General features: G+C 46.5%; 7 protein-coding genes across 11 annotated transcripts; 4 read left to right on the top strand and 3 right to left on the bottom strand.

Annotated features, from left to right (window-relative positions):
• Positions 1-13424: 13424 nt before the first annotated feature.
• LOC126540227 (uncharacterized) lies at positions 13425-15624 on the bottom strand. The gene has a single exon (XM_050187025.3). It carries the CDS (start codon positions 15579-15581, stop codon positions 14313-14315), a length of 1269 nt encoding a protein of 422 aa, XP_050042982.1. The 5' UTR covers positions 15582-15624; the 3' UTR covers positions 13425-14312.
• A 26264-nt stretch (positions 15625-41888) lies between these two features.
• LOC126540230 (uncharacterized) lies at positions 41889-75769 on the top strand. The gene is made up of 4 exons (XM_050187029.2): positions 41889-42078; positions 43918-44310; positions 56165-56397; positions 75021-75769. Exons 1-4 carry the CDS (start codon positions 41896-41898, stop codon positions 75382-75384), a joined length of 1173 nt encoding a protein of 390 aa, XP_050042986.2. The 5' UTR covers positions 41889-41895; the 3' UTR covers positions 75385-75769.
• Positions 75770-82405: 6636 nt separating this feature from the next.
• Positions 82406-221559, bottom strand: LOC126540226 (chymotrypsin-like protease CTRL-1). Of its 3 annotated transcripts, none has more exons than XM_055075894.2 (10): positions 221372-221558; positions 183042-183110; positions 181488-181557; positions 142649-142681; positions 140548-140618; positions 121510-121584; positions 102878-102990; positions 97997-98256; positions 84290-84432; positions 82406-82678 (listed from the first exon to the last, which is right to left on the bottom strand). In XM_055075894.2, the coding sequence occupies exons 1-10, from the start codon at positions 221426-221428 to the stop codon at positions 82508-82510; spliced, it is 1062 nt and encodes a 353-aa protein (XP_054931869.1). In that variant the 5' UTR covers positions 221429-221558; the 3' UTR covers positions 82406-82507. The 3 variants fall into 3 exon arrangements, with proteins under 3 accessions (XP_054931869.1, XP_050042981.2, XP_054931870.1); XM_050187024.3 differs by having other exon boundaries at positions 181488-181566; XM_055075895.2 differs by lacking the exon at positions 121510-121584 and having other exon boundaries at positions 181488-181566; positions 221372-221559.
• Positions 159753-162891, top strand: LOC126540139 (uncharacterized). The gene has a single exon (XM_050186925.2). It carries the CDS (start codon positions 160017-160019, stop codon positions 161838-161840), a length of 1824 nt encoding a protein of 607 aa, XP_050042882.1. The 5' UTR covers positions 159753-160016; the 3' UTR covers positions 161841-162891.
• On the top strand, positions 163746-165476 carry LOC129387169 (uncharacterized). Its single transcript, XM_055075893.2, has one exon. It carries the CDS (start codon positions 163768-163770, stop codon positions 165385-165387), a length of 1620 nt encoding a protein of 539 aa, XP_054931868.1. The 5' UTR covers positions 163746-163767; the 3' UTR covers positions 165388-165476.
• An 8331-nt stretch (positions 221560-229890) lies between the features above and the next one.
• Positions 229891-247254, bottom strand: Pburs (bursicon subunit partner of burs). 3 transcript variants are annotated; one of them, XM_055075892.2, is made up of 4 exons: positions 246949-247254; positions 241850-242158; positions 237551-237577; positions 229891-231609 (listed from the first exon to the last, which is right to left on the bottom strand). In XM_055075892.2, the coding sequence occupies exons 2-4, from the start codon at positions 242126-242128 to the stop codon at positions 231451-231453; spliced, it is 465 nt and encodes a 154-aa protein (XP_054931867.1). In that variant the 5' UTR covers positions 242129-242158; positions 246949-247254; the 3' UTR covers positions 229891-231450. The 3 variants fall into 3 exon arrangements, with proteins under 3 accessions (XP_054931867.1, XP_054931866.1, XP_050042825.1); XM_055075891.2 differs by lacking the exon at positions 246949-247254 and having other exon boundaries at positions 241850-243614; XM_050186868.3 differs by lacking the exons at positions 237551-237577; positions 246949-247254 and having other exon boundaries at positions 241850-243613.
• A 24345-nt stretch (positions 247255-271599) lies between these two features.
• Positions 271600-287024, top strand: Burs (Cuticle-tanning hormone bursicon). Its single transcript, XM_055076294.1, has 3 exons — positions 271600-271693; positions 274889-275148; positions 286669-287024. Exons 2-3 carry the CDS (start codon positions 274909-274911, stop codon positions 286879-286881), a joined length of 453 nt encoding a protein of 150 aa, XP_054932269.1. The 5' UTR covers positions 271600-271693; positions 274889-274908; the 3' UTR covers positions 286882-287024.
• The last annotated feature ends 1334 nt before the right edge of the window (positions 287025-288358 follow it).

A 288358-nucleotide genomic window follows, 5' to 3' on the forward strand; every position in this document is an offset into this window, starting at 1 on the left:
TCATAACCTAACATCATAACCTAACATCATAATAAGCAGGGGACGTCAACGCCACTGTTTATAGAAATCAAACGTGAGCTATTATCAAAGGTGAGCTGCGTCAGGACTAAATATTTTACACATACATTAGCAGAGTTTCTAAAGACTGATCCGCAGAAATTTTGGCAGCATTTGAGTAAACCCAAAGATGCACTTACTAAAATAAAAGTTAGGGACAAGATTATCACTGATGCTGCCGAAATAGCTGAGAATTTTAATCAGTATTTCTACGAGGTGTTTTCAGAATTAGATGAATATGAAATAAAAGCAGTGGCTGCACCAGAGGATGGCATTGAGGTAACTCGTGAGGGTGTTCTGGTGGTGCTCTTGAAGCTGGACACTAAAAAATCCGTTGGACCCGATGGTCTTCCGAATGTATTTTTGAGGCGTTACGCAGAACAAATATCAGGCTGCCTCACAGACATCTTTAAACTCTCATTAGCAAACGGAAAAATTCCTTCACAATGGAAAATAGCACGGGTGGTTCCCGTATATAAAAAAGTGATCGATTGTCTGTTTCAAATTATCGGCCTGTTTCCATAACATCCAGTTGCTGTAAGATGTTGGAGCATATTGTAGCCGGTTACCTGCGAAAGTTCCTGAGCGATCATAATCCTTTGTCGGATAATCAGCACGGGTTTCGGCAGGGGTTATCCACAGTTACTCAGACTGTTTTGTCTGTACATGAATTTGCGCGGGTGCTTGATATGTCCGGGCAAACGGACGTGGTTTTCTTTGATTTTAGCAAGGCCTTCGATAAGGTGCCACATGGCAAACTTCTCTATAAGATGGAATGTATGGGTATACAATTTTTTATTATTCGATGGATTCAAGACTACCTTACAGACAGACGGCAATATGTGGAAATTAATAAGACCGCTTCTAGTGTTGTTAATGTTCATTCAGGAGTTCCTCAGGGAAGTGTGCTGGGACCTTTGTTGTTTTTAATATATGTAAATGATTTAGTTGCGGTTGTTCCTAAAGATGTCTCTGTTAAGTTGTTTGCAGACGACTGTGTTGTGTTTAAACAAATTTCATCTGAACATGACCACATCTCTGTTCAAAAAGCAGTCTTTGCTATTGAAGAATGGTGTCTGAAATGGGCTATGGAACTTAATAGTGAAAAAACTGTTCTCTTACGTATAACTAGAAAGAAGTCTCCCATTTTGCTTCCTTACTTTCTTCGCGGCAACATGATTTTGGAAGTTGACAAATATAAATATTTAGGCATAACACTCGACAATAAGTTAAAATGGTCGGCTCACATTACTAATATTTCTACATCTGCATTTCGAAAGCTATGGGTTTTACGAAGAAAGCTAAAAACTGCCCCTGCACACATAAAAAAATTGGCTTACGAAACTTGTGTGCGGTCTTTACTTGAATATGCTTCAGTAGTGTGGGACCCATACACAAAAAAAGATATAATGACCCTTGAAAAAGTTAATAGGAAAGCGGTTAGGTTTATATACGGAAAATACAAAAGGGAAGACTCTCCTTCGCAGTTAATGATCTCAAATAACATTCATACACTAGAAACCCGCAGAAAGATTAATAGATTGATATTCTTGAACAATAGTTTAACAGGAAAAAATAAGCTCCAGCTTCCAGAGTGCATTAAGCGTCCTCTAGTGAGAGGGACTCGGAGCGTTCATGAGCATTCAGTTGCTCCCATCTTCGCCAAAACTAACAGCTTTAAGTACAGTTTTTTCCCTAGAACAGTACAAGATTGGAATTCGTTACCGGCATCTGTTTTTTCCTCACAAAATTTTTCTGATGCGTTACATCGTCTCCTTACCTGATATGTATGTTTTGTATCCTTGTGCTGCTAATATTGTATAATTTTATTCTTTTGGTATCCGTATGCTGCTAATATTGTACAATTTTATTATTTTGGTTTATTCTTTTGATATATGTGTGCTGCTAACATTGTATAAATTTTATTCTCTTGGTTATGTAACAATGTAAATTCATTCCTGCTTGGGCCAAGCAATGGCCTGCAGTATTCTGAAATAAATAAATAAATAAATAAAACCTTCATCGTATTTTATGTCCACTACAGGACGAACGCCTCTTTCTCTCATCACCAATTACCTCCGTCCTGCGCCAACCGATTCCAACTTGTGCCTGCGGATTTCCTAATTTCATCACCCCACATAGTGTTCAGTCGTCCTCGACTTCGCTTCCCTTCTCCTAGCACCCATTTTGTCACCCTAATGGTCCAAAGGTTATGTGACCTACGCATTACATGGCCTGCCGAGCTACATTTTTTTCTCTTAATGTCAATCAGACTATCCGCTATCCCCACTTGCTCTCTGATCCACACCGCTCTCTTCCTGTCTCTGAAGGCTACTCCTAACATTTTTCGTTCCATCGCTCTTTGTGCGGTCCTTAACTTGTTCTCGAGTTTCTTTGTAAAGCTACAAGTTTGTGTCCCATAAGTTAGCAACGGTACAATGCATTGATTGTGTGGCTTTCTTTTAAATGATAATGGTAAGCTACCAGTCACGATCTGACAATGAATGTCGTATGCACTCCAACCCATTTTTATTCTGTAAATTTCCTTCTCGTGATCAGGGTCCCCTGTCAGTAATTGACCCCGGGATATTTCTTATTTCTTCCTTCACTTACTCTAAAGGCTTACTGACGATCCTGAACTCTTGTCCCCATGCCAGGCTGTTGATCATTACTTTTATCTTGTGCGCATTAGCCTTCAATCTTACTGTTACACTGTCCCTGTTAAGGCCCTCAATCACGTGTTGTAACTCCCTTCACGTGTGGGGAGAGCTTAACGCCTGAATTCACCTCCCCTGTGGGTCGGTCCGGCATTGCACTATCTTCAGTATCGGCCCAGGTATGGAGAGTGCTTAACACCTGCTTCCCCTCCGCCGCAGGTCGGCCCGGCATCGCACTATGTTCGGAATCGGCCCACGTATGGGAAGTGCTTAACGCCTACTTCACCTCCGCCGCGGATCGGCCCCGCAGTGCACTATCTTCGGGATCCGTCCCCGTATGAAAAATTGTTGGTCTATGTCCACAGAGACGAGATCCGCCAGAACCTAGCCATTAACAGCATCACTGTAAAAGGTAAAGAAAGCTTCGCTTTTAAGACGTCTTACATGCAACCCGCGTCCTTATTGTTAGTTTTTTTTATACAAAAGCATCAACTGGCCAATCTATAGAAACAACCGACGTCTGCAGCAGCGAAACGGCACCTATAGTCGGGTATAACTTTTGAAAAAAAAATTGGCACTGGCTTAGCTCGGCTATGCCAGGATATACGTAGCGAAAGCTAAGAAATACGATGGTTAGCCTTGGTTAATCTTGATTGCAAGTCCAGGTTTGTCTTGTTGTCTAGCTATGTTGTGGCGTTTAGCCAGTCGTTCGGCGCGCTGTTCGTCGGTTTCCTGGGCGATTCGTTTCCTCTTCATCTCAATCTGATGTCGATTCCAGGCCTCCTCCTGCTTATCAGAATTGTCGCCGTCCATACTGCCGCCTCAACTGTGGTTGCGGCGCACGCGAGCTCTCCTTTTGAGTCCTCCAACATGTTATCAGGCATGCAACGCAACTCCCAAAGCGAGTGGAGGCGAGCGCAACGACGAGGAACGCGGTGTGACGTCATATCAAACGGCGGCGGCAAAAGGCGCGGCGCAGCGGCGGAACACCTGAGGCTCGGTGCTACTACCGGCGCTTGCGCAGTAGTGCCTGGGGAGCGAGAGAAATATCCGCGGCCAGGCGCGCGTTGTGACGTCATGTGCCTCCTCGGAGCACTGCCACGGCGAAATCGCAAGTTCGCGGCCAGTAAAGCTTTCGCTTTAAAAGGGGGCGTTTACTCCTCCGAGGAGGATGCACACGAGCATCCACCCATGGGCGCGCACTCTGGACTGGCGTCATGAGCCGGACGGCCGGTGATCCCGCCGACGGAGAAGATAGTCGCCCGCGCTTGGAACTGGACCAAGTCTGCGTTATCCCCTCGTCAAAGTGAATTCCTGAACCGTTTGTGATTGCCTATGATGCCGGAAATATTACTGCGAGCTTACGATGTACCAGTTGTGGCGCGTGCGTTTATTCTGAGCCATGATTCGTCGAAGAAACATTGCAACGAGCATCACTAACGATGTGGTATGCTTTGCAGAAAACTGGATCCCGCGGCGGCACACTGCTACAAACACACATCCTGTGTGTTTGCGTTCCGTGCTGGTTTGTTTTGCTCCCGAGTGAAGTTACGACGAGGAATGTTCGCCAAAGTGTGGTGCCTACTGTTAGCGGCGGGTATTTTCGTGTACTGTGTTGCTGCATTTTTTGTGCGACGGGATGAGGTGATGGAGAAAAACCATTCACATCAGAATTGAGAAAAGCGTGCGCGCATAAACCAAACCTACGAGTATCTCAAAAGCAAATATTTGCAAAAGAAGCCTCCAACGCAAAGACTTGTTGCCGTCAACTTAGCGTGAATGATCGTTGTCAGCAGTGAGATAGCCGAACGTGTAGCGACGGTGTTCCAGCGCTGTGGAGCACCGTCGATTGATGGCTGTGCACCAGTGCTGATTTCACACGCACGCTGTAGAATGCGAACTGTGACACAAACACGCATAAGGTGTGTCCAGCGCTGGATATGCTTTCCCACAACACAGCTTCGCGCTGCTTTTCAATTCTCGTCATATTTTGTAATTAATCATTTCGAAGACAGTCTATGAGAGCGGTAAAAAAAGGAAAAAGAAACATACGATAAGGTAGGCACAGCAGCTTGTGAGCCCTCTCCTATTACCTCTACCTGCGTCGGTTTGTAAATGTGTGTGTATGTGTGTACGTATATGTCCTTGCGTTTATCTAATCTTTTTTATTTCCAACATTTCCTTATATTTGCGATTGTCTTAGTTTTCGTGTTTGTGTGCGAGTATGTGCCTGCTTCCACGCGTGTTTGCGCTTACTCTTATTTCGGCCCTGTTGTGTCTGCTGGCGCTCATCTTGATAAGAGCACTCTGCGAAGTGCGCATGCGCCAATAAATGTTAAAAGCAGAGTGCCGCTTGCTAGCGCCCCTCTCTTTCTTGCCGAGCCTCAACCCACAAGCATGGGTTAATAAACGTCGTTCACCCGGAACTTGTCTGATCCTTTCGACACGCCTGGCGCAAAACGTAACAGGCCCTTTTATTTTATATTAGCGTTTGTTTTTTGAAAGTTTTCTTTCAGCCAAGTCTATTTACACATTTTCATTTGCCCATCTCAATCAAAGCACCAACTCCTGTAAACTGCATGGCTAGCCTCTTCCATCTCATTAAAGCCTTTCTCACTGGTATACCTCGTTTTCTCAATCTGCCTACTCGCTATGTTTTCTGTTCTTGGTTCTTGCGTCCTTGCCGCAATGTGATTAACCAACTTGCAAAAAACAAATTTCGATCACCTATGAAAACAGAAAGGTTTACAGATACATTTTCTTAAAAGCGTCATGTGGGTTTCAGAATAACTTTGCCTCTTACCTCTGTTCTTGCTTATGCATCAGTGCATGCGGCAGCTCGACAGAAGTGCACATGAAAGGGTACCATATTGTGAAACAGCAGCTTGCTATGTTGTTGCATTTTTTACGTTGCCAGTCTTAATAAACAGACGGTTTCGCTGCCCATCACATATACTGGTTGAAATTTTCAACTCGAATAACAGTGCGCTGTGGGGTGTCGTTTCCTGTCTGATACTTGTATCGTTACAGACATTTTTCAGTGAATGGAGCCCAGCAAAGCAAGTGCACTTAGAGCGTTCGCAACTTTTACAATTTATTGCTTCATCGATGTCATTGTCTGGGTCTGGCCGTCGCTATGCTGACGGCTTGTGAATTAAAGAAATGCCTCACTAAAACTCATTCAACTTTACTCAGCATATTTTAGTACAAACAATGCTAGCAGGGATACTCAGGGTAAATATTTGTGCTTACATTCGTGTTCCTTCCCAATCAAATAAACAAATAAAACAATGGCTATGACATGACTGCTATTTGAAATGCAGAGTGCAAACGGTGCCTTTCAAGCGTGCCTTCGACTACTGCTATTAATGCTACCCGAATGAGTATTTTGGGCCTCGGGCCTCACTAAGCTAATGATGTTTCATAATTCTTCTCTTATTCGCACTACTTGCCTGAACCAGATAACCAAAATAACCAATGCAACCACATGGCTCTTGTGCTTCTCTGTGCGCGCGTCCGTGTCTTTTATTCTGTTGTCCGCGTCTTATTTTTTGAACCTCGAACCATTTCTAAAATCTTTTCGGAAGCAAGCTGCTAAGAGTGGCTCTCAATTTCGGTTTGACTACTGTCGCTTCACCAACAATGGCTACGACATGACTGCGCTTTGAAGTGCAGACTGCTAATGGTGCAGTGCAAGCTTGCCCTGGACCACTGTTATTAATAGCTACCCGAACGAGTATTTTGGCCCTCACTAAGCTCATGATGTTCGATAATTGTTCTCTTCTTCGCATTACTTGCCTGAGCCAGAGAACCAAAATAAAAAATGCGAGCACATGAATGTGCTTTGGCATGCAAGGTGCTAACAACGGCTCTCAATGTCGCGTTGACTGCTCCTGTTTCACGTACAATGGCTACCACATAGCTGTGCTTTGAAGTGCAGACTGCTGAAGATGCCTTTCAAGCGTGCCCTTCACTGCTGCTGTTTCACCAAAGGGCCCATCAAGATCGACGGTGATTGCCCAAATGAGTTTTCTGGGCCTCACTAAGCTAATGATGCTTGATAATTGTTCTCTTATTCATATTACTTGCCTGGGCCAGATAACCAAAATAATGCAATCACATAATTATGCCTTGGCATGCAGACTGCCAAAAGTGGTTGTCATTTTCGCATTAACTACTGTTGTTTCACCTACATTGGCTCCGCATGTCAGCGCTTTGAAATGCAGACGGTTAAATCTGCCTTTCGAGCGTGCCCCGACTACTGTTATTTTATCACAGGGCCCGTCATGCTCGATGGTGGCTGCCCAATAGAGTATTTAGGGCCTTCTGACATTGGCGTTATTAATCTCCACAGGCTGGAAAGAACAGTAGGGGCAGCACAACTGCATGGAAGCAGGCCGCGTAACAGGGGCACGTCAGTCTGCATTGCTCTTATTTGTTCAAGTGGCTCGTTGAAAATAACAATGACGGTGCGGTGCAGTAAACCGAGCCGACGGTGTGTTTTTGTTATTGCTTCGCTGCATCTATTGGCCTTCAGGGGCATGTAAACCTTGAGGATGACTCCAACACGACTGCTATTGTTTTCCTTTCGTCATGCAGGCTGCCAACATTGGCGGTCAATTTCGCTTCGGCTGCTGCTACTTCCCCATCGGACCCGTCAACTCGAGAATGACTGCCCTAGTAAACACTTAGGGCCTGACTATGCTATTGATGTTTTATAATTGTTTTTTATTCGCATTATTTGCCTGAGCCAGATAACCAAATAAACAATGCAACCACATGAATGTGCTGGGGCGTGCAGGCTGCTAAGAGCGGCTGTCAATTTCGCGTTCACTACTGCTTTTTCGTGTCAAGCTGCACAGTGGCTGGCCGAATGAGCATTTTGGGCCCCATGTAGTTATTCAGGGTTCATAATTGTATTTGCATTCAGATTTTCCAGCATTTAGGCACGTTTGCATGCCAATACTTAAATTGAGCATGATCTGTGCAGGACGTTGCTTTTTCAGAATTGAGCTTCCATTAAAAGGAATATGTCACCAAATGAACTCCTTATTTATTTCAGAGGTCACGGGAGAATGGTTGGGTGCTGCAAACCCGCCGGCAACATTGTGGTAGCCCTATTAAGGGCTCTTCTTTCGTTAATAAGAAGCTGGTATGCTTCGTCGAATGGCTCAATGCCGGATAGCTCGCAGTCGGAGTCGCTTTCTTCAGTGTCATCTTCACCCAGTTGGATGATGATGAGTTGGATGTGGTCACTCCCAGACGTGTCAAGCTTGAACTTTGCCTCCAGATCTATCACCTCGTGAATGTTCTTCCTGCAGTCTTCCGCCATTATTTGCTTGATTTTTTCCCTCCAGATTTCTTCGACCGTGGACAGCTTGGAGTCTCTGTTGTCCACAGCGATGTCATTTTTCACCTTTGGGTACACGAGCTCGATAGGATTAAATTCGCACTGGTACGGTGGGAGCCCGAGTACAATGCATCTGGCCCTTTCAGCTGCATTGTCTACAATGTAGCTCAGAAAGTGCGACTTTACAGATGCTACCAACTAAAGCAGCTACTTTTTCACCATCCTTTCGCTGTAGGGGATATTTTTGCTTTTGAGCCACTCCTGCATTTTTCCTTCTTCCAATCTGTCATCGGTAATTTCTCTTCTCGCCGGGTATGGAAGGTGCATTGTCCTAAACAATGACGCTAGCAGCTGGCGATTTCTGCAGAATCTCATTAAACCATCCCTCGAAGCGACTGCTGTCCATTTCTTCGTGGTAGTCGCCTGCTTTTTCGCATCGGTATACGTCCAAGCAGCCGTCGATAAAACCATCCGCGCTGCCGATATGCGTCACAATCAGGCGCTGGCCTTTTCCAGCAGTTTGTTTCAGAATCGTCGACAGCCCAGTTTCTCGGGAGTACAGGCGTCCATGCTTCTGCACCACGGTGTCTGTCCACACGATCGACTGAGTGTGTATCGCCGTCACCCATGTCTCCTCCAGAACTAAGATCTTTCGGTATTTTGTCCGGTAGCGCTCCACGTCACGAAGATAGCGATTCCACCATTCAGCGATGTCATCCCGCTCGATAAGCAATGAATTGCGGCTCCTCTTCTCGTGCTTGAATCTTATCTCGACAAGCAGACGACGCACAGTACGCCGCTTCAGTGATGCGAGATCCATACGCTTAGAGAATTCGTCAGTGATCTTCTCGACCGTCGGTATTTTGTTGTGGCAAAAGAAATTGTGCACACATGGCCCCAGCGCGCACAACGTTAAGCTGTCATATTTCGTGCTGCGTCTTCTTTTTTCCGCATTTCGCGGGCGCTTTCGTGAAGCAGTCGACAGTTTGCTGCCCGAAATATGCGACGCTTTGATCTCCCTCCTCACCTTGAACACTGCTTTCGCTGACATCGAGCATCTTGGCGATAAGCTTGGGCGTGCCCTCCACGCTGCGTTCAAGCTCCCTCTTAAGCCAATACGCGTAGCAGTAGTGGATCATCTAGCGTGAATCGCTATTCAGCATGTGGCCACTCTTGTTCATTTTGTCGAGGCTCCTTGGTGCTGTGGACATCAAGGCGACACAAGGCTCGTTCGGCAACAAAGGATCGCATTTTGAGGTCACCTCGCTGGGCTTCATGGCGGAAATGCCTTGCGCGAACTGGCGAGATTGCAGGCTTGCAAAAAAAGTGAAAGGGAAAAAAATTTGGAAAAACACAAAACCGAAAAATATAAATTTTATGCTATTTAAAAGCAAGAGTAATATTTAAAAACGATGAATGAAACAATTTTATACCTTTCCTGCCTCGACCGTATTCTCGTCCCAGGCTTGTAATAGTTGCGATAAATGCATTGTTTAAAAGCGAAAGCTTTTGGCCGCGAACTTGCGAATTCGCGTGGCGGGGCTCTGAGGAAGCACATGACGTCACAACGCGCGCCCTCGTCGCGGATATTTCTCTCTCTCTCTCTCGCTCCCTAGTCAATACTGCGCATGCGCCACTAGTAGCACCGAGCAACAGGTGTCCCGCCGCTGCGCAGCCCGGCGCCTTTCCACCGCCGCATTTGGTATGACGTCACACCACGTTCCTCGTCGTTGCGCTCGCCTCCGCTCGCTTTGCCAGCTGCGTCGCATGCCTGATAGCATGTCGGAGGATTGGAAAGGAGAGTTCACGTGCGTCGCAACCACAGTTGAGGCAGCATTATGGACGGTGACAATTCTGATAAGCCGGAGGAGGCCTGAAATCGACATCGGAATCAGATGAAGAGGAAACGAATCGCCCAGGAAACAGACGAACAGCGCGCCGAACGACTGACTAAACGCCGCAACGTAGCTAGGCAAACAGACAAACCTGGACTTGCAATCAAGATTAACCAAGGCTAACCATGCTATGTCTTAGCTTTCGCTCCGTATATCCTGGCATAGCCGAGCTAAGCCACTGCCAATTTTTTTATAAGTACGTGTTCTATAGCAACTGGTTCATTTTAAGCTCAGAAAACGAGTAGTAAATATGAAGTGTACATGTAAACCAGCGCAAAAGCCATGCAGAGCTGCTCTTTCTGCTTGTGTCGCTTGCAATTAAGCTAATAAGCAGACGAGGGGCAGCGTTGTAGAAGGCGCGGGGTTATTTTTCTCTCGCGATGCGGCATGTGCTGTAGTACATGAGAGCTCTACTGAATCATTCATCAAAATACCAAAGTCTTTATTTATACCGCGCGTTGCAGCGCGGTATAATTGCGCGTTTCAGAAGGACAATTTTTTGAATGGGACTATTTTAGTCGCGGAGGCAATCAGCTGTCGCGCTTCGGTCATCTGGGCAGGACCTCCCCTTTTTAACGCGACAGCGTTAAGGAGCTCGTGTCGCAGAGAAGCCGGTGTCGTCGGCGTCAGCGGCGTTGGCCGTGAGCGATAAATCCCAGCAGGCACTTCATGAATAAAAAACAACTTGCAAGATGGGCTGGGTGGGAATCGAACCATGGTCTCCGGAGTGTGAGACGGAGACGTTACCACTGAGCCACGAGTTTTTTTTTTTTTTTCTTTATTGCCTCGCTTTTCACAGAGTTTACGAGATCAGAACAGATTAACAAGATAATAGTGCCGAGAACCGTCAGCTGTTTGCTGACTACAAGCCATCAGTATTTCGGCATCTGCAACAACATTTCTAATCTTGGAACCCACTCTGGTACATACGACTGCACCTTCTGCACTTCGACAAAATGGGACACCGATTCGCAAAAATATTCGCGAACCGGTCTAGCGTCAATATCCGCATTGTGTACAGCCGTCCGAGTTCGCCATATACTGTGCAGGCCCAAAAGCATAACCAGATCGAAAGGGACACCATCGTCGTTTTCGACCGTGAGATAACGGATTCCGTGCGGACTTAATGGCAACTCTTTTTTCAAGGTTCTCTGTAAGATGTCCCAGAAGAACACTCCACCCCAGCAATCTAAAAACACATGCTCAATTGTCTCTGGTTTTTTGCATAACAAACAATGAGTACCCCACGGAACAAATAAACCCTTTTCTTCTAACCATGTTTTAACAGGTAAGGTTCCTGTGTGCAGCTTAAAAAAAAAAGGTTTTAACCCCTGGCGCAACTAGCATTTTTTTAACGCGTTTCAAAACATCTTTTCCTTTGCCTGCACAGTATAATTCACGATACAATGGCACAGGAAATAACACATCCACAAGGTCCTTGTACAGTTTTTTGCGTGACACATCTGTCAAATATTGCAAAGAAAAACGCACCGATAAGAAGCGGAAAGATGACACCACTTCTTTTAGATATCCACGTACTGGTCCTTGCTGACAAACCGAAGACACAACAAACTCTGGTAGCACTTTACCCAGCCTCAGTTGAATCATAGTTCTGAGAAAGGTATGATCTACATCTCTGAGAAAAACAAATCGACTGGCGAGTTGTCTAACATACAGATGCACTAGACCAAGCCCACCATCACTCCCTCTTTTAAACAGATTTGTTCGGCTCGTTTTTTCCCATAGAGAGCTCCAGATAAAGACCGCGAACACTCTGTGCATTTTTTGTACATTTAACCTGCTGCAATGCAAAACTTGCATTACATACCATAGCTTGCTTACAAGAAATAGGTTGCACGTCGTGGCCCGTGCGAAAATCGACTTATCCCATCCTTTCCACTTTTGTGCATTTTCACGTAACACCTCTGTTTGTTTTTTCCAATAAGGCTCATTGTCAGAGTAGTACTGTAGGGGTACTCCTAGGTATTTTGTCGGTGTTTCTTGCCATTTAATGTTCAAAAACATCCTTGGTGCGACGTCCCATTCCCCATGCCAGAACCCAACGCACTTGTCCCAGTTTACTGCACTACCACTTGCTTGACAGAAACTTTTAACAGCATTGACGGTATGCATTATACTTTCATGATCAACACAGAAAACTGCAATGTCATCAGCGTAAGCAAGAAGGCTTACCTCGGCTTGATGTAACTGAAATCCACGTATCGCGTTGTTCCTAATTACGCTTAGACAAAAGGGCTCAATATATATGCAAAAAAGAAGCGGTGATAATGGGCACCCTTGTCTGACCGAGCGCTGTACTGGTATGTATTCACCTACTGATTTGTTTATTATCAATCTCGTCGTACATCCGGCGTAAGCCATCCGCACACCCTCGCTGATCACATTGCCTACATTCACATATTCAAGCATACATAGAAGCAGATCGTGCGGCACGCGGTCGAATGCCTTCTCAAGGTCAACTTGCAGCATAGCAACACTTAGTTGCATTGCGTCACAGCATTCAAGGATTGATCGTGCTATGTGTATATTTGTCATAATTGTCCTTCCTTTTATTCCGCACGTTTGATGTGGACCGACTAAATCTTTCATTACGGTCTGCAACCTGTTAGCCAATACTTTCATTAATATTTTATAGTCTATATTTGTCAGGCTAATCGGCCTATACGATGTGACGTTACGTAATTTGATTGGGTCTTCAGTTTTTGGTATTAGTACCGTGTGTGCTGACAAAAAGGACGGCGGTAGATGTTTGCTCGCGTAAGCCTCGTTGTATACTTCAGTCAAAACAGGCGCGATAACACCCTTAAACGCCTTGTACAATGCAGCGCTTAAGCCATCCGGTCCCGGTGATTTGCCATTATTTAAATGGTCAATCGCATCCTTAACTTCCTCTACTGTTATGGGCAATTCTAATACTTCCTTAGTTTCATCATCTAATGTTGGCATCAATGACATGAAGTCTTTTTTAAATCTATCAGTGTCAACTTGGCTACGAGAAAACAATACTTTGTAATATTCCAAAAAACAGCTTGCTATTGTTTCTTTGTTGGTAGACAGTACCCCATTATGTTCTATTTCTGTTATTGCATTTTGGGAAGCATATTTCTTTTCGACTCCCAAGGCACGTTTTGTCGGCATTTCTCCTGTGCACCATTTTTCAGCTCTGGCTCGAATCAATGCTCCATTGTATCGCTCTTGGTCTATCAGCTCAAGTTTTTGCTTTATGCTTTTTATGTCTTCTAAGAAATAACCGGGTTGTATACTTTCAGCTTCCAACAATTGCTTCAGATTCAATCTAAGACGGGACTCGAGTTCTTTTTTCGCGTGACTTAAAACACTGGCCCTTTCAAGTGCTTTCAATTTAATTGTTTGCTTACAAACTTCCCATTTGTGTCCCCAACTATCTAAGTTTTGAGTTGTTGTTTTATCTATAGCCTTGCGAAACTGATCACAAAACTCGTCGTCTTTCAGCAAGGTTGCATTAAATTTCCAAAGATCCCAGGAAAATTCTTTGCTATTTGTTTTTTCCTTTCCAACACGGAAAGAAACCAAACAATGATCACTAAATGCAACAGGTGTGACTCGATAATCTCGACACGACTGAATTAGTTCAGCCGACACGTACACTCTATCAAGTCTAGCATGGCTCGCACCCTGAAAGTGGGTAAAGAGGACCGCTTTTCCACCGCAAAGACATTCACCCACGTCTTCTAGATTAAATTCCGCAATCAAGTCTTTCAATACAGCAGTACTTGCATCATTGTGTTTCCCACTGGTTTTGTCACGTTCCGTACAGACACAATTGAAATCTCCCGCCAGGATTAGTCTACGCTCGCATTTCAAGTACGTCTCCATTTCTTCAAAAAAAAGCTTTCGCTCTTGAGCCTGAGTTGGTGCATAAAGACAAATTACTCGCCAATTTTCTGTTGACAGGGAAAAGTCAGATACAATGAAACGGCCAGACTCACAGGTAGTCACCGACTGCACTACAGCACCAAGACTCTGCCGAATTAACAAAATGCACCCCGAAGACCTCCCCACCGCATGGGCAACACACACGTTATAGCGTCTCGTGAAAGGACGCACCATACGCTCTGTCTGATCCTCTCTCTCTACTTTGGTCTCCTGAATGGCTACAATATCAAAATCGTGCTCCGTTACGAGGCGGTAAAGTTGGTTTTGCCGCCTCTTGGCACTAAGCCCTCGGACGTTAAGTGTTGCAATATTTATCGACCTCTCTAAGGACTCCATATTGGCGAGTGACACCAGACCGAGCCTACGGCGCTCCCCTCACAGACCTTGCCTTGTAGCAACACACAGTCCAGTCGACGCTCAGGGCGTCGACTTGCCGCCGCCGCGTGTAAGCGACGCCGACCGCTGATGGCTGGTGGCCACCCGAGGCTTTTTGGTTCCAGGCTCGGTCCCACGCCTCTCCGTTGCTCGTAGCCGGGTGTCTTGAGAAGCCGTGCTTGCTTTGCCGAGACGGCGCTTCGTAGGTGTTGCCTCGGCGTCCATCGCAGCCTCATCCGTCGAATCACTGTCTTCGAGCGTCGCAACGACCTCGCTTACTGCGGTCTTGAGTTCAGCTGTTTTCTCACCACTCCCGGACGCACTTAGTGGCAGCTGCTTTCCTAAAGAGTGGGTTTCAGAAGGGCGCTCTGCCGAACCTTCTTCGTACTTTCCTGTCGAAGCGTCTTCCAGAGTGGCGTCTGCTGCCCGAGCGTCTGCAGCCTTGTTCTCTTGCGAACCTGCTGAGCTGGTGGACGCCGCCACTGCGGCCGCGTCGCTGATAGACGCCACCATCCCAGCCACGCTCTCCGCTTCCTCTTCGTCCATGAGCATCTCGCTCCGGTCTGCTTCACCGCCTACGCTTGCAACTCTGGCGTACGAGCGAGTACAATTAGCCTGCTCATGCCCGAACGCTCGGCAGGCAGCACACCTGGGCACTCGGCATTCACGTCGTATGTGTCCAGTGTTGTGACAACGAAGGCATAACGGGGCACGTCCAGGCACAACCACTAGCGCAGTGCCGCTACCAAGACGCATCTGATGTGGGATGCGGTCTGGTGTGACACCATCACGCAGCAGAAGACGCACCAGACGAGTCGTTGACTCGGCGCCCTCAAAGTCCTCGGCCTTCCACCGATCACTGATGACTTCCTTTATCTCGCCATACTCTCGGAAGGCTCGTCGAATGGTCTCAGAGGTGACGTCGAACGCGACCCAATGTAGCTTAATCCTGAGTTCTTGCCTCGCTGGATCAATGACGAGGCATGGCCGGTTCTTCACCAGTAGTGGTCCGGCGTCTAGCAGCGTCTGCTTTGCCTCATCTGTCTTCATGTTCAGCAGCCACACGTGCGACATTTGGTAGGCGCCAATTCCACCTACTTGCTGAATTACTCCAGCATCCTTCAAGGGCTTCCGGAAGTCGTCGATTCTATAAGGCCGTCCAGTGACGTCGCAGTGCAATACAACTGCGCGCCTTTGTCCTTCACCTGTTGGTAACGGAGGCAAGATGACACGGTAATCCTTGGGCAACGCAGAACACGGGGTACCACGGCCAACGTCGGCCGCTTTCGCAGCTCTCGAGGAGCCCTCCATTCTGCGTCCGTACTGCACGGCGTCCAGAAGCAGAATGACTGAGCCACGAGTTCGATGCTTAAAAGCGGTACAAAAGCGCCTCTAGTGAACGCGGTGTTGCCTTAGAAACTGGCTGTTTCTAAGGCTCAGGCGTGCGTCGCTTGCTCAGGCGCACATTTCGCTGTCGCGCCGAACGCTGCGTTGCTCGACGCTCACCGCGTCCGATGCGGGGCACGTAGTCGCTGCACCGTAGCCCATTGTCTTACACCCCTTGGCGGGTCGACGGGAACGCTGTCACGTTCCACTCTTGAAGGCGAAGCTTAAGCGTCCTCCAATTTTTTTTCTAAAGTTGTACCCGTCTATACGTTCCCATTGGCTGCGACGCCACGTAAAGTGCGCGGTTCGACGAAGCAGAGCGGGCGAAAAGGTGAAAAAAATTGGAGGACGCTCAAGCTTCGCCTTCAAGAGTGGAACGCGATAGCGTTCCCGTCGACCCGCCAAGGTATGTAAGACAATGGGCTACGGCGCAGCGATCACTTACGAGGCGCCCCGCATCGGACGCGGTGAGCGTCGAGCAACGCAGCGTTCGGCGCGGCAACGATACGTGCGCCTGAGCAAGCGGAACGAACCTAAGAACTCGGTGTCTCGGAGGGGGAAACGATGCACGCCATCCAAACGTCGTGATCGGCCCGGGCAGAGAGATAGACAGATAGCTATCTAAAGAAAGGAGGACGCTTGATTCTGCAACACGCGAGGAAGCAAGGCGAAGCGTCGTCAGGGGAGAGGGCGTCCGCACCGCGACGCGCCTCGTACCGGTCCCCGCACAGCTCCAATGCGCGCGTGGCGAGCCACCTGTCGGGGCAGCGCCGTACATTGAGAGGAGGGGGTCTTCTGTGTTTGGCGCAAGATGGCTCTGCGTGTGCGGAAAGCGCAGATGAAATGTAGCGGAAACGCACTTCGCTACTGGTGTAACTGCGACTTCTGTAAGTTACATGTTCATAATTACCGATATACACCGCAGTATAACTTTCTACGGCTCGTTTCTAAGGCAACACCGCATTAACTAGAGGCGCTTTTGTACCGCTTCGATGCATCGAACTCGTGGCTGAGTGGTAACGTCTCCGTCTCACACTCCGGTGACCCTGGTTCGATTCCCACCCAGCCCATCTTGCAAGTTGTTTTTTATTCATGAAGTGCCTGCCGGAATTTATCACTCACGGCCAACGCCGCCGACGCCGACACCGACGACACCGGCTTTTCTGCGACACGAGCTCCTTAAGCTGTCGCGTTAAAATATGGGGGTTTACGTGCCAAAACCACGTTCTGATTATGAGGCACGCCGTAGTGGAGGACTCCGGAAATTTCGACCACCTGGAGTTCTTTAACGTGCACCTAACGTGCACCTAAATGTCTTCGCGTATCGCCCCCATCGAAATGCGGCCACCATGGCCACGATTTGATCCCGTGACCTCGTGCTCAGCAGCCCACCACCATAGCCACTGAGCAACCACGGCGGGTGGGCGAAAAGGAGCCCGCGCTGCCACGCTGGCGCGCCTGGTGTTGCGCGGGGGGACAGGGCATCGGGGACGCCAGGTCTCCCTCGCCTTCGCGAGCTTGCGTTGATGCCGAGTGTTCCTTGTCCGCGCAAGCTCTCTCGTGCGTTCTGACTTTGCCTAGGTAATCGCTATAAAGAAATTAATGAAAAAAAATGTAATAAATTCGAAGACAACAATGGCGGTAGTGAGTTTCAAACCTACGATCGCACGCTGAGAAGCCGACTGTCTTACCTACTAGGCTAAACAAGGCCAAGTGTCTCCACGCGCTCGCTTGCCCGCGAGGAGTTCGAAGGACCGCTCGGCGGCGTTCATTTGCACAGTAATGCTTTCGCATTCTCAACTCATAAGCACTTAGGTGTCCTCGGTTAATAATTGCACTGTAAATCACTTCCATTATTCATAAGGCTCAGATTATTGAAGTTACGAATAGCCCATTACCAATCATGCTCTGGCAGTGTCCCTGGCTGCGAGAGGATAAGGACATCACTGAGCCTTAGTGGAATTCAGCCACCAAGAGCTCGGAATATCATACTGAGCCTTGGGCTCTCAAGAGAACCTGCGATGCGCCGGTTAGGTTGAGCCTAACTGTCCCCACGTGGGAGTGGCCCACGGTGTCGCCCTAAGGGGCGGCACTTCTCAGGATGCCTTCAATAGAATTCTTCGTATGCGTAATGGGCCGTTTGATATGTGCAGTCAAGCATATGCCCACTGGGTGTGCACACGAATCGACAACTTGGGACATTGGCAACAGGGCATGCGACACTTGTTACGTGAAAAGTCCAGGCCGATCCTCTAGAATGGTCATATTCTACTAGGTGTGTCCTGGAAGACAAGTTGAACAAGACGCGAGAAGTTCGACGGAAAAAATTTAATAAGAAGTCAGCCACAGAGAACAAAGGAACAATATATATATATATATATATATATATATTGTCACGTGGTGGTGCCGTTGAAGAAATCAGTAGCAACACTGTGAACGACAAAACTAAATTTTATTGGGCGAACCTGTGCCCACAAAACAGGCTACACTTATAGCACAACGATAGCGGCGAACACAGTCGGCGATCGTCGAAAATCTGATCAGCGGGTCAAGCGCGTCGGCTTTTATACAGCAGTCGTCGAATGTTCCAGACTAATCGTTCGGACCCGCATGCCTTCCACAATGTTCTACACCATTCGCGTCACGCGATGAAATCAGACAACACAAGGTTCGGCGACAACAGACAGCCGGGTAGAAGCATCGTTAACTTTCCAGAAACTTCGGATACATGCAGGCGCGTCCCGCGCTATGCGATTACATTTGTTAGGCGGCGAAATGTGGTTGCCCGATAAAGATAAGTACACGTGTCAATACCCCCCCCCCCCCCCCACTTAAAAAGCATCGTCCCGATGCTACAAATATAAGAGAGTGAAACACAAAAAGACACTTATTAAACATAAGTAACAAAACAACGAAAACAAACAAAGTCCAAAGGTAAGTTACGTAAAGTCCCAAAGTTCATTAACGCTGGTAGTACGGCTTGAGTCGCACAACGTGGACTATTTCAGGTTGTGAGCGGCGCCGCTGTCATAGCGAAATGCCGTCTCGCACGACCTCATAGTCCAGTGCGCCAATACGTCGGATGATCTGGTACGGTCCGAAATAGCGACGCAAAAGCTTCTCGCTCAGTCCTCGTCGGCGTATAGGGGTCCAAACCCACACACGGTCACCGGGCTGGTACTCGACGAAGCGTCGTCGGAGGTTGTAGTGTCGGCTGTCGGTTCTCTGCTGGTTCTTGATTCGCAGGCGGGCGAGCTGTCGGGCTTCTTCAGCGCGCTGGAGATAGGTGGCGACGACAAGATTTTCTACGTCGGTGACGTGCGGCAGCATGGCGTCGAGAGTCGTCGTCGGGTTCCTGCCGTAAACCAGCTTAAATGGCGTGATCTGTGTTGTTTCTTGCACCGCCGTGTTGTAAGCGAATGTTACGTACGGCAGAACCGCATCCCACGTCTTGTGCTCGACGTCGACGTACATTGCTAGCATGTCGGCGAGGGTCTTGTTCAGGCGTTCCGTGAGACCATTCGTCTGCGGATGGTAGGCAGTTGTCCACCTGTGGCTTGTCTGGCTGTACTGTAGAATGGCTTGGACGAGGTTTGCTGTAAAAGCCGTTCCTCTGTCGGTGATGAGGACTTCTGGGGCACCATGTCGCAGCAGGATGTTCTCGACGAAAAATTTCGCCACTTCGGCTGCGCTGCCTTTTGGTAGAGCTTTAGTTTCAGCAAAGCGGGTGAGATAGTCCGTTGCCACGACGATCCACGTACTCCCGGATGTTGACATCGGAAACGGCCCCAACAAATCCATCCCAATCTGCTGGAATGGTCGGCGAGGAGGTTCGATCGGCTGTAGTAATCCTGCTGGCCTTGTAGGTGGTGTCTTGCGTCGCTGACACTCTCGGCATGTCTTGACGTAATGGGCGACGTCGGCGGTCAGACGCGGCCAGTAATACCTTTCCTGTATTCTCGACAGCGTCCGGCAGAATCCGAGGTGCCCAGCGGTTGGATCGTCGTGTAGGGCGTGCAGTATTTCTGGACGCAGCGCTGACGGTACAACAAGAAGGTAGCTGGCGCGACTGGTGAGTTCTTCACGAGCAGGTTTTGTATCGTGAACGAAGACAATCCACGCTTAAATGCCCTAGGGACAACGTCGGTGTGCCCTTCCAAATACTCGACGAGGCCTTTTAGCTCCGGGTCCCCTCGTTGCTGTTCGGCGAAGTCTTCCGCGCTTATTATTCCAAGGAAGGCGTCGTCATCCTCGTCATCTTGCGGTGGCGGGTCGATGGGGGCGCGTGATAGGCAATCAGCATCTGAGTGTTTTCGTCCAGACTTGTATGTTACAGTGATGTCGTATTCTTGTAGTCCGAGGCTCCACCGTGCCAGCCGTCCTGAAGTGTCCTTTAAGTTAGCTAGCCAACACAACGCGTGATGGTCGCTGACCACTTTGAATGGCCTGCCATATAGGTAAGGGCGAAATTTCGCTGTAGCCCAAACGATGGCCAGGCATTCCTTTTCGGTTGTAGAATAATTGCCTTCCGCTTTTGACAACGACCGGCTAGCGTAAGCTATCACGTGTTCATGTCCATCTTTTCTCTGGACTAGGACGGCACCGAGGCCTAGGCTACTGGCGTCAGTGTGGATTTCAGTATCGGCGTGCTCGTCGAAGTGCGCAAGTACGGGCGGTGACTGCATGCATCGTTTTAGTTCTTGAAATGCGTCGGCCTGCGGCCTTTCCCACTTGAACTCGACGTCAAGCGCGTCGGCTTTTATACAGCAGTCGTCGAATGTTCCAGACTAATCGTTCGGACCCGCATGCCTTCCAGAAAGTTCTACACCATTCGCGTCACACGATGAAATCAGATAACACATGGTTCGGCGACAACACACAGCCGGGTAGAAGCATCGATAACTTTCCAGAAACTTCGGATACATGCAGGCGCGTCCCGCGCTGTGCGATTACATTTGTTAGGCGGCGAAATGTGGTTGCCCGATAAAGATAAGTACACGTGTCAATATATATATATATATATATATATTTATAAACATTATTGTCTGGATACATATTCAGACGCGCGCCAGATGCTGACATCGCAGCGGCGATGCTATAGATGTTGAAGCGTGCCCACAGAAAGGCACGAGAAAGGAATCGAGCTACAGTACATGCCTTGTACATGAAGTTTTTTTCGCTGTGGCAATACGGTGTGTCGCTCCATTCCTTCAATGGCAACTGCTTCACTGTCGATGTCCATGCAGATACAGCTTCTGGCGGAATTTGTTTTGCTTATTTGAATACGTTGCGCAACGATGCCAACACCAACTGCTACCATTGGATCGGAAAATTTCCCTTCTCCACCGCTGAGCTTCCCACTTGCGGCTCAGTTCTAAAAAAATTTATTTTGCCAAGAGAATTCATCAATAATAACAATTAGTCGTCATGTGTAGCTCCTAACATTTTCGCGAAGCTAATATACTTGACGAGACCCCGCGCGCGCAACAAAACTATGCGGCGACTTTTTAGTTCTGCAAAAAGGAGGTTGGGAAAATGACCCGTGCAGAAATAATTAGTTGTGTCATTTGAATGAAATAGGGGTACTCAATTCAGCAAATATATAATGAATGATTTTCGATGAATGATTTATAATGATGTTTCAGTTCGTGAACGGGGGTGACGCTCAAGTGAATGGTTGCTATAGCTCACGCGACGCTATCAGCTCTCGGTGTGTCTTGAGGCCTACACTATCTGCATCGCAGGTCGTGCTCAAGACAGGATTCACGCGGCCACGCCATATGCAGTAGCCGGTGTAGAAAGCGTCCTTGCGAACATTCGCTTCCTAAATAAATTACCTAGCATGCTGTCTGTACGCACAGGCAAACATGAACATTTCACACTCGATGACCACAGGCACTCGCTCTAGAAATGCTTGCGTGAGGAATCGCGGCAGCTGCAGCGAGCGAAGTGACGCTTCAACTCAAATTGAGAGGTTTGAACACTGCGTACGCAAAGCTACGAGCCGTCGGCCCACCGGCCTACACTGCGCCGCCAAAGCAGACCGCTTGCATGATAAAGCCCGCGCGTTCGCGCGCGGTCGAAGGTGTTTGCACGATTCTAACCCGCCGTTAATTGTAAGGCACATTTATTTTAGCGTCCAAATATAAAAAATTACTTTGTGCCGATTCTACCACGCACATCAGGCAACGAAACCTGAGTCAACGCGTAACGTGTTGAAACGATCTTATGGAGCATACAAAACGCATAGAAACGCACACCGCTGAATCTTAGCGGCTAGTTGCTGTCGAAATCTGACGACACCGCCTTTTCCCTGTCTGCCTACCAAAGAAAGTCATCTGCAGTTTGATATAAGGCATTACAAATTCCCTTGTCGTTGCCAATCGCCGACGGACGTCTCGGCATCGCCTAACACACGTGACCCTGCCCGGGTACTCTGTTTTGCCTGAAGGATCACCTTAAGCTTGTAGGATGCCTCGTAATGAAAACTTCTTTTACAGCGAAGCTGTTTATGCGGATCCTGTGCAGTCGTTGTTAGAGTTCGCTAAAACTATCATCATCAACAATGGCTCGAGCGTCGTTGTCTTCTACAGCGCTACAGCGCGAACGCGCTCGAGCGCTGTAGAATCCCGCGTTCTTTGTCGTCGTCGTCTTCTTCCGCAGGTGGCTCCGTTGCCACTCGTCGGAGGACAGACAGAAAGACAAAGAACTTTACTAATGGTCCTGAGGAACAGCGTTAGAGTGCCTCCCTTTTCAGGGAGTCCCCGTAGCCGTCGCGGGCCGCACCCACGTCGGTATAGGAAGATTGTGGTCTTCCGCCCTGTCGCAGGCTGCTTGGCGCGTTGAGTCGTGCGGATGTGCTCCGTATGGGTTCCCGAGTTCTTGGTCTTTTCCGAGCCACTATCTGTACCAGTAGACCCGGACCTGCTCCCACAAGGTCACAGAGAGTGCCTGGAACCCTGCCGCTGTTTTTCGAGGTGCAAGACCCCTTTTTACCCATTTAGGGGCGCTTTCGTTCACCGGCCGCAACTAGTCGAGCTGTGGCCTACTTCAGGCCTAGCGCGATTAGGGGCGCTATCGGCGTCGCCGCCGGCCCCTCGAGTCGTCACCGACGCTGTCGCGATGGAGTACGCCGTAGACGGAGAAGAAGTCTCCCCGGAGGAATATGAAGACCGAAGCCTATGGATACAGGCTACCATCAAAGCCCATGATCGAGCTCGCCCCAAGCATGGGGACGCCAATGTCCAACAGGATGCAGCTATGACACTGACGGACGCCACCGGCAAGGCCGCCCAGACCAGTGGGGTGAACGCATCGATAAGATGCCGCCCACATAAAAAGAAGCCTCTCCCGCGTCTGCCAGAGAGCGACTACAAGATCGTACACCGGCAGAGAGGCGGACATCGGCTCCGTGACCACACGGCCACTACACTACTGTACGCCCTGTGCCTGGACATCGGAGTGAACTTTGGGGAAATCAAGCAACACGACCAAGTAAGGATCAATCCTTTTAACAACTCCTTTACCGTGAGCACCCCTTCTGTGGAACGCGCAGGGAAATACGCGGAAGTACAGCATATCAAAATCCTAGACCAAGTCTATCCGACGTGTGCCTACGAAGCGGCACCGGACAACAGCATCAAGGGGATTGCGTATCACGTTCTAGAAGACCAAAGCCACGCCGAGATCATGGACGACATCGTTAAAGTCAACCCCAGGCTAGAGATTGTGGACGCAAGAAGGATGGGAAAATTATCAAAAGCCCTGCTCATCACTTTCGCAAACACCAAGAGAGTCCCGGACTCCATTCGATTCGGCGGAGGAATCCACAACTGCTACCTCTTCAGACCCAAAGTGGAAGCATGCTACAACTGTAGAAGACCGGGACATCGCACGGACGTGTGTCCGGAAGAACAAAGAAATCTCTGCTACAGGTGCGGCGATGAGCATCCGGTCCAAGACGAGGCCACGTGCACGCCGAGGTGCATACTGTGCAAGGGAGAACACTTCACGGGATTCAACCAATGCAAGATCAGATATGAGAGACCGCTCACCAAGGGAAACAAGAAACGAAGTGGCCAGCCTCAAGTGGAATTTCAGCGACCGGAGGGACAGGGAGCGCAACCTGCGCACCCGAAACAGCAGAAGCAGATCGAGAAACCGAGCCCAGGGTAACGACCGACGAAAACGAGACCGCTCAGAGTCCTACCCGGAGCTACCGAACGCCTGGCGGGAAGGAGCACCACATCAGGTGAGCGGGGCACCACAATCCTCCCACGAGAGTAATGAAATTAAGGAACTTAAAGCAATCATACAAAAACAGGAAAGAATAATTCAGGAACGAATGAAGGCAATAACGCAACAGCAGCAAGAAAGTAAAACACATATTGCTCAACAACCCGCGATCTTAACACAGGAACCGCGGAGGGTATCCCTCCCCCCGTCAAACGCATCCTTTGGGCACCCTCACCTGCAAGAGGGCCACCGGCAAAAAAGAGGTTGATGGAAGACTCAGAGAATCATGAAACACGGAATCACGAGGAAGTAATGAGCATATTAAGAACAGTGGCAACGAGATTAGATAAAATTGAGGAAAGGCAAAACAATATTGAAGCAAACATAGAAGCACGCTTCAGAGCTATCAGAAACGAGACCAGGGAACAATATCAAACCTTAGCACAACAAGAGTTCTTACAAACGCAGCAAAGGCTACAAACGAGCTAGTACAGAAACATGACAATCAACTGGTTAAGGTGATGGGCAGTCTCTTCCGGCCCCAGGACCCATGGCCTCCACCACAGCGCAATCCATCTCCCTCCCTAAAGCCAATCATGGGGAAGGGCCAGACGGAGATAAGAATATGGCAATGGAACTGTAGGAGCTTCCGCGGAAAGCGGGGGAACCTAGAGCTCCACATTCAAAACCTTGAAAAAGAAAAAATTCCCGATGTCATAGCCCTACAAGGAACCAAGAAAAAAGTTAAGGTTCTGAATTATAAAACACATGAAAACGGCACGGAAGAAAAACCACGCACGGCCTTCTTGGTCCATAGAATTCTGACTGCAATAGAGCACGAAATTCAATCGAACGGTGCGAGGCCCCGCTCTTCATTGTAAACATATATAGCACCCCCAAGGCGGAATACTCCCCCATAATAAAAGCCATGAACGAAGCCAGAAAAATCAGTAAAACGAATCCCCTAATAGTAGTCGGAGATATGAACGCACAACACATGGCATGGGGTTACAGAACAAATTTAAAGAAGGGTACTAGCCTCTGGCAACATGTTCAGGACGAAGGATACACGCTCCTGACAGATCCGCTGGTGCCGACTATGATGGGGAACAGTGTGCAAGCTAACACATGCCCTGACCTGACGCTATGCAAAAACATAGTAGACGCACAATGGCACAACACGAACGAAAACCTAGGGAGCGACCATTACATTATAGAGACCACTATACCCAGCAGTACGCTCAAGAAGGAAAGAAGAAGGGTGACACGAGTGGTAGACTGGGATAAATTCAGAGAAAGGAGACAGGGTAACGCAGATGGCAAGAAGATTGAAAACATAAATGAATGGATTCACAAACTATTGAAAGACGCAGAGCACACCACCAAGACGATAGAGATAGCAGCCGAAACCAAGCCGCTGATAGCAGATTATTACAGATGTGGCAGGCACATAATAGCTTACAAAAAAGATGGATGAAACAAAAACACAACAGAAAACTTAGAATTAGAATAGCCAAACTAGAAAGAGAAATCGAAAGTCATTTTCAAAACTTAGTTAAACAACAATGACGACAAACATGTGATCAAATGAGCGGAAAATTGGGGCTCAAAGACACATGGCATCTTCTGAGACATCTTTTAGACCCAGAAAACAGCAGAGCCGCTCACTAGAGGGATGTAGCACGCATAATTCATGCAAGCCCACTTAATGACGAAGAAATGATAATGGAGTTCCAAACCCGAGACCTATGCACAACGAAAAACCTGACGCTTCTCAACTACAGCGGCAACCCCAACCCTGAACTTGACGAAAACATAACTGTAGCAGAGGTAAAGGCGGCCATGCAAAAACTTAGAACATCCTCCGCTCCAGGAACGGATGGGGTGACGAACAAAATATTAAGAAATCTAGACGAGGACTCTATTCAAGGGATCATGGAGTACTTTAACAAGTGCTGGAAGTATGGGTGGCTGCCAGAGACGTGGAAACACGCCAAGGTAACTCTCATACCCAAGCCAGGCAAGAAACTCGAACTAAGCAACCTCAGACCCATATCCCTAACATCATGCTTAGGGAAGCTATCGGAGCACGTGGCGCTATCTAGATTACAAGACCACATGGAAAAGCACAATCTCTTTCCGCACACGATGATAGGCTTCCGGCCCAACCTGTCTACGCAAGATATAATGCTCAGGCTTTCGGAAGAGGTAATAAACACACCGAATAACACCAACACTAAAGCAATAATGGCACTTAACCTCACCAAAGCCTTCGATAATGTCACCCACAATGCCATCATGAATGCCCTCTCCGACTTAAACGTGGGGGTGAGAATATACTCATACATGAAGGCTTTTCTAACCGACAGAACGGCTCAGATAACATTTGGAAGCATCAAGTCGGATACACTACAATTAGGAAGCAAAGGCACACCACAGGGGTCAGTGCTGTCACCCTTTCTGTTCGACATAACCCTCATACCTATGGCCAAGCTTCTTGCCGCCATACCAAACTTATCGTCGGCACTCTACGCAGACGACATCACCCTCTGGACAGTAAGGGGAAGCGAAGGTGATATTGAGAGTACGCTACAGGCGGGAGCGAATGTAGTAACCGGATGCGCCAGGAGAGTCGGGCTAACCTGCTCGCCACAAAAATCCGAACTCCAAGTTATCAGACACAGAACTAAGAAAAACGATCCCCCGGCACGATTGGATGTTAGGGTTGATGGTACAAAAGTTCCAGAAGTACAAACCTTGAGAATCCTGGGAATGCACATTCAAAGCAACGGGAAAGACACAACTACACTAAACAAACTAGTCGCATGCGTTGGACAAACCAACAGGCTCATAAGACGAATACCTAACAAACACCAGGGAATGAAAGAAACAGATTTGAGGAGGCTATAGTGCAGGCTTTCGTGCTCAGCCGTATAGTATATTCTCTCCCCTATCTCAAACTTCAGGCAGCGGAATAAAAAAGGTTGAATGCCTCGTAAGACGATCGTACAAGGCAGCCCTTCATCTCCCTAAGTATACTTAAACAGAAAGGTTGCTAATGTTAGGCATACACAACACGCTTCCCGAGCTAGTTGAGGCGCACAGAATCGCACAGTACGACAGGCTAACAAAAACACCTACGGGAAGACACATTCTTAGGACCTTGGATATCAGGCAAGAATGCATAGGGACGGATGCCGTGCAAATGCATAGAGACATACACAAGTATCTGAGAATAGATCCAATCCCGAAAAACATGCATCCCGAACACCACGAAGAAAGGAGGAAGGCGAGAGCCAAAGCCCTCCACAGGCAATATTCAAACTATAAGGAGGCAGTCTGTACGGACGTTGCAGAGCTCTGTGATCACGATGCCTTTTCGATAGGCGTCGTGGGCATGGACCTAAAACCAATCTCAGCCGCCTCTGTGCCGAGCAAAAAGGCACACGAGGCGGAGGAAGCGGCCATCGCCCTAGCCATTATAAAGAATAAAGCCAACACGATTTTTAGCGACTCGAAGACAGCCGTTCGAAACTTTGCAAAAGGGAGGGTCCACAAACCCGCCAATGAAATCCTAAAACCGCAAAATTTCAACGCGAGACCCATTAGAATCATATGGGTTCCGGCCCACGCGTCGCATCCTAGGAACGAGGCGGCCCACAACTTAGCCCGAGGTTTCGTCAACCGGGCAGTGGGCGAGCCGGTCCTGAGGTCAGCCAGAGAGACCTTGACCACCTACCACGAGATCACATTATATTACAGAAACAACAGAAGGACGCTCCCGCCGCCGGACAAAAGCCTTAATAAACATCAACAAGTGCCCTGGCGGAAGGTACAAACTAACACCTTCCCCAACCCCTATATGTACTCCAAGGCCTACCCAGGAGTCTACACCCCCGAATGTAAGCTCTGCGGGGTCACTAAGGCAGATTTAAAACACATTTTATTCGATTGCGACAATCTAAAACCGAAAAGAGAATGTCATCTCTCTATCTAGCAAGAGTGGGAGGATGCGGTGTCCAGCTCGGACCCAGCGGTTCAAGTGCAGGCCGTCGCTGGGCTTTGGAGGTCGCCGACAGACAGGGCCTCACAACCATAACAGGTGGCACTAGAGGAACTGATCGGACGGCCACCTCATGCACCCTGGAAGCCCACTAAAATTGACCAAATCGTTTCTGTTGACGAAATAAAGTTGTTACCACCACCACTTGCTACTCGTCATTCCAGCGTAGGATTTCACTTCTGTCGTCGTAATGGGGAGGCCGCGTTTACGGGGTATAAGCCATTGCTTAAGCCATTCATTGCTTTAGGTGACGGACAGATTTATTACAGCGAATCTATTTACGTGTTCCCTGTGCCTTCGTTTTCGTACTTCGCTAAACAGGGGTCACGTGACCTAGCGGGAAATCAAAAGAAGAGCTCAACGGAGGAAAAAGGCCCACCCTGCCTCGAAAGAAACACAAATTGAAGTAACGCTTACAACACTACGGTGCCGAGTCCCTCGCCTGAGCTTTTACCTCCACGGGCCTGGTATGGCTATATCGCCCTTGTGCCCTTTATGCAATGAGAGTGAACCTCTGGAACACTTCTTTTTGACATGCCGCCGTTTCATTATTCAACGAAAAATATTTTGGGAAGAACCCTTCCAAAAGCTTGCCTTGAATTTTACTTTTCCTCGAACTCCTTCCTTTGGGGCTACTGTACTGGGTTACAGCCACAGGAACGTTTGTGAAGCCTTCTGCATCTTTATGCGTCAGAAAAAAACGAATTGTATGTTAGAATTCTTCTAAATAATTGTAATGTTCACAAAATTAACAAAATACCTAGATAATTGATAATTCATACTTGTATCAGTAGACACTTTCAATCCCATTTCCAAGATGCTTAGTTCATTTCACTCTGATCTATTAAAAAACGCTAAAAACTCCTTCCCCGCCCAATTCGTGACCGATCTTCCAGAGTGGGTTGCGTCGTTTGACTAGAGAACAAGAATAAGAACAAGAAACAAATGGTATGCTGGCGGTTTCTGGCCAACGAACCGTGCCCAACTATTCACATGCGATACAGTTCTTGCTGGCGCAAGTGCCGGCAGCCAGGTGAATCGTCAATCCAGTCTAACCAATCGTCAAAATGATTGCAGAGTCCGCAGCTTCAGTGGTGGGCCCTGCGCTCAATATACGGATCTTTGGAAAAGTGGTTCCGCACATTCCATCCCAACTACAACTATGGGAACACCACGAGTAGTGCGTACACCTCAGGAGGAAGCTGCCTACCGCGAGCGTCAGCGAGAGTTGGCTGGTAAACAGGTTCGTCGTCGTAGGGCCGACCCCAAGCTGCGCGCCAGGGATGCCGAGTTTAAACGGCAGCGCCGGGGGTCCGATCCCGAAGGGCGCGCCTGAGACGCGGAAACACATCGGCAGTGCTTCACACACAGCTTCGCTGTTCGACCATCTTCACAGACTGGAAGGGGCTGTGATTTTTTTTTTCTTTCATCCGGCCACTGGGCTACCTCCACAAAAGGCGGTTGAGCGGAAGCGCTACGACGCGCGTCGTTGTGCCATACTACGTGCCTATCGTCGAGGCGACGGGATCTTTGAGAGTTTCTTTGAGTTCTTTGATAGTTTTTTATTGTGCATGATAATGAGATTTAAAATAGGGATTATACATACATACAGAGGGAGGTCCCATAGTCAACAGACTACAGGGGACTTCCCATGAGAAATGAGTAGGATATATAAATACAAAGCAGCTATATGCAAACACACAAGACGCCATATTAAGTTAGTCAGTAGCTAGCGCTGTAAAATATTTAATGACATAGTAATTATTCATATAATGATAATAATCAAATTGTTATATTAAGTGCAAAAATTTGCGAAGGTTTGATTTGAATGTGTTACAAGAGGTAACTGAGGAGGAAGTCAGAGAGGTTTGCGGAGAAATTCTTGAGAGGAGAGAGTGAGTGAGTGAGAAAGCTTTATTTCAAATCAGGACGACTCGCTTCCGGCGAGTTAGTGCGCTGGGGCACCCGCCAAGGTTACGGCCAAGAGTTCCTGCCTCTCGGTGGCTTCCTTGGCCCGCTAGACTGTCCAGAGTTGGTCTTCCAGGTTCGAGCTGAGCAACGCGGCCTGCCATCGTGCTCGGAGGCTGTCCATGGAGGCTTCGCTCGCATTTTCCTGTATAAGTCCCTGGCATTCCCATAGCATGTGTTCTAGAATGGCTTTGGTGCCACACACATTGCATCTATCTGTTGTGTATATGCCTGGAAAAATAGCGTGCATTAGTATCGGACTCTTGTATGATTTGGTTTGTAGTTGTCGCCACTGGACAGCTTGCCATCTAGGGAGCTGTGGATGGGGTGGTGGATAAGTGCATCTTTGCATCTTGTAATGGTTGGTGATGTCGTTGAACCTGGTCATTCTGTCTTCCTATTCCCATACTTCGGAGGGCTCTGTCGAGGGGTCTATGGTCGTCGCAGCTCGGAAAGTCAGTCCTCCAGCTACGTTGTGTGCCACCGCGTTAGGGTTGTTCTCTCCCGTTGAGTCGGTGGTGTGGGCTGGAATCTATAGGAGTTGGACGCACCTGTCTTCCCTTATTGGTTTGCCTTTTCTGAGTATGTTTAGCGCCTCAGCTGAGATCACGCCGTTCGCGAAGTTGCGTACTGCCTTCCGGGAATCGCTGATTATATAGTATGCGTTGGTTTGCGCTATGGATAACGCTATAGCCGCTTCCTCCGCCGTTTCCGTGCGTGTCGTGTTTATAGACAAGCTTGTGCAACATTGTCTGTTCTGGATAAGCCGTGCTGCGACAAAGCTCCGCTTGTGTTTCTAACGTGCATCGTCTACAAATAACGCGTCCTTGTTCCTTCCGTAGTTCTTGGCCATGTTCTTTGCCCTGCTTTTTCTCTTCTCCTCGTGGTGTACAGGATGCCTATCCTTGGGTAAGGGGGTACCGTGAGTTTGGCCCTTAGTTCCTAGGGTATGTCCCGTTTGTCTCCGTGTTGTGTGGGGTAGCGGATGCTTAATTTATCTAGGATGTGTGAGCCCGTCGTCGTCTTAGAGAGGCGTTCATCATCATCATCATCATCAGCCTGGTTACGCCCACTGCAGGGCAAAGGCCTCTCCCATACTTCTTCAACAACCCCAGTCATGTACTAATTGTGGCCATGTCGTCCCTGCAAACTTCTTAATCTCGTCCGCCCACCTAACTTTCTGCGGCCTCCTGCTACACTTCCCTTCCTTTGGAATCTAGTCCGTAACCCTTAATGACCATCGGTTATCTTCCCTCCTCATTACATGTCCTGCCCATGCCCATTTCTTTTTCTTGATTTCAACTAAGATGTCATTAACTCGCGTTTGTTCCCTCACCCAATCTGCTCTTTTGTTATCCCTTAACGTTACACCCATCATTTTTCTTTCCATAGCTCGTTGCGTCGTCCTCAATTTGAGTAGAACCCTTTTCGTAAGCCTCCAGGTTTCTGCCCCGTAGGTGAGTACAGGTAAGACACAGCTATTATACACTTTTCTTTTGAGGGATAATGGCAACCTGCTGTTCATGATCTGAGAATGCCTGCCAAACGCACCCTAGCCCATTCATATTCTTCTGATTATTTCCGTATCATGATCCGGATCCGCCGTCACTACCTGCCTTAAGTAGATGTATTCCCTTACCACTTCCAGTGCCTCGCTACCTATTGTAAATTGCTGTTCTCTTCCGAGACTGTTAAACATTACTTTAGTTTTCTGCAGATTAATTTTTAGACCCACTCTTCTGCTTTGCCTCTCCAGGTCAGTGAGCACGCATTGCAATTGGTCCCCTGAGTTACTAAGCAAGGCAATATCATCAGCGAATCGCAAGTTACTAAGGTATTCTCCATTAACTTTTATCCCCAATTCCTCCCAATCCAGGTCTCTGAATACCTCCTGTAAACACGCTGTGAATAGCATTGGAGAGATCGTATCTCCCTGCCTGACGCCTTTCTTTATTTGGATTTTGTTGCTTTCTTTATGGAGGATTACGGTGGCTGTGGAGCCGCTATAGATATCTTGCAATATTTTTAGATACGGCTCGTCTACACCCTGATTCCGTAATGCCTCCATGACTGCTGAGGTTTCGACAGAATCAGACGCTTTCTCATAATCAATGAAAGCTATATATAAGGGTTGGTTATATTCCGCACATTTCTCTATCACCTGATTGATAGTGTGAATATGGTCTATTGTTGAGTAGCCTTTACGGAATCCTGCCTGGTCCTTTGCTTGACAGAAGCCTAAGGTGTTCCTGATTCTATTTGCGATTACCTTAGTAAACAGTTTGTAGGCAACTGACAGTAAGCTGATCGGTCTATAATTTTTCAAGTCTTTGGCGTCCCCTTTCCTATGGATTAGGATTATGTTAGCGTTCTTCCAAGATTCCGGTACGCTTGAGGACATGAGGCATTGCGTATACAGGGTGGTCAGTTCCTCTAGAACAATCTGCCCACCATCCTTCAACAAATCTGCTGTTACCTGATCCTCCCCAGCTGCCGTCCCCCTTTGCATATCTCCCAAGGCTTTCTTTACTTCTTCCAGCGTTACCTGTGGGATTTCGAATTCCTCTAGACTATTTTCTCTTCCATTATCATCGTGGCTGCCACTGGTACTGTATAAATCTCTATAGAACTCCTCAGCCACTAGAACTATCTCATCCATATTAGTAATGATATTGCCGGCTTTGTCTCTTAACGCATACATCTGATTCTTGCCAATTCCTAATTTCTTCTTCACTGCTTTTAGGCTTCCCCCGTTCGTGAGAGCATGTTCAATTCTATCCATATTATAGTTCCTTATGTCAGCTGTTTTATGCTTGTTGATTAACTTCGAAAGTTCTGCCAGTTCTATTCTAGCTGTAGGGTTAGAGGCTTTCATACATTGGCGTTTCTTGATAAGATCTGTCGTCTCCTGCGATAGTTTACTGGTATCCTGCCTAACGGAGTTACCACCGACTTCTATTGCACAATCCTTAATGATGCCCACAAGATTGTCGTTCATTGCTTCAACACTAAGGTCCGCTTCCTGAGTTAAAGCCGAATACCTGTTCGGTATATATACACACATATATATATATATATATATATATATATATATATATATATATATATATATATATGTACATATAGATATTGTTACGGTGAAGTGAAGGAAGAAGTTGAATTGGACTAGAGAAAGACGAAGTCTGGCAGTTGCCATAACGCCATATCCATCATTTGTAAATATACGTTATTTTACACTCGTGGGCCTGCTTTCCTCCCGCAACATTTTGGTGGAAGGTGCGGGGTACAACCACGGAACTTCGCAGCGGACGTCATCTACCTGCCGCTACAATGGCAAATCAACCGACACAAGCGACAACGCCTCGGCAGCCTGTGCCAACGGTCATCCTCACTCACCCACGGGACCCGGGAACATTTTGTGGCACGGACAACGCCGACGTCGAGGACTGGCTTACGATGTACGAGCGAGTGTGCGACAACAACAGGTGGGATCCTACAATGATGCTTGCAAACGTAATATTTTATCTGAGGGGAACTGCGAAGCAATGGTATGACACACATGAAGCTGACCTAACGAGCTGGGATGTCTGCAAAGAAAAAATGCGAGACCTGTTTGGCAGACCTGTCGGTGGTCAGCTGGCAGCAAAAAAAGAACTTGCGTGCCGCGCTCAGACGTCCACAGAATCCTATGTCGTGTACATAAAGGATGTGCTGGCCCTCTGTCGCAAGGCTGATGACAACATGACCGAGGCAGACAAGATTGGCCATATATTGAAAGGTATTGCAGACGATGCCTTCAATCTCTTGATGTGTAAGGATTGTGCCACTGTGGATGCAATTATTAAGGAGTGCCGGCGCTTCGAACAAGCGAAGGGCCGCCGCGTCACTCAAACTTTCAACCGATTGCCCAATACCGCCGCGACATCTTCTTGCGAAGACCCGCCGCGGTTCGTTCAGCCCACAGGACCGGAAGAAATAACGCGCATCGTTCGCCGTGAGCTTGAGGCCATGGCCCCGGCTCCAGTTCGTTCAGAGTGTCGGGAAAGCGTACCCGCTATCTCCCTTATACAAGCGGTCGTTCGGGAGGAAATAGCAAGTTTGGGCATTCCATCTCTCTGCTCGGTCCGCCATACAAACACCTACCAAATTTCTCCGACCGCTCGCTCCCAGACGCAAAGCTTTCCGCCACCCCGTCGCAACCCAGCTGACTGGCGCACAGCGGATGATAAACCCATCTGTTCTAATTGTTCCGGTATTGGACACATCGCCCGTCATTCCCGCAACCACTGGTCGTCGCCTCCTCGGTGGTCGTCTCCGAGTCACTACCGCCAAGTACCAGACAATCGTACTTTCTCGCCCTATACGCCGAATAGGAACATCAACGCCGACAGTGCTCCACCAAGATCCAGCCGCTCCCCGTCTCCGCAAGGTCGTAGGTCCCGTTCGCCTCTCGTTCACCGCTCTTCGTCCCCTTCTGCAACCGGTCGCTTCGCTTCGGGAAACTAGGCGGTGCAGCTCCCGGAGGTGAAGCTGCAACTCCGACCCGGCCCACAAATCCTCTGTTGACCCTGCCCACATGTGGAAAACTACTGGACATTGAAGTTGATGGCGTTCCTGTTAGATCTCTCGTCGATACAGGAGCGCAGCTTTCAGTTATGAGCGCTGCTCTCCGCCGAAGGCTCAAAAAGGTTCTGACCCCCGCCGTACCGTGCACCGTGCGACTCGCCGATGGGAGTACGTCACCTGTTCTTGGAATATGCACAGCACGTGTGACCATTGGGGACCATTATACCGTTGTTCAATTTATCGTCCTTGAACATTGTCCGCACGACCTAATTCTCGGCCTCGACTTCCTTTCGAAACACTCTGCCCAAATTGACTGCTCCGCAGGTGTTGTACAGTTGGATCTGCCGCTTCCTGCCGATGCAACCACTTGTGCTCCACACCGCTTATGTTCTGCTGAATTTGCAAGGCTGTCTCCACAGGCGGCTACAAATGTCCTCCTGACGCCCTGTCCTCCCGTACCTGATGGCGAGTACGTCGTGTCGCCGCTTACTGACGTGGTTTTGTCGCGTAAAATTGCCCTACCGAGCACCTTAATTCGTATCCGCGAAAACTGCGCTCGCGTGCCCATCCTCAATTTTGGGTTTTCGTCACATGTGTTGCCACACGGTATCGCCATAGCGCATATCATTCCTTTGGAAGACTGTCAGATTTCTTTTTTGACCTCTGAATCCTTCCTCAGTACGAACGGACCTTTGTCATCCACTCCTTCGTACACGACGCCTGCGGAACGATGTTTCTAAGATGATCGCCCCCGACCTTCCTTCCGAGCAAACAACAGCTCTTCGTCACCTCCTGTCATCTTATCGGGACATCTTTGATTTGGACGACCGTCCACTTGGCCAGACATCTGTTGTCACTCATCACATCAACACCGGTGACGCCAGCCCCATTCATAGGCGGCCATATCGTGTCTCGGCAACAGAAAGGGCCATCATACAGAAAGAGGTAGACAGGATGATGGACAAGGACATCATTGAACCTTCCAGTAGCCCGTGGGCATCACCGTTTGTCTTAGTAAAGAAAAAAGACAACTCGTGGCGCTTCTGCGTTGACTACCGTCACCTCAACCGGATAACAAAGAAGGATGTTTATCCCCTGCCTCGCATTGATGACGCTCTTGACTGCCTTCACGGATCCCAATACTTTTCATCAATTGACCTCCGCTCCGGCTATTGGCAGATTAGCGTCAATGAGATGGACCGCGAGAAAACCGCCTTCGTCACACCGGACGGTCTGTACCAATTTAAAGTCATGCCCTTTGGATTATGCAATGCGCCAGCTACATTCGAGCGCATGATGGACTCTCTCTTGCGCGGCTTGAAGTGGTCTACATGCCTGTGTTACCTGGACGATGTGATTGTGTTTTCGCCGAACTTTGAGAGCCACCTGCGGCGCCTCACAACCATACTGTCCGTGTTTCGCAGGACTGGCCTTCAGCTAAACTCCTCCAAGTGCCATTTCGGTCGCCGTGAAATTAACATGCTTGGTCATCTCGTAAACGCCGCCGGAATCCAACCTGATCCACAGAAAGTTCACGCCGTGCGAAATTTTCCTGTACCTTGTTCAACGAACGATGTCCGTAGTTTTCTGGGCTTATGCTCTTATTTCCGGCGATTTGTGAAAAAATTTGCCGACATCGCTCACCCTCTCACTGGCCTTCTTAAGAAAGACGCCTCTTTCTCTTGGGGACCACTACAGGAGAAAGCCTTCTCTACCCTGATTGAGCGGCTTACAACTTCCACGATTCTCTCACACTTTGACCCTTCTGCGCCCACTAAAGTACGAACTGACGCGAGTGGTCATGGCATCGGCGCAGTCCTCGCTCAGCGTCAACAGGGCCAAGACCGTGTCATCGCTTACGCTAGCCGCCTTCTTTCCACGCCCGAGCGAAATTACTCCATTACTGAGAGAGAATGTCTCGCGCTCGTATGGGAGGTCGCGAAATTTCGTCCGTACCTTTTCGGTCGGAGCTTCTGCGTTGTAACCGATCATCACGCCCTCTGCTGGCTCTCCTCTTTGAAGGACCCAACTGGACGACTTGCACGTTGGGCATTGCGCCTACAAGAATATACATTTTCAATTATATATAAGTCCGGGCGCCTGCATAAAGACGCTGACTGCCTGTCCCGCAATCCCGTGGATCAACCGGACGATACCGATGCAGACTCGGACATCAGTGTTCTGTCCCTCTCCGGCTTCCTCCATATTGGCGACGAGCAGCGCAAGGATCCTGTTCTTCGAACACTTATGGAACGCCTAAGCTCCTCGACCAATGACCCGTCCCTTCGGATGTTCACCTTGCGCGATGGAACCGTCGCAGCGTTCGTCCTGACGGCCCGGAGCTCCTCCTAGTCGTCCCCAAGCACCTTCGACTCGCCGTGCTCCAGCAACTTCATGACGCTCCTACTGCTGGACATCTGGGCGTCACTCGTACTTACGACCACCTGCGGCGCCGCTTCTTCTGGCCCGGCATTTATCGCTCTGTGCGCCGTTATGTCGCTTCTTGCGACCTGTGTCAGCGCCGGAAGACGCCTGCTATGCCTCCCGCTGGTTTGCTTCAACCAATTGATATACCTACAGAGCCCTTCTTCCGTGTGGGCCTCGACCTCCTTGGCCCGTTTCCAATTTCCATCAAAGGGAACAAATGGATTGCTGTAGCAACCGATTATGCCACTAGATATGCCATCGCACGAGCGCTGCCAACCAGCTGCGCTACAGATGTCGCCGACTTCTTACTAAAAGACGTCATCCTGCACCACGGCGCCCCTCGCCAGTTGCTGACGGATCGCGGCCGCTACTTTCTATCGAAGGTCGTCGATGATCTGCTCCGCCCCTGTTCTACAGAACATCAGATTGCTACCGCGTACCACCCTCAAACGAACGGCCTCACCGAGCGACTCACGTCACCGTACGTCACTTTCGAATACAACTCGTCCCATCACGACACTGCCGGATTTTCGCCATTTTTCCTTTTGTATGGCCACGACCCCACCTTGCCTTTTGACACGTTGCTACTTTCCGCAGTACAGTCACCCAGCACTGGTTGCGCTCGCGATGCTATTGACGCGATGCCCAGGCCCGAGGTGTCGCCCGTCATCGCCTCAAAGTCTCGCAAGCTTCTCAAAAGCGACGCTACGACCTTCGGCACCGAGACCACCATTTTTCACCTGGTTCCCTTGTCCTTCTCTGGACGCCCTCACGTCGCGTCGGCTTGTCGGAAAAACTACTGTCCCGTTTTTCTGGTCCGTACCAGATCTTACGTCAACTGTCCGACGTGACATACGAGATCGCCCCAGTCGGTCAGCCTTCAGTGCCTCCCAACGTAACCAGCGATGTTGTTCACGTCACCAGGCTCAAGCCCTATGTCCCCCCATTAAGTGAGGCTGTATAACTTGCACCGGGACGGAGCTACCCCGCCGGGAGGGTGATGTTACGGTGAAGTGAAGGAAGAAGTTGAATTGGACTAGAGAAAGACGAAGTCTGGCAGTTGCCTGAACCCCATATACATCATTTGTAAATATACGTTATTTTACACTCGTGCTTTCTTCCCGCAACAATATGAAGTTTCAGCACACAGACTGAAATCTTTGGGAAGCACCGGTTTAAATTAACCTCGATGCATACAAACGCGATGTTTACATTGGCATGCTACGCAACGTGTAACCTTATGAAATGTTTATCCAGCCAGAAAATTTCAACGTTAATTTCATGCAATTTTTCTGTTAATGCCCTGCATCGTTCACGCACTATACCGAAATGCAAACTGCAAATTAGGCGGATGCACAGTGCGAGACGTATACGCAGCAATATGACTAGGCGGAAGGCAATACAAGACGCTTTTGCAGGGAAGAAAGTGACAGAAAAGTAGGACACGTATCAAGCAACATTTAGGGATTCTCTGCCTGTTGTGTCACAGTGGCACATACTCATTCGGGAGGAGTTGCCAAGAAAAGGCACACTGCCACTGGCCCATATGTAATGTCTGAATAAAAGAAAATGGACTAATTAAGGAAATTGTAAATTATGAATCACCAATCGGTTAACAGGTCGGTGTGGTTTAGAGATATATGGAAACGGACGTTATATGTTCATCTTGCTCATCTATGGTAGCGGTCATATTGGGACATTCCCATTCTGGAGGACTGGCCAAGAACGGGCAAACACAGAGTGGCTCATAGCGAGGGACTAAGTCAGAGAAACTGAAGTAAATCATCATCAGCAGCAGCATATTTTCCTATGCCCACTGCAGGACGAAGCCTCTTCCAGTGATATAAAATTACAATTTAATGAGTGTCCGTTGTATAATCCACTTTTTACTAACTGATAACCATGATTGAATAACGACAGCATGATTCAAATCGAAAGACGAAGAAACAATCACGTCGATGGAACGACGAATGCGTATGATGACGATGGCTTGATGATGATGGCATGAGGAGAATTGGATTGCGAAGGTTCAATGACTACGATCGAACGACCACGGCGGCTCTCCACGAGGCTTACCCCGACGTGTATCGCGACGACGCTTGCCCGTCCTGCGGTCAGACCTCCACTCTACCTCACATGCTCTGGGAGTGCGGGTCGACATACCCCAAGTTCATCAAGGAGGAGTGGGACTCGCTTTTGCGTAGAACCACTCTAGAAAAGCAAATCCTGGCCGTCCGGCGTGCCCGCGACCGGGCCGGTGGGCTAGACCTGCCGGTCCCGACGTGGGACTAGCCGGGTGCGCGACGAGTTCGCGTCCTCGCCGGACCTACAATAAAGTTTATTCACTCACTCACTCACTCACTCATAATGAAGAGCTGATGTCATCACTGGGTCGGCGTAACAGAATAGATAGATAGATAGGTAGACGGATGGAGAGACAGACAGACAGATATATATATATATATATAATGAGCAAAACGTGAATAAGGTGAAAGCAGGAGCCAACGTTTCGACAAGTGGACTTGGCTTCTTCAAGGCGACGTAGGCTTTCCTTGCCACAGTATATATTGGTGGGGTTATTCTAAAGGGGAGAGGGTGTAAGGAGAGAGGGTGCGGCAACGAGAGCAGATATATATATATAAGAAAAAAAGCAGTTCTGGGTCCGGGTAAATATTCACAGTGAAGCAGACGCGCGTATGAAGCGGTTTATTGACGTTTCGGCCGGGGTCTGATGAAGGCCGCACCCCGGCCGAAACGCCAATAAACCGCTATACATATATATATATATATATATATATATATATATATATATATATATATATATATATATATATATATATATATATATATTGTCACGAAAAGACAATGGAAGATGAACCCAGCCTCGGCGAAGCAGACAGTTATGCAAGATGGCGTTCAATAATTCAAGCCGGCGTCCTCAGCTTCTACTCCTGCTTCTTCAGCGCCTGCCTCTTGCCGAGCGCGCGTTCCAGTCCCAACTTCTTCCTCAGCGCTGGCTCGTGACACCTAGTGGCAATATATATATATATAGATAGATAAATAGATAGATAGTGCCTTAGGTAGGCAAACAACGCTACCTGCATTACAAAAATCACCCACACCGACAACACCACCAATGTACCACATCACTGCCATGTTGTATATATTACGGGGCGCAAACGCTAAGATCGCTACTAGATCATATATGGACTTCTTTTTGCCCTCTTTATTTGGTTTACGGTGAAAGAAATTATGATCGTTTGACTCTTGGATACGTTTAAGGAAGCACAATGCGATTTTCAGTACCCCTCACCTTTTCTGGTACGCCTGAAACGGCTTCGAGTACTCCAGTAGGACCGGTTGAAAGCCGAAAGTAAGATATTTTGGTGTTTATGGGGATGTTATGGGAAAAATAGAATTAATAAATTACGTACAGCGCGAAGGGAAATCCTATGTTATGATTCTTTTTTGACTGGCAGAAATGCATTTTGCCAGCTTGGGTTTGGAAGTGGGTTACGTGGAAAGGATTTCTTTTTTCTGGCCTTACGAGACGGGAGGGAGGGAGCTGAGCAGCCTAGGTATATTCAAGAACAATAAACGAAAAGCAAATGCTTGCAAGAGAACGCAAGCCCATGCTCCCATTCTAACGTCACTATATACGGAACACTAAAGGCCGCAGCTACTGGTTTTGATGGTCGGAAATTCGCAGCTGCGCAGATGCAGCGAATGATAACAGAGTCTTAGAAAGTAGGGGTGTGTAATTTTAAGCTGAATGCGGTGTTGCAAAGGTCAGGCGCTGAGAAACCTATTGCACCCTTAGTTTTTCGAGCTCGAAGTGGATTCTGTAGTAATCTTGACTTAGGGGATACGCCGAAGGATTGGAGCCGTGCCCCACGAATGTTGGCATGTTCAACGACACTATCTTCTACCGCAAACACGCTATTCCATTCTGCGACAAACACCCGTTACAACCTGTAGCACCCTTTACATACTAAAACAGCATAGTAGCGGATGTTTGCTTCCTAGTAAGTCTGAGTAATTATTCCAGGTCTCTAGGACTGTTTTTCTTAAAAGAAGGAATCGAAGGAAATGCGAATGCGTGGCGCGCATTTTTCAGCAGTATAGCTAAATCATAATCATGAAATTTTCAATGTGCAGAACAAGTTCTATAACAGGATCACTGCAAGCGAAATACACGAAACTAAATCCGCCATTGTTTGATAAATTATGAGAAAAACGCCAAAATGTATCCGGTCGTGCGTAGGGTATCTGCGTTTCATCATAACCTGAACCATTCTGACGTGTCAATTTTGCGGATTGTGTGTCTTGCGCTAACATTGCATCGACGATGACTAACAAACTGATGCAAAAAAATTAAAATTAAATTATGGGGTTTTACGTGCCAAAACCACTTTCTGATTATGATGCACGCCGTAGTGGAGGACTCCGGAAATTTCGACCACCTGGGGTTCTTTAACGTGCTCCTAAATCTAGATACACGGGTAGTTTCGCATTTCGCCCCCATCGAAATGCGGCCGCCGTGGCCGGGAAACTGATGCAGGCAGTGCATAAAACGATTATATAATTTGACACTTTTCAAAGGAGACAACTTGATGAAGATGCTATTCTATGTGAGGCTAGCCAAATACAACAGGAAAGTCAGGGAAAGACGGGGAAGGCGGAAGATGTATATTCAAGACGAGGAGTAAAAGGAGAAGAAGGTGGCTCCCGCTTTCACCTTGTTCTCGTTTTGACCATCAACAGGAAAGTAGTGATTTCACAGCAGCACGAATGCTAGAGCAAGAGATCAGCAGCAGAAAAAGGGACATACGCTGAAACCATGTACAACGCTTCTACAAACCAGTTTTTAGACTGTACCATAGCGCCACTTTCATGCACCATATAACGCCACGGATGTTCAAGGTACAAGTCTGGCAGGTGCCCCGCAGGGCGTGGCGAACAAAGAAGAAGAACTGAACAATGGATCCGTGGAAGTACGATAAACGCCCAGGACGCCGCGCTGAGTCACACACGTCGCTGTCAGAAAACACCGAGCAGATTCTCTCTTCATGGGGCATCCACATGTACCGACGGTACCACGGCGAAGGAGCCAACATATCCGGAGCACCAGCCACAGGGGAAGAGCGCATGACAACGAACAAGGTAGTAGAGATGACAACGCCAGAGGGGTTGCAGAAATATCTCGCTTAAGGAGGATGATAAGTACTTAGCTAAGGTACGAAAGCGCGAGCGTCGCATATTTTAGCTGAACGCGATATGCGGAGACGCTGCTTATAGACAACCATGTCTTTTCAGTCTGTACCAGTGACTTACTGCCAGTACTGCAGATTTAATTCAGGCAAATTATTCAGGCGTTTGGACTCTCACATAGCGGGCTAAAAAAAGGCGCATCCAAATAACCACAAATATTGTTTTAATTTCCAGGGCAACTCGGCGGGGTTTGGGTCTGCGTTTGGCCCTATAGCGTTTTCTTTGGAATGTTTTCATTATAGCGAGGGTTACAAATGTTTATCCTTCTTCGGCGTCTTTCCGGGAAATGCAGCATTCGTTTGCGCCGAAGCACAATTAGCATCAATATTCCTCGTAACGTGACACATATTCCTGCTCTTTTTCCAGGAAAATATTTTCCAGCAGTAGGATCATCTGCAGCGTTTCAGTACCAATGTGCCTCGGTACTTAACTATAGGGCGATTTTTGGCGGTACTCTATGTAACCTGCTGTGTCCTCTTTTATATTTGTCAGGGGTGCGATTAGGCGGCTTGTAGTGGAGGAGATATACAACTACTGTCTTTTCAGCACAGAGTTTTACTACTGAAGCCGGAGTTCACGGTCGCCATAGGGCACATCAAACGGGACAGTCCGTAAACTAATCCCCTTCTGTGCATCAAACGGCCGTCATATGAGCACTTCTCTACAAAGAATGCAAAATGTTATAAATTTTCTTGTTCTTATTTCTGTTTCAATGTCTTTTCTTTCTGCACGCTAACTAAACTGGGATGAAAGCAAGGAGATTATGGTACCCTTTAATTTATGATGTTCACTGCTAACACATTGCCTATTTCTGTAATTATCATCCGTGATTTCTTGAACGGTGCTGCAGTTTTTAGGCGGCACAATACCAATGCCATAGTTTTCTATATTTTTCGTTGTTCGCGATGTATGGAAGCCAGTGATCTAGTGCGCCGGCACCACATTACGAATCATTTTACCCTGTTGCTTTAGAGCTTGGACAACTTTACCTGGGCGCTGCTGGCCCTCCTGGTCTTCTTCATGACGTGTGATAACGTGCAATGAACAATAGCTAACGTGACCCTAACATTGTCCCCCTAAATTGTGAGGAACTTCTGGGGAAAGCGGAGCCCTTGAAGTGACCCCCGGCTTTGGCACCTCTTGACTGGCATTGAAAAAATTACAGGATCCTATGGCCGTACGAACTGCACCCATGCAAGCATCACAAGTAGGCTATGTCGGGTAGCTTTCAGAAATGGAAGAATCTTGAAGCTGAAAATTTGGCTGCACATTCGGTGAATGAAAATGGGCGTGTTATGATGTCTGGCGGCGCACATTTCCTTGCAAACGAATTGCTCTGTAGAAGCATACACAACATAGTTAAAAGATCGACAATATCATAAACAAAACTTCCTTCTGGGTCTATGAAAAAAAATGAGGTAGGCATTATTTTTTTTCTTGCGTTATATGTAGGGCACAGGAGCAGAAACACGACAGTGGAACACGTGAAAGAACGAATGGCGCACATCGTTCATTTGCGTATAAACTCACTTCTTCCATGTTCCTGTTCTCCGTGTTGGACGTAGAGCAAGGAAATAAATGACAATAGAATGAAAATAGTAGCCTTTACCGGCTACTATTTTCATTGAGCTACTGAAATGGACTTAAAGGCGGAAAATATTATTGGGCCGCAGTCTAGAGAGATCAGCATTACCCACACCTCTGAGCTTGCGTGCATCACGCTCTGCGCAGGCGGTGCGGTTTGCCACCGCGGCGAGCACAGAGCAGCTCCTCCGCTCGTCGTCTGAAGTGCTGTGCGAAGAAAACGAGGACTACAGCAGCGAGACTAGCGAGAGAAACCACAGCCTGCCTTACGCGCTGATCGCCCTAATCAGCGGTCTGCTCATGGCCTCCGCTGGCATCGTCCTGCTGCGCATGAGACCCGCCCCCGATTTTAGTCAGCAGCCTAACGGTAACTACGCCGGAGTGAAGTCGGCAGGGCACCACGTGATTACCGGCCGGATGGCTCCGGCCTCACAGACACCGCGGAGGACACCAGTGATGGCGACCGGTGGAGCATTCCAAAACAAGAGTGCGCCTTCATTGGATAAAATAGCGGCGACGGAATCAAGCAGCGACTTGGAGGTAAGAAGGCCTCCAGAGACGCGCATGGTCTTAAGAAGGGCCCGTCACGTCGTTTGGGCATTCTAAACGCAGAGACGATTGTGGTGGAAAAGAATTCACCGACAATTACGATACTGCCTTAATGCAAAATTATAGTGCAGCTCTGTGCGTGTTTTCATTTAACGATGTATTGGCTGGCACGGACAATGTCCCATGGGGCACGCTACAAATGGATCGAAGTACGGTGCGATTGCCTCGCGAATCTGGAGATCACGCGAATTTGGGTGACGCGTGGCCGCTATTGAGAGCAGCTGCCCCCAACAGACATCCCAGACGATGCGCGCTACTCTTGCGCCATCTGGTAGCAATCGTCTCCGCACTACGTTTTTCTTCTCGCGCTTTCGCCATACCCTCCTCCGCTTTCCGCCTCATGGTTTCGCTCATCGTCCTCTCCGCTTTAATGCTCGTGTCTTTCTTCCCCCGCTGCGCTCCGGCTTCGCTCTCATCTTTCACTGTGCTCGTTCGTTTGGTTACGCTGCCGACGCAGTCGCTCGCCGCAGGAACGGACGCCTAAGAGCTGCGCTCTAAAACTGGGTAGATGCTTGGACGCGCACATAAGAGGCTGAAATACATTTTTCTGCCTTGAATTTATGCGAACACGCACAGGACTCTGTTGGTCTTAGTAAGTGAAGATCGCGACTGCTCTGTGCTAAACAAATGTGCGGCCTGAATACAGCTGAAAATTCAAACACAAGCTACATCTTCTCTTTTTTTTAAAGCAGCGTCTCAATCGGCATGCAAGGTGCCGTCAAACGGGCGGCGTACTGGCGTCACACGCAATGCGACTATAGCCAGCAGTAGTGCGAATAAAGTCTGCTCCACATGGCGCGATTTTCATTCAGCGACACAGCGAGTTCCGTCGCTAAGCGACCGCCGCAACGTCGAGGGCTTTCCGCGACTGGAGTCGAAGTGATCTACGCGATGTCGGTCATAGAGAAAGACATTCAACAAGAGCGGACACTCCCATAGAGCCCTGCGGCCAATTTGACTGTAGCGAACCAAGCGGATGGGAATAACATCTTCCGGTTTCTGTGTTGGGCGCACGCGTTTTGAACGCTAGCTGGCACACGCTACGCCGGCTGCGCTATACGGCACCTTCTTTTTCTTCTTCTTCTGCTGCTCAATCGTTTATTTAATTGAAGTGATTGCGAACGATCTTTACAAGCCTCCATCGAATCTGTGCCACGAGCAATTTCACAACGTAGACGCAAAGCCCCTTGTTAATGAGCAGATGTTTATTTCGCTCTATGTAAATGCTCGTTCCGGGCTTTTGTGCGTTCATCCAACGTTGTGGCACCAGGTAAGCAGCAGTAGTTCTCGCACGAAGCTCCACCGGACGGCATCAGCTGAAACAAGTAAATTACAAGCATATGTCATTTCGGTATTTAGCCGTTATAGGAATACTGCGTGGAGAGTGGAAACATGTGAATGCGGTGAATGGGCGACATTACAAACAAAAGCAATTCACTTTTACATACATGGCATCGAAAATACTCGACTCTTTCCAAGCCGTGCTATAAATTATAAAGAAAAAATTTGATTTCTAAGCATTCCCCCATCCCACAGCATTATTTTCTGCCCTATAAGAGCACAAATGCAAAGGCGACTGCGCGTTTACAATACAACTTCGCCTCAGGCGACGCCATAGTACGCCATATACAGAGAGGTGGCCACAACACAGGCTCTCAGACAGGCCATGCTAGACGGTCACAGAATGTCTTCTGCTCGCACTCACGAGAACGGCAGGGGTGCAAAGCCTGTTTTTAGAAGACGGAATTTTCGTGTTCTTGGTTTTCGAGTTCCTCGGCGTTATCTTTTGCGCGTTATGCCTGCGCAAGCAACACACTCCACTGTTATCACTCTCGGCAGCCGCCAGTACCGAAAGAAGGTATACGATGCGGGGCCATAGAAAGCGTCACTAACTTGTCTCACTAAGATTCAGTACATGCCAAATAAACTGTCTCGGCCGGCTCGCTCTTTTGATAACTGCTTCACAACCCCAAGCGCCGGGAGCATGCATCAAAAGTATCACAAGAAGTTACAGAATGAATTAGAATAGTTTTGGGGGTGATAGAATGCGCCACGAACTTGTCCCAGTAAGGTTACACGCGCAACTAGCTGCGGCACAAAGCCGAGCTGCTTTTCGCTAAGTGCGTCACAACGCCCGGCGCAGCCACTGTGCTTGAAGAGTACCCAAGAAAGTAAAGAAATTAGTTAAATTAATGTTCGGAGCCAGAAGAAACGCCAAAATTTGTCCCGGTAAGTCTCAGTATAGATGCGAAATTGCGTCACATGGCCAAGCTACTTTTCCCTAACTACGTCATAAAGCCGGGTGCGGCGAGACTGCCCAAAAACTACCGAAATAAGTTGCAATAATGTTAGGACTCATAGAAAGCGTCGCAAATATCTCCCAGTACGAATTATTAACGGAAATTAACGACGCCAGGACGGCCTACACTTAGCACGGTAACGTTTAAATTTACCTTTATTTGCAAGTAACCTATAACATAAAGGTTACGAGGTTACTAAACCAACTTGATATTTGTGTTTTTGTTAATTTCAGTCGTGGCTAGAAGTTACATGTGTCGAAGCATGCTATTTTAGATGTTACTTCAACGCAAAGTGTCTCGTAACCTTTAGATTGCAACTTATATAAAGAAAGTTGTAATTCGTTGCTCAGCGGACCTATTGTATCGATTGGGAGTTTGCTGATTATTGTGTCGCATTGGCGATCCTGATATGATATTTTCAGCCAGGACTAACGGGTAAAATATGGTGTGTGGCCGTGGGACGGATGCAGGTTGAGCTAAATTAAGATGTTATTTTGCCAGTCGAAGTGTTTGTTCTCGCAATTTAAAAAAAAGAAGCCTAAATATTGCACGAGCGCATGCTCAAGTCAACCAGCAGTTATTCAGTGACCAATTTTATATACTACATGCGTGCCATTATAATGTAAAAGCAAGACACAGAAACATTAAACATACATCGGAGAATATTGTGGTGAACGATGCTGTGGCATAAATTGTAGCTACGGTTCAGTGTCGCGGAAAGCCTACCCTACCACTGCAGGAATTTTATGCTGTGGTATAAAACCTGCCGGCAGAAAAACTAAACGCCGGTGCAGTATGGTCGCGTTTGTAATAATGGTCGCGTTTGTTTAATAAACGTTACCGCGCTAAGAGTGTAGCTATTTTTCGCTAACCGCACTCTTAGCACGGTAACGTTTATTAAAGGGGTATATTCTCACAGATTTGTGCACCTTTAAACTATAAGTTAATATCAATCTTTACAATTTTAACTTCTATTAAAGGTAAGTAGACGTGCACCTAGACTAGAGGTTACAACACTTTATTCTCTAGTATAGGCACACAGTATTAGGCGCCTTTGCCTAAATATAGAGGTTACTTGCTACAGTATACCGGTTGAACCATTAAAATGCTTAGACAAAGCGGCTTGCTGGAGGTCCCAAATGGACACCGCGCTGCGCATGTTCCGTATAGCCGGTGTCGCCTAGCAACGGGGACGCGGCTCTCCTTTCTTTCGGGCTTCTTTCTGCTTGCGCCTCTTCTTTCTTACGCGCTTCTTTCTGCGGCCGTTTTAGGCAGCCTACAACCATGCGTGGAGAAATGTGCGCTCTCGCGGAGGACGCCCCTCGGCGAATCCTTTTCAGAGGCTGCCTTTACACGCGCTTGCGCTTCGAAATAGTTCACGTGTCCACCTCGTGAGGTTTCCTGGGCAAAGTGTGTCCCTGCGTCCCTCTTAGCCTAAGAAAAAGAAAGAAACATTGCGTTTTGCAGGCAACTTAGACCTTACGCGTACCGGAACATCTCCTGTTCGACCTCCAGGATATGAAGACAAAATAATGCCACCTACTCCCCCAAAAAAAGCCCAACAAAGGTGAGCGCGGGAGCCACAGAAATTCCTTTACTTTCTTATAGTATATTGTAAGTGACAGATTCATATTCTTTTGGGTTACAATTGTGCAGCTGCTAACCAATAAATGAGGGAAATTTTCGCTTTGCGAACGTCAAGTGTTCCAATCGTTGGCTCGCGGTGTGCTGTTTTTCTTCTCCTGCACATGCATTTGTGTTTACTCGGTGGATTGCTCCTAAGGTATCATTTAGCATGCGTAAATGAAAAAAAAAGTATTCGAATTTCAGCTGATTGATTGCTTTTTTTTTATTTTTGCATGCTGTATGATAACTTTGGAACAATCCACACAGTAAACGTAAATGCATAAGCAAGAGGAGAAAAACAGCAACAGGATGGGTCAAGGGTCTGAAGGCTTGACGTTGTTCACGGGCAAAGCAAAAATTTTCTTTATTAATTGCTTAACAGCTGCACAATCGTACCCAAAAAGAGTATGCGTCTGTCACTTACTATGCCATTCGTAAGCAAAGATCTGTTCTCCCGCGCTCACCTTTGTTGGGCTTTTTGAGGGTAGACAGCATTTTTTCACTACATATCCTTGCGGTCGAAGAGGAGATGCTACGGCTTGTGTAAATTCTAAGTTGCCAGCAAAACGCAGTTTTTTTTTTTTTTTTTGCTTAGGCTGAGAGACACCAGGACACCTTTTGCTGTGAAAACCACAGGGGGTGGACAGGTGAACTGTTTCAAAGCGCAAGCGCGTGAAAGGACAGTGTCAAAAAAGGACTGGCCGAGTGGCGTCCTCCGCGAGGGCTCACATTTCTCCGCACACGGTCGTAGTCTGCTTAATCCTGCCGCAGAAAAAAGCACGCAAGAAAGAAGAAGCACAAGCAAAGAAAAGCGCGAAAGAAGGAAATGACGCACCTATGTTGTTTGGCGACAGCTGGCTGAGTGTACCATGCGCGAATTTGGCCTTTCCGGTGCAAAATCCAGGAGGTGGCGCGCCCCCGTAGCTGAGCCGCAGCCGGCTCGGCGGACCATATAAAGAGCGGGGCCCATATAAAATTCTCTGCAAAATAAACTGCTCAGGTGAATGGGGTAACAAAAGGGTACTTCCATATAAATCCCTTAAATCGTTGTCTATCAGCCAGCAAAGGGCTACTGCTAGTATCCTTTCGGATTTCTAACGAAATGAAACTCCCCGTGAGATAGTCTATTGCTCAACATTTGAGCAAATATGGTAATGTTCCCAACAATACAGTTCAATACACAATATGAAGGCCTGCGAAGAAGGCACAGTTAGCTTGTACAAATATTTCGAGTGTAAACTGACAGTTCCACAACTATAGTATAGGGTTGTTTAGAATGCAATATTTTTATTTGAAAATACAACATAGGATACACCACAAATACAGCAGGCCTTGCTGGCACATGACTAGATTTGAAACTTCAAAAGAATTGTATCACTTGCATAATATCGCAAAAATCACTTTTATCATATCACGATGTTTGAGCCATGCATGTCATCATTAAATCCGTGTTAACTGTCTATGTAAAAGTTTAGACTGCACTCCGGAAGCAAGAAAATAAGGCAAATGTTAAGTATATGAGATTGCAGGCACCAAAGCATGAATTGGACATTTGTGTTCAGATCCACGTTCGACACTACCGGAAAAAAAAGCTTCACACATCATGTGCAGCTTTAGAGCAGGACAATAAAGACGCTCCCAATGCAATGTAGCAAATGCAAAAAATATACAGAGTTTCGGCTATGGTGACACCTAAAAAAGAAGACGGGGCCATAAGGCCATGCATGCTTCGAAGCCAAGATAAATGTAAATTGGCATCAAGACAAAAAACTAGTCTTTCAACCTACGTCTCAACAGAGATAACATTAAAAACAAATTTTGAAATTAAAGCTCTATGCGTGTCCATGTAAGCACTGGAGGAAGCATTTTCTCTGTGCATGTGACAAATAAGTATCTCTCAAAAGTAGTAACATGTGCATCATAATACACTATGAGCTATACATGACATCAGTGAAATGCTGTTAACTGTCTGTATAAGTGTGCACAGCGGTTAGCAAACGAGAAAACCAGGAATATTTGAACTGCACCATGATGTTACAGGCACAACAGGAACGGGACAAATGTTATTACATCACCTTTGAAGACCACACAAGTATTGTTACACACTGGTGTACATTAAGAATATGGTTCCAAAGACACTCCAAATGCAATATAGGAAATACAAAAATGCAAGATTATAAATAGTTGATTATGGTTAACATTTGAAAAAGACACACTACCTTAGAGCCATGTACAGCGCTTCCAAATCAATATTATAGGGAAAGCGGGAGGGAGACAAGAAAGCAGCCTTCCACGCTGTAATTGAGCAAGAATAAAATTAAGAACAGATGTTGAAATTTCACTTCTATACATGTTCATGCAAGTAGTACAAGCAATGCTTGCATGTATGTGAGCTAATACTAAAATCTTAGCAAATATATCAGACGAATATTTCAAACATGCTGACTAATACGTAGCAATGTAAAATATTAAGATCATCACTCTTCAATTGTGGCACTTGTATGATACTACACGCACACCACCACAAATATCAAGTATCACCTTAAATAAAGTATAGCTCACTAGGTAACATTTGTAGGTATTTAAAGTAAATGCTCATATCACATATAGAAAATCAAGGCTACTGAGTTTGATCACGTTGTTATATACATTTCTATTGCTGGCACCACAACTATTCACTCTTGAAGTCTACTTTAAAGCATGCTGATCTTGTTAAACAGGCTATCATCTAAGCATGGTAGAAGCTTTTCGCTGTGTTTTACTGCGATAATGTTTGGCACAGTTTGGGAGCTCAAGGTTGCTCTTTTTTTTTCTTCACGGCCATGAAGCAAAAATGAAAAAAACCTTCGAGCACAGCGCTGCGTGGCATAACACATTCATTGCTACAGCAGCACCAGGAATGATGCAAATAGACATAAATGCTGAAGGTTCATGTACAATATGTCTAAATAGAAATACATATAAGTTTTATACTATCATAAGGACGACGATCTCAGCCCTGTTGAGAGCACAATCATGTCTTTTTGCGGCGAGTATGTCAGTTGTTAATTCACCGATCTCCAGTGGAGCCTACAAGAACAGAATAGTAATCTTAAACTCTTATATTTACTTGTTTAAGTCGCGCAGCAAACAGCTATCATTATGCAATGAAAGAGGCATACATTAACCACAAACAGATAAAATATTACCACGGAACACATAAATAAACACGCATAATTTAAGTATGGTATATCAAGGACATTTCGGTAACAATAAAAATTCAAGGTTAAATATTAAAAAAAAAATTAATTCATTCAAACTTAACATGCAAATGAAATTCCAAGTCAGTTCGTACTCCTCTGTAGTACAAAAAACAACACCGGAAGAATGCGACAGTTTAACAGTAAAAACGCGATATTAAGTGATTACGAAATGAACTACTGCAATTATTATTCTTTAATGAAGGATAGTTTACAATTCATTTGTAAACATATGGCCATATCAGCAAAAAACACCAGTTTCGTGCATGAGGTCTAATGCTGTGCGTACGCACAAATGTGCAACATGTACTCGAGCTTTAAGAATAACCAATACGGTGACTCACAGAGACTTTAAAAAAAACGTGTTTATGAAGCGAGCGAGTAGTGCGCTTGAATAAAACTCAGCAGCGTAAGCATGAGCATGAATTGACGGTGAAATAACGACACACACACACACACACACACACCAGCAAATAAGTAAATGAACAAGAAGCATTGCTTACCAGGGTCACATTTGTTGCTGTCTTCAGTATTCGTTACAGCAGTCACAACATAAGCGATGCTCACTACTCTCGCGTAAGCGAAGAACTTTCACCATATTCCATCGGCAATGCGGCTCCTTGCAGCGGCCAGTGCCACGCAGCGCGGCAATATGTCGCTGCTCCACGGCGGCAGTGCTTCTTTTCAGCGGCTCGCGCACCTTTAGGCGTATTTTTGGCAACCGTACCACGCGTCACGAGTGACTCAGACACAAGGCACCCTTGGTAAGCGCACACCACGAAATCGGAGAGCGTTTAGACGTGGTTAAAGCGATGAAACAAAGCGCGACACGGCCTTTACAAGAAGACCGCATCGGCGACACTCCTCCCGGCATGCTTCTTGAGAGCTACAAAACGCAGAGGAGATATCGCTCGCGTTTGGCTGAAGTTGAAGCGCGTTTGATTACGGCGTCCATGAGTTCCGCTAAAGTGTCACATAACAGTATGCGACCACACTGAACCGTAGTTACAATTTACGCCACAGCATCGTTCACCACAATATTCTCCAATGTATGATTAATGTTTATGCGGCTTGCTTTTACATTATAATGGCACGTATGCAGTATATAAAATTGGTCACTGAATTGCTGCTGGTCGACTTGAGCATGCCCTCGTGTAAGAGTTAACCTTTCCTTTATATTGCGAAAACAAACATTCCGACTGGCACCAATAACATCTTAATTTAGCCAAACCTGCCTCTGTCCCGCGGCCGCACACCATATTTTACACGTTAGTCCGGGCTGAAAATATCGCATCAGGATCGGCAATGCGACACAATAATCACCAAACTTCCAATCCATACAACAGGTCCCCTAAGCCACGAATTACAACTTTCTTTATATCAGTTACAATTTGAAGGTTATGAGACATTTGGCGTTGAAGTAACATTTAAAATAGCATACTTCGACACATGTAACTTCTAGCCGTGACTGAAATTAACAAAAACACAAATACCAAGTTGGTTTAGTAACCTCGTAACCTTTATATTATAGGTTACTTGCAAATAAAGGTAAACTTAAACGTCACCGTGCTAAGAGAGTGTGTCACAAGTCTCGGTTCCTTGCCGTAAAAGCCAAAATTGCTTTAAATGCGTCGCAGGCTGTCAAACTAAATTTCCCACCTAGCCGTAGTGTAATCGTGCAGTGGTGCCGTGTCGAAGTGCTGAAGAAACGCAAGAATACACTGAGAGCCTAGCACGCCACATCCAAAAGCGACGGGTCGCCGAACAGGCGAACTTCACATGCGCCACCGGCCTCGCCGGCTTCGGTGGCCTGTCTGGAGCAGGACGCATGCATTTGGCGCGCCTGGCCTGCCTTTAGCTTGTTGCTAGGTAACGCAAGAAAAATGAACCGCAAAGTATAAATTCATTGATCGACGAACTTTTTAGTTTTAGCAGCAAAAAATAAATAAAAATAAAACGTTGTCTGTAAGTTCCTTTCACATTTTTTTTTCCTATGCATGCGTCAACTAACGGATGGGATTAACACTAGCCGGGACGTGCTTACTGTTGCCAGTTTTCGCCATGTGTCCCCTCTTGTTGATTTTTTTTTCTCTTTGTGTGGACGGCGAAACAGGCGACGTAACAGGAAGCGCTGTCGAAATAGGCGCTTTCTTGTTTTACCGCGTTTTGGGAGCTCAGCGGGGCAATGTCGCCTGCCAATTTCGCCTGCCAGGCACACCCACCCGCGCCTGCGGTTTAGGAGTTTCATGAACATTTTTTGTCTCCAGTCGACACAATTCATTTAAAAGGAGAAGCTGCACGCTATTCAGGTCGAGAGATGGCGCCACCTTGAACATACGGCACTCACCCACTCGTTCGATCGTCACCCTAAACCTCTTCAACGCTACAATTGTGCCAGGTACTTGCACGCTCAATAGCAGCTCCTTCTGCTACAGAAGCAAATACTCCTTCAGAAGAATACCTGTGGCTTCAATAGTGCCACAACAACAATACTGGAGTGTACTAAATGAAACCAATCCACCGAGGCCGCCTCACACTCATGCTTACAGCGTTGTGCAGCTGCGACGGAAATCGGGCTGTCGCAAAGGCATGTGTCAGCGAAACTCGCTCTGTGACGTGCACAGCAATACGATTTTTTAGCCACAGTCGTGCCATGCGAAACAACCTTAACTCGTGGATTGCTGAAAGAGGCTATAGAGCCTACAATACCACCTATCCAAAAGAGCAGGGTAGCAAAACTGGTCGGGAGACTGAAATAAAAAAGTGCTCGAATTCGCGGATGCGGATATCTCATGTAAAATAAGGAGAACCTTCATCTTTCTTATGTGGAAAGGCATGGGGGCAATATTGCTTGCAGGTGCTGGTTGGTGCAATGGGGAAAAAACCTGCTGTGAATAGGGCAGCCAGCCGCGTTGCATCGTTGCCTCAAAACATTTCATATCCTGCTATTCTCGAAGATGCTACTGAATCTTCGAGAATAGCAGGCTTCCTAGACGATGCCTTGCAACTTCTAGTGAATAAAAAAAATTCGACGAGGCCTTGTCAGGGGTTCTCTTGGTTTTCTCACAAGAAGTAACGTTTCCATTCTGGTTTGCAGCCCTTTCCACGCCTAGATGTCAATCGCGGTTTGCAAAGTAGGCGAGTCGCCCTGGAATGATAAAGCCGAGGGTCCGTATTCACGAAAACATGTTGCGGTAAAGACATTTGTGTCAGCCAATAGCGATGTAGGAAATAGTATTAGCGAAGGTGATCAGTTAATATAAAACATCCCTTACGAATGAAAAGCTTTGTGCATTCGACCCGAGGTCTCATTGGAACTTGAGTTGTTTATGCAATTTTCAGCAGCAAGGTTCAGAGCGAGATACAGTGTATATGGCGAGGCAAATGACACCGGTGCAGCGTTTATGCTCTCCTCGTGCGAACAGCTCTTTTCGGGCTGCTAGCGAGAAACGCTTTCGCACGTGGGGACACCAAGGTACTCTCTACAGCAGAACTCGCAGGTACAATTAATGCTATGCACTGTTGTCTACTGGTCTGGCAAGACAGGTGATTCCCGTTGATCCAGCGGAACGCGTGCGCCGCTGTTCAAGATTTATGTTTTCTTGACGTTGGTCCCGCTTAACGCCCGCACGGCAAGCGATCGTTGCTAATTACCACTCGCTGTCGACTTTAGCTATAAAATACTAAAGCACATTTTAATAAAACACCTTTGTACTGAACACAAATGTCGGATTGTTAATTCTTCAATACTAGGAGAATTCGCAAAAATTTCGTTGGGTGGAAATACAGTTGGTAAAACTTGATGTTTAAACAAGCGAATTATTCCCATTTTCCGGCCAAATTCGTAAAACATTCCTAGCCTCATGATTATTCGCCGACCCTCTATTATGTAAGAGGTTGGTGTACTTTCGGTTTCCTGTTGGTGTACGCGTGCTGTACCAGTTGGCATTCATCCGAATACTCAGTCTTGAAGGATTACAATTTTTACCACAATTTAAGACACCAATGTCTTCGGCGAGCAGAGTAAGATTACTTTTGGAACATGTTCTCGTGTGAATGCCTGAATAGAATCAGCAGTCGTTTTATTTCGGAAGCCACCCGTACGACTCTCGCGCGCACGTCGACTAATGCTACGGATGCCACTTGGTGGCGAACTGCGCAGTTCTCTGTTTTCGACTCGACCATCTACCAGTAGGCTAGTTCTCAATTCTGCTGCTACTAATACTCATACTTCTATTAGAAGAACGACGAACAAAGTATTCTTTTCAGACGCCAAAATCACGAAGCTTTATAGCTAGTCTAGAAAGGCATTAAGCTGAAGGCATCTTGATGCAGCCTCCGCAGGCGGATACATCCGCCTGCATCACAAGACTTCTGTAAGTCGATATGGTAGGACACCACTAGTTTAATATCTTCTTTATTATTGCGAAGCTTTGTTCAACAAGATACACTACGCAAAGGTTATTAAACAATTCTTGAATTTACCTATGTATTATATAGATACATGAAATAAATACCGCCACTTTAGGGAACAAGCGCTTTATTTGAAGTTTCGTGATCCTCTTAGAGGGACACCTTATTCTCATTCAAGGATGCGGCAGATCTGCGTCGTATTTGCAGGAGCGGCACCTATGTGACGTCGTGCTGTACACGTACTGTCCGAAGCCTCGGCGGGAGTTTGTCTTTGACCCGCTGTCGAGAACTTGCATGCCGACCGCGAAGCACAGCATAGAACTGTGCAACCAAAGCCCGAACAGGTTCGACACCAGAGCAGAGTGCAACGCGGCCTGTGTGGAAACGGAGCGACCATCCGGCAAATGCTTCGACAGGCCTGTCTTCGCAAAGTGTCAACGGTAGGAAGCTCACTGATTAATTGAATGAAGGACTTCGGCATAATTGTGAGGAAGCCAATTACGCTTTGAAGATGCTTAGAGCTGTGAAATGCAAAACTATTCAATTATGATTTCATTTATCTAATTTCCTTGACCACCGGCTCAAGCATAATAAGACGGCGACACGGAGCGTTGTTTCAACAGTCCCATCAAGCACTCTCTCTTTTTATAGGAGGTCACTCTTGTTTGTTTTAAAAGCACATAGCATTGTCTACCTTGACAGTTTTATTATCCAATTAGTTCACAAGAAACAAAGACCGCACAGAAGTAGAAAGAGTTTCTTTGGGTCCTAGCAGCCAACATAGATAACCGGACTAAGAGGATGGTGCCGGATCTGATACCCATATACGCGGAGGTACCAGCGTGTCAGAAATTATTCATACATTATGAATGCTACATTTGTGTAAACATTTTACGAACATTCTGCTACAAAATCTTCTCTTGCGCGCACGCACACACGCGTACCCTATGGACCCCTGCATGCACGTACGCTGACACACGCACAAATACACGCCGCACGCACGCACGTACGAACGCGCACACACAGAAAAACACAAACAAACACTTACACACAAATCTAAATACATTCTGAAGTTTGACGTACCGAAACGACGATATGATTAAGAAGCATCTCGCAATTAGGATCTCCGGATTAATTTTGACCACCTGCGCTATCCTAACGTGCAGGCATGGTACACGGGCCTTTTGCATGTCGCCCCCACCGAAATGCGGCCGTCGAGCCCTGATGTTAAACCGCGACCTTGTAGCGCACTGTCATAGCGCTAAGCCACCATGCCGGCTCACACATGCACACGCACGCTCACCAGACGTACGCACATGCTCAAGACCACGCCAACACAAACGCACTCACGTACAGACGCGCGGGATCTGTTCAGCGTTCTGTCTTTTGTTTCTTTTGCTCTATCCTGTGTCGCGCTGTTTGAAGCTGTTGTTTACGTACAGACAAAGACGCACACTTACGGTACGCCCAGACGCACGCATATACATTGTCACGATTCACAAGCAGCAGGAGCTGACGAAACATGTGGGCAGGGCACTTTAATTATAGGCAAACTGAATACGATTACACAGTGACCTCGTCTTCGCTTCTCCAATGCCCGCGAACTTCGTCTTTCTCTACACGCCGCATATTGTATATGGCATTTGCCTCCCTCCATAGAGAGCCTGTCCCTCCGGACAGGCCGCCATTGGAATCTGAACCTGGCAATGTTTAACGTTAGAACGTTATCGAGTGAGGCGAACCTAGCAGTGTTATTGGAGGAATTAGAGGGTAGTAAATGGGATATAATAGGGCTCAGTGAGGTTAGGAGGACAAAAGAAGCATATACAGTGCTAAAAGGTTGGCGCGTCCTGTGCTACCGGGGTTTAGCGGAGAGACGAGAACTAGGAGTCGGATTCCTGATTAGTAAGGATATAGCTGGTAACATACAGGTATTCTATAGCATTAACGAGAGAGGGAGGTCTTGTTATGAAACTTAATAGGAGGTACAAATTGAAGGTCGTACAGGTCTATGCCCCTACATCCAGTCGTGATGACGAGGAAGTCGAAAGCTTCTATGAAGACGTGGAATCGGCGATGGGTAAAGTCAAAACAAAATACACTGTACTGATTGGCGACTTCAAAGCCAAGGTAGGCAAGAAGCAAGCTGGAGACAAGTCAGTGGGGGAATATGGCATAGGCTCTAGGAACATCAGGGGAAAAGTATTAGTAGAGTTTGCAGAACAGAATAATATGCGAATAATGAATGCTTTCTTCCGCAAGCGGAATAGCTGAAAGTGGACGTGGAGGAGCCCGAATAGCGAGACTAGAAATGAAATAGACTTCATACTCTGCGCTAACCCTGGCATCATACAAGATGTGGACGTGCTCGGCAAGGTACGCTGCAGTGACCATAAGATGGTAAGAACTCGCATTAGCCTAGACTTGAGGAGGGAACGTAAGAAACTCGTACATAAGAAGCCAATGAATGAGTTAGCGGTAAGAGGGAAATTAGAGGAATTCCGGATCAAGCTACAGAACAGGTATTCGGCTTTAACTCAAGAAGAGGACCTCAGTGTTGAAGCAATGAACGACAATCTTATGGGCATCATTAAGGAGTGTCCAATAGAAGTCGGTGGTAACTTCGTTAGACAGGATACCAGTAAGCTATCGCAGCAGACGAAAGATCTGATCAAGAAACGCCAATGTATGAAAGCCTCTAACCCTACAGCTAGAATAGAACTGCAGAACTTTCTAAGTTAATCAACAAGCACAAGACAGCTGACATGAGAACTACAATATGGATAGAATTGAATATGCTCTCAGGAACGGAGGAAGCCTAAAAGCGGTGAAGAAGAAACTAGGAATAGGCAAGAATTAGATGTATGCGTTGAGAGACAAAGCCGGAAATATCATTACTAATATGGATGAGATAGTTCAGCTGGCTGATGAGTTCTATAGAGATTTATACAGTACCAGTGGCACCCACGATGATAATGTGAGAGAGAATAGTCTAGAAGAATTTGAAATCCCACAAATAACGCCGGAAGAAGTAAAGAACGCCTTGGGAGCTATGCAAAGGGGGAAGGCAGCTGGGGAGGATGAGGTAACAGCAGATTTGTTGAAGGATGGTGGGCACATTGTTATAGATAAACTGGCCGCCCTGTATACACAATGCCTCATGAGCTCGAGCGTACCGGAATCTTGGAACAACGCTAACATAATCATAATCCATGAGAAAGGGGACGCCAAAGACTTCAAAAATTATAGACCGGTCAGCTTACTGTCCGTTGCTTACAAAGTATTTACTAAAGTAATCGCAAATAGAATCAGGAACACCTTAGACTTCTGTCAACCAAAGGAACAGGCAGGATTCCGTAAAGGCTACTCAACAAAAGACAATATTCACACTATCAATCAGGTGATAGAGAAATGTGCGAAATATAACCAACCCTAATATATAGGTTTCATTGATTACGACAAAGCGTTTGATTAAGTCGGCACCTCCGCATTCATGGAGGCATTACGGAATCAGGGTGTAGACGAGCCATATGTAAAAATACTGGAAGATATCTATAGCGGCTCTACAGCCACCGTAGTCTTCCATAAAGAAAGCAACAAAATCCCAATAAAGAAAGGCGTCAGGCAGGGAGATATGATCTCTCCAATGCTACTCACAGTGTGTTTACAGGAGTTATTCAGAGACCTGGAGAGGGAAGAATCGGGGATAAGAGTTAATGGAGAATACCTTAGTAACTTGCGATTCGCTGACGATATTGCCTTGCTTAGTAACTCAGGGGACCAATTGCAATGCATGCTCACTGACCTGGAGAGGCAAAGCCGAAGGGTGGGTCTAAAGATTAATCTGCAGAAAACTAAAGTAATGTTTAACAGTCTCGGAAGAGACCAGCAGATTACGATAGGTAGCGAGGCACTGGAAGTGGTAAGGGAATACATCTACTTAGGGCAGGTAGTGACCGCGGATCCGGATCATGAGACCGAAATAATCATAAGAATAAGGATGGGCTGGGGTGCGTTTGGCAGGCATTCTCAGATCATGAACAGCAGGTTGCCATTATTTCTCAAGAGAAAAGTGTATAACAGCTCTGTCATACCAGTACTCACGTAGGGAGCGGAAACCTGGAGCCTTACGAAAAGGGTTCTACTTAAATTGAGGACGACGCAACGGGCTATGGAAATAAGAATGACGGGTGTAACGTTAAGGGATAAGAAAAGAGCAGATTGGGTGACGGAACAAACGCGAGTTAATGACATCATACTTGAAATCAAGAAAATGAAATGGGCATGGGCACGACATGTAATGAGGCGGGAAAATAACCAATGGTCATTAAGGGTTACGGACTGGATTCCAAGGGAAGGGAAGCGTAGCGGGGGGCGGCAGAAGGTTAGGTGGGCGGATGAGATTAAAAAGTTTGCAGGGACAACATGGCCACAATTAGTACATGACCGGGGTAGTTGGAGAAGTATGGGAGAGGCTTAAATGATATTGCGCGACATAATATTGCGCTTGGTGTGTAGTCTTCTCTCACGTCCGTGTCGTTTTTTTATGTCGCGCAATATCATTTAAGCAATGGATTACCAACTTGCCCGGAATGCTGCTCTTATTGAGAGGCCTTTGCCCTGCAGTGGGCGTAACCAGGCTGATGATGATGATGATGATGATGATGATGATGATGATGATAGAGAGCATCGCCCCGATGCTCACCTAGCGGCACGAAGATGTGTCAGACGGTGTGTGGGCACTTCATTCTGAACAATAGGGCTTCAGGCGCGCAATGTGCACGACTTCTGGTGGGCGCTGCTTCGTCCTGGAGGAAGCAGGACCGTATGGTATAACCCCATAGTTGAGGTCGCCGAGGCATCGTACAACCATGTAGGGACCAAAGTACCTCGTGAGTAGCTTTTCTGAAAGCCCTCGCCGACGGATGGGACTCCAAACCCACACTTTGTCGCCTGGCTGATATGTGATGTATCGGCGCCGTAGATTGTAGCGTCGAGTGTCTTAGTCCTGTTGGGCGATTCTGACGCGGGCGAGTTGTCTCGCTTCTTCAGCACGTTGAGCGAAAGCTTTAGCGTCCGTGCTTATATCACCGCAGTCAAGTGGCAACATCGCAACGAGCATCGTCGTCACTTCACGGCCACGAAGAAGGCTAAATGGTGTCTTTCGCGTTTTTTCCTGTTGCGCGTTGTTGTAAGCGAATTTGATGTACGGTAGAAGGTCATTCCAATTTTTGCGTTCCACGTCTACGTGCTTACTGAGTATGTCTGCGATAGTCTTGTTCAAGCGTTCTGTTAGCCGTCCGCATGCGGGTGATATGCTGTGGTCTTTGGGTGAGCCATGCCACTGAGGCTAAGCACTGTGTCTAAGACGGTTGCCATAAAGGCAATCCTTCTGTCCGTTATTATCACCGTTGGCGCACCGGGCCTCAGAACCACGTTTTCAATAAAGAACCGCGCTGATTCGACTGCGGTGCCACTTGGAAGGGCCTTGGTTTCTGCATAGCGTATCAGGTAATCCGTTGCAACTGTCACCCACTTATTGCCATTATTGGAAGTCGGGAACGGTCCGAGAAGGTCCATCCCGGTTTGCGCAAATGGGGTCGTGGGCATTTGGACTGGTTCTATTAGCCCAGCTGGATTGATATGTGGTTATTTTAGTCTTTGACAATCGCGGCACATGCGTATGTAATGCTTCACAAAGGCGGTGATCTTCGGCCAGTAACATTTCTCTTTGACTCGGGCCAGTGTTTGCGTGTAGCAGAGGTAGCCAGATGTCAGTTCATCATGGCAGGCTTTCAAGACTTCATGACGGATGGACGTCGGAACGACAAGTAGGCGGCTGCTTCCACTGGCAGAGAAGTTCTTGTAGAGAACATCATTACGGAAGCAGAATGATGGGAAGCTTCTTGCAAATGTTTCTGGCGTGCTTGTAATTGGGCCTTATAAAAAATCAATAAGTGGGATCAGTTCGCTGTCTTCGCGCTGCTGACGAGCAATGGTGGCCGTGTCTAGAACTCCTATAAAAGCCATGTCTTATTCATTTTCTGTGACTTGCTGCTCATCGGTGACTTTGAAAGGCAGTCGGCGTCGGAGTGCTGTCGTCCGGACTTGTACACCACTGTCATATCGAATTCTTGAAGCCTTAGGCTCTAACGCGCTAGTCAACGAGACGGATATTTCAAGTTCGTCATCCGGCAAAGTGATTGATGATCGCTGACAACACTGAAGGAACGGCCATGCAGATATGGGCGAAACTTCATAACTGCCCCGTACCACCGCAAGGCGTTCTTTTTCTATGCTTGAGAAATTCGACTGAGCACGTGAGAGCGTCTAGCTTGCGTATGCAATGACTCTCTCGGCTGATCTTGCCACTGCACAAGGAGAGCACCTAGACCTACGTTGCTAGCGTCCACGTGTATCATGGTATCAGCGTCCCCATCAAACTGAGCTAGTACATGAGGTGTTTGCATGCGCTGTAGGAGATAATTAAACGCTGCATGTTCTTCGCGCCATACGAAGGCAACGTCTTCTCTTGTAAGGTGCGTTAAGGGTGACGCTATATGTTCAAAATTGGCAATAAATATTCGGTGATACGAGCAGAGACCTCGGAAGCGCATCACTGCCTTCTTGTCCGTTGGCGCTGAAAACGTTGTGATGTCCGTAATCTTTTCGGGGTTAGGGTGGACGCCTTCATGACTCACAACATGACCTAATAACTGGAGTTCATCGAAACCAAAGGGACACTTTTCTGCTTTCAGTGTTAGGCCAGCGGACCGTATCATATGTATAACCGCCGGCAGCCGTACGGCTCAGGTGCCCCTCGAACGATTCCGAAAAAACTGTGACGTCATCGAGATATACAAGCCATGTCTGCCACTTGAAGCCTGGCAGAACCGTATCCATGAGTCGCCAAAACGTTGCTCGAGCTGAGGATAAACTGAAAGGCAGGACCTTGAATATGTAAAGCACATCAGACGTTACAAAAGCTGTTTTTTCTCTCTCTCTTCGTCAACCTCGATTTGCCAATAGCCACTTTTTAGGTGGCTATTGGTCCATCGACGAGCAGTAGTGGGCATGACTCAGCCTCGAGAGAATCGTCGATACGCGGTAATGGCTATAGGCCTTTCTTTGTCACCCGGTTCAGCTTATGGTAGTCGACACAAAAATGTAGACTGCCCTCTTTCTTTTTGACCATCACTACCGGCGATGCCCACGGGCTTTTTGATGGTTGGATAACGTCGTCGTTGAGCATTTTCACGTACTCTTGGATCGCTTCAGGTTCTTTTGGTGCTACATGGTAGGGGTTTTGTCGGATTGATCTCGCTGTCTCCTCCGTGATAATCCGGTGATTCGTCAGTGGCGTCTGACCGACTCTGGATATCGACGGGAAGCAATCGCGAAACTGGTGCAGCAGGTCCACAAGGCGCTGCCTTTCCGCTGGGGATAAGCTCGCGCTCACGTCAAGTACAGGTAACGATGCCGAAGAGTCTTTCTCTCCCTGATGTAATGCAAAAGACTTGCCGAATTCTGCAATTTCGTCGAGGTAAGCAACTGCTGCGCCTTTTGCAAAGTGTTGTCGTTACTTGCTGAAGTTTGTCAGCAGTAGTTCTGTTTGCCCATGCATTACTTTGACGAGGCTTCTGAATATGGAAACACTTTGAGTGAGCAAAACCGTAATTATCTGCTCGGCAAGACCTTCCGCATCGTACTCTGAGTCGCACCTGACGGAAACAAGACGCCAGGATAATGGTGGTACGGTCACATCGTCTATGACACGCAAGGACTTGCGTTGTAGTTCTGTACTTTCGTCCCCAGAAAAGGTTAGTATATCTGTTGATATGTTGATGACGGCGCATTACTTGCGTAAGAAGTCCATACCTAAGATCACATATTTGCAGCAGTCGGGAAGAATAATAAAATTATCGACGAATGACTAATACCCTATGTAGACTTTTGCAGTACACTTGCCTGTCGGTGTCAGTAGATGGCCTCCAGCACCTCTAATGTGTGGCTCTGGCCACTCCATTTTAATTCTGTGAAGTCTGTCCGCCAGTTTTTTAATTGCGAATGAAAGGTCCACGCCAGTGACAACCAGCACCGTCACGTCGTGGCCGTCGATTGATACGGTAACATCAGCCTTAACAATCTCGTCTCTCGTCAAATCATCCAAGCTGTATCGGCTTCTCGTTCGATGGCAATGGGGTATTTTCGGACTTCGATGGGTGGCAACCTCCCTACTGAGACCGCGGCCTCCACGTTCTCCGGCGTGGGATGCGAGATCGCCCTTGGGCCACGTCAGTGGAACTGCGTCTTGCAGCTAGAAAACGATGTCCCGGAGAAGGGGAGCGCGGCGGGCAACCGGGAAAGTCGACTTGCCAGCTCGTCAAATTCGCGTCGATCTTCGCTCAGCTGCCTCGAAAGCACGACGAGAAGCAGTGGACGGAAATACTTGGTACCCTTCGACGCGATAAGGACAGTGATGGCAGATGTGGCCGGCTTCTCCACAGGGGGTGCACAAGGGCCTGTATTCAGCCATGCGCCAAATGTCGGTTCTGCGAAACGGTGGCTGCATCGGTCTGTTCCCTATGGTACCAAGGTGATGACGGTACGGGCTGCTGGTGATACTGCTGCATCGGCATAGGAGGTGGCGGTCGACGGACATCATCTGCGTAGGTGGGCTGCCACGCCTGGGAATGCGGCTCGAGAGCCGGAATCATCATCATCATCATCATCATCATCATCATCATCATCATCATCATCATCATCATCAGCCTGGTTACGCCCACTGCAGGGCAAAGGCCTCTCCCATACTTCTCCAACAACCCCGGTCATGTACTAATTGCGGCCATGCCGTCCCTGCAAACTTCTTAATCTCATCCGCCCACCTAACTTTCTGCCGCCCCCTGCTACGCTTCCCTTCCCTTGGGATCCAGTCCGTAACCCTTAATGACCATCGGTTATCTTCCCTCCTCATTACATGTCCTGCCCACGCCCATTTCTTTTTCTTGATTTCAACTAGGATGTCATTAACTCGCGTTTGTTCCCTCACCCAATCTGCTCTTTTCTTATCCCTTAACGTTACACCTATCATTCTTCTTTCCATAGCTCGTTGCGTCGTCCTCAATTTGAGTAGAACCCTTTTCGTAAGCCTCCAGGTTTCTGCCCCGTAGGTAAATACTGGTAAGACACAGCTATTATGCACTTTTCTCTTGAGGGATAATGGCAACCTGCTGTTCATGATCTGAGAATGCTTGCCAAACGCACCCCAGCCCATTCTTATTCTTCTGATTATTTCCGTCTTATGATCCGGATCCGCCGTCACTACCTGCCCTAAGTAGATGTATTCCCTTACGACTTCCAGTGCCTCACTGCCTATTGTAAATTGCTGTTCTCTTCCGAGACTGTTAAACATTACTTTAGTTTTCTGCAGATTAATTTTTAGACCCACTCTTCTGCTTTGCCTCTCCAAGTCAGTGAGCATGCATTGCAATTGGTCCCCTGAGTTACTAAGCAAGGCAATATCATCAGCGAATCGCAAGTTACTAAGGTATTCTCCATTAATTTTTATCCCCAATTCTTCCCAATCCAGGTCTCTGCATACCTCCTGTAAACACGCTGTAAATAGCATTGGAGAGATCGTATCTCCCTGCCTGACGCCTTTCTTTATTGGGATTTTGTTGCTTTCTTTATGGAGGACTACGGTGGCTGTGGAGCCGCTATAGATATCTTTCAGTATTTTTACATACGGCTCGTCTACACCCTGATTCCGTAATGCCTCCATGACTGCTGAGGTTTCGACAGAATCAAACGCTTTCTCGTAATCAATGAAAGCTATATATAAGGGTTGGCTATATTCCGCACATTTCTCTATCACCTGATTGATAGTGTGAATATGATCTATTGTTGAATAGCCTTTACGGAATCCTGCCTGGTCCTTTGCTTGACAGAAGTCTAAGGTGTTCCTGATTCTATTTGCGATTACCTTCGTAAATATTTTGTAGGCAACGGATAGTAAGCTGATCGGTCTATAATTTTTCAAGTCTTTGGCGTCCCCTTTCTTATGGATTAGGATTATGTTAGCGTTCTTTCAAGATTCCGGTACGCTCGACGTCATGAGGCATTGCGTATACAGGGTGGCCAGTTTCTCTAGAACAATCTGCCCACCATCCTTCAACAAATCTGCTGTTACCTGATCCTCCCCAGCTGCCTTCCCCCTTTGCATATCTCCCAAGGCTTTCTTTACTTCTTCCGGCGTTACCTTTGGGACTTCGAATTCCTCTAGACTATTTTCTCTTCCATTATTGTCGTGGGTGCCACTGGTACTGTATAAATCTCTATAGAACTCCTCAGCCACTTGAACTAGCTCATCCATATTAGTAATGATATTGCCGGCTTTGTCTCTTAACGCATACATCTGATTCTTGCCAATTCCTAGTTTCTTCTTCACTGTTTTTAGGCTTCCGCCGTTCCTGAGAGCATGTTCAATTCTATCCATATTATACTTCCTTATGTCAGCTGTCTTACGCTTGTTGATTAACTTCGAAAGTTCTGCCAGTTCTATTCTAGCTGTAGGTTAGAGGCTTTCATACATTGGCGTTTCTTGATCAGATCTTTCGTCTCCTGCGATAGTTTACTGGTATCCTGCCTAACCGAGTTACCACCGACTTCCATTGCACACTTCTTAATGATGCCCACAAGATTGTCGTTCATTGCTTCAACACTAAGGTCCTCTTCCCGAGTTAAAGCCGGAAACGCTGGCTTTATTTCTTGGCGCACAACTTCAGCCACCGGCGCAGCTGTGCATTCACTTGGCCATAGCAGTGAGCTTCTTAATCTCTTCGTGAACAATTTCGCGTATCAGCCGACGCAAGCAACCCTCGTCTGTGACCGTCACTGCTGCGGCGCTCGCCGGTCCAGTGCTGGTCAGGTGATCATACAGCGGCCGCGCAGTTGTAACGCCCGCTTTATAGCTGTCAATTCTTTCCCAAATTCATTGAGACATGTCGGCGGCTTCCGCACAAGACCGGCAAACAGCTGCTTCTTTACGCCGCGCATCAGGTGGCTCAGTTTTCTTGTATCTGACATAACGGAGTCTGCACGACGACAAAGACGAGCCATATCCTCAGCGAACATGGGAACAGCTTCACTCGGCTTTTGAATCCGGGGTTCGAGAAGACGCTGTTCATGGTCTCGCCTTTCCGTGCTCCCGAACGTATGGAAGAAATAGCGGCGGAACTCATCCCAGCTTGGCCAGATTCCCTCGCGATATACGAACCAAGTGCGGGCTCCGTCTTCAAGAGAGAGATACACATGGGATCGCTTCTGTCCAGCATGCTACTCGTTATACTTGGCTACGCGCTCGTACTCATCGAGCCAGTCTTCTGCATCCTGGTAGGCGTTGCCATAGAAGCTGACGGGAGACCGAGGAGTCAAAAGAGTCACCTGTGCAGAGTCTTTGTTTGCCTTGTCTTAGGCACTCGTGGTAACAGGTAGATTTCCTGGTAGGGTACCGAATTCCGGGCTTAGACTAAGTAGGCGACGGCTGGCGTGGTGACCAGATGTTTCGACGCACGGAAAACATCCTGGGCTTGATGTAACGCTGTTGACAGGCGTCCGAAACATTTACCCAGCAGCTCCACCAGTGTCACAATTCACAAGCAGCAGGAACTGCTGAAACAGGGTAGGACACTTTAATTATAGGCAAACTGAAAACCATTGCGCAGGCACCTTTCTCTACGTGTCGCATACTGGATGCGGCAATATATATATATATATATATATATATATATATATATATATATATATATATATATATATATATATATATATATATATATATATATATATATATATATATATATTGCCGTTTAACACTGCAATACCGTGCGCTACAGTGGAATAACCAGATACGCTCAGGGAGCACTAAAGTGTGGCTTTGCAAGCATCGAAACTCTTTTCGTGGCGCAACATCCCGTCCGTTCCTTCTCACCGCGACACTAAAGCACCATCTAGAGTACACAAAGGATATTTTTCCGAAGACAACAAGCATGCTAAACAACGATGTGTATGTGGATGACTTGGTCACAGGTGCCGATAATCTAGCGGACGCTATGCGTATATGCAAAGAGGCCGAACATATTCTTCAGATGGCAGACATGAATCTGAGAAAATGCAAGTCTAATGGCCCAAACCTTGCAGCAGAACGGTTACGAGAGTTAGGAGACGAACACGGACTTTCAGCACAGATCGTAACTAAAATACTTAGTGTTGAGTGGAGACCGAATCCAGATGAATTCACGTTCGAAATGAGTTCCCTGGTGGACTTTTTAAAACAGCGTCAGGGCACAGAAAGATTCCTTTTACAAGCGACGGCTTGCATATTTGACCCATTTGGATTCCTTGCGTCCATCACTATCACGACTAAGATTATGTTTCCGAGCCTATGGGAACGAGGTGCTCAATTGGATGACCCACTTCCGCCAGACATTCTCGAAACCTGGAACAAGTGGTGTCAACAGCTTCCTGACTTAAGAAAAGTTTCCGTTCCTAGAAAATTGGGGCAGGACATAAAGAACGACAGCGCAGAGGCAGAATTACACGTGTTCTGCGACGCGAGTACTCAAACATACGGTGCCGCTGCCTATATTAAATCGAGGACGAATCGGGGAAGGCACATTATTTTGCTGATGGCTAAATTAAGAGTGGCCCCACTAAAACGTTTGTCACTACCACGGCTGGAGCTCATGATTGCTTTGATCGGCGCACGCCTGGCCCACTACGTGATTGAACGGCTAGGCATACCAACGATTCATGCACACTGCTGGCCCGACTCTAGCGTCGCTTTGAGCTGGATGAAGAGCTCCGCACGGAAGTGGAAACCATTTGTGAGCCACAGAGTACAGGAGATACAAAAATTGACTGATCCTGCTGTTTGGAAATATTGCCCGGGGAGAGAAAATCCAGCAGGGGCATGCTGCCCTCCAATTTGGTGGTCAGCAAGAACTGGTTGACCGGACCTAAATGGCTAAAATGTATTCAAACGTACGACGCGATGCCTTCACACGTCCCTGAAGCTGAATGCTACACCGAAGAGCTCCGGAAAGTTCAGGTGCTGAACACCGTGACGCTGGTAGACCAAACGCCTCTCATGGATCTTGAGCACAAGAGCTCAATGACACGGGTGCTCCGTGTCATCGCCTGGGTTATGCGCTTCCTTCATAACGCACGGAACGTGGCAGAGAAGCGAAGGGGAAGCCTGTCAGCGGAAAAGTTAGCAGAGGCCGAGAAAAACTGGCTGAAGGTTCAACAAACGGAAACCTTTGGGAATGACATCCATTCTCTAATCACTTCCGGGACACTTAATCGTAAGTCCGCCATCGCGGGTCTTAATATATTCATTGACAGCGACGGCCTATTGAGAATTGGAGGCAGGCTACAGAATAGCGCGCATAAAGAAGAGGCGGGGCACCCAGTCATTTTGTCCGCTGTACATTTGTTTACACGCTTATTGGCGGCGTGGGAGCATAAGCGGCTTTTACACGCTGGAGTAAGGGGCACCCTGACTCAACTTCGCGAAAGATATTGGATCCTGCGAGCAGGACTTGCCGTGAATAAAATCATATGCTGTTGTGTTTCGTGTCAAAACAAAGTAGCCGCCCCGCGGATGAACCGTTTGCACCGCTACCACACGACCGTACCCGCGAATCAGAGTCATTTCAATTTACTGGAGTGGACTTCGCAGGGTCGATATTTTATACCGAGCTCGGAAATTCCTACAAAGCCTATATAGCCCTGTTCACATGTGGCACCACGCGAGCTCTGCATCTGGAACTCGTAAAGGACTTGACAACACAATCTTTCCTTATGTCTTTCAAGAGGTCCGTGGCCCGGCGGGGAATGTGCCCAGGAAAATTTATTCAGACAACACTCTAACGTTCAAGCGAGCGTCGAGAGACTTGGAAAAGCTCTTCTGCGCTATAAAGGGAGGCGAGATGCACACTTACTTGGGCGACAACTGCATCGCCTGGAAGTTCATCGTCGAAAGAGCACCGTGGTGGGGCGGTTTTGGGGAACGCATGGTGCGAACTGTTAAGACAGCGCTGCCAAAGGTCCTCGGAAGAAGTGCCTTACCTTATGACAGCTTGGCTATCGTCCTCACTCAGATCGAGGCGGTTGTGAACTCCCGCCCGCTCACGTTCCTTCACTCGGACGCGGGGGAGCTTCTGCCCCTAACGCCATCGCATTTCTTAATAGGGCGCCGAATAACAAGTTTGCCTAACACTGGTGAAAGTTCTTCCACTGAATCCACGAACAAGACGCTGGCAACAACGTATGGCACTTGTGGATTCATTTTGGAGATGATGGAGTCAGAAATACCTACTAGAACTTCCCTCTGCTAATGTTACCGCTCAGCGCAAAGAGAGAAGCATAAGGGAAGGAGACATTGTCCTACTCAGGAGGAGAAGGTTCCGCGGCAGATGTGGAAGCTGTGCCGGGTTGTCGAAACGTTTCCTGGAAGGGACGGCCGAGTTCAAGCATGCAAGATTTCTCTGCCGGACCGAAAGCTGCTGAGACGACCGGTCTCTCTGCCCGCTTGAACTAGGGGAGGAATGAGCCGACGCTCATTGCGGGGGCGTTTGTTGAGAATTGCTAGCGACCACCGCACGGTTCTTGCAAGCGTGGTTTGGGGCCCGGCGACGCACCAAAAGGGAGCCTGCGAACGGACGAGGGGCCCCCACTGGGCTGGCATCCCTACCGGCACCTCGACCCACAACCTGATCCATGCCGTTTGTTTTCGGCGGACCGCCTGATGAGTGCGAATCGCCGGCGGCTCCGAGAAGGACGAAGGCATCGGTGTGGCCAAAGGGCAACTTGGATTTTGTATTTTCTTTTCTCTCCATTTTCTCTTCCCTGCGATGTATTTTGTAAAATAAACATTCAGTCTTGAAGCGAACCCCGACGAGTGAGAATCATTCCTTCGAGACTCCTGCGTGCGCGGCCGCTACGCCACCCGAAATAGTCTAACGCAGTTTGTAGTCGCACTCGCGAAGTGACCTCCACAGTGTTGGTCGTAGCTTTTATTCGACACCTTCCTTTCGCCGGCGGAGCACAGGAATCGCAAGCTCTGCTAGCGCCACCGGGTGTGTCACGTGAGGTCCATCTTGCATCGCCCGAGTCTCTTTGGTCCCCAACAAACAGCTGGTGTTGTAGTCATCGCCGCCGCTCCTGTCTTCCCGCACGTTCTTCGCCAATTGTGTTTTTTGCCGTTGCGATCGCCGATACACGGCCAGTATTCCAAGCTAGTAAGTCGGAAGCCCTTCTCTATAACTCTCTGCAAAGGAATTCTCAGTGACGTCATATATAGCTACCCGACGCGTTCGAAATGTTAGTTGCAATCGTAATAAGTGCTTTCCGAGTGTAGACGTGGTTGTCGTGCGCCAACTGCGGCGCTCAATATATTCGAGCATAGCGCCGTTGGCATTCCTCCGTTTATACCGACAAAGTCAGGTGCCTACTACTAGAGCGAACTTGTACCAACCCTAAAGCGTTATGCCCAAACATTCGTTCCGTGTAATCAATCTTTGGTGGACACAAAGCCTCTAATTTATTTTTTCAATAAAACTCCCATATGTGCTACTGAGAAATCATTGTTCCAGGGTCTACAATCAACGGTTTCAACGAATTTTTGCAAACTTTATTTGGTCATCAGCCTATCAGCCAATGATTCTTGACAATGTTTTCAGGCCAGTTAGTGTAGGCGGACATGGCCTGTTTCACATTTATTTTAGGCAATTAGTGTGTCGTTTCGTTTGTTTTCGGAACGGTTCTCTCCCATTATTTCGGGCGTTGTTGCAAGTTAATCTTGTCAACATTTTGCCAAATTTAGTAATGTCTGCTAATTTTGTTCCACTTCCATATCTGCAGTAATTCATGCGTGAAGTGCACCTCTCAATGCGCTTTCTGGCAGTGAGGTTCTTAAATTAAAACTTATTCTCTATCTTACGGGAAAATCTGTATAAAGATCGGACTGATGTGCTTTTTAAATCTCCTTTGTGCCACTCGCTGTACATCGGCTTACGTTTGAAGACTCGTGGAAGTAAAAAATCCTTACACTACAGAACTTTCTTCTACAAAGTGCATATTGTAACGCTGCCTGTTAAAGCTTGGTGAAGCAGGAAAGGTATTTTTCTATATTCGATTAACTGTAGTCTTTGTAATGCACCGGGAATTATAGCACTGATTTATTTACTGCAATGACACCATCTTGGTTTGGGAGGTTCTCGATAAGACTTTTAACAGGGGTCTTGATGTAAACCCTCATACAATGCGAGATCTTATGCCACCTAATTGTGAAGATGTGTCTTTTGACATGCTGCTACTTACGGCGTTGCCCAGTTCATGGTTAAACTCGTATGCTAAAACGGAATGCAGAACCATCTGTGACTTCATGGTCACATTTCGTTCAGATGATTTCGCTGCGCCACCGTTCCACCGCACCACAGTTGCAGCAGGTGTCAGTGCTGAATATATTCGAGGCTGTGCTCGTGGTTGCAGTCTGCCTGGCCGGTTAATCACTAGATGACGCATGATAGGAGTAACGCCACCGTCAGCGCGGTGGGGTGTTCGTCATTCCAAGTGGAATCACTCGCGTCTGGATCACCAGGCGAGACTACAAAGTGTTACCGGAGGCGCCAGTTCACTGCCCACGAAGTCCAAGGCCATCGCAACGCGGAGAATAAGACGCAACGGGCTTCAGGTATCCGCCGAGCGACGACTACGACATACCCCAAGAGCTTGAGGCGGAGTTCGCCTACGAACCCGAGAAAGAAATATGAAGTCAAAACCACGGTCCCACTCGCAAAAGTGCTGTCATCACTAGGTAAAGTGGTGTCATCGTGCTGAAAAGTGGTGTCATCGAGAAAGAACACTCTACGAAATGTGCGTGAAACAGCAGTTTAATGAAAGCTCCGTAAACGAAACTAAGCTGAGAGGTCGTACTATTGACGGTTTGCCGTCTTGCGTTGTTGGGAACTCACAAGCAGCGACATTACACTCGGAAACATAATGCCGATGCACTAAACTGAGCAACATTTCGCCGCAACACTTAACGCGGCGACAAAACGCAGCAACACGCTGAATGGCAAGTAATGCTCTCGCTATTACACATCACAAGAATTGCTTACGTGTCCCCATATTTTATCTTAAGCTTTGTACGCTGCGTTACAGTCCCCGGTGTTTATAGCATCAATTTGCACCGCATTGTGCTTACGTACTATAGCAGAATCAAAATGCACGGTATCTTTTACAAAAGTCCAATGGTGACCGCATCCCTGTAGCAAAGTTTAAAGCAATATAATACGTTAACCGATATACGGAACAATGTGCAGCCAGTCATACGATTCCAAATGACGCAAACAATAGCTCTTCGGCTGGCCCCGGCAAGAAAAAGAAGCAGTGTTAGATATGTGTAAGTTAATGGCACATTTTTTATCCCATATATGGACAGACCAGGTGCATTTCCGCCATCGTCGTCACCGTGATATTCTGTATAAAGCCAAAGTGTAATGACACCGTGGGCGCGCGCCGTATGCTGTAGGTGCGACTGAAAGCATGCCGGGGTGAGCCAAGGATGGTGGCTTGATCTCGAGCGTGCAAGGGAGGAAGGCGCGAAGGAAGCGCGCCGTCTTCCGCACGTGCGCAAACACCAGGGGTGGGAAAGAGGGGTTCTAGACCTTTCGGCGGCCGTCTATGGCGCCACTGAGCACGGCCGCGCGGGCACTATCTTGATAACGATCCGCGATGGCTACCGAGGCTAAGTGCACAGAGGGCTGATAACTTTGTGTGCGTTGTGTTTTCACCGCTTCGGTCGCATTGAAGCGAGAGGCAACACGAATAATATACTAGCTGCTGCTGCCGCTCTTCCTTACGTCAGCGTTTTGACATCGTGTGCGCTCATCGATATGTTTGTTTGCCTGTGCGATCGTGCCGCCATGCTTGTTAATTTAGTTCGTAAGCGAATGTTCACCAGTGTACACGGCCGATAAAACTACTATCCTTATTTCGTGTAGCTTACTAATAATTTACTATCGCAATCGATGTTTCGCCGTTCGGACAAAACTGCGACGTTTTTAGAACCTTATTGCGTAGATTCCTCTAACACGTTCAGATCGGCCCGAAAGGATTGGCACGCTACTGGTCGCGCGTCACTTTTTAATGTTTCGCAGTCAAGCTTAGAAAAAAACTTTTATGTAGCAAGTATTCAGGAACAGAAAGCTGCATCGGGAAGTTTTCAGGATTGTCTACAATTTTGTCGTTCACACTGCTGCTCTGAATTTACTCATATGCCCGTCAAGGCCCATATCAAGGCCAATGTGGGTCCTAAAAGACCATATTTTTCTTCGCCGTACACTCATCTGCATGTGCCTGTGCCGTTCAGACCATCATTACCGTTTACCAGCTCGCCCAGCAGCAAGTTCTGCCAGACCCATAAAGAAGTTTGAGTACCTGTCGTTTGGTGCGGGACTCTTACGAGAAAGGAGGCACACTTTTACGGTATTATGACACCTAGTTCAAAGGCCAGTGAAGTGCCCTCGTTTCAGAGATAGTATAAATCCATGTTAGACGTAGGACATGACGACGCATGGCATCTTCGTCCTTCAGCAGTCTTTTGTTTCCTTATGGCCGGCGGTGCGAAGAGGTAGCCGCCGTTGCCACCATGGCCGGCCAGCCATGGTGGAGCGGGATCTCGGGAGCGGCCGGCACCGCGGCCCCTCAGGGCGAGCGCGCTAGCGTGTTCTCGCGCAAGCTGCACGTGAGCCCATCTTCGCCTGCTTTGGAGGCGATAGTCGCGCTACCACAACCTTAGCGCAATTTAGGTACCTACTGTTGTAGACGAACTAGCCGGAATTCCCGTCTGGACTTTTCCAAATAACTCGGTAACGCGCTCCCTCAGTCGTATTTCTCAGCTTCTAGTTTATAACCACGTTTTCCCTATGAGATGGCGTGAGGAACCCTTTCATCCCCATGAGCAAGTCACTTCGTTTCTTCTCCTTTGTGTCCGTAGCCACGAGATGAAGTACAGCCCGTGGATCTTCGACGGCTACGCCTGCCGGCCGTGGCACTTCCCAGCGGGCAAGTGCCCCTCCCACAACGGCCACATCTTCGCCGGCCAGAGCGACTGTTCGGCGCAATGCATCAACGGCACGAACACTTGTCTTACACCCGGAGCGCAAGCGTGCCCGTTCAAGGAGTTCAGATTTCCGTACTTCGCGGTTCCCACAGACGCCGGGTCTCGGCGATTGCGTTGCTCGCGGGCCTCGGCCTTCGTACTTCGGATGCACCGCTGCCCGACCGGCACCAACCGGTTCAGAACGGCAGAGTCCTGCAAAATGGCCTGCTCCGGCGGCAGAGACGAGGACCAGCAGTGACGAGTCCAAGTCTCACGCTGTGTGGTTGCAGCCTGTGCGCTCGACCGCGCTTTCTATAGTGATACCGCAAGGAGAGGAATAGCGTGCAGAATAAATTACAGGCACAACACTTAGACGAAAAGGTACCAGCTAAAATGTCCCGAGGAATTTGTTGCAGCACTATTTACTGCTGCGTAAGTAAATTTATCGTCAGAAATAATGAAAAAGAAAACATTAGAACCAACATTGAGTTACCTATGCTAGCGATAACGTTGTAAGCGTCCCTCACCGTATCATTTTGTGTAGTAACGCCCATGTATAGTGGTTACACAATTACACATTCACATATCTATATTTTCATTGCTTCTTACAGTAATTTTTGTTGAATGTACATGCCTTCCTCTTTTCCTCCGACTTTCTTCTGACACCTTTTGAATCAAGGCTTGTTGATATTGCACGAAGATTCAACGCACATGTTGGAGTCAATGTGAAGCGAAGATTTGCTAATTGGTGATGGATATTTGATGTTGCACATAGATGCTTTGGTTTCCTTAGACGAGTTTTGCGTAGGAATTGTAATGGGACACACTCAGTCTGGAGGATTGGCGAAGAAAGGCACACTATCAATTGCACATATGAGCAGCTAAATCAAAACATCCATCAAATGTACCTAGCATTCAATAACACATCGGTGTGCTCCAGAGACGCTTGTAAGCGGCAAGATAAGGGAACGTTTTCTCTAGTTACTTCTTAGTAGCACCTAATCAAATAAAAAAATGCGCCTAGTTGCACTTAGTGTAATAAAGAAAAAAAATGTTCATATTACCTATTGACACCAAGGGCCCCAAGTTGGCAGTAAAGATCCGGAGGCTGTCAAACCACCAGGAAGGGGGGGGGGGGGTAAGTGAAAAAATTTATAACTTTAATCCTGTAACAGGAAAGATAAAAAAGAAAATTACGCAAGAATTTTTCTTTCTCTTTATTTCATCTTCATTCTGCAGAAATACACGCTAGATGAAATATCAGAATTGTGCCTCCATAATCTAAGCGAGCTAAAGCAAGTCGCAATGTTGTTCATCTCCCAGTTAAAGGCAAATTCATGACCCAGAATAGGTGTTTCTTTAATTATCTGTAAAAGCTAGCTGCGCCGTGTTTTTATTTTTCAAATTAAAAATTTGATCAAATGAAGTAAGAAATCACTTACACTTTTCAAATACAGAAATACGTTGCATTTTGAACATTTTAATTAGGAATCACTTCTGTAGGACATTAAAAAAAAAAAACTCCAATAAATAGCCGTCGGAGGCGAACGGCAGTAGGGCTGTCCTGTGGTCAGTATAGGCAACCTGCGACGACCATTTATAGTGTATGCTAATAATGTCGGCTTTGTTCTTTGCTTCTAGTTTTCTCAAGTACTCACAAAATAATTTTTGCAGCAAATTTATTAAGCGGACGTTGATAATTTAATGGCGGGTCAAGAATATTGTTGATCACAAACACGTTCGCAAGGGTTATATGTGTTCTTGACACATAACCCTCCATGCAAAGAAAAACTAAGCGCTTGTTTAAGCAAAGAACACAATTTTTCCAACAGCAAGAATGCGACAACCCACTTGAACAAAATGAGACGAGGGAGTAAGTGTGCGCGTTTTGTAAACAAAACCTCAGCTCGTGCTCACTATTGTCGCTTTTTGTGAGTGTCATGCTTTAGAGGATAACTAAATAATGGTATATGCATAATTCAAGGCTAACCATTCAATTTGTCTTGTTGCAAAGTTTTTGTTAGGTCAACAACATAGTTGAGCGCACAGATACGACGTTTAAAAGGTGGACACAAACGAAACGACAGCCTACAAACAACAGCGTTCGCTTTGTTTGCGTTTTCGGTTTTTTCCTGCTCTCCATTGCGCATGCGCAAGGAAAGCAAATTCCACAGTGTCAGGTCAACCTGCTTAAAGGAAACGGATACATTAAGTACGATCGACTGCATGGTGTAGCGGCATCACGCACGCTATTCGAAAGATCTCTCTGAGTTTCGTATTTCGTATACTATTGGCTCGCGTGGGTTAACTACTAGGTAGCAAAGCAGTGATTGGAAAGCTCGGTGTACAAAAGGCATGCCAGCAGTAGTAGTTCATGGCATAGATAGCGTGCGCGGTTGACTGGTTACTCTCATATAGGCATCAACAAAACGCCAGGTAGCAGACGCAGCAAATCATATAAAAAACAACGTTTAACCACTTGGGCAAGTTTCAGTTCTTGACCGTTTTTTTGTTAACTTTCTTTGCCGTATATATAGTAAATAGATATAGATAATGAACATTAGGCATGCACGACAAACATCACTGTCAGGTTAGAAGTGTGCTGTTAATTAAATTTCAATTCAGTCGTGTTGTTTCATTTGCCAAAAAAAATTTGGCAGTGACAGCCCTTATTCGTTGAGCAGAAATGACGACATTGGAGGTCGATAACTATCACGTAAATGAGGAACGAAGTGTAGTAGCTATCCGCATTTGTCTTGCAGATGCGAGGCAGACCTTTATTGCGAGAGCATTTGTACGGACACTCCAGGCATGTTTGCGCCGTCATCTCGCTGTGCCAGTTCACGTGTTCCAGAGTTAAAGGTCTCCAGAGGCGCGACCGCAGGAACGAAGGGAGGAAAAAAACTTTGTTTAAGGCCAGTGCACGTGTAGGTGTCAGATGTAAGTGCGCTGCTAGAATATCATGGCTCGCACAACTAACCCATCAGTATCTTTTAAACATCCAACTATTGTTTGGCGCTATTAAAGGGATGATGTATTTTAGTGAAACCGGTGAGCGTGTTTTTATTCCGTGCTTTTCAATTGTGGATTGAATTTTTGCTGGCCGTGAGAATAGCGTGTAGCGTAAGTATCATTCTTGCAATATCGAGAACATAATAAATTATCGTCAAATGTCCTTTATAACATGTATCTGTTCGTGCGTATATGTGACTTTCCACTGGATTTGCATTTTGAGGCATCAGTGATTCAACAAGCATAGTGAGAGGCACATGAAAATAGTATTAGCCTCCTTGTGGAACGCTTATATTTGCCGCTTACCATGCCGACGAGCAAACTGAAACAATTTTGACAATTTCGTACAAACCTATGAATTGGTCATTGTAGGTCCTCCTGATCATTACTTGCCATATTTAAGTGATCCGCGTAAACTGTCTAATTTATTATAACATGTTAAGAATGTGAGTCTCTACCAATCGCAGTGGCACCGCTTCCTTGAGTTGTATGCTACCCCGTCCCCAGCGATGCGATCGGTCACCTGCTGGCGTCATCGGGAATGATTCAAACATGCCACTGATATAAGATTACCTGTAATAGCATACGCATGCATCTTAATGTGTGTACACTTGCATATATGTACACAAATGTAATAAATCTAGACGTTTCTTCAAACGATTAGCCCATTTCCGCCCATCGCATGCTACAGCTCTGGCAATGGGACAGCTGGTAGGATGCGGAGGGATCCTCACATGAAAACGGGAGCAGCGATGGCTTCTTTGGCGGCAGGAACACGAATGGTACTAGCGTTTCATTACGCTCGTTTTAAACATAACCTTTGTACAAGGAGTATACTGCGGCGACTACCCGCTGTACAAGGCGCCCTGCGCTGCGCGTATAAGTCAACACCAGCCTCCTTGGCTAACACAGCAATCAGCCGCACTCTAGTAAAGGAAGGGGTTTTCAGCGGTAACCGCATATTTAGTAGAGCCAAGTTTTGTATTAATTTGCCAAAAACGATGGCAGGAGAACGTTCCAACTAGTTATGACTACGAAAGAAGAAACAAATACATCGGGAAGAAAATCGATAGTGCTTTACAACGTGTCATAACCTCCGTCAGAAAGCCGCCATCTTGAGTTAGACTTTGGTGTAGTTGCACCGAATCCGGCTTCCCCTGCAGAAAGTATGGGGTTCGATTCCCGATTAATGTAGTCCTTGTCTTTTTATTTTCACACCGATTCTGTATTATCGAAAACATCATAAATGGTCAATTTCACCTCATTCACAAATTTGGGGCAACACTTTCTTTGTCGGCTGAAGGCTTCAAATAAATCTTTCGAGCGTAACATAGAGACAATAATAAACGTTCCCGGCCACGGCGACCGCGTTTCGACGGGGGGAAATGAGAAAACACCCGTGTACTTGAAGTTAGGTGAGTGAGTGAGTGAGTGAGTGAGTGAGTGAGTGAGTGAGTGAGTGAGTGAGTGAGTGAGTGAGTGAGTGAGTGAGTGAGTGAGTGAGTGAGTGAGTGAGTGAGTGAGTGAGTGAGTGAGTGAGTGAGTGAGTGAGTGAATAAACATTTATTTGGTCCAGCAAAGCGCGATAAAACGCGCACCCGGCTAATCCCACGGCGGGACTGACAGATCTAGTCTGCCGGCCCGATCGCGGGCGCGCTGGACGGCCAGGATTTGATCCTCAAAGACGGGACTTCGCAGGAGCGCGTCCCACTCTTCCTTGGTGAACTTCGGGCCCAGCGACCCGCACTCCCAGAGCATATGAGGCAACGTAGCTACCTCACCACAGGCCACGCAAGAACAATTCGGATAAATCTCGGGATATATGCTATTAAGGGACACCGGATTTGGGTACGAGTTCGTGTGCAGAAGTCTTAGTGTGACCGCCTGCGGCCTGCTTAGCTTGGGTGTTACGGAGATGATGTATTTCAGTGAAACCGGTGAGCGTGTTTTTATTCGGTTCTTTTCAATTGTGGATTGAATTTTTGCTGGCCATGACAATAGCATATAGTGTAAGTATCATCCTTGAAATATCGAGAACATAATAAATTCTCGTCCAATGTCCTTTAACATGTATCTGTTCGTGCGTATATGTGACCTTCCACTGGATTTGCATATTGAGGCGTCAGGTATTCAGCAAGCGTAGTGAGAGGCACCTGAAAATAGTATTAGCCTCCTTGTGGAACGCTTATATTTGCCGCTTATCATGCCGACGAGCAAACTTAGACACCCTGAAACAATATTGAGAATTTCGTACAAACGTATCAATTGGTCATTATAGGTCCTTCTGATCATTACTTGCTATATATAAGTGATCTGCGTAAACTGTGTAATTTATTATAACATGTTAAGAATGTTAGTCGCTACCAATCGCAGTGGCACTGCTTCCTTGAGTTGTTAGCTACCCCATCCCCAGCGATGCGATCGGTCACCCGCTGGCGTCATCGGGAATGATTCAAACATGCCACTGCAATAAGATTACCTGTAATAGCATACGCATGCATCTTAATGTGTGTACACTTGCATATATGCACACAAATGTAATAAATCTAGACGTTTCTTCAAACGATTAGCCCATTTCCGCCCATCGCATGCTACAGCTCTGGCAATGGGACAGCTGGTAGGATGCGGAGGTATCCTCACATGAAAACGGGAGCAGCGATGGCTTCTTTGGCGGCAGGAACACGAATGGTACTAGCGTTCTATTACGCTCGTTTTAAACATAACCTTTGTACAAGGAGTATACTGCGGCGACTACCCGCTGTACAAGGCGCCCTGCGCTGCGCGTATAAGTCAACACCAGCCTCCTTGGCTAACACAGCAATCAGCCACACTCTAGTAAAGGAAGGGGTTTTCAGCGGTAACCGCATATTTAGTAGAGCCAAGTTTTGTATTAATTTGCCAAAAACGATGGCAGGAGAACGTTCTAACTAGTTATGACTACGAAAGAAGAAAAAAATACATCGGGAAGAAAATCGAAAGTGCTTTACAACGTGTCATAACGTCCGTCAGAAAGCCGCCATCTTGAGTTAGACTTTGGTGTAGTTGCACCGTATCCGGCTTGCCCTGCAGAAAGTATGGGGTTCGATTCCCGATGAATGTAGTCCGTGTCTTTTTATTTTCGCACCAATTCTGTATTATCAAAAACATCATAAACGGTCAATTTCACCACATTCACAAATTTGGGGCAACACTTTCTTTGTCGGCTGAAGGCCTCAAATAAATCTTTCGAGTGTACCATAGAGACAATAACAAACGTTCCCGGCCAAGGCGACCGCGTTTCGACGGGGGGAAATGAGAAAACACCCGTGTACTTGAAGTTAGGTGCACCTTAAAGAACATCAGGTGGTCCAAATTTCCGGAGTACCCCACTACGGCGTGCCTCATAACGAGATCGTGCATTAACACGTAAAACCCCATAATTAATTAAAAAAATTTAATAATAAGTGTACGTATTTTACACCTTCATGTTATTAGCAATTATCGACTCAAGTTAACAACGGAAATACCTTCTTCCTGGTTTGTACATTGCATATTCGCTCGGAGCAATGCGGCGAGCGCTCGCGATGGCATCCATTCTTTTTTGCTCCGTGCAAAGATTTAAAAAAGAAAAGATAAAAAGCTAAGCAACATTGTGCTTAGTGCCGCCGTGTCTGCATCCGCCGCGCGCAGGTCGTCTTTAAATGTCTGTCATACAAAATAATGGGTTGCGAAGAGAAGCGGGAATACACTCGGTTCAAATCAACCTGACGTATATACATATCGTCTTACCACTTAAACGAAGCGGAACATAGAGATGCCCACATGATGTAAAGTGTTGGGGGGCGAAGTCGACGGCTTCAGGATAGGGTGATTCTTAACTACGCGCACTGTGCTATTAAGCGCACCGACATGAAATTCTTGTGAGAAATGATTCCTCCAGAGATACGCTATGTGTCTAGGCGTACACAAAAAGGCGTTCACGGTGTCTCTAAGAAGCATCTCGAAAAAATAATCCTTCGTGTTGGAGTTCTGTCGGAGCTGAACTTCTGGTGTCAGTTTCGGGAGATAGCTGCGTTTGTGTGCGAGTAAGACACCTGCTTGCGATTGCGGATCCCCTTTTCGTCGTTTGTACAAAAGTTGGTCATGTTACATAGTGGTGCCGTAATAAACGAAAAAGGACCCTCAGACGAAATTGCACCCTCAGACGATACAGAAAAAAGTTCAGTTAGATAACTCAGCAGAAAAAGGCGTTCGCTTTCTTTTTTGTTACCGTCAACCACAACGAGGTGTAGACATAGATACGCAAGTGTTGTATTTCAAGTCTGCAGACCGAAACCACAAGCGGCCCTTCCCATGGGCTATCTGTGACGCCCTCCTCTTTATTATGGGAGTTATTTTTCTCCACTCGTCTTGCCGATGACGCTCTTTATCCATTGGCTGTGGTAAGCTGTGCTGGCGAAGACAAACGGTGAAGTAGGGAAGTCTCGCAGGCGGAACCATGAGAACACTCCGACCACGTACCAGTCATCTGTGGTGAGCAGCAGTGGAGCACCAAAGTCGTCCTGCACGCATTCAATGTTAAGGATGATGTCCTTTGACGGCATATCATTTTGTATGTCGAGTGCATAACTGCTTTCTTCCTAAGCGCTTCGCCGATAGCAATTATACGACTTACATAGAGAAGGTTGAACGCACGTGATTTTTCATAAAAATGAGCATATGTTTGTTCTGTGAAAATATACTTGTAGCTTACTATAGCGGGAAGAGCGGAATGTAAGAATCGGTCCTGAACGATTGAATTCTGTAATCTAGTGAAATCTAATAGAGTAGTACAGAGCGAAACCTATAGCTTTCACATGCGACTACGTCTGTTTCTAAGCAGGCTTCTGACGAAATACAAAACAAGTGTCCTTGCGTTCATTAAGCAAGGATCAGTGGCAACTCAGCTGATCAAAGACGATACAATGGAAATGATATCAACGCGATCTACAAACCTGGAATAAACGTCAGAATTAACTGTGAAGCAACGATGGCACACAGAAACCTCCTACAAAGTGTAAAATAAGTACAAAGCCTCATCACGCAAATCACGTAACACAAGAACATGCAAACAATGTACGTAAAACCTCTTTTAAGAATAACTGAAAACTCTAATCGAGATCAGCGTTAATTTGTTATTTTGATGCCTACTCTTAAGAAATCTTCTGAAGCCCTGCCAATGCCACGCTGGAAAACTCCACAAAGAACTCTTTAAAAACATTTTTCAGAGCTTCATATCTAGCTGCAAACTAAGTAACTTTGATATTTCGTGCTAAATTACAATAATTTTAGTGGCAATAGTAATTTATAACATGTAAAAATACTATTTAGGTGTAAAACGTGCATGCCTAAGAGTGAAATAGGAACTCGCGTATTGGCATTCGCAAGCCAGATGCTTTAGCCACTGCACGGCGGCAGTTCTTTCTTTTTTTCGTTCGTGGTATTCACAGCCGGGCACGATTCACTCCTGTGGGTGGCGTAAATATTCAATTGAACTGACATCCCTTTCACTTACACGGCGACACATGGGGATATAGTTCAAACAAATGGTGAATGACAATACAATTGTTGTAAAGGGCTTGTAAAACACATTTATCGCAGGAAACCTGGTTTTCCATTGCCTATCGCCTGTGCATGTCGTTCACTCGCTTTTTTTTTTCTTTCGCGCCCTCCATGTGGCTGAATTAATATGATAAATTTCTGAGCATTTTTTTAGATATTAAGTGATTTTTGAACCCTAATTAAAGTGCAAGCTTGAATAGCGTTTTACAAGTATTCAAAACAATAAAAATTAGATGTTGCAGGAATGTTTGTCAACAAAAACAAACATACTTAAAAGGCTTTAGTGGTGTATAATTTGTGTATGTGGGGAATGTTTTCAGCATTCTATGTTTCATATATCATACCAGGTTCTGTACGCGTTTTCCAAATCAACTGAAATGTTTTCTGGAAATTGCGTGTATTGTGGATAATGCCTCAGCTGAAACTGCAAGGACATTGAATGCTCACTGATTATATGCAAAATGACCAACCACATGGTAATAGGCTGCCATCGCCGTCTAAATAAGCAGCGAATTGTGACGGAAGAAAGCGCAGGACATGGATAAGAAGTGCGTTGAAGTGAAGCGCCTCACCAGGTGCGGCTGGCCGTCTTTCGCAGTTGCACAGACCTGGCCTTGGAGATCTGCGCTCGGGTAGGCTTCTTTGCAACGCTCGGCACTACGCAGCCTGAGGGCAACACGCTGTAGGTGGGCACTGTGGTTAAGCCTTGCCTGCTCTGCATCGAGAGACATGGTTGTCGTTTAGTACAAACCAGCGCTATTCACTTGTCTGTTTTTAAAGCTTTTCGAAAATAAGCTAGCATTATACCTTGATTGTAGACGTCGTACAATCATTTATTCTTGCACAGATTAATGACAACTACATTAGAATCCAATAGGTACCTGCACAATGCGGCATGGCGAAACACGAGCCAGCCGATGCCAACGCAGGAACCACTTTTGCTATTGCCATTGGCATTCTTTAGAAAATTGACCCAGATTGCGTATGTTCTTCTGTACGTTTCAGTGGGTTAGCATTTAAATGAATACTTCAAGTACTTTCCCAGGCTATGCCTCTATCTATGTATGTTTCTACCTAACCGTTCTCTCGCATACCTAGTCCTGAAAGATTGAATTCTGCAATGTAGCGAGATATAATTGAGTAGTATGAAACTAAATCTACAATTTCACACGCGACTACCTCTGCTTCTAAGCAGGCTTTTGACGAAGTACAAAAGAAGTGTCGTTGCGCTCATGAAGTAAGGATTAGTGGTAACTCAGCTGATTTGAGACGATACAATATAAATGATATCAACGCGGTGTGCAAACCCAGAATAAACGTTAGAATTAACTGCGCAGTAACGATGGCACCTCCTACTAGGATTGCGATAAATACAAAGCCTCGTCACATTCATACCTTAACACGAGAACCTGCAAATAATCCGTGGTCGAATGACCCACGCATTGGGCTGTTGGGCCGAGGGAAGTGGCTTCGAAACCAACGATGGGACCAACTTGGGTCATTGTGTATGCGGCAGTATCTACATACATGCCACTCTTCAACGAACCCCTTTCACGCCGACATTGACGACTGCAGATTCGGGGCTGAGTAGGTTACGGTGTTCTTAGAAACCGTTTGACGCCGGCTCGGTGCACTGGGTATGTGTCACTCGGTTTGCGCGGGTCTTCAACGCACATCTTTGATAGCAAATTGGGTCACTGTGTATGGGCAAGTGGGTGAACGCCGCTATTGAATGAACGACGTCTTTGTCGCCAGCTTGAGTAGCTAGGTATGTGCCACTGGGAATTTGCCGCTCCGCATTTACGAAAAAGGTCCCTTGAATGTATCCGATGCAGAATGGAATTGAATTCACGTCACGTGGGTTGTTCAAGAATACGAAACCGACGCATTAGCAAGCTGCTCTATAAATGCACCAGGTATGATCCGCTTTCGCGAACGCCTTTCAGGCCAACACTTTAGCGAGTTGCACCTTCAATTCACTTTGTACTACGTGCCGTTCTTCAATGGAGCTCTCGGCCACTTGGGTCACTGAGTATGTGTCACTGAGTGTGCGTTTACTATCAACGGTGCGCCACGCTTCTCGTCTCGGAGGCCGCACGCGGACTTCTCGGCATTGCCACTAGATGATGCAGCGTGTACAGAAAATAGCGCGAGAGAGGAGCCCAGCTGGCGGCCTAGCGCATCTCTCAACATTCGCTCGCAGCGGCGCACCGCGCCGTTCGGAGGCCAGGCACAGGCTTTGCGGTGGCGCTGCGTGAAGGCGCCGAGTCCTTTAAGAGGAAGCTTTAGCTCGGGTGCTCCTATCTAAATACATGTAAAAGGAGAATTCGTTTTTCACGGCAACCACTGCACCAAATTTGACGGGATTTGCTGCATTTAAAAGAAAAACTTAAAATCTAGTGACTGTTGGTTTCAAATTTTCGAGTTAGGTCGTCAATTTTTTATTAAAATTTGGCAAAAATTGAAAATTTTCAAAAAACGCAACTATCAAGTTTACAACTCTGTAACTCAACCACTAAAAATGATAATACAATTCTGTGAATTGCATCTAATAGTACATCTAAAGCGGACAAAATTAATATGTTACACATGAATACAAAAAAATTTAATCATAGGGAAATACAACTTTTGCAGAACCGTTGTAACCAACGCAACAAATTCATGTAAGATGTAAAATGACACATTGAATTTGTCCGCTTTGAATGATCTAATGGATGCCGTTTACAGAACCGCGATATCGGTTCTTGATGCAGAGCTATGAATTTGTAAACTTCGTGCTTCTATCTTTTTCAAACGGTCAAATATTTGAAAATTGTTTTAAGAAAATTCAAGCCCTAAATCGAAACTCCGCTTCCAACAGTCACTAGAATTTAATTTTCTCTTTCAAATGCAACAAATTTCATCAAAATCGGTCCAGGGTTTATCTCATAAAAACGTTTTTGCGTTTTTACATGTATTTGAATAGGCCGCGTCGGAGTTGGGCCCGAGCTAAAGCTTCCTCTTAAGGGAAGCGCGAAAAAAGAGTTCCGCTGCAGTACACTCCTCATACATAACTCGTTTCGATGGTGGCAGTACGTTTTGTCCCTATATTGATGCGATGATAACACATTTCCGTTGACAGTTATCGGGAGATGCACTCCGCGAAATTTTTTGTTCGTATCGAACCGCTCTTTGTCGGCAACTTGTGTCACTGGGTATGTATCAGTCTTCAACGAGCCTCGTAGAAGTCAACTTTGGTTACTTCTACGTGAGTGAGTGCGTGCCCTCTTGAAGGAGCATTATTGTCGACGACTTGGTTCAGTGGGCATGTGCGACTTGTGTGTGCGCCGCTATCCAATGACTCTCTGACCCTCACGAATTATTTCCCCCTTGATGTCATTATCATTGAAGCATTTGTTGCGACACAGCATATTGCAATTGCCAAAACGCATGATGTATGCGTGTATGCACCAAGGCTCCTTTATGGTACTGCCCTCTGGACCAGACTTGTACGTAATGAAATACAAGCAAAAAGCTACTTGTAATCAAAAATTTTCGATTTAGGCAACTTTGTAATTTGACCAACATTTTGATTACTCGTTAACGCTCACTGTAATTTAATAACATTTTTTGAGCAACCAATTACATGTAACCGATATTTTGGTCGAAGCGAGCTTCAACAGGCCACGCAGATTTGCACACGTGAATTGGCAGGGACTATTTTCCGCAGGAATGAAAACATGCACATGGGTTAATTACGCCCTTTGCACAATCGATGTCCTGCAGCCACTCTTCGATCATCTGAACACGGCAGGGTTGCGAATGTGCGCACCTCTATTGGAAGTCAGACTTCTGAGCTTTGCTCATGAAATATTGTTACGTCCTATGTCCGCGCACTGAAGCACGCATACTGCCAATCATGGAAGAAAGCACCAGAAAGGCGGTAAAGACGACGATCAGAGAAACGCTCGTGTTGTTCTGCCATCTAGCCTGCAGCCGTCTTTCTGTGTATATATTTTGTAAATACAATTTACGTCCCTTTTAGCTACTCTCCTCCCGTGGCATTTTGGTGGGAGGTGCGGAGTGCCCACACGGTACAACGGAGGTCCACAGCAGCCGACATTTGGCTTTCTCCACGATGGCAGAAGAGGCATCGGCGCGCACCGAGGCGACTAGAACGACAATGGTCGTGCTGACTGCGCTAAAAGAACCAGGCCCATTCTGCGGGACGGACAACGCGAACATCGAGGACTGGCTACCACTGTACGAGCGTGCAATTAAGAACAATCACTGGGATCAGACCATAATGTTGGCAAACATTTTATTTTACCTCAAAGGAACAGCGAAGATGCGGTTTGAGAATAACGAAGACGAAATTGGGAGCTGGGATGCATGCAAGCAAAAGATGCGTTGCCTGTTCGGCAAGTCTGCAGCTAGAAAGGCAGCAGAAAAGAAGGAACTGGCATGTCGTGCGCCGACAGCGACAGAGTCATACCTAAGTTATATACAGGACGTGCTTGCCCTCTGCCACAAAGTCGACAACGGCATAACGCAGTCTGAGGAAGTGGGCCACGTGTTAAAGGGCATAGCAGATGAGGCCTTAAATCAACTAATCTGCAAAGACCGCGACACCGTCGATGCCATCATCCAAAAGTGCAGCCACTTTGAGGCCGCGAAAAGCCGACGCATTGCCCATAATTTCGCTCGACTTCCGAACACGGCAGCAACGTGGTCGTGCGAAGACGTACCTGAGCCGTCGGCGCCGCTCACCACAAAACACGTGAAGGTCATCCGACGTGAACTTGACGCTGTATCTCCGGCGTCTACGTGCTGCCGTACCTGTGACCATAGCTTTCATATGGTGCCACTAGTCTAAGCTGTCGTTAATCAGGAGCTATACAATGTTAGCCTGGACTCTGTGTGTCTCGCAGCTCCTTACCAGCTGATTGACCGCCGTTCCTCACTTAGTGGAGCGTGGCGTAGCGATACGTGCCAGTTTCCTGGCCTCAAGTCGATAGAAGTGAAGTAGGCAGTTGACAGTTGACACTGAAGTAGACAGTTGAGAGCGTCATAAATCCGTGGCATAGGGTAGACGTCCTTGCGCGTTACTTTGTTTAAGTGGCGGTAGTCTATGCATAAGCGCCAGCTGCCATCTTGACAAGGACGACCGGCGATGCCTATGGACTGAATGAAGGTTCAATGACGTCCTTGGAGAGCACCTTGTTGGCTTCACCAATACCACCGGCTGTTAGAATGGTGGGCCACGTGTCCAATACGACGGCCGATAAAGCAAACTGGACGGTCATCAGCAGTCCTCCACTCGGCTGGATTGCGAGTATGGAACGGCGGCCTTTGACCTTGGGCGTGCGACGTATGGATATTTGTCAGCTTGAGCTTCTATTTTCGACGTTTCGTCAAGAATTTCGCCGACGTTGCCCGTCCACCCCCGCACCTCTTGAAGAAGGAAACGTTATTTTCTTGGGGTCCTGAACAGGCCACCGCGTTTCACACGCTCATGACTTTACTTATGTCATCACCCATTTTGACCTATCAGCCCCCACTCAACTTCGAACCGACGCCAGTGGCCATGGCATCGGCACTGTTCTCGCCCAGCAGCATCAAGGACAAGACCCCGCCATCGCCTATGCCAGTCGTCTTCTTTTCCCTTCAGGGTGCAAATTTTCAATCACCGACCGCGACTGCCTCGCACTAGTTTGGGCTATCGGCAAGTTTCGACCATACTTGTTCGGCGGCACATTTTCGGTCAGCACAGACCACCATGCGCTTTGCTGGCTGTCTTCCCTCAAGTGCCCAGGGACGACTTGGTCCCTGGGCACTGAAACTGCAATACAGCTTTGACGTCGCTAACAAGTCTGGCAGACTGCACAAGAAGGCGGACTGCCTATCTCGTCATCCAGTGGATCATCCCGACTTCTCAGCGCACGCTTCCGACATATGTGTTTTCGCAATATGCGATTTAACCGCCATACGCAGTGAACAGCTCCGCGATGCCCATTTTGCGATCAATTATCCCCCGTCTACGCTCTCATCAATCTGCCCCTTCTACAAATATTCGTGCTTCGTGCTGGAATCTTATCCAGACGCAACACCAGCTCCGATGGCCCAGAGCTTTTACTGGTTGTTAACGAAACACACCGTTCCACTGTTCTCAAACGGCTTTTGCCGCCCTAACCGCTGGACATCTCGCAGCAACTCTCACGTACGATCGCGTTCGGCGTCGGTTCTTCTGACCATGACTCCACCGCTCTGTGCGCCGATACGTTGCTGCTTGTGAGTCCTGCCTGCGCCACTAGCATCCATCCTTGTCGCCAGCCGCTCCTCTTCAGCCCATAGATATTCCCGGTGTCCCATTTTACCACGTCGGCCTTGATATCGGGCCATTCGTAGCTTCTCTGACTGGGAACAAGTGGATTTCCCTAGGTTCGGACTACACGACACGCTGCGATATCGCGAGGGCACTGCCGACAAGCTGTGCCACTGACGTTGCGGAATTTTTCCTTTACGACGTTATTCGTCACCACGACGCTCCTCGACAGCTGCTGACCGACCGCGCTCGCTCATTTCTGTCCCAAGTCGTCAACGACCTTCTTCGTTCGTGTTCCATACATCACAAGCTAACCACTGCCTACCACCCACAGACCGATGGGCTTACCGAGTGCCTCAACCGCACACTGACCACAATGCTCTCCTTGTACGTTTCCTCAGACCACCTTGATTGGGACAGCACCTTGCCTTATGTGACATTTGCCTACACTCGTCACGCCATGACACCACTGGCGGAATGGCCCCTTTTATCTCTTGTTTGGCCGCCATCCCACATGGCCCTTCGAGACTCTTTTACCATCAACTGTGCACCCTGCTACACACTACGCCCGCGATGCAGCTTCTCGGGCTGCAATGGCTTGCCAGATTGCAAGGGATCGTCTTTATGCCTCCCACCTGTCCCAGAAGGCCCGCTACGATCGCCATGACAGAGTCGTTAATTAGTCACCGGGCTCTTTGGTTCTTCTCTGGACGCCTTGCTGCCACGTTGGCTTGCTGTCAAAGGTTCTTTCCCACTACTCCGGGCCGTACAACGTCCTACGACAGATCACTGACGTCACGTACGAGATGGCTTCATTAGACAGTCAATCATCTGCCGCGTCCGCCACTGATATCGGGAACGTCTCCCGACTTAAGCCTTATGTGGCCGGACACAATCCTACTGCTCCTTAAACGCCGACACGGTGCTCTTGCTGTCGGGGGTTCTATGTCACGCGCTACTCCCGTGCACTAAAGCAGGCGCCCTGCAAAGCATGGAAGAATGCGCTAGAAAACGGTGAAGATGACGATCAGAGTAGCGCTCGCGTTGTTCTGCCATCTAGGCTGCAGCCGTCTTTCTCGGTATATATTTTGTGAATTTAATTTCCTCCCCCTTTTGGCTACTCTCATCCCCGTGACAAAATATTTGTCTCTGCCTCCCTTTCTCTCTCTCCCAGATGCAAATATACACGGCCTTCATAGGTTCGGTAAGAGCTGCTGTTCAATTATTCTTGTCTTAGTGCTATCTTTGACATATCTGATACAGACAGAAGTTCTTGACCGCTAAATGCACATGTATATCTATCTGTCTGATACTTACATGTCTAACATACACCAATTTTTGCGATTGTAAGACACAAGCAATATTTTGGGGCTGAATATTACGCAGCTCTGTATTACATTACATTACATATTGGCCAACCATTTCAAGGAACGTGAAAGTTTGCAGGCGTCTCTTGCCATAACGCGAGTGTAAATGAATAAGGAGTAAAAAAAGACCAGGAGGAAGTTCATTATGTGCTGGTCTGCCAGTTAAAAAGGTGCCTCTGCACAGCGATCGTTACTCCTGACATCGATGGAAGAGAATCAGCTATGGGCATTGTTCAAGGTTTTATCCAGCCCTACAGCGAGCGCCTTCCCCTAGCCACAGTAACAATGTCAAGCACTTCGGGTATACGATACTAATCCGAGCATCGTGGCATTGAGCAACCATAATCTTGTAAGTAAGGAAGGAAAACAGCAGGAATAGACGGAAAGACAGGGACGTTAGCCAGTCCTCAAACCGGCTGGCTACCCTTTTTGTGAGTAAAGTGTCCGTGAGCTGCAACGTGTTCGTGCGCACGCATTGAGCCAGTTTTCAGTGTCGCTGGACATGCATTGAGAAAATAACGAGGGAAAATAATTGAAGAAAGATTTGGAAAGCAATTCCCAGTGAGAGTAAACAATGTGGGAAGGGCTGCAAAGGACACATTGAAAGAGCCAGGCAAGATTGTGACTGCGTCTTAGGCCCTTTAGCCTGCTTCACACAACAGAGGCGTGCGGTGAACTTTTTATTCCCATACTTAAAGCATTGGTCAACTCGACAAACTTTAGTTCCACTCTGTCACCATCATGCATATTTCACGCAGCGAATTTTTGTCACCTCATTGTAAGACGGTGCATACACTGCAAGACTTTACCATGGCACGCCATTGCCCATGAGTCAGAAAGCTTAGTTCCCAATTTTTTTATTTATTCCTTTTTTTGCGCCTCTGACCTTCTCTGTTTCTCTCCCCAATTGCCTTTCCCACGAAGAGTAGCATATCAGCGATGTTAATACGCCGGCTAAAATATGTGCCTTTCATTAATAGGTTCTCTCTCTCTCTCTCTCTCTCTCCAGATAAGACCGTTCTTTTTACTGTAGTTGTACAATGATAAATAAACAGGGAAGGGAGTAACGTTCAAATAAACTATTACATAGCAGCAATCGCTCAATAATTTTTTGTGGTATAGTAATGGGGAATCGTAATCAATTATATTTTTGAAAGGAAGGATTGTAAGTGTAATTGGTATTCTTTTTTCTTTAACATCTAAAAGTCTGATGATCATTCATTGGCATCATCTTTCAAAATGAAATGAAATTATGGGGTTTTACGTGCCAAAACCACTTTCTGATTATGAGGCACGCCGTAGTGGAGGACTCCGGAAATTTCGACCACCTGGGGTTCTTTAACGTGCACCTAAATCTAAATACACGGGTGTTTTCGCATTTCGCCCCCATCGAAATGCGGCCGCCGTGGCCGGGATTCGATCCCGCGACCTCGTGCTCAGCAGCCTAACACCATAGCCACTGAGCAACCACGGCGGGTCATCTTTCAAACGGGGAGGCGGCAAATAGTCACCTGGCCTGCTTCAGTTAATCAGGTATGCTATACATGTCTTTATTTTTTGCATACATCTTAATCTCTTTTCCCCATCAAAATCTACCTTGTACCCCTAGCAATAACTAAGAGATCAGGTAGCTTTCTTGCGCTGATAATCTTAACGTCTCTTGCTTATCTCGACTGCTTACCGGTTGACGCTTCCGTCTACGTTAAACCCAAGCGCTTCTGGAAGGCGTATGTTGCCTACGGCTCTCACTGGGTGAATGTCTTCGCATTACACTAGGATGGGCTCACTGATCTCCGGATTTTCGTTTCAGCATAAACATGTCTCATCTAGTTGCGAATATTTAATCCGGTATGTTTTTGCCCTTACGCAACCGGCGGGAGCCTCAAATATAGTAAAGCACTGCCCTTTGTGTTATTGTACTGATTTTCCCTTCTAATTTATTTCTTCCTATTGTAAATTTCCGTGGTCCTTTTTGTTTCCATTCTTTGCATTCAATTATTTGTCTCTGTTTCTCTCACTTTTTTTCTGATGATTCTGAATTACACTGTACGTGATTGCAAACTTGACTCTTTATCCATACTGTGTCAACGCTTTTCAAGTACAGATACTTGTGGAGTTTAGCTGCCAATTTATCTTCATCCATGTTCCTGAGCCTTTCTCCAAAAGAATTTGTCCTCTGTGCTTCTCTTACTTCAGAAGAGGCTCAATCTACGTCACCCTGTACTACGTCCTTTATGGGCTTACCGTGAGCTCCAAAAAGCAACCTACGTTTTGTTCACTTCCAACACGGGCAGGATATCTTAAGTTAAGCACAGAATGACATTTGTGGACGTTAGCGCTGGGCAGCATTACTCTTTTCCAGATTCCATGCACCACCTCATACTTAGTGTGGCCTCACAGTGCGCTGTTTCATTATTGCAGCATTACGTTTCCCCTTTATTTTCAGATTCTTTTGTTGGCAGCTTGAACAAGTCTTTTCTTCGTCTACGTTAACGCCGAGGTACTATATTCTTTGACAGTGGGTATATCTAGCTGTTGAATGGGCACCACGTTGTTACTCGTCTCTTCATTAAAGATAATAATTCTCGATTTCTCTGTGCTACACTTGAGGCCTATATGTGTCTCAGCGTTGCCACAGATGTTCGCAAACGTCTGTAAATCTCTTTTATTGTCCGCTAGTAGCACTATGTCGTCCGCATACATCAGTCCAGGGAGATTCTGTTCCACCATTTGTCAAATGCGCATGTAGGATAAACCAAACCATAATTCGTTGTTTCCCAGTCGTCTGTCTATGCACTTAACATAAAGCGTGAACAACAATGGTGAATGTGGAGATCCGTGCTACAGTCCTTGGTGAATTCTCAACCCTCTGCTACCTCTTCGACCTTCCCATACAGCTTGTACTCGGTTGTCCATATATATATATATATCAGCAGCTGCACGAAATTTTACTCGATTCCTTCATGCTTAAGAGTATGTCATTACAATTCGCTAGCTAATAAGGTCCTTTGATATCCAGAAATGCTATCGAAAAAGGTCTATTCTAATCTACAGAGATCTCAATGCACTCGGTTAGTACAAACATTTTACCCTGTAAGCTTCTGCCTGGCCAGAACCCATTCTGCAGTTCCCCCATCCTTTTTCTCCACCTGCTTCGGCAGTTCCAATTTTATGGCTTCCAATACCATTCTATATATTGCAGACGTTACTGTACCTGGCCTGTACGAGCTCGTCTTGCCCTTATCGCCTTTGCCTTTGTAGATAGGGTTCACCCTCCTTTCACGCCATCCAACCGGAACTTTCTTCTTTCTGATCACTTCATCTATGGCCTTAGTCAGCAGTGCCTCGCTCTTTGAACCGAGGTTTTTGATTAGCTGTGGTGGCATTTCATCGGGTCCTGCTGCCGTGGTATTAGGGCCATTTTCTTCCGCTTGTTTCTAGTAAAAGCTTTCTACGATACATTTTCATCTTTCAGGCTTCTCTGTTGCTGGTGCATCTCTTTGAGTATCAACTACGCTTTCTTTCGTACCGATGTTATCCCCAATAACGTGTCTGATGTGCCAGTGCGCATAACCTCCCTTCGCAGATGTTGCCGTCTTCATCCCTTTTAGGCGGTTGCGAATTTTAGTTGGAGCTCCGAGTGGTCTTATATGGTCCCAGAACCTTTGGGGCACGTATGTCTGTTTTGCGAATTTTATGCACCCGACGTTCACTTGCGCATTTAACTTTCTCTTGCACGAACTCACTCGCCACCCTTTTCTCTTCTCTGTATTTGCTCCACCTAAGCCGCATCCCTTCGTGTAATACCAACTTTTTGGCTTCTCTGTAATCCCTGGATGGCTGCTCACGCTTTTCTACATAGCCTTCTATATTTTCTTGTCCCACCACTTAGGTTGTTTGCTCTTTCCAATACAACAATTTTTTTCCCGTGCCTGTCTTATTTCTTGCTGCATAATGTCTAGTTGCTTCTATTCCCAGACTGCCTTAGGAAACGCGCCGGTTTTGTTCTCTATGTTTTGGTAATCTCTATTATTTGCTCATCATTCATTTTTCGGAATTCTGAGACTATCGGTTCGTGTTTTGCATTAGCATCTCCCTCAAAATTTAATGTTAGGCGCCTATGGTCGCTACTCTGGCTTGTTTTTTCATGTTCGTCTATTATCATTTGGTCTAATAGTTCATAGGCCATTTCTAAACGAAGGCGTAGTCTATACGTGAATGCCTGTTTCCGCACTGCCACGTTACCTGTCGATGAAACTTATTCTCCCCGTTGACTGCTATAACGTTCTGTTCACAGCAGAGATCCAGCACTAGACAACCGTTGCGAACAGTATATCCATTTATAAATCGTCCATGTGCGCATACATATATCCCCCTAATATAACCTGGCCCGATTTCTTCAACTCTTTAGTACCGCTTCTAATGTGATCTATGAATTCGGTATTTTTATCTCCGCTATAGATTCCTGTCCATAGGTAAGCTACCCCCAGCAACGTCATTTTGCCTTGCCGTGGGCCGCTAATCCCTGAATGCTTCTTACATGTCTCTTTTACCATTTGCCACTTCGGACATCGGCTAATTAGCATGCCTACGCCTCTACCCTTCCTCCACCCGTTCTGTTCCACCCTTGCCATACAAAACGGTCATTAACAGGTGGGTGCTCCAAATCTCGTAGATGCGTTTCGGTCAAGGCGTACGCACTAATCGATTCGTCATTGAGCTGTGTTTCAATTTGTAGCTAATTTCCTGCTTGCATCTTTATGCAACAAATTTTACCTCCTGTATACTTATTCTTCGGACGTCTTTTTCTAACTACTTGTGGTTTAATACGGCCTTTTGCTGGTGTGTCGCTGCAGGCAATATTTAATCTTTCTTCCTGATTGTCTGGGGCCCGCCTAAATAAAGCCACAGCCTGAGGCGCGAATCGACTTCCAACCACAGTTGCTGCACTTTCGCTAAAATTCATCCCGTTACGCACAAAAGTGCCTTCGCGGCCTGCTCGGTGCAGTTCTGGGTTGTTGTCAGTGGCTCTCGAATTAATTGTCCTCTCTACCGTCCATATTTCCCTGTTTACTGCGAGCACTTTCCTTTCACTCGCGTGCCCCTGCCTGTCAACCTCTTGCTCCATGCACACTGCGATTAGTGCTTCCTTTGAAACATTCCTCCGCAGGTCGGTGACCCCTTTGGCTATTTGCTTCGCGATCCCTGCCCCTCGTCCTTGCAGTACTTCAAGTACTCCTTCCATTATCACCACTAGGTATATCTCCTTCACAGTGTCCCACATTTGTTGCTTGGCTTTCACAGTCACCTCCCTAGTCGGTTCTCCCGGAAGCGCGCAACTTGGTTTCGTTCGCCTGCACCGCACCTCTCTGTTATCGCCGGTGCTGCTTTACGCAGGTTGGAATTTCCAACAATTACAACTCGACGCTATTCCATCTTCCCGCCGCTGAAAAGCTGCACCCGAGGCCACGATTCTCTCACCTTTGGTTTTATGCCCTTTGCTTAATTGTCTTCTTCCGCGGCCAATGGTAGCCCGTACGTAACTTCTACTGACGTTTCCGCCACTGTTTTCCAGCGCGGTGGTTTTGGCTTACTTAACTGTTCTCGCTTCGGAGAAAACCGCCGTTAGCGGTGATGGCATCGAAGCGTTCACCATTGCTTTGCGGAATGGTGGCCTTTAGCTTCATTTCTACATTGGCTAGTTTTTCTTTTCTTTTACTTTCTTACTCTACTTCTGTTCGCTTTTGATTTCCTTTTCTAGCATTCCAACCGGCTTAGCGAGTTTGTCCTTCTCCTGCTCCAGACAGGCTAGTGGCGACCCACCCTAGCACGCACATCCTACAGATGAAAGGTACACCGTTGGCTTCTGGCACTGACTCAGACCGCGTTTCATCCAACGCGTCTGAGTGCGTTTGCTTGCACTCAGAACAGCGCACGCACGGGTTCCTCTTAGTCAGAACTCTCATCTCGTACTAAATAGGCCCAGTACAGAGTAACCCTACTTGAGATAAAATGCAATTATTCGTTAGCTAATTATATCTAAGCAAAAAAGCCTTAGAAACTGGAAAGCATGAAAAAATGATTTCTGAAGATTGCTCAGGTAACCTAACACTCCGAAAAAAAAAACCCACAAATGAGCGAAATATCAAATAAACAACTTATCGCCTTGGCTCACTTCTCCTGTTCTGGAAACACTACAGAAAGATGGGGGGGAGGGGGAGGGAAAGCCGTTTGTGACACCAAAAGTGAAAAAAAAAAATAACGCCCTGATTGCCACTCGGCAGAAGTGATGCACGGCCCATACTGCGCGGCTCCTCGGCTTGCCGCGGCGAGCCGAAACACATGGAAGAGGGCGCGCCTGGACGTACGTCATAGCCGCCAACTACAATGTGCACGCGTCGTTTGCGTAGGTGCTGCCTGTAGGCTGCTAATGCGAAAATTATATAGCTACCAATCCTGCAGGTTTGCAGGGATTGCTTCGGTAGTATTTACTGCAGATTTGTAACCAATGCAGCGGAAGTGAATCTTCAGCGCAGTTGACCCTTAACGTGAACAATTAGACTCCTGAACGTGGCCGTAGACGCGCAAATATTGCGAGCGGCACTCACGTTCCTCGTCCGTGTTGCCCCATCCAGCCGTCTCCACCACATGCCCTGTGATGTTGCCTAGATCTTTGGGCAGGGAAACCGCATCGAGCATCGCAGGGAAGTCTTGCTCAATTTCTAGCACGGCCACGTCGTTCACGAGCCTCCTGCCCCGCCCGAACGATCGGCACTCGGGATGCCGAACTGCACGGACCACACCCGTCGGCTTCTGATCGTTCCACACGGCAGATCCGTAGTACACCGTGTACACGGGTCGCATCTTCCTGCAATTTTCGACAGCAATGTCGTAGTGATGTCAAGTTAGTCATTCTGGCATGTGCTTTCCACAGCAATGCTACTGATAAAAATACTGTACTCATGTTTGCAAATGATGCGCCAGTGCCGCCGTCAAAAAAGACAATAATAAATAAATAAATAGTAAAGCGGTTGGGATGATATATAAAAAGCAGCCAGAACCTCGACGCAGAGTTACACGCACCCACAAATTTTGGTGGCTAAGAACTTTTCTAATCTTATGCGCGAAAAAAAAAATCGATTTGCACGCAGAATACAGTGGCAAATAAAAAATTGGAGGACGCTTAAGCTTCGCCTTCAAGAGTGAAACGCGACAGCGTTCCAGTCGACCCGCGAAGGGGTGTAAGACAATGCGCTACGGCGCAGCGATCACTTACGAGGCGCCCCGCATCGGACTTTGCACCCACCAATCACGCGGTGAGCGTCGAGCAACGCAGCGTTCGGCGCGGCAACGAAACGTGCGCCTGAGCAAGCGGAACGAACCAAAGAACTCGGTGTCTCGGAGGGGGAAATGATCTACGCCAGCCAAACGTCGTGATCGGCACGGGCAGAGAGATATATAGATAGTGATCTAAAGAAAGAAAGGACGCTTGATTCTGCAACGCGTGAGAGAGCACGGCGAAGCGTCGTCAGGAGAGAGGGAGTCGGGGCCGCGACGCGCCTCGCACCGGTCCCCGCAAAGCTCCAATGCGCGCATGGCGCGCCACCTGTCGGGGCAGCGCCGCACATTGAGAGGAGGGGGGTCTTCTGTGTTTGCCGCAAGATGGCTCTGCGTGTGCGGAAAGCGCAGAAGAAATGTAACGGAAACGTACTTCGCTACTCGTGTAACGGCAACTTCTGTAAGTTACATGCTCATAATTACCGATATACACCGCAGTATAACTTTCTACGGCACGTTTCTAAGACAACACGGCATTCACTAGAGGCGCTTTTGTACCGCTCTGAAGCGTCGAACCCGTGGCTGAGTGGTAGCGTCTCCGCCTCACACTCCGGAGACCCTGGTTCAATTCCCACGAAGCCCATGTTTGCAAGTTGTTTTTATTTATAAACTGCCTGCCGGGATTTTTCGCTCACGGCCAACGCCGCGGACGCCGACACTGACGACACCGGCTTTTCTGCGACACGAGCTCCTTAACGCTGTCGCGTTAAAACTAGAGAACGCAGTGCCAGCTGACGATCCTCAAGGCGAACACATACAGTGCTGCAGTCTACTTGTGTACATTTTATTCAGTCTTTCCCTCAGTAAATCACAAAAGAATATATTTGTGGATAGATTACCATGGTCATTCACTCTGTGCTGGTGCCCTTTCACAGCCACGGCTAACATATTTTGGTGCTAATGACGCTTACTGTGTCTGTGTATGATGATTTAACGGCGTACAACAATAGCAGTGAGTCAGCGGCCCAACTAACTTCCGGTCAAAAGTCTATACACCAGAAAAAAAAGCCTGTTTTCATTTTTCTTTTCTGTGCACGGAGTGTCTGGTTTTACTTTCCCGGATAAAATAAATTTGCATAATGCCTCTAGACTAATACTCGTAATTTTTCGTATAACATACGGGAACATTGAAATATGTATGCGTATGTAGAGGGTAAAAGTGCTCAAAAGATGCGCGTTCCTGTTTGTACATCCTTCTGCTACTCTCTGTTGTTTTTTTCTTTTTTGCCCACTATATTTAGGCAGCTACGGTCTCGAGGACCTATGTTTGCAAAAGGTGAGATGGTCTTACGCAAAGTGAAAGGACGGATACGTTTGAAAAGCCCGTGCCGCAGGTATTTGCAGGAAAGAACCCCCCCACAATATCGGCATGTCATTGTCTTTGCATTGGAGACAACGAAGGTTAGAAAGGTTGCAGAGTGCCTTAATGATACAAGTTGGTCACATAGGAAAGGAAGGTAATACAAACCACACGGAAGAAACCTCCAAAACACGGTGCACTGATTGGCTCATTCAGTGATAATTTAATGAAAAGACACGTGCCCTGAATATACTGTAACAAGAAACTCAAGTTCCATTTAAATGCAAGCAAATATGCCATACTTGTATTCCTGGGGCGCAAGTTTACAATGCGACTTGAAAACATTATAAATGTTCACTAGTGCGTCTTAAACAGACAGCGACGGAGGCTATGTAACCTCAGTGCAACCTGGGGAAGCAGGGAGAAGGCGGGAGACGCAAATTCAGGGCGATGAGCTAAACGGGAAGAAGGTGAAAGCGGGTCCCGCTTTCACCTTGTTCTCGTTTTGCTCATCCTCAGTGCAACCTGGCAGTTTGGTCTGTGTGCCGTGCCGTCCCCAACGAGGCATAAACTTCGCATGTCTGAGGGCGTAGACGCTGAGAAAAGGCCTACCTGTAGGCAAAGGGAGACCTGTAGAAGGCTTAGTGTAAAATAACCTTGCAGAAGTACTGTATCAAAATAAGAACTACTTGTTATAATACCAGAGGGCGTTCTTCAAGAGCTATCTTTCTCAGCCCTAAATGAATTAGGCAGTGTCAAATAGCCAATCTACATATTGTTCTGCGAAAGTATATGTGCATTTGTCAACTCCACAAGTTTAATAGCTCCGTGCCTGTTGTAATCCTCAACAGACCTTAATCCACACTATCACCTCCAATTTAGTACCATGTAGCCTGTTACGTCTGTAACCTCGACGCACAGCAGCTTCAGCTGCTCTGTGCATACGACTCATTTGTAATGAGCTGCTGATAACTGCAGTAAGCATTTATCGTAATCGTTGCCAAGCATAATCAGCAGCTCGACTAAGCGGCAATATATACGTACAAGTCTTGACCGTTCAAAAGGCTAAACGAGTTCATTGAGACATTTCTCACTGCAACGAATACTACCTCGAAACCTCCCATTCGCTCTCTTTTATCAGTAGTTAAAGGAGCGAGCAGACCAGACTAGACATCGCGTCAACCTGTCAACAGAAAATGGCACATCTTGTTGGTTAATAAGATCTTGGGCGCTATAACGTAAAACTATTCCAAACTTTTCTATTCCATTTCTGCTATCAGCCCACCGCGATTGGTCAAAAGCTTTTTTGGTTCACCGCCGCTTCACCTGTCTTTCATGCGACGTCACGAAAACCGCGATATCTCCCCATCTGATATGATGTGTACACACTGATTATGCATGATTTGGCCTAAAAAAGAAAAACAGTTATTTCTGATTGGACGCCTTTCACCATTAGCCCCCGGCTATTGCTAAAAAGTTTTCGGGCTACACCAACTTCACCTGCCTGTCACGCGACGTCACAAAACCGCGAAATCTCACCACGTCAAAGTGACGTGTACGCTTTAAAGATGCATTAATATGCCGAACAAAACTGAATTTTCTTCTGAATAGCCGCAGGCTGCCCCGTACCGAAAGGAATAAAAGATGGCTGCCACCCATCGCTCAGGCGCTGGCTACTCGTACCTGCCGGAGAGCATGGGCTTATTTGCGTATAATAAAGCTTCTTGCGTGGCCGCGTAACGTGAGCACTTTCTGCACGTTTACGACCTCATTCACCCAACTCTTCTTTGCTGTGGATCCGTTTTAGCGTCATTATGAAGCTTCCGTTGCAAACCGCTGCGATTTTCGACCAGCCACCGCAATCTAAGTGAAAGCGGACCAATCGCAGATCGCAGTGATCTCCTATCAACGAGGAGAGCGTTTGATTGGTCAGACAACCCTGCGGGTGACAGCCGGTTGCTTGCGTTGATGGTCACGCAAATTTGACGTCAGAAGATTGGAATAAAAACAAATTGGAATATTTTTACGTTATAGGACCCCATGTTACACGCACATTTGGCGGTGTATTGTACGGGTGGCACGGTTATAATCCCAGATTCGTTATGTTGATTATTAACATTGAACGCATTGGCACTGCAGGAATATTTTGATGGCATAATGAAGTTTTCAAAATCAATAGTGGTAAATAATGGTGAGATGTTTGATGCATAAGAGAGGAGAAAAAATATGAATATTTGATATCGAAGTGTGGAGTGTGGGGTGAAGCATTTCAGAACTTTTTCGTTAGGCAGGGGCTGGTCAGTTCGAAAAGCTAATTATTAGACCAATATCTGATTTTCCATATCAGGTGTACTGCTCCATGCAGCGTTCTACCGCATTGTACGCTTACTGCATCGCATACTGATCTCTCTTTGTTTCTTTCTCTCTCTCGTCCTGGGTGAGGGAATCAGCTTCCTTTCTGTTGCCGACACCCCTCCTGGGTATCAACAATTTTGGTATAAACAACATGTAACATAATAGTTATTGTGACGATGCTGCTTGATTCTCTAAATGCTGAAAGCACAGTTTTCGATCGCAATAATTTGCACAAAGGCGTCACTGTTTTAAAAGAGTAATGCGCTTATATTTGGATAGGTGCACTCCGCATACCACACAATTTTGAAGTAATCCTGTTTCTACCTCCTTTCGAGTTCCAACGTTGCCAAACGCTGTCATAATCGCCCTTTCAAAAGCTTGATACAAGAATTTTGAACGAGCGCCCGGACAGAGAAACAGACAGCGTAAGCGTACAAGAGTTGCGAGGGACAGTGCGACGCTCGTAATAGCTTGCCTGCCGCACACATAACCGTACCGCGGCCAAATGCAGCGGGCGGCCGTCAGCACGTGCTTCCTGGACAGCACCGAACCAACACAGGTGCGCCCGGGCTCCTTGGGGTGCATGGGCTTCTTCCGGTTTCTCTTCAACTGCGTAGAGCGAGAAAGCGAGCGATCATTAGCCTCAAGCAGATACAGTAGTTATATTGTGAGAGACGTTTCGGCGATGGCACAAATTGCTATCGAGAAGGAATCACTGTAACGTTTTCTTTTATGTAGAGTCTTCTAAAATGTGCAATCTTGCTGTGTTAGTATTACTATGCGATGCTTCACCTTCGTTTCAAGTATTCGTGACGTAATTGAACGCAGTGTTTCAGCTTCAGAAGATTAAGAAAATGCAAAATCGGGTCAGAATTATAGCAGTCTACCAGACTCTAATACTCACCATATGATCGCACGTTAAACGCAGGCTGCAGGCAGCTAGCTAAGAAGTGGAATTGCAGTATCAATTATTTTATTGTTTTCGTTCTCGCTTTTCTTTTTGTAATTCGTACTGCAAATAGATTTCATAAGTGTCCTGTACGTTTCATTAAATTCACAGTATAGCACTTTTTGCAGCCAGTCGCCGGCGCGGTGCCAACGTTCTACGTCCTTTGCTTATCTATGCCTAGTTTGTATTAGCGAGAGGGTGTCAAGTTGAACGAGTTGATGACCCATTTAGAGTCACTAAAGTGCTTTGCAAACAGGGCACAGGCGACGAAACATGTAAGACAAGCACATGTCATAACCTTCGATCTCATAGCTACGCATACGTGCGCAATACAGGTAGGCAAAGGGCACCAACTTGCACCATATCAGGCAGCAGACACAATTTCAGGCGTTTTATATAGGTAGGAAAAATAAGAATGACTACGTTGAAAAATTAGTGCAGCGTTTGTTCATTTCGAGCTCAATCATGCATGCCTGAAAGAAACGTGATCACTGTACATGCAGCGTGCTGCAAGAATGCTCCTGCCGTATCAGTGTTGTGGTATGCCTGACACGAGGCTCTGGTGCGGCTTGCCTATCCCAAGCTGCTTGCGCTCTGCCATATCACCTAACAAGTAGCTTAGCAGATCGAACAGAGGGATTATTTTCCTGTCATAAACCTTTCTCCACATTGCAGTCTCTATTAAAAAATCTGGTATGTACGTGGTAGAGGTGGCTCGTAGAAACTAGATTATTGGATGTGTCTCTCATACCCCTTGTAGGAGTACGAGGGCCTCGTATCTCTCGTATGAATACGAGAGCTTCATATCCCACGTATGCGCTGCCACACGAGGGCCTCGTATTCCGCATATGCACTGCCCTACGCTACTACTGGGCTACGCGTGCTGCCAACAAATGTATATTGTAACAAAAGATGATTATTTACAAGGTGAAACGAGGTCCAAGAGGAAGCCACAGGCCAGGCCTAGCTGGTGCAGAGTACCCCGAGATCACGCACGCTCAATCTACTTCTTTTTCTGCCTCAGTCGCGCAGTGCTCCAACATTTTCCCCGGAGGCAGACGAAGCTCGCCGAGGGAGGTAAAGGGACCTGGGATGATACTGCTTGAGTCTGGCCACGTGAACAACTTGCGTCGCACGTGAACGCCGATTACTTCCCGTCACTTTGGCGACGACATAACGACGACATGGAACGAAGGACAGCAGGGCGCAGGTTTTCGGGCACAACTAGGAGCAAAGGAGGACCACCAGCCGAGTAATTTTTTTTTTTTTGTACAGCAAACCATGACGAAAAGTAAACGGGGTTGTTCGTGCTGGCTAACGTGCAGCTGCCCGTAGGGATTGCAAGTTAGGATCGCAACGTTGCTCGCTCTCCAAGGTACTCAGGTCTGGAAAGTCGGAAGAGATGGAAACTAGGTAGTCATCGAAGTCATCATCGTCAGCTTTAGTGTGCGGCGAAGGGAGACGGGATAGGCAATCAGCATCCGTGTGATAGCGTCCGCTCTTCTAGTTGAAGGCGCAAAGCCCAGCGGGCCAACCGGCCAGACGGGCCATGCAGCCCAACAAGCCAATAGAGTGAATGACGGTCAGTCACTATCGTGAATGCGTGGCCGTTTATATACGGACGGAACTACTGAATGGCGAAGACGACTGCTATGCACTGAAGTTCAGTAACGGTGTAGTTTTTCTCCGCTTTTGTAAGTGTCTTACTAGCGTAGGCAATGACATGCTGACGGCCATCGCAGAGCTGAACAAGCACAGCGCCAACGCCTACATCGCTGGCGTCAGTATGCAGCGCAGCGGACGCCTCCGGATCAAAATGCCGCAGAACCGGGCAAGAAGTGAACAAAAATTTCAGCTGTTAGAACGCCGACTCGCAGTCAGCAGTCCACAAGTATGGGATGTCTTTGCGAAGGAGAGAGGTGAGGGGATAGGCAAGCTGTGCGAGATTTTTGATAAAGCGCCGGAAATATGAGCAAACGCGCAAAAAGCTTCGCAGATCGTTAACCGTGTGTGGCTGTTGGAAGTCGCAAACGGCTGCTATCTTTTTAGGGTCCGGTCGTATGCTGTCTTTGTCGACCAGAAAGCCTAGTACGAGGACTTGACGCTCACTGAATTGACATTTCTTCGAGTTTAAAATAAGGCCAGCTTGTTGGATACAGTCAAGAACGACCGACAGGCGCTGATTGTGCTCGTGAAATGTCCGGCCGTAGATAATGACGCCGTCTAAATAGCACATGCGAATTTCCCATTTGAGTCCGCGGAGCACGGTATCCATAAATCGCTCGAATGTCGCTGGAGCGTTGCATAAGCTCAAGGCCATAACGTTGAACTCAAATAGACCATCAGGTGTCATGTAGGCTGTCTTCTCCTTGTCTGAGGGGTGCATGGGAATTTGCCAATATTGTGACCGTAATCAACAGAAGAGAAATACGACGCGGAGTGGAGGCAGTCGACGGCGTTGTGTATTCGTGGTAGGGGGTGCACGTGTTTTTTGTGACGGTTTCCAGGCGGTGATAGTCCACACAGAATCTCCATGAGTTGTCTTTTTTCTTCACTAGGATCACAGGAGCAGCCCAAGGCTACATGATTCCTGGATCACTCCTGTCTGTAACATTTCTTCAGCCTGGTCGGCGATGACTTTTCTCTCTGAAGGTGAAACGTGATAAAGCTTCTGACGAACTGGCGTCGCTTTCCCTGTATGAATGCGGTGTTGCATACGGGACGCCGGCGGTGTAGGGACGCTCGTTGGCCTTGAGCAATATCAAACACTGTGGCGTAGCGAGCGAGCACTCTTTGAAGCAGACACTGCTCACTAAATGACGGCGACTTGTTAATCATGCGCGTAAAGTCAGCAGAATTATCATGGCTGGTATAGGCGTTGGATTTTTTTCCGGTGGTTGACATTTCGACCGTTCCGACGCTGACAATGGCTTGTTCGTCAAAACTTGCCAGTGTAAGTCCTAGCGGCAATGTTCTGGATTGGGTTGACACGTTCACTGTCCACAAACGAGTACAACCATCAGTGGTTACAACGAGGGAGCGAGGGACTATCACATTTTTCTTGGGCGCGTTGTTATAATCGGGCTCGGCTAAACCACAAGAACCCGTGCGAGGGCAAGAAGTATCGAGAGGTACAAACATTGCAATCTGAGGGGGCAAACACACCTCTTGCGACATGGACAGAACGTCGGCGGCATCACTGGTGTTATCTGTCATTGAAGTTCGCGCGTCACGCCGAAGAGAAATCGCACCACTTCCACAATCCAAAGTTGCCCCCCACTCACGCAAGAAATCAATTCCTAAAATAATGTCATGCGTTGTACGTGCAAGCATAGTAAATTCACTTCTATATGTCTGGTCCCCTATCATAGCTGAAAAAGAAAAGACTCCACATGGGCGTAACCTTTCCCCGCCAACTCCGCGAAACGTAACGTAACTGCCGTCCTGTATCAACTAAAACAAAAGTACTCACATTGTCAACATACACGTTGTTTATAAAGAATTTTGCACAAGGGGGTCTTGCTGAAGATGAATATATTGCGACCTCACCCCCGTCGGTCGCACCAGGTAGTTTCCCAGCGGCGGCGGTGACGAGCGACGACGAGGTGATGGAGAGCGTCGTTGTCGTGTCGGTGGTGGTGTGAGGCTGCGCTCGGAAACGGGGGAATCACTGTGGTCCGCGCGTCCCTGCTGCAGCCGTTGGAAGGAATTGGGATACGGACAGGACTCGTCAGCGGGCACGCGGGATGTATAGGAATTAAACCGTGGAGCGCGCTGCTGGCGGCGGTGGTAATACCTAGCGATGTGTCCAGGCACACCGCAGCTGTAGCAAATGCGTGAGTCGCGGCTTGTCGCGTGTGACACCGGTGCCATGGGTGTCATGGGTAGAAATGAACTCTCAGGCTGGTTGTAGGAGGGTAGAGCCCACGGAACAAATTGTTGTGGTGCATCTTGTCGGCGTCCCAGACTTGTCGGTTGCGGTGGAAAGTTGCTGCCCTCCTGACGCTCAGGATAGGTTTTGCGAGCGCGGTCCGATTCGGTATCCGATCCGGTGTCCGACGCGCCGGAACGGCAGCCGGAATCGAGGTGTTCTGCCGTGCCGAAGCGCCGGATCGGACGCCCGGCGTGCGACAAACCGGGCAGATTTTCATCGTCCGACGCGTCCGACGACCGCACCGTCGTCTGGCCGCAGCCAATGACAGCGCGGCTGGCATGTGACGTTCTCTGACGTTGCCTTCACGGAGGCGGCGCTGGCTGGCCGGTTTCTCGCAGTGTTTGTTTGTTTTTCCTTGCCTGCTGCAGTTTGTTTCCGACACGAGATAGTTACCAGTTCGGCAACATTATCTCAAAAGTGTGCCTGTTATGCAAACCACCCCTAGTACACTAGCACTAAGCTACTGGCAAGATCGGGAGCCGCGACCCAAGGTCATTTCTCTGGCAGATATCGCACACCGACCGTCTGAGCGAGGCTGCTTACTTCGCTTGCACGTTTGCCCTTCGCAACGACTGCGTCGAGTAAATCAATTGTATTTAATTGCGGGCGACCTAAGTGTACAGTGTTAATTGTTTTGGCAAACATAAGCGCTCTTTGACGAGCTCGGGTTGGATCGTAAGCGCCGTCGGCCGCGCCGTCAGTGGACAACGCGCCATCGTGAAGTGTACTGTCACTCGCAGGGGCATAATTTTATTTACAGTGTTTGCGTAAAGTGAAGCAGTGTTGTGCAGAGTTGTTTATATTGCGTTTCTCGACGTGGCTATAAGTCAAGCTGGGGTGCTGGATCTGGGCGGCGCTTACGCGCCGCTCAATCTTTCGGATGCACGCACCGTGTGCCCCGAATCGTCGTATGCCGCATGCCGGAGTATGCGGCACCGCACGTCGGGTCGGACGCCGAATCGTACCGTGTGTCTCCTGCTTTACTCTGACTTGCCCAGGTGGCCGGTGGCACACGAGAGCGATCGTCAAATGCACACTGATGGCACACATGAGCGTCGTCAACAAGTTTAAGGCGTTCAAGCTCTTCTTTAATCACTTGCCGAATCACCTAGGAAATGACATCGTGGGTTGGGACGGACACGCTTGTAATAGTAGTGACATTGTCCAAGCGTCCGAACTTTGATCCAATCCTTCTCATTTTCAGCTTTTCAAATGCCCGACAGTGTTTCTTCAGATCAGACGGAGTACTAAGATCTTCCTTCGTTATAAGGAAACTATAAACATCTTCAGCAATTCCCGTAAGCAGATGTCCTACTTTTCCTTCATCTGTCATGGTGGCGCTGACGATTCCGCATAATTTCAAAACAGCCTCTATGTATGTTGTACAAATTTCGCCAGGTAATTGAGCTCGTCGGAAGAGCGTCTGCTCAGCCTTCTTTTTCTTAGGGATCGGGTCCCCGAAGCACTTGGTGAATTCTTCTACTAAATTATTTCAGCTTCTCAGAACGTTCACGTGATTTTCAAACCAGAGGAGCGCAGTTCCAGCGAGAAAAAAAAAAGGACGTCATCGAGCTGCTTCGTAGTGCTCCAGTGGTTGTGGCGACTCACTCTGTTGTGGTGTTTAAGCCAGGTGTCAACGTCTTCGTTCGCCTTCCGCGAAAAAGTGGCTAGCTCTCGCAGCGGTGTCCAGCAGTCAGCCTGACCTACGTGATTGCTGTCTGGTTCGCCGAAGATGGGGGTCGTCATTGTCTTCTCCGGAATCGGCCATGTCCGCTGCTTGTGGTCGTAAACCGGTCAAGCGTCTACTCTGTTGGATAGTCGGTAGGGCTGGGTCGTCCAGGATCGTCCAAGATTTGCCCCGCACGTCCGCCAAAGATGTTACGAAAGATGTTTATTTATAGGGTGAAACGAGCTCCACGAGGAAGCCACACGCCAGGCCCAGCTGGCGCAGAATACTCCGAGATCACGCGCGCGCAATCTACTTCTTCTTTTTCAGCCTCAGTCGCGCAGTGCTGCGGCAATATTAATTGTACGCATAATATTTGATGCAGCGTCTTCACCATGAGGCCCTCTTGTGAAGGGATCTTCATTATTTTGCCAATGTGGAGCCCTTTATTGAGATGTACATGAACATGTTAATGTGTATCTGCTCAATGAAGAGCAGATATACATTCTAGAAGGCCTTCTAAAATTATTCTCCGCATGCGACTTGGGCCGAGCACATACTTCATGCTCTCTAGAACTTAATTCCTTCAGCGATGCAACGTATCTGGGGGATGTCTGCCGCAGCACGGAGTTTCCGTTCATAGTGTAAAGGAAAGATCCCGCACAAAACTTTGTCATTATCGTGAACGCTGGCCAAGATTTGCTCAAGAGAGGACGACGAAGTCTTCACCGCTACAACGAGAGTAGCCGTCTAGGATTGAAACGAGCAGATTATAAGTGGAAGAGCTCTATGTACCTCCATCTAGTCATGATGACGACAACGTAGAATGGTTTTGCGAGGAAGTCTAATTAGCCACAACCAGCGTCAATATGATGTTGTAGTCAAGATTATGCACTCTATAACAAAATAACACCCTTTGGGTTGTATCTTGCCACACAACAATAAACGTCATCTGTCTTGTCCGCATTTTATTTCTTTAGCGCTGCGAGCCCGGTACATCCCAGTAACGAACGACATGCGCGTAATCAGCATGACATAGCATTCGCGACAGGAAAGTAGTGGGCGTGGCGTTTTCAAGAAAGGAAACGCAAGGCGGATGACGATAATTGTTGTGTGGCAGACATACACCCAAAAGGGTGCACCTTTGTTTAAGAGTGTGTCAGTGCGAAAATGAGGAAAAGCAATGCAGAAAATGAAGAGTGGAAGATTATTAAAAAAAATATCTGTAGCTACTCTCTAACAAAATTTTACACCCTTTGGAGCGTATATTTGCCACACAACAATAATCGTCATCTGTCTTGCTCGAATTTCCTTTCTTGAAAACGCTGCAGTCGTTACTTTCCTGACGGGAATCCTATGTCATGCTGATAACGCGCATGCCGTTCGTTACTGGAAAGTACCGGGCTCGCCGCGTTAAAGGAATGAAATGCGCACAAAATATATGACGATTATTGTTGTGTGGCAAATATACACCCCTAAGGGTGCAACTGTTTTTAGAGTGTAGAATTACGGTGGCTAGAAGAGGCAGCGTAACATGCGCGAGCAAGGAGCTGCACAAAATTGCAATCAAATACGGCCGCCGCCCAATGTGGCGCTGCATTCGAGGAGAGCGCGCTCAGTCTCGCGCTCGTAGGCGCAGCCATCGCCTCCGCGATCGCAGAGCCATTGTCCTGTGCGGGTTTCGTTTTTGGCCTTGGGGAACTGTACAATAGCTCTTTGAATTTCGTATACATGATGCACATGACCAGTTTTATCTATCCTCCATGTCTTGCGAGTGCGTGAGGGAAGTGCGATAAGCACTGCCGTGACAATTCGGGGCATGTTGCATTAATCAACTCGCAAAAGGACCGTGGCAATATTCGACACACAGTGCGTTTGTTTGTCTCTCTTCGTCACACCCTGAGTGGAACTAAGGGAAGGGGTATTGAAGCTTAACAGTGTATAAAAAGAGTCCCACTCATGTTTCAGTTGAGTCATATAGGAAAACCTCATTATAAAAAAGTTGATGGAGGAGCTGGAATTACTTCGTTATGACAAATATTTTGTTATTCCCATTATTTCACTTGACTACAATACATGTCCAATGTGGTGCACAACTTTAAAAATGGGCAGAAAAGGACAGCTTAGCAGCACGCGGTACCACTACACGGCCACGCATGCAACGAACTTAAAAAAGAGAAGAGCGAAATAGCCTTCAGCATGTGCAAAACACGACTTAGTAACTGACACGACTGCCTCTGAGAGTGCTGCCTTCTGGTATACAATATGATGGTCTTTCGTCTACGCTTTCCGCATGGCTCGTCTATAGCTTCGTAAACTGGCGCAATGGCAGGCTGGTCAAAGAAAACAGCTCGCATGCTGAGAAGCGAACAACGTCCGTCTTCGTCGAGGCCCATGTGACACGTGGCGTGCCCACTACGCAGCTGATCTGCCGCTCTCATATGGTGCCGCTGTATAAACGAGAAAGCCAATGAACTTAGCCGCGGCGGTTTAGCTTGGCCGACTTGTGGCCTCCGAGATTGCACCGACGCAGATGCAATGCTGAAGGTCACGCTGAGCTGCACCAACCTGCACGGCGGACCGCATTGAGAGACAGCCAAGTGGATGCACTATTCTTTCGTCCCGCCAGGCCCAAGCAGCGGCTCACCGTCACTATCCCAATTTCAGAATGCAGTGCATCGCACGTGCTGGCTCAGGTTCGGCGCAGCTAGGTGTAGCCTCCGAGAGTGCACCGGTAGAATTTCGGAGGCTACGACTGCATCAACGAGCCTGCGTGGCGCTTCAGTGACAGAGAAAATTTGGATGGCGACAATGGGCTGCTGCTTACCCGCAGCTTCGCGGCGTGATAAGCAATGTCAGTGTTTCTCGACGGCGTGTACGCTGGAATGCAGGAGTTTTGTACGTCTGCGCTGGATGTGGGCCGAACCTCGTGGAAAGCAATATGTTCGGTTTGCAAGGAAAGGACATTTCTTGGTTTCGAAGACAAATCCAGTTCGTTATATCCATGGGCAAGACAACATTACTTCGTTAAAACGACGTTTAATATACTTCGATATCTATGGAAAACAAAAGCAAATTATTATTAATTATTTCTTTCCATTATTTAATTATGTTGTGTTTTATTATAACGAGGTTTAAGTGTACTGCGCCAGCGCTAAATAAACAAGAAAAACTAAAAACGAAAAAAGTCCGTAGAAGAGCAAGCGTTGTTTCTCTCTATTATCGCTGAATTATTATGCAAACAAAAGAGTTTTCCTTCTTTGATTAGGCAGTTATGTGATCCTTGCGTGGCGCACTCATTTCATTGGGCCTTCCTTTAATTTTTGCTTTTTTTTTTGCCTGTGGGTGTGTCTCTTTTTATAGCGCTAACTTATCTATGTTCAGTTTTAATATCCATTTCAATCCTTTTGCAACCACGTATGCAGTAAGATCGATAGAGCGAAAGATATTTCCGGAATAAGTTATTAGTGTTGGTCCTTGTGTTGCGTCAATCGCCTTTGCCGTGTTCTTGATTTGTGCCAAGTACAGTAGTCGGTGCACGGAATGTTCTGTGAAAATCAACAATAAGAATTTATTACGATTCTTGTTCATGGAGTTTCCTTTCTTCTGATGTTTCTCAGAATCTGGAAACATTGGACAGTGTCATCAGTCAGGTGAGGCGGATCTCGCAGTATTTCCACAACTTTACCACTGATTATGCCGCGATAAATGCTTTGGCTGATCACTGCATCACCGTATTGTGTAAAAATTCCAGGACGTGTGCGACTGTGCCACGGGAATGTTTAAGCCTTAGCTGTGGTGCCCGTTAGGTGTTTTCGCTCACATTCTCGAGGTCACCGAATCGCTAGTGGGTCTGAATGTTCCTCTCCTTCTATGACACGTCAGTGTAAAGGCGATGAGCAAAACAAGAACAAGGTGAAAGCAGAAGCCAACGTTTCGACAAGTGGACTTGACTTGTTCAAGGCCTTGAAGAAGACAAGTCCACTTGTCGAAACGTTGGCTCCTGCTTTAAAAATAAATCATAGGGTTTTCACGTGCCAGAACCACTTTCGGATTATGAGGCACGCCGTAGTGGAGGACTCCGGAAATTTCAACCACCTCGGGTTCTTTAATGTGCACCTAAATCTAAGTACACGGGTGTTTTCGCATTTCGCCCCCATCGAAATGCGGCCGCCGTGGCTGGGATTCGATCATGTGACCTCGTGCTCAGCAGCCTAACACCATAGCCACTGAGCAACCATGGCGGGTTGGCTCCTGCTTTTACCTTGTTCTTGTTGTGCTCATCGTCTTGAATTTCCATCTCCCGCCTTCCCCGTGTTATCAGTGTAAACTATGTTTTGTACCGTTGTCGTTTAAACTACTACCCTCCTCTCCGACACTCGCCCGCTCACCGGCTTTCTAAGTATGCACTAGCGCAGTCAAATGTGGTATGACGATGGTGGCTTTATGGCAATACAATCGCGTTTCTCAAATGTATTTAGTATAAGCACAACATCGGGGCGACGACAGCACGAAGACAATAGACTGACGACGTGTATATGACGAGTATAGCTTGGCGGCTACTGTATATGACGATGATGGCGTGACGGCTCCAGTATAAATAGAATCAGATGACAGAGAGAGAATGATGATGATGAAACAACCATGATGGCAAGACGACGACGATGTGGCTAGAAATGCATGATAATGACTGTATGACGACGATGCCATGAAAACGGCGTCATAATCACGATCGAGTGCAAGAGGATGACAACGATGACATGACCAAGGACTGTCGCGGATGATACGACGAAGCCAGTGTGACGACAGTGGGATGGCAACCATGTCTATGATGACCATGGTGTAACGACGGCTGCATGACGTTGATTGTGTAGCGCCAACCGTATTACAAAGATGGCACGACCAAGACGACGCGATGACGATCACATGGCCGTATGATTGTTTGTGTGACCCTGGCTATATGACGAAAATTGGATGACGAACACATGACGACGATGGCGTGAAATATCGTTGTGACAACTGTATGACGACGATGGTGTAACGATGACGGCAAGATGACAACAGCCTTACTGCGATAGCACACACTGAGCTTTTGACAACAGTCCGGTAACACATACCCAGTGGCGCGTAGTCATAGGTCTGCACTACCTCCATGATTACCCACCCCTGGGGACGACGCCAACGGCCCAACACTGAGCAACGAGCTCAGAAAAGTGAATGCTTGAAAATGAGACAGTCTTGAGTTATCTGTACATCAATTTTACATTATGGGTCAAATTCCGCCTCAAAGCACCTTTCGAACGTCGATAAACGGCACTCTTGCAGCATACAATTTGTACGTATATTTTACGCTATATATAGGTACAAAAACGTGTCTGCTCTTCAAGGCATGGGGCCACTACATCTCATGCCCGCAAAACTTACACACCGAAGGAAAGCGCTGAGTAAACGGTGCACTTCGAGAATCGCGTCAGCGCATTGTGCACTGGCGTGAACGGTCAACAGTATAGCAATGCTGCGAGAGGGCTACTTGGTGTGGAATAGTGGTTAGACATGGGGATTGAAGACGCGACAAGGAAAAGGTTAATGACAAGTGTCTGTCTGTCTTCGTGTCGCTAACGTGTCCCTTGTTACGTGTTGTAGCAGCGCATCTAGTTATTGAAGCTTAATGCGCACGGCCGTCACGCTGGGAATCAATCTCTCGGCCTACGACATTGACCTTAGTAGCAGTAGCGAATCGCGAAATTTTCATTGTAATTGGCGTGCTCCTCTCCCACAGCGCGCATGCAATTCCAGTCACACTGCGCCTCCTAAGCGCCATAGTAATAGAGTGCTAATAGCACATATGGAAAGCCATACATTTCGAACATTGAAATAATTTTTAATAATTTACGCAGAACGTATCTCACGATGACAGCAGACAGTTATGCCAATTGCAAACAAGCATTGTAGCGACCAACCATACTCCTGAAGATATGTTTATTTCACACAGGTAGTCGTAATACTGAGTCTTTTATTATTTCGGCTATATACCACTTACTCCGATGTCATCCCACTTTACTACGGCGCTCGTTTGCCAAGGTCACCCGTGAGCATTAAGGCATGATGACGACGCAGTTACAGAGTAATGGCGAAGGAATCGATCGTTTCTGTCGACCGACAAAGCCGTTAATGTCGATGGCATGAAAACAATAAGATGTCAATTAGTAAATTATGAAGATGATACAACCCCTTACGTAATGGCTCCTGCTGGGGCCTTTAAGAAAATAAGAGGACAGGAAATAACGACAAGGCGACGACGTCGTGAAGACAATGACTACTACGTGACGGTCTTACGGCAACGAGGAAAAGAACCGGCAATGACTGCGATGGCATGACAAAGACGCCATGATGACGATGGTGGACAACAGATGCATGATAGATTCTGTGTGACGACGATGGCATGACAGCAGCGGCAAAATCATGATTGAATGACGGCAGCATGATTACGGTATAATGAACAAGGAATCTGGTCGATGGGACGACGAAGGTGGTAGGATGCCGATGGCGTGACGACAATGGGATCATGACACTGAAGAGATAACGATGGTAAAACGAAAGTGTGAGGACGATGGTATGGCGACGGTATGACAACGACGGCATGACGACAGCGTGATCTTTAAGTTACAATGATAACGATGCAACGACCGCGACGGCACCATGACAACGGTGTGGCAACGAATTCATGACAACGACTGTATGTCAACGATTACATGAGAAAGGCGTGATGACAATCGAATGACGACGATTGTATGAGGACAATGACGCGACGATGACAGTATCACTAAACGTGTATGACGACGATGGTGTGAGGACGGCGGCATGACGCGAGTGAAATGACGAAGCCAGTGACGATGATGGCACCACCACGGCGTATTACGACGACAGTTGGACAAAGGAGGCATAATAGCGACAGTCTGGCGATGACGGCTTGCCAAAGGTGGCAAAATCACGATTGAATCGCGACAATATAACTACAGTTCGATGACAAAGAAAGAGTGACGTCGATGGAATGACGCATGTGGTATGACGACGATGGCATGAAGATAACTGGAGGACGTTACTGAAGTGATGACCATAATAAACAACAGCGTGTCCGTGAAGGGATGACGACAGTTTGACGTTGATGGTGTGTAACATATTCACTCACCTTGCATTCTTATAGACCCGAGGGAATGTTGTGAAAACTGTGCGAGGCCGGTCACGCATATGCAGCACACACTTTGGCTAACATCTTAGAAACAACGGTAATACCACATTTGCGGCCGCACAGCAGCCACATGCTGACGCGCATGGCGATGGCTGAGGCGAGATATTTAATTGCAGCACACTCGTATGGGCAGTGGTCATATGGGCGTCTCCCACGATGTACTGCCTCCTTCTCTACTCAATTTAGCTGCTGCGTCGTAAAACGCAAAGTCGAAGACATCGATCACGGAAGGACGCCGTCCGGTGCGATCCCATCTTGTCTTCCCTTGTTTTCGCGCATGTTGAGAGCCACCTCGAAAAAACGCTCACATCACCGAGGCAGCTGTCACCTCACCAATGGCATCAACATGAAACGATGTTATAAGAATGTAAGGGTCGCGGTAGTACCTGCGGCGAGCTTGTAAGCGCCAAATATTCGCCCAAACGTCCGAGCTTCCTGCTTATTGCAACTTATAGCAACTTATTCCTGCTTCATTGACTGTGCGACTGGCCTCCTGCAGCTTCAATTACCTCACCTAGCCGATTGTGCAACCACACCTTCGTCCTGTCTCTGCTCTCTCGATTATGCCCGCATGCACCCACCCTCCCCCCAATCCGCTATGTATATCTCTATGAACACTAGGTGTTCTGGGGCTTATGTCGATTACGTGTTCTCCCCATGAACAGACATTCTGCTCGCCAAAATTGCCACTGGCTAACGCGCTCGTGAATCTAACCGGCAATCGCGTCTCCATTCGCAGTTTAACTTTAGCGCCTCTCCTAAACTACTTCCGGAAGGTAGGTCGCTCGCCACCAACGCTGCTCCCGAAGACTGCGAGATTTACGCGTTGAATCCCACCAGTCCCAAATGTTCACCTTTTATCTGCATCACAACCAGTTGGCCTGTCTGTACCTTTGCTGGAATTATCTCCGTCGACCTTTCCCCTTCTCAAGCTACCGACTTCCACCGCCTCCTGGAACCACGCAACCGCATTTACGACTTCCACAATCGATTCTCCGAGCCAAACAAATGTCTTCCAGCATAAAAGCGGCACAGATGACGCGAGCCCTGTTCACAGCCATCTCTATCATGTCTCTCTCGCCGAATGTCGTGAGATCCAAGGCTAAGTCAGAAAAATGTTCACAAAAGCCGTTATCAAACCTTCCAGTTCGTGGGCTTTCACTGTGGTGTTAGTTAAAAAGAAAGACGGCAGATGGCACTTTTGTGTTGACCACCGACACTTGAACAACACTACGCGTAAGGACGTATACTCACTACCTTGAGTCGATGACGCATCGGACTGCCTCCGCGAAGCCGCGTACTTTTCCTCCATCGAGCTGTGTTCGGGATACTGGTGGACTAACGTTGATTGCATGGACCGCTAGAAAGTTGCTTCGTCACACCGGATTGGCTTTACTAGTTCGATGGCTTTCTTTTCAGATTCTGTAATTTCTTCAAGACCTTCGAGAGCATGATGAATTTTCTACTTTGGGGCTATAAATGATCCAGTTGTCTGTGCTATCTAGGTGACGTGAATTGCTTTCCGCCTACTTCTGAGATCCACCTGACCCGCCTGTCCGCCATTCTCATGGCATTTTGCTGCTCTAGCCTGCGACTTAACCAAGTGTAATTTCGCTGGAGGTCAGATATCTGTTGTTCGTCTCCTGGTTAGTGCTAGTGGTATCCAGCCTGACCCTGAAAAGGTGAATGCCGTCCAAGACTGTCCTGTGCCTTGATCAGTCAGAGATGTTTGGAGCTTTGTCGGCTTATGGCCATATTTCCGCCGCTTTGTTAGGAATGTTGCCGACATTGCCCGTCCACTTACTGACATACTCAAGAAGGATGTCTCTTTTTGGGGGGTAAAGCTCAAGATACCACATTCATTAGCTTGTTTTTACATCATTGTCCATATTGGCGCATTTCACCCGTCGGCCCCAACAGAAGTTCGCACCAACGCTAGTGGGGACTGCACAGGTCCGGATCTCGCCCAATTCCAGCACGACCAGGAATGTATCATTTCCTACACCCGCCACCTTCTGTCGTCCTCAGAGCGTAATATTTAGGAGTGTGAACTTAGGAGTGTGTGAATGCCTCGTTTAGCCTGCGTTCTGGAAAAATTACGTCCTTATTTATACGGCCGCACGTTTTCTGTACCACACACCACCACACCCTTGGCTCTCTCTATTCACTGAAGGATCCAACGGGGAGGCTTGCACGATGGAAATTACGGATAAAGAAGTACACCTTTGACGCTCTTTAGAATGTGTGGCCAGACGCACCAAGATGCTCACTGTTTATCACGCAACCGTGTGGGCCCTCTCATCTGGCGATCCGACTGGCGATCCTGCATTCTTGTTCCTTTGTCCGGCTATTTATAGTTATCTTTGTCTTCCGCATATTAATCTTCAATCCCACTCTGACACTCTCTAACGCTCTCTTAAAGTCCTCAATCTTTTTTTATGACTCGTCTGCATTGTTGCTGAATAGAACAATGTCATCGGCAAACCGAAGGTTGCTGTGATATTCGCCGTCGATCCTTGCTCATAAGCCTTCCCAGTTTAATAGCTAGAATGCTTCTTCAAAGCACGTAGTGAATAGCATTGGAGAGATTATGTGTCCCTGTCTGACCTGTCTACTTTTCTTGTGGAGAATTAAGCTAGCTGTGGAATCTCTGTTGATATTTTCCAAGATATTTACGTAAGCTTTCTGTACTTTTTGATTACGTAATGCTGATATGACTGCTGGTATCTCTACTGAATCAAATGCCTTTTCGTGATCTATGAAAGCCATATAGAGAGGCTTATTGTACTCTGCGGATTTCTCGATAACCTGATTAATGTCATGGGTTGTAGAGTCTCCCTTCCTGAAGCCAGCTTGTTGCCTTGGTTGATTAAAGTCCGGTGTTGCCCTTATTCTATTGGAAATTATTTTGGTAAGTATTTTATATAGTACTAGGAGTGAGCTAATGGGCCTATAATTTTTCAATTCTTTAACAACTACCTTTTTCTGGATCGGTATATTCTTTGCATTCTTCCAGTTTTTCTGGGACCCTTACAGTAGATTGACACTTCGTATAAATAGCCGCCAGTTTTCCAAGCATTAGGCCTCCTCCATCTTTGATTAAATCGACTGTTATTCCATCTTCTCCTGCCGCTTTTCCTTGTTTCATGTATTTCAAGGCCCATCTGACCTCATCGCTAGTTGTAGGAGTTTCTATATTCTATTTATTACTGTTCCCAATTGAGGTATCCTGACTCCTCTGGGTACTCTGGGTAGTTAGTATAGAGTTCTTCCGCTGCTTTTACTATATCTTCGAGATTGCTGATGACATTACCCTGCTTATCTTTTAGTGCATAGATCTTGGATTGTCCTATGCCAAGTTTTTTTCTCACTGATTTCAGGCTGCGTCCATTTTTGACGGCTTCTTCAGCCTTTCTCACGTTATAGTCGCGAATATCACTTATTTTCGCCTTGTTGATCAGTTTTGACAGTTCCGCGAATTCTATGTTATCTCTTGAGCTGAACACTTTCATTTTTTATCGTTTCTTTATTAGGTCCTTTGTTACTTGTGAGAACTTGCGTACAGGTTGCCTTGGTGCCTTGCTTCCCACTTCGATTGCTGCCTCTGAAGCCAGCCTAGTTACGGTTTCATTCATTACGTCTCTTTGATAATATCTTTGTTCTAAGGCTGGATATTTGTTTGCAAGTACCCGCCTGAATTTGTCTGCTTTTACCCTTATGGCTCTAGGCTAACCTGTTTCTTGTTGGCCAATTTTGCTCTTCCTCTCTTTAGATTGAGGTGAATCCTAGCCCTGAATAATGATCACTGCACTTTACCCTACACACTTTAGCCACACTTTACTACACACACTTTACTACACTTTACCCGGCCCTTTACCCTACGTCCTGCACTATGCTGGGATCAGCAGAAAGTATGAAGTCAATTTTATATCCTGTTTCACCATTAGTGCTTTTCCAGGTCCACTTTCTGTTGCTACGCTTCCTGGAAAAGGTGTTCAATATTCGAAGCTTATTCCTTTCTGCAAATTCTACCAGCCTCTCTCCTCTAGCGTTCCTAGAATCGACGCCGTAGTTGCCAATTGCTTGTTCACCAGCCTGCGTTTTCGCTACTTTTGCATTGAAGACACCCATTACTGCAGTATACTAAGTTTGCACTTTTCTCATCGCTAATTCAACATCTTCATAAAACTGATGTACTTCCTCATCATCGTGACTGAATGTTGGAGCGTAGGCTTGTACTACCTTTAATCTATACCTCTTATTAAGTTTGATTACGACTACAGCTACCCTCTCATTAATGCTGTAAAATACGTCAATGTTGCCTGCTACGTCCTTATGGATTACGAATCCCACCCCGTATTGCTTCTTACCTAGGAGACTTCTATAGACGAGGACATGTCCCTTATTCAGCAATGCATATGCCTCGCCAGTTCTTCTAATCTCTCTAAGGCCGATGATACTACAATTTCCTTCAATTGCTGGTTCCTGCACCACCAATTCAATGTCAAACAGCTCGGGGTGGTACCAAAAAAGCTGTGCGCTTTATATGTCGCAGATATGATAGATACTTTTCCGCGTAATCTGTCCTTCCTTCATTTAACTTATCACCACTTTCCATGCTGTGAAATCGATTCACTGTAATTTATATAGAATAACATTAACTCTTTATGTCGGCTATCAGATAGCGAATACTTATCTGTTGCTAAACAGCCTTCAACGTGCAGTTATCATGAACTTAACCTGAAACCGGCTTTCGCTCACACTGGCACGTTTAAATGCAGTTTTTCCCCCGTACTATTTACCTTGAAATTCTTTACCTGGCAATATCTGTTCCCTCCAATCGAACGAATTTTTACCGTAATAGCTGGTAATGCAGCGTAATAACATTTACCATCTTGTTGTATAAGTTCTGACTGTGTTTCTATCAATATTCTCACTTTCACTAGTACTTTAGACTTGTACACACTCTAGCAATAGCCCTACGTCCACTGCAGTATGTTAAAAAAGTTTTCAAATACAGTAATATGGAACAACACTTTCTCATCATGCCCTCCAACTTTCCAACACAAACATTTGCCATAAACTTGGTAAATAGGAAGGCAATTATAGCAAGTTAGACTTATTAGTAAATCGATAGGTTTGTGTTTTCTTGCATATCATATCCGCCTAGGGAGATAATTTAATTGTAGTGTCGCAATCGGAGTAACTTCAGCAGGCATTTTTTAATGGTCCGCAGACAAAACAGCCACATTCTATAAACACAACCTACATTGTGGCAAGGTAAGCTGCCTCATAGCGCCTAGCACGTTTTGGAGTGAGCATTTACTTACATGTGAGTCGGGGCAGACATCATCGTAATTTTTATTGTAAGATGACTCGTTCGAAAACGTAATGGATATCCGTACCTGCGATTAAGGAAAAAGGTATTATGAAACCAATTTCCCGCAAGGCTTTTAGAAAATCTTTTTGTTCACAAAATGTTCTAGCCTTGAATATTATGTTACACTCGGTAGGGTAATTCTCACCTATGATGATCTCTCGTCTATAGTAATTATTAGGAGACCAATCGAATGAATAATTGAATATTTTTAAGCCACAATGCGGTCCAGAGAAATGGGTTAGGTGCTGTTGCTGCACTAGAATAGTGAATTTCCCCGTGAATATACAGAACTGCTAGCGATGAGCAAACAAGACCAGCAACCTAGCATTATTTTGATAACATAGCCTTAAGCTTATTCATCATCATCATCATCATAATTTATTTTCCCTCAAAGACCTCATTGAGGCATTACATACGGGGTGGGGGTGGCAGCAGGGAACATTACAGGGCGTGTTATTACATAAAAGCTAACAGTGAACAAGAAATAAAGACCTAAATAAAGACCAACTATATATATATATATATATATATATATATATATATATATATATATATATATATATATATATATATATATATATGTATACATGTATATCATCCACGCCAGAGAGACGCTGTATTTTCGTGCGAATTTCAGCACTAGCAGGTACATAAGAAAAATTGTGGTTGTTGAGTATTTAGTAAATGCTGCCACAATCATTCTGCCTTTGCGTCTGCTGAAGACGGTTCAACATGAACAGTCTTTTATATTGCGATTATATGGAGACTGCAAATGAATTTTTGCCCTCCTCATCACCGACGGCATAGCATGTATGACATGCTTGTATATGCCCGTTATATTGCACAGCCACGTCATTCTTCACTTAAGTTGTTCACATCAGGTCTCAAATTCTTGACAAATGTATTTCTAAAAATCTTTTAGTATGGCACCCCACAAACAAGCGTCATGAAAGAAAACGCCGAAAGCGCATGCCTTTTATCTTAGATCTTGAGATATAAACCAGTCAAAAGACGAAGACCAGAGGAGAGACGGGGCCAACATAATATTTAATATTCCTAGGCTTAAACATTGTAAGGAACCCCTTTATCTCAGCCGCGCTCGTGCTACAACCACAAGGACCAAGCTGAGCTGCTGGTGATGGTATATACAGATGAAAAGGATGTACAATACATGGCGATATGTGGGGACGCTGAAGTTGGAAAGTCAGGCATGTGTTGCGCCCACACTAACTGCGTCTCACTGTGGAAGCGGCCGCCTGGCCGCGCGGAGGTATTATGAAATTCGTTGAGTATATGGTTCTAAGCGAGAGGCATGCACTACCTATGTCCCACGGCAACGGTAATCGGAGGGCGTTCAAAGGGGTGAGACGAGGTAATTGATTGGTGGTGTCTGCTCAATGACCGTGTAAGGTCCAATGAAACGCGGGATAACTTTTTGGCTTAAGCCGGGAACGCGCACAGGAATCCACAGAAGAACTTCGTCGCCAGGGGAAAAGGTCATTGCACGGTGGGTCGAGTCGTAACGAAACTTGCGAGCCTCCTGGGAGATGGCGGTTTTAAGACAGGCGAGGTGACGGCAGTCCGCATGGCGAGACAGAAACTGTTCCTAGAAAGGAGTTTCTGAGGGTACAGGAGTCGAAATGAACTGTGCATCAAGAATGAAACTTGGTGAATGGCCATAGACGAGAAAAAAAGGTGAATAGCCGGTGGTACGTCGCGTAGCCATGTTATAGGCGAATGTCACGAACCGTACGATGGCATCCCAGTTCGTGTGGTTGGGGCGGATGTACATCGCAGTCATGTCGGAGTGGGTACGATGCAAACCCTCCGTAAAGCCGTTGGTCTGCGGATGGTAATTGGAAGTCGTCTTGTGGATTGTGTTAGAGACCCGTAGAACTTCGGTAAGGATAGAAGAGGGGAACACTCTGCCGTGGTCGCTGACGAGAACGCGCGGAGCGCCATGGCGTAAAATAATGTGGTGCAGATAGAAAACAGCGACTTCAGCAGCCGTGCCAGATGGTAGAGATGTCTCCGCGTAGCGTGTTAGGTGGTCTACGGCCGTTACAATCCAGCGATCACCATCTGAGGTCGTGGGAAGAGAACCGTACAAGTCTCTTCCAACTACTTCAAAAGCCGAAGCGGGGCAAGACAGAGGTTGTAAAGAGCGAAAAGAAGCGGTTGTCGGTCGTTTGCGGCTTTGACCGCGAACGCAGGATGCAACGTACTTCGCAACGACTAAAGACAGGCCAGACCAGGAGCAGCGACTTCGTATTCTGTCGTGCGTCTTGTGGTAGCCTATATGACCGACCGTCGCATAATCGTGAAAGGCTTCGAGCACCTCACATTGCAGAGAACGTGGTATGACCGGGACCCATTTGTTGCCATCGACGTGATAAATATAGGGATGTAAAGCCTATTGTACAGCTTGAATTGATTAGGTTGTCGACAAAGTCGGGCGTTCGGAGGTGACAAAGAACCTTCCATGCATTGGAGAATAGTTCGGCAGTATGGGTCGATACGTTGGCGGGACACAAGGGCAGCTGGGCTGCCTAGTCTTAGCCAATCGAGGGTTGCGATAGGTAAAGCCGAAGAAGAGGACGCGGCAAGTATCGAAGGGACTGGAGCTCCTCAATTCGCTGGCAAGTGGTTATCGCATCCTTTATGGTAGCAGGATTTTGATTAGCAAGGGTCATTGAAGGCGACGGTGTTTATGCCTTTATAATGTGGCGTATGCGGTCGCTGTCGGACATGGTGGTGTTCACACGCTTGCACAATGCAAGCACATTCTCAATGTGTGAGGTCTGCGATTCCCCAGAGAATCGGATGCGCTCACCGAGCTTCTTCCCGTCCTCAGCGCGAACAGCTGGGGCACCGAAAATCTGCCAAAGCTGTTGCTTGAACGTCGCCCATTCAGCAAGATCAGGCTCATGGTTCCAAAAAGCAGGTTTTCGCGACAGCGTACAGGTAGAACGGGACGCCCCGTAATTTCTGTGGACTGTTCCACTTGTTCAAGTCGCTTACGAAGTCGTCGTTTTGGAGCCAGTCTTGTACCTCATCCCCGCGTAGACCAGCGAAGACTTGGGGGTCGCGTAGGTGGCTGTTGATGGTGATGACGGAAGGCGAAGGCTGCAGAAGAGCAGCGGCATCGGACATGCCTGAATTCGATGAAGCGAGTATGGCCGGTGGTGTTATGCGACGACCCGAGTGGAGCTCCATTGAGGACGTGCGAGAGGTCTTGGGGAAGGAAAAGCGCATACATTACTTGTAAAGAATCGCTTTATCCCAGCCGAGCTCGTGCTACTAACCACGAGAATCAAGCTGAGCTACTGGTGATAATATATACTGATGAAGAAGATGTAAAATGGATGATTATATTAGGAGATGATAAAATTGAAGGTCAGGCATGTGCTGGGCTCACAATATCAAAAATGCAAAACAATAATAGAACTCAAACATGAAAATGGTGTAATTGTATTGAAGCAACTGTGCACTACTTCCGGGATTGGCCCAGGCGAGAGGTTTGAGCCATACTCTATACGGAAAAGTCCTGGTAGAGTCGCTAAGACGTTGGCTTTAATTGATAAACAAATGAAATTGACCGATGGCACGATTCAGACAGAGGACTCTTAGCACAACAGTTCGTTTTTACAGGGTCAGCTTACGTTTAATTCAATTCATACTGCCACTACAGCTACGATTATTTCGCCCTTATGGCGAAACTGCGGTATTTTTTATATGAATGCAGCGCCTCAGCAATTGGGGTGCATTTTTCACATAACAGCAGGTATGTGTCACATTGAACGCCAGAGCAGGAGTTCCCTAGAACGTTGTTGAGAAATGACAGGAACGTCTGCATGAGCATTACATAAACTCCAGTGAACTGTTTAGTGAGATTGAGTCAGTTCATTCGTTGGTGTAAGAACGTACGAAGTTGTTAATTTTGAGCTTGCCCATTAGCCTTGCGTCATCACGTCGGATGACTAACGTCAGTCTTTTGCGCGCTCCATTAAACTGCCTGTATGTTTACATATACGTGCTACAAAAAAATCACCGGCAATTACAATACTCCCTAATGCGAAATTTGAGCGCTGCTCTGTATGTGCTTTCACTTGGCGATATATTGAGGCAAAGATTTTGAGAGAGACATGCATGTACGTACAGTTACGGACCACTCTATTTTTCACACATACTCTTTCTTCAAGAAACACCCTCTATTTTGTATCATGATTACATAGGCACATTGTTTATATAAGGAAGAGAACGCTGTGAGTAGAGTGGCTGGCGCGGACAATCTGTCTCTTGCAGCACACTGCAAGATGAGCGAAGTGTGGGGCGACCGCCTTGCTAATCGGGAGCGCGCAGGTGACGCGTGGGCACGATCACAGCAGCCGCCGCCGACAGACCTCCGCTCATGCAGTCCTTTGTTTCCATATATGGTATCGGTGAACGCGCTTGCCGGATGCCTTACCCATGGCATCATCGAGGAACAGACGGCGGCGAGCCAATCTGGAGCCACCTCGTAACGGTCGTCTTTGATGAACCCGTCTTGCGCGGCACTATGCGCTTCTTCTTACGCTTTCGCCACACCCTCTTACTCCGCTTCCTTCCTAGCGCTCTATTTACTCTCGCCGTCTTTAACCCCCGCTGCGCTCCGCGTTCGCTCATTCATCGTTCGCGGCCCTCGTTCGCTCGGTTACGCTGAAAGAGGACGAGGCAAGTCGGCGCTAAACGCAATAGCGGGCGTCTAAAAGCTGCTCTACAAAGATGAGCAAGCCATTCTGCGCTTACACTGCGTCAAACATGACGGAAACAACGCGGGCACCACATTGGTCAATCATTGACTGGCCCTCGTCGCAAAGTCAGTGCCAGCAAGGCACAAGGCCGATTCCTCCGGAGCGTGTTCGTCAGAGGACAATCTGCACCACTTGAAATTATGGTGATGACAGCAACACATCTTGTAAATGCATCTAAAGCTTTTTCTTAGACACAGCGCACGTAGAAGCGAAACTATTGAGGCAGAAAAGTGTGCTGCCAGCTTTTCCTGAACGAGTAGCACACCTTAGGCGTTATGAATTCTTACTGAGCCTATCCGAACGAGAACATGATTTTCCGCCAACGGTATGCCATGCACCATCAAAGCGCTCTAAATGCCATTTTCTAATACTAGGGGTTTTTAACAGCTTGAATTCCGCGACAAAGCCATGAGATAAAAATCAGTGCTGCAGCCTCCTAACGTATACAATGTAGCCTATGTGAGTAAGAAATCCACAAGAACGCATTACAAACCAAGACGTAACATACGTTCTTAGGCGCTTGAAAGTGTAGCGGAAGGAAATACGCAGATCCTGCAAACTGTGGAAATCGATTCAAGTGAAGTTTTCTCTGCAGTTTGTGTACATTGTCAGAATTTGGCGGTGATTTTGACGGCATACGACAGTGATCATATGGTGCTACATGTTACCATGCGATACCACTTGCGTTTCTCTGAGTAGTACACAGCGAAACGCGTTTGTTCCAGACGTATTAGCGCGCCATTGTCCATAGCGTGAGAGAACGTTAGCACTAAAATGAGGTGGAGAAAGGTTTTGGAGAAATAGCTGCTCCAACGTGCCACGCCCGATGGACCAGCTGGCCACCCGGGCTTCCATCACGCATCAAGGCCTCCCAATGTTGCAGGGTAGGCGCATCGTGGCTGAAGTGCTGATTATGCTCGGCCACCCCATGTGTATTCTCGCTTTCCCTCCGCAGTACTTTAATAGGCCCCTCGCCAGGCCACGCAGCAAACTTCGGTTACACGTTGGAAATTGTTACGCATCCTCAAGGGAGCGTTCCGACGCAAAGACTTTTCAAATCGGCTCAACAATAGCCGAGATAGAAGTATTCCAGTGTTGCCAACCTATGATTTCAGGAGGCCAGCTCCACTGCCAAAGCGAGACACTCTTTCCACTTGCGCTGTCCAGCCTCCGCCAGCGAAATTCATTCCCTGCGTTTTCCCATACCGCGCCTCGAGGACTGCGTCACGCATATGTCATGGGCCCCGCCCTCATTTTTTTATCTCCTCGCTTTTTTTGATTCCCGGGACAATTCCGCTGACGGCGTCGCGCGCAAGCTGTTGCGATTGTCTCGTTTCGCGCCGCGCACGATTTTGCGCGCTGAGCACGAGGACACCTCACTGGCTATATAAGTCAGTGCTACACGAATACTGAGGCAGATACAAGCGGATCAGAGAACAAGATCCTGCACTGGAACACGGCTGAAAATGACATATCTTCAGTGTCTGCACGCGGGACTGCACGACGAGGGAACAAGCAGACGAAACGGAAGTACAGCTATCTTTCTGCAGGGAGAAATAAAACAAAAACACGCACACATTCGCTTTGTGAGTTTTATTGTCTAGGCTTTAATTGGTCTATTCGGGCAACATATTACACAAATAACAAATGTCGCCTCGAAAAATTCTCGAAGTTACGTGTATCAACAAGGGACGTCACAGCACGAACACGTGTACGTAGCTGCAATAGCACGCGCACAGCATCCTCCGGCTTGGGGCGCGGCGGCCGCGAGGAGAAAAAAAAATTTTAATGGGGGGTTTTACGTGTCAAAACCACTTTCTGATTATGAGGTACGCCGTATTGGGGGACTCCGGAAGTTTCGACCACCTGGGGTTCTTCAACGTGCACCTAAACCTAAGTACACGGGTGCTTTCGCACTGGCCGGGATTCGATCCCGCGACCTTGTGCTCAGCAGCCTAACACCCTATCCACTGAGCAACCACGCTGGGTCGCCAGGAGAAAGGCAAACGGCGTTCGATTTGAAATCTCAGACCTTTCCGTAGCGCGTAGCGATGTAATAATGCCTATGCAGACATGATCGTTATCTCGCATTGTGTGCTCTGCGCTCGTCACCTAAAAATGCCCAGACCTGGCGAGGGGCCCTTTAATGTGGATTCACCTCTGCACGCCCTGCGTCAGTCATCCGCATGGAGAAACTTTCACGGTCTTTATTTGTCGAAAACAGTAGAAACGGGTCGTACCGTACCTTGAAATATTATTACCATTATTATTTATCTTACTATTACTTTTATATGAAGATTTCCGTCTACCTTTTAAAAATCTAAAGTTAACGTTACATCATTTTCACTACCTTTCTTTATCCTATGTAACTTGCATGTGCTACACTCGTCTATTTCTATAGCTTTGTATAAGGTTCTTTTTGTTTGTTTTCGTGTGGAAATCATCTCAATATACATATATTGTGTATAATGGCATGACTTCCTTAAAAAAATCACCGTGTGTATTCTTTTCCAAGCTATGTTCATATTTAGGTATGACTGGCTATTCATATGTGTATAAGCGGGTGATCGACGGTCTGACAGGCTTTCTGTGCCTTTACGCCGATTCCCTAGGCAACTATGTGTACTGGTTGTCTCAAATAAATAAGTTTCACGTTTCGTAAGTAGCAGCAGTATTATTATATTATCATATATGTACAGTTTGTCCCTAACTGTCACCATGTCTAGTAGTATCGTTTATTTTATTGTAGAGATCCCAAACGAAGGAGGATTTCTCACGGCGGCCTCCCCCTTTTGCCGCGGTCATGTCATGTATACAAGCTGCCACGAGCGTAAAATTGTTATTCACCCGTTTGGGTCACGGCATTGGGTTCACCCACTCTCTGTCTCCCCTGTCCACCTTATAGGTCCCTTATGGGGTTTTACGCGTAAGTACAAATGTAAGCGGTCCAACTTCTGCAATCTTTTGCGAGATGCTCACGCATAATTACAGCCTTCCAAAGGCTGTAATTATGCGTATTGTATTGATGCCCAGGAAATTCCAGGGATAATTGTGGCAACGGCCAGGGAATTCCAGAGGGTATTGTTGCGACGGCCCCGAAGATCGTTGGAAAGGTCACCCGAGCTAATGCCATATACATTCCACAAGTTCTCAACAGCCCCCTGACGTGGCGTGCAAGACAGCAGCAGCAGTGAAAAAATCGAAGGAAGACGCAACGAAAGCTTCATTTTAATGTGCAAATACTGGCGTAGCGACCATTGTATTTTTGAAATACGACTGCATTTCGGAAAACGTCCGCAAAAAATTTAAGCAAACGAGAAACGTATACTAGACTTGCACGCGTCGCTAGCTGCCGAATGAGCTCACACTACGAGCTCTCCATGAAGGAAGACCAAGGGGGAGATCAAAGAACAACCGCACCACGTTCATGAACACTACAAACCCTTGTTCTACAGCCTCGCACTGCCCGTCTAGAAAGCTTTAAGCAAAGGTTACGGCCTTTTCCTACCCTGAAGACTTCCCTGTGAAAAATATTTTGCATAGCAAGGCAAGGCTTCCGGACAGTCCTAAAGTGTACGTGATCATGTGTTTCTCAGGGCGTACACGTATGAATAAGTAGCGATTGCTGACAAGGCAGATAAATATTTTAAAGAATGCTTGCTATCATCTTCCTGGAAGGAAATGATTAAATGCTATCACCTGCTGCTAAGGTATCTTTTTGTGTCTCGATTAAGGAGGCATATTTCGAAGAAGCTAAGAACCCTGCAATGTAGCTGAAGAACGTAGGCACGTTTCCCCAATCAGGCTTGAGAAAACGGCTGCATCAATTAGCATGAATGGAACGGTCGTTGTCATGCTGTTTGGAACTCCCATTAGATATGTTTGTCACAGTAAACAAAGCTCACTAAAGATAAACAGCACTTAGACAGGTTTACTGTCTAAGCAAGGCTACTTTATAAGCTTCTAACTGATATAGCACAACTTCGTTGTTAAGGAGCACGAACAAGCTGAAACAGAACACATAAAAACCACAAGTAAGCACTTGTAATTTCAAGGTTTTCTTCTTTCAAAAAGAATAAAACAATGACAAGTGGAATAATACCCGACAAACGCAGTTCTTAAATATTTTTTTTTACTTTTATTTGTTCGCCTCCTCTCTTTACTGCTTCGCTCTTTTTCTTCATATTTTTTCCTCGTTTGAATAACCAAGTTTCAGTCAGGCGAAGGCGTTGTCTAGGTTTTCTGTGGCAGTTTGTTCGTGCTCCTTATCAATGAATTTGTACTAATTAACCAAGCTCTCTACTCTGTTATAGCCCAAACTGTTACTATTTTCCAATCTGTAAGTCTAAAGTACCACGTTGACGTGATCGACTTTTTTAAGCGTAAGGCCAGCAAGCTTTCTTGAATTCTGGCCAAACGTGTGAGACTCGCATCATCAGCTACTCCATGACGATCCCTTCAGATGTACTGTGAAGTGCATAGACGCGCGTTGTTAATTTTTGCATCATGGAAGCGCATCGGAAGCTTCATTGAACGGCTCAACCGCTGTCCAGAGAATTCATTTTTTCACCTAAAGAATCATATTTCCATGTGGATTTGCGTAGCTCTTTATTTCATCCGAATTAACGTCTTTAATGGAATCACATTGAAACTATATTTCAACAGGGTAGTAAACATTATGAGATTCTTAGATGTGTCTTTTCTACTTTTCACATTGCTAAATATAATAGTGCTTATCTCACAGTGCTGCTGAGGCTAACGTTCTTTCCGAGCTCATTGGTTGGTACCTTTGAGGGGTGAGAATATTGTGCCGCATATGATCTCAGAGGTTCCTGCATCTAGAGCTTCACTTTCAAGACCGCATTTGCTCGGACCATCAGCTGTTCTCCATCCCGTTATTATCTTCCTAATGTTGGTTCACATGAAAGCAGGGTATCGGAACGAAAAGTTTCTCGTTGTGGTTTGAGTTCCTCTACACTAAATAAAGTTCCGTTCCGGTACTGCTCCGGAACGAATAAAAACAAAGAATGATTCGCAACGGTTAATAAGGATATTGTTTCGCACGCAAAAAATGCAGAAGCAACGATAATACCAGAGTATTTATTCCCAATAAGTGAATTACGAATACTGAGATGTTGCTCAGTGCCTTTAGTCACTGAGCACGTTTATTCTCGTTTAAATTAGGTTAAACTTAAACGAAAATAGACGAACGATAAACCTTCGGTAACAAGGCGTTGTGCCCATATAAAGCAATACAATAAGCTTTTCAGCGCCCAAGCCCTGGGGTTTGTTACGATGCCGATCTGCTAGTGCAACGAGCGGCAGGCGTAGATTAGCGGAGTGCTCGACCAGCTATCGCTCGCACTATACCTGCCATATGTACGCGCCTATGCCGAGCCTTGAAATAAGCGCTAATGCTTGTTGCCTGACGTCGCTTGTTTCGAATTGCCGACTTTCCCCTTGAACTGAAAACTGATAAACAATATTTCGGTTTCACTCCAAAACTAAATACAAATAACATTTCGGTTACGTTTTCGTTACCGTCAAAAATATCGTTTTTTTTCTTTTCGGTCCCTTCTGACGTGCTACTTAGATGTTGTTATAGTGCGCATAGTGCAGTACTCCGTTTTCAGCGAATTGGAGGTGTCGCGCACGCAAGATAAAGTTGATTTTTCAGCTAGCTTCATTTTCAGGACGTCTGTACCAGAAGCCATAAAAATAAGCGCCTTGGTACAGGGCTAAAAAAAAAGATGTATTTCATGTTTCTTCCTGCAGCCTGTGATGTGTGGTGCGCGACATAGTGCGGTGATCGGGACGGTCAGGAGCAGACGACAAGGAGTGCGCGAGCCGCGGCAAATCCCGTGCTGGAAGGAGGAAAACGACGACGCCGAAGAGCATCCGGCACGTGATCGCGTGGCGCAGGAAAAACAACTAAACGAAGAAAGGCAAACCAATTAGGAAGGACCACAGGGCGTCAGGCAGCCAATCGGAGAATGCCTAATCGGCCAGAGAGAAGAAAAAGCGTGGTGCGCTGGCAGAAAGGGGAGACGCAAGGGAGAACGAGAGGAGACGCAAGGGAGACGCAAAGGAGACGCAGGGGAGACGCCAGGAGAGTCCCCGGAAGCGACGGCAGGAGGAGGTCAACCACCGGAGCGGGCGTTGAAGACGTGCCGTCGGGTTCCGGACCCGAGCCACCAGGACTTTACCCGACCGGGGCCTCCTGCCAACCTGTTCCTGTGAGTCGCCCGTCTACCTGAGCGTGCCGCCAGCTCCTCAAGGCCGGTGAGCTTCTGCGCTCGGGGGCGAGACGAGAACAGTCGGGCTTCGGGCCCGAGTTCTATGCCAGCTGCCCGGCCAGAACGCCACCCCCGTCTGCCGTGCCGCCTGCTGCCCGAGGCCGGCGTTCGAGCTTCTGCGCCCATGGGCAGGGCAAGAGCAGTCGGGCTACGGGCCTGAACTCTACACCCAGCTGCCCGGCCAGGACGCCGACGCCGTCTACTCGCGCCACCAAGCCGCCTGCTTTACCTCGCCTAGCCAGAGCTGGCGCGCTCCGGTCGCCCGGTCGGTCAGCTTACACCGCGACCTATGGTGAGACCGACGCCACTCCTTTCACCTGCTTGTCGCAGCGTCGCAGCTTCGAGACTGTTATGTATCCCTGCCGTCGTGGCAAGCCCGGACTCGGGCACCATTTAGCTCCATACTAGCCCCAAATGTGTGTCTTGATGTGTATTTGAGTGTTTCTTTTATGTTTGCCATTTTCTTCTATTTATTTTTAAGCCTTCTTTAGTTCCATTAAACGTTTGTGTGTGCGTTCGAAACGAACGGCTTTGTCCTCAATTGGGTTCTCGGAGGCTCCGCCTAAGAGAACTATCAGAACCTTTTGAGTACACGAACCTTTGCCCCATATTAGGGTCATTACGCAGCCACCACTATTCCCGTAACTCGAGAGACGTGCGAAATCGTATCGACTTCAATGCTGATTTATCAGTACGAGTACCACATTTCAAGTTCGGAAAGCTTGTGAACATTCACTGCTTAGATCCTGGATGCACAATGAAATTAACAACAAAGGAAATTTTATTCCGTGCATGTACGCTGCTATTTACTGGTTCTGCCACCCTGCGTAACTTCACTGCAATTTTTTAAGGGCCAGTAACATCAACTTTGCGGAAGGAGGGGTGATGTGGGATTTAAGTGATAGGTGTCGTAACTGCGGACAGCCACGTTGACACTTAAGTTTGAGTGGAAAAAGAACAAGGACGCTTATTCATTACAGTGGTCTGGTGTCCAGGGCATTTGACTATAGCTTCATGCTACCAAAAACACGCCTAGCAATCAGTTGCTTCTACCTGCTTTACAGCAATACGCGTATATGTGAAAAAATTTGTGATTCACACATCGTGGTGTATGTAATCAACATCATCAGGATTATGTGACTTATGAACATGTTATCTTTGCACAAGTGGCCACAACAGGAAAATCTATATGCCACACACAAATATAGATACAAGGCCTGTGCATGCTGTGTCAGCCGTCATGATGCAACCGCCATGCTGGCTGTGCGATTATTGGTTGGCATCGCTGTAGCGCAGTCTTCGTCACTGCCGCTGTTACGGCTGTCGTCTTAATGCTGTCCATGTACCGGTCAGATATAGCTACCTATAATAATTTGCCCTTAAGGTTTGCATTGTGATGATATTCTGAAACTTCTCTCAACGAAATGTCACTATGTTGACAATAACTTGTCCATTTTGCTTGTTTTATGTGTTTCAAGCACAGCGTTGATGCATAAATTTTCATAAGCAGTGTTTCTAGCGGGGTGGCGAAGGTAATTCGGCCCAGCTCAGAGAATACAACTGGATAAATATGAGGCTTAAGTTAGAAGACTGCAGGCCTGCTCTCCAAACCCAAGGTAATCAATCTCATACCGATGTAGTGAATTGCAACGTGGAAGTACTGAACCTTATTATCACCTGAAGCAGACTGAGCTATATATACCCATAACAAAAAAGGAACGATGCTGTTCATAAAAAAAAAAAACGCTGTTTCCCTCTGTTCTCTGCCCCCCGCTGAAGAGTGCTTGTTGCTCAGAAAAAATTCCTTGAAGCTTGATACATGAGTGAAGGCTGGGGTAAAGAGTGCTTCCAGGGCTAATGGATAAATTGAAATTAGCAATCGTAGCGGGTAGCGTAGGCCAATCGCGGCCAGGAAAAATCCCGGTGGTGTCTGGGTACTAACTACGTGTAAGCGTTTTACAAAATTGTATGAAACAATGAGATAACGCCGAATGAAATAAAAAATTTAGTTGCACGTGCTTCCAAAAGCCAGCCACATCATTTTAACAGTGCGTCGCCTACACGAAATTACGGTCATGACAAGCACCTTTCTTTTTGCATTTTCTGCGCCAACGACGCTGTTTGACTTATACTTAAAAGGATATGAATGAGAGCTAGTTGGTACGAATTCATCGGTGAAAAAGAAAGTGGGCGAAATAAACGCGGACAAGGGAGCACAGGGTCAGGACAGAGCTTTTCCTGTGTTCCTCCCTTGACTGTGTTTATTTCGCGCGCTTTTTTACCTATTGACCTGTGCGGAACTATTTTTGATATTGTATCTTTAGTGAGCTGAACAGTGGAGTATGTATATCTCGCCATATGACTTTTAGTGTCAGCTACTGTAATCGAAGGATCTGTTGAAGAAAAGCGTGCTCGGCTTACATTTTCCTCGCTTCTTCACGATGATTGTACCGGAGTGGGGCCTCTGCGTAAACGTAAGGACTGCAGTGAGCTGCTGCTGTAGGTTCACTGCCCGCGTAGCGGACTGGGCGCGATAGACTATCGCATACTTGCCCACATAAGAACAAAGCTTCTTTGGAATTTTGAATAATAAGTGAAGAGTTCGATGTAAGAACGCCAACAACCAATAGCGGATTGAGTTCCTTGTCCTGCTTATTCTGCTTGCAGATAAATATTCCAGTGCGTGTGTAGTTTATCGTGTCAACGTTCGCCTTTCGCATACGGTTAAATACAACACAGCTGTGTAAAGATGCCGAGAAGTCTTCAGTGTTGCAATTATCGGTGGCCCCATCATAGTGCGTCTGTACATATATTCAAGTGTGGTCACGAAGCAGGTCACAAAGATAATAAACACTTGCGTGTCGCGTTGTTTAACGCTTACTTATTTTTCATTGATTAATATATCAAACAACAGAAGTAAAGTTCCCTCAAGGAAGCTACTGGAGGGTTTCTTGCGTAGCTGTTTGTCATCTGCTGACAGTGACTTTTTCATCTCCCGACCAGCAGCACAAGCTTCTGAACTGTATTGCGGTGATGTTCGTTGGACTGAAACAGCCCGTGCGCTGATTTATAATTTGGACATTGGTTGCAAAACCACAAAGAGTTGAAGTGAGCTCGATCACCAGTAAGACCTAATAAGAATTGTTAGATGCCAGCGGCGCCATAGTTGCCACATCCTTCGGGTGCATCTTATAATACGGGAGCTATTAAGGAACTCTGTTCAAGACAAACTGGTCCTCGCCGAAAGAAGAGGCCAGCAATGGCAGCTACAAGCTGCGGCTGCACACGCAGAAGTATGTTACATGCTCTAATTGATTGCCAAACATGCCGGCACCTAGAACTGTGAAGTATCGCATGCATCAAGGTACTATGATGATCGAAATATGGTCGCGTTAATAGGCTACGCGTCCTAAAAAACTTTAGAGCAAATATTATAGAGACAAAGTGCCCTTCCATATATTGAGGCAAAAAGAAACAATACTTGAAGGAACGTGGCCAACATAATCCAGTTTTTACGCTTCTACCTTTTCTAAGAGAAAGTAAACTATCCAATTTGTTCCTAGAAAGTCAGGGGCTTTACCCATATGTCATTCCATTGTAAAGAGATGTAGGAGGTTTTCTGTACAAGGAACATGGGACACGACAGAACACGCGAATTTATCACCAGGAACGCTAGAGGGTGCTGACCATAATACCAAACACGAAATGAATTCAAACATACTAGATATCGCCAATCATCCTCGAAAATTGATAATGACATGCTCACCTGTTCGCACAACGATGCATTATTTGAGGGTATAGGGTGGAGTGCTCATGTAGTCCTTTTTCATGTGTTGGAAAAAAACATTCACCACCATTTAACTCAGAAGAGCAACAGAAAGCTTTTTCTGCTGCATCACCCGCATTCGGTGCAGAGACATAATACTGATCAAACACCACACTATTTACTATCCTGGAGAACATTTCGAAGTATCTGTTGCGAGTGTGATTAAAGCACTTTAATTCAGGCAATGTGGTTACGGGTACAAGCACCACAGGGGATGCCCAAGGACTCACAGATGGTTCAATGACGTCCTTAGTCAGTATTTTCTCAACTTCTGTTTGAATGACATTGCATTCAGACGCAGACACTCTGTAAGAATGCCTACGAATGGATCTAGTATCCCTGCGGTTGATGCAATGGGTTACAAGAGATGTCTAGCCAATATTGCGCGAGGAAAAATCAATGACATCCCGCGAAGATGCTAACAATCTGCGAAGATCTTCGGATTGAGAAGGGGACATGTCAAGAGCAATCATACCGTCAAGAGGCTCGTCAAGTATTCGTGTCCGGACTTGCAGGCGACGACTGTGGAGAATCGATAGCCAGGGCGAGAGGATCGCACGCGTCTAAAGGTGATATGCGGCCCAACTTGATGCCTTCGGGAAGAAATTGTGGGGTGCGTCCAAAGTTGAGAGTAGGTAAACACACCCGGTTTTCCACAACAGTCACAATAAAGTGATTGAGCTCAGCACACCACTTCAAAAGGACGCCGAAAGAAGGGGAGATCACATGGGCATCTTCACAAACTGGCAGCTCTAAGGTCCACGTGGCAAGCGTTGCGGTGGCTGGTCGGAGAAGAACAAACTCGACGACACATAAGCGCGGTAGCAACTAGGTGTTGAGTTGAGGTACATAAGGAAGTTCCAACTGTAGAAGGCCAGATGAGCAGTCAATGAGGGCAGAATGGGTGCTCAGGATGTCACAGCCGAAGATGACGCCATCGGACACCGTTGTAGAACGGTGAAAAGTACTGAGGTCTGGTGGCCAGTGAAAATCACACGCGCAGTGCACATGGTAACCATGGAAGGTGTACCGCCGTCGCCAACGCGAACGCCAGGCGACGTGGCAGGCACAAGATCCTTGCGCAGACGACGAGAAAGGCGAGAGCTCATGACAAATAGTTTCTTCGCATCAGCTACTATAAGCGCCTAAACAGGCGCGCCGTCCACTTCTATGCCGAAAAGGTTTTGTCGGACAGCCAGTGTCAACAGACGGTTTCCGGGGCAGTTGGCCAATGCAGCATGACCTCTGGGACCGGCACTGGTCAGCTTTCCGAAAGTGGACGACGACGGTATAGCGACGGCCAGCGACTGGTCACGGAGAGCGCGAACGGTGCTTCTGTGGGGATGGCGTGGGGTCGTGGAGTTGGGGCAACAAGTAGCGGGGGGTCATTGCGAGCATGAATCGAAGAGGACTGACCGTCTTCCGGGTGGTAATGTACGTGGGACTAGATGACGGCGACAGCGGCAATGGCTGGAAATATGGCCCATCCCTTTACAGGTGGAGCATACTCATGTGTCTCCACACGTGCATCACTGGTTGGGATCGCGGTATTCGGGATACGTCGATTGTGGGCAGGGAAGTCAAAAGAAATTGCTGGTCGCAGGGCGGCTTACAGCCCAGATGGGATGAATGCCTGTGTTCGCCAACATTTCACGTACGACTGCTTGGATCAACGATACTGCCGGGTGGGACTCATCGTAAGAACGGGCATGAGGAACAGATGGAGACGCTGCGTCTATCTCACGCCGCACAAGACGCAGAAAGCTTTTTGTGTTAGGCGGGTGGTCCTCATACGTTGACGTAAAGGCGATGTTAGGGAGCCGTACGAATTGTATCGTGACGCTACGGCTCTTCGCTTCCTCAAAGCGTCGGTTCTCTCTTATGATATCGTCGACGGTCGAGCAGTCCTCATATATCATTAAATTAACCACGTTATCGGTGATTCCTTTAAGTATATGGCTGGCTTTGTCAGCTTCAGGCATTTTGTTGTCAACGAGCCGACACAGAGCTAACACGCCCTTAATGCACAAGACATATGGTTCAGTTGATGTTTGGGGCAGGCACGAGAGTTCCTTCTCAGCAGCTCGCTAGTGCCCGACCGAATTCCCGAAGTGGCTCTGTAGTTTTTGCTTGCATAGGTCTCAACTAGTCCGTTCCACCTCATGTCTTTCGAACCAAACAGGGGCCCTTCCCTTGAGGTAGTAGATAACGTTAGCCAGCATGATTGTTCTTCTTGCTTGCTCGATGGTGTTGGGCTAACCAGCCTTCAACCTCCGTGGAGTCAGTACCGGGAAAAGTAACAGCGTCTTCGGGTTTGGCCAGAACAACTGATGTTATGGTAGCCGAGACATAGGCAGTGGGTCACTCAGTCTACATGCTCGTGCGACCCAAAAGATGTCCGCTGCGAAGCTCCGTGGTGTCCTTCGGATATGCCCTGCACCTCCATGAAACATGTTACGGGCAAATGTTAAAAATGAGCAGGACAGGTGCTTCTTGCGTGGGACAGGTGGCTCATAACAATATGTGAAAGCTATATGCTGAGCCATATTGTTGCACTACTTTATGTCCATGGCATGACGCACGTGAACACGATGTGCGTGGTGGAAAACATGACATATTGCGGACGAAATAATGAATACCCTATATTATCAAAGATCTATGTGTCAAAGAAAAAAGTAGGCTGCAGGCTGCCGCTGTGGCTTGTCATTCGGCCATGAGCACACTTATTTAAAAAAAAAGTGGAGCAAAAGTCCTCGTTTGCACCCGTGTAATGGGATTGAAAGTGATGATATAGCAGGTCGCTGTTCTGCCACTTTTGGAGGTTTGGCCCATGTTTCTGATCCTAAGTAGACGCGTAAATATTCCTGTTTGTACCCGCTATAATTCCTGTCCGAATGAGGTGCATGATTCCTTGTACTCATGTTTGAGGATATGAAGGGGAATCTACCAACAACACAGAGCACTAATTTGTCCTCAGGTCTCGCCACTAGGTACTTCATGGACACAAAAAATCTAAATAAAGTAAAAGAAATGCATGTTTGACTGCTTGCTTGATTGAATAATTATTTGACTGATTCATTCATTGACTGGTCAATTCAGCACTAGCTCGAACGTAGTGTAAAACGGCATAGCTGGTTTCTTACGACCTTGCAACGCAAAAGAGAACCGTCTCTATCTATGCTGTGTATGACATGGTAAAGTCCGGGTAAGTTTTAAATCATGAATTCTGCGCATTATTGCACAACTCTAGTAGTGGCCTACAATCTAATTGAAAGTATAAAATATTTCAAAAATAACTATCACAATCTTCACAGACATGAAAATATTTGCGTAATAATCAACACTTGAAGTAGGTGGACTAGTGTATTCAAATGTGAACTCAATAATGTAAGGTATGCTTTAAACGAAACAAAATTTTAAAAAATAACATGAGGCATGTCGTATGATTCTTATCCTTGACCTCGACTACCTTAGGTGCACGTTATTTGTACAAGAAATTAAAATAGATTTCAAATAGTTATTAAATTTTCGCAAATAAACTCTAAAACTTATTACTTTTCCGCACATACTGCAATTTAGCAGTTGCAGCTAATCACTTTCGAATAAAATCCACATAAAACGATTCCGATGATGCTATCATACGATGATGCTATCATGATGCAACACATACAAATTTGAAACTGTGCTATGAAATAAGATCGTGTTTTTTGTATTTGTCCACTTTAATGCACAAATTAGGAGAAAGAAAAATGCATATTTACGGAAAGCAAACTTGGGCTGGTTTCTAAATTCATTGCACGTGGCTGTGCCTTTATAAATGACTTGATTCTGTTGCGAAATTTCAGTATGCGCCTTAACGTTACTAGTTAGAAAGGAGATCAGTAAACGTTTGATGATTAGTCAGTTATCAAACTTCATGTTATGAACAACAATGTCCACTTTTTCGAGTAAAAGAACACGATGGGAAGGTTTGTGTTAAAAGTCGCAGGCGGTCTTTTGAATTTCTGTATGTGACAAAGTGAGCCTTTGTTATTCATTACTTCAAGCGGGAACACAACCCATGTTATACTTACAATGAACGGATACATGGTGCTGGAAACGGAATCTCCTAAGACCATTCGTGCCTGAATATCACTGAGCGAAACTGCAAGGAGGGAAACAGAAAAGAAGATGCTTTTTTATGTGTGCTGGCTCATTACCTTTTCTATTGTATATCTTGGAAGCCGTTAAACTTTCTTTGTGTGTTTAACTTGTATGGTGCAACTGGTTACGGATCGTCAAAGAGAACCTTTAGGCCTGAGCTGAATCGACTTGCCGGAAATTGAAATAATAGTAAAAGAAAACGAGCAATTGAGAAGTGGGATTGAGAAATAGCAGAGCGTCACACAAAAATACACACGAACACTTCTCAGGAACAGCATTTGAAAGTTACTCCAAAGACAAAAATATCGAAGAAGGAAGGAATGGCAAGCAGTATATAATTTCATGGAAAATCGTCGAGAATTAAAAACGGAAGAATCATCGCAGGGAAAAACAAGAATGGCGGTAGCAAACTACAAAACACACGCAGCATAGAACATGGCCTTAAATGAAGCGTGCCTTTCAGAATTAGTAATAGACCGGGTAATTGGTACCGCGCTGCTAAAGTATTATGAAACAAAAAAAAATGTGCTTTGAATAAAGAAGTGCGGCAAGGCATTTCACCTATTTTCCACTCATGACCACGGTGCGCAGATTACGGTAGCAGAATATGGTTATGGGCTTATTGGGAGATTGCGAAAATGCAAGAAAGTGTAAATTATGGGGTTTTACGTGCCAGAACCACTTTCTGATTATGAGGCACGCCGTAGTGGAGGACTCCGGAAATTCCGACCACCTGGGGTTCTTTAACGTGCACCTAAATCTAAGTACACGGGTGTTTTCGCATTTCGCCCACATCGAAATGCGGCCGCCGCGGCCGGGATTCGATCCCGCGACCTCGTGCTCAGCAGCCTAACACCATAGCCACTGAGCAACCACGGCGGGTGCGAAAGTGTAAGCTGTAGAGTCCATTTAATTTCACAACTGTGGGCTTTTACAGAAGACACCAGATCAAACTAAGCTCAATGCCTGCTACGAAAACAGCAGACATTTCACAGTTCTAGGAGGAAGGGGATGCCATAATTAGCCATTGCCTTGATAAGATTTGTATGAATTTTATTGACAGGAAAAATGTTTTCACCTTCGGATTCGTAGGAAGAGTCTCAAAAAGTAAATAAGCCAGCGTAACAGTTCGCGGCGTACATGTGGACGGCATTGTTTTCATTAATAGCGTCCACTTCTCATAATATGCATTTTATATTTTTTTACAGTTTTTACAGCAGAGTTATTGCACCCAATAAATTAACTACGAATTTGTGCAAAAGCGGGACTGTTGTATCATGCTTCCGCTGTAAACAGCGATGGCAGCTTTAGCAATTCTTATTTGTAATGGCGTTGAGCGGTGGCAACGAACCACCTCGTGACACCGTGTTTACTGCCCGTGGATTAGATGGCTAGTGAACGAACCGCGTGGTTCAGCAGATGTATAGAACACGAAGCAGTGACCAAGTCATGTTGCTTCATTATACGACTTCCTTCTCCTTCTCGTATAGCCTCTATGAAACTCCTCTACGCCGTCCTTGAGCAGTGTTACTAGAGGGACATAGTTCATAACAACGTTATGAAATAAGCCACAGTTTAGGGAATAGGAATTGTTATGGAAATGGCACATTTCAACGGTTGGGATGCAGAAGCAATGCTTCTTCAATTGAAATGACAAAATATTTGAGAATATTAACAAGGATATGGCGACAGCTGTTTTACTTGACCCATGTAAATGACAAACAATTAGGTGTTTTCTTATTTAGGATTTGCTTCATCCTCTACAGTGCTCAATAACGTGCTTGCGCTGGTGCTGATTCTCATGTTTAATAACTTGCTTTGTATTTCAACAAACTCCTAGCACTACGTTGATTCCAATATAAATACCATCAGAAGTGTATCAGCAAGGATTCGAGCGCGTATTTTGAGGGAAATGGCTTGAATTGATTTCCTTTATTTAACTTAATTGTTTCTGAAAAAATTTCACTATGCTGCACAGCCAAAAGCTTATAGTATTCATACTGACATTGCATAATCCTGATTTTCACTTACTTGGACGTCGCTTGACTGCGATTGCCTGACAATCTGTGAAAAAAAAAAAGAAAAACAAGAGATATCTTCTAAAAAACGTTCGCATCTTTTCAGGCTTATCTTGAACCCAAGCAGTACTCAACTATCTTGCGGGCTATTTCTTCTTCTAACACTACGCGTCCGGCAAATAGGTAACAAATGATATAGTATTCTTGACAGGAAAGTACGAAGTGCCGAGTTTTTAATAAAGAAACAGAAGTCAGCCAGACGAAAATTTGTGTTCGGGGATAAGATACGTCACAAATGGAGTAAATATTTAGATTACACATGATTAACTAAATGTTACAAGTGAAATTAGTGACTAGCGGGTGAACTAAACTTAGGAAACGTCCTAAATAAGTGTTGCAATAAGTTTTCGTTCTCAGTTTATTAGCAATTACCGACTGGTCATGCGTGATAGGCCTTGCAGAAACCATAAACGCAAGCTTTTGATAACTTGGGAACAAAGAGCGAGAGAGTAGGTTTCCATATATTTTGTAAATGCCAGAAAGAACGAGGAAAAAAGTTAAGAGCATGTCGGAAAAGACGCAAATCAGCAGCAGGCTCGAAGCTACACGAGTCTAATTTACGGATACGCTACTGCACACATTTAAGCATAAACATACTGCTGGAGATGTAGCAGTGCTGCATGCGCCAGTGCTCAAAAGAGGAGGCACCACTCGAACTCGGTCTGACGCGCTGCGCATTCGGAAACGCTAAGAGTGAATGAGCGCAAGCACATATAGAATTGGAGGGATCCATAGTGCGGGTCCTTTTATTGGGCATACAAGAAAATAAAATGAATATACCGTGCATCCTTTACTAAAACAGCTAGCTAGGCGAGTTGGTAGGTTGGTACCGCCGAAATTAAGCAGCGTGAAACAGAGAATAAGCAACGCCTGAGACATCTCTCAAAAAGTAAATGTTTTATTACAATGCCAACGTTATTATACACGCTTACTAGCCCACTGCAAAGACCCGCAGTTTGAAGCTCGGGCCTGGGCCGAGCCGCACCTTGCAGGTACAGGCCAGTGATGCTTTTCGAATGGCGGGCCTTCCGTCTAGTACGCTAAGGCCTGGAATACTGCAGGCAGGAGTGGTGCCAGCATTCACCACCGACGCTGGCCGATACACTACACGAGCCTCAAGATGCCGCCAAGGTACCCAGAAGATTGCAACGCTTATTTTGCATCCGCCAAACGACCTTTAGCCACCTCAATGAAGCTCGCGAAGCCTCTGAGTGGTCCTCGATGCGTTGAAGACTCAGGCTGTTACAGTACACATCAAAAAAGAAATCAACCTGGTTATTTCGAGGAAGAAGACAACGATTACGAACGCACATGTGCGAGCACGTCGGTTCCCGTTTCTACAAACGTTTTTGATCATATTTTTTGCCTCAACCCACAGGAGCTGTGTATCAATCGACGCAGTTTGCTCCAAGGAACAAGCGGCTACCCAAATCTTACCGGCAGTGGATTTTTTGGACTTTCCCGCGACTTTTCCACCGCACGCCACGTTGGCGCGCAGCTACGCCTAACGTGCTAAACCATACGAGGCGATCGGGCAGGCGGCGAACCTAGCCCCAACGCGTCGTCGAGCTAGAAAATGGCCTCGAGCTAGAAAATTGCCTCCAACCTCAATACCTCGGTTGTAGAAGGCATGGAAATCAATCCGGATGAAGCGGAGTACTCAGGCTGGATCGACGTCATGAGCAAAAAGAAGAAACTTGCCGAGCGGTGTGGTTCTAACTCGCCCACGTCAGCGAAAGGGATCGGTAATGGCGGTGCGCGCACTGCCGCACCACAGAATGTATTGAGACGAGTCGTGGAAGCTTCCAGAATTGCGAACCTTCCTGAGGATCACTTTAAGACCATTATACGGCCTCGTGGAGGGTTGGATGTTAAGAAGACGGACCTTATTATCTTCAACCGTGCGCTCGCCAAGGCGGCTTCCCTAACAGCGGAGCAGGTGTTCGACGACACGCTGTGCACGAACCGCTCAAGAACATTCTCGAGGTTGCCACGCAGTTCGAGGCGAATGCGCGCGCCTACGCCAAGGTTCAACAGATTTGTATGGCAAATATTGTCCTAGAAGTGGCGGCCTACGTGGCTGCGTCGGACGGCACATGTAAAAGAGTGATCCGCCGGATCAACCTGGATATCAGTGACGCAGAACTGACCGAGATGATCGCCAACCGGAGAAACCCCGGCGCTCTGGGGGTTGGAAGAATCAAGAAGACGTGTTGTTCGACGGACACACGGTCCCCCTAATCGTCGTGTGTGATGGTGCTCGCTACCCTTGCTCCTTGTATCGCAAGCAATTAGACGTTTGTTATGCGTGTGCAGAATTGGGCCACAGGGCCGACATTTGCCCGAAAGGTGAAGATCAGAAAAAATGCCACGGATGTGGCTGACACAATCAGAGGATCATCAATGGGATCCCAGGTGTGCCATCTATGGTGGGGCACACCAAACGGCAGACCGCAAGTGCGAACAACGCTTCCAGGTGCCTCTCCAGTGCGCATCCGCATATTGGACAACGTGTATATAGTATCTCATTGTACCATAACATAATCACCCGCCACCTACCTTTCCCTGTATTTCCCACTTCCCCTTTCCCCAGTGAGGAGTAGCAGGCTAGAGACATGCTCTCCAGGCCGACCTCCCCTCCTTTCTCTTCATTAAAATCTACTCCTCCTCCTCCTCCTCCAGGTGCCATACATCGTGCGCCGAAGGCGGCGGCGCCGCAGGCGCGCACAGCCCGCGCAGCTGGCGGCAGGACCACGTGGCTTCGACACAGCTAACGGCGGAGAAGCAATGGCGGGAGAGAAACCCTTCTCCTCCCCCCGACGCAACATATCGGCATCGAAAGGCCGCTCCCGCCCCGTTCCAGAGGGCGTCCCGGCCGCAGACGCTCCCGTTCGAAAGGATGATTGGGCTCCAGGGTCCGAATCCAGGAACCAATGTCCTGACCGGACAAGGCCATGATGAACATCCCAAGCGGCAAAAAGGTAACTCAGGGCATCTCGCCGGAGCATAAAAGAGAACAATCTGAGATTTTAATGCTTAAGAAAGAAAGTGCACAGCTTAAATAGGCACGACGAACGCTGAGGTCTGAGTTCGAACTCTTCCATAAGTCGCGTGAACACTGCGAAGTAGGTTTACCCATCCCGGTTCGAGCAGAAGGGTCGAATAAGCGCGAAGCTCGCCTCCCCCCCCCAGGGACCACGGAAAGAGAGCGCATGCAAACTGACGAGTCCCCCGTTCAGGACCATAAGCAAGAGCCAAACATTCTCGCGTCTTTGACAGCAATTGTGGAATCGCTCACGCTGATGAGAGAGGCCTTAGCCATTCAATCTAGCACTGTCGAGCATATGAACAGTAGCCTCTCCAACCTAACACGTAGAGTTGGCGTCCTCGGGTCTAAAACGAAAATGATAGACTGTAGCAAATACAAGACCATCACCACTGACACCATTGCAAGGGCCAAGAAAGTACAGAAGGATCCCAATAACATGAGTTCCCTGAGGCTATGTTAGTTCAATAGAAATCATAATAGCGTGACAAGCCGGAAACATAATTATCTGGCAGTGGAATTGCCCCATCTTCTAAAGGCGCAAGGCTACTCTATTGCAGCTAATCAAAGCACAAGCGCCAATGCTGCAGGTCCTGCTCTTGCAAGAACTACTTAGTGAGAAGGTAAATTTATCGGGCTACCGTTCGGTTAGCCAAAAAAGGAGAAAATGGCAGAGGTGTCGCCACATTCGTCAGGAACGACATCTCTTTTCAGGAGCACGAAGTCAAAATTTCTAACTCGGATAAGAAATCCGGTTTCGAGGCACAGTTAATTGAAATCATCCCCCACGAAAAAATCCAACGTAACATTTTCATTCTCAACTTGTAAAGCTCTGCTTCGGCTTATAAGGGTCGCACTAAATAGGGTCGCAACCACTGCGAAATCGCAGCCCTTAATATTCGCAGGAAATTTCAACGCTCCCCACCCCGGTATGGGTTCTGTAACACGAACAAAGAAAGGGGCCAACCTAATTACATCGAGCACAAATCTAGACCTAACGCTGGTCTCGGACCCACGTTTCCCGACGAGGCTGGGAAACTCGTTCGCCAGGGACACGACGCCTGATCTCAGATTCACTAGAAATGCGATGGCCAAGTGGTCCAACTTACAGGAGAACTTGGGGAGCGACAACTACATAATATAACTCAGGATGGAAACAATAGCAGCTCTTCCCAAAACCTATAAATACACAGACTGGGACCTCTTTAAGAACATAAGAGGTGAAGATGAGGCAGTAACGACACCTTCAGTGAACTGCCTGCACAGATCCAGATGGATGTAGAGAAGGCCACCAACGAAATAGTTAGATTTTCATGCCCCAGGGATGGACGCAAGGTTAGCGCACCTCCAGGAAGCCAAACGCTCTCTCCTCGAGAGATGGAAAACACAAAGACTCAATCGCAGGCTACGGAGAAAGATCGCAGAGCTCAATAAACACATTGAGGAGCATTACTCCGAACTTAATAAACCGCAATGGAGAGGCGCCTGCTCGGAAGCGGATGGATATATGCGCAAATGAGGCAAATGGACCCTCTTCAAACGTCTCTTAGAGGATGGACAGTCCAAATGCAATCATAGACTAGTCATAGATTGATTAATTAATAAAGAAAAAATAAAAGGCACCTCAGAAGCCTCCATATTTCGGAAACTAGCCAACAAATTCTTTTCATTTGGCCAAAGACCAGGTTCTCCCCCCCCCCTTCATCAGTATGAGGGCGCTCCTGCCCCAGAGCTGGCCTTCCCATTCTCGGAAGCTGAGATCAGGGAAGTCCTGCACAATCTAAACGAAATGTCTGCCCCAGGCCTCGATGGAGTTACAAACCGGCTCTTAAGAAATTTGGACGACAAAGCAATTCAAGCTTCATTGAAGGACATAAATGAGGTATGGGAGGAAGGCGTTGTACCGGAGAGTTGGAAGAAGGCCACAGTGGTCCTAATTCCCAAGCCAGGTAAATCACCCAGCTTGGAGAACCTCCGTCCTGTTTCCCTTACTGCTTGCATTAGCAAAGTAGCGCAAGAAGCAGTGCATAACAAGATATCGAGACATATGGAGCGGAACGAACTATTCCCGTACAATTTGGTTGGTTTCAGGCCCTTGCTTTCAACGCAGGATGTCATGCTCCTGCTCAAAACACAGATAATCGACTCTCAAAGCAAAAATGTAAAAGGAGTCCTCGCACTGGGTATATCCAAGGCGTTCGATACAATTGCACATGACTATATCCTTCAGGAGAAAGCGGCCTTGAACTTAGGAGTTAAAGTCTTCTCCTCCGTTGCATCCTTCCTCGAAAGCAGAAAGGCGGCCATAAAGTTGAGAAAATCAGTCTCGGAATCTTTCACACTCGAAAGGGGTATTCCCCAAGGGGCAGTTATCTCACCCCTTCTGTTTATTATAACAATGCGCAAGTTGCCGGAAAGCCTTGCAGCTACGTAGGTCATACGCTTACGTAGGTCAGCATATAATGCATGACCTACTTGCATCGCTACTTGTGATGCAAGTACTTCTCTCTCACTACTACTTACTACTTACCTACTTACATCACTACTTGCCTTGCAGCTACGCAGGTCATATGCTTACGTAGGTCAGCATATAATGCATGACCTACTTGCAACAACGTAGGTCATGCTGATGATGCATGATCTTACGTAGGTCATGCATTATATGCTGATGATATTGCAATCTGCTGTCCTTGAGGATCGGAGGCAACGGTCGAACAAGCTCTACAGGAGACTCTGGATGTTACAGAGCTTTCTTGGAAGGTATGGGACTGGCACTCTCGCCTGGAAAGTCGGAACTCCTGTTGTACAAAGAGGTGCTAGGGGACTCACCCCACTCGATCCCCATTAGCGTTCGTACCAGAGATGGGCACACCATCCCGAGAGTAGACTGTCAAAATTCTAGGATTTTCAATAGACTCAAAGGGCTGCAACGCCAAGACTATAGCCCATCTCACCCCGAGAACTGAGAACATTATTGGATTAATTATGAGAGTGGCCAACAAGAAAGCGGCATAGGCGAGGATATAATCCTTAGGGCTCACCATGCTTTCCTCAAGAGCCATGTCATTTACATAGTCACGGCCCTCAATTGGACGAAAACTGAACTAGATAAGTTAGACACGCTTATGCGCAAAGTGTCGAAAGGGTGATTGGCGTGCCAATCACGGCTAGCACAAAGAAACTTATGATGTTGGGAGTACACAACACAACTTCAAAGTTAATAGAAGCACGAAGATCAGTACAAATTATTAGACTATCAAATTCCAGCGCAGGTAGAAGACTGCTGAATGCGGCAAGCCTCCGTCCTAGCTTCAATCAGGGAGATACCACGCAACTTGTTATACAAACAAGGAACTCCTTTATTGTAGAACCCTTTCCAAGAAATGTCCACCCCCAACACAATAAAGGTCGAAGGTTAGCGAGGGCTAGAACTTTCTTAAAGAACATATCCGGAACGGAAACCTTTGTTGACGCGGCGCGACATGCCAGCGCCAACAAGTTTTCCGTAGCAATAGTCATTGGCAGGGGAGAACTCCTCTCGGCAGCCTCGCTGAAGACCTCCTTGGTCGATGTGGCGGAACAGGCTGCTATAGCTGTCGCAGTATTTGACGCAAAACGCAGTACGGTGTACACGGTCTCCCGAGCAGCCGTTAGAGCGTTCGCATCGGGATTGATAGCCAAAGAAACCGCCAGGATTCTGAACTGCAAACACCCCTCTTACACTTTTCACCACATAGTCTAGTTCCCTGCTCACATGGGACCAGACGTATTACTGGGTCACCTGAGCCCCAATGAGATAGCCCACGAACTTGCGCGAGGTTTCATATGCCGCGACGGGATGTTGTCTCGGGTGTGTTTGGATCAGCTCGTCCACAGTGATCTTCCGGTAACTTTTCATGAAATCACATCTCATTACAGAGGGAATAAGCAGAGTTTTCCTTTCCCACATCATAAGCTAAACAGGCCACAAGCTAGCACGCGCCATATACTCCAAACGGGGTCCTACTGCTCTAAGGGCTTTCTGAACATGCTACACCCGGACATTGATCCACTGTGCCCAGATTGTGGCACTGAATTTAGCTCATTCAGTCACATGCTCTGGCAGTGCTCTGTGTTACAGAATTTTAACCGAGGAGAAGACTGGACGAAAATCATCCCAGACCCGAAAGAAGACGTCCAGCTCCTTACTGTCCAGAGGGCCCGTGAACGAGCAGAGATGCATGGCCTCTCTGTTCCGACATGGGACTAGCCGACGGCTGGGTAGGGACTTACGTTGCAAGCCCCCACCTAGCTCCTCAGGACCCCAATAAAGTCGTTTACTAATACTACTACTACCTGGTTATTTCCACCTGTGAGAACCTGCCGGTAGCAGAAAAGCTCCAACGCAAATACCGAAACCGCCCGGAACGGCAAAACATAGCCGGTCCACATCTATATGGCATCGCCCCGCAAATTGTGTAGAGGTGCGATTGACAGCGTAGAATTAAACACGGAAACTGGAGAGCTGCTTGGAGAATTCCACGCCCCAAACTATTAAATTATTATGGGTCGCATGGTGGGTAAAACAGCCACCGCTACCACAACGTTCCCAGGCTCACATGTACTTCGCTAGGTGAACTTCAGCGGAAGTATATACCACTGTATCCCCCACAAGCAGAAGGCAAAGTTTTGCTATAGATGCTTTTATACAGGCCACAAATCAGACACCTGCCACGACAGTGAAGAAAAAAAGTGCAGAAGATGTGGAAAACAAACCATCATGACTGCAAGCAAGGACGCTCTTATGGTGGCAACGACCGATGACCTGACTTGTGAATGTGACAGGCAGCTGACAAAGGGGTCAGAGAGGTGGTCTACCATAGGCGCTTAGGAGTAGATGACGGTAAGTAAGCGACAGCACTCACATTGCAAGCCGAAGCCCAAACCCAAAACCCAAATCGGACAACATGTTGAGAGACTGAAGCCAACAGCCCAGGGGCCGCAGCCGATTCAGGGTCCGCATCTAGTGCCGACGCCAACAAAAGGAGTAGTTCTCAAGCAGGAGAGTTGAGTCAATCACGTGGCACCTTCCAAACCGACCCCCTCAACTATGCATCTAAAGTTCGATGGCGAGCTCAGAAAGTAACCAGTCACTACAAGAACGCCCTACTTCAAACTCGGAGACCAATTTGAACGTCAGCAGTAGCTTCACGGTTACTAGAACCTACAGATGACACCTACACACAAGCAGAGGCACACGCACCTGCAGCCACACCATTAGTCCACACAATCGACCCCCTTTCACACTAGCGAGAAACAGTACCTTTCCAATTCACGAAGAAAAAGGGCAAATACCCAACACAGCGTTCCAATATCTTGCAGCGAAATTTCAGCAACTACAGGGTGAGATGAAAAAAGTGAAAACAAATATAGAGGTCAAGATAGCTGAACAGGTCACTGCCGACGTTGAAACAGCGCCAAAAACATAAAGTAAACCGATAATGATCCAAATGTGCTGGCTTTTCAACGAGATACGCAGCATCGAGGCAGGGGCAATGTTCTCTACACAAGTGCAGGCTGCGATCGCCGCATTACCACACCTTGAAGTGTACGATCGACACAAAGCAGGTAGATCCGCCAGCCTAACGCGACTCTTACCCTACAGTGGACATTCTGCAAAATAAATAGTAGAACAATTGTGACTAATCTAGTGGTATGAGAGTGGAACTGTAGAGGGATTGCTCGAAAACGGGGCTGTCTCACGCGGTACATTGCCGCTCGACACCGTCCACTAAACATTCTCCTACTCCAAGAGGCTAACCGACCACCTCATCTTACAGGCTATACGGCGTACAGCTATGATTGGACACTGACCATTCTGGTTTCAAAAGATATTGGGACAACACTTGTCCACAGCATGGAGAAGAGCCTCTTTCTCGCATACTCTCAATTAAAATAGACAAGAGCAAGGTATGCTCCCAGTTTTTTGTCACAAATATCTATAGGTCAACTAGACAAAAAGTGTACCCTAAGGAATGTCGTGAATGTGCGGCCAAATAGTATTTTGATCATCGAATAGCAAGCGATCTCAAGGCACGGCACACATCATGGAGATGCACAAAAAACTCTTCCAAAATATTCGCACTACTCCACCACACGCAATAGGCCCTGCTAACTCTTCTTAATGAGACCTCAACTCCATAGAAGAAGGCACCACGCCCAGTCTGACCTTCTTCAAGGAGGCGCACGCGAAGCCGGAGAGAGGGATACCCAAAAGACGACGACAAGCGCTGTCAACTCAAATTTTATCATTTGATGCTGCATTTCATAGAAAAACAGACTGTAAAAGATGCGAAAATGTGGCATAAAACAGATATATTATTATCAGCCACTATTAATGCCGACGTTGTCTAGAAATTCCAACTCTCTTAGCGATAAGGCTAAGGATGGCTTATTTATGCATGTGCATCCTTCACGTGCCTGGTTCACTAGCTGGTTCTACAATGATGCAGGTGCGGTCGTCCATCTCTGTGTAGTATGGTATGGTACAGTACAGCTTTATTGAAAGAGTGATGGCTCATCGTCCATTTGCGTAAAAATGACTTTTGTTGGCTCGAACACAGAGGCTCCTTCGAGAAATGCATGGCGTGCCGTGAGAACGCTTAGAAACGCGCCACGCGGCAACCGAGCTCCTCACTCGCGCTCCTTTCTCGGCACGCTCCGCGATCAAGTTGCACTGCCGATAAGTTCGCGCGTGGCCTCCCCGACGAGAAGCGTGCCGCGCTGGTGCCGGCGAACTCGAGAATTATTCCCTTGCTTGCCGCGCACTCAGAGGCACTTGCTCAGTAACCAAAGTTCACGAGAGGTTCATTGCAGAGAAGCACATACCTAGTGCGTTTATGGCACATCTCCCCAATGCGTAGGCGCCAGAGGCGTTCATTGAAAGCAGCACATAAATGTGTTTGTGGCGCAGCCTGCTGATGCATAGGGTTGCTGTTCTTGAGGAACGCTTGCGACTTGGACTGAATTGCGCTCAGCATCACAGAAATTCGAGGGATAATTTAGTCATTGTAGAGCGGCACATTCGGAGTAGCATACACACAGATACTCAAGTTGGCGTCAAAGACGTGCATTGAACACTGGCACATATTTACTGGAGACCAGCACAGACCGAGTGGCAGATACCCCGTGCTCTATGTCAGCGTCACAGAGTTTCTTCGAATAACGGTGCCTATCCAGTGATGCATCTACACTCAGCCATGTCGACGGGAAAAATGTTCGTTGAAGAGCGGCAAGTATGTACACATTGGTATATACTCCGTGACCCAATGACCGAGGTAGGCGAGAAAACGATTAGGTACAAACATACAGATACCTTTGAGGTATCTCTAGCTGTGAGAAACAAAATGTCGGGCTTGGAGGAGCTGATTACCGCATTTTCCTTTCAATTTTCGGTTATCATGCTAACCGAAACATGGAGCACTTCTCAAAGTAATATATTTAGGTTGCCCAATTATAATACTTACTATTTAAACAGGTCACACTCTCGAGGGGGTGGAGTAGCGTTGCTGATTGCAGATGACGTTGAATGTCAAATCCTTGATTCTTATACTGTGATTTCACCTGACTATGAAATATTGTCACTATGCACTGGTAATCATGTATTTTCTGTGTGCTATCGACCACCGACTGGTGATATACCGGCGTTTATAAAGTTCTATGTTGAATTTCTTGCATATGTGGTTCAATATCATAATTCCAGAACTTTAACAGCTGGCGGAGATTTCAACATTGACGTGGGTTCGAATAGTCAGTCATCGAATTCTTTCAACATCGTTATATTATCAAACGGTTTTGTCAACTTAATCACCACGCCTACTAGGGTTACGCCTCAAGGCCAGTCAACTCTGGATTTATTTATAACTAATTCCTTACAGTCAAACATTAAATCCGGAGTCTTATCTTGTTCTATCAGTGACCATTTGCCGGTGTTTGTGTGTTCTGAAATAAGCGGATTAAGAGGAAAAAAGTTCCAGCCACTGTCATACCAATAATTACAGACACAACTCTGAAATCTTTTTGTGATACCCTTTTGACAGTAGATTGGGATGTGATAACTAACCTAACAGATGCCAATGACGCTTACAATATATTCATTGATGTATTGTCCCGCCTATACCACCGCAGCTTTCCTTCCAGGACACGCAGGAAAAGTAGAAAAACCAGGAAACCATGGATTACACCTGATTTACGCGATGAAATGAAAATGAGGGACAAGCTATACCAACATTTCCTCCACACGCGATCAACAGATGACCTTGCCATATTTAAAAAGTATCGAAACAAGTTAACTAAGAAGTTACGGCATGCACGCACAGCCTACTACTCATCTTTTCTGGGCATCGAAAGCCATAAACACAGTCTACTATGGTCGAGGTTGAACCGACTTTTGAATCGTAGTGATTGCCACAAGCCATTATTGCAGTTACAAATTAATGGTGAAGAAATATCAGGTAATGAACTAGCTGATGCATTTAATATTTTTTTTTCACAGATATGGCTAGTACTCACGCTACGACCTGTCATGCTAGTAAATATATTTGCACTAATAATGAGAACACAATATACCTTCAGCCCGTCACACCGAATGAAGTTGTGTCAGTTATAAAAACCTTAAACAATAGCAGTAGTTGTGACATTGACGGTTTTCTAGTGTGCCCAATTAAACATGTAGTTGACATCATTGCCTCAATACTAACCCATATTTTAACATGTGTTTGGAATCGTCAATTTTTCCCGTGAAGATGCAGTCTGCGAAAGTAACCGTTTTATATAAAAAGGGAGATCGTAATGATTTGGGAAATTACAGACCGGTATCTATTTTACCAATCTTTTCAAAGGTGTTTGAAAAAATTTTGCATTCGAGAATGACAAATTTTATTGAAAAGCATAACCTCTTAACACCACGCCAGTTTCGTTTTCGTAAGGAAAAGTCAGTCGAGTTAGCATTAGTAGAGCAAAAAGAATATATATTAACAGAGTTTGAAAACAAAGCTATAGTTGTTGGTATTTTCGTAGACTTTTCCAAGGCGTTTGATTGAGTTGATCATAACTTTTTATTGGAGAAATTAAACTACTATGGAATACGAGGACAGGCACTATCTCTTGTCAAATCCTTCTTATCTCACAGAACATAAATTGTGAAAATCGACACCTTTACTTCTTTGCTAGAGCTGTCCATTGTGGAGTGCCACAGGGAAGTATTTCAGGGCCTTTGCTTTTTAATATATATTTGAATGATATCGTGAATACTAACTCTCAGGCAAGGTTTATTATCTACGCGGACGACACGATTATTTTCTTCACTGGTAATAATATTCATGTTCTTATAGAACAATGCAACAATGCAATGAAATCCTTAGAGGAAAGGTCGAGAGTGAATTTAATGAAGATAAATGCGAACAAAACAAAAGAAGTTATAGTCAGACCGAAAAAGAAGCAAATACCTCCCCATCAAGACATTGTATTAAACTCAAGGAATATTTATATAGTCGAAAATTTCAAGTGTCTGAGTGTCTTCTTTTCAGCGAACATGCCTTGGGACAATCACGTCAAACACGTTCTAAGCAAAATAAGTAGAATAACTGGTGTAGTAGGCCGTATGAGATACATTCTTTCCACACGTATTAAACTCTTGCTGTACAATTCACTTTTCCAATCACATTTAAACTATTGCCAATTAGTACGGGGTAATACAACATCCACTAATCTAGAACATATTCAGCTGTTACAAAAGAAGTATCTCCGCCACGCATATAACGCTTCCTACACAGCATCGACAATAACTTTCTTTAATAATTCTGGTGTGATCCCAGCTCACAATCTCTTCAGATATCGTCTGAGTCATGTATATAAGCTGGAAATCCATCGAAATATCAGCAACCTCCGTGCTCTAGCCCAACTTCAGAGAAAATTGACAAGTTACCTTACAAGATACTTTGAGGATTGGTTAGTACCAACACCACGTTCAAACTATGGGAAACAATGCCTTAAATACACAATACCAACACTGTTAAATTACTATATTTCGGCCCGATTTGATCTTTTTACGTCATTATCCAAGGAACTGAAACTCATGTATACGGTTTCGATGTAATATGTGGTAGTGTTATGTATCTGTGTTTTCGCATTTCTTTGTTGACATGAAGCAAAGTGTGAGTGAGAAACATGTCACTGAAGTTATGTATACAGCTATATATATGTATGTATATGTATGTGCGCATATGTTGTGCTGCCGCCCTGCAGAAACAGGGATTGTAGACACGTCAAGCTGTTGAAGGACAGCTTTTTACCTACAGTCCCTCCATCTGTAAATGCACAGGATGGCAAATAAAAAAAATTCATTTCATTTCAGGTCGCTGAATTTGGCGTATTTTCAAAGCTAATATTTTCAAAGTGCATGATTCACGTCCAAGTTATCTGTGGGGAATACGTGGCCATGTCCTGTGTTCTGAAACCATTTGTTGAAGTGGTTAATATTACGAAGTCGCATGGCTTGAACCCTTGCAAAGTGTGTCACCTTCTGAAGGCGGTAGAATCTGAATTCATAGACGGTACGTATCGCACTGTAGTTCCGTGGCTTATGTTCGGAAAAGCTGTGTCTCGGTTCTTCAACCTTTATAAAAGAAATAAAGCGTTCGTGGCACAGAAGGTTCTCCCCATGCCACTACGGTCCCCTTACGAGTGGCTATTATGTAATTTGGCCGCTCGCATCTAGTTAACTTATCTCATGAATAAGCTGAATGTGAAGCTGCAAGCATACGAACATCTCATTAGTGACATGCATATCAACACAAAAGGCTAGGGAAAAGTAAAAAAAAATATTATAAGGTGTTTCGTGCCAAAACCCCCTCCGGATTATGAGGCACGCCTTAGTGGAGGACTCCGAAAATTTCGACCACCTGGGGTTCTTTAACGTACACCTAAATCTATATAAGTACACGGGTGTTTTTTCCCCCATCGAATTGCGGCAGCCTTGGCCGGGATTCAATCCCGCGACCTTGCGCTTAGCAGGCCAACACCATGACCATTGAGCAATCACGGCGGGAAAGCTGAAGCCCCTTAGAAGCAGCTTTAAAATAATCAAATGGCAGCATTTATGCAGCTGCTCGAGGAATGTTGCGGAGAATAATACATAGTTTGCTTCCGTCTCTTGCAACAAAAATCCACGATCTGTACAACCACGATCTGTACAAATAACCTTGCGAGCGATTCCCTGATTTTGATGACCGGCAAGAGGAACTACAAATGTTCTATTATATAGTTAACTGCGATATGGAAGCACTGCCAAGTACCTTACAATTAGAGGGATTGCACTGTAGCCAAACCACATCGTGAAGTACAAGTACCATGAAGGAAATGTAATAAATTACTATAGAACGGTAAGTACACAGGAGTTCCCAATCCTAAAGCGAGTATTGCGCGCGTACATGTAAACTTGAGAGTGCAGCTCTTAGGCGCCCGTTCCTTCGGCTAGCGTTGGCGTGGGCGGCCTAACCGAGCGAACGAGTACATCGAAAGATGAAAGAGCGAACGCGAAACTGGAGATCACAAGACGCGAACCGCAAACTGCGGAGAGAGAGAGGAGATTCTTGTTGATGGGAAGGAAAGGTTGGGGTAAAGTGCAGCGCAGTAACTGTCTCTCAGCAGAGGACACCTAAACCGCGCTGCACAGGGGGTAGGGAATGAAAGTAGCTGCGGAGGCCAGTGAGAGCGGCAGTGACGTGCGAGCAGGAAACTGGTATCACGTGAACCCGCCCAAACGCTCTATGCGCCGAGACGTTCATTTGAGGGATGGGCAGCCATTGGTGAGACAAGAACGGCACCGAGAGCGGCGCTGCTGCGCCGGCGTTGAGAGCGCCGCATGCGAAGCAAAATTCTATTAGCGGGTGGTACCCCTCTCCAATCTCTCGTTCGTGCCGCCTTGATTGCCTCCTGCACTGCGCGTGTTTTGGCACGTTTCGCGCCGCGCGCGGTGTGTGCCTACGTGTGTGCGCGTGGAGATTTCGTTCGAAGGGTGGTGTACAGTCTGTTTCACATTTAGGGGAAAACTCGCAGCGCATTGCATCGCGATGCGGCGAGCGCTTGAGTCAGGCGGCGGCAGCAGCTCGCGCAGGTGCTCGAGGGGCGGTATCTTGAACGGCGTCGTCTGCTACGGCGGCGCGCGCTGGCCGCATTGTCGGGAAACGTTCTACTATCAGTTGCAGGGCGCCGATCTCATCGCTACGGCGTGAAATGAGCCGGTATTCTTTACTATGCGTTGTGCGACGCCAACTGATACGCCTCGAAGGTAAGTTCATCGCTGCAGGGCAGTCATACACGACGTACTGATTCCATATATTCTTGACGGCCCGTTTCTGGAAGGCGACTATATATTCTAACGCGATAGGTCGCCGATCCACACTGCGCGTGTGGTGCAACAGCTGCTAGAAGAGCGCGCAGTCACTCTCTTGGAGTGGCCGCCTCAATCCCCGGGCGCCAACATCATTTAAATGTCTGGGGCTCGTTGAAAGTATCGCTGGCGCACCGTCCCCTCTATCAGTCGCCCGAGGATAGGCTTCGATCCACCATCGTCAGTGACTGAGGCGTGCTGCGAATTAACACATCCCTAATCAAGTCATTCTGCACTTCACTGCCTACCAGGATGAGCGCTGTCATCGCTGCCGCTGGGGACGTGACGAGATACTAACTGAAGTTCCGAGCGTGACGTGTCCAATTCCCCGCCGGCGGGCAGAGTCTGTCTGGTGTAGCGAATGATCGTCGAGAGAAACCATTTCCAGCTCATTGTCTGAACCTAAAACATTCATTTATTCATATCCGTTTGTTTCATCGTGTTCGACTCCCATAGTTATCATTGTTGAGAGCTTTGTTTTCCTTTCGAGTCAAACAAAGACTGAACACATTGCGCGCACATCTTGGTGCGTCTTGTCGCTGCTTATTACGGTAGCACACACAGTGAAAATATACGTACACTGCCCCTGACAGTAGCACGCTTCCCGACAATGCGGCCAGCGCGCGCCGCCGTAGCAGACGACGCAGATCACGACTTCGCCCCTCGAGCGTCTGCGCCTGCTCGAGCTGCTGCCACCGCACGACTGCATTGCTTGCCGCATCGCGATGTAATACGTTCCCAGTTTTCCCCTAAGTGTGAAACAGACTGTACACGCTTCTATTTGCCTTTAAGAAGATCGGTAGGCTTGACGATTATTTTTATGGCTGCAATGCGGCGAAAGGGCAGCGTCTGCTTAACCATGTAAGTGACGCTGAGCAGGTGATTGGAAACGACATCGTATGTACCGCCGGAAAAATCGTCAGCACATACGATGCGGCACATACATACGGCACATACGAGCTAAAGTCATTTTTGCAGTTTCTCACAATATGTTTGCTACAAATCCGTGTTGTCTCTGATGGCGACAACGGTCTTCCATCGACACTGTGCGGAAATAAACAAAATATATCGCTGCATAGCACAAGTACGACATGCGCACACAACTTTAACTAGTACGTCTCCTACAATATAGAATAGAGGCAGCAATGTAAATAGCTTGGCCATTTTTGCTCAAGATACGGAAGTTGAAAGTATTAGTAATCATTCCTGCTTCAGCAATGCCGGCGCGACCAAGACGCGGGCCGCGTATCGTCCAGTAACTCGATCGATCGATGCAGTGGTGAAGCGGGAATGAACTCTGGTCATGTTCAATGCATCGTGCACATATTCAATTTCTCGGCATGCGTGAACTTCGGCCACTGCTAGCGCATACAACAGAAGTGGTTTCCATTCTTGGGCAGCGCACACATAAACGAAACACGAGAAAGAAGACAGGACAAGCGCTCGTCGAACAAAAGTTTTTTAAATGAATAAAAGGATTATGTACCGAGTAATTATTAAATTCATGTGGGTTACATATAAAAACCGTCATACACTCAGGAGTGATCAATGAACGAGCACGCTTCGTTTGCCAGAGGACGCTGCTAGCGCGCGACGGCGTAAGACGTGTGGTGTGTCGGCTCCGTCGATTTTCGGCTGGAGTCACGGCTCAATCCTCTGCACCCCAGCAAGACCGACGTCAATCGACGCAGCAAACCTTCTGGACCACGTGGATACTAATGTTCACCAGGTGGGACCACTTTTGAAGATTTTACGACCGAATTACACCCGCCTACGTGGGCGACGCCGTTAGGCCATACGGCGACGCCGACTCCCGGCGGCGTGGAACCGGCCTCCCGAGGTAAAATGGCGGCTCCCACGTCATTCCTGAGGGGTTACGATCCCGACGCCATGGCCTGGACGACGGTTTCAACATCAGAAGATCAAAACTCCGCTCCTATTCCGACATTTCGGCACCAATCTCTCAATGAAGCGGTCGCGCGTCGCTCGCTCGTTCAAGCCAAGACGGCGGCGTCCATCGCCGCCCCAGTCTCCGGCACACCGGCCGGCAAGACGCAGCCTCCCGCTTCGCGCGCTGCGGGAAGCAAACGCAAGGTCCTTACCAAATGGAAGCCTCGGCCATTTCCAAAACCGGGCCCTGATGACTTCGTGGTCGTGCTCAAGCCACGCGAGCATGTGTCGCTGCACCAAGCCTTTTCGGAGAACCGCTACGGTGCCGCCATTACGGCCTACCTCGGGCCTGAGGTGGCAAGGTCTGTTACGGTTCTGCCGTCCCGTGAACAAAACCTGATATTGATCCACACCCCGAACCCGGCAGCGGCAGATCGGCTCCTCGGGGACTTCTCAATCAACACCGACCGTGGGCCGATTCCGCTCCACGGATACCTTAGGCAAGACGGAGGCGATATCTGCCACGGCGTCATCGTCGTCAGCAACTCTGACACCACTGAATCGCTTCGAGAGCAGGTGCAATGGAGAGCAGGCACCATTGTCGAGGTGAGGAAATTCGGCTCCTCTAACAAAGCTCGGGTAACCTTCGCCGGGAGGGAGAAACCGCGTTTTGTGCACTATGAGAACATGCTCATCCCAGTGCAAACCTACTACCGGACAATCCCGGCCTGCGGCCTGTGTGGGGCTGTCGGCCACCGAGCGGATGCTTGTCCCAACACGCAGCAGAACACGTGCGGACTCTGCGGGCAACAAGCCCCGCTTGTGGAGGGGGTGCGGGCCCCTCACGAGTGTGTTCCACGGTGCTCTGTTTGTGGCGGTGGACACGCCACAAACTCACGTGAGTGTGCGGCAAAATTCCGCACACACAAGATGGCCGCCCCGAAGGGCGGGACAAAGAGGAAAATGGCGGCCAAGAACAAGAGCCGCCATCTTGGCCTCCCCGGTGAGTCACCGAGCCGGGAGGACAGCAACACCGAGAAGCCGGCACCGAGAAGCTCTACCGGAGGAGCCGGCAAGCGACCGCCGACGCAGCCGCCACCACACGGCGACACTGGAAAACTGTCGACGTCGCCACCACGAGGCGAGGCCAGGGCCTGGGCCAACGCCGTGAAACACGGAACGCAGGTGAGCGGTACGGGCAGGGCTGCCTCCTCTTCCCCTACCTCCTCCCCCCCTGCGGCACGCAGTGCCGAGCAAGCCAAGATTGCAGCTCTCGAGGGCCAAATTGAGATGCTGCTCAAAAAAATTACGCTCCTGGAATCGCAGTCAAAACAGCCTACCACTCCCCCCTCTACCCCCGCAACTGAGGCTATGGAGAGTGAGCCCGCGGCACCGAATGCAGCACTGAGCGTGGAAGCTGCACTTGAGGCCCGTCTAGAGGCCCGCATAGATGCGCGTTTCAACACCCTAGAAAGTCAAATTTCCGCGGCAATCACCTCCGCCATCGCCAAAATAACTGAAAGCATTCCGACAATCGTCGCACAGCACATCGCTCAATCCTCGCGTGGCGTCCGACGAACCGGCGGTCTTATAAAAGACGTGTCTGGCCGCTGTCCGAAAACGTCGCGACGCACCATTGAAATTGAAGTAGAAGACAATGACAGCTGCTCGCTCTCCGGACTGGAGGATGCTCCCCTCCCCGCGAGTGCTGGCTCCGGAGCAGCGTCCCTGCAATCGGTCTTTCCCTTCAATGACCATGGCGGACAGCCCTCAAATTAAGCGTTCTCTCCGTACCAATTCGGCCACCCCCATCCAAATTACCCAATGGAACTGCCGGGGATTCCGCTCCCGCGCCAAGCGGGCGGACCTCCGGCTTTTCCTGTCAACATTCGCTTCACTCCCCGCGGTGGTTGCCCTCCAGGAGCCAGGGAGCGGCGCCACCCTTACAAATTATACCACGTTCCAGCAGGACCCCTCTTCCTGTATCTGCGTGCACAAAAATTATACAGCCAACCAGGTTGATTTGGAACTCAATACTGATTATTCCTATGTGATGGTCACCCTTCTTCCGCTTAAGAAACAAAACGCACCATTACATATACTCAACATCTATTGTTCTCCCAAGCTCAAAAATGTAACTTTCGCAGCTCTCTTCAGTCGCGCCCTGAAGGCTGCGGGCAGGGACCCCCTGGTGATCGTGGGCGATTTCAACGCTCACAGCACACTCTGGGGGTACATGCGTGAAGAAAAGCGCGGGCGCAAGCTAGCGGAACTTGCGTCCACGCTGGGCCTGACTCTTCACACCGACCCTGCACATCCAACGCGGGTGGGTAACTCCGTGACTCGGGACACGTGTCCGGACCTTACCTTCACCAAAAACATTAGACACGCAGAATGGGCCAACACCGAGGAAACCCTCGGCAGTGACCACTGCATACTCAACACAACCGTCAGAAGCAAACCATTGGCAAGATCCCACGCCCAAGCCCGCCTACCCGACTGGACCAAGTTCCGGCAAAACTACACTAATTCGGCCCCTATCCACGAACAAGGTTACCACGCGTGGTCACAAGAATTGGTTGCACACCTTCGTTCGGCGGAAACACAAGTTCAACTATCGGAGGCCACGCCGGAGGTCGACAACCACCTCCTGCACCTATGGGAGGCGCGGCACAGCCTCGTCCGTAGGTGGCGCCGCCAAAAACACAATCGGAGGCTCAAAATTCGCATCGCCGAGCTCACCCAACGAGCAGCAGAGTACGCGGCCCAGCTCGCCGACTCGAATTGGGTGGACCGATGCAACACGGCCGCTAGACAAATGTCTAGCCGGAGCACCTGGCGTCTCTTTCGCGCCTTGATCGATCCGACTCAAAGCAGAGCCGAGACACAAAAACATCTCCAACGGGCTATCCATAGCTTCGACGGAGACATCTCAAAATTAGCATGCAAACTACGCGATCAGTACCTTTGTATACAACAGGACCCCCGAGGGCCAGCGTACTCGTATGCAGGTTCCGAGAACGCGGAGCTGGACCAACCGTTCCAGCTCCACGACCTGAAGGCGGCGCTCACTAAAATGAAGCGAGGAACGGCGCCGGGAAGAGACAAAATAACAGTGAAACTACTTGCCAACCTTCCCGACCCCGCCTACGAGGCGCTCCTCGCATACATAAACTCAATCTGGCTCGGTGAGGCAATCCTCCCAATCGAATGGAAGACCGCCCTGGTCACTTTCATTCCGAAAGCCGGCAAAGCCATAACCACGGACAACCTCCGCCCAATCTCCCTCACGTCTTGTGCGGGAAAGCTGATGGAGACTATGGTGCGAGATAGGCTGTCCGAGTTTCTGGAAAACCAAAACGTTTTCGCAGACACCATGTTCGGGTTCCGCCCGCACCGGTCCGCGCAAGATGTTCTGCTTCAACTAGACCGCGAAATTCTAAATCCCGTCGAATACCCCCTCAATGACAAGGCAGTACTCGCCCTCGATTTGAAGGGGGCTTTCGACAATGTCACACACGACATAATTCTGACACACCTCTCCCAAACCAACTGTGGACACAACACGTTTCAATACGTTAAACAATTTCTCTCCGACCGGCAATCGTACATCCGTATACAAGATGAAGAACATGGCCCCTACCAATTAGGCACCAGAGGTACCCCGCAGGGCGCGGTCCTCTCACCCCTACTATTCAATTTGGCAATGCTGAAACTCCCGGCTCAGCTGGAGAATGTAGAAGGCATACAGCACGCGCTGTATGCCGACGACATCACCATCTGGGCTAAACATGGATCGGTAGGAGACATTGAAGCCAACCTGCAGCAAGCGGCGGAGATCGTGGATGCCTACGCCCGCCGCTGCGGCCTTCAATGCTCCCCGGCCAAATCGCAATTTGTGCACATTCGCCCCTCGCCGAAGTGCACTACCAAAATCGAACTGTCCCTACCAAATGGACCCATCACAGAATACGATCAGATCAGAGTACTGGGTCTCTTTATTCATAAACACCGCCGAGTCGACACAACACTGGCCAAACTGCGCAAGGTGGGGGACCAGGTGGGCCGCATGGTTCGCCGGGTTTCCAATAAACGCGGGGGGTTACGGTGCAAAGACGCTTTGCGGCTGGCGCATGCATTCGTAACCAGTCGAGTGTTGTACTCGACTCCTTACCTCCACCTTCGCAGGTTTGACGAGAACGCCCTCGAGGTGATTCTCCGTAAAATTTACAAGCGTGCTCTCGACCTCCCGATCAACACATCCAACCAGCGCCTCCTCGGCCTGGGAATGGTCAACACCTTCGCGGAACTCCGAGAAGCACACTTGACAAACCACTACACAAGACTCTCAAAGACGTCGTCGGGTCGCCGCCTTCTTGCCCGACTACACATCCACCATCCAACACTGACGGAAGAGCGCGTGCGCATCCCGGAAATCTGGAGATACGCCCTGCACGTGCGCCCTCTTCCGGCCAACATGACACGAGACGACCATAGTGGCCGGCGCCTCGCGCGCGCGGAAGCGTTGGCACGTCACTATGGGAACAAGCACGGAGTATTCTACGTAGACGCCTCCGGCCCACACCATGGGGGTTGGTTTACGGCCGCAGTCGTCCACCAAAACACCGCGGTGAACGGGCTTACGTTCAAAGCACAAGACATAACACATGCGGAAGAGGTGGCCATCGCGCTCGCCGCCGCAGATCAGGACTCGCGGGTCATTATTAGCGACTCACGAGGGGCCTGCAGGAACATTCAAAGGGGCTTTATTCCCTATTTGGCGTACCGCTTACTTCAAGGCAGCAATTATCTCGGGGTCCCCGCGCCCCGCACGATAGTATGGACTCCCGCGCACGAGGGTCTCGAGGGCAACGAAGCGGCCGACGCCGCTGCCCGCGCGCTCACTCTCCGGGCATCGCCTTCGCCTCCCGTCGCTGCGGACTCCGACCCCAATCCGGTATTTACCTTCAAGGAAATCAACCAACACTACCAATACGGCCATGCAATCTTTCCTAAGCCCTGTAAGGGCCTCACGAAGGCGGAGGAGCGTTTACTCCTTCGCCTCTATACTAAAACACTGTTGTGCCCGGCAATCCAAAAACATTTCGACCCTGCGTGCTCAGGAGAGTGCCCGCACTGTGAGGAAAAATCTTCGGACATTTTCCACATGGTGTGGGCGTGCCAATCAACCCCTCACCTTCCCCCTATACCCAACCCTACCCGGGAGGACTGGGAGGCGGCCCTGCTCGGCTGCTCCGACCTGGCGAGCCAGAAGGCCCTGGTCGGCCGTGCCCAAGCCGCGGCTACAGCCAATGGGTTCCTGTAATGAGGTGCCCACCTAGTCTGTATAAGGAACGGCCCCTTAAGGACTGCTCCACACGCTCCCTGTAAATACTTCAAACAATAAAGTTTTTCAGTCAGTCGTTTGCCAGTTGTTTACTTCGCTCGGCGCACCGCAGTAATCCATGTGTGTCGTCTGCTTTTTTCGTACCAATTTTTTTGTGAACCGGCAGAATTTCACTGGTGGCATCAACCATTTCGTGTTTACATTGCTGTCGTGACAGTTAACACAATAATAATTTCCGGTCATCCGAAGAGGCGCCCTCGCAAACAAGAGACGTTTCGCGCGCAGCGCGAACTGAACGCGGGCGCGACCGCTAAGGGAAGCGGCGGCGGAAACCTACACCCGTTGGAGATGAAATCGTTCCGCCAGGGGAGAAACGAGCGCTGGCGTCTAGGATGAAACTTGGCGTGCGGTCGCCGGGGCCCCTTTCTCCTTGAATATACGACTCTGCCTAGGCACTACGGAGGAGGCTTCTCAGCGCGTGTGGCAAGCGTTTGTCCCTAGGCGTGCCGGCGTTACGGAGTGGGCTCGAGTGTGCTAAGTTTGTTTACGCTCGGACGCTGGCTGGCGGCAAGGTGAAATAGGTGAAGCAGCGTCCACTGACGACCCATTTGGCGACCGCTGTGTCGGACAGACTGTCTCACACCTGCGGCGTTCGTTCTAAGTCAGTCGTGCCGGACCATAGTTTTCTCGCACCATTCGGAGATGTACCTTGGAAATAAGATCCCAGATGATTCCGTGGGAGGAAGCAGTGGGGACCATAGTAGAGGCCCGGCCGCAGATATTGAAAATCTAGAAGTTAGAACGCCTTAGGAACCGCGTTTGAACACAAGTGGCTGAAAGGTGGCAGGTGACGCTCGACGCCCCTGCAGCCGCTATGAGAATACGTCGCGTAACCCTAACGCCTCTTACCTAACCTAACATTAACCGAACCTAATGTTAACCAAAGCAAACGTGGCTGAGACGAAAAGACAAAAATCCGCACGTCGTAACCGCTGTGAGAAGCTAACTACCTTTACGTAACCTAACTTAAGGTAACCTAAACCTAACCTATCATAACGTCGGCGTTACGCAAAGCCAATAATCCTCACGGCGTGATATCACGCACTAGCGTTCAATCGCGGTTGCTAAGGCGTTGTGCGTTTAGTTCACTCAAAGGGGACCACTCCAAAATTCTGAGAAGTCAAGGACGGCAGCATAAGAAAAGCCTGCCAAGAGCGAAGACACTGCACTAGGAGAGCAGGTCGGGCCTCTACTACGGCCCCTACTGCTCCCCTGGAAAAATCAGTTATGTTTTTTTGAAGGTAGAGCACCGTAAGGGGGAACAAAGGTTTAATCCGGCATGATTGACTCAGCACCAGCGCCGCAGGCGCGAGAAAGTCTGTCCAACGTACCTTCAGACACAGCGATCACCGAATGGTGCGTCCGTACGCACTGCCTCACCGCGCGGGCAGCAAGCGTCGGCGCGTAAACAAACTCGACCCCACTTCACAATGCTGGCATGTTTAGGGGGTATTCTAGGGGGCATTCAAAACACGCTAAGACCCCTCCCCCTACTTCCTAGGCAGAGTCATATATTCAAGGAGCAAAAGCCCCCGATTTTCTCTCTCGCGTCCGTTATTACAAGCCCTGCGCACAACCACGAATGTTGTTTCCTCCAGTGAACGTCTGGTATCGATGCGTACTCGTATCTGGCCTCACCTGGACGCGTTTTTACAAATGCTAGTTGGTACAGCGGGACGTGCCGCTTGTCACGGAGCTCGGCGTTTCTGCGCAGGCACGAGTAAGAGCGGGTGCGAGAGAGAATATTTGGGGGCCTTTGATTCTTGAATATGTGAGTCGGCCTAGGCACAACGGAGGAAGTTTGTTAACCCGTGTTGTATGCGTTTGTCCTCTAGGCATGCCGGCATTGCGGAGTGCGGTCCAGTTTGTTTATGCTCCGCCGCTGGCTGCTCGCCCGGTGAGGCAGTGGGCACGGACGCCCCATTTGGTGATCGCTGTGTCTGAAGGGGCAAGGTTCTGACTGGTGTTGTAAAGTCGCGGGTCGCTTTTTTAGTCGCGACGATAGATTGCATTTTTGATAAGCACTGCTCCAGGAGGGCAAATGTAACCGGCAAACGAAGTCTCAGGAGAGCTCCTGAGGTTATAATAAAGCAGGCGGCGCCGCATCTCCAGGGCACCCAAGGGGTAGCGGGGGGATCAAAGCAGGAAGCAGGGCGGCCCGTCTGTTGGGGCCGCGGAGGCCGAAGCATGCCAGGGGGTGTTCGCATAAAAATTGTCTGTCCGCGATAGCGGACAGCCGATCTTATACTACCCTGGCACGCGCAAGCCTCTGCGTGCACCAACCCACGGACCAGTCCGGGTTCTAGCGTTGATGTCCCCGTTGCGGCTTTGGTGTCCTGCGGCAACGAAATGAGAAATAATGACACGTTGTTTTAATTAGTGAAAAAACACGAATGAATAAATATAATTGCATCGAGACGCCTACTTGCGATACTGAGTACAGCACTACCGCGCCCCGCGAATTCTGCCGGCACGCCTAGGGACAAGCTCATACAACACGCGCTAAGAAACTCCTCCGTAGTGCCTAGGCAGAGTCGTATATTCAAGGAGCAGAAGTCGCCCCTTTCTTCTCTCGCACCCGCCTTACTCGCCTATTAGCGCAAACGTAGGTCGTTTCCGCAAGTGCCACGTCCCGCTGTACCTACTAGCCATTGGAAATACGCCATCCGGACCGCTGGTTCCGTACTATCTATCGTCTGCTCGCGTCAGCTATCGCTCACGCTCGCGCTTGGTTGGTTACACCTCGTTTGCGCTTGTTTCGATGGTCATGGTGTGCGATTGTTTTTTTTTACAATGCTGAGTTTAAATCAGCAGCTCCTGATGGAAAGGTTTTTGTAGACAGTGCGTCATAGCCGATTCTATACGACGAGATAGATCCTGAATACACGGAGGCGGAGGCAACACCCACTACTTCACTCTCCTTGACTTTGGAAGGCGTCGATGCCGCAACAGAACCGACCAAAATGAGTATGATCAGTGGCAACGACATCGTCATCATCGTAAGACGTGACTCGCGTTAAGGAAAAAGAACGAAGAACGTAAACGCAGTGCCACCTGTCTGCAGACGAAGAGAATAGCAAGTGACATCTCGCACCTACACAGAGGAAGCGAGGTTTTCATGCTGCCGCCGCGGCTCGCCTGCGTTTGTGTGACCGCTCTGCGGCAGCTGCGCTTGAACGCCGGCGGCGCGCCGCGAGTGTTTTACGGCTAATTTATATGGGACTTTCTGCGGTGATGATCCCTCCCATATAGGGCAAAAGTCGCGCGTGCCGTCTGTTCACCGATGACGCCATCGATAAGGGAGGCAACGAGCGCATCAATACAAAGTGCTGCATGAGCAGAGGTCCGTTTGCGGTGCTGCTCTGAATCGCGCCCAGGCGTCACCCGCGTGCTGCCTCTCGCGATATGCCAATTAGCGAGGCAGTCGCACCACTCGTCGCTCCATTAGCAACGTGCCGCATGAGACAGATTGAACGCGCCAGCCAATATATCGCGAGGTAAAACACGTATAGAGCTGCGCTCGAACTTCGCATTAGGGGGTATTCTAACTGTCGGTGAATTTATGGCACTACCTACCTCACGAAAAAAAGATTGTTCGGACGCAATATGACAAGTCCAAATACAGGGATAATTCATCTGACGTGCCTTGCTTCCGTACTTTAATGCGAAATCATTATATTCCTCATTACACGGTAACTCGTCGTAGTCGGCGTGACCGAAAGATGGCACCGAAAATTGCCGGCAGCGCCAAAAGTAAAACCGCCTAAAAATGCTTGGATTGACTACAAATTTCTTAGGTTCCTGTAAAAATAGTAAAAAAATGGCGTTGAAAAGAATATTTAGTACATTTTGGGATTTTTGGGAAACGAATCTGGGCCTTCGGGGTGCCAGCGGAGCCCGCTTCCCCTACGCCCCGGCGGCTCTACGGTTCTGGCTGACTAAAGGTGTGCCTAGTGCATGCGTTATTCGGCACGTGACTGCGCAGCCAATTGGGGAACAGGTGGTGTCGCGTTATGAGTGTATAAAATGACCGCGTTCGTGACGTTCTGAGGTCTACAAACGGTATAATGCACTCTCATTCCCACACGCAAGCAGTCTTAAGTGTCTCTGTCGAATTTTTTATTTACTCATCACCCGAACTCAGGTTTTTATTTCCTAATCGGACTTCTCGCACAAGCTCAATGACAGTCAAAGCGTCATGTCCACCAATCACATTAGCTGCCGCCCTACGACTTGGCAACGGGGCGCAGTCCTCATGCATTCAAATGTATATTCTCCTAAGTGCCCTGTTCGGCATTTTGCTAGCGTCACATGCTTTCCTATTTGTAAATATGATAAAATGGCAAATGTGTGAACGTGCTAATGCAAATATTCATATAAATAGTTTCTTCCATCCCGAATTTTTTTTCGTAAGGAGTGTGCTCCAAATTCATATATCAGCATGATTATCACCTTTGTTATTTTGTTAAAGAGCTACGTCTGTTTTAATGCCTTGCAATATGTGTAGTTAGCGGCCACTAATTTTCTTTTGGACTTCACGAATATCGTGCTCCGTACCTTCTTTCAGTGCTGTTGCACGTTGAGATTGTTGTACGTGACATTTCGATGCATCTCTTGCTCTCTAAGTATTGTGAAATTCTTATACGCGCTCTACAATACCTTTAACTATTGTCGATGTGCTCCGAGTCGGAACTTCACAACCTAATTATGATGTATATAAGTAGTTCCCACAATGATAACTCGCAAACACTTGCCTCAGATTTTGACCCAACTTGAAAACCTTCGACAAAAGCCTTACTCGTTAGGGACTGACGATTTCGTTGAACTATCGCACAAGTAAGTTGTCAGTGGCTCAGTCCCGGATAATTTCTGAACAAGACTAATCGGTTCGACCGTGTAAGAAAATTAGACTGCCGTTCCATCTACAAATACTTTTGTGCACCTGCAGATATCTCAATCTAACTGTCCTTCTTAACGAGTAAGGTATGCAGTTCAATAATGAATATTGTTCATAACTGGAATACCTCAGAATATAGCAATTCGGCTGCACGGTCGCGATTGCAGAAGAGAAAAAAGTAAATAGGGAGGTTTTCCAGCACTCACTCGCGTAATATATTGAAGTCTCATTTTATTAAAATAACCTTTTACTCCAACCTACGCAAGTCGTATTTCTTGGCAGCTCTTAAAGCGTAAATATTGTCTATAGGATAAGAGTGCAATACGCAGGACATAAAAAAAGTCGAAACAAAGTGGACGCTCTTTTTCCTGTTTCGTTAGCCATTAGCTAATTGGCTTACGTTTCAACACCAGTGAAACGTAAACGTCATTCGCAAAAGACATAAAGCATTTGTTGAAGTACTGGAGCTGCGCTAACGACACACCGGCAAAATATAGGGCCATTTTAAAGAATGGTGACGCTTGCCATACCACTTCAGCATTTCTATAGACATCTCCTTGGCGCTGATCCAATGAAGGCCAACAAGCAAGGAAGTCCGGCAAAATTTAACGTGTGGGTGGACGTCGGTGAAGGTAAACACAATTATAAAATAGGATTATTTATTTTTTTGTTTGTTTAGTTAGTTAGTTAGTTAGTTAGTTAGTTAGTTAGTTAGTTAGTTAGTTAGTTAGTTAGTTAGTTAGTTAGTTAGTTAGTTAGTTAGTTAGTTAGTTGCTTAAAGATACCCTCAAGCCTAAGGGGAGGCATTAAGCAAAGGGTGGATAACATAAGGTGTGCGTCTGATATACATTGAATGTCTGACATACATGAAAATGAAGCAGCTACCGACAGGTAGCGTTCGTGGTGCAATGACTTCAGAGGCAACGCCGTGACCTATTATAGAATCTACACGACTATTTAAGTATTAAAAGCGAGCCACTCGATCAGTCAGCCATGTTGGTATGGACAAGAAGCAAAAAGAAAGGGAGAAGAAGAAGACGAAGGAAAGCGGAAGCGTTTCACGTCGGCTACGTAAACTTCGAATGATTGCCGGCGCTTTTTCGACTGTAAATACGAAATTCACATCTCAGGAGATGCAGGAAGACCCAAGGACCATCTGGGCACCTAATCAACCAGGTGAGTTATTTCCAGAAATCATTTCAAACAGTTTGCCACGCCGACTGGGAAGCCTAAGCCTAGCGAGAGCATCCCCGTCGCCATGTATCACCAGCCATGGCGGCTGACGTGCTGAGCCTAACGCCGTGATCAGAGCCGGAGAAAACCCTCTACCCTGCTCTCGCAGAGCATTAAGGTTAATATGGAGGTGGAGGCGAAGATATTCAACCAGAAGAATTGGACCAAGGCCATTGGTTCGAAATTAAAAGAAATCATCGAAGTGATAAAACACCACTTCAGCGAGCTCGCGAAGCTAGTCGGAACAAGAGAAAGGGAAATCGGCAGATTCGACAATGAATCGTCGCAAGCCGCATGCCACACTTACCAGTGCACGACTACAGGATCATTATGAGACCAAGAGGCGGACTCAACGTGACCGAACACGGTGCAAACCGCATCTACCACAGCGTACGACGTGCTGCAAATGTTCAACGCACAGCTGATGAAGAAGATAATGTTTGCCTCAACCAGACGCAGAACATTATAGTCCTCAGCACACCAGCGAAAGAAAGAGCCCAAAAATACGTCGCAATAACCAGTCTGAGCATTGTCAGCAAGGAATATGAAGTCTGTGCCTATCGCGCAGCACCGGAGTACACCTCCAAAGGAATCATCCGAGGTATCTCTGCCGTTGAAAGTCCAGAACACGTCCTTAGGAAGCTGGTCACTCCACGCAACCTCAGCGTCCTCTACGCCAAGCGTATGGGCAATACAAACAACGTAATCGACATTTTTCATGGATATTACGTCCCTACCTATGTGAACTATGGAGCTGCGCTCGTTGGATGCGCACTTCACAAGAAACAATTTCACATCTGTTACGAATGCGGAAGAGTTGGTCACCGAGCGGACGTATGCCCCAATCCTACTGATATTATTCGCCGGAGTTGCGGCACCAAGAATTCAAAGCAAGAGCACGAATGCAAAGCAGAATGCACACTATGTGGAAAAGACCACCCGACAGGGGATAAACGATGCCAAGCAAGGTACCGCATCCCATACCTCTTCAAAAGACGAAGATGGGAACGTGCCCGGAGAGAGGAACAAGCGGAATACGACAACTACGGCGATAAACAAAGAAGCCAAATACAGCCAGCAGGAACAGAAGAGCCAGAAGCAGATCATGCTCCGGCAACCGATCGAGGTCAAGGTCCCGACCCCGCAATGGCAGCCCAATCAAGCCACCACAGACCATTAGCAACAGCAAGGGCACTACCGGCGACTACACCACCGGACCCCCACTACAGATGAGCTGGGCTGACGTAGCTTCTGGGGCGCGCGCGGAGGCAGAGGCTGCACCTAACACTAGAAATAGAGAGTAAGAAAAAGAACTAACAAAGATGAAAGAAATGATGCCAGAACATCATCAGCGGATTGTCGCTCGAGAAGAAAACAGTAGACTGCGCAAAGAAAACATTACTCTTAAAAACGGGCGACGTATCGCAATAGATAGTATTGAGGAGAAAGAGGCAGGTATGGAAGAAGAGGCTAAAACGCCAGCCAAGCGCAAAGCCACGGACGATAATGAGACGACCACAGTTAAAAAGACCAAGTCCGTTAAACCTCTTGAGAAAAGACAGAATGAACTTGAAAGCAAAATTGACATTCTAGAAAACAAACTAGACATCACAAATACATGCTTTAAACACCTGGGCACGCAAATTAAACAGTAAGTTACACAGGCTATTATGACGCAAATACAACAACAATTTAGCACAATCGCTACAAAATTTACCGACATTGAATCTCGGATGAAGTCGTGGGGACCACAAACCACCGGAGGCGGCCCCATCAAAACAACCAGTAAGCCATATAATAAACCCTCGACACCTACGGTGGAGGGAAACGGAAAACTAACTGCCACCATGGATCGACACGACCATTATACTAGCTGGCAACGGAATTGTCGCGGATACAGTAGAAAAAGATCTCACTTACATCAACACCTAATTAATAAGGAACATCCTGATATCATAATGCTACAGGAGCCACACTGTAAGGCCAAATTATCTGGGTATAGATCATTCTGTAGTGCCGACGCGGAGACGAGAGCTGTCAGCACTCTAGTCAAACGTGCCTACACGGTCGTTCAGCATGATACAGGCATTGCGGATGTAGAAAATATATTAATCGAGTTAATACCTACCAGAAAAAACAATAAAAGTCTATTTCTCCTTAATGTTTATAGTAACCCAAGAAAAAAGCATCCCAATTTCCTATTATTTCTCCGCAAAACTCTCACTATCACAGAATGCAGAGCCTTAGCGACTGGGGGGGATTTCAATGCTCAATACGCGACATAGGGATACAAATTTGAAAACCCCAAAGGTAGACACCTATGGCTAGACGCACAAGAGAGCCTTACCCTCATCACAGACCCGTCAACACCTACGACGCGGGGCTCTAGTGTTAGTGTTCACACTACGCCAGATCCCACCTTTACAAAGAACATTAGGGATGCGAAATGGATTACCACCTAACAGGATCTAGGCAGCGATTACAATATCCTCGAAATCACTGTTAAAGCAGGGCCACGCAAATCTCAGGGCAAACAACGCAAAATTGTGGACTGGAACAAACTCAAATTCGCAAGAAAAATGATAATACTATCACAGACATCGTGGACTGGAGCACGCAGCTTAAGCCGGATGTTAACACAGCCACACAAGTAATCCCCCAGGACGCGCAAATGGAACAGGGAGACAGTAAACTCCTACATATGTGGGAAGCTAAAGAATGTCTCCTGAGGAGATGGAAAACTCAGAGACACAACAGGACGCTCCGACGCAGGCTGGCCCGGCTTATCAGAGATATAGAAGCATACTCCCAACAGCTCCGTAACCAACAATGGGAAGCAACATGTACCAATATGGATAATCAAATAGGATTGTCCAGAACGTGGAACTTCCTCAGGCACCTTTTGAATCCTGAGGAAAGTAAAGCCACGCACAGACAAAACAAGCAAAATCTTACATGCATATGACAAAACTGAAGCAGCTTTTATCGATGAGATAGCCGCAAGGTATTTATCTCGGGATAAGCCAACAATTCACCCAGATTACACAGGCACCAAAAACAGACAATTAGACGAAGAGATTAGCGAGGCGGAATTTAGAGCATCTCTACAAAAGCTTAACACTGCATCCGCGCCTGGACTGGACGGAATAACAAACAAGACGATCCAGTATCTCGACGATGCCTCTCTAGAACAACTCACAAAATATATGAACGAATGCTGGCAATCCGGTACAATACCACAACAATGGAAAATGGCCCAGATTATTCTAATACCCAAACGAGGCAAGCGGGTACAGTTGGAGAACCTAAGACCGATTTCACTCACGTCCTGTGTGTGCAAGCTCATGGAGCACGTTGTCCTAACGAGACTGACCAACTATCTAGAGGATAACGACGTTCTCTCCCCTACAATGTTGGGCTTCCGGAGAAATTTGTCCACACATGACGCAATGCTCCAACTTAGGCATCAAATTATAGATAACACAAGTTATAACACCAAAGTTATCCTAGGATTGGACCTAAAGAAAGCTTTTGACAGTGTTACCCACGAAACAATACTAAACAGAATAAATGAGCTAGGCCTACAGTAATATACGAGACTTCCTTACCAACAGAAAGGCACACATTAAGATAGGAGACCTTAACTTCGAAGAACTACGGATCGGAAACGCAGGTACGCCCCAAGGTTCAGTAATATCACCGATGCTGTTTAACCTGGCTCTTATTGGATTGCCAGCAAAGCTACAGCAAATCGATGCCCTCAATCATACCATCTACACTGACGATATCACCTTCTGGGTGAGCGATGGCAACGATTGACAGGTTGAAAACACATTACAACATGCAATAGAAGCAGTTGAACAATACCTAGCAGGAACCGGACTGGCGTGTTCGGCAGAGAAATCTGAGCTCCTCATTTATGTACCATCGCGACGTGGCCGAAAACCACGCAACTACGAGGCGCGAAACAATCCGCAAATTCACCTAACTACAGCAAAAGGTATGCCCATACCCAAGGTTGACAAGATCAGAGTATTGGGCCTCATCATTGAAAGTAACGGCTACAATTGAGAGACCATACGTAAATTACACAATGTAACATCTCAAATTACGCGGCTACCTACTTAACCGAATAGCCAGCAACCATAGTGGAATGAAAGAAGGCAATCTGATTCAACTAGTCCAAGCGTTCGTAATAAGCAGAATAGTACACATGGCACCGTACCTACGATGGTACTCGTCAAAAAAATACAAATTAGACTGCTTAATCAGAAAAATCTACAAGCAAGCAATCGGACTCTCCATCACCACCAGCAACGATAGACTACTGCAGCTAGGTCTCCACAATACACTGGATGAGCTAATCCAGGCACAACGAATAGCACAATACGAACGCCTGTCCAAAACTAAAACAGGTAGCGAAATATTGGATCGGTTGGTATAAGGTATCATACCCAACATCGCGTCAAAGTAGATATGCCCAGATACATCAGAGACATGATAACCATCCCTCCAATAACCAAGAATATGCTTCCTACCCACCATCAGGGTAGACGGGAAAGCAGAGCCCACAATATACAGAAGGAATTTGGTAACACCAAGGACGCCACATTTGTAGACGCAGCTAGATACAGACACAAGCGCGCCTACAAAGCAGTGGTGATAAATTACGAGGGAAAATGCACGACGAGCGCTACAGTCAACACGCTACACGCCGAAACCGCAGAGGAAATAGCTATTGCGCTAACCATAGCACAAACACCAGCTGGCATAATCACTAGTGATTCCCGGACAGCCATACGAAACTTCGCCAACGGTCGAATCTCCTTAGAGGCACTACGACTCCTAAAATTAGCTAATAACCGCGACAAAAGTGTCGATATCATCTGGACACCCGCTCACGCACTACCAGACGGAGCAGTGAGGCGGCGCACCGCATGGCTCGAGAACTTACGGACCGAGCCTCGGTTAGCCCCGCCTCACCGACTACCGATGAGTGGGAGTGGGAAAATCGAATGACCAGATTTCACGAAATTACACAACACCATAGAATGCAGAGGCGCAAATTCCCGCCAGCGCACCCAAAAGCAAGCAAAAACCAGTCTGTAGAATGGCGGCAGTCACACACCAGATCCTATCCGAGTTCCCCTATTATGCACCTAATACACCCATATTTATACACGACGGATAAGTGCAGACATTGCAACTCTAGAACCACCCTGGAGCATATCATATGGGAATGTACGACTGTAATACAAGATAACGCTGATGCAGCCTCAAACAGCGACAGCCTCCGCATGCACTGGGAGTCTGCGTTGCTCAGCTCAGACCTGCAGCACCAACTCTGGGCCGTCCAGCGAGCCGAGGAAGCCGCCAAGGGCCAACAACGCTTGGCCGAAACCTAGGCGGAGTCCAAGCCCACCCCACCAAATCGCAGGGCACCGGGTAAAGTTATTTGAATGAATGAATGAATGAATGAATGAATGAATGAATGAATGAAGGCAGGGATGGTAACAATGAAACGATTGGCTGGCTACCTTGCGCTGGGGGAGGATAATAGACAGACAAACTTTATTAAAAGAATAATGACAAAAATCGCTAATGGTCGGGGCCCTTAGTCCAGGGCTCCGCTGGCTGTTGCCATCTTCTCAGCTCTCTTTATCAGCTTGAGCTGGTCGTCGAGGGCCGAGCTGGACTGAAGTGCCTCCCATTGCTCCCTCGTGGTGTTCGTGTCTGGGTGTTCTATGTTGCGTAGTGTGCACTCCCACGTAATTCTGGTATAGGGTTGGTGTGGCACCACACCATGGGCATTCGTCTCTGTAGGCTGTAGGGTGTATCCGATGCAGTATGTATAGGTTCGTGTAAGTGCCTGTCTGGAGCCTACGACAGGCAGCGGCATCTTCTGTCTTTAGATTTCGATGGGGTGGAGGATATCGCAAGCGACGTCCTCTGTGGTAGTTCACGATAGCTGAATACTCGAGGTCGACACAGCAACAGACAAAAAGAGATTCAAGCAGTAGAGGCTGTTTTGTAAATAATACAGAAACCTGAATGGTTGAAATGTTCTAAGCAAATTTTGTAGCAATACTTTCTTGCATTGCCTATGCCAGCTTGGCCAACTTTATTTTTGTTTAAGTTATATGACGACAGCGTTGCGTGAAGTTCCCACTGTTGAAGAACTGTGGGGACAGGTAAAATTTCCTGTTTAATATAACACCTATTCCGGGAACGTATATTGCTAACCATTATTATTTGTATCATGCCGAAGTCGTCTTTCACTAGAGGAAGCACAAACGAAAGAGTAATATTTGGCGGTTCCTTTCAAGAAAGTGTGTACGAAAAGCGGCCTCATCGGTTGATTTACCTTCTTCTATTACGATGTAATATAAGGTGCTTTGACAGCACACCCTCCAGTGGGCTATGTGCTATTTTCGGATGCGCTGAAGAAAAAACGTGATGAAGCTGTATGTCCTATTCACTGCGACGCGGCTGTGGTGAAGAAATAAAACCCAAAGAAATATTCCTCGTTTGTCTCCCCAGTTCAAGAAAACTGTGCTGAAGGGTGAACAACACACGGGTGCTAGGAACAAAGCACTCCCATGGCAGTTTGCTGGAGTTGTCCCCTTTAAGACTTGTAAAACCATGAAAGAATAAAAAACGGCGAGGAAACTTGAGGCTCCTCGCATTCGTTATAAATCTTGACCTTCTTTTCAGAATAGGTCATTTACGTTTCTTTAGGAAGGCATAAATTTGAGTTGTACTGCCTCATAGCCTTGTGAAAAGACCTCGCCAGAAAGTAATAAACTGGCAGCAGCTTGTTCGAAAGACAAATTTGCTCCACAAAGATGCGTTACAGATTACAGCAGTCGGTGCTACTCGTGTACGATGCTCTCTGGGTCAGGTGCACTATGCGAGGCGTTTGTAGAAATGTAGAGGCATCGTGAAACCTTGAGTAAAACTGAAGAATATGCATGAACGAAGAAAAGGACGTTTAGAAATGCGAAATAAGTTCAGCGCGTGCTGGGAGTAAAAAAGAAACTTGCATTCACATGCACAGCTTGACCGTGGAATTACGATTGATTCCTGTAATATAAGCGCAGGCCCACTTTAAATACCGAATATCGCAGTGTCCAAAGGCAACATTCTAGGAATTGTCTGCCATGATTGTCTGCGCCTCCCATATATGCATAAATGACCACACATCTAGATCTCGAACATGCGATTACATAAATTTTGCGAAAAAAATGTGCCCGGTCATACACCCCCGCACCGTACCTACAGATACTTGCAAACATTTCAGCGCACTTGGTTACATACGTATTGCTTCATGTTTGATAATTCTGCACTCAGGTACACAGAGCACCCCACGGCGTTTGACACGGAAACAATGATGACTGCAGAACTCAATGTTTCAGAAAGAGGAAACATAGCAAAATCCACGGTCGAACAGATATAAATATCGAGTAAATATTAAGCTTATTACTTTGCACCAGAGAATAGGAAAGATTTAAAGAAATCAAAATGCAAGATAAGCAAACAAGCAATGCGAGGGACCTGAAGTGTGCCAATAAGAAAAAATTATATTAGCTTCCGTTCCATAACGAGTTCGACGCAGTGAAGTTTGATTCACCGGAAGCCCTCCAGTCGCATAGAGAGGTACGTGAGCAATAGTGGCATGAACAATTCCAAACGGTATTCATTGATCACCTTCATGTCACACCTTGCGCTAGCTGATTCGAACTTGCACATGTACAAGTTGAATTACCCTTGTCTTGCGGCCAATTAGAAATCTCTGGGGGAGGCCTTCGTACTGTAGTGGACATAAAAACAGGCGAAGATGATGATGTCACAGCTTGCCTTAATGTTAATTGAAGAAGAATATTTTGGGAATGGGACGTCCTGAGCACGTCATGCAAGACGAGGACAGCTCCCAGAGGCGCTTTGAAAATAAAGATCGCTGGTTTTTGCCAGAACATAGAGAATGCAGAAATAAGGACAGATTCCAGTCATGGCTGCATATCGCGGCGCCGTACTGCATGCCCTCAAAGCTAGGATCTCAGAAGTTTGCATTACGAACGATGCTGGAGAGATGACTCAATGGAGGTATAAAGCCGCCGTGCGAGCCACAATTATGAAATTGATGTCACTGTTATGGGCACTGTTGGTATGGTGACCAGGCAGAAACAGCGAAAATTAGTTTGTTCCGGAAAACTACTTTCAGTTGCAGAGCAAATACGACAGCTGAATAGGGGTGCTCGAAAGATGCAGAGATGCGTCGATAGGGACGGGCTCAGGCAGGAGAAGATGGTGCGAGTAAAAATTAAGGAGGCTGTTAATCAAGGGCATCAAGCGAACGTGCAAGTCTTTTTGCGAATAGCTTGTGCAATTGGGTACGGTGAACGCGTGGACATACGCTGTGTTGTCCGCAATCTACGCCGATTAATCATAACGTGAACTTTGCGAATGCAGTGGTCAGCATTGCTTAGACCTTGGGTAAAGCGAGCACCCAACGTTTTTTCAGTTCTAAAGGATACATCGTGCTCAAAAGTTGATTTCAACCTTAACTTCCGCGCTGTTCACTCTTCGAACACTAAGAGCACAGAAGTATATTCGCAGATGTGTCGGCCTGAGTATTACAAGCCTTAAAATAGATTCAACAGTGCGGTGGCAGTATTCTCCAAGTTGTGGCGTGCATTGATACGTCTAAAAGCTATTGGTGAGCTATCGATACACTTGCCATTTCACACTCGGATCACAAATTTTGCTCGCTTAGGTCCGCAATGTTTCGGCACCATAATACAGCAATAAACAACCAATAATCTTGCTTCACGCGCGCATTCGAACCCATAGTAGCCTGCGTTTCGCTGCCCTTGCGAGCGCTTGAAGCATGCCTGTAAGTAGGAACAAATAGTCTGGAAACTAAGAGAAAAGACCACTGTCAGACTGACACATTCACAAAACACAAACAGGGCGCCGATGCCGCTATTCCCAAAGCAGCACCGTTATTTATGGCAGTATCAGGGAGCTCTTTTGTCTTTCTTTACATCTATAGCGCTAACAGCCATATTGTCCCGCGACAAGGCGCCGCACTAGGCAGGGAGCCACGTATTGAGGTGCTCGTCGTATTGCCCAAGGTCTGAAGCTTAAGCTTGCATCTGTTTACGGTGAAAGCGTAGGCGTCATTCGTTCGAACTGAGGTAGCGGGAAAAATTCTCGTAGGGAAGCGTGTGTTCCTGTTCACCAGCTATCAACTACACTAGAGCACGTCGCCGAGCAGTGAGAGCACAATGTCTTGTTTGACATCGCAGTCCTCTCAGCTGTTAAAACGGATATTTCTCGAAGGTATCAGAAGTAAAGACGTATAAGCCTCGCGATTTTTGCAAGGTCAGATGCTGATACGGGATATACCTCGTTATTGAAGAAACAACCTTGCCATGACTGTCAGTGCAGCCTACGGACGTATCTCGGGCAGGCTAAAAATGGCACCTATTGTAAATGATTCTACTAAGAGAATGCTTCATCTCGCGGCAAAGTTTGATTTTCGTAATGACACATCAAACAAGCACGTAGGCGTGGTCCGTCGCTCAACCAATTTCATCAATTTGTTCGCGAGAAAAGGCGAAATATTAGCGACTGCTTTTCGCACCATATGAATTGCGGAGCCTCATAAGATGTTGCCAAAATTCACCAAAGAGTTTTGAAAATTTCAAACAATGTTTTTGAGCATGGCATCTTCTCATATTTTTTAAAACGCCAATTTTTGTGTTCACCAAAATACGAAGTTTACAAAAGAATACATAGTAAAGATAATAAAAGGAAATAACATAAGTACTATTACTACTAAAAATGACAATGGAAGTAGGAGGGGAGGGAGCCGAAAAGCGGTTACCGTCTTGGCACGTAGTGTTCCTTGGGTGCCTAGTTGACTTCGTTTGCAGCAGTCTTGCTTGGGCTTGGACCTGCAAGAACTGCGATGCGTTTAGGTTTAATCCTGCATGGTTCGTCGCTGTTCGTATTACATACAGCAGATGCACTGCACATCATGTGAACTTGAGCTCTGAAGTCGTCCCAGATTAAGTAGAGTGAGAAATAATAAGAAGTTGACCATACTTTGCTTTATTTGTTATTTTCCTTCAGCAGTGTTTGGATCTCAGTGGCTCAGTACAATGCGAACTATATTAGCGACTTTAGCAATTAGCAATTTTGGCAATAATCGGTGGAAGAGAAACCGCAATAGAACTAATACAAACAAGAAAAGAAAAAGAAAAACTAAACGCCGCTTCATTAGTTCAACACGGGAGCACATTGTCACCTTTTTCATGTGCTTCAGGGACATTTCAAAATTACAGGAATCCTCATTCAAACAACTGTATGAGGCCTCATCTGTATTTCTTCTTTCTTTGGTCTTCATTATTTCGCACAGAGCTTGCATTCTATAGCCAGTAGACTAAAATCTGCTTGACTACTTTCGTACAGTGTGACGGTGCTTAACGTAAATGCTAGACTAGATGAAAGAAAATACGTAAAGTATTTCAACTTGCGCTCTAAACTACATCACATAGTAAAAGTATTTTCCATCTCTCCCCCACGGCGCCTATCGAAACCAAATGCGCAGTTTCAGAACCTTAAATACCACTATTTTAGGTTGTAAAATCGATGGTTGTTGCCGTATAATAGAGGTACGATCGAGTTTTCTTAATCACGAGCGAAGCCCTTGAGGGCAAATTTTTAGGTACGAGCACGAACGTGACACGGCACAGCACTACCAAAATTGAGTTCTGATATTCAGGTTTCAATTTCAGGTGGCATATATTTGCGAAGCGCTGTTGTGAAGGTAATTACAATTACGGGAGAATATGTTCAGGCGAACTCTCAAAGCTTTTCGTTGATAAGTGTTTTTCGCCAAAGGATGGTCATCGTCCATAATATTATTAATATTAATATGTCCGGCATCAGGATTGGCTAAAGTTTTCTCGTACGAGCTATTCTAGCCGTGAGAGGTTTTTGTGAGGACTATACTCTGTTACATGCGTAGCAATCGACGCGGTGGAGGCTAGAGAGACTTCTTGCCATGACTTCGCTCGCACTTGGATATAGTTCGAAATTTTTTTACGACAATTGTGCGCAACTGTTTTTTATATAGGCTCAGCATTGAATGAAAGACGCTTTAATCCTTAGAAATGAACGGACCGTGGCATACGGCCGCTAATGCGTTGTTTTAGGTGACTTTTATTTTCGTTATTTTTTGGGGTTTCTTATATGCAGCCCGTTGCCAGGAGCCGGACTTGCATGCTCGTGCGAGTGGACGCTGTCGGCGCGCAGCGAAGCATAGACGGAATACGCGAAGTGATAACTTTTCTTGGCCGAACTTCTTGCGTAGATTCCATAGCGTTGACTGCTACGTATGGAGCGGAGTATAGACGAAAGTAAATGTGGTACGCACCTGTGGTAAAAGCATGAGCCATGCAGCTGCAGAGTGACAGCAGAGGGAGAAAATAATCTGGTGCGGCCCCTGCAAGTAGGAAAAAAGTGATGTGTTGTAGTGCGGCCTGCGGTCCATAAATCACTGGACCTGCACAAGTTTTCAGGCACGTAAAGATGTACTTGCTTCTGGTCAGCAGATTCGTTCCGTGCATGACTTTTTTCCGTGTTTTTGGTTTTCGTGCGACGAAAATAAGGAACAACACACCTTGCATTAATCATTTACGATGCGGATATGAATAAACATAAACACGCTCGCCAACCGGATGTAGAAGTTACAACAAAATACTGGGACGGAATAGGGCTGGTGCACGGTAACGTATACTAGCCGAGACTTCCGCCCAAAAGTTAAGCCAGCACTTGGGCGGCAACGATAACGAGAGACTGCGGCTAAAGACTGGAAAGTGAAATGCAGTGCGTGTTCCCTTCCTGGCGCAAAGAGGCTGCTCGAGTTAACGTGAAGCACCGTGAGTGAAGAGCAACCAATTTGCACGAAACCTCAGCAGCGACGCTTCCTTATCATACACCGGTGCCATTTCGCGATAGGTAAAAAACTGCCGACTGCATATTTTAGGATGCTGTTGCAGCTGAATTGAGAGGCATCTAGTGCTGTATTTGTGAGTTACCTCAATGAACTGTGTCTAGTACATCAATGGGGAAAAAGATTGCCTCAAGTCTTACGTGATTTGACATCATGCGTGCATTGTTATGCTGATAAGCATGTACGATGTCGATAACTATTCTTCTCACAATAATTTTATCATGCCATTTTTGTACCACCTGCATCAAAAGCCGGCACATACAGTCAAAATGCGCGGAGTCGTAGATGGCAAACTGTGACCTAAGAATCAGTGTAGGCTTCGGAAGAAGTGAGATTATTTAGCAACAATCAATAATACGATATTCCAGTTTTTTTTCTTTCGCTAAACGTAAGAGCAGTGAATAAAGATAAAGCGGTCGACAAGATAATAAAGTAAGCTTATTTACCACATAAATACACTGATGTACATAAGCGGTGAGGATGGCAGGATAAAAGCTGCACAACGCCAGCTTGACTGGTCCCAATCGCCCGTTAAATACACGCAGCAACATGACAACATAGTCACGACACGTACTTGCTGCAGGAAAAAAAATTATATACTTATAGCAAAAGCAGGAAGGCTATAGCGTTGAACGGTAAAAAATACTTTTTAAGCGGCACAAGAAACCTAATATTCGCAACAATCCTTGCAGCAAACTGTTTTTAGATACATGACGTACGTCTTCACCGGCAAGTTTGAATTTGTTGGGTGTAAAAAGAAGACAGCAGCAGAGTGTTCGAAGGCCATGACTTGTACGTGGGCGTGTAACTACCCAATGTTCAGGCTATCGATTCAGTCGAAAAGCAACATGCTTTAGTTACTTTGTAATGTTTCCTATGTTAATAGTACCTTTGATGACGTCATAGTTCAAACGAACACATAAGTGCTGGTGAAACCGCGCCGACGTTGGGGCGGGTATAAACGAACAGGACAGTTGAACGTTGAGGGCAAGCTGTGGCTTCGGAGGCCTTTGAAGAAATGCGGTTTTTTGGCGAGAAACGTAATAGAATATTCTAGTAGTTCTTTACAAGAAGTAAGGGCAGTAAACATAGATGAAGGAGAACATAAGAAGTGTATTTAGCACATTTGTGCACTGATGTAGTGTCAACCGCAAAATTTTACGGAACACAAAATCTAAGGAAATGTTGAATATCTGCGCAGCCTCACAAGGAAGCCTAGTATTCGCATTTAAAGCCTCTACCAGTATTCGTAAACAACATTGGCATGTTCGGCTTTACTAAGTACTGTTAGAGGCTGCTCAGAAATTTAACGTTTTCTGACATCCCGTGCTCCGTAAACTTCTATGGTTGACGGTGTGGACGTGGTGGGGACAACCGTCCCGTCGTGTGCGCTGCTTCGCCATAGTGTAACTAAACCAACTGGTTCACTTCGGGACCCTTACACGTGTAGGTCGACATTCGTAAAGGTGGTCTACTCGTAAATGTTTAAACTTCAGAATGCGCATTGTAACGGAGGTCTGAAATAGCACGTAAGGCGTTCCTCGCGAGTGAACACCAGTTACCTATCGGTCTCTTAGGATCAACTGACCAAATAATGAAGGGGACAACAGCCCAGGTAAGCAGCAAATAATCCGTTATAAATCAGAAGTTGATGCGGTATAAGTAATAATCTCTGGCATCTGCGCGAGATGACAGAGATACTTAGTTTATTTTGTAAGTAATGCCCTAAGATGATCCCATGGAATCAGTTGATAAGAAAGCAATGCCCAAAGTTGTAGCTGTAGCGAAAATTTGTTTTCCTATCGTTCGTGTCGGGGAAATCACAAGGCGTGGAGTTCGCTCTCAATATGTTCTTCTTTCTCTTCAAGCCATTTAACTGATGAGAGGTCTTCACCGGCCATGCATTTATGTAATATCTTTTTATTGGTGGTAGAAGGAGAGAATTAAACGACGCTCAGCAAGCACGAACAATCCTCATGCTGTTTTATGTTATTATAAACATGTAGTTAAATTTGACTTCACGCTAACTATAGGTTTTCTATTAGGCATTCATAGTATCGCGCTTTGAATAATATATCAACATACCATCCTGCATAAAGTTTTCACAAAATACAGGTAATATATTAGACAGAGCACAGGCTGTCATTGTAGTACAGCGTTTCGCCTTGGTTCATTCAAGAGCACCTAATTTACTTCATCCATCACGCGAGCAGCGTTAAGTGCCCTTTCCCGACAAGTACTTCCGCTAAGCATAGGCAACTTCTAAAATAAAACAGCAGCCCGTTGAATTCACTCATAAAACGCTTATAACATGCATGGTTGCATTATAACTCTTTTGAAGGGTTCTGCATGGAAAAGAGCAATAGAATGCACTAATGCATGTTTAATTGTCATTTCACAGTACCACTTCGAAAACAAAAAATCATCTCGCTGGTATTAAGGTGGCGCTTTTTGTTGTGAACGTGTGCCGTGTGCAAAAGCTACCTTCTTCTTTGCGACTTACACACTCGCGTACAATTTCGCTGCTCGTTTCCCGCAGAGTAAGTGGCTGCTGTTCTCCGGGAACTCGTTTCTCAATCGAGCACCAGATGGAAGTGCTCGCGCCGCGTTTTCCGCTCGTTAAAGCTTAGGTCTTGGAACAGTTAGTTTCCCGGAGCTGCGTACGTTAGCTGAGCTTCCGCATTCCCTGAAGCTAGCATCTTATCGCACCTGTACGTAAGCGCGCGTGCGAAAACAAAATGGAATACACATGACATTTGAACATCTCTAATCTTTTGCAACTGGAGTGGGGGCAAGAAAAAATCAGAGCCTCCCTTCCCACTTGAAAAGTTATTCCTGTACTTGACAGGTTAGTCAGCGACACATATTTGCATTGCTCTCTGGTTTCTATCTATATTGATTTCAGTTTACCGCGGAATACTGAGGGCACGCGGAACTTTTACTTCAAGCTTGTGATGTATATTTAGAAACGTGGCAGCGCCGTGATGCGTTCCATTTTGAGCCAGAAGTTCAGAACAAATTCCCATCTGGAAATATGAAAACATGGGGAATTATGAAGACATTCGCCTCATTGGCCATTATACCGGACGTTTTCTTTTTTCGCGTTGGCCGAATTCTGTATAATTGCCTGCCACAGATACTGCGATCTTGCTCCTTAACACTGGCTACTGGAACAGGCAGCATTGAACCAAAGATAGGAATACATAACTGACGCACATAAAAAGAGATGCTTACGTCCGGACAAGGCGCCGACATCTCCTCATGTAACTCTAATGTAAGAAATAGAAATTCAATTATTAACATTTTAATTATTGTTTTTGCGGCACATATTGTACATCACCAAATTTTGTTTCATCGACTCGCTGATGCCCTTTTACGTGCACATATCAAATATGTGCACATGAAAAGATAAATAATAAATGTGGATAGCTAGACACTGCGGAAGGACATTGATTATTATAAGCATATTACCCGCCGTGGTTGCTCAGTGGCTATGGTGTTGGGCTGCTGAGCACGAGGTCGCGGGATCGAATCCCGGCCATGGCGGCCGCATTTCGATGGGGGCGAAATGAGAAAACACCCGTGTACTTAGATTTAGGTGCACGTTAAAGAACCCCAGGTGGTCGAAATTTCCGGAGTCCTCCACTACGGCGTGCCTCATAATCAGAAAGTGGTTTTGGCACGTAATACACCATAAATTTTTTTTATTATTATAAACATATTGGAGGCACAGGGCGTAATATGGCATCGTCCAGGCTAGTTTATTTATCGGATGCACAATGTCAACGGTTGGTGCATTGCGAATCAATGTCTCATAGAAGCAGATCTTCACAAAAGAAGTAAATTATATAAAAGGGAACTTGGTGCCCATGTAGCTGTGCGCCCTTTGTAGACTTTCGAAGAAAAAAGAACAATTGCGTGTTCGTTGTAATAAATGAAAGACGTTCCAAAAATGAAACTTCTCATACCATAAAGAATGAAGTGCAAGAAAATGCTCGCAGTGCAAAAACAAAAAAAAAACTTATTTCCTGGAGACTATCAAAAATACGTGGACCTTGTTATATACGGGGTGATCATTTATAGGTTATCAGAACTTTTTAAAATGGATATTGACATATGACATAGTTTCAGACCTTTCGCTGGACTATTCGATGAGGCGTACATTACTTGTACGAGAATAGTAAACGTGTATGAACTTATTCAAGAAAAAAGACACAAATTCACTCCCTAATTAATTACATTAAGGGACATATTGTAATTTACCAATTACAGACAGTGTATATGCAAGCTGTACCCACTTGGAGTAAGTTTACAGGATGGCGCCAGCTTCGACTAGTTATTTTCCAAAATGTGGCACGACATACATGGGTGCTCCAGTTACTTTTGTGTGTCAATAGATAAAGGAAGTTTTGTTCCAAAAATGTAACAAGAGCGCATTATTACGGCCAGTTCAATGGCACCTATCTTGAAACTGGTGTCATCCCGGGAGTTAATTTCCAGCGGATGGTTCGTGCAAGCTCATCGGCTGCAATTCATAAATCGCAATATGTGGTGCAAAGTAATTATTTAAAAGGTAATTAGTGATTTGTTAGTTAATTTAACAAGTGCATCGATTTCTCGTAGGAGAATTGTCCGTCTCTTCGAATAGTTCAGCTGAAGGATTGCAATTATGCACTGTGCCACAGGCGATTTCTGAACATTCTGTAAAACTTAGAAATTATGAACTGATATATATCGAAGCCCAATGAATTACCTACGCTAATTTCAAGTCACCATACCTGCTTGTTGTATACTCACGTCGAGCTATTTGTCACACGCGCATTGTTTGTATATATATTTTATTTTTAGAGATCCATTGCAGAAAGTAGCAAGTATTTATTTTCACTGTGCCTCGTCTGGTCTCTGGCAATAGCTTATTCATTGTCATTAGGAAAGAAATATAACTTCCAAAATATATACATTAGGCGTGGAATACTGTTTTACAGGCAAAATCAAATATTTTTGTTGCGATTTTTCGTACTGTCTCTGAGCAAGGTTGTGCAGGTGTCAGCTGGTTTTGCATTTCTGCATTGAGTTTTTTTATTTACGACTTACGGCGTCACGAGGCAATCTTTTCTTCGTGGTCGTTGCACGGGACCAAATGCGTGCTGCCGAATTTTTTCACATTTGGAACTCAAGATATCACCACATAGGAAAGAAGAAGATGGAGCGCCGAGCAGTGCAGACGTGGAAGCATCGGCTCTGTCTTTTTTTTCCATGCTCCGCTCGTCAAGTTTGAGAGTGCAACGAAAAGAAGCATGTCACTGAATCCGCGAAGCGACGGTGAATCGACTGACACCAAGATTCGAGGTGGGACTCGTATTTTCACCATTTTACGGAGCCTTTCTAAAACGCCGACTTGAGCTTAGCGGAGCTAAGCTTAGTAAGGAGTAGGGCCTCTGTTGAGCCTAGTAAGCCCACCTGCCCGCAGGTATGGCGGATGCAAACATGGAAGATCAAGATTTCGCTGGAAATGAAGCAAACAATGCTCAGGACGAATTCGGCTGGCAAGTAGTGGCTGGCCGAAGATCACGAGCTAGCACAAAGGCTGTGGATGAGGAGAGCACATTGCCACGTAATCAGCGAGACCATGACATCAAGAAAACCGCCGTCGGTGGAATGGTTAAATATCGGATTATCAAAGCTTCGAGGATGCCTCAACTGCCCGAGGAGCACAGAAAGATCATTATACGGCCTCGAGGAGGGCTCAATTTGAACAAGGTGAGCACCACCACGATTGGTTCTGCAGTCATCGAGGCGCCCGGCCTAACGGAAGAGGAGGTCCGTGAAGATGTCGTGTGCCCAAACTTCACTCTAACTATCATCGTAGTCAGCACAGCTAAGCCCGAACACGCTGCGAAGTACGTTATAATCAAGTCTTTCATGATTATGGAAGCGGAATACGAGGTTAATGCATACGAAGCGGCAGCACATGCTACATGCAAAGGCGTCATCCGAAGTGTGGACATCGGAGAATCCCAAGCTATAATAACAAGAAATATCGTGCATGACTTGAACTCGCTTGCGCTGGCTCCTAAGCGCATCAAAACGTGGGGATCGGTCATTGTACTTTTCGGTGGACGCAAAGTGCCCAAGTTTGTCAGGTATGAATCCACACTAGTGAGATGCTACCTTTACAGAAAGCAATTCAACGTCTGCTTCATCTGCGGTAGGGTTGGGCACCACTCTGATGTGTGTCCAACACCTGACTTCGTTCAGTGCAGGGGATGTGGAACTCGCAACCCAGGAGATGAACATGTGTGTGTACCTAGGTGTAAATTTTGTGAAGGCGATCACCCTACCGGCGACAAGTTTTGTAAGCAAAGATTTCAAGCGCCATACTTCGTACGACTCCGTCGAAGAGAGCGCAACAGGACTCGGTCGTCAACAAGAGTGCAGTCGGAGGCGCAACAGCTAGCGCTCAACCATCGCCCCGAGGACAGGGAGCACTCACGCTCCAGGAGTCGCATCAGATCCAGGCATTGTTCGCTATCCAGGGAGTTAAGGCGCTCCAAGTCAAGGGAAGCGCAGGTGGGCTTCGTGCAAAGGGACTCAATACCTGGCGAGAAGACGACGCCAGGAACCACCTGGGCTGACAAAGTCAAAGGTATGGCAAGGGTTGCTGGGGGTGCTTCGGCGGCTCTGGGTGCTGACAATGATGCCAGAATAGAACAATTAATTAAAGAAGAAGCATCTTTAAGAAAAGCTCATGAAGAATTGACCAGGCAGGTAGTAGAGCTTCGTAAAAAAGAGCAGTCGAGCCCTGCTAGAGTAGAGATAGATAGACCTGTAAGCAAAAGAAATGATCCAGGGGAATCCAGCTCCCCTGCCCCTAAAAAGAGAGCGGTGAGTTCCGAGGATGATTCAGTCTTCTCAGCCCTCAGTGAAATAAAAGAGGCAATTAAAGCGATAAGAGAGACAGTGGAAACGACCAACTTTAAAGTGGACAAATTGTGGAAATGGAGGCTAACGGCGGAAAAAAGAATTAGAAAATGGAGGCGCGAGGGGATGACGACGATGAGTATCTGCCATCGGAGGCGGATAGTACAAAGTCCATTCATGGATTGTCGGGGACCATCACAAAGAGGAAAATAGCGGGCAATAGAAAGGCAGCCTCGCCTAATAACAATGGACAGTAATCATGGATTTAACGTGTGGCAATGGAATTGTCATAGGTTCCAACACAAAAAAGCAGCACTGCAACAGGTGATCCGGTCATCTGAAGCCAGGCCAAAGATAATTATGCTGCAGGAAACCTTAGCGGACGAAATTATGCTTACTGGGTACAAAGTTATATGCAGATACAAAAAAAATGTGGAGGGGTTGGCGGCTTTCATTGACAAAAGGTTGCTATACATTGAGCATGAGATTCACCTTAGGCATTCCAGGTTTGAATTTATTCTAGTTCAGATAATCCTTAAAATGAACAGAGGTAAGACGCAAAGCATTTTCTGCTTGAATATTTACAGCAGTCCTAACGACATGAGACAGAGGTTTAGACCACTCTTCAACAAGGTGCTTTTGGTTGCCAAAAACTCCCCGCTCATTATTGGATGGAACTTTAATGCTCCCTATCACACATGGGGATACACTTGGGACACAAAGAAGGGAGAGGAACTATGGAGTCTTGCCACGGATCTGGGGTTATGCTTGATTACTGATCCGGCGTATCCCACCCGTTGTGGCACGTCCACAAGCAGGGACTCCACACCAGATCTTACTTTTGTAAACAATTCAAGAGGAGCCAATTGGGAAAATTCAAACTTGGATCTCGGCAGCGATCATTACATCATACACATAACAATACGCATACCGAGACAGGAAACTAGAAACTTCAAATTCACTTATTGGGATCAGTTCAGAAAAATCAGGGCGAACAGAAGGAAAGTGGGGCCTCTAGATGCCGAGCAGGAGCCCCTTCAGACAAGGGTCATCCAGCTCAGAGAGGACGTCAAAGAGGCCACTAAAGAAATCAGGACAGAGGAAAGTATTGAAGCTATGGACAGCAGGCTGGCGCATCTGATTGAGGCCAAACAGGCTCTATTACAGAGATGGAAAACGCAGAGACTTAACAGAAGGCTAAGGAAAAAATAGCGCAATTAAACAGAGAAATTGATGATCGTTCGAAGACCCTCGTGAAGCAACAGTGGGATAAGATCTGTAATTCGCCTGATGGTAGACTCAAACATGAAGGTAGCTGTAACCTCCTCAAGCACTTGCTCAACGAGAATGAAACAAGCACAAGCAAGAGAACAGCTATAGCTAAGTTGGTTCATCAGGAAAGCCAAGATAACACAGAGAGGGATACCATGGATAGTCTCGCAGCCAAATATCTCCCACTTAAACAACCTAACGAAGGAGACGAGAGCCCCGAATATATGGGAGGCATATGTGAAGAACTTGACCGGAACTTCCCTGAGAGTGAAGTGAGGGCGGCTCTTCACAGCCTTAATGGTAGATCGGCGGCTGGTCCTGACGGAATAACTAACAAGATATTAAGAAATCTAGATGATGAATCGATTTCTTATCTAACTGAACACTTCAATGAATGTTGGAGAAAAGGGGTATACTCACAGGAATGGAGGGTTGCCAATACTGTCCTCATAGCAAAGCCAGGCAAACAACTCACTCTGGACAACCTCTGTCCTATTCCCTTAACGTCATGTCTAGGCAAAGCTAGGGAACATGTCATCCTAAATCGACTCACGAAAAACATTGAGCAGAACGACATCCTCCCATACAACTTGATCGGCTTTCGTCCCGGGCTGTCAACTCAGGATGCTACGCTGCTGATCAAACACCAACTTATACAGGCCTGCCCAGCGCATATGAAAGATCTTTTGGGATTGGATGTGGAAAAAGCTTTTGATCGTATAAAGCATAAGGCAATACTTGACGTTCTCTCGGAAATGGGTTTAGGTAACAGACTTTTTAACATGACTAAGGACTTTCTTAGAAATAGAGCTGCACAACTCATGCTAGGTGAGCTTAAATCAGAAGCTAAGAATTTGGGAAATAGGGGCACTCTACAAGGGGCTGTGCTCTCACCCATGCTATTCAAGTTAGCAATGTCCAAGGTTGCAAGAAATCTGGAGAAAACTGAGGGTATACATTCTGTGATATATGCCGACGACATAACCACATGGAGTGCCAAGAGTAATGTAGGACAGACAGAGACCAGATTACAGGAAAGTTTATATGTTGTAGAGAAAACACTGAAAGACATGGGGTTGAAATGCTCGGGAGCCAAATCAGAACTCTTAGTAATTAAGCATCGCAGAAAAGGTCGTAAACCAAGAGGTTACATTCCCGAAGATGAGCCAAGAGTGTGCTTATACACTCATGAAGGATTCGCAATCAGGCTAGTTGAAAAAAATCAAGGTTCTTGGGTATCACATAGACGGAAACAATGCTAACTATAGAACAATACAACATATTTCGAATAAAACAGATGAAGTCATTAGGTTACTAAGGAGAATTACCAATAGACACAGAGGCTTAGGAGAGGACAGCGCTTTGAAGCTAATACACGCCTTTGCTCTCTATCACTTCACTTATGTGGCTGGATTATTCGAATGGAAGCAGGCAGAACTTAACAAACTTAATGTGATGCTCAGGAAGCTCGTTAAAGTAGCCCTAGGGATACCCAGTAACGCTGCAACCGACAGACTCACGAGTCTAGGGGTGCACAACACAATGGAAGAAATCGCGTAGGCCCAACAGCTAGCGCAACAAGAAAGATCGACAAAGTCACGAGCTGGCAGGAACATATTACAGGCAATAGGTGCAGAACTGAGTACATCAAGGAGCCTAATAGAGGCTGAAGTAGAATTAAGGACTGAAGTTAGGAACAAGATCAGAACGAACCCTCTCCCCAGAAACATGCATCCAGAATATAATGTCGAAAGGAGAAAGGCAAGACCTAAAGCACTCTTGCAGGAAATAGAGCAGCAGAACCAACTGGCAGCTATAGTTGATGCTGCCCGGGTGAAAGGTAAAGAAGCATATGCGGCCATTTTATCAAATTATCAAGGGAAGGTGCAAGACGCCCTCACTATTTTCATCAAGGACCCCATGGTGGCGGAGCAAGCGGCAGTTGCTCTAGCTATCAGGAGTAATAAGTGGGCCTGCATTTACAATGATTCTAAATCCCCTGTAAGGTGTTTTGATAAAGACTACGTAGCTGGAGTTGCAGCTGAACTGTTCGAAAACATTGGGATTATGAGAACTGAAATCCGATGGTTTCCTGCGCATATGGGGAAAGTGGACGAGACTCTGGTAAACCTCAATGAGGTTGCTCATGACTTTCCACGAGGACTTGCTAACCGTGACAGTCTGTGATGTGTGGTGCGCGACATGGTGCGGTAATCGGGACGGTCAGGAGCAGACGACAAGGAGTGCGCGCGCCGAGGCGGATTCCGTGCTGGAAGAAGGAAAACAACGACGCCGAAGAGCTTCCGGCACGAGAACGCGCGGCGCATGAAAAACAACAAAAAGAAGAAAAAGCGTGGTGCGCTGGCAGAAGGGGGGAGACGCAGAGGAGACGCAGGGGAGACGCCAGGAGGAGGTCAACCACCGGAGCGGGCGTTGAAGATGGGCCGTCGGGTTCCGGACCCGAGCCACCAGGACTTCACCCGACCGGGGCCTCCTGCCAACCTGTTTCTATGCGTCGCCCGTCTACCTGAGCGAGCCGCCAGCTCGTCAAGGCCGGTGAGCTTCTGCGCCCGTGGGCAGCACGAGAAAAGTTGGGCTACGGGCCCGAGTTCTACGCCAGCTGCCCGGCCAGAACGCCGCCCCCGTCTGTCGTGCCGCCTGCTGCCCGAGGCCGGCGTTCGAGCTTCTGTGCTCGTGGGCAAGACAAGAGCATTCGGGCTACGGGCCCGAGCTCTACACCCAGCTGCCCGGCCACAACGCCGCCGCCGTCTGCTCGTGCCACCAAGCCGCCCGGTTTACCTCTCCGAGCCAGAGCTGGCCAGCTCCGGTCACCCGGTCAACGAACGTACACCACGACCTTTGGTGAGACCGGCGCCACTCCTTTCGTCAGCGTGTCGCCGCGTCGCCGCGCCGAGACTGTTGTGTGTCCCTGCCGCCGTGGCAAGCCCGGACTCGCACACTACTTAGCTCCGTACTAGCCCCAAATGTGTCTTGATGTGTATTTGAGTGTTTCTTTTATGTTTGCTATTTCCTTCTATTTATTTTTTAGCCTTCTTTAGTTCCATTAAACGTTTGTGTGTGTGGGTTCGAAACGAACGGCTTTGTTCTCAATTGGGTTCTCGCCTAAGAGAACCATCAGAACCTTTTGAGCACACGAACCTTTGCCCCCATATTAGGGGCATCCCACAGTCACAACCGAGCCGTTCACCATCAAGCCAGGGAATCTAGAGATCATTTAATAAGATACAATGACGTTACCAAACATTACTATTTAGGACACAGACAATTCCCATTGCCACATTCAAAACTGAACAGGGCTCAGACAGTCTCACTGCGCTTATTGCAAACGGGTACATATCCCACACCGTACAGCATTAATAAAATATATCCAAAGAGGGAGATTAAGATGGACTGCAATGACTGTAATGGCATCATTGGAATCAGACATATGTTGGCGGGGTGTCCCGCGACTCTCCCCATCCTCGTTGAAGAATGGACACAGTGGGAGAAAAGGATTCAAAGCCCATTGTTTCACGACCAACTAATGGCAGTCCAGAGGGCCCATGATGCCGCTGAAAGGCATGGCCTGACAGTGCCAACGTGAGAACGGCCCGCCTTGCCTTAAGAAGTCGAGCCTCCGCACCTCATTACAATAAAAGTTTTCACACACACAAGCACCACATGGAAAATCAACTTGTTTCTTTTTTTCCAGTGTAATTAGGAAAAGTTGTTCAGTGTTTCAGCTTGACTTGCGGTAGTTATGCCACGTAAGAAATTGTGCACTGCTAATACACCAGCACAGACCACAAAACACGGGTAAAGGGAGGGCACATACGTACACAAACGCCAAATGAAAGCTAATAGTCAGCGAAAATAAAGACGCCAGCAAGAAAAGCAGTTTGACCAAGTAAAAACATAGTATAGGCGCAGCCTTCATATTTCAAAAGTTCTACCAGCGCAACAGTTTTTCCTGGTATCTTGGTTACTAGACCAACGCCTAGGTAACTTAGATTTTCGGGCACTTCGCACGTGCTTTCATTAGTGCATAAAACCGCTTCAGCCGCACATTGACACTTTCAAGATACCAGTTGACACGAGCGTGCTCCCTCTTGCGTTAAATCACTGTATTTTTTGAAGCTATCATTTTGTTTAAATGAGGACTGTCGACAGGTCTGCTATGAGAACCACCGACGCGCACATGTCGACGGGAATATTCCCGCCGCTAAATTATAGAGCGTAGCTATTAAGCTGGCTTGTTGATAGGTGCTGCTTCTGCTGTCACCATCACCAACCAAGGAACATAGATTGCGCAAGACATCGTAACTTTCTAAGGACAGCAAATGAAATTCTTCTCTTCTTAGCACCTCTTGAAACTTTCAGCGCAAGCCTTAAAGGTTGCCTAAAGAAAAACATGATATAGAACCGCGGCTACAAAATACTGGCCTTAACGTCGAGCTGTCGCCTCATATGAAACCTGAAGCAATTAAAATACGCGTCCTTGCAGTTCGCTCACGCGTGGCATGATGGAATTTAAAAGGAAGTGCACATGCATCGTGAAATATTTGCGTTGTACGGGGGGTCACTTTAAGTTTTCAAGAATGTTTAAAAAGCGCCTGCTAGATATAACAAAATTCTATTCCCTTAGGTGTAGCATACAGAGAGGCAGACATTACTTGCACAAGAAATCGAAGCACCCGCCCAACTAAATAAAAGAATACAACTAAACTTCCCGTATAATTACTTTAGGGCGCATATTACAACATACAAATTGAAGTTAGTGAATTTGCAAGGCATCTCTATTTGCAGTTAATTTCTAAAATGATATTAGTTTGGAGATATACGCCATCAAACTCTGCATAACGTTTAGTGTTGTTCCATGTATCTTCTTTAAGAAAACGCTCTTATATGCACTGAAGCCCAAAAGTAACTGGAACGCCCGTGTATTCCGTTCCACAGTTGTGAAATAATATCTCGTGACTGGTTACATCCAGGAGATAAATTTCAAATGGATATGCCTTGCATCTCACCGGCTACACTTATTTTTTGAAATATGGGCCGTAAAGGAAATAATTAGGAAGTAAATTAGTAAATTTTACTGAGTAGTTTAATATGTGGTTAGATTTCTCGTGCTAGTAATGTCCGCCTCTTCCCATAATCCCGCTCAAGGAAAATAAATATGCTGACGGCAACAGGTGATTTTTAAAAAAAATTTCCCTTATAACTAAACATGATCGCCCCGTGTTCGAGGGGCTGGTTTACTTAGTTGCCGTATACCGCAAAGAGCCTTCTTGTCTGATTTTCTTTTTGCGCCCTTTGTCATCGGCTGGCATTATGACTTCGTTACCGCCAGTATCGGTCATTTGTTGCAGCGGGTGATAAAAACTCGGAGTCGAAGCGAAAAAAAGAATCCTTGCAATATACAGGCCCAGAGCCCCGCGTTTCTTTTATGCTGTCCACATGGGCATAACGGAAAAATATGTTTTTTTGTGGGAACTTGCACCTAACTTACCGGCGTAAGTTTGGAATGTTGGTATTTAGAAGCCTAAAATCACGAGACGCTTGCTTTCATAAGCTGAGTTGTGCCATTGTTCTCGTGTGCGTGAGGGTAAGGTTATCCAAGTGCTTTTTCAATCACGAGGTTAAAAACCAGTGGAGGACGAATATTCCAAGTGTCCAATACGAGATCACATACTACATACCCAACTATTCGGATCTGTATTCGAAAAGGAAGTATCCGGTATTTCTGAATGTTAATAACTTGCGATATATTTACAAACATCCGAGTGCTGAAGCCTGGCAAGTGTTCTCCGCCTACTAAACAAAGTATTGTAAATTATCAGAAGTGACCTGACTAAATTGTTGCAGCAATCGAGAAACAGAATAGAATATGCAAGCTTTGTTTGCGATTTCGCAGCTGAAGCATGCGTGACAACGTTTGATTTTGGCTTTGTCAGTCGTTCAGTGTCAGTCGTTCAACTACCTAGCAATGGTTTACTTTTTTATGACTCTTTTCAGACTTTTTTAAGATTCTTTTATGCGTGTCTACGGCCCACATATTAAATCGTTAAGCAGTTTGTTTTTCTGTCTGTCAATGATTCCTGGTCTTCTTACGGCAGCTGTTTACTAGCCTCTTTAAAAAAGAAGCTGTTCATGCAGCAGCCATTTTCCCTTGCGGATATTGCTAGCCACCTGGCTTTGAGGCTGTTGAGAGATTATTGGGGTGTTTTAGTAGTCATGTCAATTTGTGACCTCGTGTTGAAAACGGGTCGTTTGTTCTTAATAGCTGTGTTTTTGGACTGGTCAGTGCAGGTGTGGTACCCGACTATTCCTAAAAAATATTCCTGCTCCAAATGTATGCGTCTGTGTTTGGCTATTAGACATTCGATTCGATATCCGGCACTTGACATATTCTATTCGGCCTCGAAAAAATGTTTATATGCGCCCACCTTCAGTAAAAACCGATTTTCTTTTTTGTATGCCGAAAAATGGAAATGGTACCTGCCTCTGACATATGCGAAGGTTGCAAGAACGGTAACGTATTCCAACATACTCCATAACTTGGGCCCTATAACGCAAAACTATTCCAGTCCATTTTTATTCCAATCTTCTGGCCTAAAATCTACGTAACCGCCGACGCAAGCATCGGGCCGTGACTCACAGCGGGGCTTGAACCGCCCTGTCAAACGTTCTCGTCGTCCAAAGAAGGCCACTTTTGCTTTCTTTGAAAACGAATACCATTGACAATTTGTGACGGGTATTTCTTATCTAGCTGGCAGAAGTGCAGAGGCTTTCAATGGGCTCGAGCTAGCTTAGCGAAAGACGATAACCGGATTAGGAGAGTGTTGTCGGCGTCTGGGATTGGAGCGCTTCTCCCGGCTGAGCTAGCGGTGACTGGTCGAAAATCGCGGCAGCGTGCAACCGGTGTGTAGAAACGCAGCTAAAGCGGATTCTCAGCGTAGAAAATTTAGCAGAGCGGTATGATGTACGTCGAGAAAGGGCTCGACAACGCTGTACTGCCACGCAAAGAATGCGTATTATAGGCAAACACATCTATTCTCTTCGGCAGCTCCGGGTAGGAAGTGCCAGAGAGATCAGCGGGCAGCCATCATCAATTCATTTCAGAACAGAGCAGTCTCCGGCTATCCCCCCCCCCCCCCCTCCCCTAAAATTCAGTTTTGTTTGGCATAATATTGGATCTTTAATGCGTACAAGTCACTTTGACGCTGCGAGTTCACACGGATTTGTGGCGTCGCGTGACGGACAGGCAAAGTGGCGGCCGCCCAAAAGCGTTTGGCCAATCGCGGATGACTGCTGGTGAACAATGAGCAGAATCGGGAATAATTGTTCTTTTTTTTCGCCTATTCATGCATAATTAGTACACTTCATATCATATATCATTATATATCATATATGATATCATTTCGCTCTTTTAGTGACGTCGCGGGGCACACAGGCGAAGCGGGTGTAGGCTGAAACATTTTTGACCAATCGTGCAGCGCTAATTGGTGCAAGAACGGAATAAAAATATTTTAGAATAGCTTCATGTTAGAGCGCCCCTCATCTCGGTGTTATTTTCGCCTCAAAATGGATCACCGTTACGGGTAATAGCGCGTATGGGCCATTTTAGTACACCGATTTCTCGGGAAGTGCGCTCTGAAAATATTACGGTAAGCGATGCCTAGAATAGTTTAAAACAGTCGGCTAAGCATTACAACACTGTTTATCAAGTCTGCAAGCTCGATTACAATCGAAAACCTGCAATAGGGCCGCATGTGTACTTTATATTGAAGAAAAGCGCTAAGCATCGCGGCATGCAAATAAAAGGGTAAATAATTTTTGACAAGATTTTGTACTGTATACGTCGTTGCCTAAAGCTGTGTGCAATAACAAGTATCAAGTGAGCTACGGTCTTCGAAGAAGACCCGCAGCTCACTGGCGCTTGTCTCTGTGCTTGTCTCTGTGACCTTTCTGGTGCCCCGTGTCCACTCTTGCACTAGTCACTTCAGCATGGAATACCGACTAGCCCGGTCTCACACCCTGCTTCAGTTCGAAGAAGGCCACCCGACTATACAGTGATTTCACAATATGGCGAGGTTAATAGTTAGAGCTGTTGGCTGGCATGTGTCAGGTGGAGTGGGGTTGTGGGTATTTTATTTTAACTTTTAGTTTGATGTGAACCTGAAGCGTCCGCACACGGGATTTTGCATGAGGTGATTATGGTATGAGGGGGATTGTATTAGGGAATTATGAGGGGAATGGTATTTTGGGAAACTTCCTTTATGCTAGAAATATATCACTCATGACCTACAGTTTGTTACAGAACTTCACTAAGGTGTGCATTGTAGGCACAAACAAGTCACTTAACTGGAGTAGGACCGATTCCGTAGTCTACATTCTTTGCATTTATTGAGTTTTACTTTCAGTTTCAGTCTTACTTTTCATTGGCCTTAGGGAGGTTAGAACAACTGGCGAGGCTTATGCAGTGCTGACTAATGGTAACATCCTCTGCTATAGAGCACTTCCAGATAAGAAGCAGTAGGGAGTAGGATTCCTAATCTATAAAGGCATAGTGGCAGCATTGACGAATTTGCAGCTCCAATGAGACGGCAGCAGCAGTCGTTATAAAGCTTAACAAGAGGTATATAATAAAGGTAGTTCAAGCTTGCGCTCCAACCTTCAGTCGCGATAAGGAAGAAATTGGTCATTTTCATGAAAATGTTGAATTGGCGACAAGAAAAGTGCAAACTCAGTATACTCTTCTCATGGGTGATCTCAGTGGAAAAGTGGAAAAAAAGCAGGCTGGTGAACAAGCAATCGGCAACTACGGCAACGGTTCTAGGAATACTAGAAGAGAGATGTAGGTAGAATTCGTGAAAATGAATAAGCTGTGAACAATGAACACCTTCTTCAGGAAGCGTAGCAGCAGTAGGTGGACCTGTAAAAGTCCTCATGCCGAAACAATAAATAAAATTGATTTCATACTTTCTTCCACTCCCAGCATAGTTCAGTATGTATAAGTGTTAGGTAGGGTAAAGTGCTGTGATCATAGGTTAGTGAGGTCTAGGATTCGCCTCAATTTGAAGAAGGAAATAGCAAAATTGCTCAAGAAGAAAGAAGCCAACCTAGGCGCAGTAAGGGTAAAAGCAGACCGATTCAGGCTGGTACTTGCAAACAAATATGCAGCCTTAGAACAAAGAGATGACGATGACATAGAAGTAACCGTAACTAGGCTGGCTTCAAAAGCAGCAACTGAAGTAGGAGGTAATGCACCAAGGCAACCAAAAGGTACGCCCTCCAAAGTAACGAAGGAACTAATAAAGAAACGACAAAGAATTCGCGAAACGCTCAAAATGGGACAACGAAGGGAAAATAAGGGATCTTTGAAGTTATAACGTAAGGAACACTCAGGAAGCAGTAAAAAATTGACGCAGCAGGAAATCAGTCAGAAGGAAACTTGGCCTAGGGCAAGCCAAGATGTATGCACTGAAACATAAGCAGGGTAGGATCATCAGCAATTTCAAAGATATAGTAAAAGCAACACAAGAATTATATAAACGAGAAGAAATGGGGTTAACCGAGGGGCCATATTTTATTAGTCATATCATACGAAGTCTACAAACACTGACACCAAGGAAAACGTAGGGGTAACCACTTGTGCTTAACAAATGAAATAAAGAAACAATAAATTAATGGAAATGAAAGCGGATGAAAAAACAACTTGCCGGAGGTGGGGAACGATCCCACAACCTTCGCATTTTGCGTGCCGTGCTCTACCAATTGAGCTACCATGGCGCGTTTCCACGTTCACATGCCTGGATATTTGCTTCCTTGTAGAACCCTGGGAGTGTTAGCCACCACCACCACTCACAGACCTTGGCGGCGGACGTGGAACATCCTTTCTGCCGCAGACCTCACGGGAACGTAATGTTTTTGGATTAGGGCATCCGGTCAATAAACCCCCACATGCTACCTGAAGGCATCAATGTTGCCGGATTCGAGACCCTCGTTATGTAATAAACGAGAAGAAAAGGGTCAACCTAGCGGCCCCGTTTTATAAGTCATATCCTAAGAAGCCAACAAACACTGACACCAAGGACAACATAGGGGAAATTATTTGTGCTTAATAAATGGAATAATGAAACGATAAATTAATGGAAATGGTGGAGGCGACATCATGCTTGAAAGCTGACGGCCCTTTATACGAACTCGTTCATGACTTCAAGGGTCGCAAAGAAGTGGAGGAGTGGCAAAGTTATATTGATTTACAGAAAGGGAGATGTTAAGGAATTGAAACATTATATGCCCATTAGCTTACTTCCGGTGTAATGTAAAATGAAGTCGAGGTTTCGACGAAAGCCCGTCTAGTCGGGATGAAACATGAAGCAATAAAACGGTAGACAGCGACCAAAACAAATGCTAAAAATGGATAAATCTTTAAGACGTTTCGACTTCGGTGGGGAAGCCTTGTTCACAATGAATTAAAGGGAAGTTCATGGAAGCTTATGTATTCTTCAGCACGTGACGTAAGCAGCTCGTGTACGACGGGGGGAGGGTCCCCTCCCTTCGTTTGAGCGTGTGACGTGTTTTCTGTATCTCCAACGATTTCAGGTAAAGCCGCGATTTCAAGTTTCTTTCTTGGTCAATAATTCTTGAGCTTTCCCAGTCATCGCAAACACCACTTAAAGCGCGTACATAAACAGGGACCAAAAAAACGACGATCTTCGTCGTTCTTTGGTCTTTTTCTATGTGCGCGCTGTAAGTGATGTTTGCAATGGAATACCAACTAGCCTGTACCCACACCCTCTTTCCCAGTTAATCTTGCGGCCCGTTGCATCCGTGTGCGCGGCAAGGGCATTCGAAACTGTTCGTTTCTTTTTGACATTGTTCTGATGCTGCCACAGTCTGTGTCTAAAGGTGCCCGATTCACCGACGTATGTATAGTCGCAATCTACACAAAGTATCTTGTAGACTACGCGAGGAAACATCTCTCTCGGGAGCCTGTCCTTACCGCCCACGAGTGCGTGCCTCAGCCTAAAGACAGGCACGTGTGGCACCTCAACGTTATAACTGCGCAGAACGCGAGACTATGTTTCCCTTATCCCAGGAACGTAAGGTATGGCAGCACGCTGTCTCGGTCACGAATTAGCCGATCGGACGGAATTGGACAGGCGGCGCTCCACAGCACTGAAAAAAAGACGAGGCATAACCGCTTGCCGAGCGATCACCTGGCACGCGGTCTTTGAAACGACCTTCTGCTGGGGTGCAAATGCGGTTGGCGCGTTTGAACAGGGAGGCAGCAACCAACCTCTTGTGAGCGTCAGAATGAACGTATTGAAAGATTAGGTAGTGGCCAGCGTTCGTGTCCTTGCGCTATACGCTAAACGACAGCGATCCATCGCCACTGTTGACAAGCACGTCCGGAAATGGGAGCCCTCCGTCTCAACTGTGGATTGGATGGCCTTTTCCTGACTGTTCATGTGCGCAGTGAACGAAGCCAAAAAGCTGCGCCGTATTACGCAAAAAGAGTCGTCCACAGCTCACAAAAAATATTGTCCTAGGACTGATGGATGTGAGAGCGCGACTTTCCAGCCAATCCGTCGTAAGATTGGCAGCGGTAACAGAGACGCAGGCACCCACTGCCGTACCATAGATTGTCCCTGTAGAAGACCTTGTAGAAGCAGAAGTACGTGTTGCCAAGGCAAAACTTCTTTAAGATTTATTCATTTCATCATTTCTTTAGGTCAGACCCTGCCATTCTATTGGTTCATATATTATAGAATTTTCACCAAGCTAATTTCCAATAAAATAAAGGCAACCCTAGAAGTAGGTCTACCAAGAGAATAGGTTTGCCTCAGGAAGGCATACTCTACAATGGATCCCATCGATGTCATCAATCAGATAATCGAGAAATCTGCTCGGTTCAATAAGCCTCGCTGTATAGCTTCCACAGATTACGAAAAGGCATTTGATTCAGTAAGAGTACCAGGAGTCATAGAGGCATTAGGTAGATATCGTGGAAAATATCTACAGAGATTCCACCGCTAGCTTAATTTTCCACAAGAAAAGTTGAACGATACCTGTGAAGAAAGGAGTCAGACAAGGAGACACAATCTCTCGAATGCTATTCACTGCATGCTTGGAAGAAGTATTCAAGCTATTAAAGTGGGAAGATCTAGGAGCCAGGATCAACGGCGGATATCTCTGCAACTTTCGGTTAGCAGATGACATTGTCCTATTCAGATACACTGGGAACGAGTTACAGTAAATGACTGAGGACCTTAACAGAGAAAGTGTAAGAGTGGGGTTGAATATTGATATGCAGAAAAGAAAGATAATGATCAATAGCCAGGCAAGGGAACAACAGTTCTGGTTCGCCAGTCAGCATGTAGAGTTTGTGAAAGAGTTCGTTTACCTAGGTCAATTACTCCAGGGCGCCCTGATCATGAGAAGAAAATTTACAGAAGAATAAAAATGGGTCTGAACGCATTCTGCAAACATTGGCAGATCCTGAGTGGAAGCTTCATCATCATCAGCAGCAGCCTGATTACGCCCACTGCAGGGCAAAGGCCTCTCCCATACTTCTCTAACTACCCCAGTCATGTACTAATTGTGGCCATGTTGTCCCTGCAAACTTCTTAATCTCATCCGCCCACCTAACTTTCTGCCGTCCTCCGCTACGCTTCCCTTCCCTTGGAATCCAGTCCGTAACCCTTAATGACCATCGGTTATCTTCCCTCCTCATTACAAGTCCTGCCCATGCCTATTTCTTTTTCTTGATTTCAACTAAAATATCATTAACCCGCGTTTGTTCGCTCACCCAATCTGCTCTTTTCTTAGCGCTTAACGTTACACCTATCATTCTTCTTTCCATAGCTCGTTGCGTCGTTCTGAATTTCAGTAGAACCCTTTTCGTAAGCCTCCAGATTTCTGCCCCGTACGTGAGTACTGGTAAGACACAGCTGTTGTGCACTTTTCTCTGGCAACCTGCTGTTCATGGTATGAGAATACCTGCTTTCTTTAGAGACTGTTAAACATTACTTTAGTTTTCTAGAGATTAATTTTCAGACCCACCCTTCTGCTTTGCCTCTCCAGGTGAGTGAGCATGCATTGCAGTTGGTCACCTGAGTTACTAAGCAAGGCAATATCATCAGCGAATCGCAAGTTATTAAGGTATTCTCCATTAACTCTTATCCCCAATTCTTCTCAATCCAGGTCCCTGAATACTTCCTGTAAACACGCCGTGAATAGCATTGGAGAAATCGTATCTCCCTGCCTGACGCCTTTCTTTATTGGGATTTTATTGCTTTCTTTATGGAGGACCACGGTGGCTGTGGAGCCGCCATGGATATCTTTCAGTATTTTTACATACGGATCGTCTACACCCTGATTCTGCAATGCCTCCACGACTGTTGAGGTTTCGACTGAGTCAAACGCTTTCTCGTAATCAATGAAAACTATATATAAGGGTTGATTATATTCCGCACATTTCTCTATCACCTGATTGATGGTGTGAATATGGTCTATTGTTGAGTAGCCTTTATGGAATCCTGCCTGGTCCTTTGGTTGATGGAAGTCTAAGGTGTTCCTGATTCTATTTGCAATTACCTTAGTAAATACTTTGTAGGCAACGGACAGTAAACTGATCGGTCTCTAATTTTTCAAGTCTTTGGCGTCCCCTTTCTTATGGATTAGGCTCATGTTAGCGTTTTTCCAAGATTCCGGTACGCTCGAAGTCATGAGGCATTGCGTATACAGGGTGGCCAGCTTTCCTAGAACAATCTGCCCACTATCCTTCAACAAATCTGCTGTTACCTGATCCTCCACAGCTGCCTTCCCCCTTTGCATAGCTCCCAAGGCTTTCTTTACTTCTTCCGGAGTTACTTGCGGGATTTCAAATTCCTCTAGAATATTCTCTCTTACATTATCGTCGTGTGTGCGACTGGTACTGTACAAATCTCTATAGAACTCCTCAGCCACTTGAACGATCTCATCCATATTAGTAATGATATTGCCGGCTTTGTCTTTTAACGCATACATCTGATTCTTGCGTATTCCTAGTTTCTTTTTTACTGCTTTTAAGCTTCCTCCGTTCCTGAGAGCATGTTCAATTCTATCCATATTAGACTTCCTTATGTCAGCTGTCTTATGCTTGCTGATTAACTTCGAAAGTTCTGCCAGTTCTATTCTAGCTGTAGGGTTAGAGGCTTTTATACATTGCTGTTTCTTGATCATACCTGTGGTCTCCTGCGATAGCTTACTGGTATCCTGTCTAACGGAGTTGCCACCGGCTTCTATTCCAGACTCCTTAATGATGCCCTTAAGGTTGTCGCTCATTGCTTCAACACTAAGGTCTTCTTCCTGTGTTAAAGCAGAATACCTGTTATGTAGCTTGATGCGGAATTCCTCTATTTTCCCTCTTACCGATAACTCATTCATCGGCTTCTTATGTACCAGTTTCTTCCGTTCCCTCCTCAAGTCTAGGCTAATTCGAGTTCTTATCATCCTATGGTCACTGCAGCGGACCTTGCCGAGCACGTCCACATCTTGTATGATGCAAGGGTTAGCGCAGAGCATAAAGTCTATTTCATTTCTTGTCTGGTAATTCGGGCTCCTCCACGTCCACTTTCGGCTATCCCGCTTGCGGAAGAAGGTATTCATTATCCGCATATTATTCTGTTCTGCAAAGTCTACTAATAACTCTCCCCTGCTATTCCTAATGCCTATGCCATATTCCCCCACTGCCTTGTCTTCAGCCTGCTTCTTGCCTACCTTGGCATTGAAGTCGCCCATCAGTACAGTGTATTTTGTTTTGACCTTACCCATCCTCAATTCCACGTCTTCATAGAAGCTTTCGAATTCCTGGTCATCATGACTGGATGTAGGGGCGTACACCTGTACGACCTTCAATTTGTACCTCTTATTAAGGTTTACAACAAGACCTTCCACCTTGTCGTTAATGCTACCCTGTACGTTACCAGCTATATTCTTATTTATCAGGAATCCGACTCCTAGTTCTCGCCTCTCCGCTAAGACCCGGTAGCACAGGACGTGCCCGCTTTTTAGCACTGTATATTCTTCATTTGTCCTCCTAACTTCACTGAGCCCTATTATATCCCATTTACGGCCCTCTAATTCCTCCAATAGCACTGCTAGACTCGCCTCTCTAGATAACCTTCTAGCGGTAAACGTTGCCAGGTTCAGATTGCCAGGTCGCCAGATTGCCAGGTTCAGAGGCGTAGAGGTAGAGCATCCGCCTGCGTGCAAGAGGACCGTGGTTCGAATCCTGGTGCCACGCAATTTTCCACAGGATTAAAAAAAACTCCGCGTGTTGATAAAATTGCACAAACAGGCCTGGAGTGCGGCCTCATCTCGGTGACCAGAACCGGTAACGCACTCCCTCACCAGAGCAGGATTGGCCACCCTGTTGCATTACTTGGCCACAATCTCCCATATGAACACAACAATTAAACCCCGGCCGTCAGTCCCCAGCAGCTGCGAAGCAACTTACCACAGTGGCGGTCAGACCTGCGACGCAACAGAGGGTGCTAAGAATCCCTGGATCCGGACAGGCAGCCATAGGAGAGGAAGCTTACCATTATGATTAAAATGAAAGGTGCGAAATCAATGCATTCTACTGGTGCTGACATATGGGGCAGAAACTTCGAGACTGGCAAAGAAGCTCGAAAGCACGGTAGACACCAAACTAAGATCGATGAAACGAAGAATGTTAGGCGTAGCTTTAAGCAGCAGTTAGAGAGCGGTGTGGCTCAGAGAGCAAACAGGGATGGTCGATATTCTAAATGACATTAAGAGATGGAAATGGAGCTGGGCAGGTCATGTAATCAATAAGTTAGATAACCGGTGGACCGTTAGGGTTACAGAATGGATGCTAAGAGAAGAGAAAGACATTCGAAGGCGGCATATTAGGGGGGGGGGATGAAATTGAGAAATTCACGGCCGCTTGTTGGAATTTGTTGGCGCAGGACAGGGCTAATTGGACTTCGCAGGGAAGAGGCCTTCGTCCTACAGTGGACACAAAATACGCGGCTGTTGTCGCTGACGATGATGACTTTTAGTTCTGATGTGTGTGAGAGAGGGAGAGAACTAAAGTTTTATTTTCTGAAACGGTAATCTGAGTCAGAAGCCGGTTCACCCTAGGTGGGAGGATTCCTCATTCCAAGAACCCTCTGGCTTGGGCTGCCTCCTTGGCTCCGGCGACGAGACGGCTTTGGTCGTCCAAGTCATCAGAAGAAAGCTTGGCATCCCACGTTTCAGTTGTCGTATGGATCTGCAGTGACTTGGGGAACTCTCTCGTGCTTCTTTGGGGCGTCCTTCTTTGGAGTCGTCTTGTGGAGCTTGTGAGGTAGGCTCTGCGGATGTGTCACGCAGTGGGCAATCGTAGACCATGTGGTACAGGGTGTCGGGGACGTCGCAATGGGGGCATGTGCACGAGTACTGCGTAGGATATAGTCTGTGCGTGATTAATCTGTGTACGTAGGTGTTTCTCTGTAGCCGAAGCAGGATGACTTCTTCCTCTTTGCTGAGATTCTTGTATGGTGAAGCGTATGTTCTTCTGCTCAGTCGGTGATATTGCAGAAGCTCCGAGTACTTTAGAACGATGTCATCAACGTTGGTGGGCAGCCTAGTGTGGGATGACAGGAAAGTCCGGCTGGTGCGCTCGCGGGCAGCGGCGTGTGCCGCCTCATTTCCTGTCATGCCCTGATGGCCTGGAACCCAGTTGATGTGGGTGTCGGGGAGCGGGGCGCATGCGATGTGATTTCTAAATATTTGGACTGCGGTTTCTCATATGCATCCTTCTTGATGGTTGCGAGCTGCTGCTTGGGAGTCTGTTAGGATTACTGCTACTTCAGGGCAAGTTGTTATTGCTGAAGGCGAACGATGTGTTAATTGCTGTGAATTAACAAGAGACTTCAAGGAAGCAAAGTCAGTTGCAGGGGTCATGGGAGTGCGAAGTCTCGTGCTGTGCGATTTCCAGTCGAAAGATTTGCAGAACATCTTCAAGCATTTCTCATACGGATCTGCACGCAATAGCGGCGAAGGCGCCTCTCTAGCTTTCTTCTGCTCTTCGGCTTAAATACAACGTACATTTCACATAGCACATTAAGCCTCATCAACAATTGCGGAGCCAGCAGCAATTGCTGTCGCAGTGAAACACGCGCAAGTGGAGTTAAACGCATAAATAACTACCATCTTTACCTACTTCCGCGGTGCTGATGGCAGACTACAGAAAAGTGACTCTACAGAATGTGTGCAGTTGTCAGCAGCATCACTTCGTCCACGAACAACATCGCATCTCGTAGGGTATCCCTCGTTGCCCAGTGGATACCTTCGCATGTAGGGACCGCCGTAAATTCAGAGGTTGATTCGCTGGTTTCAGGTTGCGCTCGCAATGAGTGTGGCTGCCCCAGAATTTTGCGCAGGCTTGATGACGCTCGTCTGCTAATTATTCGCCATTTCGTGAAGCAGCAACAGCAGTAACCCGACCAGCGTGCCACAGTGTAACGTTTCTACCTTGTGTTGGCGTTTGAGGCGTGCCTCTTCGCCCTAGAACACTGCTGATCAAGCAGAGCGTTGGCTGTGTTCTACTGTGTTAATATGTACACTGACAAGAATGTGTGGACATTCTGTCTTCTTTATCTTGCGGTTGTTGCAAGACAATTTAGTGCCTAATATTTGAGTGTCTGAATTTCATTACGCTGACTCCGCCAGCAACGGACTGTCATTTCTTGGCCAGCGGTGAACGACCCTGGATAAAAACCCGTGGAGGTTGCGCGTCTCGAGGTGATTAAGCTCATGGCACCCTCCTAAATTTTCAAGAGAAATTATCTTGGGTTCCCGTTTATAGCTTGTTTGTTTTGTTAGCGAGTGACAAGACCTCGGACATACTTCCTTCTTTTTTGTTTTAGAATTCCTTTAGCAGTATGACTTGCAGCGCCTGGCCAAGCTCAGTCTTTTTGCCTTGCTTTATTGTATCGCTTTATTGTTTGACATTTGTTTGCTCTTTTCTCTTCCTTTCCCTTCTTCCTAATCCATTTATGTGTTTCTGTCGTCTCCTTTCTAAGGAGTAGTTAGGCGTTGTGCCTCTTTCGGTGGCTCTCGCCAGCCTTCTCCTTACTTACCCTCTCCTCTCTTTCAAGTATATATTTATAGTAACAGACTCTTCCAAGTATATATTTGTTCTGACAGAAAACAATAATGATAATAATAATAACATACCTGACACATTGCTTCACTGTTGTCGCATCGGTCTGCATTTCGTGGCTTGTACTTCGTTTCTGAATCTTCTTAGGGATATGGTGACCGTCTCCTTTGGCTGGGATTGAGTGGGACTGGTTCGGAGCTTTGGTGTCCACCGCTGACGCGATCGCCTTTGTCGTCGGTAATTGAGTACGGGGGCAAACTTTCATCTATGATACAATAGTTTGGGGGAGCAGATTGGATGAGGGAACAAACGCGAGTTAATGACATCTTAGCTGAAATCAAGAAAAAGAAATGGGCATGGGCAGGACGTGTCATGAGGAGGGAAGATAACCGATGGTCATTAAGGGTTATGGACTGGATTCCAAGGGAAGGGACGCGTAGCAGGGGGCGACAGAAAGTTAGGTGGGCGGATGACATTAAGAAGTTTGCAGGGACAACATGGCCACAATTAGTACATGACCGGGGTCGTTGGAGAAGTATGGGAGAAGCCTTTGCCCTGCAGTGGGCGCCAGGCTGATGATGATGATGATGACAATAGTTGTGAAGACTGCATCTGCGGCGGGATTAATGAATGTTTCTGCCATTTAGGCGTTTTTCCCTGAATTTGATCAAACCTGTGTGGTAGAGTGGCTGCTTTTGTTTTCAAGTCTCCTCAGCACGATGAAGGTTGTACAGCACGAAAGTTAGCAGACCGGGGCTGTGCGCGCGACGTACACGCATTGTGTGAGTGGGCACCTGCACAAATCTTGTGTCTGAGGAGGTTGTTGTTGCGGTTTGATAAGTTGCCTTGAGGCTGACGTCTCAAACATTGCGTTGCCGATACCGCGTATTGCACAACGTATAGTCGCCATAGAAACCAAACAAATAGAATATTCACTTCTATGCAGAATTCTCTGCAGAATTCCAGAATTAACGAGCGCCGCAGAGACAGTGCTACTCCACTGTCATCCCATTGGAAGTGCGAGAATTGTCCTTTAGGAAAATGGCAACTTGTGCTCGTAGATACTGCTGCAACTCTTCAATAGACTGCTCGACAGGAACGTCCTAGGTTCTTCCGTGCTGTGTCCAGTATGCGTAAGGAAAGCGCTCTTCAATAATCACTCATAATTTGGAGATAGTGAGTAGACGATAGCAGAGGGTAAAGAGAGAACAAGCTAGTGCAAAGGCAAGGAGGTTAACCAGATGCTAGTTTCTCTTTTGCTACTCGGACCCGGGGTGGCGGTAATAGCGGTTGGAAATAGGTAAAAGATAGAGAGAAAAGGAGGAAGAGAAGGATGCGTATCCCACACAGTGTGGTAATCGATGTAGGTGGAGCTTTCTGTGCTGTTTGCTTTGAATGACGATAATCAGCGGTGATGTTGACGGCGATTATTTAATTTCTTCAACGTTTATTCGAAAATGAGAGTGTTTAGTTGCTATTAAACGTTACCTTGCATGTACCATTGCTGTTTGTCTGTGTAGTACACAGAACACACAGGGAGACGTGCTTGCTTGAGACGTTATGTGCCAAAGTCATTAACCTCTAAGAGGGTTGAGCATTGTAATATGCCCACATGGCATATTATTGGCACGCCGTAGTGATCGACTCCGGAATAATTTTTCGCCCTGGTGTTCATTACCGTGCGCCTAAATCTAAGTCAACGAGCTTTTTGCATTTTGCTCCCGTCGAAATGCGGCTGCGTCGGTCGAGATTAAACCCTCGACAATGAGCCATGCCACAGCCGCAAGGACACCGCCGTGGGCAGAGAATTGATTTGACGTGTGACCGCTTCCATATGTCGCCTAAACCCTACGGTGTTTTAATGTGGGTTGGGATTCAAGGGCAACGCGAGGTCATCCTTCAATAAAGAAATAAAAGACACGGACACATTAAGGCACACAGAAAAACAAACGAAACCGCTCGTCTGGTTGAGTCTGCACGCCTTGCGGACGGCCGTTACATTTTTTTTTTTTTGATCCAGCGGCCGTGCCTCGCGTCAGTTGTCCGCTTGACAAATTCGCATGATGTTTATTTTAAAATATTGCAGAAACGGTACCCTACCATAACTTCACTATGCTTTAATCACGGTGGTGTCTATAGTAGGAGCGTTTCCTTGCCTTCTCACGTTACCTTTCCCTCTCTACACCTCCCTCTCCAGTACGGGGGCACAGCCATCGAAGAGTGGCAAGGCTGTTATCACTTGTTTCACGACGAAGTCGGTTTTACTCATTCTCTGCCTTCTCTCCCTACATTCTGTCTACCTCCTCTGTGAACTTGCATGTTAGTAGAAATTTAAGCACTGCAGTTTCTGCAATGACCTTGCGAGGGGTCACGGATGATTACAGCGATCGAGACGCTAATGTGGTGACGCCTAGGGAGCCCCAGAGAGCATTGTGCACGTTAGACGCGATGTAAATGTATAAACGAGTTTCTCGCGTTGCCTTTCCTCTCTGCCACGCTACTGTCATGCATATACACGCCCTGAACCACCCCGCAACACGAGGTGCAAGACGGCAGCAATAGCAGCGGGATAGTCGAAGGAAGAAGCAAAGAAAGTGTTGCGTTAAAAATAACGGGAATGGGCAACAACAAAGCCATAGCGTTATTGCTGGGTACATGAGGCCGCATTCCTTGTGTAGGCCATGGTTGTTAACTTCTATTTTGCCAATGCACGACCGTCGCAGCTACAATATTGTTGTTGGCCTTCCAAAATATTGCTCCAGGTGGCGCTGATTTGAATTGCAAAATAGTGTTTTTGATAAAAGACGCGGACAAAGACAGGGAGGTACGGGAAACACAGCGCGCTTCTTCGGAAGCATCATCTAGCGCCAAAACCATTTCGCAATGCATAACCCACTTACCCTAACAACTTTCACTGCTTGGTTTGAAGACAGCTGGATTGCAGCAGCGCTTGCCTTGCAATTAACAACCGTCAAGGTCGCCTGCTCTCTGCCTTCTTCACTGTCCAGGCAAGTTTACTGTCTCTTCATACTGACGGATCATCTTCGGAGCCTGCTTTAATGAGGCTTCATATAAACATAAGGGCGATGATGGGTCACCGCTTCGTTGCCTACGTAAGTATCCAGGTAGGCAGCATGAAGCTTGTTTTAATGGCGCTCGCATGTGCGTTTACCATGTTCTGCGATGAGTCTTTTACGCAAACTTCAACGTCTCCCAGAAAAAGGCGTTCAAGAATCCACAGTTTGTTATATTTCCTGTGCGGACAGAACTGGCGAAACTATTTTTTACCTATATAGACGTTCATAGGTCTTATCTACCTGGCGCAACACAGCTACACAGATGTCTGTCACATCTTCCCTGCATTGGTCCAAATTGTTTCCACCAGGAGAAATGTAGTCTCTAGGAGTACGCAGGAATGACTGAAAAGTGTGCACTAAATTTATTGAGAACAGACTCAACTAGCATCCCTACTCAGCATACAAATCAAGTTCTATTATAGTCGCTATTGTCACAATGAAAAGCGTTAGAATGTACTCAGTGAAAGCAAAAGCAGCTACTCACTGTATATATTTCATAGAATACGTAACTCGCGGAAAATTTAAAATGCTGTTAATTCTCATCTTGGAAGTTGCGCAAGTGTTGTGGTGGCAAAACGTTGAAGTACGCAATGCACGCTTTAACTGCGAGAACCTGCAATGAATCCAATGCAAGTAGTTCTTTTGTTTTCTTAATGAGCTCTATGAAGATCTTTGTGATCTAGCATTCAACTACTCTTCACTCAACATCCGTCTTAGGAGCATTTGTAACGCGCCATTGCACGCCGTTGCGATGATCGACTAGCCACTGCAAGCTAAGCATGAGGAAGCAGACCAATCGGATCACTGGCACCACTCTCCCCAACCGGTTATCAGCTTCAGTGCGTTAGCTCAACCCCACTCAAACCCTCTCTACTTCTGCGCACTCGTCGCCTCTCAACAGCCAATTATAGAAGGAGAACTTGTCACAGTCGGCAATGTCACTCGCTTCGACGCAAAAGAAGTCTCCTCCTATAAACGGCAAAAACGTTTGATTAGGGTGTTCGAACTACCTTACGGTCTGCACCCATGCTAGCGTCAGCGGTTTTGGTAAATTTGTCGTGAGAAGTATGGAATAACCACACAGGGATAGCCGTACTTTATAGCTCCCCTACTTTGACTCTTACAAATTCGCCGTGATTGTTATCCTAAGACGGCATGGAGTTAACATAAAAGGTTGATAAGTGAACGTTTCCGAGCTCTGCCTCGTAACAGAGCTTTTCAATAAAACAAAGATGTGTTTGGTGTTCTGAACAAGCCTTCATTGAACAATGAAATTTGCAGCCCAGTTTTCGACAGACCTGTTCTTTTTGGTTAGACCTGTGCGAGGATAGCATGAATAGGTAGCCGCCATGGTCACGGTTTTTTAAGCGGACCAGCCATGTTGCCACGGGATCTCAGCAGCAGCAGCTTCCGCAACCTCTCAGGTTGGATGCGCTAGCAGTTCCACTTCTGGTGCCACATGCAAGTGAGCCAACCTCTTCTTCACCAGTTCTAGAGGCGATAGTCGTGCCGTTACAGGACCCTGCTCCAAGTGCGAAGCACAATTTAAATACTTGCAAAATGTGCGCGCTGAGAGTTCAGGACGTTGAGGGGAACAAAACTGAATATGGTGTCGTTGGACGGCATGCAACGGTGGCAGTGGCATTGGTAGTGTCGTTGGCTGTGGCGGTGGCAGTCGTTGGCAGTATGGGGTTCCGCCATAGGTGAGAGATCTACGAGGTAGGAACGACAACATAGGTTGTGAGCAAGGCGCAGCCATAGTGATGCCACAGTGTGAAATGGTGACCTGCCGCTAATTCTCGTGTATGACCGGGCTTGTCATGGCAAAGCGCCACTTGCGTGGAGTTAGCGAAAGTGTTGGTGGCTGATGTTGTTAACGTACAAGTGATTCTTGAGCCGAAGAATTTAGACGGCAATGCTACTCCTGCAACAAACTTGGGTAAGCCATGCATTCGTGGAAGGCGCGAGAAGAGGATCTCGGAACGTTCGCCTGCTGCTGCCTGCGAAGAAATCTCAAATGGCGATAGCATCAGGGTAGCGGCGGCCGCTGAAGGCATCGCGAAGGTTGTGCTTGTGTCGTCACCGTGCCTGCGAGAAGGCAATTTGCACCTACTGGGGTTTGTGGGAAGCTTCCGAATTGGTGATGAGTGAGGTGCCTACGAACGCAAAGCGGACGGCTTGCGCGAACGTACAAAGGAAGGTGAGCGGCGGGCCGTAGTGTAGCCGAAAGCGCTTGGGTTTGGTCCAGTAAATTCCTTGGAAAGAGCCGTCGCGCAGCTGCCCATGTAATGGGGAGGAGGCGGATGAACCGAGTAGAAGCTCGATCGGCACAGGTGGACGCAGGCGATGTGGGACAAGACGTGGAATTGCGCGATCGTTCAGATGGCAAGAGCTGTTGTGGCTGAGCGCTGAAGGTGGCGTAGTGATCGAGGATGGCTGCCCGCAAGTTCTCTTAGAAGTAGGAGCAGGGGTGTGGTAACTGGAGCCTCGAACGCAGCAGGAGCCTCGAACCTTGTTGATACTAAAGTGGCTGTCCATCTGGATGAACCAGATATCCAGCAGCTCGATGTAGAGTTCTCAGACACCTTACAACAGCGGTAAATCTGCCGCACCGTGTGAGGCTACGCCACTCTCGCCTTGGTAGAGTCACTGCGTTGACGCTGCCACGGCTGGACTCGGTCGTCCGGTGTCACCAATATGTGGGAGGCGGCGCGAAGAGGTAGCCGCTGTAGCCACGGTTCGTTTAAGCGGACTAGCTATGCTGCCATGCGATATTGGGAGTCGCAGCTGCCGCGGCCGCTCGCGTCGAGCGCGCTACCGTGTTCTCTTCTCGCGCCACATGCTCGTGAGCCGTTCTCTTGTTCACCGGCTTTGGAGGCGATAGTCGCACCGCTATAGACCTTTAAGCAGCCAACGCAAACAAAGGAGTAGCGCCTATACCCGTATACCACTTCACCTGTGTTACGATTTTCCATTTTTCTTCATTCCTTACAACTCACAGAGTACACTGCAGGGCTTAGGACAATTTACGATCCTTGTGAAGGGTCTACCTTAAAAAATCTATGGATAGTGCATATGTTATGGAATGGCAGTTGCGCACTTGCTGAATCAAACAGAATCACATTTACTTTCATAAAAAGCACCATAACGTTTTGTCACCAACAGAACGGCCCCACCTGTAGTTTCTCTACATTAGACAGCGCAAAACAATTTCGCTATATCTATGCTTAGCCTATGCACCTCTGAGCGAATATGATTTGAAACAATACAGAACATGAGATTAGTATAGTTACTACACTACTCATGCTGGAACATCCAGCTGAACGTTAAACAATGAGCAAACTAAACGATGCAGCGGGATATAAAGCGTAGCTGATGAATGTTTCTCGCAATGTAGTGAAGTAGCAGACGCATGTGCGTCAGAAAGGTGCAGTCCGTCAGATGAAGTGTCCAAAAAATGGCTGCGCTTACTGTTGTTACCGTGCGGAATCTCGTAAAGACTTGACATCACTTGCAGAAAACATCGGTCACGTGACGACCTCTTTAATGAGTCTAACCTTCTTATTTCTCGTTTAAAGAAGATAAGGCCTCGCTAAAAGTTCAGCTACCACTCTCCCCGGTAAACTATGGGCGTGCGTTCTAGAGTTCGTGACACAAAGTATGGATTCGCGGTGCCTTGACTGACTTAGTCAAGAATGCTTCACAAGAAATTAACGAATAGGCAGGGCACATATTTTACGTTTGGCGTGATTCACCAGTGAGCCTTCATTTCGATAAGTGGGGGGTGGGGGGGGGGCAGATACCAGTACAGAATGCGTACAAGACGTAGACGACCGCTCACGATGTTCCTCGCACTGCCACTAGAAATCTAAGAAAACGGCACTTCCTTCGACTCAACTAAGGCCACGAAGCACGCCGCACATAGACACCACAGCGAAGGATAATAATCTTGAAAGGTGATGCAGTGGAGGTTTAATTTCATTCACGGCGCAGTGATAGCAGGGTGAACCTGCACGCTCTTCTGCTGTGCCGGATTTGATCTGTTAGCCGTACATATGCTTCGTATACCACACCTCGCGCGCGCTTGTTGTGGTGTATACGTAAAACATGCAAAAACAGCTGGAGAATTAGCTACCGGATGTACAGGTGAAGGTGCAGTGGCATACGCAAAAGTAGTGGTGTTCCGTGCGCACTCAAGCTCAAAAGCCATCTTGTCATTAGGTCAGACATTGAGGCGCCCAAGAATAAAGCTCTTAAATTAGCTGATATGCCGGAAGGACGCGTCTTGTGCGATGAGTTGCAATACCAGATGACCATGGATATTTCGACATCAGGAGGGAGGTACGCCGCAGGGGCTCCTACCTAAATACGAGGGTACTTCAATAAAGGTTGGGACTGGCGCTATGAAACGTTTATTTTATTTTTTTTTTTAAATTATTCATCGCCCCTTCGATCTAATCCTATATGGTGCGCAGTAAGTGAAAGCACGCGACCCACCGGTTCTACCAGGCCGAGACAACAGGAGTGACGCCATCTTTCGCCTCCAATATCTTGACTACACCTGTTCAATCGCAAAGAAATGTAATTTTTTTTATCCGGAGTAACGTTATGAAGCCGGGGAATGCCGCATCTGCATTGTTGGAAGGGTAAGAGAATCGTTGCGATGCGTCGGTGAACGGTTGAAAAATGGCATTGCGTTGACATGAAACAAGGCGCAGATAACACACTGGATGCGATCTTTAGAAAGATGGCAAAAATTTCTTCATGTTTTTAGTCGAATAGCCTAAAGGCCAAGAGGGCATTAAATAGGAGGGGGGGGGGGGTTATTATGCAATCGTAATTAAGGTACAGCAACGCTAAAGAGGCCTAAAATTATACAATATTATAGTTATGATAGAAATGGAGCGTTTTGTAAACAAAGCAGGAGAGTGCTAAAAACGTCGTCTCACAATCAAAAGCTAGAGGAGTACTATAATAAACATCAATTTCATGCAAACAAAACAGATTAGGGTTTCTCATTGTCGACTCGATCCGGATTCATAAGCAATTCTGTATCAAAAGTTGATAAATTAGTAGGGGTGTCTACTTGGTCCGACAAGTCATTCCACCGTTTTACTGACTACACATATGTCCAATGTTTCAATCTCGTGGCAAAATTGGTTGTACTTTCAAAACACGATATCTGCGTCTAGATGCAATGTGGTGGAAACATATTCCCAGTTACAAGATCTCTGTCGCTTTTACACATCAAGTGAAAAAATGACAAACCAGATATCCTTCGTTGTGTTTCAAGGTTATAGAGACTAAGTCGCCACTCCTAACACTGGTGCGCTTCGATAAGATGAAGATTTAGATAAAGTGAACCCGGCTTCATTGTCCTACACAGCTTCAAGCGGGCTCGAAAGGGGAGTGCTATTGCGACGCCATATTATACGAGTGCATTGTAATGCTGACCTAATTGATGCAAAGTAGGCATGAACCTTCGTTTTCGAATTGTCAGACAAACGGCGCTTTGTCAGACCGAACTTTTTAAAATTCATATTATTAGTACTATGCCTCATATGAATATCCAAGATCAGATTCCATTTAACGTCCTTGTTCCATTCAATTCAATGTAATATAAGGCGAGAAGTGCACATACCCAGATGCTTAAATGACTATCTTTGCAATTGGGCTGTTGTTTTATGAATATGCATTCTGTGGAGTGTTGGTGAGCGTAGAAAACGTCACCAGCTTTATTTTATCATTGTTGGCTTGCGTTTCCTAGAGTTTTCATCAACTGTAGAAAATGCAACAGTGCCGTCGTGACGTAGCGGCTGAGGCCTTTCGCTGCTAGGGGATCAAATTTGCCGGCCATGGCGGCCGCATTTCGGCGGAGGGGGAATGCACAACGCGCCCGCATACCGGGCATTGGGAACATAATTAAGAAATCAGATGGTCAAAATTAATTCGGAGTTCCCCTAGACGGCGTGCCTCAATATGGTATCATGGTGTTGACGCGTAAGACACCGCAATTAGATAGTGTACATAACTCGCGTAAACAGATTAAATCGGCCTGTACGAGCAGTAGGTCAAGCTGGTTAGTTATTTGTCTGAATATCACACTGTCTTGGGCTCAAACTCGCGTGCTAGAAATAATGGTATTAGCACTGCCATCACTGCAAATTAGGAAGAAAAGTGGCTCTAATACTTACTTGAGTTCTGCTGTCTAGACTAGTTAGGAACGGTGTGGCACGTTATACGCCATGGCACTTAATGAGGAGCACAAACAATGACATCAGATTACCTGTGATAACCTTTTAGAAATAAATATTTTAGAGTATCAGTCTCAGTCGTTCTTGAACCTTTATACATGGTAACGGAGAAATGGTTTTGATCGGCATCCGCTACATTTAATTCAACAAGATTTGATGTAGAGAAAAGGTAAGTGTGCCGACTGTGTAGAAAGTTATTTCGTTACGTTAGCAAATATTTTACCAAACCTTGCTGAAATTTGAATATTTTAACAAATTTTTGTGCAGGTTCTACAACTGCGTAACTAAGAAAAACACAATAACACACTTTTGCAAGCTGCCCCTATTGATATATTTATACCGGAGAAGTTATTCCCTTGACGAAGTTTGCTCTTAATTGCTAACAGGTGTGTTCGAACTCGCATTCTGCATCCTTCGATTAGACAGATGCAAGAATATTTTTTGAGGTCTCAGAACTTTATTTCGTCTAATTGTAGAGCAGGCCTTCACGATTTATCTTAGGAATGTGCAGCGATGATGCCCATTTTTCAGAACTTGCGATGAGGTGAGGAAAAGACAATCATTTTTTAACGCACAAATTTGAAAACAGCTACAATATACTAGGCACAGCAATAAATATGTCAAGGAGGGCCAATCTAAAGAAATATTTTCGCCATTTATGTCTATGTGCAGCAGCTGTATGATTTACTTTATTTTTTCCAAGGAATTCGTTGCGGGTTTCTGAAGTCTCACCCTTCCGACTATCAAAACTGCTCTTATGCTCTTTAAGGGACACGAGTGGATGGCACGCTTAAGTAATTTTTTTATACTCAATGCTACTATGAGCACCCACAAAAAAAATCGGCAGAGTAAAAAGCACTAGGCGATATATGTTTCTTCTGCATAATCTTAGGCGCACCAGCGCAAATTTACAATTGTGCCAAAAATATTGCTATTATTGACTCGCCATATATTCTCTGTTAAATATTTTAGGGCTGGTGCCATAAATGAAGCATGCATGCAAACGAATTCTGAAGCGGTCTCTATCTATTGTAGATTGTAAGCGGAACAGCAGTTTTTAAATATGGCAATCTGACGCGTGCAAACAATTTGCCGGTATTGCAGGAAGTCGGTCGTGAAAAGCCTCTGAATGGAACTTTCTGAAAAAGAAGTAATGCAGGACGAAACAAAACTAAACGATAACTAGGCGAGGCCGAGCGCCAGTGATTGTTGATATCTCAGCATGAGGACATGGGTTTTATAATACTTTGCCGAGGGGGGGGGGGGGGGGGGGGTGCTAGGCGATTTTTTTCACTGATGTTACAGAAAAGTTGGACGGCCAACTGGTTGAAAAATCAGCAAAGCGATAGGCAGATGTCATCCGTCAATTCAATGACATGCACAAACCGGCGGAATATATTCAAAACCGAATAGCTCAATAAAGATACACCAACATGTAAAATAAGGAAAACGAACCCAGCGCTTAGTAACGTCCAATATTTATACGCTAGCACGAACATCTATCTTTACTTGCAATTATGACAGCGGAAAAATAAGTTAGCTGGACAGATCAGACGCCTAGAGCTCATCTTCGGACAATTTTGTGTTTTATTTTGCATTATTTGGCATTCATCAATCGCTCGTTGGAATCCACGCTCCCCCTATTGCTGAGATTGGCCGCTTGGCGGTAGGAATAATGCGAAATGTCTATTTCATCGAAAGCATCAAAACCCGGTAAGCTGTAATTGAAGTACCAGCAAAGGAAACTATCGATAGTTGCGGATCCATATAGAGTAGATAGGATATACAATACGATCCATTGAAAAAGATATTCATGTTTGCACAGATGCACACTCTAAGGTACACGTACGTTTTCTTCTTAGCGTTACAAGGTGTAGTGCTTAGGTAAAAAATGCTCTTTCAAGGAAGCCACGAACGTCGTCGATGACTGCGTATTCTCTGATAAAACATTTCAGATAAACTAGGGTGTATGGCAACAATAAACATGAAACACTCTCGAGAAATTACCTCTGCTGAGGTGTGGCCCCCTGGGGGCATAGACAGGTACCTCGGCAAACCCCTTACCGGCTTCTTGCATTTGTTCCTCCTCGAATGATCCCATGGGAGGGCGTTCAGATGCATGGTATCGGCGAAAGCCGCGCGACTTTTCCGGGAAGTTCAGGCAGCGGAGGGCGCAGCTTTGCTTTTGGAGGAGCGGCTGCAGGTGGGAGCCGCTTTCGTTTCCCGCGCGTCTCCGGAGCGAGCAATAGGCGAGAGAAGGCAGCGGGTAAGGGGGAATGAAACTCAATAAAGTAGGCACGGCTGGTGCGAGCATCGTCAGTCTCTAAGAAAGCTGTCGCAGCTTGTTTGCGCGCGTCGAGGCCTCTGGAGCGGACCCGCGACAGCAGCCTGCATTATATTTTATTGGACGCACGTGCAGCCAGATCGGCAAAGCCTGTGAAGACGACTTGGCGTGCCTGACAGTCATTTTAACGTAATCGACTGTTCCGAATCCCCTCACTTTCTTTTTCTATGATACCCGCGGTACCCGCCGAAAGCAGTGTATTGGCTTTGGTTCAAGCTTCGTTGCTACAGCCGGATCACACCAAACGCTGCCAAGCATTATATTTGGAATATACGCGGCCTTCAATCACCTATGAAGTATATCTGCCTGCGCGCGCGCGCGTGTGTGTGTGTGTGTGTGTGTGTGTGTGTGTGTGTGTGTGTATGTGTGTGTGTGTGTGTGTGTGTGTGTGTGCGTGCGTGTGTGCGTCTGTGCGTCTGTGCGTGTGTGTGCGTCTGTGCGTGTGTGTGCGTGTGTGCGTGTGTGCATGTGTGTGTGTGTGCGTGTGTGCATGTGTGCGTGTGTGCGTGTGTGTGTGTGCGTGTGTGTGTGTGCGTGTGTGTGTGTGTGTGTGTGTGTGTGTGTGTGTGTGTGTGTGTGTGTGTGTGTGTGTGTTTGCTTGCCCACACCTCTCTTTTTCGCTCGTTTCTCGATTGCACCACTCCCTATCGCAATTACCGGCACTACAGAGCTTTCCATCTTCATTCAGCTTGCGGCCACTAGAGGCACCAGCTGTTAATAAAGACAATTTCTACTATATACTGGACATCACGCGATGTGTTTCCACTCCTAGAAAGGGCAAACCTGCCCTTATGCGTGTAATGCGCGCCGATGGACGCGCCGCTGGTGGCGGCCTTGCGCAGTACGCTCGGGAAAGGAGCCAGCCACTCGCCGTAGTTCCCTGCGTCGTTGATCGTGCTTCTCTGTCTTATTCACATTTTCAGAGCAAAATAAAAGACACCCTTCGCATGTGTGTAATGGCCAAAAATTCCAGGAATGTCGAAGAATTTTTGCTCGGTGGAGGGCTCAAATAGCGGGAAAAACGTGCCGGCGATATGGCCCTGATCATTCCCCGCAAAGCCTCATCAGCGGGAGCAGCGGTAACAATGGATCACCGTCGTTCGGTGCGAAATCGGAGCGTTCGGTGCGTCGTTCGGAGCGCCCAGTAGAAGGAAGCGTTTCTTTACTAAAATTAGACGAACTCTTTTTATACGACAGGCCCAGGATCAGCACTCGCTTGCACATTTGAGCTTAATTGTCCCACGCATAATCAATTTCTCTCGCGTTGCACGAAGGCTCAAAACCGCAAGGGATACGCAAGGGCAGGCAGTCTTATGGAAACCCGAGATGGTCGCGCAGCAAACGCAATAAGTGAAACCGTTAACAACCACGCTTGGCTTTCTACCAACGCTAATGAACAGCTCCGAAACGCCGCAGCAGATATCAGCAATTTACTACCTCTTAACCAATTTCGGCACTCTCCAGCACAAGTTTGGTAGAGAAAATGTGTTGCCCTCCTGTTCCACCCTCAGCATTTTACTGCAGAACATGATTGTATGTTAGTCACAAAAAATAACTGACAATGTCCATTTGTATCACCTTGAAGTTCCTTGACAACTGTTTAAAGTAACATTGGGAATGAATACTGCGAACGCAGTTGCCCAAAACTGGTAGCTCATCGTGCAGTTATGCGTAGCAAGGTTTCATATAGAAACGAAAGGGAAATTGTTGAAAGAAAATGCTATTACGCGTATACTTCACGAAGTAGGTGTTTGAAGACAGCAGCTAGTAGGCAGATCAGAGTCGCTTGTTGCGACCTATATAAGAAATGTCAAAGCAGTATTATAAGAAAGAAAGCAGGAGAATTTATTCAGGAAACCAGGGAGCTACCTTGGCTTTAGGTAATATCTCCAAGCTTGATATAGCCACGAAGCTAGGCCATTGTTAATTAAACATTCTAGGAAGGCCTTGACGCCACGCGTTGTTCATTTTATGTCCGGCCAAGGGTCCAGTAACACGTTTTCACTCAGCAGCTTGGTAGTAATTGGATCCAAAGAATGCGACAGTGTCTGCCGTTCACGGGCGTATTTGGGAGAGGCAAGAAGTATGTGCTCCCCTGTCTCATGTATAATTTACGTATCGCAGTCTGGTATTGTCGAGTAATTTAATCGTCGCCTAATTGATGCCTGCGCGGGACGCTGGCATGGCTACGTGGGGATTACAAAGGCGTTGAATATAGCGGGTGCACAATGGCTGTCGCTACAACTTGACCCCACTGCCTGAAAGTGTAAATATTTTACAGATAACAGCGGACCTGAACTATTGATGAAAGCCTCCTCGTATGCGCGTGCCGACTTCTAATCTGTGCTTAAAAGAAATATCGTCATCATCATCAGCTTGTTTTATGTGCACTGAAGGACGAAGGCCTCTCCCTGTGATCTCCAATTACCCCTGTCCTGCGCCAATCGATTCCCACTAGCGCCCTCGAATTTCCTAATTCAATCGCTCCACCTAGTCTTCTACCATCCTCGACTGCATTTCCCTTCTCTTGGTACCGATTCCGTAACCATAATGGTCCAACAGTTATCTAACCGCCGCATTACATGACTTGGCCAGCTCCATTTTTTTCTCGATGTCAATTAGAATATCGTCTGCACCCATGTGCGCTCTGAGCCAAGCCGTTCTCTTTCTGTCTATTAACGTTGTGCCTAGCAATCTTCGTTGCATCGCTCTTTGCGCGTTCCTTAGCTTGTTCTCAAGCTTCTTTGTCAGTCTCCAAGTCTCTGCCCCATATGTCAGCACCGGTAAAACGCACTGATTGTATACTTTCCTTTTCAATGATAGCGGTTATCTCCCAGTCAGGAGCTCACGATGTCTGCCGTATGCGATCAAACACATTTTTATTATTCTGTGATTTTCTTCACATGGTCAGGGTTCCCTGCGATTAGTTGACCTAGGTAAACGTGCTCCTTCCCAAACTCTAGAGGCTGACTTGCGATCTCGAACATCTGTTCCCTTTCCCGGTTATTTATCATTATCGTTGTGTTCTGCGTATTAATCTTCAGCACCCCTCTTGCACTCTCCCTGTTGAGGTCATCAATCATTTCTTGTAACTAGTCCGCAGTGTGGCTGAATAGAACACTGTCATCGGCAAACCGAAGGTTGCTGAGGTATTCGCCGTCGATCCTTACTCCTAAACCTTCCCAGTTTAATAGCTTGAATACTCCTTCCAAGCACGCAGTAAATAGTATTGGGGAGATTGTGTCTCCTCGTCTGGCCCCTTTCTTTATAGGTATCTTCCTGCTTTTCTTGTGTACAATTAAGGTAGCTGTAGAAGCTCTGTAGATATTTTCCAGGGTATTTACGTATGCGTTCTGTACTCCTTGATTACGTAATGCCTCTATGACCGCTGGTATATCTGTTGAATCAAATTCATTTTCTTAATCTATGAAAGCCATATAGAGAGGCCTGTTGTATTCTACAGATTTCTCGATTACCTGAATAATGACATGGATGTGATCCATTGTAGGGTATCCCTTCCCGAAGCCAGCCTGTCCCCTTGGTTGACTAAAGTCTAGTGTTGCCCTTGTTCGATTGGAGATTATCTTGGCGAATATTTAATATAATACTGGGACTAAGCTATTGGGCCTATAATTTTCAATCCTTCAACGTCTTTCTATTTGTGGATTAGTATAATGTTCGTATTCTTCCAGTTTTCTAGGACCCTTGCAGTCGATAGACAGTTCGTATAAAGAGCCGCCAGTTTTCTAAGCAATATGTCTCCTCCATCTTTGATTAAGTCTACTGTTATTCCATCTTCTCCTGCCGCTCTTCCTCGTTTCATGTCTTGCAAGGCCCTCTTGACCTCATCGCTAGTTATAGGAAGAGTTTCTGTACCTGTTCATTACTGTTTCTAATGGAGGTATCCTGAGTGTTTTGGGTATTGTACAGGTCAGTATAGAAGTGTTCCGCTTCGTTTACTAACAATCTTCGAGATTGTTGATAATATTATCCTGCTTATCTTTCAATGCATACATCTTGGTTTGTCATATACCGAGTTTCTTTCTCACTGATTTAAGCCTGCGTCCATTTTTTACGGCTTCTTCATGTTTCTCACGCTATAGTTCTGAATATCACTTATTTTCGCCTTGTCCATTAGTTTTGACAGTTCCGCGAATTCTGTCTTATCTCTTGAGCTAGACACTTTAATTCTTTGTCGCTTCTTTATTAGGTCCTTTGCTACTTGGGAGAGCTTGCCCACTCGTTGCCTTGATGCCCAATTCAGTTGCTGCCTCTGAAGCCAGCCTAGTTACGGTGTCATTCATTAGCTCTATGTCGCCATCATCTCTCTGTTCTAAGGTTGAAAATTTGTTTGCAAGTTCCAAACCTGAATTTGTCTCCTTTTACCCTTACTGCCTCTAGGTTTACCTGTTTCTGCTTGACTTATGTTGCTCTTTCCCTATTCAAATTGAGGTGAATCCTAGCCCTCACTAACCTATGTTCACTGCACTTTACCGTACCTATCACTTCTGCATCCTTAACTATGCTGGGATCAGCAGAAAGTATGAAGTAAATTTCACTTCTTCTTTCACTATTAGGGCTATTCGAGGTCCACTTTCTGTTGCTACGTTTTCTGAAAAAGGAAAAAGAAGTATAGATATGCAAAAGAATGATATAAACGGTCAAGAAAGGGTCCCGAAGCCATACTACACTTACGTGTTCTCTGGAAAGTGTGCTAGTTTTTCACAAATGAAATTTCGTGGTCGGCATTATTTTATGCGGGAGCTAGTGACAATCATCACTTCAAGAACAGAGCCTCTTTTATGCATGTTTGGGTTTGTGGAGCGTCGCAGTGGATCTACCCTTTGCAAGGTATGTATTATTAAAAATACACTGAGCAGGGACAAATTAAAAGTAATGTAAGGTTGAGGAGAAAACTGACGCGAGCGAACGGCCAGGGGGAGTCGAGGAAGTGAAAGTAAGCATGTAATGGCGACCGTATGACTAGTTGTTCTTGGTGTCATTACATTTTTGGCGCAGTCTACTTCACAATCCTGTGTTAATTACCTGATGGACCATTTCGATTTCTCAAGTACAGTGTGTGTCAACGTCACGGCCACCGATATTGAAAGTGTCCAGGTGGTGAGCGGTGCATACTGCGTCTATGGTGGAAAGTCGGCCTGTTAGCGTGAACTTTGATTTTTTTTCTAAAACATGGACTCTTGCTTTCGGCGACCAAGCGGCGATGAGTACTAATAAAATAAATGGCAGTGACCACGAACACGAAGTCCCATCGCGCATAATAATAGGGATCATAGCGACGCGAAAATGCAGAAAAATGGGCTAACAATGGCGGAAGATTCATACGAAAAAGACAAAGATGTTTCGAAAACAAAAGATATTTTTCGAGATGTGATTGATTTCCAAGAAAAAAACACAGCCAGTGGAAATACCAGCTGTTGGAACTCATAAGGCAAACGGGCCTCCAACGATCTCTGAGGGCACCAATGGTATTTATTAAACGGCATATCTTCGACGGTTTCGTGACAAAGAGTGCTCAGGCTTGGCTTAATTTCTATGAATACCCCAGTGACCATAACTGTTGGCAGGATGATGTTGACAAGGTTATTAAAATGCGGTTGTACCTGGGAGGCATCGCAAGGACTTGGTACGAGATCTAAGTGACCGAAAAAGCCAGACATACTTGGGCGGACTGGAGGAAAAACTTTTTGACATTTTTTGTAAGTAGGGTCGAAAGTTGGGACAGGACAGGGCTTTCAAGTACATTTCTGGCCCTGTTCATAACTATTTTTTTTTAAAGTAGAGGCTATTGCATGCAAGAAATTCGGGACTGTCAGAATTATCGCTTGTGCCCCTCATCATACTGGAACTTCCTGAGCAGATATAGCAAGGGCTTCTTGCAAGTGCCTCCGCGAGAAGAGAGGAAGAAGTTCTCAGCATTCATCACACCGCTTGATGTTTATGTATACAGCAGACTCCCGTTTAGCTGGACAATTTTTCCAGCCTAGTTTCAAAAGATGATGAATGGTGTTTTGAAGCGACACTTGGACCCTTCTGTAACGTTTACATTGACGATATCCCAGTGTACTCACGGTCAGAAGAGGAACGCTCCGGACATCTGACAAAAGTTTTGCAAGCGCTCAGTGACGTGGACTTCAAGATAAATGAGAATAAAATCGAATTATTTAAGTCAAAGGTAGTTTTCTTTGGAAGAGTGTTCGACGGAGCTACTCAGAGCACGAAACATAAGTCCGTCAAAAGGATCACGAAGCTTACAACGCCGCACAACATTCGCTCTCTCATATTCTTCCTTGGACTCGCAGGTCACTTCAGGAGCTTCATTGGAGATTTCACCTGATGGAGCTCAAAAAGGAAGGTGTAACGTTTGTCTGGACCGAAGAATGCGAAAAGACTTATCAACAACTAGTACAACGTATATCCTCGGACCCTGTTCTTACCGAGCCGGGATATAATTTATCTTTTGAGATAAACACGGACGCATCAAATTACGGTACAGGGGCCGTTATATGCCAAAGAGATTTGAAATGTTGTCCTACTCAGCTTCTGCAAGTTATAGGATACTACTCGTATACATCCAACCCTACTCAGCTGAATTATTCGACCACTGAGGAAGAAGCACTAACCGTTTTAATGGCTCTGCGTTACTTCCGTTCATACATCGATGGAAGGAAGTTCAAATTATACGCTGATCACCAAGCTCTAGCCCATCCTTTATCTACGTCAGAGTCCATAGGGAAGCTGGCCGGTTGGGTCAATGAACTTCAGCAATATGATTTTGAGGTTTTTCGCCGTGCAGGTAGTTATCTTACAGAACCAGATGCCATGTCTCGATTGTTAGTTGAGGTTCCACTTGCAATGGTCAAGTCGACAAAATTATGGGAAGGGTATGAGCCCCTGCACTTCGATGATGGAAGGTTCACTGTGCCAGAGACACTGATACCAAAAGTTCTTCACTTATATCATGACAGCCTTGAATCTGGTGGTCATGACGGCTTTTGGCGAACCTATAAGAAGCTTCTTCAGAGGTTCTCGTGGAAAAATATGAAAAAGAACATCGAAGACTACGTCAAGTCGTGTCACTTGCGCCAACAAGGCCAAGTACCAGTCGCGACCCGATGAACTAGTGTTGCCATATTATTCCGATAAACTCTTTGAAGTTGTGCACTTAGACTTTTCAGAACTGAAGAAGAAGAGTTCTGGTGTTTGCAAGACGCAATCATTTCTGGTTGCAATAGATCACTGCACTAGAATGGTAGAAGCGCGCCCTGGAGGAGAGTACACTAACAGCGTTATGGATCTTCTTGATCGCACAATGTTTTCACGGCTGAAAGTTGTAAAATCAGACAATGGACCCACATTCCTAAGCAAGAAACTTCAGCAGTGGGCACATAGCCAGGGTGTTACGCTTCGACGTTGTGCTACATATCACCCACATGCAAGTGGAATGACCGAGTGATCCTGACCTTAAGCATTTCATCTCTAGGGTCCCAAGTTTAAAGGAGGGTGGAAATGCTGTCTAGAAGCAGCTATGGCTAGGCACAACAGGACGCACACTGCTAGTGTTGCTTGTAGCCCTCATTTTGCTGCTTGTGGCGAAGAGCCCACGTTGCCAGCTGACAAAAAACTCGGAATTCAAGACAACACGCGCCTGTCTGTGTGCCGTATAAGCAGCGAGGAGTAAACAAGATATCGAAAAGCGATGAAGTTGCAATTTGACAAGCGCCACCAAGGGCACCGGGTTGATGTTTCACTGAACAACCTTGCGCTTGTACGGAAGGGGCTACCCAGCAGCGATATAAGAACACTTGGCCCTTTCAAAGTCATGTAAACATCGACGCAGCAGGGTGTGCTTAACACTAATGGGTACCTCAATAACGGACAGCTAGAATTCGCTGTCGTAAGCGTTGTTCTCCGCCAGCGAGAAAAACGGGGGGAAAGAGAAAGATGACGCGAGCAGACGGCCTACGGGAGTCGAGGAAGAAGTGAGAATAAACATGTAATGGCGACCGTATGACTGGTTGTTCTTGGTGTCGTTACAAGTAAGGTGCGTAAAAAATTATGTTGAAATGAAAGACGCCACATCGCAATTATTTGTTATTCCGCACGTAACGCCGACTTAATTGCTTCAGAGCAATCATTTGCACACACAAAAAAGAATTTTCACTTTAAACTCTAGCAGAGTTCGTGATGACGTATATTTTAATAACAGCTAAAACAATGAAGAAAGTGTTACAGAACTAAATGACACAGTGTAGTTCATCGCAAAGATATGTATCTCAATGTTTTAGGCTAGAGTCTGACCTCCTAAACTTTATTTTTCTGAGAATTCCATAACATTATTTAGAACCAGCGAAAACGAAGTACAGGAACTCTACAAATGAAGTCATAAGGAAGTATTGCAGATTTTAAGGGACACTGTAGGGCCGTGATCGTCGTTAATTTTTTACCACCATGACATTTTTCATTTGCACGTAAATGTAAGGTATCCCGAGATTTCGCATTTTACTCCGGGAACAAAAACAAAACTCGTGATTTCATGGTCAGCGGCAGAGGGTAGCACTGATTAAGGCAACACGACGGGCAATGAAAAAGCTTCGAGAATATTATGAAAAGCCGATAGTTTCGAATTCGTAATTATCGGAAAAACGATCGGTGCTACCTGTGGCCACGTTCTTTTAACGTCAAAACAAAGAGGCCACTTTGTCTAGGCGGGCACATTGCACCCAATGACCGTTCCATAATCACTGCAAAACGGAACTGATTCGAGTGGTTCTGCTTTCTGTTTCATTCACCCCAGCACTGTGCAGGGTTTTGCGTGATTACGGAGCCTCGACTTGTAAGCATAGCATAGGAATTTAACCAATAGGAAAGTGGTCTTACCGAACGGGTGCGAAAAAAGAAGGTAGATTTTGTAGGGTGTTCGAATTAAATACGCCTTTTACAGCAGCACCTGTGTGTCCTTGTAGAATAGCCGTGAAGCATTGGTGCGGACAGATGAGTAGACATGCAAATAAAACATCCTACACAGTATACAGACGGAGCGCGAAAATTGGCTTATTTCCATGCATTTATTGCGCGATGCTCATTTGCATTCTTCAGCCATAAAGAACATGTAGCTTACAATAAATGTCACAATACAAAACATACACGTCCACTAATTATACATCAAGTGAATCACATATATTGGGGCCGAAGGTGGTCACATGCAAGTCACACGTTATTTCTGGGAACACGGTTTATTCACTGTACAGCTGACATGACTACATGAAGGTGGCATGCTGCTGACCACGCTTAATAAGCACTTCAACATCAGCGAGCTCTAGGCTTTTGCCTGAGGCTTAGGGTTACAGAAGCAGTTTCGAATTTCCAGCTATTGTCGCGAATAAATGATGTCTGTACTGAATTTCTCAACGGTACAGCTCTAATACCATGTTTTGCAATATTGTTTCTGTCCTATTTTTTTTTATCGCCAGTTCTTCTTAGTGGCGTATCACAGCCAGGGGGGGGGGGGGGTTCACAGCTTCACGCAGACCAATGACTGAAAGGTTTGAAAATTAAAAGAAGCGTTAATGTACCACGCCCGGCACACTTTTTTCGGTAACGACACCCATAGAGCAACGGAATCTGAAAACATTTAACTCCACTTTTGTTTGCACCCAATTCCGGGCTCGTGGCACAGATAGATAGCAAGCATGCGCTAGAAGGAACTACGCTAAGCATTGTTATGAGTTATGCAGTATTCCGCCGGGGCGCTTGGTGGAACCGCGGCATTTCCGCATCAACCTCCGCACTTGTGACAGGAGCAGTCCTGGGGCTCTTCGAGGAATATGGTCATGCTTCCGTCAGCACCGTACAGTTTTTGACCGTTGGGGTCGAAGCAGTCTTGCAGCTGTATCTCGCGCCGGTTCATGTAGGTCTCTCGGCAGCAGTTGCACTCCTGCGATAAAGTGGCACCGGAGGAACACGCTCGGCGCCTGTTGCCATGGCACCGACACACTATTTGCCTCACGTGTATCACTGGTGTCTACGCATTAGTTAAACAGGCTTGCAGCCCAAATATTCGAATTATACGAAATATTATGTTTCAAGTCCAGTTTGTTGAGTGCCATGCATATGTGATACCCAGTGGCAGATATATTACTTGAATTATGAGATATTTAGTGAGCGTAATTAAACAAAAAAGCTTGTTTTACTTACTGTGCGCTCTTAAAGCATTTCACTTATCTAACTGCCAACTACCAACCACTGTTAAATGCATGCTCCAAATTTCCGCAGTGGTTCACCGGCATTCAATTTGGCCAACGATGTGCACAAGAGAATCGCACTGGTGTTGTGTACAGTCCCCTAATTCTTTTCTTTTTGTCGAGTGTCTCGTGATTCTTTTGGAGCACTTCAACATCAAGACAAAGTGTTTAATTCTAGTCGTCAAAATGAAACGGTTCATCAGACTAGTCACATATTTTTCATGATATCTACTGCAGAAATTGATTGGTTAATAACGAATACGTTTCCCGTTTTATGCATGACTTACTTTCTGCATAAAATTTGTGCTGTGAATTCAGTAATTGCTTTACAGAGCGGTGAGCACTACGCAATCTACGTGAAGTGTGCACAAGTTGCTCAGCAAGGTCAGTGACATATTTACTGTAATCTTGAAGAAGCTACATCTATTTATTAATGTTTTTGTGCATAACTTATGTATAGAGACATTGTGACCAATGCGTATTCTGAGGAACTTCAGGGCATAGCTCTATGATGAAAATCTTCCTAGATTCAGTATAATGAGTACAAGCTTCTTTATCACTTCGGCGCATAGGTTGTGGTCGATGTACATCGTTTCGCCAGGAGACGAGCAGGCTGCCTTAATTACAAACCTGTCATGCGTAAGTGGACAACGCGCAGCAAGAAACCAAAACGAGCGCGCGCTGACAACCCTTAATTACGGAAACCAGGCACTCCTCAAGTTTCTGCGTCAAGAGCGACAGAATTCTCTACAATTTTTGGCAGCAAAAGAGGACAAAAATAGTAAACGATTACAGGACAGCACTACACCACCGAATCGCCAATAATATAAGTCACAGCTTGGTCTGACAGGCTAAATATCGGTCGCGATAGTAAACTATTAGACAGCTATACGAAGTAAGGATGATAGTTTTATCGGCTGTATAAATTTGTAAACATTAGCTAACTAAATTAACAAGCATCTCGTCACGCGCGCAAGGGCAAGCCTCAATTGATGAGCGCGGAGACTCGCTGTCTAAACATTGGCACTAGCGAGAGCGGCAGCAGCAGCGAGCGAATGGACCTTCGTGCTGCCTCTCGCTTCAACGCGAACTAAGCGCAGAGCACAGAACAAGCACGAGGCTACGAGCCCACCGCGCACCTAAACTCTGTACACATCGCAGATCGCTTTCAAGTTAGGGTCGGCGCAACCGCGCCATACGCAGCCGCCTCCAGAGTAGAACGATCCCCCTCACCCTTTCTCTGAGTGCGTTGAGCTCTATTTAAGACGGCGCGATTCCTCTCCGTCTTCCTCCCTAGTAATACCGAGCCACCATTCCCGTCTCACACACTTTCCCCACAGCATATGGCATCCATGTTATTGCGCTTTATACGTAGCATTATGGCGACGCCGACGGCGGAAATCTCTCTGGAGCATCCTTATAATCGCTATCGCATTAAAAAAACAGGAAGCGAGATTTTATTTTGCGATTTTTCTTTTGGACTCCCTCAAAGTAGAGAGGCTGTCGCTGACAGGTGTTGCTGTATTCGGGCTCATCAGTATGCAAATCTCAAGTCTGCTTTCTCTAACGATTGAGTAGAAATAGTACGATAATTTTATTTTTTAAACAACTGTTGATCAAATGTAAAAAAATCGGAAATCTCAATAAATATCTCCTTAGCATTCCATTTGCTATGTGCACAGCGATGGATACCAAGTGAAGACGCAGGTGTAGCACTAGCAATTAAAGTTACTGCTAAAGTTGCGAGAATTCATAACGCCGTCGAACATGTCTAAAGCTACGTTTCACAACCTGTTGACGTTAGTGCGACCGAATAACAGCTATGATAAAGAAATGGATTCAACTTTACAAACTCCTGCAAGAACCGATAAGTACAGCTTCTTTGTCGCTGATACGATCACTGTCTAATGCGGAAGCTTCCATAACTTCACATGTCCCCTTTTCTTTGAAACCCCACAGAACTTTCACGTTATGCAGCTGTGGCAATTCGCCATACTTGGTACAAATCGTCTTCATGCGAGAATGTTCTGCTTGCCTGGCCATTTTCAATTACATTGAGCTCACTTGGAATATTCGGGACTATCTTTTCGAATAAATAAGCTTTTCCGTCTTGATTTATTTTCTTCTTGTTCGCTGCGTTCTCAACACGGCTTTGTCCTAAATGCGTCTCATTTTAGGATTAAACGCCTCCTTGCTAGCAAAATCCAACACAATAGCGGAGTTATTAATGGTAATTTGCTGGTTACTTTTCCGCATAGTGAGCCCACCTTTCTTCACGCATCGAAATATTCTGAACATCTATTTCCTTTCACATCATTCAGTGTTTTCTAAAGTAGATTTTGCTCCGAGCACTGCAGTTTGTATGACGCCCATCCGTTGTGTCCCTGTACAGGTTAATATATCCATATGTCATATGTCATATGTTTATGTCGTATTTGTTCATGCCAGTGCTTCGACAGCCGTTTGATATGTCTAGTCCATGCCGCACTTCATATTTTCGGCAGAAAGCTGTGTTACGGAAAGTTAGACCAAGAAGTCCTTACTTTACTCGCAGCAGCTAGTATTGTTTCATTTTTCATGCACTCCTGCAGCGCCCTGTTTTTGATTGCGGTCATGTTTATCCTGCCTTAATCATTAGCTGATCATTTTTTATGCACCTGTTTCCATCTTTGATTCATACACCAGCGCACCTTTGATTACACATTATTGACATGTCACTTCAGTCTATTGTAATGAGTTATATTGGGACCACTTCCACTATTACAATAATGACCGTTAATGACATTTCTGTCACATCGCTATAGTCACAAATATTCACCTACCCTATGTAATCAACTTGTGTATTACCATATTGTAATCTAGAATTATAACCATGTGTGCCAAATAGATGTTAACAATCAGTGCATCAAGGGGGCGCAAGCTTGAAATAGGTGTTGTTTCTACGAATGAACGGCCGTATTTCGTGAATAACTAACCACTGTGGACGTCGGTAAATTGTCCGCAGGAAGTAAAACAGCACATGATCAGTGCTGATATTCGCAGGCAAGACACAGTTGCAAATTGCGCATGAAAAGTGACGTTCCTTGCCATACACTTACGCATTATGAATGGAAGAGAGTGAGAGAAAATATTATATTGAGATTATGGCTCTAGGCCTACCTGTAGAAGTGTTAGGTGTAAGGGAGCTAAGTTGGATTGCTGTGGAGGCTTATCACACAATGCTCGATAGTGATCTAAGTGCCTCCTTGAGATTAGCCCGTCATCGGATCCATTCCTCAAACTGTGTAACTTGCTGAAGTCGGTACATATTCCGGAGTGCCTTGAATGCTTCGCAATATCAGACGAGGTCATGAGGACTTCGCGTCACCTTACGGAGGTGACCGCGGGCGGTCGGGGTTATTGCGTCGCTGCCGCCACTGCCACAAAGGTATTACATTGTCTGTAATGGCGTACCCTGCCGCTGCTTTGGTTATAATTACTCGAGCTCCTCGACATAATCCTCTGAGAGGAGGGTCGTAGTGATTAGGCGTTTTAGTGAAAGTAACAGCCACACATATACTTCATTGCAAACATACGCGATTCTAGTGGTTCCAGTAAAATAATTGTGAGCGGGAACTTTTGTCGTCCTGGTTTCATCTTCGTATGGCTAATCACGCGGGCACACTAGGTAATGTAACGCCAGCAATCTCACCGAATTCTGTGCTTTACGCGTATAGCCTGGGCTTGGGAATATGGATATATAGGAATTATTCTTGGAAAAGTTGGAGTGCCTTTCGAAACAATGTTTTCGTGTGCAAATGGGACATACAAATGTATATTTTTATGGAAGTTCGCAAACACAACACTTTTGTCTGAACGATAACTCAATTATGCAAAATAGAAGTTAGGCGTGCAGACAGGACACAAGAGTAGAGAAATGGACAACACGAACGCTGTTCAAATATCAAGATATTTCATTACGTTGATGATTACCTGATTTTCTGCAATAGGGAAGAATTCGATTCCGCTGCTACCTCAGTAAGTGAGCAATTTAAACTTTATGGGAGAGGATTAAAGTTTACCAAGGAATTTCCTCAGCGACGCGTAATTCAGTTTCTTGATATTTCCTTGATCTTCGAACAAAATCATGTTTGTTGGCAGTACTCCCCAAGACCTTCGAAGGCGTTGCTAAACTTTCAATCCAAGCATTCTAAATTAGTAAAAAACGGAATTGCCATGTCGTGCCTTAACTCTTCCCTCACCAGATCCTGCATGCACAAAATGAGCGCCAGTTTTAATGCGCATGTCCGGCGCCTATTAGAAGCAGGTTATTCTAGTGTAGCGGTGGCCACTGTGGCTGAGCGCCTAAAGAAGTCGGTTTCGAGAGGGACGGACGTGATTGCAGAAAGCAGTAAAAGCAAAAAAAGAGTAGTGGCTATTCCATGTATTCATTCAGTGTCGCACAGGCTTAAAAAAGTTGCTAGTAGATATGATGTTAATGTTGCTTTCACTGCTCCCAATAAGCTAGGTAAGTTATGCGCTGCCGTACAGAATAAAAAGGAGCAGGTAAAAGGCAAAAAAAAACGAACAGATATTTGTCCAGTGAAGCACAATCAGAACAACAGTTTTACTGACTGTCGTATGGGTGTGGTTTATAATATTCCCCTTAGCTGTGGCCAGTTCTACGTAGGGCAAACGGGACGGTGTATCAATCAGAAGCTAATGGAACACGAAAGGTCGTTAACCGGTGGATCCCCTACTAATCTTTCGCTACATTGCCGAGATTATACCTGCACGCCAGAGTTAGATGAATGCGCGATATTGTACAGGCATAAGAATGAAGATACGCGTCTTATGGTAGAAGCATGACATATCTATAATGGTGGAAGTGCGTGCCATGAGTCAGCCTTCGATTACTTTACATAAGGAAGAGATTAAGTGCCTTAACAGCTGTCTCTCGTGTAGACCGGCACATGTACCCGACTGACACGTGGTGATACCATTCCTGAGCTTGCGCACATGAGTTTTGTGTCTTCTTTCTTTTTTCGTCTCAGTGCTCCCTTCAGTTGATAGTCGGCGTTCGTGTTGTCCACTTCTCTACTCTTGTGTCCTGTCTGCACGCGTCACCTCTTTTTTGCATTATGAATCCTTACCAACTAGCTCAGCTTTCTGTCGTTCTATGATAACTCTAAAGCGGGAAACATCAAACACAATGCACATCTTAGGACGCTGGTTCCCTTACAAGTGATCGTGGTCACACTGTGGCAGAAATAAATAAATAAATAAATAAATAAATAAATAAATAAATAAATAAATAAATAAATAAATAAATGAGTAAATAAAGAAAGGAAGGAAGAAAGCCTGAAGGAAAGCACCCGTGAAAGTGCTTTCTACCTGCGTGCTTGCATTATATCCGCATGATCTAAGACTCCACTGCTTTCAGTTTGTTGAATAAATATTTGCTCGAAATAATTACAGGTGTACTCCTGTACAGCGAAAAAAGAAAAACATGTTAAAGCGTTTAAGTGTAATAGTCAGATCGAAAATATGCATGTTTTTACTTTTTTTCAGACAGCTTGTTATTTTTGTCGAACACTTGGCAGCACGCAGTGATAAACTTTTGTTGTCACTACAGTCGTGGATAGACACTCTTACCGATGTTCCAAAGTGTGGCGATGATGCCTGCAATGAATAAAGGAGTAGTTACGTTCTTACAAAATAGTTTAAGCATTCTTTTTGCCATGCAGTTCATGCACAGCGATAAAGCAATTAGACGTGCAGCAAGAGCATGAGCTTGGGGCACTTTTCTTGTATAGTTGATTTACTGATACTATAGTTGAAAAGTCCGCGACATTAGTTATTCCAAAATATGCATCGCTTGTTTACATCCTGTAGTGTTCACTGCGGACCGACTTTAGATTTGAAAAAGCTTGAGAGGTGCCCGCAAAGGTGTCAGTGGGTAACTATTATCGTGGGTTAACTTCAAAAGCATTGCATGGCATATTTTATGTTTAGATAGTCTGTCTAAACACAGTATTTCAGATGCACATGAAGGAATCAATAGCAACTTGTCCTTAACAGTCACAAAGAAATTTTCATGATAGAGCAAGGAGGTTGATGTTTTCCTTCTTTTTGATTCAATAAATAGGTGACGTATAAAGATGAACTACTTAGGGTAGGAGGTAGAACAGGAAACTCACTGTAGCTACAAGCTAAAAAGCTGCCGACAGGTTACCAGCAGGCCAATGTCTGTGCCTTTTACTAGCTTGAATTGAAGCTGCATATTTCGAAGATGTGCATTGTTGATTACACTAGAATTCAGGAAGGTGCCGTTTTGTATATTGAAAACTGCATTCATACAGCCCAAAGTTAGCTGTGATGATTTTTAATGTTTACCATTTTTATCTTCTCTTTGTACGGTGGAGGAGCATCAGTGCATGATGCGCAGGAAGTTTCTTTAGTACAACAAGCTAAAACACTGCTAGCTCTGGCCAACCTAGAAGCAAAAAGGTAATGCCATTTGCAGCTGAAACCTTGCCGTACGCAGTACTATTAAAGACTGCAATGGAGTTACAACTTATACTGAAGAAAAAAAATAAGAAGAAAGGTCAAAATAAATAGGCAAATGCTGTTTCCATGCGCAAATGTTCTAGAAAAAAGAAAAGAACAGTGCCATTGAGCCATGCAAGCAGGTAGGCCATGTGGGCCGTACAATGCTTGAGCAGCGTGTTATGATGCATGGTACCTCAGTGGGCAAGTGCTTAGCATACAGTAGTGTTCAGAAGCCATGGCGCTTTAGCACAGACAGTACGGTGCAGTGCTCCTTCGTGCAATAGTTTCCCGCGACATTGAAAACAGGCGCTACGTTACACCACCACTGATATCAAGCAAATATAGCAATGCCACTTCCTCTAAGGCCGAATTACACGTTGCATATAATCCTCCGTGGGAAAGACCGCTTGCGAAAATTTTCGTGAGTTATCAAACAAACGTTGGCTTGCTTAGTTGGTGGCAAAACTGGGGCGCAAACACAAAGTGATCTTTTCAGCGGCCGTTTCGGAATAATGCCAGTACACGATGCTCAGCGCATACTAATGTCGAACAAAATTATTCTGAGCTTTTATTTGCGGTTTGCGATACACGATGAAGGTATGGTTTGGCCTTTTTCTTACTAATAATAGGAATAAAGTTTTCTTTTCATTCCTTCGTCCTTCGTAAGAGAAAAATGCGCATGCTGCATTGTTTGAAGGCAGAGAACACCTTTTATATTAATCGAATTTCTATACAAATGAGAGTGTGCTCTTCCAGCGCCGTTCTTTCGCCAAGACTGCCTATGTCGAATCCTTACAAATACATCGACGATTACGTAGTCCATTGGGCAAAATTTGAGCTCACCTATACACGTGTTTTCAATTCGCATTAAATCTGTCTCGTGCGGCACGCTGCAAACCGTCCGAAGTGTGGCGCGACTGCCTCGGCAATCGGCAGATCGCGTGAGGAAGCGGGTGGGTGACGGAGTGGGCACGATTCCCAGCAGCCGCCGCAGACAGACCTCGCAGGGGACGTGCCCTCCTCTGGCACCATATCCTAGCCATCGTCGCCGCGGATCGCATCTTTCGCGGCCGCTATGCTTTTCTTCTCGCGCTTTCGCCATACCTTTCTCCGCTTTCCGCCTCATGGTTCCGCTGCCTCCCCCCCTACTCCGCTTTCCTTCTCGCGCTATCTTCATTATCGCTGTCTTTAATCCTTTGGTGCAATTGTTTGCTCGGTTACGCCGACGGATGGAAAGGGCGCCTACGAGCTGCGCTCCAAGAAAAAAAAATTAAATGTTTAGTTACGCTTTTGTCGCCCTCGGTCAGGGTTACCATTATGAAAGCGTCACATTGACAAGCTTTCTCTCATGCGCAGAACATATTGGTGGATCGCCGGTGTGGATTACATGTAAAGTAGGCCTGCGGTCACCATCGCTTTCTTTCGCAAGTGCAGCAGCTTCAGCAAGCAGAAAAAAGCATACAGAACCAACTTGTTCGATGTCCCACGTCATAGTGTGGTGAATTCCTCGGGTGCTCACACTCGTCACCGCATTTCCCTCATTTGTATAAATCGAGTTCCCCTTCTCCTTTGGCCACCCCCAAAAGCAAGCGGCGCACTCGCTTAATATAAATAAAACACATTTAGCAACAAAACTACGGATTTGCGTCACACATATGAATTTTTCAACTTGGCAGCAGATTCGGCACTCCTCAGTAGTTATCACTTCGGTCTGTGCCCAAAATATTTTCGTAATAAGGCTTCTGTGGTTTTCTAAATGCAAGTACAGTGCATACGTGGACGAGCTGTACGTTTTCACTCTATGATATAGAGAGTTGCAGTTGACAAAACGGTGTCAAATTTGTGAATCTGCCGATAATATCATTCTCACTTGATTATTGCCACGAATCTATGAAACGTGCTATTTCCGCATGCTACTAGAATCTCTGCATACCCTGCGGATCCTTGCGGTGTCAGTACAGCGATATCAGAGAATTATGACACCGTTTCACAGAAAAGAAAGTGTATATTCGGCTATGGCGAAGGAACACGTGCATAAAGCAACCATAGAGAAACCAAAGAATGTCTTGAACTGGTTGCTCCTCCTACCATGAAGCGAAATTCCCGGGTAGAGCATTATGTAGCAGTCACAATATATGTATTTCTGCATATAGACTTGCTACGGATTTCAAGGCATGGCATCAAGCGGTTCGTTGAGTATTTTTTCACGGAAGTGCGCACAATTCTTCTATTTAACATGTGGCTTAGACCTGACGGGGCCCAACTTCTCTAACGGCATTTCTCGCTGGTTGTTGCAGAACCGTCCCTCATCGTTAACAGTTTCTCAGGCTTCCAGATCTACTGCAAGAGGAATCTGGCTCTGATATGGCTAATGGCCCTTCTGTATCGTAACAGAATTTTGCTCATTTTATGGATAAAGGTGTTAATTTTCCTCGATCACTTTTAGCAGCAGCGGAATGCCGTGAAGCCGCCAGGCGGAGATTAAGGAAGAATACCGAATGGCTAGTTGGTGGATGACCAAACGTGTTCCCCTCAAGTGTTTCTGTCGTCACTGGCGTTATTCTTCGTTTACCATTTCTTAGCATGCGGCACACATAAAAATGATCCGCACCGTCATGCACCAGCGTTAATTTCGGGGCGTCAGTAGAAAAAAAACCTCGATATGCGGATGACCAATATATCTACACGTGTACGTGTTTATTGTTACTCCGGGTACTGCATTTAACACGCTAAATCGTAACGTTATCGCTCAGCGCTAGTCGCGCCTGCATGATTTGGAGCAACTGTTGCATATGTTCTCACCGAACCTCGTGTAATGAGATTGTATGCACAGCACGAATCGTGTAGCATTTTCTTGAAGACACGCGGACATCTGCGATTACCCTGGAACCTTCGACGGGTCAAGTGCAAGAAACGCTGCGCTTGGCCAGGATATCAGATTCCCACATTCTCCGAGTGTGCTCGCTGCTAGCCAGCTTTGTGCTTTAGTGTCGATTGTTGTTTCTTGGCGTAGGCTCACGCAATAAAGCGTTATTTTTGTGATTCCAAGCGTTCGCCTACTGCGTTCTTGCCCATGGCTACAACATTACAATATAATGATTTATATTTACATCCCTCTTTCGTAAGAATCGCCACCGTAGGTAATATTTTTGCTGCTTGGCCGCTTCTCGCCATTCTTGCTTTCGCTTCACTGTTATATTTCACATTGCCACAGATGCATCAATATATACCCTATATTGTTCCGTCAGTTTCATTTTTATTCCTAGCGTATCTTCAATAAGAAAACAGAAAATACACTCTTCCAATATCTTCCTTGCTCCCCATCACGCATCCGAAAGCGAAATTATTTCACTCATATGAAAGCACTCGCGCTGCGTTTCTTATCACGCGTAATCCACTGACCTTGAGAAATCCGTGTGGCAGCGTGATGGACGGCTGCACCTGGGACACGCAGGTTCCCTCGCAGCGACTCACGAGTACAGTGCCCTCACAGGTGCGCACGGGGCTTCCTTGGTCGTCGCTGTGGTCGCGCGTGATGCGGATGCTCGTCTCCTGAAGCCGGCAGCTGGACCCACCTCCTCCTGGACCCTCGAGGGCGGACGCCAGACTGGCGCTGACTGCCGCCGTCGTTAGCCAGAGTGCAGATATCGCTGCCGCCACGGTCAGCATACGCCAAGTCATTGTGGAGCCGATGTCGTCGTCGAGTCTGTCCTGCAAATTAGGAGCAAATGTCACCGCGGTCCGATTAAGAAAACCTTTGGAGGAAACCGATTACAAACTGAAAAAGACGTGAACGTCTGGAGCCTTGTTGCCCTTATAATGGGAAGTGCCTTTTTTTTTCTTTTTTTGGTTCACCGAGGTTTCAATGAGGGCGAAAATCCGAATGCTCGCAGCGCATTGCTAGTATTGGACACGTTCACTTCAGTGCTTGAAGGCTTGGCATAGAGTGCCATGACCAACTCTTACTCACAATAAACACCATACGCGAAAGACAGTTTTTTTCGAAGGACTACGCCCTGTCAATCAGCAACTAACTTTTGCTTCAACATACTTGAACATGTACCAACATTTCTAAACTTAGAAAATGCACCCACATTAAAACAAATCTATAGCGTGAGTAAGCCATGCAGGTTGGTTTTCGCACATTTTTATCGTGTCAGCGTATAGTTCTTTCCTCTTCCTATGGTGGTATACGCTCGCAACGTGCTAGAGTTACCCGTTAATCCAACTCGCTCTACTTTCTAGCTCACAAGAATCGCTGGTAACGGACAGTAATTGCATTAGCCTGATTGGAAGGCCTTAGTGTCTTAGGTGATGCAAAAAAAAAAGAAATTAATGCATAAGCTTTGCCAGTCCTGTGATTGACTTCTTCTGTCGTATCGGGGATTATTAGTTGTTCCTCTTTCTATACTGCATACCACATGTCTCATTTCACAGAGCCATTCCGTGACATACTAAACAAGTGCACTACATCACTAGTGAAATTGATTAAAATGAAATGGAGGTTGTTACACACTATACTGTCTGATGGATCATGCGCTAGACAGTGCTGTCATACGTCAAGCAGCACGTATTGCACAAAGAGCATTGCAGAATCGTAGATATAATTAGCTCGGACGAGAGCAGGGAAGCTTTACAGGAATTTTTTTTTCTCTTTTGATTTCTACTTTGCAACACACTGAAAAAGCATTATGGGAGTTTTATGCAGGCACAGGAGCTTCGTTACTGACAGCGGCCACGGACTCGCAAGTGTCCTTGACACTGGCAGTGTCCACCACTGACAGTACAAAGCAATCGCCACTGGTGGGCAACTTTTAGCTCCAGTACATTGTGATTATGACGTCTCACTATGTCATCGCCACACACGCGCTATAATTTGATTTCAAGGAATATTACGATAAATGGGGCACTCTGTTCTTGGAAAGGTTGCGTTTAATAATACGGTGAAAGTCGCTCTGAACTTTCCTACGATGGACATAAAGTGTGCGCCAAACACGCCACGACACGTTTGCTGATGATCTCTTCTAATTTTCTAGGCTACTCGTACAATTGCTTTGCGATTTCCCGGAAAAATAGTCAAATTATCGCCTTATTGAGTTACAATAACATCGCCTAACATGACTAAAGCCTGGAATACCAAATATCCATCACACAAAGCAGTAAAACTTGAATGAATGAATGATTAATTAATTAATTAATTAATTGATGAATGTTACTTTAATTTGAATGCAATTTCAAGAAAGGTGCAGGAGCAAAAGGCGCGCAGCGCCTGACAGGGGCCCCTGAACCCGCAATATACGCGTGTATTATATATTATTTAGTGGTAGTTCATTGGCTTGAGAGAACACACATAACGTACACATTTTCACACCTCTTACATGAGTTTACACAAAAACATAGAACAACAGAAATTGACAAATTAATTGGTTACAGTTGGTTTGCTACTATAGACGGTGAAATAATAAATGTTGCCCTTTTCCCCCTGTTCCTCTTTCCTCACTCTGTCCACAAGCAGTAAAGTACAGGTTGTACATGTAAATTACCATAGTACACTAAAATGCAGCATATGACCATGAACATGTATGTGCGCACGTAATAGAGAAAAAAAGCTATTTATAATATATTTATGTTGCAATAATACCTCTCCAAAACACTGTGTTAGTGAAAATTCCTTCACGTGGTTTTTGAAGGCGTTTCTAGTCATATTGAAATCAAAGTTATCTTTTAGCTTATTTAGGATTGTTAGTACTTGGTACCTGGTTGTTTGTTTACCATAATTTGTCTTTGTGTTTAGTGTCCGTTTTCTTTTTAGTCTCATACCGTAAGGAACTTCATTAATGGTTTCATGTGTATATAGTGTATTCTTATATATGTATTGTAGTAGTTTAAAATCATGAACTTCGTTAGCGTTATGCATTCGGTATTTAAAGTATAATGGTAATGCGCTTAGTTCATAACATGGTCCCTGATAGTTTCATAAATTCACAATATCTTCTTTTGTAGAATAATTAGCCTGGTGTAGTTAGTTTTTGTTGTGGTGCCCTATACCAATATGCCGTACAATAATCTGGAAAGAACAGTGAAGTGTAGATGTTTTTTTCCAGCCAGATAGGTATTAAGTGTGCAATTTTATATAAGCATCCAACAGACCGGGAGAGTTCAGAGAGCTAAATTATTAATGTGTGCATTCCATGAAAGCTGCTCTTGGAACCAAATACCAAGAAATTTTTGCTCCTGAACCCTGGTTATCTGTTGCCCTTCAAACGTTAAAACATTTTCCCTACTTAGTGGTTTCTTAAGTGCACGAATATTATGTACTTTGCTTTCGCTATTTTGAGTTTAAGTTTATATTTCCGGAGCCAGGCCGAGAGGGACGCAAGGTAGGTGTTGGGCCTTCTTACTAAGCCTGTTAGATCTGTGGACTTAGTATCATAGATGTTAGTATCATTGGCATACATAATAGGTTCAGGAGAGTTGGGTATAGTTACAACGTCATTAATGTAAACAAGAAATAAAAACGATCCTGATATTGACCTCTGTGAAACTTCTTGTGTTACCTTAAATTTGATGTTGTGGTGTTTTTGTTTGCACGATTTCATAGCAGTCATTCAAGTAGTTTTTAATGAGCTTTAGTGCAACTCCCCGCACACCGTATCTAGAAAGATTGTGCAGTAGGATACCGTGCTTTATTGAGTCGAATGCTTTCTTTAGGGCTAGAAATAAACCAAGTGTTCATTTATTACTGTCAATATTTGTTGGTATGATGTCTTTGAAACAGCACAACGCTTCTTCAGTAGATCCGTTTTTTTTTTTTTTTGTAATCCATATTGGCTTCTAGGCAAGCTTTTATGTTTGTCAAAAAAAGAAATCAGCCTTTGGTTAATCACACTTTCAACGATTTTCGACAAAATGGGGAGCACCGATATCGGTCAGTAATTCGATAAATAATTTCTATCGCATCCTTTAAATATAGCTCTTACTCGTGATAGCTTAAATTTCTGTGGAAAAACACGGGTTGTTAGCATGAGAATAATAATGTGAGCAATTGTCCCCGAAACAAGGCGAGATATTTGCTTTAATTCTTTAGAGCCAATTTCGTCAATTCCAAGGGCGACATTACTTTTCAGCAGCCTTATGGACGCTTCCACTTCGATAGGAGATGTTAGTTGTATGAATATTGTTTGTTCTAACATGGGGTATAGCTGTAATATTAGTCTCACAATCAGTGGCATTAGCCTCTTCATACCATCCTGCGTTTATGAAATGGGCATTTATTGAGTTAGCCAGATCAAGTTGTTTCTTTCTATTCGTTAGTGTATTTACCATTTGCCACACCTTCTTAGGCATGTCGTAAATGTTCTCAAATTTTGCTGTGTAGTAATTATTTTTGGCTTTTATTTAATCATGCTTCAGGGCATTTCGGATTTTTTTGTATCTACAAAAAACTTCAGAATCTCGGCAACTGAGGGATTTGCGGAATAATTTATTCTTAACCTTTATACGTTGATAGAGACTTTTGTTTATCCAAGGCTTTCTGTATTTTTATTTCTACGCACCACGATTTTCTTGAGTGGAAATGCTCTGTCAAAACAGCTATAAACCTTGCGAAAAAAAACATATCATATGCTATGTCGACATCACTCTACTCTAATGTAACACTCTAGTCATGCCCTTGAACTAAGTTATCGAATACTTCGCGTGAGCTATCATTCAAGTTTCGTTGAAAAGATACCTGCTCATCAGCTTTATTTTCATATTGAGTACTCAGCGGAAAGACTGGCAGATGGTCACTAATATCGGGAGATAATAACTTCTTTGTATGTGTGCAATGATATAAACAATTTCTTAATTCGCTTTGTACCTCACATTCTGTGGTTTGAAAGCAGACGAGTCTACCGCATACATTATCTCTTAGCAATCTAGGGGAAGTCACACGAAACTGTTTAAGAGCTATGTTAATTATGATGAGACAAAATACAAAGGTATCTGACGACGCAGTATTTTCGTTTAGTGTTTCTGGCTCTCCAGGTGTTCAAAATATTCTGAGCAGAAAGTGCACTGAATTGAGCATGTGACTTTTGTTTCCATAATCGTTTTCCGCGTGCAATGTATTTTAATGCCCAGAGCACTGGCGTAAGAATTAGCCTAACTGTTGGCCCTTATTCAATACATTGTCAGTAACTGCAATTAGACACAGGGGGAAAAAAAGCATGTAAAGTGCACTTTGCAATAAGCTGACTTTGAAAAGCTCACATTTCACCACAAAAATAAATTCATTATACCGGTAATAAGACGTAACTATAGTACGCGCTCCGGATTTACTAACTGCTCGACATTGCCACAGACTTGTCAATGTGGCTTGCGACTCTTGGCGTAAATATCCTGAGGGTTAACTGGAAGCACAAATGTAGCATAGTGTTAATTTATTATTTAAAGCCGTCACGTTGTAGCAAATATCTGTAATTATAATTAGCAGATAAATGTCAACCATAAAGACTCACCCGGTATCGGCGGCGTGTGTGGTAACGAGATGCGATGTGGAAATTTCGCAGTGGGAAATCAGAATCGAAAGGAAATTGGCAGTAGAGCTTATCGTTGAGCAATGAAACTTATATTGCGAGCCTATACGACGCCAACGTTAAACTACTACAAATTGAAATACTGCCATTAACCCAGGTCTTCCTGCAGGGACTAGCCCAACCGATGCAGTTTGGGACACGCTGGAACCAAGCGATGGGCCGCTCTAACAGCAGAGTGACAGAGCTTTCCTCCCTGATCCGCGGCTTTCTGATTCTTGGCTAGAAGTGCTCCGCGTCGGTTATTCTTTAAGCACAAGAAACGGCACAAAAAAGAACAAAAAAGATGGTATTCTCGCTCCTCGGCTGCTGATTGGCGGAAAGTCAGATCCTGCTAGTGCTGCGAACAACGCTTTGCCAAACATATCGTGCTATTTTCTTGGGCGAGAAGCTGGAAACGCGACTCCCTAAGAACATTCTCCATCTCAGCAGGGAGGGTTTCCTCGGTGGAGCGTACTTTTTCTTCTTTCGGTGCAGATGTGTTTCATGTGTCCTACTGCGTTTTTCGTTTCACTTCCGTAAGAGTGCTACTGTAATATATTACATTGTCTTTTCTTTCTTTGCATCAGCCTTTTCATTTACTGTGTACTACGCAGTTGCGCTTGCACCAATAATAATGGAAGCTAACGTCACTCGGGCCGATCACAGAAGGAGAATTTAGGAGGGTGAAAATGCACTTGAAAGGACATGACCAATGTCATAGGATTGAATTGAATTCTGCCGTTTTGCGTGCCAACCCCACGGTTTAATTGTGAGGCACGCCGTAGTTGGGGACTCCGGATTAATTTTGACCACCAAGGAATATTTAACATGCCAGCGATGTGCAAAAAACGGGCGTTTTCGTTTTGCATTTTGCCGCCATCGAAATGCGCCTACCACGGTCGGGATTTGATCCCGGACCTCCCGCCGAGCAGCGCAACACCATAGACGCTGCACCATAACCACTTCACATTTGGTGTGCAGGGGTAGTAGCAAATACAGCTAAGCTGGAGGATAGGGATCGACCTACTGGGAAGCGCAGAGGTTCTAGCAGACGACACTGCGGATTTCGCCGCATAAGAATTATCCCATGCAACGTAAGGTGGCTCAGTCGCTCTTGTGGCGGCAAATTATCACAGCTTTTCAAGGATTTCCTGTATTCTCCCCGAACGTTCAGCGAAGGGAAAGCAGAGCGCTCAGCGAAACTTTTTTTTTTCGTGTCGTTGAAATAATGCTAAGTAGTCGTTATAAATTTTGCTACACCCCAAAAAATTGTCCCCAGAACTGTCGAGTTAAATCTATATAATTTCGTTCTATATAAGCGTTCTTTTTAACTATTTATTTTAAACTCAGATGGCGTAGAGCTTCCACGAGAACGTTTCACATTTGTCTAGTGTCGCGCGGATGAGAACTTAACTGCGAGTTATCCAGCAAAGTATAGAACACTTTTACTTCACTAATATGAAAGAAAAAAGAACTTTGGATGATGCCATTTGAAATGCTGTCATTTCCTTCGAATTCGCAGATTTCAAATGCAGCACAGTATAAGCGAACACGGCTTATTTGATTTTTCTAAGCACAATGACAGGACTTATGTGCTTCGCATGAAAGTGGTAGATGTTTTAAGCTTTCGGTCCTACTCAAAGGAGGCCTTAATTATACAGAACAATCTTGGTCATGTTGCTAATATGGTAATAAATACTACGTAGCCTTTGTAGAGGTCTAATGTGACGTTGACACCACTTGATCTACCTGAAAGTTCCATGCAATACTGATTTGTCCAAAAGCTGTGCCCAAAGCGTATGTGTCTTTACAGAGTGTATTTGTCCTATTATTAACTTGGTGCGTTCTAAACCTAACCATGGAAATGATTGAAGAGTGCTTTAGCAAACCATTTTCTGCTACGTTTGAGAAAGTCCACCAATCGAGTGGGCTCAGTGAAATTTCAGCACTGGCAGCATTGCGATCAAGTATATGAGGTTTTATGAAGAATTAAAAAAAAAAAAAACCATGCAATTTGTGATCACAATTTCAAGGTTGTGCGTCTCGATGTAACTACCCACAAAGCATGGTCACAGTGAGTACAGAATATACCGTCGCTACATCGATGTCACCGAGCCCACGCGCAGTACAACATAGTCCGGCCGCCGTTCGGCGCCTTCTCTAGAATAATATACATTATAGGAAGCATTATTCGAAGCTAAATTTCCAACTTCAAAGCCGGTAAAATGTCGCGAATTATTCCATCACCTCAATAAAAAAGACCGTTGGTTTCTATACAGAAAAAAAAATTGCTGCAAGGAAGCCGAAAAATGGTAAAAGCTAGCGAGAAGATTGCTAAAATGGCAGCACTGAGCAGGGCTGCCGTCATCAATGTGGATTTGGCACCCACAGACGCAAAAGTTAGTCTAAATATATTGTCAGTGTAGAGGCTCAAATCGGACCCGGGACAGCCGCAGGCTGTCCCCGTTCCGATTGAAGATGTGCAGACCAACCTACAGCAAAACGTTATCGCTTTTCACATGCACCACGAACACCCAGCACAAAAACTTCATCTGTCCAATATGTGTGACAGCACTACACAGACCTATAAAAAGCCGGTTGACTGTGCTCTTAAGCACTGAAAGTTGGACAAATTGGTATGGATTGGTTGGGAAGCTTTCAACGTGTGCTAGAAAACGCGGTCGGCCTGTCAACAGTATGCTTTGTGTACAGCCACGCAGACGACAGACCCTTCTCGCAACAATTCATGAACATTTGCCGGAAAACTGCATTATATTGACCCTATTCGCGGAGTAGTTTTTTCTAAAAAAACGAGAGGGCGCCTTCAGTGGCACCCCGCATGTCGCGTCAGCGACGGCGCACGAATACGAAACCCTTAACGCTTCCACCTTGATTCTGTGCGATCAGCTGTCGCAAATGCAGCTGAGTTTGTGCTAGCACACTGTGCTCCAGTCATGCTGCATTGAATCATGTGGATTGAAGACGTGTGCAGTAGTTGGCAGCAAAAACAGTGACTCGCATATTAAGGAATGGAATGAATCTGTGTAGCCAAGTTCCCATACCAATGCCTGCAACTGTCCGTGCGCGTTGCCGGTACTTCGAGATCTACGGCTTTCTTCGGGGATACATAAATTTGCTCATCCGTCAGCATTGTATCGGTAACGTTAAAAGAAAGTGTTTCAGCCCCAGAACGTCGGCAAGAGTGAGTACAGCTCCTTAAACAATGGCAAATAGAGTAGCGCCGCTTTCAATCATAGTGCGTTTCGCGGGCGGTATCTGCACACATCTACCGCAACTGACACGAAATCTTACGCCAACTCTATCGCCAACCTGTCACTAAGTGAATGGGCGCACACTTGAATACATGCGCACTATATACAGACAATAATTGGCGGACTACAGTGATGGCTGACGAATAGTCGAAACTTAATGCTTTGTGACGGTACACCAGAGCTAGCGAGTGACTAGCGAGTATACCTATTAGCTCCAAGGTATTACAAGGTACAAAAACGACTACATTTCAAGCCCTGTGCGAATTAAGAACAAGTATTTGGGAACCTAGCACAGTCGCGAGCCATTAGGCAGCAATAAACATGGTAGCGACCGCACAAATGAAATTCATTGAGTCATAAATGTGACAAGCCGCTTCTTTAAAAACATTTTACAAATAAAGAACGAAGATCCAAACACATTAATCCTTATTCAATTCATGCGCGGAACGTTTGGATAGCCAGGAATAGATATTTAGCCTCGCTTTTAATACAAGCACCATATACGTTGCTTGCGCCGCTTGGACATTGCTTAATCAGCTTCCAAAGTGCTTTTGTATGTTCTTTGAAGCTGTGGCCAAAGCTTCGTGTCTGCCACGAAGCTTTGGTGTAAAATGATGTATATTTATAAGTGGCGCGAAAGGCGTTCAGGCAACGGCAAGTCTTAGTCTTCCTCTAGTCTATGTCACCTTCTTCTTTCCCTTCACCGTAAGATCACCCTCCCGCGGGGTTAGCTCCGTCCCGGTGCGAATTATAGAGCCTCACTTAATGGCGGGACATAGGGCTTGAGCCTGGCGACGTGCACAGCATCGCTGGTGACATTGGGAGGCACTGAAGGCTGACCGACTGGGGCGATCTCGTATGCCACGTCGGACAGTTGACGTAAAATCTGGTACGGACCAGACTAGCGGGAAAGTAGTTTTTCCACAAGCCGACGCGACGTGAAGGCGTCCAGAGAAGGACAAGGGAACCAGGTGAAAAATGGTGGTCTCGGTGCCGAAGGTCATAGCGTCGCTTTTGAGAAGCTTGCGAGACTGTGAGGCGATGACGGGCGACCTCTTGGGGCTGGGCGGCTAAGGCAATAGCATCGCGAGCGTAACCGGTGCTGGGTGGTTGTACTGCGGAAGGTAGCAACGTGTCGAAGGACAAAGTGGGGTCGCGGTCATACAAAAGGTAAAATAGTGAAAATCCGGCAGTGTCATGACGGGACGAGTTGTATGCGAAAACGATGTATGGTAAGGCGGCGTCCCAGTCGCGGTGATCATCGGAAACGTACTTGGCCAGCATTTGAGTTAGTGTGCGGTTGAGTCGCTCGGTAAGGCCATTCGTTTGAGGGTGGTACGCGGTAGAAATCTGGTGTTCTGTAGAACAGGAGCGGAGCAGATCATCGACGACCTTCGATAGAAAGTAGCGGCCGCGATCCGTGAGTAACTGGCGAGGCGCGCGGTGATGCACGATTACGTCGTATAGTGAGAAGTCGGCGACGTCTGTAGCGCAGCTGGTTGGCATCGCTCGTGCGATGGCATATCTCGTGGGATAATCTGTTGCCATAGCAATCCATTTGTTTCCTTTAATTGAAATAGGAAAGGGGCCAAGGAGGTCGGGGCCCACACGGAAGAAGGGCTCTGTAGGGATATCAATTAGTTGGAGCAAACCAGCAGGCGGCTTAGCAGGCGTCTTCCAGAGCTGACACAGGTCGCAAGACGCGACATAATGGCGCACAGAGCGATAAATGCCGGGCCAGAAGAAGCGGCGCCGCAGGCAGTCGTAAGTACGAGTGAGGCCCAGGTGTCCAGCAGTAGGAGTTTCATGAAGATGCTGGAGCACGGCAAGTCGAAGCTGCTTGGGAAAGACTAGGAGGAGCTCCGGGCCATCAGGACGAACGCTACGACAGTATAAAGTTCCATCGCGCAATATCAACATCCGGAGGGGCGGGTCATTGGGCGAGGAACTTAGGCGTTCCATAAGTGTTCGAAGAACAGGATCTTGGCTCTGCTCGTAGCCAGTATGGAGGAAGCAGGAGAGGGACAGAATACTGATGTCCGAGTCTGCATCGGTATCATCCGGTTGATCCACGGGATTGCGGGACAGGCAGTCAGCGTCTTTATGCAGGCGCCCTGGCTTATACATAATAGAAGATGTATATTCCTGTAGACACAATGCCTAGCGTGCAAGTCGTCCCGTTGGGTCCTTCAAAGAGGAGAGCCAGCGGAGGGCGTGATGATCGGTTACGACGCAGAAGCTCCGGCCGAAAAGGTACGGTCGATACTTCGCGACCGCCCATAGGAGCGTGAGACAATCCCTCTCAGTAATAGAGTAATTTCGCTTGGGCGTGGAAAGAAGGCGGCTGGCGTAAGCGGTGACACGATTTTGGCCTTGTTGAGGCTGAGCGAGGACAGCGCCGATGCCATGACCACTCGCAACAGCTCGTACTTCAGTGGGCGCAGAAGGGTCAAAGTGGGACAGAATAAGGGAAGTTGTAAGCCACTCAATCAGTGTAGAGAAGGCTTTCTCCTGCAGTGGTCCCCATGGAAAAGAGACATCTTTCTTAAGGTCAGTGAGAGGATGAGCGATGTCGGCAAAATTTTTCACAAATCGCCGGAAATCGCCGGAAAAGCCCAGAGAACTACGGACATCGTTTGTTGAACAAGGTACAGGAAAATTTCGCACGGCGTGAACTTTCTGTGGATCAGGTTGGATTCCGGCGGCGTTTACAAGATGGCCGAGCATGTTAATTTCACGGCGACCGAAATGTCACCTTGAGGAGTTTAGCTGAAGGCCAGCCTTGCGAAACATGGAGGGTATGGTTGTGATGTGCCGCAGGTGGCTCCCGAAGTTCGGCGAAAACACAATTACATTGTCGAGATACTAGAGGCATATAGACCACTTCAAGCCGTGCAAGAGCGAGTCCATCATGCGCTCCAATGTAGCTGGCGCACTTCATAATTCAAAGGGCATGACTTTAAATTGGTACAGAACGTCCGGTGTGACAAAGGCGGCTTTCTCGCGGCCCATCTGGTCGACGCTAATCTGCCAATAGCCGGAGCGGAGGTCAATCGATGAAAAGTATTGGGATCCATAAAGGCAGTCAAGAGCGTCATCAATGCGAGGCAAGGGATAAACATCCTTCTTTGTTATCCTATTGAGGTGACGGTGGTCAACGCAGAAGCGCCACGAGTTTTTTATTTTTTTCTTTACTAAGACAGCAGGTGATGCCCACAGGCTACTAGAAGGTTCCATGATGTCCTTGTTCATCATCCTCTCTACATCTTTCTGTATGATGGCCCTTTCTGTTGCTGAGACACGATATGGCCGCCTATGAATGGGGCTGGCGTCACTGGTGTTGATGCGATGCGTGACAGCAGCTGTCTGGCCCAGTGGATGGTCGTCCAAGTCAAAGATATCCCGGTAAGATGAATGGAGGTACCGAAGAGTTGTTTGCTTGGAAGGAAGGTCAGGGGCAATCGTCTTCCAAACATCGTCCGCTGGCGTCGAGTAGGAAGGAGTGGGTTACAAAGGTCCGTTGGTACTGAGGAAGGACTCAGAAGTCAAAGGAGAAATCTAAAATTCTTCCAAAGGAGCGATATGCGCTATGGCGATACCGTGTGGCAGCACATGCCACGAAAATCCAAAATTGAAGATGGGCACGCAAGCGCAATTTTCGCGGATCCGAATAAAACTGCTCGGTAGGGCAATATTGCGCGAAAAAACCACGTCAGTAAGCAGCGACACGACGTACTCGCCATAAGGTACGGAAGGACGGGGCGCAGGAGGACATTTGTAGCTTTCTGTGGAGACAGCCTTGCAAACTCAGCAGAACATAAGCGGTGGGAAGCACAAGTGGTTGCGTCGGCATGAAGCGGCAGATCCAACTGTACAACACCTGCGGAGCAGTCAATTTGGGCAGAGTCTTCCGAAAGGAAGTCGAGGCCGAGAATCAGGTCGTGCGGACAGTGTTCAAGGACGATAAATAAAACCACGGTAGAATGGCCCCCAATGGTCACGCGTGCTGTGCACATTCCAAGGACAGGTGAAGTACTCTCATCGGCAACTCGTGCAGTGCACGGTAGGGCGGGTGTCAGAACCTTTTTGAGCCGTCAGCGGAGAGCAGCGCTGATAACTGAAAGCTACGCTCCTGTGTCAACGAGATATGTAACGGGAATGCCATCAATTTCAACGTCCAATAGGTTTCTAGATGTAGGCAGGGTCAACAGAGGATTTGGGGGCCGGGTCGGAGTTGCAGCTTCACCTCCGGGAGCTGCACCGCCTAGTTTCCCGAAGTGAAGCGACCGGTTGCAGAAGGGGACGAAGAGTGGTGAACGAGAGGCGAACGGGACTTACGACCTTGCGGAGACGGGGAGCGGCTGGATCTTGGTGGAGCACTGTCGGCGTTGATGTTCCTGGTCGGTGCATAGGGCGAGAAAGTACGATTGTCTCGCACTTGGCGGTAGTGAATCGGAGACGACCACCGAGGAGGCAACGACCAGTGGTTGCGAGAATCACGGGCGATGAGGCCAATACTGGAACAATTAAAACGGATGGGTTTATAATCCGCGGTGCGCCATCAGCTGGGTGGCGACGGAGTGGCGGAAAGCTTTGCGTCTAGGAGCGAGTGGCCGGAGAAATTTGATAGGCGTCTGTATGGCGGACCACGCAGAGAGATAGAATGCCCAAAGTTGCTATTTCCTCCCGAACGACCACTTGTAAAAGGTAGATAGCCGGCACGCTTTCCCGACACTCGGAACGAACTGGAGCCGGAGCCATGGCCTCAAGCTCACGGCGAACGATACGCGGTATATCTTCCGGTCCTGTCGGCTGAACGAACCGCGGTGGGTCTTTGCAAGAAGATGTCGGGGCGGCATTCAGCAATCTGTCGAAAGTTTGAGTGACGCGGCGGCCCTTCGCTTGTTCGAAGCACCGGCACCCCTTTATAATTGCGTCGACAGTGGCACAATCCTTACACATCAAGAGATTGAAGGCATCGTCTGCAATACCTTTCAGTATGTGACCAATCTTGCCTGCCTCGGTCATGTTGTTATCAGCCTTGCGACAGAGAGCCAGCACATCCTGTATGTACACGACACAGGATTCTATGGACGTCTGAGCGCGGCACGCAAGTTCTTTTTTTTTTTTTTGCTGCCAGCTGATGACCAACAGGTCTGCCAAACAGGTCTTGCATTTTTTCTTTGCAGACATCCCAGCTCGTTAGGTCAGCTTCATGTGTGTCGTATCATTGCTTCGGAGTTCCTCTCAGATAAAATATCGCGTTTGCTAGCATCATTGTTGGATTCCACCTGTTGTTGTCGCACACTCGCTCGTACATCGTAAGCCACCCCTCGACGTCGGCGTTGTCCGTGCCAGAAAATGTCCTCGGGTCCCGCGGATGAGTGAGGATGACCGTTGGCACGGGCTGCTCAGGTGTTGTCGCCTGGGTGTGTTGATTTGCCATTGCGGCGGCAGGTAGGTGACATCCGCTGCGAAGTTCTGTGATTGTACCCCGCACCTCCACCAAAATGTTGTAGGAAGAAAGCAGGCCTACGAGTGTAAAATAATGTATATTTACAAGTGGCGTGAAAGGTGTTCAGGCAACGACCAGTCTTCGTTTTCCTCTAGTCTATGTCACCGTCTTCTTTCCCTTCACCGTAACAATATCTCCCGAAACAAAGGTTTGCTAAGCCGCACTAGCGTCATACGCCGCCATTGTACACCTAAACTAGGAGGCGAAGAATGCAGTTAAGGCAAGCAATGAGGCCACGTGATCAAACAAGGCAGCACCCACGGGATCACCGCGAAAAGGGTCATGACAAGGCCACCAAAGTGCCAACATGTTTCTTCACGGTAATTGGATTTTACTAAAGCTTGCCTATTAGGAGGGAATGAACATACACTTGCAGGCACGCAAGTGTCTTTCAACCGTCTTATATTTAGTTCCCCATGGTTGCATCCTTAAGCGTAGGGCAGCGAACTAGGTTCGACCAAAGCTGACTCCCCTGCTTTTCATTCCATATCTCTCTCCTCTCTGTATTTGTATGACAAAGTAGTTTTTGCACTGTTTTGTCCCGCTGCAGGCTTTTCGGTTTTCCCCGTGTTTTACTTGTAGACCCGCGGAAACTGGCTCGGCAGAACGCCAACACGACGCTACTATACTTTAGCAGGAACCGGCCCGAGGAAGATAAACTGCCCTCAAAGTCAAGCGAACGGCGTCGACACGGAGTTGCAGTTATGCTCAAGCGATGACTCCTCAGATGAGGAAGGTTTCTAGCGAGTTTTGTGCCGGAAGGCCAAGAGAAGAAACATTGGCAGGCGGTGTACGTCAGGTAAGTCAACTCTGATGCCACATCGATGGTCATTGGCGCACATATTTTCTTTGCGCCTGACACACCTGCGAACAGCAACCACCTTAATCTAGAAACCATTTCTGTTTTTATAGAAGCTCTTTCCTCAGGACAGATCAAGGAGATAAGAAAAATATGCAGACCCCACGCCCTGTAGGAATCGATGCAAGCGAAGCTTTGTATGCAGTTTGCTTTGATTGACGCCAATTAGCGCTGATGCTGGCGGCGAACGTGTAACTTCTACAAGGTTTAGTCAAACACGATAGTGGTGAGTTGTCGTTCAACGTTACCTCGCGTGCACCGGTCCACATAAGACACAGGGAGCTGTCATTGCTTGAGGCGTTTTGCGCGTCATTGTTCATAATCCCGGAGAGGGCTGAGCATTATCACTGCCTCACATGGCACGTCGCATCGTGGCAGCAATTTTAAACTTTATTTCAATTATGGGAACCACCCCCCTCCCGAGAAATATGCACCCGGAACACAATGTTAGCAGGAGAAAAGCGAGAGCGAAAGCTTTGTTGAAAAAAATTGAACAGCTAGGACCACAGGCGGCCCTTGTAGACGCTGCCTTGGTCAAAGACAAAGAGGCCTACACCGCCGTGGTGGTCGACAGCCGGGGCGAGGTACGGGACGCCGTCACCATCTTCACTAAGGATTCCACGATGGCGGAGGAAGCCGCGACTGGTCTAGCCATCAGGAACCGTAAATGGTCTTTCATATATAGCGATTCCAAAGCAGCAATTAAGAGCTTTGACAAAGGCTATGTAGCTGGGACTGCGGTTAAAGTTATCGACAAAGTCGAAGCTATCAAAACTGAAATCCGATGGTTTCCTGCACATATGGGACAAGTGGACGAGACTCGGCCCAACCTCAACGAGGTTACGAACGACCTGGCACGGCGACTTGCTTGCCGTGCCGGTCAGAACCTAACCGACGCCCACTACCATTCCGGGGAGCATAAAGATCCCTTACTAACTTAAACGACATCACTAAATATTACTACTTGGGGCGTAGGCTATTCCCACTGCCACACGTAAGATTGAACAGGGCTCAGGCAGTCACGCTACGTTTACTGCAAACCGGGGTGTACCCCACTCCGTATTTCATAAATAACATTCACCCCGAAGGAGAAATTAGGAAAGAATGTAACGTGTGCGATGGCATCATTGACATCAGACACATGCTGGCGGGCTGTCCCGTGACTCTAGCCGACCCCGAAGAAAAATGGCTTTACTGGCACAAGATGATATCAAGCTCTTCTTATCAAGATCAACTACGGGCTATCCAGAGGGTCCACGATGACGCCATAAGGCTCGGCCTGGCGGTGCCGACGCGGACGCGGCCCGCCTCGGTCTGAAAAGACCGGGCTTCAGGGCACTAACAAAGTTTTGTGAAAGAATGAATTATGGAGCTGCACATAATTAATCTAATCATTATAATTCTACGTATACATTGTATACGTACATTCGTGCTCTGCATCACGTTTCGCTGCGTAGCGAAAACGCTCCTGTTCAGCGCGACGCTTCTTTCGGACCTCGCTGCCCTCGACGCTGAGTGCATGTTTTGGGGCCATTTTGCTGGCGCGCGTTTACGTGCTCCTGCATACGTGGTCAGCACGCTGTTGAGACGCCAGCTACAAGAACTCTCTTCGGGCTATGCAAGATTGTAATGCTTACATTACCACAGCGCAGCATGTGAACTCCACAGCCAGTACTTGTATTTTCGTCGCATTAGAAAACAAGCAGAGTACGCGTCACATCCACAAACTGCGAAGCGCTGCCGCGGTGGCGCTGGCCGGGATGGATGGATGGATGGATGGATGGATGGATGGATGGATGGATGGATGGACGGACGGACGGACGGACGGACGGACGGACGGACGGACGGATGGATGGATGGATGGATGGATGGATGGATGGATGGATGGATGGACGGATGGACGGATGGACGGACGGACGGACGGACGGACGGACTGACTGATGTTATGAGCTCCCCTTTGCAACGGGGCGGTGGGTTGCGCCACATGCTTTTACTGTTATACTGCCTAATGTCCTACTTAGGTTAAAAAAAGAGAAAAAGACCACTATGAACTCCGACAACCAAATTTTCTGACTACTTATTGCGAACTTTGCTTTTGTACGTCTCCGTTTTTTTGTCGTTTCCCTCCTTTCTTGCACCAATCTTCCAATTGTCTCTTACTAATCTCTATGCGGACATGTTTACTTTTCCACTGCTCTTGCTGAACCCAAGTGCTTCCGGAGGCCAGTGGGGCCTAAATTTACCGCTGGCCAGAAGTCGCCACATTCTAATAAAACATGCTCTATCGTTTCCCTAGCTTTACCGCAGCAAGCACATGCTCCTTCCACCCTATATTTCGCTGTATAGGTGCGTGTTCTAAGGCATCCCGATTTCCCTTCGAAAAGTAATGAGCTTCCCTTTGAGTTATCAAAAATTGTTTCTTTGCTGATTTCAGTTTTTCCGCTTAAGTAGTTACTCATGGCAGGTTTCTTCTCCATTGCCGCCACCCATGAGATTATTTCAGCTTCTCTAACTTTCCGCTTGACGTTCTCTATTGCTATGTTGCCCACCCTACAGGCCGCATACTTGCTGGTAAGCTTGGATACCTGGAGCCCCTCGCCCCTCTTGTATTCCCATAGCAATGTCCTGCGGCAAGAGCCATCTGGTGGTGTTGCTAGAAGCCCAGTGGCACGCCTGGCAAGACCATTACAGCTGCATTAGCGCTCGGAAAGTCGGCAGAAGAGGCAAAGGAAGCTTCGCTTTGCTTCGGTTTAATAATGCTCAAAATAACGTCCTATATAGGCGTCCACCACCGAGACGCAATCGACAATCTTATGGAAATAAATCTCTCGGGCAACATTAATGTACTCGGCCTCGTTCCGATGGACAATGAAAGCACCGCTGGTATTTTTTATGAAACTTACACATCAATTAGCGGCAGCGACCTGCCCATTTTAATCAAACGGGAGATAAAAGGCGTCGCATGACTGCACACTGGGCGCTTTGGCAAATCGAGCTGCGTGACGCTCGTCTTTAAAGGTGACTGCCTATCATCACACGTGAACGTGGGCCACTTTCGGCATGTGTTACGGTCTTTCGTACCCAAACCTCAACAATGCAGATGTGAACGGATTGTGCACGAAAGTGCCGTCTGCCGAAATTCAATAGTAGGCCCGCAATATTCTGAAACGCAGGACGCTACCACCTGCCATGCAATGGAGCTCAAGTGCTAAACTTTCAATACTATCACGCTGCATCCATAAAGTGGTGCCCACGCCTAAATATAAAGCACAAAATCATGAGGAAGATGACGAGAGGCAAATTATTATACAGAGATGCTTCGACTACAATAAGGCGCCAACATTCCCGCAACAGAAGTTTAGGAAATGTTCTTCCGGCACGATTGAGATTACTTGTCCGGCAACGGCGCCTCCTCCTCCTCCATTTCTATCTCTTAACAACAACAATGTCAACCAAAGGATTGGCCATGCTATTGGTGCGCCCTTAAGTGAGGTGTGGTCAGCGCTGCGAAAGTGGCGCCAAACATGAGCGCCACAACACACGAGTCGCCATCTAAACTCCTATGTAGCTTCAGATCACCACAGGCGAGGCGAAAATTCGCGAGTGGTTAGTGTGCTAAAGTACCTCACAAATGTCATACGTCTATGACCGACAAACTTGCACGATCCGGCTGCTTGCAGCGCTCTACAAGTACTGGACAGGTTGACATCAGAGCTTGAAAGCTTCGCATAGCATCATGGCCTGCTTCTCGCTGCCCTTGCGCAATGAATTCAAAAATGCTGATATATGCCAGTGGCATACCTGGGGTCTCAAATCCATAATTTAAGATGTTAGAGCCCCTGTCTTGGAAAACTGGTTTCCTATCCTCGTAATTTGTGAACAGACAGTTCAGAATACTATCCGGATATCTGAATGTGAGACATTGGTATCCTCTACCTTTCGCGATGTATGTCAGGTCTTTGAACATATTAAATGTGAAATGAGGTACGTATAGCACCTAGTTCCGCCTCACGACGAAAACCAGTACGTTTGTTAATTTGAAAAAGACGAAAGAGCTTATGTTGGCTCTTCTCGCTGTCTACATTTCTCTTTCAAGTCATTTAGACCCAAAGCAACTGCATGCCATGTTATCAGCGACACCCACGCTCTTTCAATTCGCGCCACAGGTTTGAGTGGCCGCAATTACTTTTTGAGGGAGATTGAAGCTGAACTCCATGGAATGTAGGCTAGCACCGTTTGCCACTCAGCACATCTTTACTGCATCAACGGTGGTAGTGCGGCACATTTACGAGGGATTGCATACAACAGTTGCCTTGATTGGACCCTGATCTCTCGGCATCTTGAAAGAAGCGTTCCCAGTGGTTCCCAGACATTGAATTGCATGACCCTATTTCAACATAACTAAAGATATAGGGGCTATTTAAATACCCATGTACGGCTCTCCAATGAATTCACTGGTTGGCGCTCCGGTCACACAATGCAGAAGTAGGAAGTGTGCTAGAAAAGAGATTGGAGCACGAGATTAAAAAGGCCACTTAAGAGGCTACGTGGACTCTTCAGCCATTCCCGAAACACAAACGAATTGAAGTTGAAATGCAGTGACTACGAGTGATTAATTGGGTAGTTCAAATAAGATACAGGAAACTATATCCTTCTATGACATCAAAGAGGCAAGGCGTCCGAAGAGAGAAGATTCAGCGCCACTTTGACGGAATACCATCTGAAAGATGGTGCACTAAACCGTAAAGCTATTCGAAACTTTTGTATTCCAATTCTGCAATCAGCCTTCCGCTATTGGTGAAAACTTTTTTGAACCTCCCCCACTTCGCCTGTCTGTCAAGCGACCTCACAAAAACCGCGATAGCTCCCCATCTCATATGACGCGTACACACTCATTATGCATGACTGAACCGAGCAAAAGAAAAGTAGTTATTTCTGATTCGGCGCCTTTTCCCCATTAGCCCTCTGCTATTGGTCAAATGTTTCGTGCTACACCCACTTCACCTGCCTGTCACGCGACGTCACAACACCGCAAAAAGTCACCACGTCAAAGTGACGTCTACGCGTTAAAGATGCATTAATATGCCGAACAAAACTGGATCTTTTTCTGAATAGCCGCAGGCTGCCCCGTTCCAAAAGGAATCAAAGATGGCTGCCGCCGATCGCTTGAGCACTGGCTACTCGCACTTGCAGGAGAGCATGGGTTTATTTGCGTATAATAAAACTTTTTGCGTGGCCGTGTAACGTTACAGAGAACTTTCGGCATGCTTATGGCCTCGCTCTCCCAACTCTTCTTTGCTGAGGATGTGTTTTAGCGGCATTATTAACCTTCCGTTGCATGTCGCTGCGATTTTTGACCAGCCACGTCAAGGCAAGTAAGAGAAAGCGGACCAATCGCAGCGCCGGCGCCACCCTCTTGATGCGGTCATCGATTTTCAGTGCACTACCTGGCCCCATCGAATCCCTCTCCACTTTAGCGTGCTCCTCGCTCCTTCTCAGCCAATTAGATAAGGCAAGCCGCTCAGCGTAGGCAATGTTATTCGTTTTTCAAGCAAACAAAAATGGCCTCCTATAAATGAGGAGAGCGTTTGATTGGTCTGTTCAGAAAACCCTGCGGGTCACCGCCAGATACTTGCGTCGGCGGTACGCAAATTTGACGTCAGCAGATTGGAATAAAACATATTGTAATAGTTTTACGTTATATCGCCCATGGGCACGATTCTCTGAATCATTGGATCCGCGTTAGCACTTCATTCAGCGCTGAAAGACTTCGTGTGTGGACTTCGCGCATAATTGGAAAACCGAGTTCCCTTCAAATATCTCACTTTCCACCAAAGTTGACGAGAGATTGAGATTGCTGATGAATTTCGCTAAAGACTTGCAGGCCTGCAGCCTCAACGAACTCCTTCATTATGTGATTGCTTAATTAGCTATTTCAATCGCTTTCCCCCGAGTAATAAAATACTGCTCACCACTCTCCTAGTCAGATGAACTTCCTGGACACGACGGTCTACATAGAAAACGGAAAACTGAGAACGACACTTTACCGGAAGCCTACGCATAGCAAGGAATATTTAGACTACAACAGTCCTCACCCGCGACACTGCAAGCAAGGAATCTTTATCAGACAAGCGAAACGAATAAGAAGAATCTCCAGGGAAGACCACAATTATATCCGCCACCTAAATTACCTTAAGACAACGCTAGCAGAGAGGAACTATCCCCAGGTTGCTCTCGATAGAGCTTATGATGTCGCGTCAAGATTGGACAGTCCGCACCAGACTAGCAGACCAGAACAGCCCGCACATGAATCTAGCAGACCGCCGGCATTTATAACAAAATATTCTAATGCACTCCCAAACAAAAACAACATCCTACGAAAATACCACCCAATATTATCAAGTAACAAGGGTCTGAGAAAAGCGTTCCCGGATGTACCTAGGGTTACCTGTCGCCGCAACAGGAACTTTAAAGACATGTTACTGCACGCAAAAGTCAGTCAACAGCATTCCCCCGTAATAAAAGGATGCTGTCGCCCCAGGTGCCAAATCTGCAGGCACCTTCAAAGTGACATTAAAATTAAAAGCACCGCAAATAGTTATACGCACGAAGTCAAATCTAGCTTCACTTGTACAAATTCAGATTTGATTTATATGCTATAATATTCCTTCTGTAAGAAACAATATATCGGTGAAACAGGACAATCAATGAACGTCAGAAAAGCTTCTCAAAGCCGTCGCCAAGCATTTCAACCAACCAGGTCATAACTTTGATGAACTTAAATTCTATATCTGACAATCAAATTTTAGTTCTGAACGAGAAGGAAAATACAGAGAATCATGCCTTATCCATAAGTTCAAGACATTGCAACCAACAGGCATAATAAATGTTTCAAAGGGAGCTTAAGAATCTCTTCGCGATGCTAATTTTCAGGCTATAGGCAACAACACTTAGTTTAGTTTCATAGCGTTTTCTTGTTTTCTTCTTTTTTCTCTTTTTCTTCTTCCCGTTTCCCCCTTTATTTATTTATTTATTTATTTATTTATTTATTTATTTATGCGATTTCAGTATTTTCTTTTTTTTTCCTTTTTTTGCGAGCGCCGGCTTCTGCCGCTCCTTCTATTATCTCTTTAAGAGACGGAATAGCCTACGACCACCAGTGAAACAGGTAATAGAGGACTGCTGTGCACGCCGTTGACACGCCGGCTTACACACGGGCGTTGACACGTGATTTACAGATGGCGGGGTCCCTGGCTTTGTGCACAGCACTCCTTTATTCTCAATTCGACACGCTAACACACCTTCGCTCGTCGCCCCACCCACACACCTTACACCCTCTCCTCTTTAGAAGAACCCCACCTATATAAACTGTGGCGAGGAAAGCATATGTCGTCTTGAAGAAGACAAATCCACTTGTCGAAACATTGGCTCCTGCTTTCAGCTTGTTTTCGTTTTGCTCATCGTCTTGAATTTCCACCTCCCGCCTTCCCCGTGTTTTCCCTGACCTTCATCATGTGTCACCCCTGCAATTCGAGACTTTCGTATGAATTAAATTTTTATTGTAGGAGCTTGAAGCGGCGCTGGCGACTTGTAGGCGTTCATCGTCACCCGGGCCTGATGGCGTTACCTATGCGGCGCTCGGAAACGCTGGGCAGAAGGAACACCTGCTGCTAAATCAGTACAGCGAGTCCTGGCGCAACGGTTTGGTCCCGCGTGAATAATTGTGGGGGAAGCCGCTTTCTTCCGCTTCTGAAATTGGCATATTATCTCTAGTTCGTCATCGGATCAGCCTATTTTTGTGGCAGAAGAGAATAATGGAAACAATGGCACCAATGCGCCTGGAATGTCGCCTAGAAAGTTACAACGTGTAGCCAGATACTGTGGCTGGCTTCCAGCATGGGCGCTCATTGATAGATAATGTTACCGATTTTGTCACGCTCCTTCAGCATCAAAGACATCTGTACCGATTTACCGCAGCATTGTTCCTTGAGAGATAAGGCGCCTACGACAATGTCGTCCTATATACCTTTATGGACGCTCTGATTGAAGTCGGACTCGGTGGCCGTACATTTCAGTAGCGATGAAATTACTTGACAGATATTTATTCGTGATAATCGAGGATGGGACCACGACATAGCACCAAACAGGTCGTAGAGTACCTTTATGGGCAAGGCGGTGTCGAGCATGGCACTATTCAACATAGTGCACGTTGGCCTTGTAAGATTCTTTCCCAAAACAGTCCAATATAGATCTAAGCTGATGATACCTGCATCTGGGCGTCTGCCGTAACACGACTGCAGGTACGAGCAAGGCTGCAAAAGGCAGCTACGTTAACGTCTTTGTACTTCCTGAAAACAGAATTCAGAGCTGTCATCCGAGAAATGCTACCTTGTTGCATTCACCTGCATAATTAGACCTTACCCTGTAATGGTTAACGGCCAAGCAATTGCTAACGCAAAAAAAAGACCACTCGTTATGGGTAAAGATGAAGCGTGACCTTTCACGAAACCCGAGTGTTTCATACCTGAAAAGATATTAGCTACAATAACATATCTCGTACAATTTCTTGGCGGAAGGTCATGGGGCACATGGGTGTGGTCAACGATGCAGCTTTATAGTACATACTACGCACTGACCGTTTCGTGTGCGCTAAGCGACTATGGCCGAAGCGGTCAGCCAAGAGATAATGTTCAATGGTGACAGGTCGGGGCATTCATCACGACTGTATTTCAACTCCAATTACTTATTAAGCGGGTGTTTATGAAATATTTTTACTGTAATGTTCATTTCCTCGATTTTTTAAGATGCAGACTTTCTGTGCTATCAACACGCGCAAAACAAACATGGGTGCCCTCCAAGAAGTACAAGCTCAAGCGCTATGGACGTGTCTCGGTCTTCTTAAGTATGTGTCTACACTGGCAACGACTGTCGGAGCACAAGTTTCCCCAATATCTGCGTACATAGCCGCGGACATACCCTGAGTGCATATTCGACCACTTGCCCGGTTAGCTTCTTACCATATATTCTTTCTTTATCTGCAGAAAGGCCACCCACAACTTTCAGTCGTATAATTATTGTCAATAGTACCTTGTTGCCATCTGAATACATGCCCGCAGTATGACTGCTTTGCCTTTATGGTTCCTGTACAAACGCGAAGTACACCTCACCATCCCAGGAATCCTGCAGAAAGTGAAGAAGCCGTCATTTTCCCTAAACAGGCCACATTACGATTTTCACATGAGGTGCGCAGTGGCGTCTTACATGTTTGCACCGATGGCTCTGTAACACCTGCAAGTTCAGCTGATGCGACGGTGATTCCAATGAGAGCCCCCATTATACATATAAAAACATGACATGCAACTTCACGAACAGAAGCTAAATTGGTTGCCCTCCATGCGGCTCTTCATTTCATTGAGGAGGAGCCATCCCATCCTTGTGCAATCTGCGGTGATTCTAGGGCGGCCCTTCAGAGTATACTGTCCGCACTACGTCATAGATAACACAAGTGGCTCGTCGCGCAGATCAGACAAGTTCACCTTCGAGTTGATCACGAAGGACACGATGTTTTATTTCAATGTGTGCCTAGTTACTGGGGCACACATGTAAATCATCACGCAGACGAAGCTGCCCGGTCTGCCCATGACGCCGTCCACAGCGTAGTCATTCCTCGTTCGATAGCCGACGCAGCCGGTCCGCGCTTGGGCGTAACCTAAATTTAGGTCAATGAAATTTATCCCACTCTACGAGAGCACGCGTTCATACCCTCGACGTTAATTTAGAGCTACATATTCCTTAAGACTGCCTACGACGTGACTGGACCCGTCTATGGCTTGGCGCAGGCTTTGGAAATGCATACTTTTTATGGTCGGAATGGCCAACAGCCAATTTTGTTACTTATTTGGGTGCATCGAAAGGGTCACGCACCTCCTTTGCGAGTCTCCGCGTTTAAGCCCGAAAAGAGCAGCCGCTATTAGCCCCGCTAAACGAACTGGACAAGCACGCACTCACGGAAAGTAAAATTCGTGGTAACTGGCCTACACGAACGTCAATGCGAGCTACTATATAGGTACTGCTGCAATATTTAAGAGATGCCGGACTGTGTGACAAATTGTGTCTGTGTACTGTGTCAGTTTGAATGCACTAGCAGGAAGTTATCACAGTGTATGTAGCACCTTCATAAACTGTGTTCAATCGGCCACGTACAAAATTTCGTTCGTTTATTTTCATGTTCTCTTATCTTTGACAACACTTTTCCGCTTCCCCGGTACAGGGTTACCAACCGGAGACATCTTCTGGGTAACCTCCCTGTCTTTTCTTTACTCTCTCTCTTTCCTTCTCTTCTTTCTGCGTTTTTGTAGTGGGCACTCTATGTAACCTCAATTTATATTGTGAAGTTGTCGAAATTAGCTTGCAAATTTCACCTGACAAGTCAATGTCCATGGATTATCAAGGGTGACGATGAACTCATCGAAATATCATCAATGAACTTATTAGCCATTTTTATGTTTATGAGGCACACTCTGTGGCAATATCCGTAGTGTGGCTGTCGAGTACCAAATGGCCCATTTTGTGTCACAAAATCGTTGGAAAGCGTGGTAACAAGAACTGAAACCTCTTAGGAATCGACGAACTCGTCAAAGTTACAGTCATGCATTAATTCCAATTTTTGCAAGATCGAACGCTCATTAGAACAGTTTTTTCTGCAATTCATCGAAGAGTGTAATTCTTGACGCTCAATATTTTTCAAGCTAAAGACTTTGTAGATGCACTGGAGCGCGACATATATTAAAATGTGTTTCCATACGTTGCTGACCTGACATAATGCTTGCGGCTGTTCATTTTTCTGTCTGCATTTCTTGTAGGCTTGTGTGATGTTACTCCTTCTGCTCTGGCTAATTTCTCGCCTGCCAAGTACTTCGAAATAAATAAAATTGATAACTAATACCTGACGATTGTACTTGAAGGCCTGCTATAAGTTTGTAAGACAGAATTCGCCACCCGTTATCTTTGTATTGATCCTGATTACTCGTGGAGGTCAATGTGACCTTACAACAGTCTAGCAAGTTTATCAAGCTCCCTTACATTCAAGACTCTGTGCGCTTTACCACTGAAGATCCAGTTGATTATCGAGATTGCTTAGCATGAACGCGACATTCCATTGCCCTCCAGTGGTTGTTCAGCATTCCCCGTCGAGTCCACTCTACCGCATTACTCACTGAAGGTCAGGTAGTATCCCTGAGCCTAATTGACAACCAATGAGTGAACTCCTTACATCGAGCGCCCTCATTGGTCACAATGTGGAGGAATATTCCTTACTAGCGTCGTTTGCTATCCTTCGTCTTGAATCCGGAAAATGATGTCCATGTTTATTACTATTTTGTCTGTGTGCAACCAACCACCGTCACTAAGATTGTTGCCCAATGAGATGAAATGAAAAGCTGTAAGTGATAGACGCAATTTCTTTACTTTAGCTAACTGCTCGAAGGCTTCTTATTGCAGTTGTTTGTTCTGCGCATTGTCAGTAGCGAGAGTCCACTCTTGAGTCTGCCGCATTCATTGTGTCTTATTCAGAGTTTAGCGAGACGCTAAACCAACTTATTTGCAGCAGATATCTGTGGGCCCAAAATGTTAGGACATCTACGCGCTGGGCAGTTATTTGCTCACAGCAAAGTTTTTCAGATGAACCTCACTTGTAACGCTTTGGCTAACGTGATGGTTTGTTGGTTACGAGTTAGACAGCTAATGGCGATCCCTAAATAGTTAAGAGCGTGAGAATTAACTCTTGAAGGCTCATAGGACAAGGTGTATTTTTCTAAGCACTTCGTCTACCGTGTGTCCCAGTTGACGGTAGCCAAGCGGATTTGAGAAATATATTACATAAATGATGGTCCAAGATAGAATGTTATGATTTATGGCGTGCGCTCGTCAGACGTCTGACGACCGAACACCTTAGGCCTTAAAATGTCATTTTGACTGAGTTCTTTAAATAAATATTTTCTTTGAATGCCTTGGCTAGCGCCAGCTAGGACACCCTATGTAGTTGCAGGAAATACGCAAGATTACTCGCTTGCAGCTGCACATAGTCCCGCTAATACAGAGCGTCACGAACGCGTAGCTGCAATAGCAAGCTGGCTTCGTAGCTTATTCGGGAAATTTTAGGTGCAGTTGCAGCAGTTAACGGGTTCACAGTATGCAGTTTTTTTTAGGCTAATGCAACGGCTTGGTCGTGTACCATCTTTCCGAGGCTGATGCACGCACTTCGTGCTCGGCGACATTGCACATCCTGAAATGGCTCTACTTCGACGTCGGCGTGAGTCTTGCTTGCATTTATGCTGGCTCCACCGCAGCCAGTAGCGATGATTTTTGCTCTTTTGTGTTTGCTGCTCATCTTTTTGAGTAGCCAACCTGGGCGGACTCTTATCATTAAGCCTCGCGCAACTTGCGTTCTTGTCAAAAAGGAACAAGTTCATTCAGCGGCTCATAGGAGCTATTTGAGTAAAACGACTGTACATATGACTATAGTCAGCATGCATGTCGAGCTGGTTTTGGTTTTGTTGGCATTTAAAATTGGCTACGTATATCATAGAGGGAAGGACACTTTTGCAACACCGCTCAGAATGGGCGGCCAGAGGCGTTCGCTGTACAAAGGTTCAGTGCGCCTCAGCATGACTACCTACACTAACGCGACATTCAGGTCTTGTTGTGGTTTAATTCATGGATTCCGAATGTTCTAAGAAAGACAGCGTTGTTGATCGCTCTAGATACATCCTGGCTTTTCCGGATCTGGTGCACACAAGCCTCTGCTACAAGAACTTCCTTTCCGCATTGCTTGCTGTGTGGTACATAGTTTAAGTGAAAATAAAGCGTTGAGTTGGTATTGTAGATGCAGCCAAGGAGCGCCCGCTGCGTAAATCCGTATTGATAATGATCCCGCAACCTCCACCAAAAATGCTACGGGGTCGAAAACAGTCAGACGTATGTTTACAGGAGATTTGCAATAATTGTAGCAGCTGACAAGATGGTAGACAGCGCGCGAAGTCCAGAGCGTCGTCTTCTTCTGACCAACATGAAAAGATCTTCTTTGTCAGCGTGTCACAATATAGATGAACTTGAAGGCTCGTTTCACGCACAGTCGGTCTCAGCGACTTGTGTTCGCTTGTGTTTTGCACTTAGTCCCAACTCATTCACTAAAAGCCCGCATACACCTAAAAGCAACAATTTGCGTAAGGCGAAAACCCAATTAAGCATAACAAAAATTGGTAATAAAGTACTCAAAACCAAGCACTAATTTGTTGTAGGAAGGCGCCGTACAGAAGGACAGAAGGGAGCGCCCTATGATTGACATTCTCAGGTCTTTTTATAGAGGGCAGAAACTCCTCGCAAAGCGTTTATGTGGTGACTAGGTGAAGATAGCGACTTATAATTTCTTGAGAATGTAGTGGCTATGCCATTCTTGATTGGGTTGAGCCGGGCGAGAAGGCGAGCCACGACGACGGACGAACTCCAGCTGGAGAGTGATTCAGTCCTGCTCGGCAATAGTCAGCTGAATAAGGGAACGGTTACGAGCGACAATGAAAATGGCATATGTGAATGAAGATGGTGGCACAATGGTTTCCACATGTGAATGAATAGCAGTGAGAGATTTTGAGCGAGGCTCACGCAAGAAATAAAGGAATGTTGATCAAAAATAGCCGACGACGATGGTGCAGGCTCGTGCTCGGCGTGCATGCAAAAAGCGTGCGGCCGCTTATATTGTATGAAAAAATAGTGAGGAGGTAAAGTGATTTTTTTTAGGACCGAGCGGTGGCAAGTGCATCTTACCGTAGTCCTGCCTGCCTTTCTTCGCTCAGGGGAGGGAAATGGAAATTCAGTAGCCGGTCGCTGGGATCATGTGTCTCTGGCAAGTATCTGCCAAACGACAAAAATGCATTCGGTTGATCACAATGTTGAGATTTAAGTTGACGGTCTTGGGGAACAAACAGAGCTGGAGAGAAATATCAGGATAGCAGCGAAGTAATCAGCAGAGCATAGGAATACCAATACAGGGGGCGCCATGATTGTCCATGATTTAATGAAACAAACTGTAATCGTTGAGTTCATACTTCAACCATATGGTTCAACCATATATCTATAGTGTGAAGGAAGCTTCATTGGCTTTTTCCGCTTATTGATAGGCTACACGTGTCTCCTGCGCTTAGCTTCATTTACTTACCCGTTGTGTGAGCTTTCCTCAGAGAATCTAAACCTATTGTGGCCATTGATTACCCTGACTACTCCTAATGCTAAGGATATGTTGACGTATGTCATGCTTTGCCAGCGCAAGGACAACACAACAGCTTCTTTCAGCATATGTCACAGGCAATATGTCACAGAAACAAAGATGAGAGCGATGCTGCTGCACACGGGGCCATTAGGAGTAGCGTATAGGAGGGCTCTAGATTACGTTAGAACTACGTACTTTAGCACGCACTGTAGCCGACGTACACGAGTACTTTCGCCTTCTGATCTAAGACGTAATGCTCCCGCACTGGCGCGAATGGAGCACATTTGCCTATGATACGCCTGAAGTTGCAGAAACCACTTGGGACACGCTTTTTCTCGTCAGCTCCCATATTCAAAGCTCGGCCCAACAGCTTCTTCTCTTCTGACCGTTGCTTGTCACGAGTGGGTTGCAACCGAGCCATTCCATTAGCTTCGCCCCATGTCACCGCATTTATTTCTGCGTCAACTCAGCCCAGTTACAAGTGCCCGGAACACCGTCGTACAACTCAATGTAGTGGCCAAAGGGCCAACTCTTTTCTCGTGTCGTGCGTTACGCACTTGCAGCGCTGCTCGAAGCGCGTCCCTCCGGGCGTCGGTGACCCCTAGTCGCACCCCTGCGGTCACGGTGCCATCGACCTACGGGCGCCACGGGGGCTCCAACACGATCTCTGAGCGGAACGCTGGGTGGCGACGAGTCAAAAAGCTTGACTCGCAGTCCAGTTGCGAGCTCTTTCCTTCCGGAACTCTGGCCGTGGTCTGCAGCTCGGGGCGGCGCAAGCGGTGAGTCGCACGTGCTGGCCTGCGGCTGCACTCGCAGCTGGCAGTTTATTCTGGCCCACGATTTGCCAGCGCATAAACGTTCACACCCGATTCACTTTACTGCGGCTCTGAATAGGCTCCGAGCGGTAATCATTACTTTATTTTAAAGTTTACAGAAGAAAAATCCGAAAAAGAAAGAACCTCGCTTGTTTGGAACAGAGAAACCGTTTATTTAGCGTTCTAGAAAAGTATCTAAAGCGGGCTACGCTTGTGAGCGAGCAATCGGCTGACGTGTTTTGGCGTTACTTTGTGAGTGCGTGAAGAATTGGGTGACATACGATGTAAAACACAGCGTAAATTACTTGGGCAAAATCAAGGAATATAGGCGGCGCTAACGGAGTCCCATAAGGCTGTTTTGAGCGGAATGAGGGTGTTTGAAGAAAGAAAAGAAAGAGGAGGCAACGCACAGATTAACCTATGGACGCCGCATGTAAACCTCATGCATATATTTCACCTTTGTGTGCGTGTGAACGGTACCTAAGTGTGCTTTCTGTATTGTTCACAGAAACCGATATAAAACGTACTAATGATTCCGCAAAGGCTGTGCAAATTAAGAATCTTCTAGGCGATGCGTAGATGTATTTACCGAAATATAGCATATAATATTGAGAAAAAGTAGTTATTAAGCCAACTATAAAATTTCCAACCACATTTAATGCAATCGCCCTACGTTTAGAAGTGCTTCCGGCTCCGTTTATGTTATTTGTCCACCTCATTGAGACTGTTGAGGTTCCTTATTGATCCAGTTTACTACCACTTAGAAAGGCACTTAGATGCGGCCTTCCGATGACCTTGCACGAGGAGGGTAGTGAAACTCGCTATAGCTCGTTAATGTCTTGAGTACAAGGTTAAGAAACGTTACCATACTCAGTGTACCTTGTAAAACTATATACAGAGCGCTGGTACGTTTCCTAATAGAGCGTGTTATCACATTCATACAAAGTTTGGTACTAACTTAGGATGATGTTGCCTGCTAAATGTAGTGGCTGAAGGGCCAACTCTTTCTTCGTGTAGTGCATTATGGGTACTGCTTGTACGTACTCAATTTCTTTCCCTTTAGGCAACAGGGGCAAGAATGTTTCAAGAAAACAACACCGCTAACTTTAACTACACACTTGATTGCTAAAAGCGCTGTGATTACAAAACATTCCTTAAAAAGACCGTATAGGCTAGAACAAGTTGCATCGTTCGTAGTTGCCATGGAGGCTTGATTTTGAGCATAAACTGCGCCCATTAAACAAAGATATGAGTGCTGCTGTCATCGTTGCAGAGTAATCGTTCTTGCCGCATTTATTGCTAGAACCAATTTACACCTAGTCAACATTACATGTGATTACTAGTACACGTGCAGCAATAGATATATATAGTCGACAATTACATCTTTGCAATACTTGGAGTTTATGGATCCCGCATATTACAAAAACGAGACTACCGACAAGGAGTAAGCAATTTTTAGTGTCGCGTTAAGAACTCCAGCTGTGTAATTTTCTTGACATGATTCATTGTAACAGTCTCTATTCGAAGAGCACAATTTCTGCAACGCCTACTTTTTTACGCAATAGTGAGCTGAACAGATCCCCTATACGGTGAGAGAAAATAGCCGAACTATAACAATAAAGAGCACCGTTAAGCCCTCAGCTCTTCCCAAGTATCCACGTTTGCCCAAACCTCCGTGAATGACGTAGTTAGTGGTTCATTTTTTTCACCGCCGTCAGCACTGTTATCTCACTCCAAACTTCAGTTTTTTTTTTTTACCTGATACTGAAAAGCTTCAGGGCCGACAATTCCTCTGTGAAAAGAATATCAATTGAGAGTGAAAACATACGCTTTTTCATGTGCTTACAGGAATAATGAAGTTATCATGACACTTGTAAATAGCGGTCACTTAGCGGTCTATTAGCGGTCTGTTAGCGGTATATAGCGGTCACTGGTGGCGCGGCGGTTAGTATAGGGCAAAATCCTAATATTAGCATACCAAAGTCGACTTTTTACCTGCGTTTGTTCGCGGTGTTAAATTTAACTGTGTTGGCTTCTCGGGTCATTTCTAACGTCTTCATGTTGCTCACCGCCACACTCACATCATTATTTTATTTGCTGTAAAACAGAGTGAGTGAACGTAAACTACTTTTGACGAATGGTACTTTTGGAGCTCCGGCGGTCTGCGCGAAGACAGAGATGGAAGCTAACTGCTTGTCAAACATGGAGCATGTGTAGTAACCGTTTTAAAAATTAAGCGGATGACAGTGGCTATATAATTTCTAAAGTTCTCTCTTTAAATCTGCATTGCATACCTATGTGCCTGGTTGAATAAATTGCTCATATAGACAATGTCTTCGTAACAATGTGCCAAGCACAGAATCCTCGACCTCATTAAATATACTAGGCACTTGGCCTTTGTCAAAAATGAAAATTATCACACACTGTCCAGACCGTCCTCAGCATATCTTTCAACGCTCTGTTCAACTTCTTGGAGGCGTGCATTGAGTGACAAACTTCGAGAATCATCCCGCGCAAGAGCGGAGTCATCTGCAGTTTCTTTTCATTTTTTTATTTGCTAATGTCCCCTTCTATCATAAAGTCCCTTTATCCACGTTGCCAAAGCGCAGGGTAGCCAGTCGGTGTATTTGCTGCGTAATCTCTCTGTCTTTCCCTTTCTTCATATATTTCTTCTACGGGTGCATCTGCAAGGATGCATGAAATAAAGAGTAGTACGCCAAACAGGAGCACTAGAATAAAATCTTTATTTTTGTGGCGCATGCCTCGTTCTTGCTACAACGTGCCGAATGCAAATACTTTTCTGTCGTTGTGATTAGGCTAGGTGAACGGCTATAATCCGAACAATGTAACCTTCGTAGAAAGACTTGATTTGCTAAGAGTTCCTTTCGAAAGCGTACTGCTTATAAGTACTCAATTTCCTTCCCTTTAGGTAACAGGGGCAAGAATGTTTCAAGAAAATAACACCGCTGACTTTAACTATGGAATCTTCGTTCCATAGGGAAACCAGGTTCTTTTGGTTGATGTATTAAGTAATCTTTTTCTAGACTTGTGATGTTTATAGCAAAACGGCAATTATTGCAAAAGCAGAGGCTTTCTATGCCAGTCTGCCTTTGTGGTGTCATCCTCATCCTTCAGTCGGGCTTCCTCACGCTTTCACAGCGTTTCCTGTCAGGCCCGACATGCCAAGCACGCGCGCTGCCCGTGACCCGCTGTCCCGCCGTGACAGCGGCTGCAGCTCCGCGTCCATGGCAAGCGTCTTCCTGGTGGTGGCCCTGGTGGCTTTCCCCGCAGGCTGCTCCATAGGTCCCGAGGAGAGCTGTCAGCTGCGGCCCGTCATACACGTGCTCAAGCAGCCAGGCTGCCAGCCCAAGCCCATACCGTCATTCGCTTGCCAGGGATCGTGTTCGTCCTACGTCCAGGTACACGTAAGCCGTGTTTGATATTAAGTGAAGCGGTCCTGCGTGTTTTCAAAGAGAGTGACACACTCAGTACAGTAAGGTAGATGTTCTTGCGCAGGAAATGTGATTTAAATGTTTTGTGTTAGTAGCGTCAATATTGCGAGAAGCGTTCACCAAGTTTGGTTATGGAAAACGGGTCCTGATTGTGTTGTCATCAATTAAACCCTGGTAGCCGATGGTAGCGCTGCAAGGGCCCTATAATTGTTGTTTGAATTAGAATACGTAATCACTTTTCAATGATCACCCAAACAGGAATAACAATGCTAACGTATTTGTTTACTGCAATAATATATAGGTACGGAAGCCAGGTATACCAAAACTATATAGGACTGGATTGGCGTCGTTTGGCAGGCGCTGAAAAACTATAAATTCAAATTCCTTAGACAATGTTTAAGGAAGTTACCAACATGACACAGAACGCTTGAAAGAAAAAAAGCATAAATATTCGAAACGAAATCCTAATAGGGCCGGCCGACAGTAGCAACTAGATTTAGGCGCGGAACAAATAAAATATGTGTGCCTGTAACATAACACAGGGTAAGATAAGAGCATTGATTTACTGTAGCTGTAAAACACTTCTGAAACGCCAAACACGTTAAAGCAGGAAAGCAAATACATGTTAGCCTAAGCGCCTCCTCATACTTTTTTTGAAGCATCTTCTTTGAACTAGCATCCAGAACACTATGTCGTAGCGAACTCAAAAGTCAGCGTACACCAAATTTCTACCTTCTTCTTTCCCTCACTTTGCGGCTGCTTGCTGCCCCTGTCTTGCCGTTTGTGGAACGCAGGCCACTGGGTTGTGGACATTCTTGAACAGTCCCCGAGGAGTATGCGCACTGGGTGTCATTATTATTAATATTACTATTACTATTATTATTAGATATAAACACACATACACAATCAGACAGGGAAGCAGGAAAGGAGCAGCCTGGTAACTGCCACCGAGACGGGAACAAAGGCTTCTTCCTCTTTAGGAAGAAGGGGATACAAAATGAAGTTGAAGATGAGGAGACGGCAAGTAAAAAGGAACGACACAGCAAAATGACGGGCCAGAAAGACGAAATTCAAGCCACAATATACACACGGGATAAAGTACAAAAATGCACGGAGGTTGCACTAATAACAGAGGAATGTAAAAGTGCAAAAAAAGTTACCAGAAAGTGTTTCATTCCTTGCAAACTCTCACTAACGGGAAACCAAGCCAGTTTCTTATAGAAAGGTAAGCTGGGTATGATAAGCTTGATCGCGTCGAAAAGCACAGCCACTCACAGGCCATAATCAAGCGCCGTACACTGCAGTCCAAGTAGGCTAAATCCCTTGAAAGCGACGTGCGCTGCGAAAGGAAAGTCAGCAACTCTAATATAAGGTGCTCCAATATCCCTCATGAGCCGCAAGAAGCACACGACAGACTGTCTGCATATACTTGGCGGTATAAACGTTCAGACACCGGAACACATTCAACCCTTAATGTGAACAGTAGAATTCTTACCCATCGAGGTAAGCCTCGACCACGGACACGGGAAGGAAAGGATGTTTTTGCAATACGCTGGTCTGAGCGCTATTCAATCATCATCATTATAAGAAGCAGCCTGGCTATGCCCCCTGCAGGGCAAAGGCCTATCTCATACTTCTCCAACTACCCTGATCAGGTGCTAATTGTGGCCATGTTGTCCCTGGAAATTCCTTAATCTCATCCGCCCACCTAACTTTCTGCCGCCCCCTGCTACGCTTCCCTTCTCTTCGGATGCAGTCCGTAACCCTTAATGACCATCAGTTATCTTCCCTTCTCATTACATGCCCCGCCCATGCCCATTTCCTTTCCTTGATTTCAACTAAGATGCCATTAACTCGCGTTTCTTACCCTACCTAATCTGCTCTGTTCTTATCCCCCTTAACGTTACACCCATCAATCTCCTTTCCATAGCTCGGTGCGTCATCCTTAATTTGAGTAGAACCCTTTTCGTAAGCCTCCAGATTTCTGCCCCGTACGTGAGTAGTGGAAAGACAAAGCTGTTATACACTTTTCTTTTGAGGGATAATGGCAACCTGCCGTTCATGATCTGAGCATGCCTGCCAAACGCACAACAGCCCATTTTTATTCTTCTGATTATTCCAGTCTCATGATCCGGATCCGCGGTCACTATCTGCCCTAAGTAGATGTATTCCCTTACCACTTCCAGTGCCTCGCTACATATCGTAAACTGCTGTTCTCTTCCGAGACTGTTAAACATTACTTTAGATTTCTGGAGATTAAATTTGAGACCAACCCTTCTGCTTTGCCTGTCCAGATCAGTGAGCACGCATTGACATTTGTCCCCTGTGTTACTAGGCAAGGCAATATCATCAACGGTCCGTAAGTTTACTAAGGTATTCTCCGTAACCTCTTCTCCCCGATTCTTCCCAATCCAGGTCTCTGAATACCTCCAGTAAGCACGCTGTGAATAGCATTAGAGAGATCGTATGCCCCTACCTGACGTCTTTCTTTATTGGGATTTTGTTGCTTTCTTTATGGAGGACTACGGTGACTGTGGAGCCCCTATAGATATCTTTCAGTATTTTTACATACGGCTGGTCCACACCCTGATTCCTTATTGCTTGCATGAATGCAGAGGTTTCGATTGAACCAAACGCTTTCTCGTAATCAATGAAAGCTGTATATAAGGGTTCGTTCTATTCCGCACATTTCTCTATCACATTTTGATAGTGTGAATATGGTTTATTGTTGAGGAGCCTTTACGAAATCCTGCCTGGTCCTTTGGTTTACAGAAGTCCAAGGTGTTCATGATTCTATTTGCGATCACCTTAGTAAATACTTTGCAGGCAACGGACAGTAATCTGATCGGGCTATAGTTTTTCAAGTCTTTGGCGTCCGCTTTCTTATGTATTAAGCCTATGTTAGCGTTCTTCCAAGATTTCGGTACGCTCGAGGTCATGAGACATTGCGTATACAGGGTGGCCAGTTTTTCTAGAACAATCTGCCCACCATCCTTTAACAAATCTTCTGTTACCTGAACCTCCCCAGCTGCCTATCCCCTTTGGATAGCTCCCAAAGCTTTCTTTACTTCTTCCGGCGTTACTTGTGCGATTTCAAATTCCTCTGGACTATTCCCTCTTCCATTATTGTCGTGGATGCGACTGGTACTGTATAAATCGCTATAGAACTCCTCAGCCACTTGAACTATCTTATCCATATTAGTAATGATATTGCCGGCTTTGTCTCTTAATGCATACATCTGATTCTTGCGTGTTCCTAGTTTCTTGTTCACTGCTTTTAGGCGTCCACCGTTCCTGAGAGCATGCTCGATTTTATCCATATTATACTTCCTTATGTCAGATATCTTACGCTTGTGGATTAACTTCGAAAGTTCTGCCAGTTCTATTCTAGTTGTAGGGTTAGAGGCTTTCATTCATTGGCGTTTCTTAATCAGATCTTTCGTCTCCTTCGATAGCTTACCGGTGTCCTGTCTAACGAAGTTACCACCGACTTCTATTGCACACTCCTTAATGATGCCCATAAGATTGTCGTTCATTGTTTCAACACCAAGGTCCTCTTCCTGAGTTAAAGCCGTATACCTGTTCTGGAGATTCATCTGGAATTCCTCTATTTTCACTCTTACCACTAAGTCATTGATCAGCTTCTGATGTACCAGTTTCTTCAGTTACCTCCTCAAGTCTAGGCTAATTCGAGATCTTACCATGCTATGGTCACTGCACAGCACCTTCCCGAGCACGTTCATATCTTGTGTGATGCCAGGGCTAGCGCAGAGTATGAAATCTGTTTCATTTCTAGTCTCGCCATTCAGGGGAGACTAGAAACGTTCACTTTCGGTTGTCCCTCTTGCGGAAGGTATTCATTATGCGCAAATTATTCAGTCCTGCAAACTCTACTAATAACTCTCCCCTGCTATTCCTAGAACCTATGCCATATTCCCCCACTGACTTTTCTCCAGCTTCCCTCTTGTCTACCTTGGCATTGAAGTCGCCCATCAGTATAGCGTATTTTGATTTGACTTTGCCCATCGCCTATTCCACGTCTTCATTGAAGCTTTCGACTTCCTTGTCATCATGACTGGATATAGGGGCATAGACTTGTACGACCTTCAATTTGTACCTCTTATTAAGTTTCACAACAAGACCTGCCATCCTCTCGTTAATGCTATAGAATTCCTGTATGTTGCCAGATATATCCTTATTAATCAGGAATCCGACTCCTAGTTCTCGTCTGTGCACTATGCCCCGGTAGCACAGGACGTGCCCGCTTTTTGGCACTGTATATGTTTCATTTGTCCTCCTAACTTCGCTGAGCCCTATTATATCATACTTAATACCGGCTAATTCCTACAATAGCACTGCTAGACTCGCTTCACTTCATAACGCTCTAGCGTTAAACGTTGTCAGGTTCAGGTTCCAATGACAGCCTGTCCGGATCCAGAGATTCTTACCACCGTCTGCTGCAAAGCAGGGTATCGCTGTATCTGTGGAGGCCTGGTGGGATTCAACGGCAAATCAATAAGTCCAGGCGGTGCAATCGGTTGTTTTGAAAACTTCCTATGTGACACATAGACAGAGGGATGGTTCGTGCGAGCAACCGAAGTATTCTAGCTGCATCTGAGCCTGACACAGGCATTAGTTCTTGTGGGCCTCGTTCAAGCGCGGTCTGAGCTGCATTATTGGCATGTTCGTTACCCATGATGCCACATAGCCCTCGCAACCATTGAAATCTGATGTAATGCCTTTGTTTGGTCAAGGCATAAACGAGATTCTCTCACCTTGAATAACAGTTCCTCGTGTGTTCTACGCCGCGGGGCTGATAGTAAAGGCTGCAGCGCCGCTTTCGAATCGTTGAATAGAGATAATTTTTGAGGTTGTATTGGCTGACCAGGGGAAGTGCTGCACGAAGAGTTGTAAGTCTCGCAACCATCGATATCGTCAAGTCGCATGTCTCGAAAGCAATTGTAGTCGCTCTTGCTGGGAGAACGACGGCTGCTGCAGGACCCTAGAGAGATGTCAACCTATCAGTATATTTATGGACGTGCCTGACGTGCCTTACATCAAAAGGGTCCAGAGATAGGTATTTTTAGTAGCAGGAGATGACTGCTTGCTTTTTTCCGGATTACTGGTATGTTAAGGTGCACTCCGGTGCCAACCAAGCACCACGGATGATTCAATGGCTTAGTTGCCGGAGTGAAGCTTGATGGACGACTGGTGCAATAAATAGAAATTGTAGGACATTACAACATTTGCGTCTTTCTTAAGGTAGTGAAGCACAAATGTTGGAACCGACGCAGGCAAGGTGCCTAATGTGCACTTCTACAGCATTTCCACAGCAGTGCGTTCGTGTATTGGTAGCCATAGGCGATTTTAATAGTTGTCACTGTTGATGCGCATGTTCGCAAGTCGAGCTAAAGCCTGAGAGTTCGAACTTGAACAGCCTACAGTGCAGTAATATTTGCCATGAAAGTGTTAGCAATTACGGGAACCTTTAGTTCAAGAAGCCCAGGAAGCAGCCCCTGTATAATTACAACATTGCGTACATTAACATACCCCAAGTTCTTACACCTAGACATTTAGACAGCATAAATTTGTACAGCTTGAAAACTCTGCTTCGGTGGTGTTTCATGCAGGCCGCATGAGGGCTCCAAAAGATATCTCTATCACTAACAATAAGTTATTGCGTAGGAAATCATTTGCCCGTTTATAGAAATGGCGTAGGGTGTTATTGGTTTGCGAGTAAACGGGCACCAGTACACAATTTTCTGATTATATTGAGAGACCTTGGCCGCGAAGGAGCGCCGTTGTCCGCGTGTCAGCTTCTTGAAGTCTTGCACGTATCCTAGGATGTGTCACAACCGATATTTAGATATATATGTTCTTTGCATACACTAATATTTCGATTGTAGCTGGTAGGTGCTCAGTAAGGCCAATGAATGTAAGTTTTTACAAGGTGGGGCTTAGTACTCACCTTCGGGAAACGCCCTTGACGGTATAGTGTTGTGTGCTTGGGCCACTTTAGTACACGCAAAGAACGACCCTGAAGTAAGTAACCAGAGATCCATCGAAAAACTTCACCTGGAAAGCCCATAATCTCGAGAGAATCAATGATGGCCCCATGAAACGCGTTATCATATGCCGCCTTAATATCTAAAAACAAAGCGGCAGATATGTGTTTCCGTGATTTATGCCACGATATCAACGACATCATCGATCGATGAGTGACCCCGTCTGAAGCGAGACATAAAATCTGAAGAAATGTAGAGCACTAAATGCCATTTTAAGCTTTCTTAATTCACTCGCTTCATTACTTTCCCACACAAATGGCCAGAGCTATTAGGTGGTAGGATGCGAGTTCTAGTGAAGACTTACGCTCCAGGAGCGCGACCAAGCGGCTTGCCTTCCATCCTTCCAGCATGCGCAGCAGAGATGTAACGCTTCTCTCCGTGCGCACTCATCCAGATTGCACAAGTTGCAATATATTATTCTATCTGGTCCCAGTGGTCCCGTCTGGTCCACGTCAGCAAAAAGCGAGAGCCGGCTCATGGCCATCTATGGCAAAGAGAAAATTGATGCGACGAACAAATTAGAAGGGGATATCACTTCGGGCTGGAGATAACTAAGTTATAGGTTGTTTTTTAGGCAATCCTCGGGCAAAAGCATTCTGAAACTTCAATATCGCATTGCCTTTGGAAGAGCGCCAGGCCTTTGAGTTAGAAGTGCTGTTCAGGGAGTGAACGTAGACCACACACGAATCTTCACTGCTGACATTGTGTCTTCCGGGTGTCTAGCCACTGGTAAAACGATGTCTAAAATTGAGATGCCAATTTATCGATGTGATGCTAGATCTTATTTTGCATTGGCCTGGCTGTTCTAGGGTCGTGAATCGATTTCTACGCCGGTGTCGTCGATCCGCACGGGGGCGAAGCGCTCGAAGTTGCTGTCACTCTGCTTGCTCTTCAGGGCAGTGTGATTGTCTGCAGCGTGAGGCTTAGCGCGTCGGGGACACACTACTGAGTTAGTACAGACGTCCTGTATATGTGCAGGCTTAAAGCACTAATGACATTGAAGTGGCTTTCGAATGAATGGCAGAACAGGTTATTGTCGCAAGTGGTCCCCTTTGAATATACAGGGTATACAGTCACTTTCGGAAATCAGTTTCACACATCACGTGCTACAGAGGCAGCGCAAACGCGTGGTAACAGCTCCCTCATTGGCGCGTTCGATGAGGACAGGAAAGTCGCCGATAGAAATTGCAAGATCACTACCATAAATTACACAAACTCTGGAAGTGCTGTCCATAGGTAGCACGGAGCTGACTTTGATGCCCCTTAGCTATTTGACTGCTGACATTTCCAACGCACTACTGTGGGTAACAGAAATTACGAGGACATTTTTTACGTGTTTGTCCGGATATATTTAATCTCATTCGATTCAATCACCTTCGAGAAAACGAATAGTGCTTGCCTGCTCAACATTTAGAGATTGCCTTATCGTTCTGCGGGTACGAAATAAAATGAAATGTTCATTTCGCTCACCGATACACGGCAGCCAAGAAGAGGGGTCGCGTAGGAAAGAGCCGGTGGATGTGAGCTGTACACCGCCTGGCGTCGGTTGATCACATCAAAGCAGTTTGGCGAATATGGCCGTGACAGATTTACAATTATAATTTAAAATGCGATGTGTTTGCACGCCTTTCAGACAACCCCAAAATAGCAAGGCCGATACATAATCGAGAAAACAATCATAACAAAATAAGGCTACGTGCATAATTTTCCACTTGTGAAAAGGAGTGCAAACACTAACACATGCCTTTCTGGTTTCCGAGCGCTATTACAAACCGATCTATTAACGGCAAGATAAAAGAAAACTGCATCACAGGAAACGAAGAATTATTACTTGTGATAAATGAATTATGCATATCTTTTGGCGTTCTAGCACTTGATTAATAAAAGCAGATTTTTCTGTGATAATTCTTCAAGTAAAACGGTATTTTGCTCATATATATCATGAAAAAGGGGTGACGTGCAGTCTAACGATCGTGTATGCTATATTGTGCGACAAAAGGGTAAAACCAGGAAGAATGGTGACGTACGTTAAAACAAGCGCTAAAGCAAATAACATAAATGCAGACAATATGAGAGCTTTGTTATGTTAAGTAGCAACCTTGTACATGCACGGCATTTTGACGAAGATACGATGGGGTCAGCGTTCAGGCCTAGACTGCAGAGTCATGGTACTGGCTGGGGCTGATGTCGCCTTGCCAATTCTCCTTTGGGCCCTTTTTCTGCCCAAAGAGACAAAGCCATCAAATCATGAGTCATGTTCGATCAAAGAGTGCAGTAGAGTGTCCTCGGTGCCACTGAGTAAGCTTTACCTCTTTCTCGTCCAAGTCAGCCACGATCGTTTTTGGCCAGGCTACAGAGGAAGATAACTCAGGAAGGGTATCTTTCCCTCACCCGCGGTCATAACATCCCGATCAGGGCGTGCCCGGCGCTCTGCAAACTGGTGTGCCCAACGCACCACCTGTTGCAGGCAGTTGAAAAACATAGTCAACTCCGGTCAGGCCTCCGAGATTGCGCGGTGGGCCGGCAGAGTGTCGGAGGGTGAGGCTTCGCCCTCGTGCATCAGTTTCATTAGCCGCGTGTCGATGTACGTCAAAAGCACGTACAAAGCACTGCGATCTCGGACATGGGACAAAATATCTAGTTGCATGGCTTCGATACACAAGTGCGTGTGAGCAATAGATTGGGTTAGCAGACGACGTTCGGCGGCGCGCCCGTTCTCTTGCTTCGTGGGCGCAGGCCACCGGTTGTGCAGCACGTCGAGCGCGGACCGACACCACCTTCACGCCATCTACCGCATGGTGCTGGAAACCAGTTTCTTCCTCGCCACATGCGTAACGCTAAATCACCGCTCGCCCGTGCTGGCGCGGGTGGGATGATTCATCTCCTTAGTTGTCATTATTTGTGGGCCAGGCGGACCCCCATGGCCACCAGGCGAAAAATAAAGTGCCAACAAATTTCCGAAGATTTCGCTAAACAACGGAAAACACTGAGAGAAGTATTTCTCCAAGAAGAAGTTTGATCGTGGTCCAACGTTCACTGGAGAGGGGCGCATACCAATTGAACGAAGTTAACGTAAAAGAGGTTAAGTGTAGAGCCAAACATACCCAGAGCTGCATACCTAATGACGCCAGTTCGTTCGACAGTTGGTGTCGAACACAGTTCCGTGAGCACAGCAGCTCAATGCCCCTCCCATCAATTCGTAGAGAGAAAACGGTTAGCGATATTCCCGCAAATAGACAGGAACCCAGACATCAGAAAGTGAGTGAAGTGTCCTAAGAATACTAATCACGCTATTGGCCAGACGTTGGACCAGCTAGCGTGTTCCTATGCCTGCGTACTTCCCAATTGTATCAGGCCACGTAGCTCTCTGGCGCCCTCAACTGCACTTTCCTTCGCTTGCCAGCCATTCTGTAGCTCTAATAGGGTAGCTGTTATCTGCCCTACGTAATACATGGTCTGCCCAAGGAAATTACTTCTCTTTAATCGCATCAATCATATTGCTTATCCCTGTTTGTTTTGTCTCACATGTTGTCTCACATGTTCGCACCAAGAAAAAATAGTTATTATTAGGCGAGAGGATGCTTGGGCCACTAACCATGGACTTGTGGCCGTGATGCCGTCGTTCCATCATCTCCATTTCACTATCGTCATCAGACTCTGTTCATGTCGTCGTCCGACACGCCAGCGTAGTCACTCAGTCGTCGTCATCTCATTGCTGTCATTCCATCGTCGTCACATTGCCGTGGTATAATGATTTGAGAAACATCAACCCGTAGCCATCATACTCTCCTTCCATCGACGTCATTCCTTCTTTGTCATTCCATCTTAATTATGCTGTCGTGATTCAATCGTTGTCGTCATCGTCATTGCGGCTTCGTCATCCGGTTATGACATACCATTGTTAACATTCCACAGTTACAATACAGTTGTCGTCAGGCCGTCGTTGTCACACCGTCGTCGTGCCATCCTCGTCATTGCAGAAACGTCACCTAATTGTCGTCATGCCGTCGTCGTCATGCAGTCGTCGTCATGTTGTGTTGATTACGGCCGACCCTGCCGAAATTGTATCATTGCAATGTGGGCCGCTCCCGGATACTTTGTATATCGCATATATCCAGAGCAATGAAAATGGCAGAATGACCACTACAGATTCAAGGCAATGTTGTCTTCAGGAATAAGGAAGGTCATCTACATTTGTATGATGCTAATTGTGTTATCGACAATCATAGTGAGATAGGTTCTGCGTGAATTTTTATTATGTAAATTTCCTTCTGATGATATAGGTTCCATGTGACTAACGTACATGGGCACAGATTCCAGAGGCTCACTGCTAACCACAAATTATCATTATTGCGCTGCGTCACATCAAACAGTACGTTATTCGTCAGCATATTATCGCTCAGCCCTACTCTTACATTTTGTCAGCTTAGGTCGCCACTCATTTGCGTAATGTGTTTTACAGCGTTGCTGGAAACCGTAAGTTGCCGAGTTCTCTCCCTATGACTTACGGCTAATCATCCCACATCAGCGACATGTCATAAAACCATAGCTTACGTTTAATACCAAGACTTCGCAATATATTCCATGTAGGCCAATTGCTCTATTAAAAATAGTTGCAACTTGTTGAATAGTACTTCCCGCTTGGCTATCCAGGTGGATCTCCAAGTACCTTGTGCTGAATAGACTGCGCGTGGAGCCACATGTAAAGCACTACTGAGAAATATCCGTTTCGTTGTAATAAGATTATTCAGAAAAGTGCTCAAATTTGCGGTGAAACTAAACTACATTCAAGTAAAATTCCTCTGGAGCTCTGCGACATGGATTCTCGATAGACTGTTGAATTTCAACTGTATATAATTACTGACACGATCATTTTTTCTTTCAGGAGACCAGCCTTTGCCACGAGCGGTTCTTGGATGAAATATCGCTGCATGAGCACGCACTCGCTGCGCATTGCTTGCTGTGTGTGCGTTAGAAGACAGGCCAACATACAGCCTGGGCTTTCTTCCGCTTTGACCGAATACTGAATACGGCGTAGTCCTACAGTTGGGCACGCAGTTGCTCGTTCTATTTTGGGGCGCTGCCGGAATATTGCGTCAGAGCCGCATTGCTAAAGCCTAGCTTTTTTTATAAGTGTCGACGCCGGTGGTGGTGCAAAAATAACTTGCCGCCTTCCTGTGTGGCACTCATGATACCCAATCAGTAGCTTTGTAGATGTGTAGGTACTGTGTCAAGAGTAATTCCACAGTACTCTGAAATATTTGCACTTACCATTGGTTTTTTAGTGCACCCTGTCGCACGCGAACATCACGTTGTTTTTTTTTTGTCTCTTTCGCAAAATAAAGCATTGGTTAATGCTCTGCGCTGCACCCTCCCCAGTGTGGGATGTTCATCCTGTGCACGCCTTCCGGACGAGTCGCAGGTGTCCGGCTCCCGTTACTGGCAGGTGGAGCGGTCGTGCATGTGCTGCCAGGAGATGGGCGAGCGCGAGGCCACCAAGGCGGTGTTCTGCCCGAAAGGACCGGGCCCCAAGTTCCGCAAGCTGGTCACCCGGGCGCCGGTCGAGTGCATGTGCCGACCGTGCACGGCACCGGACGAAGCTTCGGTTCTGCCCCAAGAGTTCGTCGGCCTCTGACCCACCCAGTATGTGCAACTGAGTAGGGGAAGAAAACAGAAATAAACGCATTCTACTCCCACACAGGGCGGGATGTTGCGGTCTGTTAGGTTTTCCCCATTATGTGATTGAAGACATTAAAAAGCAGGATGCCGCAGTGCAAATTTTCAGTCCCTGACTTCTATTATTGCTTCTTTTTCCCCTCATATTAATATACAATGAACAAGCCTGAACGACTCATCTGCAGTAAAGGACCTACAGGTTATGGCACTCCGTCGGAAGTCTTGTTCTCGGGAAATCCAACAACGCAGATCCTGTTCTGTAGTCGACACATCGGGATCTGTAAACCCCCAGGCCAAGCCTGCTCTTATATTAGAGTTGAATTTATTTCTCAATGATGTGCCTTTTGCCTTTGCATAAGAAGATCTCCGCTGGGACTGCAACAATCGCTCGCTGATTCGCGAAATGTTCTGACCTGCTAAATTTGTTAACACATAAACTAGCGATTTGCTCTGCTTGAAAAGACGTACGGCACCATTTGCTATGTTGCGCTATTTCATGGCCTGTACGCGAAAAAAAAAAAAATGGGAAAAATATGTGCGACGTTGGAGTATGGCTAAAAATTACGAAGCCTAGCGAAGCGTGTGAGCTAGTCAACGCTACAACGGGCAACTTAACGAAGTTCCGCGCGCGCCAGTCCGCATCCGAACCCAGAAGATATTCAATCATTCAAGCCTATTTCAGCGCCTCAGTAAAGAGACTACATGCAGTAATTGGAAACACAGGTTTCTTACAGGAATGTTAGTGCCTACGTAATAATTTTAATTTATAGTATATTGAGTGGCAGAACTTTCTAAGTTAATCAACAAGCGTAAGACAGCGGACATAAGGAAATATAATATGGAGAGAATTGAACAGGCTCTCAGGAACGGAGGAAGCCTAAAAGCAGTGAAGAAGAAACTAGGAATAGGCAAAAATCAGATGTGTGCGTTAAGAGACAAAGCCGGCAATATCGTTACTAATATGGATGAGATAGTTCAAGTGGCTGAAGAGTTTTATAGAGATTTATACAGTACCAGTAACAGCCACGACGATAAGGTGAGAGAGAATAGGCTAGAGGAACTTGCAATCCCACAAGTAACAACGGAAGAGGTAAAGAACGCCTTGGGAGCTATGCAAAGGGGGAAGGCAGCTGGGGAGGATCAGGCAACAGCAGATTTGTTGAAGGATGGTGGGAACACTGTCCTAGAAAGATTGGCCGCCCTATATACACAATGCATCATGACCTCGAACGTACCGGAATCTTGGAAGAACACTAACGTAATCCTAATCCATAAGAAAGGGGACGCCAAAGACTTGAAAAATTATAGACCGATCAGCTTACTGTCCGTTGCCTACAAAGTATTTACTAAGGTAATCGCAAATAGAATCAGGAATACCTTAGATTTCTGTCAACCAAAGGACCAGGCAGGATTCCGTAAAGGCTACTCAACAATAG

The sequence above is a fragment of the Dermacentor andersoni genome, chromosome 2 (genome assembly GCF_023375885.2).
Source record: "Dermacentor andersoni chromosome 2, qqDerAnde1_hic_scaffold, whole genome shotgun sequence".
NCBI lineage: Eukaryota > Metazoa > Arthropoda > Arachnida > Ixodida > Ixodidae > Dermacentor > Dermacentor andersoni.

What these genes read in the sequence shown, in the direction of transcription:
- LOC126540227 (XM_050187025.3), bottom strand. Translation starts at nt 15,581, where the DNA reads ATGGAGGGCTCCTCGAGAGCTGCGAAAGCGGCCGACGTTGGCCGTGGT.
- LOC126540230 (XM_050187029.2), top strand. Translation starts at nt 41,896, where the DNA reads ATGGATCCGTGGAAGTACGATAAACGCCCAGGACGCCGCGCTGAGTCA. An exon ending in AATCAAGCAGCGACTTGGAG is followed by an intron (nt 44,311 to 56,164) that starts GTAAGAAGGCCT and finishes TCGTATTTGCAG; the next exon opens with GAGCGGCACCTATGTGACGT. An exon ending in GTCTTCGCAAAGTGTCAACG is followed by an intron (nt 56,398 to 75,020) that starts GTAGGAAGCTCA and finishes TTGTGTCCGTAG; the next exon opens with CCACGAGATGAAGTACAGCC.
- LOC126540139 (XM_050186925.2), top strand. Translation starts at nt 160,017, where the DNA reads ATGGCGGCTCCCACGTCATTCCTGAGGGGTTACGATCCCGACGCCATG.
- LOC129387169 (XM_055075893.2), top strand. Translation starts at nt 163,768, where the DNA reads ATGCTGAAACTCCCGGCTCAGCTGGAGAATGTAGAAGGCATACAGCAC.
- LOC126540226 (XM_050187024.3), bottom strand. Translation starts at nt 221,428, where the DNA reads ATGCATCTGAACGCCCTCCCATGGGATCATTCGAGGAGGAACAAATGC. An exon ending in ATGTCTGCCCCGACTCACAT is followed by an intron (nt 102,991 to 121,509) that starts GTAAGTAAATGC and finishes CGCTCTACGCAG; the next exon opens with TTGAAGAGAAACCGGAAGAA. An exon ending in GCCCGCTGCATTTGGCCGCG is followed by an intron (nt 98,257 to 102,877) that starts GTACGGTTATGT and finishes CGAAAATTGCAG; the next exon opens with GAAGATGCGACCCGTGTACA.
- Pburs (XM_055075892.2), bottom strand. Translation starts at nt 242,128, where the DNA reads ATGACTTGGCGTATGCTGACCGTGGCGGCAGCGATATCTGCACTCTGG. An exon ending in TGCCACACGGATTTCTCAAG is followed by an intron (nt 237,578 to 241,849) that starts GTCAGTGGATTA and finishes TATTCATTGCAG; the next exon opens with GCATCATCGCCACACTTTGG. An exon ending in CGCCACACTTTGGAACATCG is followed by an intron (nt 231,610 to 237,550) that starts GTAAGAGTGTCT and finishes ACTTTATCGCAG; the next exon opens with GAGTGCAACTGCTGCCGAGA.
- Burs (XM_055076294.1), top strand. Translation starts at nt 274,909, where the DNA reads ATGCCAAGCACGCGCGCTGCCCGTGACCCGCTGTCCCGCCGTGACAGC. An exon ending in CGTGTTCGTCCTACGTCCAG is followed by an intron (nt 275,149 to 286,668) that starts GTACACGTAAGC and finishes GACGAGTCGCAG; the next exon opens with GTGTCCGGCTCCCGTTACTG.